The sequence below is a fragment of the Rattus norvegicus genome, chromosome 5 (genome assembly GCF_036323735.1).
Source record: "Rattus norvegicus strain BN/NHsdMcwi chromosome 5, GRCr8, whole genome shotgun sequence".
Classification (NCBI taxonomy): domain Eukaryota; kingdom Metazoa; phylum Chordata; class Mammalia; order Rodentia; family Muridae; genus Rattus; species Rattus norvegicus.
The window spans coordinates 78,945,001-79,218,958 of NC_086023.1; the positions used below are offsets into that span (position 1 = coordinate 78,945,001).

The 273,958-nt window shown below is 43.2% G+C and overlaps 2 protein-coding genes, 1 long non-coding RNA gene, 1 other non-coding gene and 1 pseudogene across 18 annotated transcripts; 2 read left to right on the plus strand and 3 right to left on the minus strand.

Moving 5' to 3' along the window:
* Window positions 1-7,780: 7,780 nt before the first annotated feature.
* Susd1 (sushi domain containing 1) lies at window positions 7,781-131,121 on the minus strand. 11 transcript variants are annotated; one of them, NM_001427255.1, is made up of 15 exons: window positions 125,583-125,781; window positions 115,804-115,911; window positions 112,050-112,205; window positions 99,371-99,523; window positions 98,477-98,656; window positions 78,918-79,097; window positions 69,250-69,347; window positions 68,174-68,360; window positions 58,425-58,534; window positions 55,517-55,709; window positions 26,010-26,106; window positions 22,675-22,933; window positions 18,876-18,915; window positions 8,567-8,660; window positions 7,781-8,253 (listed from the first exon to the last, which is right to left on the minus strand). In NM_001427255.1, coding segments are annotated over exons 1-15 (1,974 nt in total). In that variant the 5' UTR covers window positions 125,701-125,781; the 3' UTR covers window positions 7,781-8,252. The 11 variants fall into 11 exon arrangements, with proteins under 11 accessions (NP_001414184.1, XP_006238274.1, XP_038966974.1 ...); XM_006238212.5 differs by lacking the exon at window positions 125,583-125,781 and adding an exon at window positions 129,632-131,121 and having other exon boundaries at window positions 7,792-8,253; XM_039111046.2 differs by having other exon boundaries at window positions 7,792-8,253; window positions 98,477-98,629; window positions 125,583-128,457.
* LOC134486940 (uncharacterized) lies at window positions 60,910-64,270 on the plus strand. The gene is made up of 2 exons (XR_010066532.1): window positions 60,910-61,588; window positions 64,098-64,270. It is a non-coding gene; the product is annotated as an uncharacterized LOC134486940 (long non-coding RNA).
* Window positions 131,122-163,375: 32,254 nt separating the features above from the next.
* On the minus strand, window positions 163,376-249,533 carry Ptbp3 (polypyrimidine tract binding protein 3). Of its 5 annotated transcripts, none has more exons than XM_006238207.5 (15): window positions 249,302-249,533; window positions 246,299-246,332; window positions 221,500-221,572; window positions 211,092-211,261; window positions 205,047-205,193; window positions 193,080-193,244; window positions 187,080-187,190; window positions 185,836-186,010; window positions 178,176-178,253; window positions 175,558-175,697; window positions 175,316-175,349; window positions 172,851-172,943; window positions 171,558-171,774; window positions 168,650-168,727; window positions 163,376-168,519 (listed from the first exon to the last, which is right to left on the minus strand). In XM_006238207.5, the coding sequence occupies exons 1-15, from the start codon at window positions 249,307-249,309 to the stop codon at window positions 168,387-168,389; spliced, it is 1,656 nt and encodes a 551-aa protein (XP_006238269.3). In that variant the 5' UTR covers window positions 249,310-249,533; the 3' UTR covers window positions 163,376-168,386.
* Window positions 229,208-229,336, minus strand: LOC120097581 (small nucleolar RNA SNORA68). Its single transcript, XR_005505345.1, has one exon. It is a non-coding gene; the product is annotated as a small nucleolar RNA SNORA68 (small nucleolar RNA).
* Hnrnpa1-ps39 (heterogeneous nuclear ribonucleoprotein A1, pseudogene 39) lies at window positions 242,030-245,918 on the plus strand (annotated as a pseudogene).
* Window positions 249,534-273,958: the final 24,425 nt, after the last annotated feature.

The window sequence follows — 273,958 nt, forward strand, 5'->3', positions numbered from 1 at the left end:
CTCACCGGTATTCATCACAACAGACATCCTCACGTTCCCCTAATAAGCCACTATTTCCCACAGATGTGAAGTTGCCCCACTCCAGGTTTGCTTGTTTTTTTTTTAAAGATTTATTTATTTAATGTATATGAGTACACTGTAGCTGTCTTCAGACACACCAGAAGAGGGCATCGGATCCCATTACGGATGGCTCAGGACCTCTGGAAGCACAGTCAGTGCTCTTAATCGCTGAGCCATCTCTCCAGCCCACCCCCCAGGTTTTGTACTTGACAATACAAAGGATAATCACCAGCAGCAAGTAGACCTCTCCAAGGGGGTGGACAGTTCCAACTGCCAGCTCCAGTGTGGGCCCAGAGCAACCACAAGCCAGTTGCATAACACCACCAGGAGCCCAGCACTTAAAAAGGAAATGAAAAACTGTTGATGATTCAGTAAACTTATTCCTGGAAATAATAAAAGACAATGATCTGCATACTGGCCTCAGAGCACGTAACATAAATACTGAATTTGGAGCAGTACCAAAGCCTAAGCTGGCTCTGACTTAAACTATGATTTCCTTTGCTGCGCACCTCTGTGTTTGAGGTGATTTAAAAACAGTTTCTCTGCTCAGTATCCACAAGGTGCCTTAGGGAAATGGCTTAGGAGACCCTAGGAATCTTTGTCCCCTTTGCAGTGGTGTCCTAGAGTCTCCTTGAGAGCAGAATGAGAATTACTTGAGATCTGAGACTTTTTGAGATTCACCGGAAAGCACTAGGGGGTTTGACAGGACTAGATTCTTATCCTTAGACTCAGCTTTGGGGACTTCTGTCACTTGGATAATACCTGCATGAAGTAAGTCCTCTCTGTTGCTCAGACATGTGTTTTCCTTCTAGCAAGGGGTGGTTGGCCAAGCCCGCAATTATGAGAGCAGGCATCTTAGATAGTGCACATGTCTATATACCACATTTTAAAGAATTTTTGAGATCAGTTTTCAAAGTTGAGGCAGCAGGAGTCGAGAAGTAATGCCAGCTTTATCATTTTGGGAAAAGTGTAACACCCCACAGTTGAGGGCAATGACCTGGGTAGCCACAAGAGTAAGCAATAAAACTCCAATCTGTTGAAAACTGACTGATAGGCAAGAGGTGAGGATGGCGACCTGGCTGGTCAGTCTTGGAAAGGCAGCTGATGGATGCAAAGCAAGTTACAGGTCACCTGCAAACATCCTTAGCCTTTCACGGTCAGCCCTCCAACACTGGCACAATCAGATGCCCTCCCTCCAAAACACATAACCAGCTGATGCAGGCTTTCCTGTGTGTGATATGTGCTGCCCATCTCCTCCCTCTCATTTTCTATTGGTGTGAAGAGATGTCAAGATGAAGGCAACTTATAAAAGGACATGTTATTAGGGCTATGGTTCCAGAGGACTGGAACTCGTGATCATCACGGCAGCAAGTAGGCAGATATGGTTGCAGGACAGTTGTTGAAAGCTTGCATCCTGATCTGCAGGCACCAAGCGGAGACACAGACAAGAGTGCTAACTGGAGTAGCAGGTACCTTTTGAAATCTCAAAGCCCACCTCTGACACACCTCCTCCAATAAGACCACACCTCCTAATCCTTCCCAAACAGTTCCGCTAAGTAGGGAACTAGCGCTCAAACACATGAGCCCATGGGGGTCATTCTCATTCAAATGACCACATGCCCCATGCAGGCAGATTGCTTCTTATGCTCCCTTCCTTTCCTTCATGTGCTGCAGTGAGAAACCTGATCTCACTGACCCCTCAGCAGGATCTCTAGGGCAGGTTCCAGTGCTGCACCTGAAGGAACTCCCTACAGAAGCCCACAGAGGTGAGGTGGGGCAGCAGCAACTTCTGAGTTGCCGGAGAAGCAGACAGTTGTAGGCAGAGATGAGGGAAGGGGAGGCTGGAGAAGAAGCCTACTGGTTAAGAGTACTGGCTGTTCTTGCAAAGAACTGAGGTTTAATTTCCAGCACTCACATGGTGGCTCATAATCATCATAACCATCCACTTCCATGGAGATCTGACGCCCTCTTCTGAACAGTATGGGCACCAAGTACACAGGTGGTACACATACATACATACATACATACATACATACATACATACATACATGCAAACCAAACACTCAGACATGTAAAATGCATTTTTTCAAAAGCTATTTTTAATGAAATGAGGGAGATGTGTCACATGGAGATAAGGAGGTGGGATGTTTGCAGATCTGGATGGGAATTGATCTTTTTGCCTTGGTGGGGTCCCTTCAGTCTCTGACTAATCCGGGGAACTGTTTCAGCTGCACCAAGCTCAGACCAATCTTCAGACCACATGAACATGAGTCAGTTTGCTGCACACATAGAAATAAAATTAAGACTGTTCATCGGGGCAAATCACAGGAAGTGGAGCGAGCCTCAGGAAGCAGCTCCAAGCCTCTGAAGACAAGGATGAGGGACATCGGTTAGTCTTCAAGATGGTCGGTCACATACGGTCTCTGTCTTGTAGGACTGCATGTATGTATGTAGACTCTTGCACGCATCTTCTGGCCAGGGCATCCTGCTCAGTAGACCATTCTCTGTTTTCAATTAGCCTCTGTTGTGACTGCATATTAATAGTTCTCCTTCCACAGTTGCTGCCCTCCTTTGAGCAGGAGACACCGTGATGCCCTCAGGACACCAGAGCTTATGTGCTACTCCCCAGTGCTGGTTCACCTCTGTGACAGCCCAATACTCAGTGGCCGCACCAGACAGTGCCATTCACTCTGGTCTTAGAATCAAGTCATTGGGTCCACTCTTCCCTGGATGTTACAGTGCCCTTGGACAGAGGTGTTCATGGTTTGTCCTTCCCCCACTGCACCTCAGCCTAACCACATACAGCAACAGCCAGGATCTTGTGTCTACAGAGTGCTTGGAGCAAGAGTTAAGGAGGGCTGTGTCCTACAGCACGTGGACTCTAGGGCAGTCACCATCCTCTCAAAGGTTTGATGTGCTTAAAGCTGATTGGTGAGTCAAGCCCCTGACTCAAGATACCTCCTGGGGTGTTGAGAGAGAGCTAGCTCCTCAGATTCATACACCAGGCTCTCCCCAGTTCCTGGATCCCGATTCAAATGCTAGGGGATAGAGCCCATGCCCATGCCCCCAAAGAAATGGTGCCATTCCTTCTCTCAAATGGGTGACACTGAAGTGAATTCATCTGGTCAAAGGTGAGGAAGTTGCTTTACGGACCTAGCATATGATGGTTATTGGCCATTTCTACAACCAACAGCTTTGGCCACTGCTCCCCTGCTAAAGTAGAATTATGCCCCAGGCTTGTGCTTTAAAACAAAGCCACTCTGCCAAAAGAACTCAGAAAATCTTACAGTGAAATGGGAAGTTTAAAACAAATTGGCTCTCACGCAGTTTACAGGCAGAGTTGGAAGATGACCCTCACAAACCCTGTCCCCTGGAGGGCACAGCTTTTATATAAAATCTCCCTTGAGTGTGACTTGCTTCCAACTCACAGAATTTGGCAAACGAAGGGATTTTTTTTTCCAGATGTAATTGAGGTTCCAAATTAGCTCATTTCCATCTGGTTTGAGAGGAGACTGTCTAGGGTCTCTGGGGACCTGACTTTGTCTAATGGCAATGAATGCCCTTTTAAAGAGGCATGACGGCCTCCCTCCCATCAGAGTTCTCCTTCCTAACTTGATGACATAATTAGTCAGGTTGCAGAAGTCTACATGGCGACCAGCACAGGTGGCTTCCAGAATCTGGAGATGCATGCGGGTCATGAGGTCAGCCTCCAGCTGACAGCCTCCAAAATGTTGGTGGCTCCATCAATACAGGCATGGAGAAATGAAGTCTGCCGGCCAACTCAACAGCACAGAGGTCTTTCCAAGGCAGCCCCCCAGATGACAGTGTCCCCCGGCCGGTGTCTTCATGTGATCTGTAACATCCCAAGCAGAGGGACATTCTTGAAGTCCCAGGAAATGGGAGGCAAATAGTGTGATAGACTCTTTGTTCTCAACACCTCCCAAATATCCTTCCCAAAGACAAATAAAAGCTATTAAAATTTCTGAGTCACCAGGCAGTGGTGGTGCACGACTTTAATCCCATCCAGGACCTGGGAGGCAGAGGGAGGGAGATCTCTGTAAATCCGTGATCAGCTTGGTCTAAAACAAAAATTCCAAGTCAAGTAGGGTTACATGGTGAGACGCTGACTCAAAAAGAAAAAAAAGTGGATGTGTATGTTTGTGTGTGTGTGTGTGTGTGTATGTTTATGTGTTTGCGTGTTTGTGTGTTTACGTGTGTTTTGTGTGTGTGTATGTGTGTGTGTGTATTTTGTGTGCGTGTGTGTGTGTGTGTGTAAGGTTTAAATTAACATCTGAAAATAGATGCCTTCTTAGAAAAAGCTTGGTTTTGTTTGTTTGGAAAAATACTTTGACAGATTACTTATGCAAACATTGCTTAGAGCATACACTAGCAAAAGCTAAGATAGAACTGAATAAAACTGAGTATTTTATTCACTCTTTTTTTATTCAAAGGACAGCATATCATACATACTGTCATGTCTTGTTTTCCCTCATCAAAACATACATCTTGGAGATCTCTATTCCTGCTTAGCCTTTTTTGTGTTTTTTCTTTCTTTTTTTACTGCAGCATACTATGTCGCTGTACACACAGAAGTACCATAACTGATTCCTCCAGTTTCTTCTCCAGAGACGTTTGAGTGGTGGGTTTAAGTTTTTCTACTAAAAGAATGAAGAAGTGATAAAATGCTTATTTTGAACCTGTGAAGAAGATCAGTCCGCAGGGCAGTTCCCACATTGAAACTTCTGGCCAAAGGCCTGTGGAGTTATATAAATATTGCTGAATTACCTTTCCTGAAAGTTGTTATCTTTTACTCCCACTAACAATGAATTCCTGTTTTCTCCACAGCCTCTAAAAGGTAATAATATTATCAAACTGGGTTTCTCCTGGCTTGAAAAAGGAGAGAAGACGTCTCGCCACGAATCCTTTGAAAGTGATGCTTATAAGTCAAAGGACCCTGTGAGGGATGCGTGAGTGGAAAAGCAGCCTGAGGTAGATGCACACAGTAGAGTATTGTCCGGCAACTAAGAAGACTGTCATGTGCTTTGTAAGGAAATGAATGGAACTGAATGTTATCATGCTAAGCAAATTAAACCAGGAAAAAAAAAGTGTCACATGTTTGTTCTCAGTGCGGACATTAAAAGGGGGGAACTTGAGCAAATCTTTAGCTTATGTACAATGAATACCTGTACATGAATAAATCTGTTTTAAAAACCAAACCCTGAGGACATTCTGGGGAGTATCAGAAAAGGGCTGGCACTTAGTATTTCTTTTTTTTTTTCTTTTTCTTTTTTTCGGAGCTGGGGACTGAACCCAGGGCCTTGCGCTTGCTAGGCAAGCGCTCTACCACTGAGCTAAATCCCCAACCCTAGTATTTCTTAAAAACCTATTTTAACCTTACAGCAGGTCATACAGAGATCAACAGAATAAAAGAACAAGTTTCAGATGACAATGGGGAGGTCCATGGACATGTGGAAATCATTTATCGACATTAAAGATCACGCCTCCTGCCTCAGGTCTAGGACCAAATCCATCCCTAGTAGGTTAGAGATTTAATTCTTGAAATTAAATCAATGTTTTATTTAATACCCTGACTTTGGAGATTCTTCTGAGCATAGCAGAGTTATTCCTGAATTCCTGACCCAGGAACACTGAGGGGCAAACAGTGTGGTAGACTCTTTGTTCTCAGGGCAATTTAAAGGGAAATGACATGAAACTGATTCTACAAATATGAAGGTTTTGCGTGACGATATATAACACAAATGAAGTTTTAAAACAAAATGGTTAAGGTTTTCCGCTGTGGACAGACACCATGACCAAGGCAACTCTCATAAAGGACGACATTTAATTGGGGCTGGCTTACAGGTTCAGAGGTTCAGTCTATTATTATCAAGGTAGGAACATGGCAGCATCTAGGCAGGCATTGTGCTGGAAGAGCTGAGAGTTCTACATCTTTATATGAAGGCTGCAAGCAGAAGACTGACTTCCAGGCAGGTAGGAGGAAGGTCTCATATCCCACTCCCACAGTAACACACTTCCTCCAACAAGGCCACACCTTCTAGTATAGCCAAGACTATTCAAACCACCACAACTGTCCTTTCTAAGAATGATAAACTAGAAAAAAGCTAATAAAATATATGGCAGGTAAGCATTGAAATCACAATGATATAAAGAGCTTTTTTGGGAAAAAAATGTTTGTGGGGAGAGGATATTCCATGTGAGCGCAGGTTTCCATGAAGGCCAGAGGCATTGGGTTCCCTGGATCTGGAGTTGCAGGCTATTGCAAACCACTAGATGTGGGTGCTGGGTACAGAGATCATGGCCTTTGCAAGAGCCGTGTGTGCTCTTAACCACAGGGCCACCTCTGCAACTCTGTAAAGACCTTGTTTGATCAATAAAAGACATGTATCTTACAGAGGAAAAGAAGGCAATCGTTCTCAAACACCAAACCACAAAGGGCCAGCCAGCATGGGAAACTGTCAAAAGATAGGCAAGAAAACATTCAAACATCATTTCCACCTACCAGAGGCATGGCGTTGAACGCTGTCAGTACCAGCCGCTGGAGTTGAAAGCATGAACCGCTTCTCCATGAAAGGTCTCCAGCAAATGTATAGTTCAACGTAAAATACACAGCTTTCATCCCAGCAACCTCACATCTGCGAATTTAGTATGAGTAATAACTACATGCATTTCTATAGACTCGTAAAGAACAAAATCTAGAAACAGTCTAGATATATGTGCATGGCGGAATGCTATTAGTAAGTCCCGGTATAGATTTGTAAGTCAGTACCGGGACAAGGTCTAGGAAACAGCGGTGAGTGGAAGCATGCCGCAAACCACACCCATAGTTGGAATCCTTTTTGTGGAACCTCAGTGATGCTCTCAAAAAGTAGGGAATGAAGTCTCACCGCCCTGTGAGCCACCACCGAGCCATTTTCTCTCTACCCCAAGCACGCAATGCTTTCAAAAATGGATTTGTTGTGGTCCGGAGAGTTGGTGGGGGTTAAGAGCACGCACTGTTCCTATAGAGAACCCACACGGTGGCTCACAACCTCCATAACTCCAGTTTCAAGGGTGAATGCTGTCTTCTACTTGGGGGCAGCATGGAGCCACTCAGATAAAAGTACCTCACAGTGCCATGTGGCCCTACGTGTGCCTGTACTAGCATGGGATAAAAAAGGTGCTAAAATATTCTTAAGTATTTACGGCCACACCTGTGTTCTGTGTGTGCCCAGCAAGGGAAGGAGGGAGAAGAGAGAAGTCCAGCCTTGGAGTTGAGCTGTGTTCAGACAAAAGGCTGAAGAACACCCAAGGGTTCTAAAAGCCAAACTTAATACACCCTGCCTGTATATCCACATGGACGGTAGGCTAGCCCTATCTGTAGCTGACGTTACGTGGGCCATGACACGGTCTCAGTCATAGTTACTGGGGTGTACGGAAGGTGTTAATCACCATTGTTCCTTATCCTCCAAAACGTGTGTAGAGGCTGACCGTGAACTGGATGCTGCTTCAGCCAACCCCACCAAACCCCAAAATCTCAAGGGAGGCAGAGAACAATTTTATAGATAAGGAGTAAGAAAAGGGGGACAAAGAGGAAGAATTGTGGAGATCACAGAATGGGTTCTTCTGGGACGTCACTTCTGGTGTCACACGAACAACTGGAATTATATCAGAGCTAGGGAGGGAACCTGGGGGCGTGGCCAGGTTATTGTACTTTCTGGTATAGGCTCATCCTAAAACGCCCAAAACATTTATTCATATCAGCGTTCCTTATCCAGTGACCTCCTTCCCAAATCCCTGCCCAGACTTACGCCCACTCATTACCCACTGAGAAGAACAGATCCTGAACTAAGAGCAGAAGAACTAATTACAGGAAGATACAGAGGCTCCACGTCCAACGACCCCGGGAGCTGACTCATGGCGTCTGTGGCCTGTGGTATTACACTGGACATGAGTCTCAAGTTCATGGATACACAACTGACCCAGAAAGCATGAAACACATAAACAGCTCTCAAGTTTTAAGATTCCACACAGATGGCCATCTTGAACTCAGGGATGGGGTCACGCTGGGATGGAGAAAGTTTCGACCCCACACAAGGGCTTAGGATGGGAGCCACGTGGCGGACAGGCCTGAGAAGCCGGCAGAATATCTGTGCATCATCAACTCGGTCTTCCCATGCTGAGTCCACCAGCCATCTAGACAGAGACGGGGGAGAGAAGTCACAAACACTGCACGCCCTGCTGTTTCCTCACTTCGTGCCCCTGTGCAGCTCATACACGTGTCCATAGGACCCGGGCAGGGAAGCTGCACAGGAGACCAGCCTTCCTGGTGGACTGATGGGGTGGTCATCACTCTCCCTGCTTTTCTTCCTCCCAGCTGCAGGGTCAGTCACACTGTCTCCCTGCTGCCTGCGCCCTGACCCTCCCTCACACCCAGCTGCTCTGCTCGACTCCCACCCCTGCCTCCCCCCAATTCCACTCATTCTTCAAAGGTGACAGTCCCACATACCACACTGCTGAGAAGGAGAGGAACGCAAGAATGGTCACAAAAGCCACGGAGCCCAGTCCAACACCCACCATCTGCTGGACTGTGAGTGATGAGTCTGTGGGAAGAAACCGTATGATGAGCCCACAGCATGTCCCGTCACCGTCACCCCCAGGAGAGCCACTTCCAACCGTGCACATTCTGTTTTAACCCGAAGCTGGGCTTCACTTAACAAAGAATCCCAAGAATGCCTCCTCCCCAGTGCCTCTGAGTCCCCAACAGCTCCTGGAGATTTCAGGCCTCAGTAAACCACGGTTTCAAAGTATTTCTAGCAAGGAAGCAGAGGACCAGATCACATTAAAGTAAACCAAACTTGTGGACACACCGAAGCCACGTGAAGCACGCTGTGTGTAGATAGATCCTCACTCAGGTTGTCTACACTCTGACAGGTTTTTAGGCGTCATCTCCTTCCACATGGAGGAAGTCATCCTGATACCATTTGAATTCAGGTTTCAAAAATGTTAGCCAGTTCCGGTGGACACATATAAATTCGTGGGCAGAGGGACCTCTGTTTCACAGCACTATCAGCCGGATAGCACCACTCTGCTCTGCCCCACAGGCTCTCAAAGTCCACGTAAAAGTCCTTAGAACATGCATTTGATTTAGGAAACGTCACACGACAATTTCAGGGCGATCCCCGAGTACAAATTGAAACACAGCCACATCTGTGCTGCACATTTGGTCCAAGAGACTTATTCAGAGTTTCATGACTCCGCCGAAAGCTGTGATTTTTATTGGAAAACACTTATTTATCACTCCCTGTGTGCCACCCACTGTTGTAAGCATCTCACACATGTTGACTCAGGCTCCTGTGGTAGTTAAACTCGATGTCAATTCGACTGGGTTGAGAGGGACCTGGGAGATTAGAAAGTAGACTCCAGGGTGTGTCTGTGAGAGAGAGAAGCCCCGCCATGAATATGGTTATCACCATTCAATAAGCCTGGTAGCTTGGGTGAACAGAAGCAGAAGGAAGAAGCTGGCTGGTTCTGGCTTGCATTCCTTCTCTTCGCTTCCTGGCTACCATGAGGTGAGCAGCCTGCCCCAGCAATGGTGAGCTACCTCATTCAAGCCAGAGCAATGGATCTGGCTGACTCTAGACAGACACCCCTGGAACCATGAGCCCGGTCACATCTCTCATTCACCTAAGCTGTTTGTTCATTTCCTGTGTTACCGTGATGAAAAATTAACTCGCACATCTCCTAACGAGTGTTTATATTCCCTTTATACAGAGGAGAGTCGGAGGCACAGAGTAATTAACGAAGCACAGCTCAGATATCTACAACCAGTTTAAGAGCAATTTAGGTCCAGTGGCAACCCTGTGGTGTCTTGGGCATCTGTCATCAAACACACCACTTTTAATAGTCAAGGAAAATTCCCTGTCTCAAAGTCTTATAATAAGACTTTCTGGAAAAACATGGATCAGCCAGGAGGGGGTGTATACACCTATAATCCCAACACTCAAAATGTCGAGACAAGAGTACTATGAGGCCAACCTGGGTTGCACGGGTAAGACCCTATCTCAAAATTACAATAAACAAAAAAAAATTATACTTTTCGTATTCAGAAGAAATGGGACTCGACATTTTAAGATGCTAAATTATAAAATGAAAAGAGGCTAGTGAAGGCATTGGAATTTACTGCTATATTATATATGAAAAGACTTGAAGATAAGACATTAAGACAATGGAATATTAACATGGGAAAGAATATGCTAGAACAAAACACAGTGCACAGGAACAAAGCCAATCCCATCGAACCACTTCACAGCTCGAGAACTGGAATGAGGGTGTTCATATCCTATCTCCACACCATCCCTCGCTACCAGTGGGACTTCAAACCAGTTCACCAGCCATCGCCTGCTCCAGTTTCCACACTGAGGGATGCTCTAAGCTCATGGACATCCTAACAACGGCACCCACTTTCCAGGGTTACTGTGAGAAATAACCATTTGCCTCATAGCACCAAGCGATGGCAAATGTCAGCTACTGGTAACTGTTGTTGTCGATGTTTTGTAACTGTTTCAAACAACTGAGTGAAATGATTAATTACCTGTATCTGGTAGGGAGAAAAAAAACCAGCTAATTAGAATAAAGATTCTGATCACCCCAGCTTATTCCATACATCAAAATAAAATGCAGGTAGATTAAAGACATAAATTGAAATATGAAAGAACTGGAAAATGTTGTTAAATATTTATGTAATCCCTAAGTGGGTGAGAATTTTCTCATTATATTTATTAAGGTGGGAGCCTAATAGGCAACTGCATTCGAGAGCGCGTGTTTTATATACACAGAACTACCAGGAGCAAGGCTAAAAAGCACCATTGGCACAGTTAGTGAGGCTTTGGGTTTTTAAGAGAAAAATGTCCCCAGTACTCGGGAGGCAGAGGTATGAGGATCACTGAGTTCAAGGCTAGTTTGCTGCTTTACAGAGCGAGTTCCAGGACAACTAGAAAGGAGAGAGAGAGAGAGAGAGAGAGAGAGAGAGAGAGAGAGAGAGAGAGAGAGAGAGAACACAGAGATCACAAAGACAAGGAGGGAATAGTGCATTGGAGATTCGGGGTTAAAGAGATTCTGGTACTTTTATGCTCTGAGTACTTCATGCAACTAACCCTTCTCCTCCCTCTCAGTTTTTGTTATCAGTATTTTCCCCACATACTTTCTCCACACTTTAATCTTTGATGAATGAAGGCCCAGGGACTGGAGTCCATGCCACGTGAGTCTTGGATTGGCTAACCATTCATCAGGAGTTACTTGTTAGCTAGCTGATGGCAGTCTTGCACTATCCAGCCCATTTCTACACCTATCTACAGCCCTCAGATCACCCACTCTGTCCACAGGGGTATTGTTAGCTCTCAGCAGAAGTCAAAACACACTGCTTTCTGCCCTTCTTCCTTAGCCAACGCTGAGTCTGCGTGAGGAGGAAAGGGGAGACACCCAGGGCATCTCGTGCTCTGTGCTGACTCATCAGAGTCACCCTCACTGTCACTATTTCTATGTGTGAGAGCCAAGCCATTGCCTGGGCTAGCCCTGACTTCAAGCCACCTTCTTGAAGGTACTTTCTTGAATACTTTTGGTAGCGCCTTCTTTGTGCAAAGTCCTTGTCTACTGCTCAGCCCTAGCCTTCTCCTCCAGGTCTCAAAGGACAAAAATTGTGGGACTCTGCTCTGGTGTGCTTTATACAGGTGGAAAGATACCGACACCCCTCACAATCCAACAGGACAGGAGCGAGTAGGAGTAGAGGAAGTCAACTTTCTCCAGACCATCCACCATCAGCATCCGCCTCAGCCATGCTAGTCCTTGCGGTAGAAATTGCTATCAAAAGTTGATGTTAAAAAGTGGGGTTGGTGAGATGGGTGACTCAGAGGTTAAGAGCACTGGCTGCTCTTCTGGACAAGTGGAATTCAGTTCCCTGCACCCCTGTTAACCGGCAGCTCACGACCACCTGTAACTCCAGCTCCAGGGGATCTGACACTCCCTTCTGGCCTCTGAGGACACTGCTCTCCTGTGTCATACACTCACAGAGACGCAGGCACATACACCAATTTAAAAGACATAAGAAAGTGCCCTTTATTTTGCATAGTATACTTGGATGTTGGCTCCCAGCATGATTTCCTGTCCTTGGGTTCAGATCTTCTGGTTTGGTTCTCTCACACAAACTCAAAGTCTACAGCAGCACTCATGGGTGTGGCTGGACAGTTTTTTCCTCTGAGAACACCTAATAAAATTTAGGAGTGGCCAATTTGAATGATAGGTTTTTTATGGTCTTGTCATCCTCTGGCTCCCTTCCCTTGCAGTCTGATGCTGTGGGACCTTTTATTTTCCTTCTGAATCATGCACAGAATATTCTCTTAGATACTCAGTCGAAGCACTCATGAGCTGTTAGTCACTCTTAGAGAAAGTAAATACATTTGAACTATAACCCCCTCTCTACAGAGACTCTGCCCGGGAGTAAATCTTTTACTGACAGACCACAGGTGCTGAAGAGGAAGTTAGACCCTGTGACAACCTTGATGACTTCCTCTGGGTGTGGACATGTTGTTCTCAGAACTGTACACAGGTATGGTCACTTTCTAAAAGCAACTGTTGCCACCAAATGGTAGACATAAATGAATGCCATGACTCAGTCGGGCTTGGGACACATCCAGAGGGCAGGTGGTACATTCCTGTGAACACAGCAGGATTAAGTGAGGACTTAGTGCACTCTTTTTTTCCTGTGTTAATCTAGGGTCTTCTTATCTGACTCCTCCACCATGGGTGACACAGAGAAGGGGAGAAAAGCAGGAGACAGATTCAGAGGGGATGTTTGAAAAAGCAGCAGCCTTGCTGACTTCATTTGACTGTCACCTAACATACTGCCCAGCTACAAGCCCACCCCTTCGCTCAGGCGCATTGTGATGGGTTCTCTTCTCAGGACCACTACAGGGTTGGACTCAGAGCGTGGATGGCTCACCTCCCATCTGGAGTTTGTCCCCACTGTAAATTCAGTCCCTTGAAGTTACAGAACAATGGTCCACATTCCCTTTTGGTCTGTCAGCAAGGTTTATCTCTAAGCTCCTAAGAGCCACCTGCACTCGTTGTCACGTGGCCTTTCAAAGCTAGCAGGAAATTTCCAGTGTCAAATGTGTCTCACCCTTAGGATCTTCAAGACCCAAGTTCTGACCTGTAGACCCAAGTTCAAGGGTTTGTGTGACAGGTCACATCTACTGGAATAATGTCCTTGCTGAAGACTACGTCCTCAAAGTTCGCCCTCCACAGCATCACTTACAACAGTCTGACTGAATAACCAGACAAAGGTGGGTATACAGCAGGGGCTATCGATGTGCGAGACTGCCTTACAATCCCATCACCACAACTCTGAGGGGGAGGGGGAGGGGAGGAGAGGGGGAGGGGGGAAGAGATTCTCCCACTATCCCTAGGAGATTAGTTTCAGAAAACATTTATTTTTTTTAATATTAAAGTCCCACATAACGTGTGCTTGCATGCTTTTGGACGAGAGCAAACATGGAGGAGTAACCTCTTCAGAAACCAGCTGCTCCGGAAACCCCTCCTCCTGCAAAAGCTCCTGGTTCTCTGCTTTCACCACCCGCTCCTTCTGCTGCGCAGCGGGGACTCTCCTCTCAGACCCCCACCTTAATCACCAGATACACCACCCTCTCAAACAAACGCAAGATGTGAGAATTCTCGGTCGCCTGGTCATGGAGCTGAGAGACTTGTCTGTCCACCGAAGCCTAGCACCACAAAGGCTGCTGACGAATAAAAGCAAGCAATTCATCTGTGATAGATCCAACCACCACCGTCATCCCAGCTCTTCCTGTACCGTGCATATGCAGGCTTAGATTTGCGAGCTGGTTTGATACTTTGTTAGAATAATGAAACTGTCTGAGTGTGAATAAATGTGTACAGAGTTACACCCAGAATCTGCCTATTTAAAAAAAATGTGTTTGCATGACTTTGCTCTGTCTCCAGATTACTTTGGTGAACACAACATAAATGCTATGCAAATAGCTGATATGCTGTGTTGTTTTAGGAAGAACGACAAGGAGAAAAGCCAGTCTACAGTCAGCATAGCAGCCACTATTTTCTGAAATACCTCAACCTTTAGCTGACTGAAGCCGCAGATCCCTGGATACAGTTGGCTGACTCTGGACACCCGCACGTACACCGTAGGCTTGTGGCTTTCGAATTTTCCCTGCTTATTTAATTTGACAAGTATTAAGTCTGTGCTGCGTTCTTCACAAAACTGATGGCTGCCTCCCTGCTGGACTGCAAGTGAACATCTAATGCATGCCAGCAATGGTCCAGTTTGTTTTTTATCAATATTCTCCCCAAATGCTTGAAACCTCACAGAAAAAAATAATTATCAGCCGCTTCACAGGGTGGGAGAATAGCTAAAGAAAAGGAGACAGAGGGGTGACCACGAGGAGCTCGGAAAGGCTTCGGGAAGAGGATGCTAAGTTTCCATCTTGAACGGGTAGACTGCAGCAAGCAGCCCCTTACAGGGAGCTGACCGGGCATTCGGGTCAAGTCACTGTGTGAGCGAAGGCATTAAGGAGAGAGACAGCGTAGCTAGGATACCCGTAGGAATGAGAAAGAATGAGAGACATCATCAGTAGCTGTGCTGGTGTCAGAGGTGTCAGGCAGAAGGCTGGAAGCAACGGGAAACCTTAGAAGAGCTACCAACGGAAACACTAGACTGAGCAGTGCAGTTCGGGTGCAGTTCAGGTGGCCACAAGCTGGGATAAAGAGGGGAAACCTGAACTTGTGTGATGGGAGATGAACCGGGAGGCTCTGCCACCTTCCTCTGCTACAGGGATGAAGGCCTGAGCTCTGCACGGAGAGAAATGAAAGGTATGCGGCACGCAGGCTGAAAGAGAAGTGAGGCGTCACCAATGCCTTGGGTTTCATCCCTCTGCCTGAAGAATGTTCCCTGATTATAGCTTGACTCAAGAGATCACAGACTCACAGTACTTTGTGGCTGGAAGGAATCTCAGCCCAGGCAGAGGTGGCTGAGGACTAGCCAAGTTAAAAACCATTTTAAAGACACTGTCTGATCAGGAGCTTGACGGAGGTGAGGATGCTCAGGCCTCTGCATTTGACATCAAGGACAATTCCCTGACTGTCAAGCTTTCTCAGTGGTGGCACTGTGAAAAGGTAAACACAATACTCCATACTGGGCCAGATGAATGCTGTGAGTCAAGGATCCGAAATGATTGGGGGATGGGCTTGCATCACACTCCTCCAAATTACCTAATGCGAGTTGTCCTGGCTAGGGTTTCTATTGCTGTGTGCAATGCCATGACCAAAAAGGAAGCTGGGGAGGAATCGGTTTATCTGGCTTATACTTCCACATTGCGGTCCATCACTGAGGGAAGTCAGGACAAGAACTCAAACAGAATAAGAACCTGGAGACGGGAGTTGGGCCACGGGCGTGTGCTGCTTACTGGCTTGCTCTCCGCCCAGGACCACTTGTCCAGAGATGGCACTAGCCACCATGGGCCAACCCTCTTTATCAACCACTAATTAAGAAAATGCAACACGGGCTTGAACGCAGCTTCATCTTATGGGGCATTTCCTCAACGAAGGCCCCTCCTTGCCTGTGTTGAGTTTGCTTTAAACTAGCCAGCATAGGAGTCTTCACTGTTTGTTTGTTTTCTCTTTGTTGTCGTCATTATGGTCATTATTTGGGTTTCCGAGACAACCTCGGAGCATTGGCTGCTGGTGGCTGCAACTCACTCTGTAAAACAGGCTGACCTCAAACTCAGAGACTGACCTATGCCTCCCGAGTGTTAGGATTAAAGGTTCTCAGTAATGATTCTTCAATGAAGGGTGCGGAGAGAGGGACAATTAGAAAAGCCATTCAGTACCCTTGGCAGGGAATAGGGAGGCAAAGATTAAAACAGAGGCAGAAGGAACACCCATTCAGAGCCTGCCCCACATGTGGTCCATACATATACAGCCACCCAATTAGAAAAGATGGATGAAACAAAGAAGTGCAGGCCGACAGGAACCGGATGTAGATCTCTCCTGAGAGACACAGCCAGAATACAGCAAATACATAGGCGAATGCCAGCAGCAAACCACTGAACCGAGAACGGGATCCCCGTTGAAGGAACCAGAGAAAGAACTGGAAGAGCTTGAAGGGGCTCGAGACCCCATATGAACAACAATGCCAACCAACCAGAGCTTCCAGGGTCTAAGCCACTACCCAAAGACTATACATGGACTGACCCTGGACTCCAACCTCATAGGTAGCAGTGAATGGCCTAGTAAGAGCACCAGTGGAAGGGGAAGCCCTTGGTCCTGCCAAGACTGAACCCCAAGTGAACGTAATTGTTGGGGGGAGGGCTGCAATGGGGGGAGGATGGGGAGGGGAACACCCATAAAGAAGGGGAGGGGGAGGGGTTAGAGGGATGTTGGTCCAGAAACCAGGAAAGGGAATAACATTCGAAATGTAAATAAGAAATACTCAAGTTAATAAAGAAAAAAAGGGGGGAAAAAGCCATTCAGATATTCTCAAAATCCTTCCTATTCATCACAGAAGACCGACTACAGCCTCCTCTGTTTCTTCCGCCTGCTTTGCATCTCTCCCAATCATAGTTTCCAGATAGGGTAGATTCCAGAAGCTGTTGCCTATGTCTGAGAGTGTGCAGATCTTATTTGCAACTATATTTTCCCTGTGAGCACTCTATTCTGTCCCTGGAGCTTCAGGGCATGCCCTGGATGCTGGGTGTGTATGCTCGTTTCCCCGAACCCTTCATTAAGCTGCTTCAGAAAAGAACTTGGCCACAGCACACATCTCTGTTAAGAGGGCGATCTAAGATATAAGCGGCCAGATAACTCGCCTGGCCCAGCTCCAGAATCAGCTCTCTACCCTCGTTGAAGAGAGTTTGAGTAGAGATTAAAAAAAAGAAGAAGAAGACGGAAAGTAAGGTGAGGCGAGAGGCAGACAGACAGACAGAAGCCTCACTCCCTGAGCCCCTCCTCCATGTTCCCTGCTATGTCCCCTCTACAACAGAGCACCCACTGTAAAGTCTGTCCACCGCAACCCTGGAAGAGGTCACGCTGCCTCACCGCTACAGAGGTCTCCTGTGGCTGTGCTCAGAAGTAGGGATGGAGTGGAGGGAGTTAGAGGACACGTGTGGGCCGAGGGCAGCATTCCTCGGAATAGCCAGGAATAGGACCATTCTCAAAGGTTATAAACTTAACAAGATTTCTGGAATTAGCCACAAACTAATGGAATCCCTGGGAATCAATTCGACTGGCTGGCTGCCCACTGTTTTTAAGCAAACATCCAGCTAGGGAAGCCTGACAAACAAAGATCAGGGATTACTCAATCCTGAGGCAGCTTCCCAGAGCTTTGAAAACTCTGTTCTTGGAAGGGGAAGTTTCAAAATGCCTCCTCAGCCAGAGCCAGGTCTGGAGCCAATGGAAGGAGAACTGTCCTACCTGGAAGACCCAAGTCTGCCAGGGCAGCCAGGGCTTTACCTCCTCAGGGTGTGTGTGTGTGTGGCTGCTGTCAAGGGCACTGATTTTTGCCATTTGGTGTCATATACTAAAGTCTGAGAATGATTACATCTTCCATGTATCAGAGTTACACATCTGGATCAGATCAAGAAAAATATACAACCCCTGGATTCCCGGCCTTGGAGCTGGACACAGCAACCAACCTTTGAACTCTGTTCTTTTCCAACATTCCTTGGTGGGGGTGGGGTTGTTTTATTTTTCCCCCTAGATGTAGGATAGTTCTATTCCGTACATAAATTGTTTTCATTAATAGAATTATGCATCATTAATAGTGGGGACAACTCTGAGAAATGTGTCAGTGTGTAATTCCTCATTGTGCACACATCACAGAACGTTCTTAAACAAAATAACGTAAGTAGCACGTCTCTAGCTGACACAAATTCCCCTCATCCTGTTTTAGGCAGAGTCTTATTATGGATCCTAGGCTGGTACTCACTGTCCTCCGACCTTTGCCTCTAAGTACTGGGATTCAACCATATACGGTCCACGCCACGCTCTAGGAAATGCACTCTTTTGTGCCTTCCCCTAGATTTGTGCTCTAGGAAATGCACTCTTTTGTGCCTTCCCCTAGATTTGTGGTCCACCACTAGACTCAATTGTCATTATTGGTATGTGACTGAGTGCATGTGTGGGTATAACACAGTGTACAGCCAAACAGCAGGTTTCTATAGCTCTTCTTATGCTCTGCAACTAAGCTTTCCAGTGCTCTTAATCTTGATTAGAAACTTTCCCTTCTCTCAGTGCCACTCTGGTGGAATGACTGCTCTGTCCCCAACAAGCCACACAACCTACACAACACCAACATCGACTGATCCTATCTCAAATCCAGGGTGACTCAGCCAATGGAAAGCCACCCAAGTTAGGAGGAAGAACTCTTCTGAACTGTAAAACGTTGTCCTCACTGAAGTTACTCACTGGGTGTCTAGGGCTCTTCTCTCCTCTCTTATGGTTACAGGAGAAAAACAATAGGGCCGACTGACATTGTCACAGGAGAGATGGGAGGCTGACAGCAAGGTGGTCCCCTTTGTGGCTGGTTACATAATTTCGTGAGCTCACATCTCTTCAGTAATGACTCGAATATACCATACCCTATGGCCTGAGAATGTCTATATTTCTCTGAAGATACCTGAATTTGTGTATCTGTCACCACTTGTGACAATATAAAGCAAGTCCTCAATGTAAGATTGGTGCCGCAGACTGAACATGGAAGAAGAAAGACAGCGTGCGTAGAGAGAACATAGCCTTACCTTTTACCTCAGCCATGACAGCACAGGAGTATCTTCTCACCTGGAAGGGAGACAGAGAGGCCCATGTAAGTAGGAGACATGGGGCATCATTTTAAACAATATACTGCAGATGCTAAAACCCTCTGACTCTCAGACTCTTCATACCCTAATTTGAAAATCTTTAAAGTCCCATCTAGTTTTTGCAAGTGTGTGTATTTATGTTTTGTGTTGCTAGGGATTAAACTCATGGCCCCATACATGCTTGGCTAGTGCTTTACCATCGAACCCCAACCCTAACCCTATCTCTTACGTCTCATAATTCAGCCACATATCTCCAATGTTCAGAGGACTGGCATGGGTCACACATATAGGAGTGGCTCTAGACATCATTTCTGGGGGTTTCCAAAAGACCTCAGAAAGCTTACACCATGAGTAGACAATGAACTGTAAGGAGCTCTGGTATAATAATATTTTGTCTCTCTGGATGCGGTGTCTCTCTTAGCAACTGTGGTGACCAAATGCAATAGGAAAAGGGGACCTACAAACCCACTGGAACCGAGGACCTCGTCTTCTGGCAATCATCCTCACTGTCGATGGAGACAACTGGGGATGGATTCACACTCTTGAATGTGGCTAAGGATTCGGTGCAGCCTCCCTGGGGAAGAAGTTATAGAGCCACCCCTCCAATCTCATTATGAGACTCTTTTCAGTGACACACTGGGCACTCTGGTTCTTATGTTCTTAAAAAGGCTTTTTAAAAATATATTTAAATCGAAAGCTTCTGGGGAAAAGGCTTTAAATAGCTGAAGGTTTCAAATATAATTCAGTTTTGCCTTGAGGCGAGTTTTGAAATTAGGAATGAAGAAATATGTATGTCAAGACAACGAGGAGCAAAGGATAAAGCCGGTCACTGAAAACATTACAGCCAAGAAACTGACAGGGGCCAGGTGACACAGGAGGACCATTGAACTGGTGTGCCTGGATCAGATGCACATCTTTTTTTTTTCCTTTTTTCATTTTTTCGGAGTTGGGGACCGAACCCAGGGCCTCGCACTTGCTAGGCAAGCGCTCTACCACTGAGCTAAATCCCCAACCCCTCAGATGCACATCTTAGAAAACTCACCCTGCAGTAGCTGGAGCAAGGGGATGGGTAAAGCAAGAGACAAGAATCTGAATAAGCGATGGGCAAAGAAAAGATGGGGAACTCTCCAGCACAATGCTGGCTTAGAAAGGAAGAGAAAAGAAAATGACTTTCAAATGGCATTAAGGTGACAGAACTGATCCCAGTTGATAAGAGAGCAGACAGGAAGGCAAGAACACAGGAGAAGACAAGCCTTATTCCTCCCTTAGTCTCAGGGCACAATGGGGCATTGATTAGGACAAATATATAAAAGAAAAAAATGGAGATATTGGAAGACTAATACTTTCAAAAAATACTGTGAAGACAGGATAGTACTACCATAAAGACAGGAATGTAAGTCAATGGACCTTCTATCATCCACCAATGAATCCTTGATATATGTCAGATATATTTGAAAGAAGCACTTCTAATGGTTAGTTTGGTCAACTCAATACAATCTGGAATCCCCTAGAAAGAGAAACCTGTAGGGGCTATCTGGATCAGGTGGGTTCGTAGGTATGTCTATATGCAGGTATGGGGGACTATTTTAATAATTTTATTTGACACGGAAGACCCAGCCCACCATGGGTGGCACCATTCCCTATATTTGGGTCCTGGACTACATAATAATAAATAGTGATCTGAGTAATATGCATGTATACATTCATTCTCTCTCTGCTCTTTTTTTTTTTTTTGGTTCTTTTTTTTTTTTTCAGAGCTGGGGACCGAACCCAGGGCCTTACCCTTCCTAGGTAAGCGCTCTACCACTGAGCTAAATCCCCAGCCCCCTCTCTCTGCTCTTAATTGAGACTAGCTGCTTCAGGTTCCTGCCTTGACATTCCCAAAATGATGTGCTATAGCCTGGAACTGTGAGCTGAATAATTCTTCCTTAAAGTTGCTTTTTCTCAGGGTATTTTACCATCACAACAACTAGGCCAGAAGCTAGAACAAGTGCCAAGAATTTAATGCAGACCAGACAGTCTTTCAACAAGTAGTGTTCAGATATTAAAAACAAACAAGCCAGCGTGGTGGTACATGCCATTAATTCTAGTGCTGAGGGGTGGGGGGTAAGGCAGGTGGATTTACGAGTTCAAGGCCAGCCTGATCTATTGAGCGAGTTCCAGGACAGTTAGGGCTACACAGAGAAACCTGGTCTTGGGGGAAAAAAAAAAACACAGGCTGGACTGAGCTTTTACCTAATTCCAAAACATAAAAGCTCAAAATGAACCAAATGCCCGAAAGTAAGACTTAAAACTACAAAGCTTCTAGGAACCAACACAAATGGGAAGAGTTTTGTTCATCAAAGGACATTATTAAAACCAAAAACCATAAGAATGGAAGAAAATGTTTTCAACTTCATCTCATAAGAGATTAATGTCCAAATTATATAGAGAACACCAAACAACAACAACAGAAATCAAACAACTCAATTTAAAAATTAGTAGCTGGGTAGTGGTGATTGACGGTGGTGGTGGTGGTGGCAGTGCACATCTTGAGGCAGAGGCAGGTGGATCTCTTTGACTTTGAGGCCAGCCTGATCTACGGAGCAAGTTCTAGGACAGGAGACCTATACAGAGAAATTCTGTCTCAAAAACAGACAAGAGGGGTTGGGGATTTAGCTCAGTGGTAGAGCGCTTGCCTAGGAAGCGCAAGGCCCTGGGTTCAGTCCCCAGCTCCGAAAAAAAGAACCAAAAACAAAAAAAGACAAGAAAGACAAAAAGCAAAGATGAAAACTAGTAAAGAACTTGAATAGGCACTTGTCCTAAAGAACAGAGGCCACCAAGCACATGAATAGGTGCTGAACACCATTAATCTTTAAACGCAGAGCAAGGCCACATAGTGAGGTGGTACTGCCTGGCACCCATCAGGCTGCCTACTACATTATAATGTTGAGGTAACAGTATTCTGAGCTTTATAATTCCTATAATATTGTTACAAAGTAGTCCTTGGCCTCTCCGCTACTCATACATAATCTTAAAAGGTAAGCCTTGGTTTGCCGTCGGCATGCCAATGGTAAATCAACTTCTGTCCTATGCAGAATTTAATAGGTGCCTGTTTTAAATCTGAAGTACCTCACAGTCAAGATGGCTACATACTTCCAATGTAGATGGCTACAAGCTTCCAATGTATCAGTCAAGAGATGTCTTGTTGGTGTTTGTGTAATTTTCCTGGTTTCCAGCCCACATAGTTTTACACCAAGTTTAGAATTCTCCTAGCTTGTCCAGCTCCTTACAGTTTCCCATTGTTGAAAGAAACCCAGCCTGTAGAGATGAAGCTTTCTGAAGAGTGGGGTGGGGCCTAAGAAAAACAAGGCAGTCTGAGCGCGTCTGCCACTCTCTCCTCCTGTTCCCCCGGAAAACGAGGGAAGGCAGCACCCCAGGAGAGCAGAAAGGAAGCCGCCAGAACTAAATAAGTCCTTTCCAACTGGGACTGTCGAATTCTGGACTCATGTATCTTGAGGAGCCCTCAAAACAGAACAGTAGCAATAGAGACGCAGCACAGCCTCAGAAGTGCGCTGGCACCTATGCAGGTCTTACCTGCCTACCCATTAGAAAGCCTGTGCTCACAAGCCACGACATGTTTCTGTGGTTATTCTACGTGGCATCCATCGTAAACATGGGAGAAAGGTAAATGCAAACAATTTAAACCTCACACAAAAAGGAAGATACAGGGGCCAGAACATCGTTGAAACAACTATACCTTGTTCCATTCACTTGTGATCCGTAATAGAATGCAATACTCATTTACTGTCTTCAAAGGTGCGTTATAATATTCCCCATAGTACAGCCTGTCTCCAATGGATATCTCCAATGTGTCATCTGGAACATCACTGGCCAGTATTTCTGCAGCCACATATCCATCAGCAGGAGACGCGTTGCCAAAGAATGAAGTGATGCCTTCAGAATCACAAGAAAACGTGCTTTGCAAGGACAGGGGGAGGACCAACACCTGATATGAACTGGGAGAGGGGGGAAAAAGCAGAGAAATTGGCAGGGGCCTTGTGAAGAAGGGAGGTCTTGCTCACCATCAGGCTCCTGGCCAGACGTAAACGTTGTCAGGCTGCTTGTTTGGAAGACTGTGTGTTCGAGCTTACTGAACTCACACTGTGCGTGCGGTAAGCGCCTTAAAGACAACGGATCAGATGGATCAGAGGAGAAAAACCCGCTGGCTACATGGGACTTAGCGCATGCCAGTTCTAACTGCCGTGGGCCTCCGCATCTACCTACAGCCAGATGACAAGCCACGTCCCAGCCTCACAGGGAGGCCAAGCAGGGTCTCTCTAGCTGGGAGAGACTAGAGAGGGTATCACTGCCTTGTGTCTGTCACACGGTCGATCCGATCGGCAGTGTGTCACATGGGCCAGCAGAGCCTGGCACTGGGGAGGGTTTAAAAGTCACATGAAGGCTGGTGCCCGAGAGTGAAAGTGCTCAGTCTGAAGAGCGGCTCCAGGCAGTCATGTGGTGACTTAAACAGGACTCATATGATTTACGTTCCCCGCAGTTCAGAGGCTGACATGGAAGGTCACGCCAAACCAGTGAGCAGCCAGGAGTAAAAAGTCACCGGGAGTTAATCTGGACTGACATGGCCCCGAAAAGGTAAAGTAGCGTATGGATCTGGTGAAAATGTCCCTTAAACAGGGGCAGAGAAACACACGTTTTTCCACCAAAGTGAAGCGGCCAGTCTGAAGCAGCGAGGAATGAGACGTGTCTGGTCAAGCCATGCCTCCCTTTCTATTCCTGCCGGCTCAGCATTTACTTCTGGTATCTTAAATGTGTGAACATGTCCGTCCTCTCTCTGTTGAACTTGATAACAGGGCCGGGGGTGGGGTTACAGGACTGCCTCTTAGATCTGCAGGTCCTTTCACATCTCTTCCTTTATTAAAGTATTTATTTTTATTTTACGTGCCTTGGTGTATTGTCTGCATGTATGTCGGATCCCCTGGAGCTGGAGTCATAGACATTTTTAAGCTCCTACGTGGGTGCTGGGAATTGAACCCAGGTCCTCTGGAAGAGCAGCCAGTGTTCTTAATTATGAAGCCCCCTTTTCACATTTCTTTAGTTATGATCAACTCCCATAAATGCCGGTTGAGTTGAATTTTCAATAGAGAAAAAAAAAATGCCTGGACCAATTCCAAATGTGATTAGGGTGATTTCCAAACCTCATTAGGCCACATAATTCTATTTTACCACCAATTTTGGGCTTCCTGCTCCACATTGTTAATGCCCCATTTCCTGCTCCCTAAAAGCACATGAATCACTTGGTTAAGGAGAGGGGAGCCCTCCCCACAGTAGCTGTTGTATTTAGAAAGTCTCCAGCCACCTGTTATGTCCCCAACCATGTTAGGTGAGGGCCCTGATTTCCACAGAGCCTGGGCTCACTTTCAGAAAAGGACTCTAAACAAAAGGGATTAAGTAAAACCTGCAGGGTAACAAATAGCATCAAAAAAGCTGCCTTTGGGGAACCCCTGTGACAGCTTTTCTGGGGACTTGAAGGTACAATGGCCATGGGCAAGAAGTCCCACACCAACTCACCCTTCCAAGTAATCAAGTTCAAGGCTCGCCTGCACCCTTTTGATTCTGTACACTGACCTGTATCGGTACCGGTCACGGGACAGGAAGCATTTAGCCTGTTAAATATAGAAATTCCTAGGTCCCCACCCCAAACCTGTGGGATCAAAGTCTCCAGGACTTGAGTCAGAATGTTAGCTGCTGATAATGCCAGCTGATGCCTGTTAGCTGGTAAGGGTAAGAGACATTAGCCTTCGGGGAGCCCAGGGACAGGCCTGACCATCTGCCTAAGCCCTGTGTGCTCCAGGCCAGGGTTCACACACAGAGCAGACTCTGGCCTGGCAAAGCTGCTACTTCTAGCTCAAGCCACACAGCCAGGCTGGAGACGGGCACAGCTCACCTCCTGGTAAATAACCCTGGTGACATGAAGGAGGCAGTTGCAGTGGGTTGGAACCTGTCCACGGGGCCAGTCGGCAAGGACTTCTCCCCACTTCCACTGCCCTCCCCGCATGACTCACAGGTCGCCACTTCCTGTTTTGGAACCATCCACGATACACTGCCACCCGGCGTAGGCTATCACTTTGTTTCTCTTTTGTGCCGTAATTATGCAATGGTTTGGCTTAGGTTTCACATCTGCTCTTGTAAACTCATTCAGGCCATGATGCCAGGCTTCTGCCCCCTTACAGCAACAGGATTGCAGAACTTTCAAGAAACAGCTGCGGAGGCCCCTAAGTCTGTCCCGAAGACTTGAGCTTAGCCCAGTCTGAAAGCAGGGCAGCCTGTTCTACAGCAGATGGATATTCACACTATCTCCAGACTTGCCTTTCATTCTTTTAGAATATCTCGAATTTATTTTTATCTTGATTGCACTAAAGGGGCCATTACTCTGGAGGGACATGAAGGTCAGGCCGTGCACACCTCAATTCCTTGACTCCCTAGTGCCTCGGCTCCCACCTGCAGGCCAATGCTAACCTTCCTGTCTGAGAAGGGGGACTGTCTGAACTTCCCTAACTCTCCACGACCTTTTTAAACAGAATGCAAAACTGAGTGCAATGTAGTCCTCCAACAGAGGTAAATAAATCCCCTCTTAACGCCATTTGGAATCCCAGCTGGTCACTCACTACATAGTGTTGTGCCTATATAATTCAATATGTGAACAGATAAAAAGTTCTCCCAATGACCTTTTCTGAAGCCACTACTACAAACACACCCCAATTTCAGCCTGACATAAGAAGGAGACACTGTCTCTGGGAAAGGAGACAACCCTTGTGACCCTCCATCGTTAAAGGTTGTGCCGTGGGAAGTGGATGCAAGGGGCCGTGTGGCCCAAATGCTTGCCTCTGGTCCCTGATAGGTCTTGCTTTTCATTGGGAAGGGAGTTCCTGAGATGACAAGCCTACTATGTGCACAAGGAAACAAAGCAAGAGGCCCCATTGTATTGATCCAGCTACCCAAGTTCAGCCACCCACAGAGAAGCCATCCTGCTCACACAGTGGGACCACTGTGTGGAGAAAGACAGGTACTCACCTGATAGGTCCATTTATCTCCTTGGCTTTCCGAAGCCTGAAGCTTGGTAGAAGCCTTCCACGCACAGTGAAAAAGTCTACTTCTGGAAGGGGGGGCTCTGGAAACATTAAGAAGGAGAAAACATGGGGGATGGGGCGGGTGGTCAGATCAAGTAAAAAGCACAAAGGAAGTGGTCCTCCAGGATGCCATGAAAGTTTTTAACCTAGAAACTGGAATCTATGTCTATGTCTATGTCTGTGTCTGTCTATGTCTGTCTGTCTGTCTATCTATCTGTCTATCTATCTATCTAAATGTTGCAATGTATGAATTCACTTGAAACGTTTAAATTAGTCAAATTCACAGAGCCGAGGGGTGTGGCAAGGAACTGAGTTCATTGCTTAAAGCTCAAAGGTTGTGTGTGAAGTGATAAACCGTTTAGGAAACTGGTGGTACTTGTGAGACATGGTGACTGTCCCAACACTAACACAGCATCTATTTAAAAATGGTTACTGTTGTTACATTTTAGGCTATATGTTTTTTCATAATAGAAAGAAGCAATGACCACGGTTTAACACCCACAGGGTGTTGGTGTTTGCTACATCAACCACGGGTTTGGATGTTTGCTAGACAAAATCTTATTTGGTAGGTGCCGTGGTTTCGAGATGGCTTAAGGGTGTCTCCCCAAAACTTCAGGCATTGGAAGCTTTGCTCCCAAAGTGATGATATAAGAGGAGCCTTTTAGATGCAGAGTCTGGTGGAAGGCCTAATTGGTCACTGAGGGTGATGCTTCTGGGAAGGACTGATGCCGGTTTCAAGGAGTGAGTTGGCTCCCAAAAGAGTTGTCATAAAAGGAACAAAACTGGACCCACCTGCTTGTGCTTACTGCTAAGGCACATGGACACTTCCTTAAACAATCCATTATGAAGTCATCCTCCAAGGAGCCCTCACCTGGGGCCAAACTCACGGAGCAGCCCCACCTTGAACTTTTAGCATCCTAAAGTGTGAGCTAAAGAAATCCCTTTCTATTTCCAGCTTTGCACATTTTATTACAACAAAAAGAGGACTCTCACAGCACAGAAGACCAGCATGTCAGAAGTCTAGATCCCTCGTAGACACAGTGTTTTTTGTGTTGCCCCCCTCCCTGCTTCCCAGGCCTTGGTAACCAGATCCCCCAGTTGTTCACTGAGAGAAAAATACTCTGACAAGCTGACCCCAGCGCTATACAGCATTGGTGGTCACATCCTGATGTCTGTGCTCCAGCTGCCAGTCTGCCCGTGGGCAGCAAGGACAGACTGGGCACTGGTTTTCATGATAGATGTATCATTCTCTGTCTCACCTTAGCGGATCTCCCTAGCAAAGCTACTGGGTGGGCAACATGTATGGACACATTCATTTTCTCCCTCTCTCACGTTCCTACCTCTTCAAAAGACTGTGAGAAGAGTTCCCGCATGCCTGTCTGCCCACAGGATTCACGAGAAGGACTGTGTTTGGCCGTTGGCCTCCTGTGGTCCCATCTTTTTCCTCCCTATCTTTTCAAGGTGTCATTCTGTTGTGGTTTGCCCTGGAGTTATCTGTATTTTGTTGCTAATTCTGCTGCCCCAAGGACAGCTGCCTAGTCATGTACCCAGGAATCAGGTGACTTCACCAGAACCTTCTCCCCATTGAATTTGTAAAATACAGATGAGGGGCAGGTACAGGATAGAAGGAGGCCTGTCATTGGAGGAGAAGGAAGGATGGGCGGGAGAGAAGTTTGAAGGAAGAGGAGACTGGAAAGGAAGGAGGAGACAGAAGGGAGAGGGCAAGAAGCCATGGCAGGTGATGTTAAGATCCCACTCTGTGTATTTACAGGTTGTTACAAATGTTCTTAAGGGATGGATGGTACCAGGCTTTGTATGTTTAAGTGGGCAATTATATCTTATCAATTGAGTCAAAGATTATTGTGTTGTGTGTTCTTTTATGTGACGGTTTGAGTGTAGGAACGTGTGCGGCGGCAGGAGACACTGGGCCGCCTCAGAGTTGGGATGTGTTTCTGCCAAGATATCTAGCAGATATCTTGAGGCACTGTGGTGTGGACCTAGCGGGATAAAGGACACCAATTTTTTTTTTTACAACATCCTTCTGAACACAGGACAGATGCTTTCAGGCCACTTGCACCCTGCACTCACTAGGCAGCCGGAATCAAGGCAGGTCTAGAACCACGCCCACAACTGCCATCCATATTCAACATCAAAGCCTAAGGTGGGCGAGTCCACAAAGCTCTATTTCATCTCAGCTCAAGTTGGTTTCACCAGCAACAAAACCGGTAATGAGATCTCTAGCTTACTTTTTTCTTTGTCAAGACAGGGTTTCTCTGTGTGGCCCAGGCTGTCCTGGAACTCACTCTGTAGATCAGGCTGGCCTTGAACTCATAGAGAACCACCGGCCTCTGCCTCCTGAGTGCTGGGATTAAAGGCGTGTGCCATCACTGCCCAGCCTCTCTCTCTCTCACTCTTACGTGGTCCCCATTGACTAATACCCTTGACATCTACACTTTTGACAAGTTATAGGTGAGGAAGCCGAGGGTGTAAGTTCTTTGACCAGGAATGCACACCCTGTGGCAGATGCAATGCCTTCTCTGCTATTCACATTTCGAATTTACTCTGGGGTCTCCTAAATGCCAGCTCCACCAAATCTTCCACTGGGTTTTTATACCTCCTTTCAATAAATTAATAACATCCATTTTTACTACACCAAGTGAAGGTTTTACGACATGCCAACTCCAGGAAAGTAATCTCTTTCACCACTCTGTTGTAGTATTACAGGTTTCCCCAGGGTGGCTCACACTCAGGAAGACAAAGTTAAGGTGCAGAAGTAACCAACATAGTGGGGAAGGCCAAGGGCTCTGGCTTCTATGACTTTTGTCTCTAGCTGCACATCTATAAAATGGGAATAAGAACAAAAGCCTACCTTGATCCTTAATCAGCACACTGAAAAATGCAGTAGCTGAAATGTTTGGTGTGTCTTTGAGGCCCCACGACTGCTTACGCTCCTCCACATGGTCAGCTAATCAATAGCTTGAAGACCATCCCCCAGAGTGACGCCAATGCTCATTTAAGGATGACTGTCAGCTAAGGGGCACGGCTAACTCGATGGGATTTGGTGCAGAAAGAAAGATGTGTGTCACGGATGACACTGACTAATCCACAAGACACTTCAGTGATCCACTGTGGTCAAGTTGGGAGGATTCAGGTAAAAGGTTCTGAGAATCCCTCTCTCCAGCCCTCCCTCTCTCCAGCCCTCCCTCTCTCCAGCCCTCCCTCTCTCCAGCCCTCCCTCTCTCCAGCCCTCCCTCTCTCCAGCCCTCCCTCTCTCCAGCCCTCCCTCTCTCCAGCCCTCCCTCTCTCCAGCCCTCCCTCTCTCCAGCCCTCCCTCTCTCCAGCCCTCCCTCTCTCCAGCCCTCCCTCTCTCCAGCCCTCCCTCTCTCCAGCCCTCCCTCTCTCCAGCCCTCCAAAAGGCTGAAATACTAATTCTACTGAGTTATCACACCAGTTTAAAGGTGTAAAATACCCTCCTCGTGTTGTGTTTAAAAATAAGGTTTGAGGGTTTTTTGTTTGGTTTTTGTGTTTGAGACAGTTTCTCTGTGTCAGCACTGTCTGTTCTGGACTTGCTTTGTAGGTGGTCTCAAACTCACAGAGGTGTGACTGCCTCTGCCTTCTGAGTGCTGAGATCTTCATCTTCATGGTGGTGTGCACCACCATGCCAGCACTAATAGTAAGTAAATTTAAGAAGCCGATTTCTCCATAGCAGCCCCTCCCTGTCCCATACAGTTCCTGGGGGGCTGTAACTCATGAGTCTTCACTCACTATCTGGCCTAGGTCCTGGAGACATGATCACCACACTTGGAATTGACCAAAAGGAGTGGCCCACTTAACTCTGAGAGGTGACAGCACCCCATTCTTATTCTGGGATCACAGCTCTAAGTACCACAGAAGCCAGGAATGGTCATCTTTCCAGGTCTGGGTGAAAGACCTCAGGCAGAACAGCTGGGCTAGAACAACAGGACACTGGTAGTGCACTTGTAGCCGGAACTTACTGTGCTTCGAGCGAGATCCCTTCCCGGACTTCCACCTGCAATCCAGCACATTCCGCAGGCTTAGGCTTTGAGTTGGTTCCTGTCATGTACACCCCAAACGGCCTTGACTAGTTTTAGAAGGCGTCCAGCCACCCCCATCTTCTGCTGAAGGGCAGAACATGCAGCTGTATGTGCATGTGAGGGAGTTCTGGCGCCAGGCCAGACGCCATTCGTAGGCATCTGTGTGAGAGCTCCTGCCAGTCTAGGCACAGCCCCAAACTCTGGGCTAACAAGATGCATTCTGGCCGTGGAGAGATGGATATTCGGAGGGAAGGGGCAGGCATAGGTCAGATCTGAGGTTCAAGAAAGAGTTAGAGACCTTAGAAGAACATCAGAGCCAGAGAGAGGGTAAACTGGAAAAGAGCAAAAAGTCAGCAGTCCAGCTATGAAATGCTTGTGGTCTGAGGAAACCAATGCAAGAGAAACCAGAGAGGTAGGACATAGAAGACAGAGAACAGAGGAGCATGGGCTACAGTAAAGCTATCCCATGATGCCCTTCACTAGAGCCTGGAGAAAGTCTAGAAGCACCTCACATCTAGGGAATCTGCTGAAACTGAAGTATGTGTGGACGTGTCTCAAAGGAAGCTAGAAATTCCCATTAAATCTAGAAGTGCTTCTGAAGTCACCAGACACAGTGACACGGGTCATACTTCTCACTGCCAAGAGCCCCAGGCAGGGGACTCACGGGGAACAGCCCCTGCTTACAGGTAAGGCTTCCTAAAATGCCTTTCTTTCTTTTGAAGGGACTCCAGACAGCCATTTCACAACACCTCTGAGAAAGATGTCTGCAGAAGTGATAGAGGAAAAGAAAGTAGCCGGAGCCAGAGCAGCGAGCCCCCTTGTCTGAGAACTCCGCCCTCAGGCCTGAGCGCCACCACCAGGCTGCTGGCACTCTGTAGTAACAGTAACCATCTTTTGCCTCATATATCCTGCGATCCAGCCTAATGCGAGGGACCGATCTCATTTACTGCTCACTCTCTTCTCGGTTACTCCTCTGTTCTCCTCCAAGATAAATAATCCTAGTTGAGCTCATCCCCAGACTAACCGTCCAATCCGTCTAGGTCTGGGGGAACAACAGGAAGGCTATGCCTGTTGTGTCTTGAGCCACACAGTGTGGGCTGCACCGAAGGTGCCACTGTCATCTGGCAGTCAATCTGCACACGCTTTCCAGGTGGCTTCCTGCCTTGTTCGTGTGAGGCCTTCCCCCACTCGATCGGTTCCACACTCTACACGTCCCTGAAATGTAAGAAATGTGGCCATCCGCACGCTGATCCTCAGCCACATTTCGATGTGAAGTAACCCTGGCTTCCTGTTCTGTCATCACAGGGCTGTTCCTCGGCTCCCAGGTTGCTATCCTGGGCAAATCTGCCTCCTTCCCGTGCTCCTTCTTACTGATCTAAAAGCAAAGCCTAACAGTCCTATCAGGGTAGAAAATGCAGTCCTCTCCCCTGAGCACGCACGACGGGAGCTTCCCATGCCATTTAGAGGTTCCAGTGACTTCAATCCTCCGCTAGAAGCAAACCACTAAAGAGTATCAGGGGTTAGCATATGGAGGGAAAAAAAAAAAAAACGCCTTGAAGAATACAGAGAAAAGCAACAGCAAAACTCACAGACAGGAACTGCAGAGAGTGGTGACAGAAGAGCGTGCAGCCCGGGAAGAGGACAGCCCAACCAGCAGAGTCCATGACAGACACTGTTTCAGAAGGAAATGGAGGGGTGGACTAAGGAGAAGAACGTTCCCATGCAGATTCGGCCTCATGGCATAAGTCAGAACCGTCTAAGTGAGCCCAGATTATTACAAAGATAAGAAAGTTCTAGAGAACAGGAGTTAACCCAGGCTCCAAAGACGGGGAGCCTTTCCCTGGTATTAGAGAGCTGGTTACGTGACACTGTCGAGTGTCTAAGTGTTTGGTCACAGGGTCTGAGTTTGGGTCCCTGACACCATGTGAAAGCCACCACAGTGTATCTATAACCTCAGGGCTGGGGATGAGACAGGGAGGGCCCCAAAACTCCTCGGCTATCCCGTCTAGTCAAATGCTGTGCTCAAGGGTCTGCCTGTAAACAAACAAACGAACGAACAAACAAAGAAGTAATGTGCAATAAAGACACACACTGACCTCTTGCCTCTCTGCTCACCATGCTTACTGACATAAGTGTGCACGTGCACACACACACACACACACACCCACACTCATCCATTCATATATACCATACATGCCCAAAATCTAAATGTCAAAATAATGAAAATAAAAATTAAAGAATAAATTATTGCTGTGGGCAATGTGTAATACGCGTCCAAAGATTAATACTGCTGAAACAAGCAAAATGCTAAATCAGCAAAAGGAGATGCTATAAGTGCGAATGTATTGAAAGTTTTCCACCCAGACCTTATGATAGTAAGTTTTATTATTTTTTTTAAAGAGATATGCTCATAGAAAGTCATAGGAACAAAGAAATGAGAATGACCACCATAAGCCACCAGTCACGTCAGGCAAGCCTTCCCGTCCACACAGCTGTGAGGCTCGGCCACAGGAGCCCCCGCTCAGCATTTGTCATGAATAGTTCTGAATTCAAGTGTCCAGTCAGCATGGTCCTTCTATCACATCCATCACAGTTCTGGTTTTTAGGTTTCTGATCTAAGGAAGCTTTCCTATGCACATTTTATAAAGTTAAAATTTATGCCAGGTAACCCAGGCAGCCAGCCCATGTCCTTCCACAGTGGGTCATCTGACCTCAGTGAACAGAACTAATGAGAACTGAATGGTGTTCGTGAGTAAAGCAGAGAGATGCTGGCATCTACTGAGCCATTTAAGCAGGAATGGGAGGCTAGAAGGTAGACTGATGTTTCTGGACAAACATGCTAGCTCGTGGCCTGATCCAAGGCTGTGTCTCCAGGAACCAAAGAACTTATATTACCAAAGACTTTGAAAGGAAAACAGGCTAGGGGTCAATCCTTATCCAAACCCTCTGATGCAACGCCAGCCCCCCCAAGACACCAGAGGGACTTTCCAAGATCACTCAGGTGCCCTGTAACCAGCTAGGGAGCATGGGCTCCTCACTGAGGACACAAGGGTACAGAACCCTTAAATAGTTGGTAGTCACCAAAATGGAACAGAAGTCTGGAGGAGAAAAATGCGGGAACACTGGTCCTTCACGATGCTCCCAGAGCCACTCAGTGACAGTGAAGAGGTATGAGAGGCAGGGTCAGGGAGAACAGGGGTCCTGCCTGCCTTCCTAAGAAGGCAACTAGGGATGGGAACTTTCCCATGCCAACTGCTGGCATTGGTATTGAAGTCATATACAGACATTATTTCCATCCTTTTTCCCTTTTCTCCTCTAGCATTCTTGGTTCCACAAGAAACAACTGACTTCAAACAATAGCCACGGCCTGTGCAACAACGGTGAACTTCAGGTTCACAAGCACAATTATTTCTGTTCACCACCCCCAACCCAGCATCCACTCCTACCCCAGCATCCACCCCCACCCCAGCATCCACCCCCACCCCAGCATCCACCCCCACCCCTTTAGTTTTCTCTGGTTTCCTGTGTTGTCCCTATGAAAAGAAAATTTGTTTATAAGCTTTTCGACTCAACTAGAAAACAGTCCAGTCGATATGAGGACTCTCCTTCTGCCTCTTTGGGGTCTACATCAATGACAGCGAGTGCTTAATTGTTCTCCTTCCTGCCCTAAGGAGGAACATGAATGAGCCCATTCTAAAGAACTTAGTTCGGGGCTGGAGAGATGGCTCAGCGGTTAAGAGTACTGACTGCTCTTCCAGATGTCCTGAGTTCAATTCCCAGCAACCACATGATGGCTCAACCATCTGTAATGGGATGCTCTCTTCTGAAGTGTCTGAAGAGAACTACAGTGTACTAACATATAAGTAAAATAAACAAATCTTAAAAAAAAAAAAGAACTTAGTTCAATGGCCACCTTAGGCTGCACATGAGTCACAAGCCTGAGACTCATCCCAGCCTGCAGCCAGCACCCTCTCCGACTTTCTAAAACACTTGCCTCTGCCCCTCTCCATTCCTCTGCCTCTCCTCTGAGGTCAGCAATATATTTAAAGTTCCTGTTTTCATCCAGTTCCCATCAGTAAGATTTAATTTAACAGGAGGCTCACAGAAGGGAAATTCCACCCACTTTTCTTCTGGGAAAGCATCCGCTGGGTTTTTCAGACCCAATCCTTAACCAAACATTTCTGGTAACATTCGAAAGTTCCTCTTTTTGCTGAAACGATGCCACTAACATCTGGGGTATCCTCATATCAACACGCCAGATTTTCTTTTCTCTTATTTTTATGGGATGAAAGGTTTTTTGCCTCTCTCGACTCTTTAATAAAGTCTCACCAATTTGAATTTTCATGCTTTTTTTTTTAATAAAAATAAAAACCTGCCAAGTCTCTAAGCATAAGTTCTCAATCTACACGTTGTAACCCCTTTGGGGGTCACTACCAGATATCCTGTATTACAATCCATAACAGTAGCAAAATTACAGTTATAAAGTATCAATGAAATGGTTTTATGGTTGGAGGTCCCCACAATGTGAGGAACTGTGTTAAAGGGTCGCAGCCTTAGGAAGATTGAGAACTGCGGCTCTAAAGCAAGTTCTGAATATCTCAATGCACTAAATTGCCTTCACTGTCCCAGTGAACAGCTCAACAGCGTCCCCTGGTGGCCATGAGTGCAGATACAGGACACTTGAGTAGCTTCAAAACAAAGTGAATAAAGATAAAATACCAAAAAAAAAAAAAAGATAAAATACCTATTATACGTTGTCCTCTGACTTATCCATACATCCAATAGCTAACCCCCTCCTGCTCTACACACATAAAATAAAGGTAATAAATGTAATAAACATGTTTTTAAAGCAGTAAAACCTACTCAAGTATGGCAAGAACCAAAGACTAGAAGAGTGGACAGTTACTCTGCTTTGTAAGCATTGGATTGGACAGCACTTGTCTCTGGCACAAACTCGGAATTTCTCTTAATACAAAAACCTATCTCTTCAACATCAATTACTCCCTGGCTATTATTAAGAAACGTGGACTTATTGTGCTAAGTGTCATTAGTGTTTATGGTGGGATTCAATATAGAAACAGACAAAGGAGGGGAAATGCTTTCAAAGAGTTCTTATTTTACAAAGGGAGAAAGATAAACAATTTTTAAAATCCAAGTTATATGAAGAAATTCAAGGAGGGTGAATGATAGAGAGGGATGGGGTGGGAGCTGGAAGGGTGGCTCAGCAGTTAACAGCACTGGCTGGACTTCCAGGGGTCCTGAGTTCAATTCCCAGCAGCCACATGGTGGCTCACAACCATCTGTAACTAGAGTGTCATGGGATCTGATGCCCTCTTCTCGGGTGCAGATGAATGTGCAGATAAAACACCCATGTACATAAGTAAATAAATCTTTAAGAGAAAGTAATAGGGTAGAGAGTGAGGGGGTGCTTATAAAAGAACCTCTAAGGGCATTATGGTTTAAACATGTTCCCCAGATAGCACATGCCAGAAGCTATTCCAAATCCCTACATCATGGGTATTTGAGACGCAGGACCTTTGGGAGGTGACAGAGTCATGAAGACCTCGTCCTTATAATGGGTTAAACCATTCATGGGTTATCAGGGGAGCTGGTCTGAACAAAACCCAGCTGTCTGGTTGCACTTGCTCTGCCTACCATGTGACACCCTCTGTCAGGTCATGGCAGAGCAGGAAGATGCTAACACAATGCTGTCCCCCAGTCCTCAGGCTTCCCAACATCCAAAAGCTATTCTTTGTAAATCTGCAGTCGGTTGTAGCAACAGGGAGCCAAGTGAGACAAGGTGTGACAGTCACACTCCCAAACGTTCATAAAAAACCATAGACGGAGGTTGTCCCAGAAAGAGGTAACAGCAAATGGAAAAGCCTGCAGTGGGAAGAAGTCTGACCCATTTAAGAAAGGGCAAGAAGGCCAGGGAGAGACAGCTGGTACCTGGTGAGAAAGAAGACGAGGAGAAGGTGGGTTAAGGAAGGTGGCCCAGGGTTGGATCACATGCTCTATGGTGTGAATTTGGATTCTCAGTTAGCTTTTGAACTCACTGGAGACCTTTGAGGGAGCACTGTCATGTTCATACTCTTTAGAAGACACCACAGCTGCTGGGTGATCCTTCAATGGCATGGTGAAAACTAAGTTGAGGTGGACAGTGACAGCCAGGATTGAAGGCAGCAAACAGCCCTGAGAGCCAGGCATGGTGGTGTGTACCTCTAACCCTAACACTCGGGAGGCTGAGGCAGGAGGCTTCATGTGAATGAAGTCAACCTGGGCTACAGCCCAAGGGTATAGAGTGAAACTTTGTCATGAAACAAACAAACCAGAAAGCTACTGCAGGAGACCAAGCAAGCAGTTCCTGCTAGGATCCAAGCAGTTCCTGCTAGGATCGGGTCTGCAGAGTTGAAGATGAAGGCAGGAGTAAGTGATTGAAATCACAGTTTGTTAAATGATTAGAAATTTAGGACTCACATAGAGGCAATTAAGACTCTTGGCTCAACCAGCTAATTATGAGAATTCCAGGAACTGAGTTATGAAAACGGACATAATTTTCATAGATTTGGAAGTAAGAAAAGAGGCATGAAATTGGGAATTCTGTCTAATTCGTCTAGCATGCTCAATGGCATATGTTTAGAAGGCGGGTGGATAAGTTTGAATCCAAAGAGGCTGGGCTTAAAGGTACAGATTTGGGGACTGTCAGTATTAAGCAGGTTATAGTCATGAGTGTCATAAATACCACCTAGACAGAAAGATAGTGCAAAGGAAGGGAAGCCAAGGAGGGAGCCATAGAAACAGTTGAGCCAACCAAAAAACACCAGGAAGGCCAGCCAGGAAGACAGAAGGAGCCACCTTGAAAAGGGAAGAGTTTGCAGAAGGATGTCGAGGGCTGCAGAGACAGTATATAACAGTAAGACAGACGGAACGCTTAATAGAGAATGAGAGGGTGTGAAGCCTACAGGGCAGTCATGTCTTTTGGGGAGTTTCTATATAACAGAAGGCTGAAGAAGGCAAGGCAGCTGGAGGGGGACATGGGCCACTGTTAAACGAGATATGGCAATGGGCTCTGTGTGCTGGCACTGATTCTGCATTGGGTAGAAGCTGCTAAGAAGGGCTGGGATCCGGCACACACTTGAGAGGATGGCAGCTTCAGACAGGGGCAGGGACACAGGGAAGGGAATAATGGAGAGAAGGAAGGTAGATGTGGAAGCAACATTCCACCTCGCCATTTCCCAAGGAGACAAGGAGCAAGAAGGCAGGGGTGGGCTGGAGATCAGGGATTAGACTTAAAGGCCTATGTGTATGTATGCACACACTTGTGTGCAAACCAAAGGACAAATGGGGATCCGTTCTGAACTTCTACCACATGGGCTCCAGGGATAAAATTCAGTCACAGGCTTAAGTACAAGCACCTCACAGCACAGCCACCTTATTCTTAAAAGACAAAGCTTTTCACTGAACCTGGAGTTCACCGAGTCAGTGAGCCGTCTGACCAGCAAGCCTTGAAGTCTGCCTGTCTCTAACCCCAACACTAAGTTACATGCCTTTTTACGTGAGTGCCAGGTATCAGACCACAGGTCTCCGACGCCTGCTTGTACAGAAAGCAATTTGCCCACTGAGCCATTTCACTACCCGTAGAACGCTAGTTTAATGTGTTACTAGAGAACAGTAATGAGAAAACTTTTCTTAGGTATGAAATGCTCTAGACTTGTTTGTCATTACTGTTGCTTGTTGTTGCTGCTGCCGCTGTTCTTGTTTGATTTTTTTTTTTTCTGAGGATTTGGCCGAGGCTGACCTCAAACTTGCTATGAACTCCTCCTGATCTTGTCTCTACCTTACAAAGGCTATGATTACAGGCATGAAACACCACGCCTGACTGGAACATTTTAAATGTTTCCAACACCCAGAAGGGACTTAACTCACAGGTTTAAACGGTTTAAATTCAATCGACATTTTGTTTCAGAGAAGGAAACACTGCTGGACAGCTGCCAGCCTCTCTGGGGCTCTCTCCAATTCCACAGGCTTCCTCCCTTCTCTCCTCAGCTTCATTTGCTATGACAGAAAGCAACAGTCTTCTTTATCTGGGCCTATCAACAGCTCTGTGGCAATGCTATTAACTCAAATGCTGTTACTCAGGATTGACCTGTTATCAGGGTTGTCAGGTAGATGACCACAGGAAGTGCTGAGGACAAAGCCTGAAAGCTAACATTGTAGCTGGTGCCTCCGTGGGGGTCCAGGCATATCTCCGGGTCCTGGCTGTTGCTGGCGTTTAAGACCATTTCCTGAACGAATGCCTTCTGATACTACCTCTGGCCCCAAACGTGGAACTGAAAGATGAAATGCTTACAGGAATTTCAGTGAGTGAAACACTCACTGGCGTGAAACATTCCGAATGCCTTGAGACCTGCGCTTTTTCTAGGAGTTCTCTTCCCCCATCCCTCCCCCACCCCATAAAGTTGTTTTCAAGAAATAAATGCAATAAGCTAATAGTAAAATTTCAACAATGTACATGTTTGCACAAATGGTGATGACAATATCACAAGAATAATACAGGGGTTGGGGATTTGGCTCAGTGGTAGAGTGCTTGCCTAGCAAGCGCAAGGCCCTGGGTTCGGTCCCCAGCTCCGAAAAAAAAAAGAATAGAAAAAAAAAAGAATAATACATATATTTTAGAATAAAATACACGAATACACGAAACTTATCATTACATAACTGTAATCTCAACCCCCGGGCATCTTGATTTTTTTTAAATTTTTATATTTTATTTATGTGTATGGGGAGTGGGTATGGGCCCCTGTGTGCAGATGTCCACAGAGGCCAAAAGAGGGCATTGAATCCCAAATAGAGAAGATTACAGGCCGGTGTGAGCGGGTGAGGGGTGTGGGGACTGGGAACCAAACTCTGGTCCTAGGCAAGAGGGACAGACACTCTTAAGCTCTGAGCCATCCCCTCTGGGCCTGAGTGTTTTATGCCATGCTGGCCACATAGAAAGTCCAAGGCCAGCCGAGAACGCAGAGTGAAACCGTCTCAGATGAAAGATAAAATGGAAGGACAAATCTCAGAAGCCCCTACGTAGCAGCTTGTTCTTTTTTGTCCTTGCGTTTACAGTGTGGAAGCCAAGGGGCAAAACCACAGGAGCAAGGAAGATTCTCCTGGAGAGAAAACTAGGGATCGGAATGAAGCACCACCTGACTAGGGTGCTCCATTTTGTAACATCCAGACACTGAAGCAGAAGCCCCTCTCTTCCCACAGTTACCCTTCCTTCGGTGGCCATGGATCTTCATAGATTCCCTGTGACTGTCACACACACAAGACCTGGTCTCTGCAGAGTCACCGGTGCGACCAGCGGTCACTGTGACCAAAGGTCAATGGACCAGAGACTCTGATGGAGAATTGACTGCACCAAGACACACAGCTCTAGAAACATCCACGCTTTCTTACCACTCCCGAGGAGTCTGTCCTCAGGCAGGGAGTGGAAGTGGCTGCCTCTGTACTTCTTAGGCGGTCATCATGATACATCTCGGCCGATGGCAGCTACAAATGTATTTTTCAGTCCTGTATTTTTTTTTTAGATTTATTTTATTTTATATGTACGAGTGTCTTGCCTGTGTATGTATGTGTACATGGCTGGTACCCACAGAGGTCAGAAAAAGGCATCAAATTCCCTGGAAATGGAGTTACAGATGGTGGGGAGCTGCCGTGGGCGTGCTAGGAATTGAACCTGGGGCCTCTGAAGGAGCGGCTGAGCCATGTCTTAACAGCTGAACCTTCTCTCCAGCCCCTAGATACTTTAAACCTTCCATATCTGCAAGTGAGGTGAATTTTAGAAACTAAATACATCTCTGCTGCACCGACCGACTTCAGGCTGCTCTGTCTGAGGCAGATGTCATTACACACGGACAGATCGTGATGGGCTGTTTTGCTGCAGAGGGGAAAGAAAGAAAGAACTGAATTTACCCTGTATGGGGGGGAAAACACCCACAAAAATCACTGACTCTTCATTGGAATATTTTCCTAGGAAGAGCATTTACATAGGATGAATTCAGCAGCATTCTGATTCAGAAGTCAGCCGCAGCAGTTTTCAAGGAACACCGTGTTTCCGTTCGAGTAAATGGGTCCTGATGAGGATTTAAGAACCAGAGGTGCCCAGCCAGCAGCACCCTCTTAAAATGGTTAGGCCAGACGCGGACAACCACCTTGGTTCACTAGGTTTACTTGGTTTAACTTGGTTAAGTTAGAACTCATGGCCCTGGGCTTTAAAGATCATTTGGACAAAATAAGTATCAGTTTGAAATTCTGAGCGGAAGGAAGAATCACTTTGAGGAAGTGAAAACGGCCATTGCAAGTGGCCTGGCCTTTTGTGATAAAACCGGGCTTCCTTTGATTTGCATTTCCATCTCGGGTTCTCAAAATATGGTCAGGTAATCATGGTAATCCAGGTCATGGTAATCCATCCAAAGGCAAGTGCACAACCACATAGGATTTGTCCCCGAGGCACCTGACCACTTCCTGCAAACCCTGATACCAGAGGTGGCTTCAGGGATGCCTGTCCCCAGACCGGAAATAACATAGCTGGGATGCTAGGCAGTCTCAGTGGGACGCTGCAGTGACAAAGATTAAAAGACGCCGGAAAGAAAGTCCCACAGGAAGCTATGCTGAGCAACCCCGCCTGACAGGTCTCTGTGAGTGGAGCTGAGTTGGTAGAGGTGACCCCCCTGTGCGGGTTTACAATGAGAAAGCCTGCTTCACAAGCTACAGCCTCACTTCAGATGCTGCCAGACAGAGCAGGTAGGGAAGAACCCCGGGTCTGAGGGACACAACCCCATTCGCTGGCAAGCGGAAGACGGGTGGTAGAGATTGGAAGCAGTGGCCCAAGAGACTCTGGATACTTCAAACTGCAAACAACATTTAACGCTATGACTAATGCTCTTGCTTGTTTTGTTTTTGTGGTACTAGGGTTCAATCTGGGACTCACATGTGCTAGCATGCATCCTGCCACCGGGCTACATTCCCAGTCAATAATGCCAGTCTGAACAGCACTATCCCACCAGTTTGAGATCACACATAAAGTAGAAAGGTTTCCAACTCTCCCAGCATTGATTCACAATGCCCAAGCTCCACAGAGGACAGCAAGCCAAGCACTAAACCGTCTACGCCAAATCTACTTGCTAAAGTACACACAGAAGAAAAAGCAGCAAGTGGGGCCTGGAGAGATGGCTCGGGAGGTAAGAGCAGCTGATGCTCCTGCAGAATTCCTAGGTTCGGTTCCCGACATCCACACAAGATGGCTCACAAGCATCTGTAACTTCTGTCCTAGGGAATCCAGTACTGTCTTCTGATGTCCATGCACACACACGCATGGCGCACATACATACATCCAGGCAAAACACTCACACATATAAAATTTTATTTTAATTTATTGTATTTATTTTGATGTTTTTGAGATAGGGTCTCAGTGCATAGACCAGGCTAGACTCAAACTCATAGAGATCCATCTGCTTCTGCCTTCTAAGTGCTGGGATTAAAGTTGCGTGCCGACACCCAAGATTTTTTTTTTAAGTAAAATTTTATGCATATATCAGCAAACAGAAGTGAGTAGCAATGCACAAAACAAAACGTCATGACCAAGAAAAATTTATTCCCAGAATACACGATCATTATTGGAGAAGCTATTAGTAGATCAAAGAGACCAGATAGTTACTTTTATATTCTTTTTTTTTCTTTTCTTTTTTTTTTTTTTTCCGGAGCTGGGGACCAAACCCAGGGCCTTGCGCTTGCTAGGCAAGTGCTCTACCACTGAGCTAAATCCCCAACCCCTACTTTCATATTCTTAATAGCCTCTGCATTTAAACATATTCCTGACTTAAAATCCTGGTCTACAACTTCTCAGAAGCCCTTTAGTTTACTCATGTTTATTAGAATTTACCACGCTCAGTGGTAAAATAATTAAGCAATTTCTTGTAAAGTTACCAACAATACAAGGATGTCTGGTCTCAAGGCTATTACTTGTCTCTTAGGACATTCTAGACAAGAAACAATGAGGTACAAATACCAAAATAAAAGCGGGGGGAGGGGGGAAGGGTCATAACTGCAAGGAACTCTCAGAGAATGAACCAAATACCAAACTCCTCGAAGACAATAGAAATACAAGACAAAAGAACAGGAGCTTGGCAGATGCACCAAGAGAGACGAGACAGGAAGGCAAGTCATTTTCTCTCTGCGTACAAGGCAAAGCATGGCTGTCTGCATGGACACCCACACATGTCAGATCCTAGATCCTGGGACTGATGGCTGTTCCATCTACAGGGCCTCGGTGGGATGACTGACACGGAGAGATTAGCCTGGATTATCCACCAGGCTCAGTGGAGTAACAAGGATCTTTAGAAATCGGCTGATAGGATTAGCGTTACAGAAAGGTGCCGAGAAACTGGAAGTGGGAAGTGGGGTGGAGACGGCTCAGGAACGCGCTTGCTGTGAAAACTGGACAGTTTGTGCTTGGATCCCCTGCACCCACGTAAAAAGCCAGGGGAATGCGTCTGTAACCACAGCACCGGGTAGGCCTGGGGAAGAGATGGATGGATCCCTGCTGCTCGTTCTGCCAGTCTCGCTGAATCAGTGAGCTCCAGGTTCAGTGAGAGACTGTCTCACAAAACAAGGCGGAGAGTGACAGAGGAGCTCTGGCCTCCACATGCATGTGTATGCACGGGCACACACAATCACACACACACACACATACACCACGCAGAAAGGAAGAAAAGGGGAAGAGGAAGAAGAGGATGGAGAGGAGGAAGGGCATAGGGGCAGGCACCTGGCATCCTGGCACTGAGTGAGGTGGTGGAGAGCGTCAGACCAGAGTGGACTGTGCCGGGAGACCCTGTGACTGCATAACACTGCAAGGACGGAGTAAACCAATGGACGGTGGGACCAAAGCTAAGGAGCAAAGATGGGCTTGGACTCTGAAGACTAGGTAAGAAAATGGAGCCTTCCTTTGGTCCCTTAAAGGCACATGGGCCTGTTCACACTCTGGCTGCAGCCCGGTGAAATGAATTTCAAGTGTCTGCCTTCCACAGCTATGTGACAGTCAACAGTCAGATGTACTGTTTTAGGCCACCAGGTTTTCAGTGACTTATCAAACCAGGAATAGGAAACTAACTCAAGTAACAAAATACAAAACCGAAAAGACCCAACCGAGGAGCGATCACATCGCAACCAACGCTAAGTAAGAAAAATCTAATAGAAATATTAAAACACCAGCTGATTGTGGTGGTGCACACACACACGTCTTTAATCCCAGCACTCTAAGTTCAAGGTCAGCCTGCTCTACAAAACGAATTCCAGGACAGCAAGAGGTACACAGAAAAACACTGTCTTGAAAAATCAAAGAGAAGAAAAGGAGATAGTGTAGGGAGGAGGAAGCGGAGGAAGCGGAGGAAGGGGAGGAAGGGGAGGAGAGGAGGAGAGAACAGGTTTTTAAAATCTTGTTAAAGGATATCAAAGAAAATAATGCACAGAGAAACATCATGAATGGGAAGATTGAGGAAACCATAGGACAAAGTAGAACCAGCTGAAACCAGCTTGACACACTCAGTACACAGAAAATAATCACTGCCAATTTTCTTTGTGAAAAGACAGAATGGCAGTTGGGGGTGGGGTGGGAATCAATTGACAAGGAACATGACCAGACACAATAAAAAAACTATGAGGGGCTGGAAATACAGCCGCAATGTCAGGCAGCTCTGTAACTCCAGCTACAGGGGACTCCAACACCCCCTTCTGGCCTCTGGGGGACCTGCACTCACATGCACACACCCACACACATACACTAATTACAAATAAAAATGTAAACGAAAAATATGACAATATCTCCCCATTTTCTTTGTCATAGCCTCTGCAAGATGTGGGGTTTTTTTTTATATTAAACCAAAGATATGTTCTTGTACTATGATTTTTCTATGCTTCATACTTTAAAAAGGATACCTTCTCCCTTTCACAAACCAGTCTTTGTGGTTTTGTGTGAGGTTTTGTCCCTCTGGGAGTAACATTAGACACAATCAGAATGCTAGAGTAGTTAAGCATTTTATTGTTAGTGAAGGAATCAGTGATCTGACCAATGGAAAAGGAAGAATCAGTGATAGGCCTACACTCAGACCTTAGAGATGAGAAAACAGCACTTCAAACCAGTGGATAAGCAGTATTATATTTCCACCTTGATATGATGGGAAAATGTTCTCAACAGGAACAAAAGTTTATTTAAAATATATACTATAGACTGTATAGAAGAATAGTTGTATAGTCCCAGGTAGGAGTGTGTTGAGCCCAACTGCAGATCTAAGAGGATGCCAGCAAGCATCTTGAACTGGGAGGTGACAAGAAGAGAAAGGGCCAAGTGATCCAGTTCTAAGCTGATTTTGTTATGAAGACAATAAAATCTTGACCTTTCAAAAAGAAAAAAAGAAAATAAATACTAAGAAAATGAAAAACCAATTTTAAAACTATTCTTAGTTTATATGTATGATCCTTTGCCTGCATGTGTGTGTGTGTCCTATGTAAGTGTTTGGTGCCCGTGGAGGATTTTGGAGCCCCTGGGACTGGAGTTACAGATGGTTGTAAGCTGCCATGTGGGTACTGGGAAACCAACTGGGGTCCTCTGAAAGACTAGTCAGTGCTCTTAAGCAGTGAGACATCACTCCAGCCCCTAAAAACTAATTTAAAAAAAAAACCTGAAGAAAGTTACCTTTTCTGTATGGCAAAAGATACCATGCCTGAGTATGAGAGACGAGACACAGACAGCAGGGGGTGGTGGTGGGAAGAGCTTGATCCTGAATTGATCACAGGCTCATGCTCTGAACACTCATTCCCGACTGGTGGTGATGCTGGGGGGTTGCTATGGGGCTCATAAAGCCTGGCTAGCTGACTGGCTGAGCATGGAGCATGGTGGAGCACACCTTGGATCCCAGCACTTGGGAGGGAGAGACAGGTAGATTCTGGAGTCTGAGGCCAGTCTGGTCTATACAGTGATTTACAAGCCAGACAAGGCTGTACAAAAAAAAAAAAAAACCTGTCTCAAAAGTAAACTAAACATACATACATACATACATACATACATACATATATACATACATACATACATACATACTACACACACACACACAGACACACACACACACACACACACACCCCTACCTGGCTGGCTGAAGTAGGCCACAAGTAGTCTGTGTGAGCTACAGCCTGGCCCTACCTTCCAGCTACTCTCTGCTCTAGTTCAGGGGCCACCACAGGCTCCCACCACAGTGGACGCTGCTCTGCCATGCCCTCTCTACCACGAGGAGCGGAAGCTTCTGGAACCATAAAGCAGAATAAGCCTTTGCACCTGTGAGTCGTTCAGTGCAGGCCCTGGGTCACAGGCACACAGAGGACGGATGTACACTTGCTGATAGCCAAGAGTACTAAAACCGGCAACAGCACAGAGATGGGGAAAAGCAGAAGAGGGGCCTCACAGGGGACGGCTAACAGGCCCGTACACAACAGCAAAGTTCCAACTTAAGGTGAGCGAGGGCTGGAGTGTAGCTCAGCAGTAGAGAGCAACTGCCAGCCACGCACAAGGCTCTGGGTTCATCCTAGAACCAAATGAGCGTGTTGCTTGTGTACTGCGCCCTCACACAGATGGAGCTGGTGGAAAGGTCTTCCTAACAGGTGTTCATTTCCCATCAGTTCGTGTGTAACTGACACACTCTCTGTGAAGACGACTTCCCTGTGACGGACCTTATCGTGAAGCCTCAGTCCTGAAGCTCAGTTTTACAGAGATATGTATGTGAAGGTCAGCCACACCTCATCAAATTTAAGATAACATTATATTATGAGACACGTTCTGCCCAGTGAACAATCATTATTGTGTTTTTAACTTACGAGATCATGTTGCTTGAAAGAGCTTTTCCAGACCCATGTAAACCCTGAATTTTTTTTATCATATTATAAATGAATACCTAACAAAATCTGATTAAACATTCTTAAAATATCTCCATACTTTGTATCGAAAACTTCTCACATCTTCACTGCGGTATCAGTGTCTGTATTGGGTGGGCCGAGGGATGTGTGTGGAGGCCAGGGGAGGACTTCAGGTGTCTTGGTCTATCCTTTCCATCATATTCCCCTGACGAAGGGTCTCTCACTGAACCCACCCCTCCGGTGGCATACAGCGAGCCCCAGGGATACCTCTGCCTTGGCCCCGGCCCCCACAGCGCTATGGTTACAGGCATATACATGAGTATGGTGGCTGTTTATATGGGCTCAGCAGATTTGAACTCCGGTCCTCATGCTTGTGAGGTGTGGCAGTTTGAATGAGATGATCTCCCATTGGCTCCCTGTGGCTCCTGGTGTTTGGAAAGGTTAGGGTGGTCCAGCAGCATCCTGTCAATTCCGGTTTCCTCTGCCTGATTCCAGCTTGCTTTTGAGGATGTGAGCTCTTAGCTCCCTGCTCTAGCTACTGTGCCTGCAGCTTACTGTCATGCCTCCTCACCATGACAGACTCTTTTCCCTCTGGATCCATAAGCCCAAATAAACTCTTTCTCCCATGAGCCGCTTTGGTCATGGTGTTTTATCATAGCAAGAGAAAAACAGCTAGTACACACAGTGTCCTAATAGGGGTTTCTACGGCGGCAGTGAAACACCATGACCAAAAAGCAGTTTTGGCTTGGTTGGAAGTAGGTGAGTCCATTTCTAGTCTGGACTTTTGGGGTAGAAAGGTATACACATCTTTCATCTGGATCTTGAGACAGGACACAAGTCTTTAATTAGGATCTGAAGACAGGAAGACACACCTTTAATACACCTTCTGCTAGAAGTCTGTATATGGACATGAAAGAGGGAAGCTTTTGGTCTTTGCCTGCTTGCCCTGGTCTTGCTGGCAAGTCTAATCCTTCACTGGCATTAGAGTCTACTTCTGCAGGATTCCAACATCTACTGCGACTTCCAGCCTTGTGAACTGAACACCTACTGGGTTCTTGAATTTTCTCTCCATGGCCTGCCATTGTTGGATTAGTTAGACCAGAGCCTTTAAGCCATTCTAAAATTTAAATTCCCTTTATATATATATATATATATTCATTTTATAGGTTTTTACTGCTCTACAGAACCTTGACTAATATAGGGAGAAAAGTAGTCTCTAGACCTACTTCCAGACCACTGTTCATCACTCAAGGAAGGCAGGACAAGAACAAGAAAGGAGGAAGAAGCTGGAGCCGGGAGCTGATGCAGAGGCCATGGAAGGATACAGCTTGCTCATCCTGCTTTCTTTTAGAACCCAGGACCACCTGCCACCTTCATCCATCCATACCTCCCTCCATGCATCCATCCATCCATCCATCCATCCATCCATGCATCCATCCATCCACCCACCCATCCATCCATGCATCCATCTATCCATCTACCCATCCATCCATCTACCCATCCATCCATCCATCTACCCATGCATCCATCCATCCATCTACCCATCCATCCATCCATCCATGCATCCATCCATCCATCTACCCATCCATCCATCCATCCATGCATCCATCCATCCATCTACCCATCCATCCATCTACCCATCCATCATCTACCCATCCATCCATCTACCCATCCATCCATCCATCCATCCATCCATGCATCCATCCACCCACCCATCCCCTCTCTCTCTCTCTCTCTCTCTCTCTCTCTCTCTCTCTCTCTCTCTCTCTAAGGATGGAACCCAGAGTCTTCTGTCCAGCATGTAATCACTTTATGATGGAGATACACCCCCAGCCCAGTATTTCGGTTGAGGGGTTCAGAGACCCTTGGCACCCTGTGAGGACAGTAGGCATCTCCTCCTCCCTACCAAGATTCCTGGTTCAGAACACACGGCCACACTCCCCACAAAGGGTCATGACCGATGATTGTGTTCCCCAGAACAGAGTTCTCCGTGCTAATGGGATATCTAGAGGCCCTGAGGGTTTAGCTGATAAACTTCCCTTCCTGGACATTCCTCCCTGCACAAGGTATCTGATCTCTGGTCCACCCTGAGAAGGTGGTGTGCACCCATTTTCCTCAATGAACAATCAATAAACAATTTGGAACCAAACTGTCCCTTTCACCAAGAGCCACTGTGGGGAGCATGGAGAAAGCCTGGGCACTCTGAGTGACGGTGTAATCAGCTGATGACACTGTAAGGTAGGGCCAACTTGAGGTACACATGGGCAAAGACAAGTTCACTGCAGAGAGACACCTGACCATAAGGCAACTCGAGAGTTCATAGATGTCAGCATGTGAAAATGGATATTTCAGAAATCTAGAAAGGAACACTATACCATGCATTCTAATAACTTTTTCAAAGGGGGAAATTCGATATCCTTCAATAATATGCAAATTAGTAAATTAGACACCTTTAAACCAAGGAATTTTATCATCTCAAAAAGTACGGGATAAAAGTATATGAACTGGCAAGAAAGATCGTCTATAAAAATATTGCAAGAGGGGTTGGGGATTTAGCTCAGTGGTAGAGCACTTGCCTAGGAAGCGCAAGGCCCTGGGTTCGGTCCCCAGCTCCGAAAAAAAGAACCAAAAAAAAAAAAATATTGCAAGGACAAAAAATAAAGAAATAAAATATTCTAGCAAGATGCCCCATCATCTTTGCTACTGGAAGTGTTGTGCATGTGCTTGGGGAAACCTCCAGGATCCCTGGTCACCTCTCCATTCTCTCTTTCCCCACCCACTGGGTCAATCTAATCTAGATTAAACCAGACCTGCAAGAATGTCTCACAGGAAACAAAAATCTGGTTCTTAGTTCAGACTCCTTGGAAGTTTGCTTTTCCTTCTTACTGTGGGAGAGGGGCTCTGAGTGATATCAGGCTTTTCTTCCTCTCTGCTCTCAGTTCAGCAGCAGCTCACAAAGAACCCGGAGCTCTGGGGAGCCTGGGAGTGGGGTGGGGTTCTTTTACTTCTTTGTGCTCTCAATGAGGGGGAGGGTGACAAGCACAGCTGTTTTGGTCATTTAATTAAGTCATTAGCAATAAGGAGAAAGCCAAGCAACTGACGTTACCCCAATGGAATGGAAATGCTACAAGGTGTGGTTTCTGCTTGGTGATGGTTGGAGCTCATTGTGGACTTGACAGGGTCTGGCCTGAAGACTGGCTGAGGGATTGATTACCTAGCTACTGGGCATGCTCCCAATAACTGATATGGGTAGCCCCATCTTAACTGCAGGCAGGGCCACTCCACGGTGGGGCCCTTCTTGTACTTCATAAAATGGAGGAAGTGAACTGAGGACCGGTGGTGTGCATTCAGCCCCCTCTGTGCTGGATTGTTGGTGTGGTGTGTGCCGTTGCTTCTCGCCTCTGCTGCCTTGACTTCCCCCTCCATGATGGACTGCATCCTTCTACTGGACCCAGAATAAAACCTTTCTCCCTTAAATTACTTTTGCCAGGGTGTTTTATTGAGGCAACAGCAAAACACATTATAGATGCTCTCAACATGCATTTGACTTAGGGGATTTGATTCATGCACTAGGTAAGTGTAGCAAAACCACGAAGGAGCATATAACACACACCATTAGATAAAGTTAAGTCATGCTTAGCATTTTACAGGTAGAGCTTGTCACATACAGACAGTTTTCCACATGAATTACCCTGTAGTGCTCATCACAAACTCATGAGGTAAATACCACCTGTCCGACATTCACAATATATGAAGTACAGGGGGCAGGGGAAGGCTAGGGGGTGGGGAGAAGGGCTGGGGGGGGGGATGGACGGGAGGGGGCAAGGGTGGTCGAGGTGGAAAGATTTGGACCAGTAAGACACAGAAAGTCATGGAAAGTCAACAGAGTTTCAGAGTTCTACTCGATCGAAGGAAAGCCATGGCCCTGGAACCTGAATCTACCTATTCTCCAAAATATTCTTGGGGTCGGAAGGAGGAGCAGATAAAATAACATGAGAACAATGCTGTTGGCTTGGGACCATGGCTCAGTGGCTGAAGTGTGAACTGAGCCAGCATCACCCTGAGTTCACGTGCCCACCATTTCACTGCTGCTCATTTCATTTCAGGGCTGCTCACTGAAACCGATGCTCACCATTTCAGGATCCCCTCCGTATCCAAAATGGTGAGCTGTCTCAAAACATGAGGTGGAGAGCAATAATCAAGACACCCACACCAGCCTGATCTGTGCACGGGCACACACAGCTGAACACGCTTCTTGACACACACAGATGCATACACCATAAACACACACCCACAGGAAAGCAGAGAGAACACAGCAATCCTAAAAGCCTCATTAAACAAAAACAAAACAAACAAAAGTATCAAATTCCAGCCAAGTTCTCTCAACGCCCTACCAGTGTTTGTACAGAGAGCTGTGTGGGACGGAGGGAGCTGGAGACCTTCCCAAAGAGAGAGATAACACTTTCAGTGTGAAAACATAGGGACAGACCAGTGTGACCACAGCCTTGTCACAGAGGAAGTAGAACATATCGCGGTGCAGGGGAGCAGCTGAGGAAGTCACTGTTCCCAGCAAAGAAAAGGCGAAGAAGGAAGAATTTCACACATTCATCCATGGAGTTAGTGTTTATAGGAAGAAAAGTGAACGTTAGTACAAGGTCCCACATAGGGGGAAAATCATAAACTAGAATAGAAGAAGCATCCTCAACCAAAGAACAAAACAAAACAAAACAAAAAAAGCAATGCTTTACAGAAACTGCAGTTCACCCCTTGACTGAAGAGGGCGCTCTTAACCCGGGAATCTCCTCAGCTACCACTGGAGACTGGATGACCACAGCAGTGTCCGCTCAAAAACAAGGTTCTGTGAACAAAATCTTGCAGCTTGGGCAAACTATCGTTTTGAAAATCCACAAACGCGGAAAAATTAACACAATAAATAATCGTTTGAGGATGTTCAGAAGATATCTCCAGTCAGAAAATTAAAACTAAAACAGAAATGGGCATAAAGCAGGAAATGATTGAAAAAGAAGTGTCTGAACTCAGAAAATAAATGAAAGAAAAGAACAAAACGGTGTTGGAAACAAAAGCTGAATTTCTTGATGTCTATGAAAGAATAGATTTGGATAAAATTTAATAAAAATAATAGAGAAAATTTAGAAGTAAAATAAGATTTTTTTTCTTTTCAAGATAGGATCTGACTAGCCCTGGCTGGTCTGGAACTCACTATGTAGACCAGGCTAGCCTTGAACTCACAGACATCTGCCTGCCCCTGCCTTCAGGAGCTGCGATTAAAGGCCTATCCTAAAATGAGATCTAAAACAAAAAGAAAAAAACAAAACAAAAAGCCCACAAAAGGTCAAAACATATGCAACCAGGGTCTTCAAAGAGGGGAGGGGGACAATGCACTGAGACATAATATTTAAAAGTATAATTCAAGATAATGTAATATAATATTCCAAAAATAAAAAAAATACTTGAATATAAATATCAAAAGGACAGTCCAGGTACCTAAGAAGGTTGTCAGATTAATCTAATAAATCCTCTAAATACAATGATTGCATTTTAAGGGTAAAGGAAGAATTCTCAGGCCCTCCACTCCAGGAACTAAACAGAAAGGATGGACGGTTAAAGGAACTATGTCTCAGTAAGATGAGAGGTTGGAAATGCTTTCTATAGTTCCACTCCCTGGAATGAGATCAGCTCCCACCTCTTGACTGTTCCTGAATTAACATGCACAACCGTGCTGAGGAGAATGACAGGACATGCATAGTCTCAAACATCCATGTGACATGGCCTGCAGGCCCCTCGTAGGAAGCAGCCTAAAGAAAGATATCGTTGCTCTCCAGATACTGCCAGAAAGAATGATTTAAAAACAAAAAAAACAAAAAAAAACAACTGCCATTCTGAATTAAAGCTACGATTTTTATAAGTTCTCTATAAACACTGAAGTCATTTCGATTACCTACATCTATCCAGATACTTTTCAAGTGGCTTAAATTAAAGAAACTATGGAGGCGAAAGGTTCAAAGTGGAGAGCTTTTTGGTTATATTATGAAAATGTTTCTTTGGATAAATTTAGTATCTGATTACCATGAAAGATTGCAGGCTACCAGTGTGCAACTACATCATACAGAGATGAACTGGGGCCCATCACACTGTCTGGGCAGAGTCTCACAGTTCTCCTGGCAGCAGTCACCAATCAGAAGCCTGTGTTACTCACCAGTGACATAGACCAGTCATCCAGGGACCTGGTCTCGGGTACAGTGACTTCAAGTTTGTACCAGATCTCATGTTGAAAGAGACGGTGTCACTGCAGTCATGCCTCACTGACTCCCTTACAGATGACAGATCTACAGAGAGCAGCCATTTCTAACGTGTCTCTCCAGACCCATGTGCAGGGGCAATATAAAAACAGACTTACAAACTTCCTTTGAAGAGCTGCCCACCCACTGTCCTATTGACGGGACACCCTGGAATCAGAAATCCCCACCTCCTGTTCAGGGCAGAACACCCTTGTGAAAATACTGAAGTGTTAAAAAATCTTACAGACGGGGTTGGGGATTTAGCTCAGTGGTAGAGCGCTTGCCTAGGAAGCGCAAGGCCCTGGGTTCAGTCCCCAGCTCCGAAAAAAAAAGAAAAAAGAAAAAATCTTACAGACAATGGCATGCCTCCCTTCCTGACTGGTCTTTCTGACGGATCGCAGAATTTCAATGTTGAAATAAATGAACTATAAGGATATCACTAAGCACTGTGAGTTGCTCTCCTAATGCAGTCTCCTGGGATGATCCAGATATTTGTGTTCAAACCCCTGATGTTCAACAGAGGTCAGTTCCCTTGCTACAGTGTGTGAAGGGTGGTCACTTCCTTACTCCACCAAAGCAAAGACAATTCCCCACTCATTCAGCCTCGAGGAACAGTAAACACCAGACCTGATTGACAGGAAGCGCCATTCCTTGGGTCACATTTCCTGTTGCACAGAGTTCCTGTGTTACTGAGCAAACGCTGATCTCTCTCTGTGCAGCAGCCGGTAGGACTTCATGTAGCCCCAGCCTCCAAGAAGTAGGTAATAGGTTATCCACCCACTGCTGTCTGTCTGCTCAGCCTGAGACTGGCTGGAGAAGCCTGTTCTATCCTAAATCTTCTCTAAAATGACCACACTATAATCTGCGTTGAGGGTCATCCTGGGAATTGCCCACAACAGTAAAGACAATACTTTGTTAATCCTGTGTAATCCCGCCTGGAAAGGAAAATTAAGATTCGGTTTCTCACTACAAAAAGTGAATCTGGAACCTAACTGGGAGACGAGAGGGTCCTGACCAGAGCACACAACTCGGGGTCTCTAAATCGGGAAAGCAGGAATAAAGGAAGTGGGTATTATCACTTATCAGGAAAAATGTATCAATCAGTTCCCGTTTTAGCACAGTGGCTTCTTGGATATCGAACTATAGAATTATTTTAGCTAAATCTCCTTCCCTTCCTCTTTAACTCCCTCCCTTCCCTCTCATGCCTCTGCCTGCACAGACCTTGTAATTGGCCAGGAGTAGTGAAGTTGTGTGTGGCTAAAACAATACAACCCAAGTAGACTGGCAGAATTGGCCAGGCAGACCCTGGGTGTGTACCTGTGCATACTGACTCAGAACTTCTGGGATGGAGTCCGTGAAACTGTGCCTAATGCGCTTCCTGATAATCCCACGCTTGCCAAAATGTGAGACAGACCGAAATGCACTAATGTCTAGTGCACTACCGTCACTGCCCACCCCCTGGCACACTAGGAGCAAAAAGGAACAGGAAACAGAGTCCCGGCCAGGGAAGGGCAGGCCCTTCATTCTGCAGACCCTTCAAAGGGAAAGCCCTGAAACTGCACTGCTAAACCCAAAGAATTAAAGAAATGGTAGAAGGGGCCTGGCAGTGTGGCTCAGTGGGAGAACACTTGCCCCATTTGTGTGAAGTCCTGAGTGGGTAGGTTCTCTAAGGAAAGGAGAGAGGGGTGGGAGGGAGGGAAAGAGGGGAAGACCCTGTGTCTCTCAGCACTATCTGAGAGCTGTGTCATTAACATCGCTGGCCTCTATGTGGCTTCCAGGAAAACCCACAAAGGAGGAGTTTCCAAGGAGCACCATTATACCCTATTCTGAGTCAGCCTGCTGGAAAAGCAACAATAAAAACTCCAAGAGACTAGCGAATGTTGAACAGTTTTTTTGGTTTTTTTTTTTTTTTTTTGGTTCTTTTTTTCGGAGCTGGGGACCGAACCCAGGGCCTTGCGCTTCCTAGGCAAGCGCTCTGCCACTGAGCCAAATCCCCAACCCCTTGAACAGTTTTTAATAAACTATTATGCAGAAGGGCAATCACTGACCTAGAACAAAATAGTGGTTTTTAAAACCCTCGAGAAATGTCTGTCCTCTTCTACAGGCTGGAACTCAGACCCCTTCAAAACCACCCATCTCATAGACCTTGGACTCAAAGGCCTAGCCAGTGAACAATCTGGAGCTTAGGGTTGCCGCTCTCCCCATTTTGGATCCTGGGCTCTTTTCTAATCCTCAGAAGCTGAGACAAACAGACTGGTCAGGGTAGGGAGGGACCTCACGCCTCCTCTAACCCTGATGCACTCTAGTTTATCTCATACTAAAATGGACCATCACGACCTATTCTGTACATGTGACCATGCTCCTGCATCACCCAGCTGTGAGCCTTCTTGACTGAGCCAGTGCCCAATGCGGCAGAGAGAACATTTCTGTCTCCTGGAAGATTGCTGGGTTCGGCATGGCCTTGGTAGGAGCAGAATGACATGGTTCCTGCCCCTATGGGTGTCCATGGCTTCTGTGGGCATAATGCACACATTTTACATTCCTCCTTTGAGGAATGTCCTCCCTGCTAGTGTTAATGCCTCCACAAAGATCAGAGACTGCACATGTCCAGGCAGTGAAGGTGTGGCTAATGTCTCAGCAAAATGGTAAATGCTGGTACCTTCGGGACAGCCCTTAAGGCTGTGGGAAAGAACTCTAAAAACGAGTTTAAAAATATATAATTTCTCAACTACACAAAGACACGATGAGGATGTCATATAAATTGTACAAATGCAACGTAAGGGGTTTCATGAACCTAAAGGAACAGAGGCAGTTGCACAGTGAGCCAACTTGTCAAAAGGACACCGAGGAAGGAGATTAAAAAGCCATTTTGAATTTGCAGTGAGAGACAGAAGCCTTATAGAATTCCCTCTCCAAGGCTGCCTGGAATCCCCATGTAGTCTCCTTGCCTGAACCCTCTAGAAGTCAAAACAGTGTACAAAGGGACTGATTGGTCAGAGCCCAGCATTCGGAAAGCTAAAGCCAGTGGTCTGTTAGAACTAGAACACAGGGCTCTTGACCCTGTCCTTTCTGCTGCCCGCACTGTGCCGCTCAGCCCTCAAACCTAATTTGTGTCCCAAGGTACAAAGCAGAAAGGCGCCCGTGCCTACCTGTCGCCGAGGTTGTTACTGTTACTTGTGCGGAGCGCAGTTCGGTGGGTCTCAGAAGGGTGATGTTTATCATGTAATCAGTAGCGGGCAACAGATCTAAACACAGTTTAGGAGCTTGGTCTCTTGTCGTGAAGTTATAGGAAACAGCATGATAGAAGTTCTCTAGATACCACCTCTGACCCAGAGCTTCCACCTGTCAGATGGAAAGAGAGCGCCGCGTTAGCTTCCCGCTGCCTGGCAGGTCTCCAGACTGTCCAGAAACCTCCTCCTGTTCATCTTTGGAGGTTGACCTTTAAGACTCCAGTGCACTAAACCAAGGGCAGCCTCGGTAAAGTCAAGGTTCCTGCACCCGACCTACCCAGTTTTCCTCTCAGTCAGGGGCAGGACTAAGATTGAATTGCAGAAGCAATGACAGGCAGGAATAAACAAGACAGAAGACTATTCCACAACAATCCCTTGCTGCCCACTCAAGTGGGAGACACTGCACTGAAGCTACTGGGCGAAATCCTTTCAGGTTTGTTCATCGTGAGGAATGCATAGAGAAGACCCACTGTGCGGGGTACTTAGTATCCCGAGAACTACCCCAGGCTGTGCTTTGAAAGCAAGAGTTCATCGTGGCTTTCCTTGAGCCTTCCTTCCCATCAGAGCTGGCGGAAGCCGATGAATGCAGAGGCATCCCGCATACTGTGGTCTGAATCTTGGCACTCAAGCAATGGTGAGTCTCAGGGGAAGCGCTCTTTGAAGATCCCAGGATAATAGGATCAAACATTATCAACCAGTATCGTTTATCTGGTGAGACTCAGTTTAATGGTTCGACTGAAGCTCACATCATTGGCTCTCCACCCTCCACCACTACATTCACTCACTGAGCCATCCTCATAGGTCATCTAAGAAGTTTCATCCCTCAGCCTTAGAGAGAGACCATCACAACTTGGGTTTCTTGAATTCAGTGCTATGAGCGTCCTCCACTTCCTTCCAGCCATCCACTGCCACAGCTGTGCTCCATGCTAGAAAGCATTAACCAAGGGAGCTGAGCACAAGATCTCATGGTGCCCTTTCTTCCGGACCACTTGATGATAAAGGATGGCATATTCATACGCAGTATGAGCAACGTGTATATTCTCTTACGCAGACAGCTTTTGAGCACTCACTTTTCTCCAGTGGACTTAACTATATTCCATACATTACATAAATGGATCTGTGACAGGTTAAAAGTTCAGTGTATTTTTCCATTTTATTCTTCAGTCGTTTTAGGGTGTGTATGTGTGCATCTGCACCTGGATGCCAGAGGCTAGATGTCTCCTCACTGAGCCCTGAGCTCACAGATTCAGCTAGCCCGGCTGGCCAGCAGCCAAAGGAAGTCGCTTGACTTCACACACAACTCTACCTGACTCTTTAGGTGAGGATGGGGTCCAAACTCAGTGCCTCACACTCAGGGTGGCAAGTACGTTACCAACTGAACCATCTCCCAGCCCCAAGAATCACTTGTTCTCTTAACCAAGTATTTGGTTAAAAACTCCTTCAGTACTAATTTGAAAAACCATTTTAATCATAGAATAAACTGTGACCCTTGAGTGTGTCTCTTTTCTAGGATTCTTTCCAACATGGAAACCTAAATACTCACCCACTTAAAATCCTCCAGTGGCTCCTCACAGGCATTCAAATTCAAAGCAAAGGACACAAGGTTCTCAACATCCAGCCCCTGTTAGCACTCTCCTTGCCTCCCTTCCTCCCTGCTCCTCTTTGCCTTCCGGTCAGCCATTGTTCCGTGGCCAGGCCCACACCTCCCCTTTCCACCCTCGCTTCAGCTAATCACTACACATTTTCTATGATACAACATAAAAACATTACACCTTGTCAGGGAGAAGTAGAGAGGTGGCTTATCAGGTAAGGGCACTGGCTGGCTCTTGCAGAGAACCTGGGTTCCATTCCCAGCATGGCAATGGTAACACACAATCACCTGTAACTCTACCCTCCACTCCTGACCTCCATGGACATAAGGCACATACATGGTGCACATACGTACATGTGGGCAAAACATGCACATTAAAGTAAAGCATAAAAATATTTTAAAAATTATACTTAGGAGCACGTGCACGTGCACGCGTGTGCACACAAACACATTCCATTATTTTTGCATTTTTATCAAAGACTAATAGTATCCCATTATGGTTGTTTGTTTTATCTGTATGTTCCTATTTGTCTGAATTGAAACTCTCAGGTCATAATATACGATGTTCTTTTGCTAAATGTTTATGGAATGAATAACTAATTCTCACTGTATCGTACTCAGCCTGAGTTTCTAGGCACTAAAAATGACACCAAAGTAAACCCGGGTTTCTTCTTAAATCTGCTTTTGATTTGAACTTGGACACAGAAGGAAACTAAAGTTGGATGAGCGTCTTAGAAAGGTACGCCCAGTATGTGCATCTGAAGGCAAGCTAAGAAAACACATCGACACGTAAGTGTGCAACTGTAGGCAGGGAAAACGACAGAAAATCATCAGTGCACAGAACCCTTGTCAACTTAGTTCCTCCTCGCTGACATGTACCCATTCCTAGAAAGAGCGGCCACCAACAGTGTGGACAGTCGCCCTGTGCGGAGTCTTTCCATATTCTGGGGCTTCCACTGCAGACAACCCACACATTTTGTAGTTTCCCACATTTGGGAGTTTACTAAAGGTATTTTAACACAGACTTGCTCCTAGGACACACCCCAGAGCATGGGTGTGCGCTCTGCCTAGAAGAGTCACAGTTCATAAAAAGGCATGCATCATAAGATTTCATTCAGGGATTAGGAGGAAGAGAGAAGCTCAAGAAGAGACAAAGGCATGGTCAGAGCGGGGCTGAATCACTCGTTTGTTTGAATGATGAATCCTATAAGAGATAAGAATAAGGGGACATCTTACTTGGTACATTTGTTCTGATCCAGCTTGCCTAGAATGCCTGTTCAACTTCAAACAAGTTTCATTAAATACTGAAATATTGAAAATTCCATCATCTTCTAAGAGACCATCTTCTAGAAGACAAGAGAACACATAAAAAGGTTGCATCACCAAGCTGATAGATCGTGGTTTAATGTAAGCGCAGTTGGAACACTTTCAAAGGCTGGTAGGGTGTCTAACACAAAGAGCACGCACTTAGCTTTGGCCTTACACACTTAAGCTCAAGCACTCGCTCTAGAGTTTGCTTTTGTTTGAAAGTGTGTGTGTATCTGAGTGTACGAGCATGTGTGTGTGCATGCATGTGAGTATGTGTGTGAGCATCTGTGTGTCTGCATGTGTGTCTATGTCTGTGCTATGCACATATGTGTGCATGTGTGTCTGTGTATGACACACATGTGTGCTCTCTCTCTCTCTCTCTCTCTCTCTTTCTCTCTCTCAATTGCTCTCCACCTTATTCTTTGAGATAGGGTCTCTCACTGAATCTAGAGTCCATTGATCCGCTGATTCTGCTAGACTATTTGGTCAGCAAGCACCCAGGACCCTCCTGTTTCTGCCTCCCCAGTGCTAGGCTTGCTGGTGTGCACCACTATTGCTCCAGGGCGGTTTCCGTGGTTACAGGGATGGACCTCACCCTCAGGCTTACACAGTAAGCACTTTACCAACTGAACCATGGCTTTTCACTTGTTTGGGGTTTTGTTCTGTAAGATTTCCTTATTTTCATTTTAGGAGTGTTTTGCCTGCACGTGTGCCCTTGGAGGCAGGAAGAGCGCATCAGAGCCGTCGGAACTAGAGTTACAGATGGCTGTGAGCTGCCACATGTGTGCTAGGACCAAAACCCAAACTCTGCGAGAGCAACAAAGCTCCCAACCACCGAGTCTCCATCCCTGGTTTTGTGTTTTAAGACAGGATTTCACTTTGTAGCCCAGGCCTCCTTCAACTTGCCATGTAACTCAGGCTAGCCTCTTACTCATAATCCTTCTTCCTCAGCCTCTTGGGTCTTGGAATTAAGGACATGTGCCACCACTCCCAGGAAAACTCCCGAGTTGTACAAACTTGGCCAGGTGAGGCTCCGAAGGGTTTCTTCTAAACCTAAATCTTCTCACTTGTGAAACCAATGCATCCAGCTTGCTTTGTTACGTCATGGGTGCTTGGGAGAACCGAGGGAGATACAGAAACACTGCCATAAAGTGTGACCTTTGTAGACAGTCAGCTGTACTTAGATGGGCCATAATAAAATGTCCTGAAGACAGACACCTTGAGAATAAGGGAAATGGTGCGTAAAACTCTATGGGTGAGGACCTCAGGGCCAGTGCTGTCCAACGGAAAATGACTGGAAAGTGGATGATGAGGCTGGAGAGAATGTTGGCTGCTCTCACAGCAGACGGCATTCCTCCAGCTGCCTAGTGCTCAGCTCAGGTAATTAACAACCAGGAGGCAGACTTGTTCCGGCCATTATATAGAAAAAGGCGGGCTGGAGAGATGGCTCAGCGGTTAAGAGCACTAACTGCTCTTCCAGAGGTCCTGAGTTCGATTCCCAGCAACCACATAGTGGCTCACAACCATCTGTAATGAGATCTGATGCCCTCTTCTGGTGTGTCTGAAGACAGCTACAGTGTACTCACATAAAATAAATAAATATTTAAAAAAAAAAAAAGAAAGAAAAAGGCATCCCCCTGCGGGGGAACATCCGTGCAATCTTTATTAAAGAAGAGGCTGACCAGGATGAATCAAGGACACCTCCCCCCACGAGTCTGGGGGTAACAAAGCAATTTCTAAGGAAAAGCAAATGTTTTTACCTGTCCTAACAATGGGGGAAAAAAGGTGGTTTGTTTGTTTGTCTTTCTTTCTATGGTGTTGGTGATTGAACCCACTAGCTCACAAGTCCAAACCACTCTCTCTTCTGAGCTACATCCAAAGCCCCAAACAAAAGCTCAAACCTCTGTCAGGGAGACTCTCTTTTACAATCACGTTTAACATGTAAGTCTCCCCTAGGAGTCTGCATCACCTAAGAAATGCTCACGATAATCCAAATTATTCCAGTCAAAATCAGGAGTGCCCAAAGCACTTTCAATATTGCTAACGTATGCAGCACAAGGCAATTAGCCCAGAGACAAACACTCCTGACTAGAACTGGGAAATGTGAAAATATGGTTCGAAGAATTTGAGGACCTGTCACTTCTCCCTTCTCGCCACTGTGTTCAAAGTTTTCACAGGATATCCAAAAAGGGGGGTGGGGGCAGCCATAGGATTTTGAGAAACAGTACCTGCCTATGACTACACAGACAGAAGACAAGCAGGGCTGCTGTCTGCAGGTTCCCACTCGAGACGGTGTTTGTGTGGTAGAGCCATCACAGGCTGAGTTCAGAGGACGACAGTGCTGGGAACGAAGGCATCTGGCTTCTCCTTCCCACACCCACTCCTGACAGAAGTGACTGAGAATAACTAAAAATGGGTCAAAATTTGCATCTGGGTTGGAAGGAAAGGTCGGTTGCCATGTGCAAGGCAGACACGTGAGGACATCTACGCTTATCACAATGTAAAGGAGACTGGGCTATGGGGAGGCTCAGAGCAGCTATTCAACCTGCCTTCCAAGCAAGGGAGGCAGACTCCAAATTTCAAAGGAAGGACTAGAGAACTTGAGCCGTGGAGGAAGCCAGATGGACCACAGGACAAGTCAGCCACAGTCAGCCCCCAAATCTAACTGCACTCAGAACCACACAGACAGCACCTCTCACGGTGCTTGGACATCTGCGGGGTGTGTTCTAAAGGTCAACGGGCAATTCACCCATCTAACCAGGCCCAGCCTCGCTTAGCTTCGGAGATCACCTGGGATCGGCACATTCTAGGGGGTGACTGGAGACTCATCTGGCCATTCTGGGAGGCAGCAGGGACGGAAGGTGTGTTTGGTACTGTTGCCAGTGCCAACGGTCATTCCTTCATACTCTGGAGATGGGCAACACGGAAGATCGTCTGAGTTGAGACCTCAGGACCCAAGAGCTCCATGTGACAAAACCCTGGGCTGACAGGACAGCTCAACTCTGCTGCTTCAGTAGGCTGCCGGACCATTGTGAAGCCAGGCAGAGCAGAGCTGGCCCGAGACCCACAGCTTCACAAGTCAACAGAACAAGGTACTCAGAAATCAAACTCAGGGAGGTGGGCTTCCCCACAGCTGTACCCAACCATCAATGAGTCCTTCACTGGGTGGTCAGAGAGAAGCACATTAATACAATCCAGTGAAGAGGGAGGTCAGAGGGAGGGACATCTGCCTTACGAGGATGCTCCAGTCTAGACAGAGCTCTGTCTTCCCAGGATAAGTAGTCTAGAAGTCTATGAAACGATCCTTCCACACTAAGGGAAGGAGAGGGAGGTGTGTGTATAGGGACCAGGAGTTTTGTTTTGCTGTGTTTTTTTCAAAGCCATATGATAGTAAGATTAAGCAGTTCTCGTTTGTTACTTTCAATAATAATTTCTTTAAAACATCCAAAATGATTCTAATGAAAGAAGAATGTATTCGAAAGGAAATGTTGAGAGAGGCAGAAATGAAAGAGAACTAACTGATATTCCCCACACGAGTCTTAAAAAGGAGATGAAAGTGTACAACAGAACTTACAGTACATTATAGACACATGCACACACATGTTCACACACGCATGCACATGCAACATGTACATACACATATGCACACATGTACACACATACACACATATTCACACATACACATGTTCACACATACACACATTTACACACACATGTTCACATATGTTCACATATACACGTTCACACATACACACATGTTCACACACATGTTCACACATGCAGGCATTGCAAAATGTACACACATGTGCCTGCACACACACACATTTACAGTAGGCATGGCACACATTCCCAGAAGGCAGAGGAACAAGGACATGAACATTTAAAGAAGAAAGCAGGGAGTTAGCTCCACGTAGGTGAATTGGGAGAGAAGTAACAATCTGAATGGAGATTTGGTGAAGGAAATCATTCCTAACGTGGGGACAGATCGAAGCAGGCCTCTAGGGCTCTGGGAAGACTGAACAAGTGCACAGTGTTCACATTCCAGACACTGAAGCTTCTTGAGAAGGTTCCTTTACTGCTGAACTGCAACCAGGCCAGACGCTTACGTGACACTTGCATGACATCAGTCAACACTTACCATGCACACAAACAGATGACTAAACGCTTAGCTTTCCTGTTAAAGGGAGCTTTTTTGGTATCCACACTGAAAATCAGATTGCCTCATAGAATTAGAAACCAGGCAGGGGAGCTTCAGTGGCTGGATGCTGGAGCCCATGCTTAGCTTGTGGGAGACACAAGATTTACTCTTTAGTGGCTCCTCCCCCTCACCCTCCGTTAAGGCATTAAATCCCAAAGCCAATGTGATCTGTTTACAGAATTCTTAAATTCAAGAATTAATCTGCACCCAAACCCTTATTCACAAGGAAGGCAACAAAAGACACTCTCAGATAATCGTGGGCTCAGAAAGGACCCCATTTCCACGGTGAGAAAAGACAGAAGCCGTCCTCTACACAGGGGAGCAGAAGTGGAGGGAGAACTGGAGAAGGGAGCTTACAAGGATTGGCAGTTAATGCACCTCACTGACTAAAACACACACGTCAGGTTAAATGGTGAGCAACAGCTGAAAGAAAACCAAAGCTCAGACGGACCAGACCAACAGCCGAAGGAAAGGAGGGTAAGAACTACAGAGAACAGCTCTGTCTTCCTTCCTCAGAGAGAAGCTAATACTGGTAATCAGAGAGGCACACACCCAAATAGGTTCTTTTAAAGATTCGGACAACTGTAGAAGAAAAACAAAATCTGCATTGTCTGACTCACTGAAAACAGAAACCTGTGGAACCAATGAAAAAGAAAAGAAAACGAAACAAAAGACACAGGAATGTGGCAAGAAAAAAAGAAAACAAAATGCTGGAAAGAAACTTATCACCCAGGAAGCAATAAAGGAACTCTGTTTTCTTATCCCTTCAAATACCAGCCCTTCCCAGAAAGGCTCTGCGTGTCCTTACTCCCAGAGCTGTCATGGCAGCCTCATCCAGTCAACTTTTGAGGACAGTTAGCAGCACGTTGTGCAAACACAGAAAGCACAAAGACAGTGAGGAAGTCGGTGCATCCAAGAGGAAAGCCAGTGATGCTGGGTAGACAGAGCGAGCCATGCTGTTAGTGAGAGAATCTATCCATGTGTCAGGAATATTGAAAACTGTAGCATTAAATCATGCAGGGGAAACCAATTAGCCACTACAGAAGAGATGGAGAAAGAAGGAAAACTACACAATTGAAGTCCTGGAGGATCTAACAAGGAGTGGTGAGACAGTGCTAACTCTTATCCAGCATCCACTGCACTGAAGACGGTCCGTCCGACCAAGCAATAAAGTCCAGAGGTGCCAACACATCCTCAAAGTACATCACAATGAAATATGAGCAGAAGTAATTAACATTGGAGTGTAATTATTAAACAGAAAAGGCTGAGCAGATAGTTCAGCTGCTGAGAGTCCCTGCCGCTCTTCTAAGGGACCCACACCAGATGCCTCACGACCTTCTGTACCTCCAGCTCCAGAGGATCCAACATACAAAATAAAAACAAATAACCTTTTTTTTTTTTAGGACTGGAGGCAGAGCAAGGAGATAAAGGGAAGAGACAGGAGACACAAAACAAACAAACAAACAAAACAAACTCTGTATGGAGTTTGTATATCATAAGGAAACAGGTAACTTCATAATACTATTTTAAATATGCATGAATGGATTGTGGTGGTTTGAATAAAAATGGCCCCCAGAGCCTCTTGGGGAGTGGCATTATTGGAGGTATGGCCTTGTTGAAGGAATTGTAACCCTGGTGAAGGGAGGAAGGGGAAGGGAGAAAGTGCTTTGAGGTTTCAGAAACCCAAGTCAGGCTCAGTGGCTCACTCTCTCTACCTGCTGCTGCCTGCAGACCTGCATGTAGAACTCAGCATCCTCTCTCCAGCACCAGGTCTGCCCATGTGTGGTCATGATGATAATGGACTAAACCTCTGAACTATAAGCCAGTCCCAGTTAAGTACTCTCCTCTAGAACAGTTGCCATGGTCATGATATCTCTTCGCAGCAGTAAAACCCTAACTAAGACATGTATGTATGTATGTATGCCTGCATATGTATCACGGTAATTGGGTGATGTGATACAGTTGTAATTAAGTCTTAAAAGGGGAAATCAGCACAGCGATTGTACAACTGATGAAAGGAAGAGCAGAGAGAGAACATGGATTAGCACATTTTAAAATAACTATTTAAGCCAAAAGGAAATCAGCACAGCAATTAAGTCACACCTTAAAAGCAAAGAAGAAGAGAGAAATTGACAGTGTCTCAGGAATGCTGTCAAAACTTAAATCTGCAAGGGGGAGAGGAGCCTCCGGGATTCCTATTATTAATAGGAATAATGTGGGGATGTGTTGAATTTTTCATGCAGCTAGTTACAAACTTTAAAAGTGTTCTGGGTATGATGGCACATCTATAATCCCAGCACTGGTGAGGTGGAAGCAAGAGGATCAGAAGTTCAAGACTAGCATCAGTTACATAGTAAGTTTGAAGATAGCCTGGGCTTCATGAGATCATGTCACACACACACACACACACACACACACACACACACACACACCATTAGGAAATGTATCAATAAAATCAACTTAAGGAAAGTGTGGAGAAGAAATAATAAGAGTTAATGGATTTAACTGGGTAGAAAGAGGAAAATACAGTTTAGAAATCAAGAGGCCATTCTCTGGAAAAAGAGTAACAGCAGTGCCTACCTCTTGTCCCAGCAGGAGGGTCTCAGTCAGTTTAAGGCCAACCTTGTCTATGTAATGAGTTCCAGGATACCTAGGGCTACCTAGTGAGACCCTGTCTCAAACACAACAGAAAAGGTGGGACATAGAGGAATAGTTAGGGTCAGCCCTCAGCCCCTACACACGCACAGACAAGTAGGCAGGTGCTCTATCCCCAACCTCACACAAATTACAAAAAAGTTCTAGAAAATTTGGGCTGATAAAAGTAATGAAAGAAACTGACAAAGGTGTCAGCAAACCAACTTCGTCAAAGGGGTGAAATTTAACGATTCTATGAGCAAGGCTGCATTCCAGAATCATGCAGACTTCCCCAGAGCAGTCGCGCGCGCTCGAGTGTGAGTGTGTGTGTGTGGTTTATATGGTATGTATGTGTGGTTTATATGGTGTGTGTGTGTGTGTATATGTGTGTGTGTATATGAGTGTGTGTGTGTGTATGTGTGTGTGTATGTATGTATGTATGTATGTATGTATGTATGTATGTACAGCTCCAGTTCACCCGAGGGTGTGTGTGTGTGTGTGTGTGTGTACAGCTCCCGTTCACTTGAGGGGAAGTAGTGTCACCTTGATAGTAAAGCCAAACAGCACGATGTGCAGAACGTAGGAGGACAGAGTGACAGACCTTTGCGATGGTGCACAAATTCGGACTGGAGCAAAGGTCGAGCATATTCTGCTTCCAGTCAGTGTTACTCCATATAAACTTCAACCCCCACTAGGTTAACTTGCAAATGTAACCCACTTCCATTTAAACTGCCAATAACACAGAGCACTGCAGACGTGACCCCCGGGCTCTGTCCTGCCCCAGGCTCCTTATCCATTAGCTCCAAAATCTGGGAGATATTAATAAGCGGCGTCAATGAACATGAGCTCACATGTAAGTGCTTCATCAAAGATAAATTTAATTTGGAGGCCCACAAGACCTAAATGCAGACTGTCTTCCACTGTCTCTTGAAAATAAAATTTCCCTGAATTCAACGTCCTTCACTGCACCTTCCACACCACAACTCTCTCTGAGCCAAAATACATAGCGGGTCTATCTGATTCCAAAGATCACATTTTTTTCCCTAATGGAAAAGGCACTTGAGGGGCAATCAGATATCTGTAAGACCGCTGTCATCCCGACTCAGTGGCAGACATGTTTGAAGGCCTTTGAGGACCTCTTCAGGATGCGTATCCCTGAAAGCCCATGGAAGGTCATTCACTACAGTGTCCCTAATTATGGAGCAATTTCTTATTTTTTTTCCTCACACTATATACCTGAAGTAAAATAATTTTTTTCATTAAAAAATCCTGAGGCTTAGCTTCGAAGTTGGCCTTATATTATTCAATAGGCAAACCTATTATTTCTGCCTGATGGTAGGCTGTCATCTCCCTCACACATGGTGACAGCCATATAGGAGGTAGCTTTTCTTCTCTTCTCCTTTCTTTTCTTTCTTTTTTAAGATTGAGTCATTTATTTTATGTATGTGGGTTCACTAAAGCTGTCTTCAGACACCAGAAGAGGGCATCAGATCCCATTACAGATGGTTGTGAGTCACCATGTGGTTGCTGGGAATTGAACTCAGGACCTCTGGAAGAGCAGCCAGTGCTCTTCACCGCTGAGCCATCTCTCCAGCCCCAGGAGTGTATGCATGCATGTGTATGAGGGTAACCATAGAGGCCACAAAGGACATGGGCCTCCCTGAAACTGGGGTTGCAGAGTGGTGAGCTGCCATGTGGCCGCTGGGGACTGACCCTCTGCAAGCAGAGTGAGCTCTCTTACCTTCCGAGCCATCTCTCTGACCCTGAAGTCTCTGTAAAAAAGAACCGACTTGAGCTGGAAACAATGCAGTTGGCCAAGTGTTTGCTGCACCAGTCTGACCATCAAGTTCACACGATTTACTCTCACTGGGAAATATCTTTTAAATCCCATGACAATCAACATGCAGCAGTCTATTCCTACTTTTCTCATACATGCCTGTGTTTGTTCATGCATGTGTTTATATGGGTGTGTGGTTGCATGTGTATATGGTACATGTGTGTGCAGATGAGCCAGAGGTCAACATTGGGTCTCCTCAATCATTTATGCTTAAGAAAAGGTCTCTCGCTGAGCCTGGAACTCACTGATTTGGCTCCACTGGCTGGCCAGCAAGCCCCAGGGATCCTCCTGCCTCCCAGTGCTGAGATTTCAGATACATGACTGCTCAGGGCTTTTAACATGGGTTCTGGGCATCCAAACTCAGGTCTTTATGCTGTGTGCCCAGCACTTTACTCAGCCATCCTCCCAGCCCTTCTCCTCCTCCTCCTCTTTCTTTTAGACAGGGTTTCACTATGTAGCCCTGGCTATATAGACTAGGCTGGCCTCAAACTCACAGGCACTAGACTATAGAAGGCAAAATTTAAAGGCATGCACCACCAAGTCTGGCTCCTGTTCCTACTTCTTAATACTCCTTTGGGCCCACTCCTCTCCGTTCAACCAATCAGATCCCTCTGCACCCTAGGGCTGCCCCCTGTCCCCCCTTAACCACTGTTAACTGACTCAGCAGCCAGAGCAGCTCATAGTAAATGAGAAGCCAACTCTTCAGCTTCTCTGCAAAGATAAGCCGTGAGACCCTCTACTTCCTCATACACCTGCAAACTCATGACATCAACACCATGTCCTTTCTGTTACTACCACTTGTCCCCAAGGACTCACTGAAAACAATTGCCAGCGCCATTCAGCTGTATGACAACAGAATAAGAATTTTTCCTACTACGCCTGCTTTGGTTCTACCCATGGAGTAGCTTCATTCCTCCACCCACACTGACAGAAATCCCCTGCCTTCTTGGTTCCCCACATCTGTGCTCAGAATTCCCCAGGAGGAAATGCTTCATTCCCTTCACCTACCAGCGGTCTGGAAGCTAAGGCTGGCGGGCACAGAGCGCCTGGGAGGGGCTGCGGAAATGCTCACGGTGTAATTGGCTCCTTGTTGGAGGTGCAGGCACACTTCTGGGGTCTTGCTGTCTGTGGTCACATTGATTGTCTCCTCATAAACGGACTCCACAGCATCTGGCTGTAGTCTTTCAGTGTGTATCTTTAGAAGAGGAAACACAAGAGAATCCGACAGGACTCCAGTCAGAATAATCGAGGCCTCCTGGTGCTGGGCGCTGTTTCTCCGAGGGTCCCATCTTAGATACTATGTAACCATGGAGGTGAGTAACCACCAAGGAGAGAGCGCCTGCTCTGCTATGAGGTACCTAAAAACAACGCCTAGTCAGCCCAGGAACCAATGAGCCCTAAGCTGAGACAGAAGTGAGAATTCATCGCTCTTCTGACCACGAATGAACAATAAAAGGAAGTTCTCACAACAAATTAGCACAGGAATTTTCTCTGGGGCAGGACAGCACAAGTTCTTGGAAACGAAGCAATAACGGGGATGCCAAACATAAATGCCCGCCCTGCAATCACATCCGGTAGGATGGCATCTACGCTAGATGTAAAATATGCGTATGTCTTAGAAACCCCGCCCACTTTTTAAAAAGGGCAATAGAACCGGAAAACTAAGCATCTTCATCCTTCTCATTCAAACCATGCAGCAGGTAGACAGCAGTGTTAAACAGTGTGGTTTGCTGTTTCCCTAGCTTTAGAAGCACCATTGGTTTGCTTGCATGGTCACCTGTGTGATAACAGTGTTGTTAACAGAGAAAATAATTATTCTCTAAGTGTATGGGTGTAAATGACTTTACACCCACTTATCCCACTTATACATGAAACTGTGCTGTTTCATGAGTTACACTATCTGTAGCTTGTAACTATACATTTGCAAACAAATACAGCTTCACTTTGTGTGACTGAAGGTAGGAAGAAAAGCCAGCAGATGGAAAGGAGGGAGGTTGTGGGGGAGGGGGAGGGGGAGGGGGGAGCTCCTGGCAAGTTCTTTTGGTTTCCATTTCTGCATGTGGAAGGTAAAGCAGCTCACTTACCAAGTACGTGACCTTGGAATTCACTCTCTCTGGGCTTCTTTGCCATCTCACACAGGTGTCATTAAACACCCACACATCGTGAATTACCATCGCTATTTCTAGAATAGGAAAAATGAGAGGATTGACACATGAACCTCGTCGATGGGCTCTGGGGAACGCCATGGACTCGGGGCCTCTGTCCAGCTGGTCTCCTTGCTGCTCACCAGTCACGCTCTGCTTCAGATGCTGAATTGAGCATTCCAAGTAATCCCAGATGGTTCATCATGAATGAGCCTGGCCCACTGCCTGACCAGGCAAAACAGGGAAAGATGGCTGCCTGAGGGTGGGGAGGACTCCAACTGTGATTAGCCTCATGGGCCACTGGATGCCACTGGTGCTCCACTCAGAGACTGCAGCAATGCCCAGGAATGAGCTGACTGGTGGCTTCCTAAAAGCACACAGGGAAGAGCTGCTTCTCCCTCACCTTACCCCGGGTGGTAGGCATTCACTCAGGTGACTGCTGAATCCCAAAGGGGAAGTAGCACGGGTCAGCACGAAGGATGGTCCCTCAGGAGAAGCCTGGGGTGAATATGTTCTCCACAGAGTCCCTGGTCACCCTGGGACTCCTCTAGCAGAAGCCATGTGATCCTGATCTGGTGAGAAGCCAGATTTCTCCCCTTCTGCTGGTTCTAAAGAACCTGCACTTCCTGGGATGAATCTGGTAATGTGGGAAGTCACAGGACCCCCGTAAGTAACACAGTTTCCAATGGACGCTGCCTTCCAGCTACTTACAAAGTTGCTCAGCCTGGCATGGGGAAAACCTACCTTTTCGCTTCTTAAAATCAAATTTCCTACAGATAAGTAAAGTTATTTCTATTTGCAAAGGACATAATCTCATATGCAGACACCCCTAAAGAATTCAAACCTTAAAAAACAAAGGAACACCGGGGCTGGGGATTTAGCTCAGTGGTAGAGCGCTTACCTAGGAAGCGCAAGGCGGTCCCCAGCTCCGGGGAAAAAAAAAAAAAGGAACAAACCAATCCACAAACCAAGAAAGGAGTTCGGGAATGTTGTAGGACACAAGGTTAGTATGAGTTTCTGTGCCCTAGGAATGAATGATTAAAGGATAATAAAGGAACTTCTTTTACAATAACATCAAAAAAAGAGGAAAAAAATAACAGCAAAAACCATTTTAAGTTAGGCATTGCTCTGTCATCCCTAGAGACAAGAATTTCCATTTCATCCAAAAAGAATATTCCATGACCCTATTCGAGCCTTCTTGAGGAGCCAGACACCTCACGGGCTCTAAGTCTAGTGTATGCCAGCCCTGCACACCCTTTGACATGACTGTGTTTGCCTCTACTCTGGGGTTTCCTTGCTGTGGTTCACGAACATTGCCCTTTTTGTCCCTGGAGGCACTGTCTTAAGTGACTGAGTTTCCACAACTTTTCAGAGTGCTATATCCTCAGTGGAGCAGTGCTCACCCAGCCCCAGGGAGACCCGGATGGTGCAGCGCCCCACCCACCCACCCAGGGAGACCAAGGATGCTGCAGTCTCCCCCCCCCCGCCCCCCCAGGGAGACTGCTGCAGCCTCCTCTCACTGGTTTTTCCTTTCCCTTAGTTCCCAAACCTGCTCTGTGAGTCTTTACTCCCTATTATGTAATAATACAAACTTCTGGTTCTGTTTGGGGAGAAACTCAAGGTTAAGACCGCCATCAAGATAAATAAGAAAACATGCATACCACACAGGCACAAGGAGTTGGGTCTGAGCTTCAGAACTGACTTTTGTTTGTTTGCTGCTCACTTATTTACTTACTGTAATCAGCTTGATTGGCCACTGGATACCACTGGAATCTACTTGGGGAGGTTGGAGCAAGGCCCAGAACTGGGCTTAGTGTTACATGCTACAACCTCCACACTAGGAAGGTGGAGACTGATGGATGGATCCCTGTCCCATCTAGTAGGTGAGGTCCAGTAGTGAAAGATCTCTATTCAGAAGCCCAAGTTTGGTTCCCAGCACCCACGTCAAACAGTTCACAACCACCTATGAGTTAAACTCCAAGGGATTTGACACAGTCAAATCATCTGCCGTCACTACACACACACACACACACAAAGAGAGAGAGAGAGAGAGAGAGAGAGGGAGGTGTCTCGAAAATTCTTTAATTTCTCACCTTAGGAAATAATACTCCTTTTATTGGCTAAGAACAGTAAATCTGTAGGGTTAAAATAATTCTCTTGTTCAGAACCAAGGTCAACTTGGTCAACTTGGATTCACCTGGATTACTAAATTGGTCATATGACATGGTCTATCATTGGTTTTACAGATTTACTAACTCATTCCATGTTGGCACTATGTAGAGTCTACATCCCATCACACTTGTGTTTTGAGTAAATCCAAGTCACATATTAGTAGCTGAAAATAAATTGAGACTGAGAAGAAAACACAAATTTCTATAGAGACATCAGAGTGTCAGCTATGAAGCCTAAAAAATTCATAGGTTTCTACATCAGTATTCCTCTTTGGAATACAATAATGTGCAAAAAAAAAAAACAAAAACAAAAACAAAACAAACAACAACAACAACAACAAAAAAAACAAAACAAAACAAAAAAAACCCAGTTGTCATCAGGGAAAAAGCAAAACAAAAAGAAAAAAAAACAAAGCAAATGAAAACAAACAAACAAAAAATGTAATGGCCTTGTTCTTTCATCTCCCTGGTTAGCAAAGGTGATTTTGGTACCAGTCAATTCTTCACTGGGTAAACTTCATTGCATAACTGTCCATTTCTGCGACTGCCCACTAAGGCCCGGGACTTTTAACATCTTCGCTCCCTCAGACAGTCTTCTGATGTAGCTCAGCAGTTGGTCCAGAGGAAGCAGAGGTCCCCGCCTCCCATCTCCTCTCTCAATTGCCAATAAAGCAAACAGCCTTCCTATTTGGGGTGCCTGTGTCGTCCAAGTAGAGATTAGAAAAGGGTTTCCTTTCTCGTTCTTCCTTTTCGCTCATTCACTATGACAACTGTAAATGACATCTCAAAGATGCCATCTGCCTCTAGCCTGTGCCATGCTATGCACAGATGGGACCCAGATCTGCTTATAGCAATGCCAGATATTCCATCCCAAAGAGTAGCTTAACAAAGTTGATGGCTTTTCCCATCAACTACCTACAAACAAATTGAAAAGGCTATTTTTCCCCAAAATTCCAGGTGTTAAATGTCTGTATTAATGCTGCCCTTTGAAAATATAACACTTGGAAAAAGGTACACTAATTCTAATCATGCCAATAATTGAAAATCGCATAGGGACTGACAAGATGGTTGAGTGGATAAAGGCGCCTGCCAGCAGGAGGATGACCTGAGTTTGATCCTCAAAACCGTGAGGAGGAAACAATACTCCCGTAAGTTGGCTTCTGACCTCTGCACGCACCGACACATACACACAACTAAGAAAACAAGTGCCATAAAAATCAAAAACAAAGAGATAAGAGAAAAAAGCATACAAAAGTCTTGTTCGGTCTGGTCTCCTCTGTCACTTACTGCCCATGACTAAGAGCATTGCTACCCAATGACAGGCATCCTCCTGTGTCAAACACTGGACTGTGAAGAAGACTAGACCATCAGTTCTTCCCTCAAGAAGCACGTTGCTTAGTGGAAGGAGCAAACGCAGCGGCAGGCAATCAACCCACGGTCCACAGCACCACAGGCTTCACACAAACACAGAAGGGCACAAAGGAGGAGGACCCGGAAGACCCGGGAAATTCAGTTTCATGGCGGGCGCAGCCTTGGAACATAAGTAGCTGTAGAGTAGTGGGGAGAGGGGGGCAGGGAGAAGAGTGAGTCTGAGTATCAGGCCAGTGAAACAAATGTCAGCTAGGTACAGAAGCGAGGCTGCGGAGGAAGCACAGGATGCAGCCGGGGAAGGGCTTGCTTGCCAGATTGTGGACAGACACTCTGAGCAGAGGCAAGCTGCAGGATAATGATGGGGACCATTTTCCATTCGAAAGGAAGCATTAGGGTGCAGAAGGACCGGAGGTCATAAAATAGAATATAATGCTATTTCCTCAACAACAACAACTATATGTCAGGCTCAGACTGCTCTTCCCAGGCCTGATTTCATTCTCCCAGCAGTCATAAGAAGCAGTAATAGAACGAACACTTATTAAGTTATAACTATGGACCAGAGAGTATGCACAGGACTTTAACCTTCAAAACATCCTGGCTGGACAGAGCCATGTCCAGCTTACGGTCCCAAGGCTTGGATGTTAAGTAACCTGCAAGGGTAAGGCGACATGAGGGACAGAGTCCAGACTCGCAATTAGACGTGTGCGTCAGACTCCCCTGCTAGGAGCCTCTTCGCTAAAGTAATCAAGAGGCTACAGGATAAAATCTGGGTGCTGTATTATAAAACAAGAAACAACTCTGAAGGAGAGGACTGGGAGGTGAGGGAGGAAGGACAGAGAGAAGTCCAGGCTGAATGCCAGCCTTTGAGCCCAAGAATCTGAATGAATGGCCCTTCACTGTTTTCCTCAGAAGCACAAGAAGAGACAGAGCAATGAACTGCATTTAGGACATGTCAGATATGAGTTATCTGTTTACTGTCCAATGGAAAAACGGCCCAAAAAGCCATGGGTTGTGCATAGAAACAGAAGACGTGGGCGGGTGAAAGTAAGACATCCAAGTAGGTCACAGAGAGGGGCTCAGTGCAGATCCCTGATATCCAAGAAGACCCTCAGACAAGGGCAGTGTGGGGGACAGGGGGGCTGAGACGAGTCCCTAAGAGAAAGTATGCTCAGGAAGCGAAGGACGGTGGGGAGTGTGGCCCCCCTCCACTCTCAGTCTGCTTCCTCACTCCATCCAGGGAGGGTACAGCACGTCATTAAGGCCAAGAGGCAAGGTCAACCTCCTTCACTTCCACCCTAGCAAAGGCAACCTCCCTCTCTCCCACTCTGCATCCCTTTTCCTTAGTGAAACAGTCCCAGTCAAGCTTAGACTTGGGGTTTGACATTGGTCAGAAGTAGGGAGAACAGGCCTTGGGTCTGTCTAGCTCTAGGACATACAGGCATCTCCAGTGTGACACAAAGAAGGGCCCTACAAGGTCCTATTGAACCTGTACTGGATTTGGGATAATAAAATATTCAGCTTGGCTTTACTTTATCCCGTTTGTGTAGGGTACTTGTACAAATATAGTATATGGGTATATGTATAGCACACATATATGTGGATTTTTTTTGATATTCAGTTAACATCTAGTATTTCTCTGTGTGGCATTTACTGTATTTTTAATCAGTTATTTAATGTCTACTTCTTAGAGTGAAACTTGGTCATTGCAAAAGCTGCACTTATCTCTTTAAACCTAACAAATGACTTAGACAAAGACATTCACAACGTGTCTTCTTATCTGATTGATTGGTTAGACAAATGAATGGGTGATCAGCAACACTAAAGTATAGAAGGGTTAGGTAGGGTTAGGACAGCACATGGGTTTAGCAGCTAGATGGTAAGGAGAAGGTAATGCTAATTCCCCTTCCATGATAGGCAGAGATAACAAGGGAAGGAAAGGAAACTCTCTCAGAAGACCCACTGTACAGGGTCATCGGGGACCAGTCTAGTTTACTCTCCTGGTTTACAACGTGGGCCCCTCTTTGGGTTTTGAAAACACAGAAAGAATGAATTCAGGTGGATACGTTCAATATTGTCTCCAGTCTAAACAGTTCCTGACTCCAAAAAAGATCCGATGATCTTATGACAGAGGCCACAGCCAAACTCTGAGGCCATTCCCAAGCAGACTGCAAAGCAGGCACACTTGATGACTGTGGCAGCAAGGCACGGGGACACATCACGGAACAGATGTGTGCTTGCCTATAAACAGCCCTACGCCTCCTTCCTTTGTGTTCAGCCCTAAGGTAAAGTCAGGTAAAGTGGGTAAAAGCATCATGCCTAAACCACTAAAGTAAATTACACACTTTACGGTGATATTCGTGGCACATGAATAAATGTTTATTGTTCCCTGGGTATTAGTTTTTGTGCACTTTAGGAAAACACATCTACCTCATCAGAGTCATGATATACCTTGTATTACAAAGAATCCTTGATTGGTGTATTAAAACTAAGATTGTCTCCCAGGCGTGGTGATGTGTGTCCATAGACTTAGCTTGGGAGACTAGGGCAGGGAGACCTCTCAAGAACAGGAATTTAAGACTTGCCTGAGCAACGTAGCAAAACCCCTAAATACGCCTGCGTGTGTAAAATCTGTGAATATATGTGTGTATATATATAATTACATATATGCTACTTAAGAAAAACAAGCTGTGAAGATAATTCTTTAGTTATATCAAAGGTCGTCAGGGTGGCATGCAAACAATTCAATCGTGGGACAGCATGAACAGGCAAGTGAGGGCTTCCACGGCTTCCAGGCTTGAGTTCAAATCAGAACTCCGTCGAGCACTGGTTACAGAATGACCCTAAGGAAATTGCTCAACCTCCATGAGTCTCAGATCACTGAACTGAAAATACTTGCTTTACAGGTTTCGAGGGTAAAATGAGATCAAGCACTAGGGTCCCCAAGGGAACCCTGGGTGTGGCAGCTGGTGTGCAGGATCCCAGCAATGATATTGGTAGCGATGAGTGTCATGTACATCCTCAGACCCAGCCCAGCGGTGGCTAATGCAGTACTGTGCCCATTCATCCCAGACAGCCCTTGCTTCCCACTTAAAACGTACGTGCTTCAAGCAAGCACTGGCTAGGCTGGTGAGAAGGGCTGACAGCCAAGGAGGGACAGCGGGTAACAGGAGCTTGGTAGCATTCGCAGTAGTGCCGGGGGCAGGTTGTGGGATGCAGAAAGGTTCCTGGGAGAACAACAGTCTGTGTTTCGACAGAGTTGTTGCTCTCCTAAGAGCATGGAGTGATGGACTGACCGAGTGTGGAGTGTTAACCTTGTAATTATTAACCCAGACTGGAAACATGAAAGGTAAATGACCTGTGTAGAATGGGAGCCAGGGACAGCCTTATCAAGAACAAATCAGCCTCTTTGATCTTGAAGTAAAACTGAGTCATTAATGTGAAGCTTCCACCTCGGGTTTTTCCAGACACTAAAGTAGTTGCCTAATTCCCAGCTGTCTGGAGTTTCCAGTTCAAACTGGCCTTAGAGGAAAAAGTCCTACCACCTTGTTAAGAGTTCACACTCTATTAAAAAACATTACAGATCTGAGCCACTAACACAGAGGCACGGGGCTTTCAAAGATACTTTAAAGCAATCTAAACAATCTGTGTACAGATAATCCGTCCTACCCAGTCAGAAATTAAACACAGGCATATAGACAGAGGGGTAGACGGAGGGAATTCAAGGGAAGATGACGGCAGGGGAAGAGGTGAACCGTGAAACACAATAAAATAAAAACACACTGGGGGATTCGGGATGGCTTAAGGTTGAGGAAAAACTGGGAAAAGAGGGAGCAGCCAAGCAAGAACCATGACAACCACATCTCTTGCTCCATTTCCAGAAGCTTCTCCAGCCTTCCCCTCCAGAGATGATCTGCACAGAAGCATGAATTAATCAGCATGCAAATCCCTCCCTTTATCTGTGAAAATCGAATTTAGCTGCCAATCCTGATCGAGGGCACACAAGCCTCCTCACAGAAAGAGCCTCACTCCCGGGGAGAATGCCTTTTTCTCTCCTGAAATCAAAGCTTGCATAAGCCCAGGGAAACAGCTGCAGCTGGAGCTGCAGACTTAGTAAAAGGTGGAGGGCTGAGGACAGTAATTATAATTAGCGGTTACATAACATGTTTGCTCTTCAAAGTGCTGCAAAAGGATCAGCTAATTAATAGCTTACTGTGCCCCGCGCAGATCCCCTGGTTTTTCATGGAGTGACTAATCCTTGTGCCCCCACTGAATTCTGAATGGTGGCAGCAGAGGACCTTGGGCAGCGAGACCACAGCGATACCCAGCTCTCTTATGGAGCCATTTCTTGGGGAACAGTTCTGGGAGAGAGCTGTCTTACATCCTCCGGGTAAGTCCTGGAGGTGCTGCCAGAGAGGCGATGCTAAGTTAGAGAGACCATCAGTCTAGGGAGGTTGGCTTTAGAGAAAATGCAAGATGGTACTGGCTTGTTCTTGCTTCCCTGCTCACCCAGGGAGACATCTCCGAAATGAGGTGGCCTAGATCTCTGAATTCTCATCTTCTGTTTCCTCCCCACTCCACAGCCTACACCTTTTGAATATACGATGGTGATAGCTGAATGTAAGAATTGTCTGTCTCCTCCAAGAGTTCCTTCCCCACAGGTTTCAGCAGCCTATGATGCTTTGAATTTATTTACAAACCATTGCAAGGACATGTGAACCTGCATTTCCTCAGGAGAAAGCTGGTTCTTCTACCACACTGTAAATTCCAAAAACGTAGTGCTTTGCACATAGAGTACACTAAATATACATATATATCTTTGGGATGAACAGATGGGCAGGATGGATGTCATCAAATTTCTCTCATAGGGATGGCGAATTGGCTCGGACCATTGGTGCTTATCAAGCAAGTGTGAGGTCTGGAGTTCAACACCCAGAACCTCCATAAAAACGTAGGTCATGGTGGCTTACTTGCATAGTCTTAGTGCTGAGAAGACAGATACAGACAGATCCCTGGGCTTCACTGGCCAGCTAGATTAATCTAATTGGGCCAATTAATCTCTGGGCCAATGAGAGATTCTGTCTCAAAAAGAAAGAAAAGAAAAAAAGGTGGAGGTCCTTAGGAACAACATTGAGACTAGGCTGTCTTCTGGCATCCATGTGCACTTGCACACACAGGTAGAAATCACCTGTGCACGCGCACGCACGCACACACACACACAGAAAAATGAAAACTATGATTTAAAAGATAGTGTTGTATGTATGCATGTATGTATACAATAGAATACTCTTCACTGCTTAAAAGTAAGGAAAATGACATATCCTATATTGTTGGTGTACCTTAGCAGTATCATGCTAAGGGAAATAAGTATTTCATGACTCTACTTCCATGGGGTGCCTAAAGTAGTCAAATTCCTGTGAGAACAAAGGCAAATGGCAGGGTGCCAACGGCTGTGGGGAGGAGGAGTGATGGGCTCCAGTTTTAGAAAATAAGTTCTGGGGGTTGGGGATTTAGCTTAGTGGTAGAGCACTTGCCTAGCAAGCACAAGGCCCTGGGTTCGGTCCCCAGCTCTGAAAAAAAAAGAAAAGAAAAGAAGTCCTGGAGACCGGTTCTACCATGGTGTGGACGTATATAATACCCATGGATTCCATACTGAAAACAAACCAGTATCATGCAGTTAAATAAAACTTAACTCCTTGGATTTTGTCATCTTTTGTCTGAAAAGCTGTCATATCAAAATGTGTCAAGAGTATACACTCCTCCAAGGAAATGGTTCATAGAGTCGCTTTATCTCAGCTGGCTAAGAGGAGACGGTAAAACACACACACACACACACACACACACACACATACTGTGAACTACGGTGTTTCAAAAGATGGGTGTGTAAAATTCCCTCCGTATGTTATTTTCCCAATCCTCCTCCTACATCATCACGGTTAAGCTGATAAATCCGAAGCCAAATGCCTACCCTAGTAAATGGCAGAGGTGAGTGTGACCCAGAGGGAGGCAGCCACACCCCTTCTGGTGCTGTTCCAGGTAAACAGGAAGCCAGCAGAAAGGAATCTGTACCTGCACATGCATACGTGATCTCACTCCAGGAGCCGCTGTCTGTGCAAACAGAAGTGATCTTTCCTCCAGGACTCTCAAAGCCCTCCTCGCAGTCATAGTGAGCCACACTCCCCTGGCTGGAGCTGTGATTCCCCACCAAGATGGCGTTCTGAACTTCAGGGGGACTGCCACAGCTGATCTCTGCAAGGAAAGGCAAGAAGACATCAGTGAGGAGCCCTGACTCCCATCCCCGCAATTAGGCTCTCAGAAAGAAACATTTCATGATAACAGAGGCCATTCATCTGGGAAAAGAGAAAACCGACTCCCTCAAATAGTTCAAATGTAATTATATAAAATTAAGGTTATTCAGAAGCATAGGAAACCGGTGTGCCTGGATTTAATGAAATTTTCAAACGTGCACACAGAGAGAAGAGCCAAATTAGGAGGTGGCTTATGTATAGAGCTCCTTGTGTATGAAATAATACATCTTAGGGTTCGTTTACATGTTAACGTTCTCTGGAACTTTTTACTATGTATCTTCAGATCCTTAACTCTTCAGTGGAGGACAGTGCAGTTGTAGCAACTGTTGTCAACTGAATAGGAAATAAAATATTACAGAATCCTTGACATTCTCAAAGCAAGGCAATGCAGAAAGTGCTTATCTTTCTATAGTCACATCACACTCAGCTCTCAAGGGGAAAGGTCACTCGCAAAGGAGAGGATAGATCAGAAAGCATTAGAGTGAGTTCAAGTTTCCTTTTTATAACCTTAAAACTACATATATATTGTATTAAAAGATAGTAAACTACATATACATTGTAGTGCCAGCCAAAGCAGGCTTCAGAGCACAAGTGCAGTATATCCGGAGACTTTTAATCTTCAAAATTGTCACGGGTACCTTTTCTGACAAAAATTCAAGTGTACTTAATGAAATACTGGCTTAATAAATCCTTGTAAGCCCAGAACTTGGGGGCTGAGGTAGGGCAACTGGAAGATCAAGGCCGGCCTGGGCTGCAGAGTGAGACTGTTTCCAACACAGCACAGGACTAATGAACACATGGTTCTCGTCTCCTGCCCTTGCCCTCTGGGGGGCAACCGTGGCTGAAGGCCTCTGAGCTTTACTCAGTTTCCTTCTTATATTCCACTGGTTGTGTTGACTCCAGTGATGGGGTTCACTATTCAGATCTAAGCCCACTTTCCAAACATCCTTTTGGGGACTTTTTAATTTTATTTCAGATAAAAGACTTAAAACATACAAATAAATGTGAATGAGTATGCAAATCTGTCTGTAATATTGAAACAACAGAAACAACTCAAATGTTTATCAAAATAGAGTTGGGTGTAGGTGTGGTCAATCCACCTGTCCTCCCAGCACCCAGGAGGTGAAGGCAAGAAAAACATTGATGGCAGCCTGGGCTACAAGAGGCAAATAAACCACGGTATGACTGTGCAGTCATAAAAAGACCAGAAAGATCCATGCACTCGTGTGAAGAGATTCCAGGATACACTACTGAGTCAAGAGCAGATTTCGTGTGTATAAAATTCATGGGCATCTCTGTTTGCATGGCTTTCCCTTTCTTTGACTCCAAAGTTAATTACATACGTATGTTCGACAAAGGATTATATAGTGTGTGTTTCAAAAATACACAGGAACTTGAAAAATACTAGTTATTGGCTGTTAATAGACTCTTACAGTTTCTACCAAAAAAAATAAAAAGTAACCCTGTTTAAGGAGAAAACAAATCAGAATAGGTATGTCTTAAGAAATGGAGTGTATAGGTTTTGGGAAGAACATGGATGAACAATGGAATTGGTAAGGCACACAGACACATCTCTGTAGCCATGTGTTAAACTGGACCACTCAATATAATCTTAAATGATTCTAAAGGTTGAGCAACAGAAACACAGTTCCAAAGGGTTTCAGTAAAACGTGAGCAGTGAGGCTTAAGGGACCGGTAGAGCTGTCTCCGTCACTGACATGACAGATCGCAGGTACGATGCTACTCAAAAAAGAAAAATATAAAGTAGGACTGGGAATGCACTGGTAGTAAGCCCGAAGTGCCACCCCCATCCCCAACACCATTGAGCACAGAGTAGTGCTGAAGCAGGAGGATCAGAAGTCAAAGTCCGCTCGATAGTGCATGCTGTAATTCCAGCACTTGGAAAGCAGAGGCAAGAGGATCTCTGTGAGCTCAAGGACAACCTGGTCTACATAGTAGGGTATATACCAGCCAGAGACACCGAGAAACACTGTCTCAGAAATAAATAAATAAATAAGTAAAGGTTCAAAGTCAGCCCGGGATACACTCAGTAACGCAGAGCAAGGGAGAAATATAATGAGATCTACATCTACATGTGATCTCAGCTGTACCTAAAAATGAAAAGAAAAAGAAAATCTTTATGCTTTCCATTTTGATTTTGAGTTTTCTACTTCATTTGTAAAAAGTCAGGAAAAGCTGCCATACCTCTAAAATAAAAGCTCACTCACTGAGTTAAAGCATTCAGAATAAAGACAACGGTATATTATGTTCCCACGGCCTCATCAACCATGCTTGGCCTTAAGAAGGTAGCCTCACCGAGCCTGCTGGTGTAAGCTGTCATCCCAGTTACCCCGGAAGCTGAGGCGAGAAGATCGCAAGTCCAAGGGCTGTCTGAGCTGCTTTGGGAGTTCAAGGCCAATGGAAAAAATGGAGTAAACCTTGTTACAAAATAAGAAGTGAAATGTGGGCCAGGGGTGTGGCTTATGGTAGGATGCTTGCTTAGCATGCACAAGACCCTGGTTCAAATGCCCAATGCTATAAAAAAAGAAAAAGAAAAGAAGGAAGAGGAAGAAGGTTAGAGAAGATGAAGGTCCTCTTAAGCCCTTGATACAGAATTAGTGGATCTAAATGCTCCTCTCTGCCTCATTCTGGATGCTTGGCCTGGTGTTGTAGGACCAAGACTTACTTTCCTAAGAGATGCTGGCAAGATCAGACTCTCATCAGTTGCTCTTGGAGATACCCAGAGATCTGTAATAAATACAGTAGCCCAGGAGTCTGTGTTCATTATATCACAATATTCAGTATGTCAGTGTTCTGGTTAAATTTAGCTTTCAGCCAATATAGACTCAAATCATAAGCAGTTAGGGCCAGAATGAGGAGGTCACTTCATAAAAATCCCATCTTTATCCACTTCTTAGGTCCCAAGTTCGGTCACAGGGCTCTGTTGTCTTTTTATACATGTTTACCAGATACAAGACCCCTTAGCCTTCACTGTGTTTTTCCAGCATCAAACCTTTACTGGCCCCAAACATTGCAAGGCATCGGTGTGCACATTATTTGTGTGCACATGAGCAGCCAACCAAACGAGTAGTTAATGTTTTCTAAGACTGCCCAGTTATTCATGTACAAAACGTCTGGTTTGAGCCAGGATTCAGTCAGAGCAGGTCTGAGAGGGAATAAGAGAGAAAAGCTGAAAATTGAAACATTAATGAAGAACTGAAGTTGAAAACACAGCCTGTGTACCCTGAATATGGACTCCCAAAAATCTCAACGGTGAGGTTAGGACAGGAAGCAGCAAGAGAGAGCTATGTTATTAGAGGAATGCAGGTTCCAAGAGAGTAAGAACATGGTGGACAATGAAATTGGTTTCTGTCTTAAACATACTCAATGGCAGTGGAAGGCATGATGACTTTAGTTGTGATTGCAAGAACTTTATAATTAATATAGAAGAAAATCACCAGATTAATGACAAGTCATTGGATTGGTCTTTCGAGAGGAAGACTCAGAGCTGACAGCACCCACAGTTCTGTGAGTTTTCCGTTACTGAGATGTTCAAGTTGCATAATCCCTTGGCAGAAGATATTCAGGAATACTACATGATCTGGATAAAACACATTCTTCTAAGCACTTGTCAGTAGGAATCACCCAGGGAATGTATCAAGTTATGCACGTTGACTATTAGAGCTTTAGTGTGCAATGGCATCCGTGGGCTCCATGTTTGAAGACTTGTTCTTTAGCCAATGGCACTGTTTTGGGAAATTGTAGAAGGTCCAAGCTGGGAAACACATATTGATGGGCATGAGTCTAGGACAGTACCTTAGACCTTCTTTTAATCCCTTCTACTTCCCGGTCCTCTAAGATATGTTAGACCATGGCTGTCATGGACAGAACTAGCCACCATGCCTTGTCCAACATAAAAGTCTATTTCCCTTTGACCATGACCCCAAATGAATAATTCTTCCCTTAACTTATTCTATTAGATGTTTTGTCACAGCAACCAGAAGAACATCTGACACAGAAATCAGGGCCAGGAAGTGAGATCTCAGCTATGATAAACTTGACTGTGTGGTTCATAGACCTTCTGTACTAGCTTGTTGGAGAAATGTTGAAGAATGTGGAGCTCTGGGTTAGAGAGCCTTAGAATAGAGCTTAATGGGTCATTCTGATGGCAGCTAGGAAGATCAGAATAGAAAAGTGCAGATAGCGAAGGCCCAGCTCATAGTTTGGGAGAACACAGGTTCTGCTGGGGATTGAGCTAGGGGTTATTTATGTCACATTCTGTCAAAGAATTGTGCTCTGCCTGGCCCCTAAAAGTTTGACAGATGCTGAATTTGAAAGTTATTATATTAATTTGCTTGGTAGAGAAAACTTTCTAAGATGTCATAACATCAAAGATGTGGCATGATCGCCGTTCACTTAGTCTAGCTAGATTTATAGTGTGGGTAGAGATTTAAAAGCAAAACAGAAAGTTTCAAGTTCACTTTTAGCAGGGAAAGGAGCATGAGAGACAGGATGGGTGTGGACAAAACAGTAGTTGTTAGAGTAGGCCATTAAAAGAAGCTCAAACTCTGAGTTGTAAAGGCACAAAAGCTACGATAACCTTGAGAGTGAGAGCCCACCCATCAAAGGTTCTAGAATGGAAAAGTGCAAGCTAATTATAAAACTTTCTTTAAGAAGGAGAGTGGGTGGGTGGGGAGTATATAAGTAGAGAGTACCACTGCAGGAGTTCCTGCCCCAGCTTAAACAGGACTGCCCAGAAAATGTTTCTCCTGGGGTCAGGCTGGCAGGCTCTCAGAGACCACTCCACTTAATTGCTGCTGGCTCTGCAGGAATGTGGACTCAAATATTCCAGGGTCATGGGGGCTCACATCAAGATTTCAGGAAAGAAGGCAGTGAGGCCGGAAAATGTGTGAAAGGATTGGATTCCCTGCATGTGGCTCATAGGTGGGCTGTGCGTGGGTTATGGCAGACACGTCAGAAATGTGGCTGTGCTGGCCCAAGGGAACGGGCACATGTGCTTCAGGCACCAGATCTGTATAGGCAGAGCTACTCAAGACCCTTGAAGCCCAGATGTTGCTACTAGAAGCCCTGAGCTCTGGACAGAGGTTCAGAGGTTGATGCTTTCCCTGGTGGGTTTCTGTCTCGCTTTGGTCTAGCCTTTGCTTGTTATCATCCAGTTCCTCCCTTTGGGATGGGATGATTTACCCTCAGCCAGAGTATAATGGAAAAACATATGTAGGTTTTGACTTCATAGCTGAGAGTATGCCTATAGTTTAGAAAAGACTTTATACTTTTGACCAGTGTTTAAACTGTTAAAACTATTGGGACTCTTGGAGTTGGGCTAAATGTATTTTTTTATTCTGCGAGGGTCATCATGGGCCTACTGAGACCAGAAGTAGAATATTATGATTTCAGTGTAACATGTCTCCCAGAGGCTCACGTGTTGGAAGCTTAGTCCCTAGCTGGTGGTGCAGTTTGGAAAGGTGTAGAAACGTTGGGATGCAAAGGCTTCCTGAGTAACATGGGCAGTAGACCTTGAAGATCATAGACTGGTCCTGATTCTAGGCCAAACTCTCTGCTTCCTCACCTTTGTGGATATAGAAAACTATTCCCCAAGCCCCTGCTGCTGCGAACCAGACTCTTCAGTGGTGTGTCTTCCTTGCATGATGGGCTCTACCTCCCAAAACATGACCCAGGAGAAACCACTCTTCCTTGAAGTTGTTTGTGCCAAGTGTTTCATTACAGCGTTGAGAAACATTAAATAGAATGATGAAGGGCCACCCCTGTCTCTACCCAGAGATAACTCTTCAGGCTCAGTAATACTTAATAGGGGTCTAGGACACCCTCACTTTTACAAATCCAGCTGGTTTTGATGTATATCCTCAGCTGGACTTTGACGTGAGGTTTTTTTGTTGTTGTGTAGTCGTTGTTGGATTTTTCTTGCGGGGTGGTTTGTTTGATCTCTCTTTTCCTCTCCCCTCCCCCCACCTCTCTTTGTGCGTGCGTGTGTATTTGTGTGTGGTCACAGTGACTTGCTCTATTGGCTTTTCTGGCTGGAGCTCGCAGCAATGGGATCTGAATGAAATTCATCGCATGAATTCCAGCAGGGCTCACGGATTAAATAAGTACTACTCACGCTAACCCTCCACAGTAAGGACCATGTTCCCGCCATACAGGGGGAGACATCTCATGTGGATAACAGACATCCAAAGTCACAGGAGTAACGGTGATGCCCCAGCGCTCATTCATGAGCTACTGCATCTCTGAAATTGTCCAGTATTTTCCTCTCCACTTGTCCTTACTCTTGCAGAACACTTTCTTCCTCAACCATAGAAGAATCCATCTCAAGGACTGATGCTCCGACAGAGCTGTGGGTGATAAAAGTTCCCCCCACTCTGGTGGTCTGTGACAATCTGTTCTATGTGTGCCTGTTTGTTGAGCAACAAGTTCATGCTGGTCGCTACAGCAGTAAGCACAATGGACAAAGTCATTGCTCTCACAGAACCTCGTGGGTCAATAGACAAAGACATCATGAGAAAAATTCAGACTCTGGTGAAAGCTGAACATTAAGTAAGACACTGACTGTGACAGCACACAAAAGACGCTTCCAGTAGAGGACTGGGAGTAACGTGGACTCTCTGCAGATGCAACCTCTTTATTAGGACCTGAGGGATGACCCAGCCATGTGTAGAACTAGAGAATATTTTAGTCAAATAAAACAGCCCCAAGACAACAAATGTTCACTGGGATGCAGGGGGAGGAATCATTATGTGTAGGTCACTGTTGTTGGGAACGTAACATAGTGCATCTAACAGGGGAATAAGTTCAGAAGTTTCTCAAAAAAAGTTAAAACAGCACAAATACAAGCTATACCATTCCTGGGTACATATAAGAAATCTATGTCAGGGGGTTGGGGATTTAGCTCAGTGGTAGAGCACTTGCCTAGCAAGCACAAGGCCCTGGGTTCGGTCCCCAGCTCCAAAAAAAGAAAAGAAAAAAAAAAAAGAAATCTATGTCAGAATACTACAGAAGGTTTGGAACTGGAGATCATTACGTTAAATAGTGTCAGCCATCATGTGACCTCATGTTCCCTCTCATGTGTGCAATCTATATTTTTTTAAGGATGCAAAACTAGGTGGGGAAAGATTATCTGAGAAAAGGCAATGGAATCAGAGAGAGAAGGGGAGATTTAAAAAGGGAGCAGCACAAGGGTGTATGAGAATGATCAAGGGTATGTGCCATGCCATGGGCCTCAACAGTTTGGTAAAAACAGCATTCACAGAAATCCCACCACACATAAGCGGCCTCCTGGATTTATACCATCACATTTAAACCATGTAGGGCAGATGGTTTCTTTTAGCATGGTGTTTACAGATACGAACATGGAGTTTCGCTTAAAATATATTCAAAAGCCACACTACTGGCAAAAGACAGAGGTGCCGTGCTTCGTGAGACCCATTTAAATTTGGGATCTTTAAATCCAGGCACCTAACAATGAAGGCTTCACACTAGGCCCTGAATAGGGCAGACCTGACAGGGCAGCCAAGCCCTGAGATGAAGTCACATGACGGTGCATTCAGATCGGACCACAAGGTCTCTACGACAACCCTCCCAGTCCAATCTTATCTGTGAGACATTTCCCAGAGTGAGAGGGTCCTAGGAACAGATCTCCTAGTCGTGTAGCCGTCTGCACTGGAGCTGTGTGTTGGTCACCTCCCAGTTGAAACAGAAACATTCCCTCTAGAGGGAAGATGATGGCTGACAAGAAGCTTGGAAAATGGCAAGACCCAGGAGGCCCTGCCCAGGCTCACATAAACGGCAGACCTTTCAGTGGAGTGGTCTGCAAGTTAGGCAGGACTCAGTTTTCCCAAGTTGTCACCTCTGCTGGGGTGAGGTTTTTCTGTGATGTGACTGCTCCTATATGTAATACTATAAAAATAAATAAATAAATAAATAAATAAATAAATAAATAAATAAATAAAAAAAACAAAACAAAGCAAAATTCTGCTTCACCAAGCTGGACTTGGATGGAGCATTTCTTTGATCTGTCATGGGTGCTTTGGGGGGTGTAGTAAACAGGTAAACAGGGGTAATGCATGACACGAGGGCCTGGTCTGGGTCTTACCTGGAACATGTTCCCCTGCCACAAATGTCTCCAACAAGCTTGAGGTCATTCCTACTAACGACCAATTCAGCAATGCCAATAAAGATTCAAATCTACACTGAAACCTTCCACAGCCCTTACCACGGCAAGGAAATAAACATGAGAACAGTTTATATGCAAAGGAAAGAAAGACTTAAAAACACAAATTTGTGTGGCATATGCATGGGGTTGTTCATTAAAGCGCATGTTTCCCCGGCTAATGACATTATTAAGTAACGACGCCCGAACCCGCATCAGAAATACGGTCACCTAATTATGAGCATGGCTGGGAATTTTCCCTTCGTCTCCCATTGTCTACAGTTTTATTTGAATAATCAACTTCAAAACAGGTCTCCCCGGTGGGGGGAAGCAATGTGGAAGTTTCAGAGTCCACACTGGTAGTAGAAATCATGTCTTCTATTGAGGTACGATGGTCTTCCTACTCATGAAAATAGTCCAGAAGGAAATCAGTTTGATGGAAGGTACAGGCAGCTTGCAGCGTCTAATCAAAACCGACTACACCGCTTGTCGCCCACATTGGTGGCTGTTTATTGTAAACACTGGCCCAACAATGGCCGTTGATGCTAGAAACAGCAGGGTAATAGAAGGCTTCATCAAAGACTGTTTAGAGATCAATAAATAATAAGCTAAGGAAGCAAAGAAAGTGACCGGGAGTGCCTATAAATCATGGCAGGTAGCTTGCCAGTCCCCAGGAGAATGGATAATAGATTCTAACGATTCCAGCTCCCTCCCCGGTGAAAAAGGTCCCAGAAAACTAAGTGCATAGAAAACTCTACAAAAGAGCAGAAACAAGTGTGCATACTAAAAGAAAAAAAAAAAAAACACATTAAAGTTGGTTTTCATTTTTACCCAGCAATAAATAGAAATGGCTCTATCATGCTTAGGATCAAATCAAGTTTACAAGACACCTGGAGAGCGGCGGAATGTGGGGCTTGTAAGGGCCCACGTGACGGACACAGTCTGAACCCACGCTCTACACCACCCTTATATTTTGAACCAGATAATCCAACACAATCTCTAGACATTGTGGGCCTTGCCCATCATCCCATATTTTTAAACATCCCTTGCAGAATGTGTGTCCGAGTTCCAAACACCATGGATGGTGTTAGGGTTGTTGCGGTCACGTGGAAGTAATATGGCCAAAGGAAAGAAGCTCAAATCTGTAGCCAACGGTTTTGCACACTGCCCAGCATGCTCTGAATTCAGCTTTGTGTAGGTTGATCCTCCCTGTGGGGCTGTTTGGACACCTCATTGTTTATCTCTGAGTTGGGGGGTTGGAATATAATGTCTCAGCATGGGGGTGAGATGGATTTAGAAGATGTTATTGTAATTGCCAGAGGAAAACGGAAGAATTATCCTATGCCACGAGCTCTACGCACTGGTAGCCTATTAGCTGCTCTAACTAAGCTAATGAGCTCATTAGCACCCACAAGGCCACTCGCCCTTAAGGCAGGAGGAAGATAGAAATTACTTTCTGATGTCTTTTGTCATCTGATGCCTTCTATCAGCTTTAGCCCTGACAAAACAATATATTTTCTCCAGCTCGTGTTCATCGAGAGAGCTCGTTTGGGAGAAAAATTTCCATTTCACACAAAGGCACTTACTGTCAATAACTAGTGTTTAGTTTGGAAACAGCTAGAATTGAAACACTTCGGAAGCTGCGGGGGAGGTGACAGGGCAGTAAAGGCCTGACTGATGATGGGGGTTTATCAGCAGGCTTGTCAGGATTTTCTATTTGTAGAGGTGTTGATCAGCTTCAAGACTTTCGAGCTGTCACGAGCATCCGGGTATGCGGATGTTTCTCTTCTCAAAGGACATTAGAGCCCTCATTTTAGGATCCAGTTGTAAACAGACTCTACATATTGACAATGAGGAATTGAGGCAAAGAGAAGTTTGAAGGATTTCACACCTAGCAAGGCATGGTGGTGCTTAATCCCAGCACCCAGGGGGCAGAGGAGGAGGATCTCTGAGAGTTCAAAGCCAGCCTGATCTACGTAGTGAGTTCCAGGACAGCCAGGGCTGCATGGTTAAAAATAAAATCAGTGGCGCATGCCCCTATCCCAGGCAATTAGAAGGCTAAGGCAGAAAAACAGGAACTTTTAAACTAGCTATATATGTAAGGCCACCTCTGAATTTGAGGCCAGCCTCAGTTTCCAACAAGACTGTGCCCTCAAGCTGGCTAGGAAGGTGGTTTAAGAGTCCGGATCTCCAGAACCTATACAAAAAGTCCTGGTAAGGATGATGTGCCCCCCTCCCCAAGCAATCCAAGTCATCCCCGAGCGGGCCAGCTAACCAGGGTTCTCTGAGATACCTGTCTCAGTATATAAGGTGGTGGGCAATCAAGGAAGTCACCCAACATCAACCTTGAGCCTCAATAAATACATTCGTGCATAAACATTTGAACACATATATACCAAGGCACCACACACACACACACACACACACACACACACACACACACTAATCCAGAAGCAGCTCTGAAGCAGGCAGGCCTCCAGTACTACCATTCTCTCATCGAAGCTTCAAAGGATGTTAAAAGGGGGAAAGTATAGCTGAGACACACCTTACCCCTCTATACAAGGAAACAAGAGAACTTCCAGCACTATACAAGGAAACAAGAGAACTTCCAGCACATGGCTGTCCCAAAAGTGGCAGAGGTCTCTCAGTCTGTAAAGCTCTTGTTTCATACTCTTAGCCATGAGTCTCATGAGCAAAGTCATAGTTCAGTTGGCACATCCAGGAGCATCCAAAATAGAGTCATATCTTAACAGCATCTACTTAGCGATGATGTTTTTAAAATGGCTTTAAAAGAGGGGCTGGGGATTTAGCTCAGTGGTAGAGCGCTTACCTAGGAAGCACAAGGCCCTGGGTTCGGTCCCCAGCTCCGAAAAAAAGAACCAAAAAAAAAAAAAATGGCTTTAAAAGGAAGAAAGGCAATATAGCTTACTGAAATGTTTTTTTAATTAGTATACAGTAAGATATCAGAAAATATATTCCAAATGAACTAAACTTCCCATCATCTGAGCACAGCCCAGAAACACCAAATGTGCCCGCTGCCGCTCCATCCTCCTGCCTCCCTGGGTACCATTAGTCGAGGAGAGCATTTCCTGTGCTAAGCCTGGGTGTGGTCTCAGAATCCTTTCTGAATCCAAGAGCAGTGGTGCAAGCCAATCGTTGCCGCTTCCCAGGAGGCTGCACCAGGAGGTCTTGGGGCCAAGAGTTCAAGACCAGACTGGGTAACAGTAGGATCATCCACTCTCAAACCCACAAAGACAATTCTTTCCACAGTGCTTGACACTCAGAAGCAGTCGCACTGGGAAAGGCAAGCTGCTTCCTGTTATGTAAACGCACTGATCTGTGTTCTGATTTATGCATGAACCATTCCAAACGTTTATGGACCTTGTCAAGAGGAGACTGGGCGGGGTTGGGGATTTAGCTCAGTGGTAGAGCTCTTGCCTAGGAAGCGCAAGGCCCTGGGTTCGGTCCCCAGCTCCGGAAAAAAAAAGAACCAAAAAAAAAAAAAAAAAAAAAAAGAGGAGACTGGGCTCCAGTAAGGGAACGCTTCACTTTGGTAGCGATGGAAAGGAGACAGGAGAGGATGGAGGAGACTAATCAGGACATGTGTGTATTCAGAGGCCACAGTCAGGAGCTGAGTTTCTTTCTAAAGTCTGTGGTCATTTACACATTTTAACAGTCTTATGTGGGAAAGAGAATTATATGACTTACACTTTAGAATTTGTTTTGTTTTGCTTTGCTTCCTCCCACCCTCCCCCAACCCCCGCAATGTGCAGAGGGCAGAGCAAGCATGGACTGTGTCTTTTGTTTGGAGGCAGGGTCTCACTATGTAGCCCAAGCTGGCCTCAGCCATCAGGATTACAGACTACCACACTACCACACCGCCAGCTTCTCTACATCTTAAAGAAAGTGATTGACCCAAATCCACTCTTTCACCCCAGTTCTAGGAATTGAAACCAGAGTGGCTCGCTCACTCGTTCCTGCTCCCCCCACCTCTCTGTCTCTCTCTCTCTCTCTGTCTCTCTCTCTCTCTCTGTCTCTCTCTCTCTCTCTGTCTCTCTCTCTCTCTCTCTCTCTCACACACACACACACACACACACACACACACACACACACGTGCGGAAAACAGATGCTCCCCCAACCCCAAAGCTGGTCTGACACTATTAACCGTTCCTCACTGGGCCCTTGTAGAGGAGGCAGTCTCTACACTCAACATAGCGCACAGACCCTCCATGGCACTACCCCATTCCCTGTTCTCCCCTCACCCCAGTACTCCACCTTCTCCCCTGCATAATTATCATTTCTGTCCCTAACAGGACAATGGTGGTGTACTTCTCTTGAGTCTCAGTCGAGACTTTCTCAGTCCCAGTATCTAGCACATATAACAGGAGTCCCAGTCTCCAGATGGTTGTTGTTGATGACAGTGTCATGCTTTATACAGCTAACTTTATGTCAACTTGACACAAGCAAGCTACCATCATCTAGGAGGAGGGACCCTTGAGCGAGAAAATGCCTCCATATGATCAGGCTAGCCTGTAGGGCATTTTCTTAGTGATTAATGGGGAGGTCCCAGCCCATTGTGGGTGATTCCATCCCTAGGCTGGTGGTCCTGGTGTCTATAAAGAAGCAAGCTGTGCAAGCCATTAGCAGCAAGCCAGCACGCAGCACCCCTCCGTGGCCTCTGCGCCAGCTCCTGCCTCCAGGTGCCTGCCTTGCTTGAGTTCCTGTCCTGATCAGTGATGAACAGTGATGTGAAGCAGAAGCCAAATAAATCCTTTCCTCCCCAGCCTGCTTTCCTCACAGCAATAGAGACCCTAAATAGGACACCCAGTCAAAGCAATTCCCTCCTCTCTGTTCATCACTCACTTAAAATAAAATAAAATAAAATAAAATAAAATAAAAGTTCTTTTAACCTGCCCTGGACAGCTTACATCTTCTCTGAAAAATTTAAAAGAAAAAAGTATGTGAAGTTCAGGCAGGCCATTCTGTCTTTTCCACTGCGTTAATGGAAATGTGTGTCAGGCATTTCGACACAGTCACCTAAGTTGGAAGGGGACCACAGGAGTATCTGCCATTGGAAGCTCTGAGGCCTCACTTACTATTACTGCTTCAAATCCAAAGGAATGGAGGTCTCCCTCTCGGGCCCCACTCCAGGGGATACAGGGACTAGGAGAAGACAAACACTGCCCAGCAACTATTCCTTCTCTGATAAAGGAATTTCCTCATCTATCCCCAAAGCCACTGCCTGTCACACAGCTGTCCCCCTCACAAGCATCCTGCGCCATAGCAGCCAGCTTTACAGCTCCCGGGTATGATTGGTGGGACTCCCAACTCCTGTAGCTTCAGAACACGGCTAAAAATACAGTGTCATCTGGCACATGGCCCGGATTCAGGAGCCCAGCGAAGGCGGAAGGTATATAAGAAAGGCCAATGCTTCAAGGGAGAGAAGGTGGCAGTGAGAAGCTGGGGCCTTGTGCTGACATGGAAGGACATGCATTCCACATACCCCATCCCAAGGCTCAGGAGCCACAGCAGAAGGGGAGGCAGGGAGAAGGAAAACTGGAGCTGCCCGATGCCTTCTGGACGTGTCAGGACCACTGGACCCCAAATAACAGAGTTGTGGCTGCCTGCACAAGACCGACATGAGATCAAGCCAGTCAACATTCTAGCATTGAGCAGGGAGAGGTTCCTGATGCTCTGGCCCCGAGGACCTGTGGACAGCTGACGGCTTCTCAGGAGGAAAGAATCCGTTTTCTCTAAGGGTCTGGTCCCCTGTATGTTGACTATTCTCCAGAGAATGACCCACACCCACGTCCATGAGAAACACAAGGTGGGCTGAGTGGCATATGATTAGAAAGAGAACACGAGATCAGAAAGGGAACGGTGTAAAGCCAAATCTACTCTGTTTTTTTTGTTTGTTTGTTTGCTTGGTTTTTTTTGTTTTTTGTTTTTTGTTTTTTTTTGTTGTTGTTGTTGTTGTTGTTGTTGTTTTGAAACTCCATTTTGTGTGAGACCAGGGGCTAAACTCCAACTTCAGGAAGAAAACCACAAAATCCATTTGAGCAAACATCCCAATAGCAGGGTCAAGGTGCACATGGATATCCTAAGACATCCTGCAGAGAAGAGATAACTTAGCTGTCCTGTTTGTCAGGTGTTTGTCAGGTGTTTGTCAGAGAAGAGATAACTTAGCCGGTCCTGTTTGTCAGGTGTTTGTCAGGTGTTTGTCAGGTGTTTGTCAGGTGTTTGTCAGAGAAGAGATAACTTAGCCGTCCTATTTGTCAGGTGGCTACCCCCCCCACCCATCTTCAGTTCCTGCAGATTAAGCCAGAAATGCAGTTTTTACAATATTAACTTGCTGACACATATAGAAATTTCCCAAGCTTGCTTGCTGTAAGTAACCACAGTAATACCCTGCACCCCTAGACTCCAGGCTCTCACTTCTGACCCGCTGCAACTGTGTTGTAATAAAGACCCTTATGTGTCTGAATTGGAAATGGTTCCTCAATGGTCTTCGGGGAGACAGGAGAAAGGGAAAGGGTCTAGGAAGAGTTAGGAAAAGGAGTTGAGAGGTGAATATGGTTAATGCATTGCATTCAAAGAATAACATTAAATACTATATATATTTTTTAAAAGAAATAAAAGTTTTGAGCAAAAAAAAAGCAACAGTGAAAAATCCCATTTCAACGGACGGGGTGGATGGTTCCTGTGAAACTTGTAGTTCACTTCCTGATCCTGTGACCAGTGCTTTGCATTCTACTTCTAGGAGATAAGCTTTAAGTTGTTTTCATCTTAAGATTTTTTATTTGTTTGTTTTGTTTTGCTTACTTTGAGACAAGGTCTTTCTACATAGCCCTGGCTATCCTGGATCTCTCTATGTTGACTGGGCTGGCCTCCTTCCTCTGCTGGGTTTAAAGGTGTGCACCCCCATGCTCTGCTTAATCTTAAGGTGTTTTATGCCAAGGCTTTTAATGTGTTTGTCTGTTTGTTTGGTGTGTGTGTGTGTGTGTGCACGTGTGTATTTGTGTATGTTTGTATGTGTGTGTGCATGTGTGCATTTGTGTGTGTATGTGTTTGTGTGTGTATGCATGTGTGTGTGCATATGTGTATTTGTGGGTGTATATGTGTGTATGTGTGTATGTGTTTGTGTGTGTGCATGTGTGTGTGCGTGTGAGTGTGCATGTGTGTATTTGCATGTGTATGTGTTTGTGTGTGTGCATGTGTGTGTGTGGTATTTGTGTGTGTGTATGTGTGTGTGGATGCATGTGTGTGTGGTATTTGTGTGTGTGTGTGTGTATGTCTGTGTGTGTGTGTGTGTGTGTGTGTGTGTGTGTGTGTGTGTGTGTGTATGATGACACCACATGGAAGGGCTACTTGCAGGAGTAGGTTCTCTCCTTCCACCTTGTGGATCTTGGGGTCAAACTCAGGTTGTCTGGCTTGGCAGTAGTTCCTTCACCTGCTGAGCCCTTTCACTGACCTGAGATCAACTTCTCAGATCCAGCATATAAGTGAGATCATACAGAGCTTGACTTTCTGTGCCTGGCTCATTTCACTAACAACTTCCTCCAACTCTACTCATGTTGGAACAAACGGCAGCATTGGCTTCTCCTTATGACTGCGATAGTCCACTGTATATTTGAACTACACGTTCTTTGTCTGTTCATTTGCTGATGAGCACCAGTATCATGTCTTGACTACTTGTGGGAGTGTGGCTGTATTAGGAATGCGTGTGCAGGTGTCGTTTTGATTTGCTGACTGCATTTGCTTTGGGTGTGTGCCCAATAGTGGGACAAGTAGCCCATATGGTAGTTCTATTTTTCGTTTTTGAGGAACCTCCTTAGTGTTCCTATAGTGGCTATAGTGGCCACACCAATTGAGATTCCTGTCAAGAGATCACCACCTGCCTTACCCTCCCTGCATTTGGAATATTTTGTCTTTTAGAGGAGGGGCTAAGATGGCAGGATTGTAGCAATGGATTTGCATGCCCCTCATGATTAGTACTAGTGAACGTCTCGCCCATACAGCTGCATGTACTCTTTTAAGAAACATTTATTCAGATCACTTCCCCATTCTTTTAAAAAATATCTATTGTATTATTATTTTTAATTATGTGTATGGGAGTATGTTTGTACAAGTTCCCATGAGGGACAGTAGTGTGGGATTCCCTGGAGACAGAGTGGCAGGCTATTCTGAGTCACTCGACGTTGATATTGGGAACTGAATTTGGGCCCTCCACAAGAGCAGTTCAGGCACTTAACTGCTGAGCCATCTGTCCAGCCTCAATTTACCTGTTCTTTTTTTTTAAACACCCATCTGAATGGCTAAAATAAGAAACTCAAGGGCTAGCACATGCTGGTGAGGATGTGGAGCAAGGGGATCACTCCTCCATTGCTGGTGGGAGTGCAAACTGGTACTACCACTCTGGAAACCAATTTGGCAGTTTCTCAGAAAATAGGGACTAGTTCTCCCTCAAGATCCAGCTATACAGCTCCTGGGCATATACCCAAAAGATGCTCCACCATACCACAAGGACATGTGCTCCACTATATTCACAGCAGCCTTATCTGTCATAGCTGGAAGGTGGAAACAACCTAGATGTCCCTCAGTTGAAGAATGGATACAGATATGTGGTTCATTTACATAAAGGAATTCTACTCAGCTATTAAAAACAAGGGCATCATGACTTTTGCAGGCAAATGGATGGAACTAGAAAATATCATCCTGAGTGAGGGAACCCAGACCCCAAAGGACATGGTACAATATGTACTCACTAATAAGTGGGTATTAGTCATAAAGATTGATGACCATGCTGCAATCCACAGACCCAAAGAAGCCAAATAACCAGGAGGGCCCAAGGAATAATGGGTGAATCTCACTCAGAGGGAGAATAAAATAGATGTCAGGGGTGGATGAAGACAGGGAACTGATCCACTGAAAGATAATCTAATAACTAACATATACCCTTATAACCTTTTGTTTGTTTGTTTTTCAAGACTTGGATTAAAGGCATGTGTCACCATTGCCCAGTCCCTTAACTCTGAGAATGACAAAAACGTATCTGAACATGTTTGAAACCCCAGTAAGTCAAAACAGCATCAAGATTAATTTAGCCATGCCACAAATTCAATGAAAATTAAGATTTTCTTCTTTCACTATTGCTGTATCAGACACTTTTCTTATTGTTGTGATAAACACCTGAGGAAAACAACTTAAGAAGAGAGAGGGTTGAGTTTGTCTCCTGGTGTGAAGGGATACAGTCCATCCCAGTAGAACAGTAGAAGGCAAGGTGGGGGTGGGGGTAGGGGGGTGGAGGCAGCTAGTCATGCTGTATCTACGGCCAGGAAGGAAGGAGCAGTGAATGTTAGTTCTCTCCTTTAACCCAAGAGCCCAGCCTGTGGAATGATCCTCCTCAGAGTTAAGGTGGGTCACTTAGCCTAGGAAAATCCTTCACAGATACAATCAGAATCTTATCTCCTTGATGATTCTAGAGTCTGTCAATTGTCCGTCGATATTAGCTGATATGGTTACTTTTTAAATATATGCCGAAAGTCCCTTCAATCTAGAAAGTATGAGGAAAGATTACCCAGGGTTGTTACCCATAGAGATGATCCTTAAAAATCAGGGTTTTAAAAATACTTCAAGGGCTAAAATATGCCCAAAAGTGTCACATCCAGATGGTTTTCCAAATGAAATCTCCCAAATCTTTAAAAATCCTACAGAGCAAGGGGGAAATGCTTTGATATTTTTAAACTCAGAATACCATCGATACTAAATATAACAAAATGGCATCCCTCTGGGTACCCGTGAAGAATTCTAAGTAGTATTTAGCAAATACAATGCTGATTACAATAATAAGAAGACAAAGACTCAAAAATAACTCATCCTAATGACACTGATCATTATCCGGAGCTTTATTAGTGAAACTCATATTAGTGACTAAAAGAAAATGGACAGTGTCGCCTTAATGTCAAAACATACACAGTTACCTAGCATGCTTAAAAGGAATAAGAAATAAGTAATGTTTGATTTAAAAAAGAAACTAGAAACAAACATGGATGGACATGTCCTTAAGATTATTAGGAAACCCGGGAACTGCTGAACTGGAAATCACTGGAGAGGCGAAATTAAAAAGTACAAAATAACCATGATAGTAAACAAGAAAGCAACCAGCAGAGTGACTGAAAACCCAGCCTCAGACGGGCACCTCCGGCTTCTAATTCCAGTTCTGTCCCTGAGTGTGCAGCCTTAAACAATTTAACATGGATGCCTGGAAGACCGCAGCCTTCTCACGGGAGTGTCTACACGCAGGGTTCGTCTAAAGATGAAGTGGGTCAGTTTCAGGGAACTTGCTTAGAATGTACGTGGCACACGGTGCTACATGCAACACTTAAATAGGTCGGTATCCACACATCAAAGGGCTGAGATAACAGCCAGTGGTATGGCTCAGGGGTTAAAGGGCACACGGGGGTAAAGGGCACTCACTGCCAAGCCTGATGACCTCAGCTGGATCCCTGGGCCTCACATGAGGGAAGAAGAAAACTGACTCCATCAAGGTGTCCTCTGACCTCTACACACACATTGTGCAATGTGTGTGTGCGCACACACATACACACACACACACGTATACATACACATACACACATAAATAAATATAGATAAATGGGGTTGGGGATTTAGCTCAGTGGTAGAGCGCTTGCCTAGGAAGCACAAGGCCCTGGGTTCGGTCCCCAGCTCTGAAAAAAAGAACCAAAAAAAAAATATATATATATATATATATATAAATTTACATTTTTTTAAAAAAAGCTAAATTCCTGTCAAAATGTCAAAATCATTTCCATACAAATCAGAAATAAGTTTTTTTTTAAATAAAAAATTCAACGTTAACACCATTGCTCAGGTTTTCATTCTGGAAACACTAGCCCAGATCCTGTAATAGGAAAATTTTATAAATGCGGAACAGAAGATGGGGTCGTTGTTTGCAGACACTAAGATACAGACACTGAAAAACACAAGAGAAACAAAACCCTGCCAGAAACAAATCCGACATATTAGATTTACTGAACGCATTTACTATCCCAAAGGGAAACCGAAAAAAGCAGCCTGGGGACACTATAAGCAGAAAGTTGAGGCTTTTAAAAACCCACCTTGGCAGAGTAACTCTGGAGGTTCCCACGCGCCCAGGGCTGTGCATCGTGAAACTCTATCTCCCGAGATGCTGAGAAACCCTTCTTTGCAGCTGTAATGGGCCTGGCCGCCCAGTGTGGAGCTGTAGCTTCCCACGATGTAGGCCCCAGGAACTTCGGGAGGGATGCCACAGTCTATTTCTGAACACGACACCATGCCACATTCTTTACTTTATAAATGCAAGTTCTCAGAACCCGCCACTCTCTGCAGCCACACCCCGTGCCTCAGACCCCCAGGCCCTGTGTTAGAGTCATTTCCCCAGTGTCTCTGAGCACTCCCCAATGTTGTCTTTATCGTGCTTCTGGCACTCCACACACAACAGCCTCTACACACGCACAAAACAGGATTTAGCCATCAGCTCTGACTCATGCTCACTAAAGAGATGCCTTGTCCAGTGAAGTGCAAATCTGACCGCAAACTACTTTAAATGAGATGCACTTTCTTAACTTCCAGAGTCGCTCTGGAGATGCTGGGTACTTACCAGACCTAACAGGCAACACTTAATACCAAAATATCTAACCCCTCATGTTTAGTGTTCACACACACACACACACACACACACACACACACACACACACACACACAGAATTTCTTTCACTGTGTAACCCCAGATGTCCTGGAATTCAATCTGTAGACCAGGCTGGCCTCAAATTAAGGCATGCGCCACCACTGCCCGGCTTGCTTAGCTTTTTTAAAACACACCTTTATCTATCTTGATCGGGTCTTTTATTTTACTTCACAAAAACATGTGGAGGTAATGCAGACTCACACCTCCCGTGCGGGCCTGTGAACGTCAGAGCGTGAGAAGATATTGCATCTCGCCTCCAGGCGCTCCTTCCCTGGCAGACACCTACCTGTGCACGATGTGGCATCCGCGTGTGGGTGGAAAGGCTCAGACCCGTTCTTTGCCACATACCCTTCCATGCAGTAGCATTCAAAGCTCCCAGGAGTATTGATACACCGACCTCCACGTCTGCACAGGCCAGAATCTTCACACTCATCGACGTCTTGAGACCCATCCCAAAATGTAAAAGGAAGGGAGAAGAACAGAGAACAGGACATTGTGGTGGCCTGGCTTCACGCTGTCTGCCAAGCCAAGTAAATGCATGCACTTGCTTGTGACTGCATTGTAATTTTACTTTTCTCCTTACAGGTTTTCCATAGAAATTCTTCATGCCAAAAACACTGAGAGCAGAGGATATGTTCAATAAATACTTGCCAGTGTGTTCTGAGATTAAAAACAAAAAAACACTCCTAATTCCCTGACCCACAACAAAATGGGACTCCTTATTTCAATGCCCAGCACACACACACACACACACACACACACACACACACACACACACACATATACACACACATATACACACACACATATACACACGTACACACACACACGTGTGCGCGCGCACACACACGCACACACATGCACACACGCACATACACACACACACCACACACACACACACACACACACACACCATTAAAAGGCTAGAGAGGAAGAGATGGCTCACAGTTAAGAGCACTGGCTATGCTGCTAGAGGAGCTGTGTTGGAGTCCCAGCTCCCACGCAGTGGTCTACCATAACTAACTCCAGTCCAGGGGATTCAACACTGTCTTCTGGTGTCCAGGGGCTCCAGGCTCACAGTGACTCATACATATACATGCAGCCAAAGTGTCAACACATAGATAAAAATAAATAATTTTAAAATGTAAACATTGCTATAAATATTGGACCACAAAGCCAGGCATGCTGGTATACACTTGTAAGTCAGCATGTGTGAGGCAGGAGTTTTAGGCTAGCCTGCACTGTGAAATGAGACTCCGTCTCAAACAAAACCAACTGTAGGGTTGGGGAATGCCATCCAGTGGTAGAGCTTTTACATAAGGATCTGGGTAAAATGTGCAGCACTACCAAACACACACACAACACACTCACACACACACACACAAAGCACACACAAACACACACACACTCAAAACATATATACACATACAAACACATACAAGCACACACACTCAAAGCATACATACACATACAAACACACACAAGCAGGCACACACACACACACACACGCACGTGCATACACACAGATACACATACATACATACATACATACATATACACACACACATACACACACACACATATACACATACACAGAGAGAGAGAGAGACAGAGACCGAGAGACAGAGAGAACTAAGTGAATCAAAGAACCCAAACACAATGTTACACACCTTTAAACCCAGGACTCAGGAGGCAGAGGCAGGTGAATCTGTGTGCATTTGAGGCCAAGCTGGTCTACGTAATGAGTTTCAGGCCAGCCCAGGGTACACATAGTAAGATCCTGTCTCAAAAATTATAAATAAATAAATAAATAAATAAATAAATAAATAAATAAATAAATGTTTATTCACCAGGCCCTGAATTTTACCACCAAAGCAGCAAAAAGATAATGAACCAAATAAAAGTTCTAAACTGAAGTTCCAGGTATAAAACAAGTGAATGAAGACTTGAAAAAGAAATCTAGGACCAGACAAGCATGGATTCCCAGCCTATGAGCAGAGGACAGTGTGGCAGGTGCAAGGGGTTGGGGGTAATGAAGAAAAACTCACAGAGCCTCCCCTCTCTTTCCTGCACTTTATTTTTCAGAGTTAGAATGTAGTTCAAAAGAAGGGAGAGAGTGGAGCTGGAGGTGCGGCTCAGTGTTAAGAGCATCCTTGTCACTCTTGAGACCTTGAGCTGGCTTCCCAGCACCCATACTGGGCCACTCACAACTGCCTTAAGTTCCAGCTCCAGGGAATTCAACAGCCTCTCCTGGACTCCAGAGGTATCTGCACGCACATAGCACACACACACACACACACACACACACACACACAAACACACACACACACACACACAATTAAAATTTTTTTTAAAGAACAGAATTTTCTAGACACGTCCTGAGACTTGCTTTGATGGACAGAATAGAGCAGAGGGAGTGCAGAGCCTGCTGACCTGGTCTATAAGAAGCCTGGAAGTTTCTTCTTTCTTTCCTTTGAAATGCTGTGGCCGTGCTAGAAGAGCATCTAGGCTACTGTGCTTACAGAGGCCGAAAAGCCCTAAGGTGAACTACCATGTGGAGGGAGAAGCCACTCGGAGAACTAAACTAAAGCCGCTTGTCAAGATGGAGTTTCTAATACATGAGAGCCCCCCTTTTGTTGTTGTCTTAATTTGGCTCCCCAAATCACGGGAATCTGCATGTCCAGACACCGAGGTCCCTGTCCTTAGTTGGTTTTGATGATCAGTAAAGAGCCAATGGCCAATGGCTGGGCAGGATGAAAAAGGTGGGACTTTTAGGATCCCAGACAAGAAGAACAGAGGAGAGACAGGCAGAATTGCCATGACAGGAAAGCAGAGAGATCAGGCATAAAGGCCTGCCGACACGTAAGAATACGGCAAAGTGGCCCCGGCGGCCACTCCCCCAGCTGGGTCTGGGGTAGTAGAGATAAAATATAGATTTAGCAAATATTAGTTCAAGAATATTGGAGGGGGGGTTGGGGATTTAGCTCAGTGGTAGAGCGCTTGCCTAGGAAGCGCAAGGCCCTGGGTTCGGTCCCCAGCTCCGAAAAAAAGAACCAAAAAAAAAAAAAAAAGAATATTGGAGGGGACTGTGTGCTAGTCACAGGGAGGTTTGGAAGGGACTAGACATTGAGCTAGTGAGGCATATTAAAATTAACCCTGTGTGCATGTGTGTGTGCCTGTATGTGGTGTGTCTTTTCATTTAAAAGTGAGACCCACAGGAGTTACACCCTTTAGCCTGTCATCTACGTCACAGTTCAGTGTATGCACAGTGTCTCAGTCCAGAGACGATGTAAAAAGAATTTTATGATCAAACCAGACGTTGTTGGGAAACACCAAATTGTTCAGTGTGTGTGTGTGTGTGTGTGTGTGTGTGTGTGTGTGTGTGCGCGCACACACACAAAGGCACGTTAACATATACATGTTCATGTGTGTGAATGGTATGTGGGCCAGAAAACAGCTTTAGATATCCAGCTTTGCCTCCTAGCTCATCTGAGGCAGGGTCTCTGTCTGTTCTCTGCTGTGTACATCGAGCAAACCGGCTCATACGTTCATGTCGGTGTCCAGCCCCCATCTCTGCCGAAGAGAGCTAGAGTTACAGCTTCCATGTGTTACCATATCTGGCTTTACCTGGATTCTGGAGGTCTGGTCTCCAGTCTTCATTTACCCAGGGAACCTTCTCCTCGGCCCAGAAGTTGCTCTCTGAAGCCACTGAGCTAGAGGGAGATCTCTGGGTGGCAGCAATAAATAATCAAAATGCCCCGAACACTCGACGGGCTCAAATACATGCAATTAAGAAAATAATACATCAAATCTAAGGAGGGGGATTTCTAGGAAAACAACGAAATCTTGTAAATTGAAAACAAAAATATGAATGCCCAAAATAAAAACTCAAAAGGGCACTAAACAATAGAGAGGCCACCGCTGAAAAATAGGTTTGCAAATCTCAGTTTAAGGAATCCTCCCAAGACACGGTGGAAAAAGCTGGTGTGAGACAGAAATCAGGAGACAAAAAGCAAAATCTTACAGGGACGGACAAAAAAGAGCCACCCGGTGTTGAAGAGAAACTGAAGGTAATACAGGAGAGGCTGTTCTCAGTAAGGGAAACATCAGCCACGGTCACACATCCAAACCCAAGCAGAGCGTTAGGGTCACGGAAATGAATGCTGCAAACGGAAGCCATTCTCAGAGGGACAACACAGCACCCTGGCTGAAAGAGGAAATGGACACCTGGCCGTCCCGGCTCCGGAGGGGCTGAGCACAGCCTTCCTGCTGGGTTTCTCTGTAGCCCCTGGTCCCTGGCCCCACTCTCACTCTCTCTATGCCTTGGGGACAGGGCACCCACTGCCACCCTCTTCTACCTCCAGGAAGGAAGGGAATGATGTAGATGGCAGAAAAAACAATCTTTAATATAATTAACAGAACTACTTCAAAACTCCAGCCTAATACCATGTCCACATCCAAAAGCTGTCTCCAGAGAAGGCAAACTACTACGGGACAAAAGTGGGGTTCTGGTTGCTTTGGTCCATGAGAGGTGTGAGAGACAATGGGCTTAAGTGGGAAGAAGGCAGATCTTCAGAAATCAGTGGCGACATCGTGGGATGTATGAATATATACCACCGCTGTACTGTGCAGTGTAAGTAGGTAGGTCCACTTTAGGACACTCAATGAAACGGCTAGCTTTAAAAGAGAAAGAAAAAACCGGGTCTGGTGGTTCCTACTTGTAATCCTAGCACTTGGAAGGCTAAGGCATGTAGCTTACCACCAGCTCATGACCAGCCAGGGATACTTGGTCAGAACAGCCTTGGCTATAGATTCATAACCAGCCTGGGTAAGGGAGGGAAAGATGGAGGGAAGGAAAGGCAGACAGACAGACAGACAGACAGACAGGCAGGCAGGCAGGCAGGCAGGCAGGCAGGCAAACCTGTATATATATGCAGGACTCAGGATGTATCATCAGAAACATACACACAACTATGAATTATGTAAGGGGTGGTTGTTAAAAGAAAAGGAAAACAAAGCCTGAAGGCCGTTCTGAAATCCACGAATAAGAGAGTAGGAAACTTCTTGAGGATAGAGTAAGCTGTGAGCAGTCACTCAACCTGATCTGGGACTTCCTGTCGGGAACACAGGGCTTCCCAGTAACTAAGTAACATTTAGAGTTCTGAGAAAGGAACAAAACGTCATGCTCTGGCTAAACGACAGTTCAGAATACGAATGGTTTCAGGAATTGCACCACTGACATTTCTCTTCCAAAAAAGAAGGGCTGAGAAAACTCTAGGCAGTGAATCGGTGCAGAATGAGTAGTGTCAAGAAGGGAAGCAGTTGGAGTCACTCTGAGGCAGAGCGTGCACTGAGCAGGCAGGAGGCCTGGGTTCACTTCCCAGCACTGCAAAAAGTGAGGGAAATTAAAGACACCACAAAGAGTGAGGAGGTCTAAGAACAGTAATTGATCACAGAAGTTGGAGCACTTGTTACAAGAAGACTCATAAAATATAAATATAAAGTAAAATCAAAACCAATCTAGATCAATTTATTTCTTATTTTTAAAAAGTTTTTAATTTTATTTGTGCACCATGAGTGTGGCTGGGCTCCTAGGAAGCCAGAGAGGGCACCAGATCCCCCGGGACTGGAGTTGCAGAGGGTTCTGATCCACCGTGTGGGTGCTGGGAATTGAACTCAGGTCCTCTGGAAGAACAACAAGTTCTCTTAACCCATGAACCATCTCTCCAGCCCTGAGGACAAACTCTAAGATGGTTGTATCCCTGGAGACAGCTGCATTCGGACTCATTCTGGCCTGGCAAGGTGTCTTGGCCAGTTAGGAGTCTGCCCTTGGTCTCCTCTTGCCTCTGTCAACTTACAGAGAAAATCTGATCTTTACCCAAGCCATGGGCAAATCCGCTCAACAGAGCACAGCAGTGGAGACAGCCATCCCACCTGCTCTACCGACAGCTTTAAAACACTGAGAGAGAATAAATGCAGGACTTCTCGCTGGACTTCCAAATGTGGGTAAGTATCCGGGGTATGGGAAAGACATGGGCCTCCTGGATGCCGAGCGACTGTAGGAGTCACCACAGCCATGATTAGCTAGCTTTGTGTGCAATCACTCAATAACCTACGGGCCAAAATTGTCATGGTGCTAATAACAGTGGTTGCTGCATGCCATCTACCACATGTCAAGTGCTGTCCTAGGCACTTCATGACTTATTAAATACCATATGCACCTCATTTGATTTCCACAGTAGCCCATTTCGAGGTAACTAAAGCGGGCAATGGTTAAGCCTTTGGTGCAGACAGCACTGGCAAGGTCAGGATTTGAAGCCAAGCACCTGCCTGAAAGTCAGGGCTGTCATCCGGTGTGCACCCTTCAATCCATACTTCCCTATCTTACGAACCTGAAGAGGTAACTACTGACCTGAATCTCCGATGTAAGCTATCACATACAACTGGTACTGCAGGGTACTGACTTGTACAAGCTTTGCTTTTATTCGTATGTATGCATGTCTCTGCATGTGCACATGAGTGCAGGTGCCCTTGGAGGCCAGAAGAGGATGCTGGATCCCCTGGTGCTAAACTTACTGGTAGTTGTGAGCCATCGACTGTGGGTGCTGGGACCTAAACTCAAGTCCTCTGGAAAAACAACAAGTGCTCTCATCTCCAAGCCATCTTTCTAGTCCCATGATCTTGATTTTTAATCGCTCGCAGCCTTATCATGCTTAGAAACGATCCTTTTCTAGTGCATTCTGGAATCTTGGCTGAGTGATCGGATCAAGCTTACTAGAGTGCCTTCCTCTGGTGGAAAAGATTCTGCGTCATCCAAGACTTTGCATTTCATGGTCTATACTATGTTTTTTTGATAATTCGCACTGCACTTGAGCACTGCAGCTGAAATCAGAGTGAATATATAACATTTTAATGAGGATAAAATAATGAAAAAAATTACCATTTTAAGCATTTTTAAGAGTGCAGTGTAGCGCAAGGCCCTGGGTTCGGTCCCCAGCTCCGAAAAAAAGAACCAAAAAAAAAAAAAAAAAAAAAAAGAGTGCAGTGCAGTGCATTGGGAAATTTCACAGGGTCATGCCACAGTCTCGGGGAGCCATTTTTAGGACTCTTTTTTGTTTTGTAAAAGTAAAGCTCTATGTCCATTAGACTTTACTCCCCTTCTCCTCCTCCATGTCTCCTTCTTCCCATGCCCTTGAAAACACCGCTGTATTCCCTGTCTCTACAAATCTGACGACTTTGTACTTCAGAGGAATGTTCCCTCAACATCGTGTCCTTAAAGCTCATCCACAACTATAGCACGTGGGCGGGAGGGGGGTGAAGGGAGAGGCGGAGAAAGAAAGAAAAAGATTGAATCTAGACCATCACTCGTGCGAAGCATGTGCCCCACCACGGCCCCTCCTCCCCTTTCACAGCCGAACAGCACTTTCTGTGAGGTACTGCCTTTATATTTCCTCTGTGGATGAGATCTCCTCAGTGACGTGCCTTAGCTACCACAAGCAATGTCGCTGTGAACGGGGGAATACAGAAATATCTTCTTAAAGATGCCATGTTCAATTGTTTGGGGGCAAATGCCCAGAAGTTGAACCAGAGAACCATGTAGTCATTTCATTATTAATTTTTAAAGGAAATATCATACTTATTTTTTTCCACAGTGAATCTAGTATTTTGCAATTCCACTTGGAAAATTCCTGGGGGAAACCCTAAGGCAGAAGAAGCGAGCCAAGTAGGTGGCTCCCCACAGAGGACAGGCCGGTCTTCCTGGGATTGCACATTTGAGTCAGAGGCCAGGGCAGGCTCAGGCACCAGACAGCAAGAGCGAAGAGGCTTGGAACAGTGCCTTTCTTCGAAAGAGGCTCCTGCCCTAGGCAAAGGCTAATAAACCTGGGCTGGGAAGTGGGTAAGAACCAATGTCTAGGCATGAAGGTGTGAGGCAGACTTTGCAGCATGAGAGTGTGAGGCAGACTTGCAGCATGAAGGTGTGAGGCAGACTTGCAGCATGAAGGTGTGAGGCAGACTTGCAGCATGAAGGTGTGAGGCAGACTTGCAGCATGAAGGTGTGAGGCAGACTTGCAGCATGAGAATGTGAGGCAGACTTGCAGCATGAGAGTGTGAGGCAGACTTGGAGCATGAAGGTGTGAGGCAGACTTGGAGCATGAAGGTGTGAGGCAGGCTTGCAGCATGAAGGTGTGAGGCAGACTTGCAGCATGAAGGTGTGAGGCAGACTTGCAGCATGAAGGTGTGAGGCAGACTTGCAGCATGAAGGTGTGAGGCAGACTTGCAGCATGAAGGTGTGAGGCAGACTTGGAGCATGAAGGTGTGAGGCAGACTTGGAGCATGAAGGTGTGAGGCAGACTTGGAGCATGAAGGTGTGAGGCAGACTTGGAGCATGAAGGTGTGAGGCAGACTTGGAGCATGAAGGTGTGAGGCAGACTTGCAGCATGAAGGTGTGAGGCAGACTTGCAGCATGAAGGTGTGAGGCAGACTTGCAGCATGAAGATGTGAGGCAGACTTGGAGCATGAAGGTGTGAGGCAGACTTGGAGCATGAAGGTGTGAGGCAGACTTGCAGCATGAAGGTGTGAGGCAGACGTGAGGAACACAAGCTTTGGGAGCAGAGCTGCTGAGCAGCAGAAACATCCATGTTCTTCTCTGTTCTCAGTCAGGGCTGAGGGGGTTCCATTTCTCCTGAAGCAAGAGCACAATGGTCTATTGACGCAGGAACTTCCCGTGACAAAGTTGCCGTTGCCAGTCAGGATAGTATGCAAGACTTGGGGACTTGAAAGGCATAAGGAAGTCACCCTGAAGTTTTCAACAGACCCTAGGAGACCCATGCCTGCTCGGAAGCCCTTGGGTAGGGAAATGACAGTCCCCAGGCTTACCCCACCTGGGTCTCAGCTCTCTCCGCCGACTCTCAGATCACTCTCCGTTAGGTTTCAAACCCGAGCCAAATGGCTGAGGTGCCTATACAACATATCAAAGCAGCCCTGGCCTCCAGGTTCTTACAGCATCCTTCAGTCCTCCCGGCTGACATACCCACCCTCTACCCTGAACTCTCCAGCTCAGGAAGCTGGGCTGCTCTTCCTTATAGGATCCAGCCAGTTTGGATCTCTCTACATGGCACAGCTCAGACTGTTCATGGTCACTCTGGACTCTCCCAGATGTCCCTGGCCCTGCCTCTAACTATTCTCTCCCTTTTATCTACAGTAAGCCTCCTCTTCCACCACACCCAGAAGCAGTCATATCCCTTCCTTCTCTTTTTCTTCTTTCTTCCTTTTTTTCATTCATTCATCTGTGACTTGTGAGAGTCACTCGTTGAAGGGGCATCTCTGGACAAATGTCCTGGTTCTTCAGAATTGGCTGGAATCAGCCCGCACTGGAACCATTGCAGCTCAGTCCTCCTCCGTTGCTGGAGGTCTCTTTCCAGCTCTAGAGCCTGACTTAACTTGCAGACAGACTTAACTTAACAACAGCTTCTTGGAAGAAGATTCCTCAGAGTGCAGAGATCAGGCTTTGAGGACTGAGGTTCCGAGCAAGCACTTGAACAACACCCCAACTAGCATGCACTCCTGTCTCTCTGGCAACTGCTTCCGAAGTATTGGGCTTCTCAGCACCAGCAAGAAAAAAAATCACCCATCGGCTTTTACAAAGGACTTCTAGCAACCTCGAAATGAGAAGTCAGGGATGACTGGCTACTGAGTATAGGGTTTCCTGAGGGGTTGTGACTGCTGGCAACAGCAGCGTGACTCTGGGAACATGTTAAAGGCACTGGATTAAACATTTCACAGGGAGGGAAACTGGCAAACATGAATATTCTCTCTCTCTCTCTCTCTCTCTCTCTCTCTCTCTCTCTGGAAAGTCGCTAAATAATTGCAAGAAATCAAATAAATTCAGCAGGGCCTGTGCAGTATTTTGTTCCAGGCAAGGTGGCTCTTGTTTGGCTGACACCTATGTGACCCTTGAAGAAAACATTTTCTTCTCTCCCTTCCTGCTCTTTGGCCCCTCCCCCTCCCCCCTCCCCGCTCCCCCCTTTCTAACCTCTGCTGGTTCGGTGCTTGCACTAGGTAAGACCTACCACCCAGCCCCAGCCCCAGCTCCACTCTTCCATCCTATCTTTTGGGTGGTTTTAGTTGTTGTTGTTTTGTTTTGTTTGTGTTTCTCTTTTTGACACACGGACTCACTGTGCAGTGTGCCTCTGCCTGGCTGTGAACTTGCTGTGTAGCTCTGGTGGCCTGGACACAGATCCACCTGCCTCTACCCCTCAAGTTCTGAGGCTAAAGGCATGAGCGCCTTGCCACTCTTCCTTTAAAAGTTAAATGCACGCCTTGGAACAACATTGACACCATTTTAAAGAGCAATTCCAGGTATCATGTCTCTTAGAATATCCCCAGGTCCCTCCTTACTTTAAAAATAAGAGTTGCACTGGGATCCAGGTAACAAATACCTTTGCTGACCTTTCACTAACACGATAGAGGAATTGTAGGCCTGTCACCTCTGTCACCTCCCACTGGCACTGCCTGGGCAGAGAAGAAAAACATGAGAAATGTATCTAAATGAGCTAGATAATAGGTCCTCACTATACACAGTTCTTAAAATTAGCATCTCGCCAGGCACAGCGGCACCAACCTTTAATCCCAGCACTGTCTCCATAAGGAAACAGAAGCAGGCAGATCTCTGAATTTGAGGGCAGCCTGGTCTACAGAGTGAGATCCAGGACAGTCAGAGCTACACAGAGAAACCCTGTCTCAAAAGCAAACAAAACAATTAAAGGATTTCTTTCTCACTAATATGCCTAATTTAATACGGCAAGGTCAGTTTTAAAAGCACACAACCAGTAACTTGATGCAAAGACAATAGGACACTGGATACAATGTGTTCTCTGAGAGAATATATTCATTCTTCCTAGGAACAAGCTGACTGTATGAATGTATCCTTCCAGGAATTTAGTCTTGCCCAGGTCAGCTAGAATGGCAGAGGTCAGAAGCTGCGGTTTCAAGCCACAGAAAAAGTAAACACGCTCTGCTTTCCTTTCTTCCCTGAAAACCATGAAATGCCACAAAGCTTTCAAGCAGCCACAGAGTCTGTGCCAAGCCTCTCAGAACCTTTGTGACTGTTCAGGGATCTGAGAGAGCCAAAGAGCTGTACCATCAGGACGTGCTACCTGGAAACCGAGCCCACCTAGAGTCTCTGAACATCAGGAAGGCTTAGCTCATGGCTTCCGTTCAACCAACATAGGTCCAGGAATCGCACCAACAAAGTTACTGTGGTGACCAAAGTCATATTCCTGTGGTGGCAAACCCCCAGCACGACACAGCTTGGACCTCCAATGAGGCACAGAAGCCCTGGGAACTTAGTGGGTGTTTGTGCTTAGTTACAGGAACATGTAGCTGGCACACTGTCTCCAGAGAGTGCCAGCCTCTTTGTTCACTGTAAAAAGAGCCAGCAAGATGGCTCAGTGAGGAAGGGTGCCTGCCTCTTAAGTGCAATGACCGAGTTCAATCCTCATTGTTGCGTTTTGTAAACTCAAGGTATCCCCTTGAGCAGTCAAACCATGGGACAGGCCTAATATAAAAGGGAGTTTATTCGGGAGAAAAGGAAGGAGTCCTGGGGAATGGGGTAGAGGCACAGAGAGGAGAGGGACGAAGGACAAAAAGAGAAAGGAAAGAAAGAGGAAAAGGAAAAGAGGCTGACTAGGAACACAAGGGAAGAGGGGAGAATAAGTGGAGGGGGGAGAAAAGGAAGAGGGGAGTGGAGGGGGGAGGAGGGAGGAGGGAGAGGGAGAGGGAGAGGGAGAGAGAAGCCAAACAGTCCTTATATAGTGAGCCAGGTTCATACCTGGCTGTTGCTAGGTAACTGTTGGGCGGAACCTAGAGGAAAAACACCCAGGACCTGCAGTGAAAGAACAGAACTCCTGAAAGTTGTCTGACACCAAGCACACTGTGGTGAACAGACCTATTCTCTCCCCCTCTCTCTCTCTCTCTCTCTCTCTCTCTCTCTCTCTCTCTCTCTCCCTCTCTCTTACACACACACAAACACACACACACACACACACACACACTCATTCACACACAAGCACACATACTTATAAAAATGCATAATATTTTAAATGTTTAAACACATAAAGTTAGAAAAAAAGGTGCAATAAATTACCAGGTGTCTACCCTCCAACATCATAAACTATTTGATCGCTGTTCACATTTTGTCATTTAAGATATCTCACAGAAATCATAACACAAAACACTTCATAATAGGGCCCCCTACAATTCAGCATGCATTTCTCAAAATAACAGCGTTCTATGAACCGCAATAACATTATCCCATCTAACCATACATCTTAAGAGTTTCTGTTGCTGTGATAAAACACCAGGACCGGGGTTGGGGATTTAGCTCAGTGGTAGAGCGCTTGCCTGGGTTCGGTTCCCAGCTCCAAAAAAAAAAAAAAAGAAAAGAAAGAAAAAAAAAAAAACCAGGACCACAAACATCATGGAAAGGAAAAGGGTTATTTTCATCTAATAACTCTTAGGTCACACTCTATCCCTGAGAGAAGTCAGGGCAGGAACCTGGAGCAGAAGCCACGGAAGAACGCTTCATACTGGCTTTCTCCTCATGGCTTGCTCGGCCTGCTTTCTAATGTCATCCAGGACCACCTGCCCAGGGGTGGCCACACCCACAAGTGTGCTGGGCCCTCCCATATCACTCATTAATTAGAAAAAATGCCTGACAAGTTTGCCTGTAGGCCAATCCTATGGAGGCATTTTTCTCAGGTGAGGTTCCATTTTCTCAAATGACTCTAACTCGTGTCAAGTTGGCATAAGGCTGGCCAGCTCATACGACTAGCATTAATTCTCTAATATTAGCTAATAGTACTCAGTCTGTGTTCAAGCTCAAGGCTCTCCACCATGATTCCACCCTCCACCCATCCCCTGGAGTAACCGTCACCAAGTGGCTGTCACTGCAGCCCGTTTGGTACCTGCACAGAAAGTGCCATCATTGGGAATGAACATCTTCTTGTTGTTTGTGGCCCGATAGCCTGTGTGGCAAACGCAGTAGAACCCTCCAGGCGTGTTGTGGCAGGACGTGTGGTTCCCACAGATCACGGTGGCTCCAAACTGGCATTCATCTTTGTCTGCAGATGGATATACGAAAACAACTCACAGGAAAGCTTTCCATCCGCACCTCGTGTTCTTACCCAGAGTCCTCCCTCACTATGGCCTGGGGACCTCTACTCTGGGACAACAGTTTGCTGATCTAATTGTTTCTCCAGCCTCTTTTCCTACCACTCTGCTTCTAGGCCAGAAGGATCTGGAGTCATAATCATATACCTGGTGTATACGAAACCACAAGAGGAGCGTAACCTTCCATTCTCAGAATCCATCTCACTTCATAAAGGGCAGTAGGTTATTTTTTAATTTCTTTCACATTTAAGGAAAAAACTCATAAAGGGTTGGAGCTGTAAGTCTGTGGGTAGCTGCTAGGCCTGGTATCCACAAGGCTCTAGGTTCAGTCCCATGAGAGTAATAACACCTTTAAAAGAAAATACTGGGAGGTCAGCTAGGTGGTTCATAGAGTAAAGGTGCTTGCCAGAGGTTTGGTCAGTTCTATCCCTAGCATTTAAATGGGGAGGGAGAGAACCAACTCCCAAGAGTTTTCCTCTAGCCTTCAAGACCTCCAAGTGTGACACCCTGACACACATGTGTGCATGCACACAGATTTTTAAAAAAAGTAGTAAAAATAAAATCTAAAAATGTAGAGACCGGGGAGATGTCTTAATGGGTAAGATGATTCTAAATCCCCACAACCTACATAAATCTGGATATGGTGGCATGGACCTGCAATCCAGCGCTCCTACGGAGAGGTAGGAGATGGAGACAGGAGAGTCCCCAGAAGCTGACAGCCAGTATGCCAGGAGTACACAGTTGTAAGCAACACAGGATGCTGTCCTAAGTGTGCACATACACAAACATGCATCATGCATGCACATAAATTTTCTAAGCCAGGGGAAACAAGCCTAGAATAATCTCATTATCCAATTCAGCCATTTTCTTGGTCTTTCCAGTATTAGAGAATTAATGTTAATATGCTGTGTTGACTAGCTTCGTGTCAGTAAGTGAAGGTGCCCTTGGGAGGCCAGAGGCATCTGATCCCCTGGAACTAAAATTACAAGTGGTTTCGAACCATCTAATAAAGCTGCTGCGAACCAAACTCAGGTCCTCCACAAAAGCAACACATGCTCTTAGCCACTGAACCATCTTTCCTGCCCCTGAGATGAATTTTATATCCAATTATTTAACTAAAATATTAGAATTGTTAACAAAGGAACTAGCAGTGAAGCCTCAGCGCAGGGTTCATACAGAGACAGGAAACGCTCGCATTGTCAGCGACCTGTGTAACAATGGTGGTCACACATTCTAGGGTAGAACAGCTAGAACACGGATGACTGAAGTCTGCCTTGAGTGCCGTTAATTAAAGACAGTGACAGAAGGTTGAAATGAAGTTAAACCTCCATCTCTGACTTCTGGAAGGGGCTGGAAAACATTCTCCTTACAACTCATTCTTGCTTGTGGACCTTGAAAGCAGCCATAAAATATACCTGTTGTGGGTCATGGTCATGCACGCCTTTAATGTGAGCACTCAGGAGGCAGAGGCAAGCAGATCTTCGTGAAGTCAAGGCCAGCATGCTCTACATAGTGAGTTCCAGGTCAGTCTGGACTACACAGAGAAACCGTGTCTCAAAAACAAAACAAAACCCAACAAGCACCACCCCGAAACACACACAGGTATATTTGGTGTCATCTGGAGACATTTAGTGTCTCCCCGAAGGTTTCAAGTGGGATATTTACATTTACAAAAAGTTCTAGAATTCGGTCATTTGGCATAATGCCATTCTGTGGGGCCCTTGGCACATGTGTGACCTCACAAGTAACCTGCATCATACACGCACAGTCCGAGCGCTAGACTAGGCAATGACCAGTATGGAACAGTTGCACAAATGTCTGAAGCCCTCTCCTCCCTTAAGAGACGAGTCTACCGCCTAGACAATTAAGGGCAAAAGAGAGCACAGTGAGCAACCAGGAGAGGAGGAATTCCTCAGAGCAGTGGCCCTCAGCCTTCCTAACACTGCAACTGTCTAGCACAGTTCATCATGCTTTGGTGACCCCCAACTCTAAAATTATTTTCACTGCTACTTCATAACTGTAATTTTCTACTGTTGTGACTCATAGTGTAAATAGCTGTGCTTTCAACGGTCTTAGGTGACTCCTGTGAAAGGGTTGGTCGATCTCCAAAGGGGTCAAACCCCACAGACTGAGAACCGTTGCCTTAGAGGAACACCTGCCTGGCTCTTCAATGCCAGCTTTCATCGCTAGCAAAGGATCAGGTACTGTTGGGGAAAGAGTAGGAGAGGACTCTGACCACAGAGCAGCCATGCTTCTAATAGGAACGACCCTCTGGAGTGAGGCTGGTCAAAGCAAGTCCAGCATGTGGAATGGACAAAGGTGGGCCACAGGGACAGCTTTTATTTCTGCAATGGAATGTGGCTTGCCCAACCTTTATAACTCTTTGAATGCAAGATTGGATTGTTATTTTTCTTTAAGTATTGGAAACAAGGAAAGGTACACCAGGACAAAGCACTGGGGGGATGGTTTAGCAGGTAAAAACATCTGCTACACACAGGCATGCGCTCCTAAGTCCAAAGACCCCGCCAGCAGCCAGATGAAAAACCAGACACGGCTGGGCCTGGTGGCTCATGCCTTTAATCCTCAAACTCAGGAGGCAGAGACAATTGGGTATCTGAGTTTGAGGCCAAATCTGCTCTACATAGTAAGGTCCAGGACAGCCAGGGCTATCTAGGGAAACCCTATTCGGACAAAAAAGGAAGGAGGGACAGAAGGAAAAAAGGGAGGGAGGGAGGGAGGGAGGGAGAGAGAGAGGGAGGGAGGGAGGGAGAGAGGGAGGGAGGGGAAAACAAAGAATAGAGCAGAGCCAGGCATCGCAGTCTCCGGGTTCAATGGGAGACCCTGTGTCCAGGTAAACAGTGAGAAAGAACACCCAACATCTTCCTCTGGCCTCTACACATGCCCCTCCTCCCACCCACATGTGTGTTCATAAGATACATGCAACACACACATACTCACACGAAAATCAACATGAAGGCATGGATATAGACACTGTCTATCCACAGCTACAAGGCAAAACTTTTACAGCCTATAGCAAGGAGAAAACTGAGAAGTAACTGTTACATTTATCACAGTTAAATTGTTATGACTGTGACACTTTCTCCGAACTGTGCTTGAATGTCAACGTTATCTGATTGTCCCCGCATAGATATCATGAGGAGAAATAAACAAACAATGTCAGCTGCATCTAGTCTAAACAACCTTCAAATTATCTTAAAAGTCTTCCTTGAAGTCATCCCAAGGAAGAAATGTAATATTTGCTTTTGTTGTTAAGTTAAACTCAGGACATAAAACAGACTGCGTAGGTCAAGGAGTTTCCAGAGAATTCACATCATCAACATCTAATCTGAGAGGTCCTTCCTTAGAAACACCAGGAAAAAAGGTTATATCAAACAAAAGGCCGAGATTTTGTTGTAATTGGCAAAAAAACCCACCAAGAAAAACATGTAACAAAATAACAATGTTTGCTTTACATGGACACTGACTCTAAAACTGGAAAACCTTTGGTTTTTATTCAAATTCTCAGCTTAACCCCCTAGGGAAACTTACCAACACAGCGTGTCCTCCCGTTGCCCCAAAACCCATAGTTGCAAATACAGATCCTCTTCCCTTCCTTTTGCTGGCACGTGGCGTGTTCATGGCAAGTGGCACAGACGTCTGAGTCAGAAATCATACGTTTCAGAAACAGGAAGTTAAAGGCGAGAAATGTTTAGTCAACATGCATGTTACAGAGAATCTAAACTTCAATTCCAAACAAACCAGGTCAGGTTCAAATCTCATCCATAGGACTTTCAATAACGATTCACTGTCCACAGAATACAATGCAGACTCCTCTCTTACTCAGCACCCTTCAGTGTTTGTCTCTCACACGCTCCCCCCGGCTTTATGTTCCCAAACTCTGACTGCATGGTACCGTCCAGGCAAAGGGACAACCACACTTTCCTAATAGACGGGCTGCTATCCTCCTCCTCCTCACCATGGTGACCCGGAGTACCCATGCCTGCTTCTCTACCAGTCTGGCACCCACTCTTATTTTCAAGAGTTAGCCAGAATGTCTCATTCTCTCTAAACTCTTCCCCACTTCCGAGAAAAGGTGTCCAATCTCCCACAAAGCATCTACACTCCCATAACAATCATGTCACTCTATGGTTAACCATCTTGAGACTACAATGAACCACGCAAGGATGAGGATTTTAGTGAAAACAAATGTGTTTTTACTGCACAGTATTCTCATGGACTGCTTTCCCACAGGACCCATGTTCGCGATTCCTACCACTCATATGGTGGTTCACAACCATCTGTGACTCCAGTCTCGAGGGACCCAACGCCCTCTCGCGCTCTCCCAGCCTCCACGAGCACCATACACACTTGGTGGATAGATGTACACTCAGGTAAAACACTCATATAACATAAATCCAGAGTGTGACCTGCTCCAGCTCTAAAAGCAAATTCGTGAGAGAGGAACACATCTGCCTACTCCCTTCTTTCCCTTTATGGAAAAAGTGTGTTTAAGATGTCAGGGAGATAAGCACCAAGTCCCTCCCGACAGGATGACCAGACCCCATTTCCTAGATAAACAACAGAAACATTTGAGACTAAAACTCTTGAAATAACTAAATTTACCAAAATGGTGGTATTATAACCTAAGATCAAGCAAGAGTTTCTACTCAAGGCTGTGCAGAATATTGAGTTTCATGCCCTTGTCTCTGTAATTTCAGGAGTAGCCTCCTCGTACAGAGAACATCCCAGCATAGAATTTCATCCAGCTCTTGGTCTCATCTGCAGCCAGATAACGCAGCCTAACCCTCAGGCTGCACCAGGCAGGAGACCAACAGAAATCGGGAGGGAGACTCCTAAATACTCTGAATCATGTTTCTTGCTTTTGTTTTTCATTTACTAACAAAAGACAACATATTCGAAGCAGTTTGGGCTACATGAGGTTATATATATAAAAAAAAGGGGATTGGGGATTTAGCTCAGTGGTAGAGCGCTTGCCTAGGAAGCTCAGGGCCCTGGGTTCGGTCCCCAGCTCCGAAAAAAAGAACAAAAAAAAAAAAAAAAAAAAAAAAAAAACAAAATATAAGTACAAATAAAATCAAAGGTAACATAGAAACAAACACATATCACTAATGGCTACTGGTACCAAATTAACTGTGGAATATCTATAAATATCTCATGACCACAAAAAAATGCAAAATTAAAAAATAAAAATGTTAGGAGGCATATTATCTGACTCTCATGGAATAATGGAATAAAACTTCAAAGCAAAACATATATGTGTAGCTTCCTCAAAAGAAACCCACTTACACAGCACTCTCCTAAAGCATTCTCTGGACAAAGATACCAAATAGCCTCTTGGTGACGGGTATAAAAACTCATTGTGGAAAATGTGAGTTTGGTATGTTTTCGTATTTTTAAAAAGTAACTTAAAAAAAAAATCAGGCAATCACAGAAGAGACCTGGACTTTTAACAAAAGAAATTTGGAAGCAAGAAAGAAGATAGAATTTTAAGAATTTAAAAAGATACTTTTTAAAAACAAAAGAAAGATTTCTGGGTCAACACTGAGGGTTTCAAGTATTTCCAATCCCCTTACAACTCAAAACAAAATTAAATGAAGAATTAGAAGATATAAATCTTTTTATATTTGTGTGTGAGGGTGTGTGTGTGTGTGTGTGTGTGGGTGTGTGTGTGTGTGTACACACGTCTACATGTGAACGCTGGAGGACAACCTCAGTATCATTCCTCAGGCCTTGTCTGCATGTTTTATTTTATTTTGTTTTGGTTTTGGTACAGGATCTCTCACTGCCTTGAATCTCAACAAGTAGGCTAGGCTGGCTGGCCGCTGAGCCCCAGGAATCCCCTCTCCCCAGCTCCTAAAGTATAAATCTCAAAATAGACGATGACAGCAGACACAGGATGTTCTCGATATTTCAGATGGAAAAGAGACCAATACATAGCAATCGCTTTGCAGAGAAGGAGAAACAAGAGCCCCTGGTAGCTGGAGAGTCATGTCTTATGCAGGCGCAATTCTTGTTTTGTCTTTCTGATGCTGTTTGGGATGGAAACCAGGCCTCCTACAAGCTAGCCACATGCTACACCACTGAGCCCCACCTCGCCTCTGCGTGAACATTTTTATAAGGAGTAATGGCCCAAATCTCCTCATAAATGCTGATGCAAGATGCAGTGTGCTTAAAAAAAAAAGTCAGAATGACTCCAGATCAGAGAGGTAACTGGCAAACTGCAGAGCAGAGGAAAGTATCCTCCAAATATATTTAATCATCCTAGTAGATTAACGCTTTAATTAACACACAGCATTGGAAAACAAGGCCAGCTCCTTTGACAGTTTCTTTCTTTTTTTTTTTTTTTTTCTTTTTTTTTCCGGAGTTGGGGACCGAACCCAGGGCCTTGCGCTTGCTAGGCAAGCGCTCTACCACTGAGCTAAATCCCCAACCCCCTTTGGCAGTTTCTGATGCTGCTATTCTAAGACGAGCTTCCTTCAGACCTTGCCATATTGATACTATGTTACCCTTACAACGTGAAGGGAACTGGAAAGAGAGAAATCAAGGGTTGGAGAAGAGATTAAGGACATTTTCTGCTCTTCGAAGGACGGGGGGGTTTGCTTCCCAGCACCCATATCAGGCAGCTCAATTGATCGAGTACTTGCCTAGCATGCATGAAACCCTGTACTCGATCTTCAGGTGCTGGTGCTGCAGCCCCAGCACCCGGGAGAGGGAGGCAGGAGGATCTGGAGTTCAAAACCAGCCTGTGCTACAGAAAACCAAGTATCAAAAGAGAAGGAGGGGGGCTGGGGATTTAGCTCAGTGGTAGAGCGCTTACCTAGGAAGCGCAAGGCCCTGGGTTCAGTCCCCAGCTCCGGAAAAAAAGAGCCAAAAAAAAAAAAAAGAGAGAGAGAGAGAGAGAGAGAAGGAGGAAGAGGAGGGGGAGGAGGAAAAGAATAAGAGGAGGAAGAGCTGAGAAATGCAAATGCTGAGTGTATTCTAAAGCATTATTCACACAAATATGTCCATGTTGGTATATACTATTATTTCTAGAAGAGCTGTGGTTATGAACTGGGGTGGGGGTAGAGTTCACTAGCTTTACGCTAGCTGGGTTAACCTTGATAATCTTTACACATCTGATTCCTCTAAGTCTGTATAATGAAGGGGACACCAAACCCATCTCCTGGTTTCTGTGATGATTACTGAGTAAGTGAGTTAGTATGTGGAAAGCAATCAGAATGTGCCCATTCGACACCGTAACAATCTCTTGACTTCTATTAACGGGAGCCAGCCCCGATGGCGGTTGACAACGAATCATACTAATGGGAAGAGCAGTGGATGACTGCTTGATGCAGAAATTCAAACCACAACCTTTGCGGGAACAGACACCTACCTAGTCATGGGCTGGTAGATTCTGCAAACCGTAATATCTAAGTTATATATACACAATCTCTATGCATTTATTCCAGGGCTTCCCCCCTCTCTTCTAGCACAGCCTGACTGGGAAGCTGAAGCCCATCCTCAGTGCTTCTCAGCCCTCTTGGTTTTTTCCTGCATCAAGAAATCTATACCCTGGTCCCAGTGACCCACTCTTGCTCTTTAATACACAAGCTGTCTTAGTAAGGATGTCTGTTGCTATGACAACACATCATGACCAAAAGCAACTCAGAAAGATTCATCACATCATCATCCAGGGAAGTCAGGACAGGAACACAAGGCAGGAACTGAGGCAGATGCCGTGGAGGAATGTTGCTTACTGACTTGCTCCTTGTGGCTTGCTTCTATTTTCTCACATCATTCAGGACTACCTGCTTAGGCACGGCACTGCCCACAGTGGGTGGGGCCCTCACACGTCAATCGTTAACCAAGGAAATGCCCAACGGACAGTCTTATGGAAGCATTTTCTCAAGATTCCCTCTTCCCAGATATGTCTAGATTTATGTCAAGTTGACAAAAACCACCCGGCACAGCAGCGCCTTTAACACACCTGAGAGGTGCCTGGAAGATGAAGAGACCTGCTCACATCAAGGATGCAAAAGAATTTGTCGAACCTAACATCTGTCCTCACCTAACTCCATCCATGTCAGGAGGACCAGACGAGCCTGACAAACTTGCTGTACAACTCCCTTGAGATTCTCTTCCCCAAACTTATGGAGATATGGAAATATATTAAATAACCAAGCAGGATGCCCAATAGAGTCCAAAACTCAGAGAGGGAGAAATATCTAGAATCAAGTATAGACTACTACACCAAACTGTACTGTTTCTAAGAAACTACATCAAATGCTAGAGATAGAATCCCAAACCCAAGAAATATCATATTCTCTCCTATCATCCATGACCGAAAAACAAGAGCGAGAGCCCTCCTATAGTCCAGTGTTACTGTGGTCTTCCCCCTGGCTGTAGCTTCTGTTTTAGACACATCCAAGACAGAAGTCACTGTCTCCCAAGTCAAGAGGTCATTATAGGCACTCTGAAGCCTGTGCCCACAGCTAACTCTGGCCATTCGGAACTCTATGCTTTTCCTTGTGTAAAATGTTTCCAGGAGCCTTGGTTTCTTTTGGCTATCTCCCACTCACTTTCTTGTCTGACTGAGATTAATCCACAGTGGACCGCACACCTGTCCTCCAGACCCTAACTAATCCATATTAAGTCCCAACCCCAACTCTGAGTCCATAGCTAAGCAGGGATCGATTTGAGGCCCACACTAAAGCTCACGACCAGCAGTCACCTACTTCAGCCATTCTGTTCTTCTCTGACACTGCCTGCCTCACCCCTGACACCTTCTCCAGTAGGCTGTGAACTTTTGATTTTTTTTTTTATTTTTGGTGCTGTTGGGGAGGGAACCAAGGACCTCCCAAATGCTAGGCAAGCACTCAACCACACTGAGGTACGCCCCAGACCGGTATACTGTTCTGTAAATCCAACAGACAGCTTGTTAGCGACAGCAGTAGACGCCAGGGAGCTCATCTTAGGTTTGACCAGAGGAACATGAATGTGCACAGGGTCAAGTTCCCAGGGGCGGAAGACAAGGCACAGCGGACATCCTTCTTTAAGTCTCCTCCCACTCTGCACCTTCAGCAACTTTCCATCACTCTAAAGCCGCTCTCTCCACCTCTCCTTCCAGCCGCTCTCTCCACCTCTCCTTCCTCATGTCCACCAGGCCACCTGCTCGCTCTCTCTCTCTCTCTCTCTCTCTCTCTCTCTCTCTCTCTCTCTCTCTCTCTAATGAAGACAGTGCGAACCACACCGATGAAACATTTCACACAGTGGGCTTTGCCCAGCTCTATCCATCCTTCCTCCACCATGATCCACTGTTTCTGTCCTTCTCCTGGCCTCCCTGAACCCAGCCAGGCCTGAGCCAACAAGTCCCACAGCCGCTCCCAGACTCAGAGGAAAGCCACAGAAAGGTTGAGAACAGGACTGACTGGTTTGGCCTTTCCACACCCATTACCAACTTCATGAATCCCTGGGGCCAGGCACCCCACCCACTCACCAACACCCTTCTGCTCCTCAGTTTAAACTTCCCCACTTCCCTCACACTCAAGCTTCGGCTCATGCCTCCCAAACATTTTCCAGCAATTAACTCAGCACAGGTTAGTGAGAGAATCTACAGGGGTGACAGGGAGGGTGGGAATGCAGCACACACCTGCAATCTAGCACCCGGCAGGAGAATTAGGAGTTTGATCCAACTGTGGCTACACTGAAAAATCCTGTCCCAGGAAAAAAGTACACACACACACACACACAAAACACACACACCCCACATACATACGCACACACACACCCCACATGCATACACAGACACACAGACATACAACACATACATATACACACAACACAAATAACACACACATACACACTGAGAGAAACACAAACATAGACACATACATACACACAACCAGACCAACCAGAGAAAGGCAAGTAAGCCCCTAAACCATCATACAAGATAGCTAGCTAGTAAATAGCCAGCAGCTTCCCAGGCTGGTCATCCCTAAAGCCCTCCCTTACATGTACCATCAAGGCTCTCCCACCCCCGAAGCCAGCTCTAAAGTCACCCCACCCCAAATTCAGGTGATGACAGCTTACTCCTTTGCTACAGCCAGGAGTTGGCTTGTTCCTATTTGGGTGGTCCCTGTTTATTCTCATGTCACATTCGTAATAACAAAGTCACAACACGCACAAGTGGGCAATGGAGAAGTGGTGCCCCGTGGACTCCACTGAGAGCAGCCAGCATGGTTCTGAAATCTGACCAGCACTCCTCAGGAAGGTCTCTGGAGCATGAGGAAACGGCAGTTTCTTGGTCTTCCCTTTCCAGGATTAACTTCTCCCACCCGAGGCCCAGCTTTACAAGGGCTCAATTAAATATCGTGTCCATTCTTGTATTTCCACCTCTCCCTGCTGAATAATGCCTGCTGGTCTAACATGTGAGTAGATGGGACTTACTCCTCCCCAAAACCTACTCCGACCTGGCCAGCCCAACTGAAGAGCACCCTCCTTTTCCCTCTAACTTGTCAGAGCAATCCTGTATCATCAGCCAGAGTCACCAAGTCCAAAGGCTTTCTCTCATCATACGGTAAGTTCCAACCCTGGTTTTCTTGGCGCCACACTAGCCCAGGAGTGTTACCCATCTGGCCTGGCATCTACGGTCTAACTTAGCTCTGCCCCACGATCCCATCCTTGAACTGGGCATGGTAGAACATGCCTATAATTACCAGCATCTAAGGCTGGGGCAGGAGGATCAGTTCACCCCCACATCCTCTACCCTTGAGAAAGAAGTGTTTTTGTAGAGTTAGATTCTCTCTAAGTCTGTAGGAAACCATCTACCCAAGGAGAGGTGCTCAACAAGGCAGCCCTAACTTCACTTCCCCAAAACACGTCACACTTTCCAGGTAGCCTGGAGGTGTGTCTCAGTGGCGAAGTTCATGCTTAGGTGCAAGAGCCTGGGTTCAATCCACAGCACCAAAAACTTCTAAGAAAGAAAGTGTAGGTAGAGCGCCTGCCAGTCATGTTCTGTCGTCTTTGACCAATAATCCAATGGACCACGCTTGACACTTTCCCAGGCTAGAGTCCTTACACAGATCCTAAAACGGTTTTCAATTAGCTACAGGTTTTTATTCATACTGTTAGAGGAGACCGTGTTGGCTAGTTTTATGTCAACTTGACACAAGTTAGTGTCATTTTGGAAAAGGGAACCTTAAGTGAGAAAATGTTCCCACTAGGTAGACCTGTAGCAAGCCCGTGGTGCATTTTCTTGATTGAAGGTTGGTGTAGGAGGTCAAGCTCACTGTGGATGGTCTACCCCTGGGCTGGTAGTCTTGGGTGTTACAAGAAAGCAGGCTGAGCAAGCCATGGAGAGCAAGTCAGTAAGCAGCACTCCTCCATGGCTTCTGCTTCAGTTCCTGCCTCATGTTCCTGCCTTGAGTTTCTCTGCCTTGACCTTTCTCGGGATGGACTGTGACCTGAGAATTGTAAGCTAAAATAAACTCTTTCCTCCCCAAATTATTTCTGGCTGTGCTGTCTTATAATAACAATAGAAACCCTAAGACAGAGACCCAATGGGAAAGGAAGAACGCCTACTGGAGTACCAGATGTTGGAGGTGAAGGGGAGCCATTCTAGAAAGCTGAGACATCAAATCCCAAAGTAATGGTGAAATTCACTAGGCAACCAGTAATCCCAGCACTCGGGAGGCAGAGCCAGGGAGGTTTCTGAGTACAAGTTCATCCTGGTCTACAGAGAAAGTTCCAGGAGAGCCAAGGCTACACAGAGAAACCTTGTCTCAGAAAACAAAAACAAAACAAACAAACAAAACCAAACAACAACCAAGTCACAGGATAAGAGAATTTTGGAGGACAGGAATCTGCTCCACCAAGTCCACTCATCTCGTTTCTTTTCCACTTCTAGAGCCTGTCTGGTTTTACATATACTTTTGAGACATCTCACTCTGTGGTCCAGGCAGATCCCAGACCCTTGGCAATTCTCCCACCTCGTGTCCCAAGTTCTAGGATTAAGGCATGAACACCACAACTCTGGAGCTCAGTGCTTGGCTTTATTAAGGACATGCCAGTGAGAGACCGGGTGTCCTTATATATACTGTTTGACATCACTCCCTCACGGTGTCCTACAATGACTTCTGGTGGCTTCTCACCACAAAGGAACAGTTATACCCAAACACCATGCTCTGCCAGTCAGGATGAGACTGACTCCCTCTTGCATAATCCAGTCTGTTTTCCCATCTCTAGCCCCTTCTGTATTCCCATGCTATCCTCATGCTATCCCCTGTCTGAAATTCATCCGTTGTTTTCTTGGGTTTTTTTGTTTTGTTTGTTTGTTCACAGTGTTTCACTCCATAGTTTAAACTACTCTGGAACTCACTATGTAGCTCAGGCTACTCTGGATGGAGCAACCTATCAGCCTATTTCACAAGTTGGATTCACTTTCACCCACACTGCTAAAGAACAGTCAGTCTCCTCCTCTATGGGATGGGATACCTTTCCGCTCTTTTCCTAAATCCAAGTATCACCAGTCCCCTAGGCTCAGCTTGACTCATGCATATGGCTGCCCAGTAAAACATAGTTGTTCCTCTTCTGACCAGCACACCTTCTCAGAGCACTTGACACCATTCCGCTATGTGGGCAGACTTCTCACTTTCCTGTTTGAATCCTCCGTGTCAGGTAAATCCCACCACGCTCAGTGTTGCGTTTTCCAATTTGTCTGAAAGACGGACTATTTGCTTGTCTATCTTCTTGGGACTATCTCCCGCTAGAACACCAACACTGCAAGGTTACATCTGACCCAGGGAAGATATTAAATGACTTTCTATGGATGGATGGATGGATGGATGGATGGATGGATGGATGGATGGATGGATACACACAGAGATGCATGGATAAACAGACTAATGAATAGATAAATGAACTAAAGGATAAACTCTTCCTATAAACTTCCTTATATTTCTTCATATTCTTAACATTATTTAGTTCTTCCTGGAGGTAAAAAAATATGGAAAGGGGGGCAGGGAGCGGCTACAGGTCAAAAATTTGTCCTGCAAAAGCCACGGCGACTGGAAGCTTTAGAACCACCCGCTTGCCCTCTCTCCACGCGGCGCGCCGGCCCCCGAGGCCCCCACCCGAGTCCAATCCCCACCTCACCCCACCCACCCCGGGAGACGTGAGTCGGAGCAGGGCTGCCTCCACTACACACCCCACCGTCCCCAGGGGGCAGCCTGGCGTGCTCCTCGCCGCTCCGCCTCCATGATCCTTCCACGCCCCGACTCTGAGCCTCCAGACCTGGGAAGCGTCCCGCGCGCCCGGTGTCCCGCACTCACCATCCGTGCCCGGCTCTCCGCTGGCGCCGCGGGCCAGGCTGAGCAGCAACAGGAGCCACAGCAGCCGCTGCAACCCGCAGCCTGGCGAGCGGCGCGTGCCCCGGGGCCCCTGGCCCATGCCGCCCGCTTCCTCTGGGTGCCCGCCACTCCCCAGAGGCCCCTGTGCGCGGAGATAAGGCCAGCGGCGCGGGGAAGGGGCGGCGCAGAGGCTTCCGGCCTCGTAGCGCGGGTCCGGGAGGGCAACCGGGTCCCGGGGCCCCGGACTGGGTGCGCCTGGTGTAGCGGCTGCTCGGGAGCCGCGCCACGGGGAGAAAACGAACTGTGCTGGGGGGAAACATCGCAGTGCAAGTGTGACTTGTGGAACCCGTGGGGAGAGCAGAGAAGCGCAAGAGCCACAGGAGAGGGTCTCTGGCTGACCGGGTCAGAGAGCTGGGATGTGGTGGCTCCTCACGGAGAGAAAGAGAGGAGAGAGAGATAAGTCGTGCGACAATCCACCCGGGGTGCACATGCTGGAACAGGCGACAAAAGTTCCAGTTGCTTGATGGATAACAACCTCCTTAGCACGTTAGGAATCGAAAAGGGAGAGACAAGTGCGAAAGACATGGATGAAGGGACACTTTGTATTCTAGAAACTGTGGGAACGTTTTGGGGTGGGGATAAAGGGTTAGAGGAATGACTATATGGCATAGGACTGTTCTGAGAGTAGGGTTAGCATCGGACGCGAGGGAATCCCGGAAAGGGGGTGAGGCACGTGATCCTCGGAGGTTTGGAGAGAAGCAGAAATTGAGTGTTCGGGAACAGAGTTCACCGTATCTTAAGATTAGTGCACTGTTGGAGAGAGGAAAATATTAAATTAAGGAGAAACTGGGAATGTCGCTTAGATCTATGCTTTGGGTGGACTGGAGTGGGAGGCTGGGAGGCAGAGAGTTAACACAGGAGTTGGAAATTGGGGTTGAGGGAGGCTGAAGAAGTGAGATCCGTTTGGGGGAGAGGGGGCTGTCCAAGTGCAGGGGGCCTCCCCACTCGGCAGGTACTCTTACTTGCTTCCTCACCAGTAAACTAACCCTACCTCAACTATAGGCAAATACACCCATATAAGGGCTGAACTTGGGCTGCCTTAGGAAAAAGCCGTTAAAAATAAACTTCCTAGTTTCTTGTATCTAGCTTTCTTGAAGATTATTTTTGTCCAACAAAGAGAGAAGCCTGCTTTGGGAAATGAGAGATGGATCAAGTGAGTGTAAACATGTCTCTGGGTGTTTGGACAACTTTTGGTAAAACCAGCTCTCCATGAACTCTCACAGGTCATTATTTCCACAAATCCACCATTCAAGAGATTTTTAAAACAACTTTAACTTCCACTCCCCATGCCCTTCTGCGAAATAAATATGTATGTATACTTTAAAACACACACACACACACAGGTGATGCCAGAAAAAAAAATTATCCAAAGCTTGTAATTGGGAAGGGAAATTACTAGGTGTCTTTTTAGCACAGCATGGGGTAGATATCCAATTCGAAAGTGTACTTTTATGAACGTCCTGGTTGTTATTTGGGTTACTTGTGGCTTTATAAGAGTAACCCCGACGACAGCATTATCAATCGGAACTGTCTGGGGTCCTTTACCTTTACCTGGGTAGAAAGAAATCCTGAGAGCCCACACATGTAGGTGCATGCCTTTAATCCCAGCAGTCAGGAGGCAGAAGCAGAAGGAGGTGAATTCCAAGCACCTTGGTCTACCCACAGCAAGTTCCAGGACAGCCTGAACTACAGTAGGGAGATCCTGTCTCAAACAAACAAAAACCTGTGAGACAAGCAGAGAGGCTTTTCTGACTTTGGTGCCCCCAAGGCCGTGGGTCTGGACAGCCTGTGGGCTGGACGTAAGGACTGAGAGGCTCATAGCTCCAAACTGTGATACTTGGGGGCCTATTGCATCATGCTTTAGAAGCCAGAGACAGGACTAGGCACTCAGGGAGGAGGCTTATTGCTCCGGACTTTAACCACCAGCAAACACCGGCATTATGCAACTGTCGTAACCCTCTACTTCCAACAGAACAGCAGCGTAAGGGAGCAGCAGGCAGTTCCTACTGGGGCTGCCTGTCCAGAAAGGGCTCTGGGTTTGGAGCCATCACAGCCCTGCAGCCATAGAAGTTTGACAACTCCTTGGAATTCTCGTCTTTAGCTCTTTACAGGACTCCTTTCTCCCTATCCTGAGCTGTCCTGCTCTGGAACAGTTTAGCTACTATGTCATCTTCGGGGCATTGCTGCCTTCCACTGCTTCAGGCAACCATTTCCTCTTTGTGTTGCCAGCTCGCCAGGATCAGTAATTATAAAGATCAAAACGGTCGGGGGCAGGGAGGGGTATAGTTGTGCAAGCTGTGATCCCAGCACTCCAGGGGTAGAGGCAGGAGGATCAGGAGTTCAAACTATAAAACAAGTTGATGGCCAGCCTGAGTTACTTGAGAGAATGTCTCTGATTGTTAAAAGAGGACTCAGGGTAGGGCTAGTCCAGTGAGTAAGAACACTTGCTAGGTAAATACGGGAGTAAGTGAAAGAGGCCGGCATGGTTACACATGCTGCTAACCCAGCACTGAGAGGCAGAAACATGCAAATTCCGGGAACTCACTGGACAAACAGCCTAACCCAAACAGCAGAGAGCCTCTCTCAAAGCAATAATGTGGGAAGTGGCTGGAGGTTTCCTCTGGCCTCTACATGTGGCCTCCGGCACTGGCATCCACACATTGTGTCACAACATGAAAGATTATTTCATCAGTATTATTTCAAGAATCAAAAGAGAAAAAAAAACCAAAAGAATCAAAAGAGAATAATGAATCAGTTTTAAACTTGGAGCAGTAAAATGGCTGCTTCAAAAATACTTGGCTTATGAAAACTGTTTGGGAGGGGGATCGGGGGTCAGGAATAGGGAGAGTAGGGAGAAAGGGTCGGGAGAGCGAACAGAATCAACACAGTGGGGAGTGGGAGCATCTCTAGGACACGACAGACCTGGGATGGGGGAGGCTTCAGGGAGTCTATCAGGGTGACTTTAGCTGAGACTCCTAGCAGTAGGGCATACGGAGCCCGAAGTGGCCACTTCCTATAGCCAGGTAGACTCTCAGTAGAAGGATTAGAATACCAACCCACCCATAAAACCTTTTACCCCAAATGTTTCCTGCCTACAAGAAGTGCAAGGACAAAGAACAGAGACTGGGGGGACAGCCAACCAGTGACTGGCCCTACTTGAGACCCATTGCATGGGCACACCAAACCTTGACACTGTTAACGATACTCTATTATGCTTGCAGACAGGAGCCTGGCATGACTGTTCTCCAAGAGGCTCCATGCAGCAGCCACCGAAACAGATCCAAAGACCCACAGCCAAACATTAGATGGAGGCTGGGGAGTCTCGTAGAAGAGCTAGGGGAAGGATTGAGGGACCTGGAGGGGACAGGGACTCCACAAGAAGGCCTACAGAGTCAACTAGGGACTGAGAGGAGGGGGGCTATGATTGGGATAGGATGTAACTTGAGTAAATAGATAAATTAATGGAGAAAAAAAAAAAGAAATATTCCCCAAAGAGGGTACAGCCAGCGCACCGACATTTCCTAAAAGGGAATTTGGAAGGAGCTTGATTGAATGACTTCATGAACTTGAATTTTGGTTCCAAGATGGGGTACTCAGCCCTGAAAGCACTCTAGCCCCTCCTTCCAGATTCTGGCGAAACGACAGAACTACACTGACAATACCTGGTATTGGTCCCACCTTCCTACAACAGGCCTCCTATTTCCTGAAGGATAATAAAATATCTGTTATTATCTACAATAAACCCACAAAAAGATGAATTTATGGGCGGGCAAGCAAGCTAGGAGAGGGGCCGGGAGGAAGCTGTGCCCCTAGTCTCATACCTTCCTTGCCTTACATAGTCCATCTGGCTACTCACTGTGTTCTTTATGCTAACCCTCATAATAAACATAAGAAAAATGTTCTTCTTAATTCTGCGAACCAGTCTAGCAAATGATTGAACCCCAGAATGAAGACATGAGACACCAACTCACAGTCATAAGCAGAGGCCATAACCTGGGACTTGGCAATGCTCCGCTAAAGCGGGGAACGGTGCGGTAGCCTGTCAGGTTGAAGTAAGCTCTGTGATGCCCATCTTTGGTCCGGTAAAGAGTTTCACCGTGGGGTTGGGGATTTGGCTCAGTGGTAGAGCGCTTGCCTAGCAAGCGCAAGGCCCTGGGTTCGGTCCCCAGCTCCGGGGGAAAAAAAAAAGAGTTTCATCGTGTTAGATGTGTTGAGCGAGCCTGCCCCACTGACAAAACTTCAGCTAATTCACTATATAAACAGACCAAAAAACCTGAGGAGTTTGCCTCAAGTCACTGAGTCTCTGCCAGTCACCAGAGCCAAGCTTCAGTCAGTTACGTGTGGCAACCATTCGAGCAACGTTCGCAGGGGGCAGTGCCGAGCTCCCACCAATGCAGCTGTCTCTACCTCACTTCCTTTTTCTGTAGCCCACTTCCTTTTTCTACGGTTACTGCATTTTCTGTTCCTTGCTTTCCTTTTCCTGTTTACAAATATTATCAAACCATTAGTATCCCGGAACCTCTTCTGGTTCCGAGGGCTACACAACTCACTGTCCTTCGTTCAATCTAACTGTTCGATTTAATTTACCCCGGTGTTTCTCTCTGACTGTGTATGTGGGAAAACTCCCACACATCTGGTCACAGCAGGGTTCTGTGTTGAATTAGAGAATACAAAAGAAGTTACAGTTTGGGGTTCTTGCTTTCCTCTCAGATGCTCACAATTAAGTATGCAACAGGGCTTTTCAACTGGAAACTGAGCCATCAGTGAACCAGCTAGCTCTGGGGAACGCATTAAACTAGCTTTGCTACACAAGTCCTCCACAAAGGCAGCTACTGGGGTGTGAAAAATAGAGTAAGAAACCTTATAAAAACAAAAAACTGCATAGATACAAGTTCTTAGGTGTATACATGAATGCAGTGTGGAGTCTTCATAATGTATTAAATTCTAACTCAGAATCACTGTAAGAACCCCTGCAGAAAATGGAAAATACACTTCTTACCAGTGAAAAATTATTTATACTGTTCACTACAGTCAGTGACCTCCCAAGCCACACAAATGCCAGTTTCCTGGCTTAAAAAAGAATGATTCTTGCACCATTAAAATATCATTTTAATTTTTTTTTAGACAAGATCTTCCTCAGGACTATGTGGGACACTAATCTCCACTTTATTTCAAATTAAAGGAAAAAAAACTTTTATTTTAATTTACGCACCAGAAGACATCCATGTAGTTAGTTAGGTGAATTCTTTAAAGGTTGGGAAGCTGACTCAGTTGGCAAAATGCTGGCTGCACAGGCCTCATGTCCTCCGTGAATTTAGACCCAGTACACTTGCCAAAAGCCAGGCTGGGAAGCACAGAGCTGTAACCCAGAGCTGGGTGTCAGAAGCAGGAGGACCCTGAAGGCTCACGGCAAACTCTAGACTCTGTGAGAGACCCAGAGTCCAAAAAACAAAACAAAAGCAAACAAACCAAAAACTAAGTCTCTGGAGAATGATAGAAGAAGACACCTAATATTGACCTTCGACCTGCGCATGCTCATACACAAGCAAACTATACCTGCACATGCATGTGCCCACCAGGAACACACAGAATGCATATGCAATACTTAAAGCCTTCCTATCTGAAGAACAGGTACCCAAAGCCTTCCAAAGACACAAGAGAAAAATGATTCAACCCTTGTAGGTGCAAAAAGGAATCCCTGGCAATGCTAGAATTGCTAGTCATCTCAGGTCCATTCTAATGCATATTGTGTGCAACTAAGGCATTTAGTGACAATGAAGATACCTATGGACCCATGTCTATAACAGCATTATTCATAATGACCAGAAAGGAAGAAGCAAACATAGGTCCATTGGAACTGAGTGGCTAAGAATATGTGGTTCATCCATACCATGAAATGTTACCAGCCTTTGAAAAGGAGACAGAAAAAAAAAAAAAAAAAGATGTTCTACTAAGTTAAAGAGGCCAATCACAAAAGACACTGCTGTATGTGAGTCCACTCAGTGAGTCATGTAAACATAGAGACAGAGTAGAGTCAGGCTTGGGGTCGGGGAATAAGGAATTGGTATGCATGGGCGCCGGCTTGGAGGTTTGTGTAGCGATCACTGATGGGCTTTGGTGATCGCTGTACTGTACTGTGCTGAAGGCTGGTGATGAACTGCACATTTCCCAGTGATCCAGGCAATGAAGAGATGACATGGTGGTTAAGGTGTTTGCTGCAGACACAGGAAGACTGCAGCTCGTCTGCCCAGAATCCGCAGAACTGCCAGGAGAAAAGGGTGGCCCAGAAGTGATTCCAACTTCTAAATTCAGGGACACAGAATCCCCAGAGCAAGCTTGCTAGCAAGACTATCCATACTAGCCATGCCTGGGAGTTTTGATGAGAGACCCTGCTTCCGTGAATAAGGGACACACACACACACACACACACACACACACACACACACACACACACACCTGGGAGCTGTGATGCTTCAGTGAATAAGGTAGCAGAGTGATGAAAGGATTCCGGACATCGACTTGGGGCTCCCCCCACATGCATGTGCACACACATGTATAATAATGTACATCTGTACACACACACAGAGAGAGAGAGAGAGAGAGAGAGAGAACACAATGTTTCAAATGGTAGTTTAAAACATCATCAGAAGGACCAGGCAGAGGTAGTGTATGCCTTTAATCCCAGCCCTCAGGAGGTAGAGGCAGGGGGATTTCTATCAGTTTGAGGCCAGCCTCCTCAACAGAGTAAGTTCCAGGATGGCCAAAGCTACACAGAGAAACCCTGTCTTGGAAAACAAAACAAAACAAACAACAACAACAATCAGTAGAAGGGGCCGAAGAGATGACTCAGCAGTTAACAGCATTGTCTGTTCTTCCAAAAAACCAAGGCTCAATTCCCAGCACCCACATGGCAGCTCACAACTGTCTGTAACTACAGTTCCAGGGGATCTGACACCCTCACACCAAACATCCTACCAATGCTCGTGAAATAAAACTAAATAAGTTTAAAAAATATCATTGGAAAACCTACATACTAACTTTGCCTTAACACCAAGAGTATGAGGAGGGGAGCCAGGGAAATAGGGGGATTTCATTTGGAACACTAGCCCTCTCTCTAGGGTTTCCCCCCAAGGCTGCCATTCAAAGCATCTGCTGCCATAGTTGAGTCTGGAGTTTGTATGTATGGTGGCTCCCATCTGGGTAAAAGGCAGAAGGGAAGAGGGCAAGGATACCAAATATCCTGGAGACTTTCCTGGAAAAATCCACTGAACAATACTCACAAGAAATAATGCTCTGCTTTTCCAAGAGACTGGTTTCAGCAGGTCGGGAGCAGGCTTCCGACCACAGCTGTGTCGATGTGCTCATGGGTGTTTTGGGAGAATTGTAACTATGACAGACTGAGTGTGTTCTCAGGAGCCACTGGTTTTTACATGAAGTTTGTATATTTGAAGCTTTGGAATGCTATTGGTTAAAAACTTGTGTTATTGAATCTAATGAAAGAAAAGACCCTTCTGTTATAGCTGGCCCCACTCACACATGTATCCCTTTGCCAACGGCATCTGCAAACACACAAAGACCCCTTTGAGAGGAGACAGGTGGCTCCTCCCACAATTTTCTTCAATTTAGAAGATAGGTTTTGTCTTCATTTTGATTCGTTTGCAGTTCAGAGGCCCCCAGACATGCTAGGCCAGCATTCTACCACTGAGTCACCTCCAGCATGAGACTCCAGCTCACAACAGGGCTTTTGCTCCTCTGGAGAAATGGCCCAGGTGCCACCTCCCTAGGTTTCTCCAGTTTGCAAGCTCAGTGACTCTGACACTGCTGCCTTCTGAGGCACAGAAGGCTCCATCAGCTGCTTCATACGCCCCTCCTTGCCCACAAACACACACTCAAACCAAGCATCCTACCTGGAATGAGTTTGTGGGACTTGAGCAGCAAACAAAGTCTTAGCTACAGTGTGTGGTTGTGCTAGAACCAACTAATTTGACTCACAGCCCCCACCATCTCTGACACCTTTCCGATGTTATTGACACAATTCTATATGCTGGCTAAATTATAAATGTAAGAAGTTTATTTGGGCTGGTCCAAAATTCTGGTTCAAAGTTGAAGGCTAGCATCTAGTGGTGACCTTTTCATTAGCAGGGTACTGAATTATCACAGGAACATTACACAGTAAGAGACAGGAGTACATAGGTGTGTGGTGTATGTGTGGCGTGCGGTGTGCATGCGTGTGTAAGTGTGAATGTCCATGTATTCGTTCTGTTCATCCTCTTTCTTAGAAAGCCAACAGACCTTACCTAATCCTAACCTCCCACAAAGACCCCACCTCTAAACACCAGAGTCTAGGGTACCTTTATATCTTCACAGGACTTCACACTGACCATTAAATCCCAACAAGAGGGCTAGAAAGTTGACTTAGTAGTTAAGAGTACTTGCTGCTCTTGCAGAGTACATGGCTTCAGTTCCCAGCATCTATATTAGGTGGCCCACAACCCTCTGTATCTGGCATCCTTGCTGGCCTCTGTGGGCACCTGCACACATCTGGTGCACATAAACCCATGCAGACACATATAAATAAATCCTATAAAAATAACCATGATCTGCAGGAGAGACAAACCACATTCAAACTGCAGTCCGACACCAACGTTCTCAGAAGGCAGAGCCACAGGGGTGGAAGGAGACTGCTCAGTGCAGCAGGCAGAGACCCTCAGCTCCCTGCAAGCAAACACCACAGGGACCCGGGTGCCCTGGAGGATCTGGATTTGGGGATAGACTTCACTCTCTGAGGGAAGCTGTGACAGCTGCAAACAGCAATTCTGACCTTACATGAGGGTGTATAGAGGCACCAAGTAAAGTGATGAGACTCTCTCTCTCCCTCTCTCTCTTTTTCTCTCCTTCCCTCCATCCCCCTACATCACACGCACGCACGCACGCGCACACACACACACACACACACACACACACACACACACACACACACACACACACCACCTGTCCCCATTATAGGACACTTCATCTGTTGGTCTGTTTGTTCTACAAAGCCTGAAAGGAAATGTGTTGACAGCCATTTCCGGCCTTGGGATCAGCTGAAGGGCCTTGCAGTTACCCACTATCCTGAGCAGAAGCCAGCCAGGCAGCAGAAACCAAACAGTAGCACCCAGCACAGCCAACGAAGAGGCTCAAGGCACAGCCTATCACAGATCTCTGCTGATAAAAGTCAGCTGACAGTGAAGGCCTGAGGTGCAACCTCACAGATGCATGTCTGGGCTTCTGTGCAGCAGGCCTAGCTCCAGGTTTCAATGGCTTCTTAGTTCACCACTGTTGCGTTCTGTTCCCACACCCTTTTCCTCTTTGTTGGTCTTCTGTTGCTATGTCTTGGAGTATCCCCTAAAGAAAGAATCCCTGGAGAGCAACTATCTGAATCTTTGCATGTCCAAGTTTGATTTCAGCCTTAATTTAGTTATATAATGAATATAGAATTAGTGGGTTCAAAATATTTTAAGAGATAGGTGATTTTTTTTCACTTTCTTTTTTCACGTTTTCAGAGACTGAGACAGGGATCATCACTATGAGTCCTAGGCCATCCTGGACTCCATAGCGAGAGAGAGAGAGAGAGAGAGAGAGAGAGAGAGAGAGAGAGAGAGAGAGAGAGGCTGTGGCAGCTCTCTTGAAATCCCTTGGAAGGCAGAAACAAGCAAGTTGAATAGCTCTGGGTTAAACTGAAAACCCCTACTTTAAAGAAAGTGATGGAGAGCCACTGATGAAGATTCTAGATTGAATACATGTTGGGGTCACCCCAACCATAAAATTATTTCATTGCTACATCATAACTGTAATTTTGCTACTGTTTTTTTTTTTTTTTTTGTTTTGGTTCTTTTTTTTGGAGCTGGGGACCGAACCCAGGGCCTTGCGCTTCCTAGGCAAGCGCTCTAACCACTGAGCTAAATCCCCAGCCCCTTTGCTACAGTTTTGAATCGTAACGTAAATATCGGTTTTCTGATAGCCTTAGGTGACCCCCATGAAAGGGTTGCTTGAACCACCTCACTCCCCTCAACCCTAACCCCAACCCCCATAAAAGGACTGGGATCCACAGGCTGAGAACTGCTGCTCTAGATAGACATCAGCCTCCAGTCTCTATAGGTATGCTCACACACACGCACAAGCACCCTCACACACACACACATGCATACCACACAAACATACACACATAATAAAAATGAAATGTAAAAAAACACACTGCAGTGGTCTGAATGAGAACAGCACTCACAGGCTTATATATCTGAATATGTGGAACCAGTTAGTGGAACTGTTTGAAAAGGATTAGGAGGTGTGGCCTTGTTAGAGGAGGTGTGTCAGTGGGCGTGGGCTTCGAAGTTTCAAAAGCCCACACTACCTCCAGTTAGCCTTCTCTGCTTTGTGATTGGCCTCAAGATCTGAGCTCTCCACTACTACTCCAGCACCATGCCTGTCTGCAAGCTACCATGCTCCCCCACCATGATGGTCATGGACCCTCTGAAACTGCGAGCCTCAAAGTAAATGCTTTCTTTTATAAATTGCCTTGGTCTTGATGTTTTATCTCGGCAATTAAAAAGTAACTAAAAAAATCAGTATACTCATATTTAATGGTTTATTATAAAGCATATTTGCATATAATAAAAAGTTAACAGCCAATGAACAGATATGCAGGTAAGACCTGGAAATAGTCCCAAAAAGCCTCTGTCCACAGAATTGGCGTGTATACTGGGAGTGTTCCTTTTACTCTGAACCTTCATGTGATCAGTTACTTTGAACTCTTCTGGGGTTTTATGGACACTTCATTGTGCAGGCATGAATGCTAGACTGGGTGGGGACACCCAGCAAAGCCTGTCTATCCAGACTCCTTAGAACACCTTTCCTTGTGGCCAGGCAGCAGGCTTGCTCTGGAATGAGGAAAGTCATTAATCTATTGTTTAATGAGAGTGGGTCAGAGAATTTATTATGGTCAGCTAAAAGATGGGAGGGTGATGGGATTAAAATTTGCTTTACCCACCTTGGGAGAGAGAAATTTTACTCTGTATAACCTGTCTTAAGGAGAAAATTAGAAGCCAAGAGCCACATGACAGATATAAACAGTGAACTACATAAATAATAAATCTATTTCTTATGAGTTTATATATAACTGCCAGTTAGACCAAAATACAGAACATGTGGACCTTGAGATGGCTCCGTGGGTAAAGGCACTTGCCACCAAGCCTAATGACCTTGTCAGGTCCAGAGGAAACTCACTCCCCCAAATTCTGACACTGGTTTCCCCCACCAAAGGAGCCATTCCCCTTGCCTGTCAGAAGGGGCCAGTGGCTCTCTGTGGAGCCTATTAGCACATCACAGAGCACGCTGGCCCCCAGGCTCCTGTGACTCTCCTTAGCTCTTCTCACTCCACCCCCTACCCTAAACTTCTCCAGCTCCTGGGTTTCCCCCACCCCCTCTGCCCAATTTCTCATTCCTATGCAACTGCTGTTTTGGTCATTTGCTTTGTTTGGTCCTCTCTTTCCCTCCCTTGGTCCCCTGTCTCTTCCTCATAAACTCTTTCCCCTTCTCTCTCTTCTCTTAGGGACAAGTGCAGTCTGCTGACCACACACAATCTACCAGTTTCTCTCTCTGCTCAGGACTATGCCCTGATGCCCCTGGCTTTCCTCAACCATACAATGATTTCAGTTTATATAGACCTGAGTTGGATCTGAGGCCCCTCATCATGGAAAGGAAGCTGACTCCCAAAAGTTGTCCTTTGACTTGATTCATGCACTTTCCAAGTAAATAAGTAAATAAATGCAATAAAAATCAGAACTTCTCCCTGGACAATTCCTTACTGTGGTGTGTGTGTGTGTGTGTGTGTGTGTGTGTGTGTGTGTGTGTGGTGTGTTTTACACAGAATCTCTAGCCCAGGGTAGCACAGCTGAGGATGACCGAGAACCAATTATATTGCTAATGCTATTTTTAAAGTGACAGCTTTATTGGGATGAAATTCAGTGCAGAAAGTTCATCGTTTTAAGGTGTGCAACTCAGTGGTTTTTAGTGCATGATTCATAGCCATGAACAAGAACAATCAAATCCGGAACAATTTTTATCATTATTAATATTTTTATCTCTCCCTTTGTCTTCCATGCTTCCTCTCAGACACTTAGAAATGTGATTGCCTACAGCCCATGATCTCTTGCATCTGCCTTCTTCCACACAGCACGATGTGAATAGGGCTCCTGTGCACTCTTGTGTATAAGGGCGTTTATTTCCGTTGTCGCACCACATACTGTGAATGGTTCGAGCCACCTACAAGGTTAGAGGGCCCGACTTCCACTCAAGACTGCTTCTCTCTCTGACACCTACCACGGGTTCACAAGGCTCCCAAAACCATCTTGGATTTTGGCAATTCGCTAGAAGGACTAACAGAGCCCTCTGAAGCCTTTTTCACCATGCTGAGGTTTTATTACAGGTCAAAGGCACAGATAGAGCTCGTAAGAAACAAATGTATAGCGTGGAGTTTCAACAGAACTACAGACACAAAGCCTTTTCTAGCCTTTGCTCATGGGAATCAGTCCCTACCTCAACATGGGACACTGTACTTGGTGTCCAGAGTTTTTGTTCACTACACACACATGACTGATTGGTTGATTCCCTAAGGTAGTGAGTTAAACAGCGCACATGCTTGCACGCATGCGCGCGCGCACGCGCACACACACACACACACACACACACACACGCACGCACACATACTTTTGATATGCCTTGACTAGCTTAATGGCTAAGCTTTTCTAAACCTCTCAAGGCAAACAAACACCCCCCTCCAATATTCCTGAGTTAATATCTTTTAAAATCTATATTTCATCTCTGCAACCTCAGACTCAACCAAGGAAGTGGCCTCTAGGGCCTCTTTAAATTTCATCTTTCTCCCCTCTCCCCCCATGATGATTCTCCTCCTCTCCCCTCTCTCTAGCTCTCTTGCCACTGTCCCCAGTCTAAAAGTCACGCCCTGTCTCCCTGCCCAGCCAATGGCTGTATGACAATTCTTTATTATCAACCGAAGGCAGCTGGGGGCAGGGACCCTTAGGTCTGGAAGCCTGGCTTTGAAACCAAAATAGGACAATGCATTAGAACCAATTCCCAACAATTCCCTGTGTGGTTTATCCCAGCCTTCAGGTTAACAAGCAAGGCTCCATTTAAAGGTGCATCGTTGGTTTCTGATATGGCTCTAGGCCGTGGGATCCAGTGAGGGGGTGACTAACTCCCACTTTAAATCACCTTGTTGAGACTATCCACTGAGAGCCAAGGCCCCAAGGCAACAAGACTCGCCCCTCAGCCATAACATTGCAGAGGACAGAGCAGAATTACATCCCTGAAGCCAAGGTCAAAGCCCAGCCTTCTTTTGGACAAGGCCGAACTCTGTAGTCCACATATTCTGTGAACCATGCCATGTTTAAACAATCTATACCTTTGCTGGTGAACATTCAGGTTGTTTCAACTTTTATTCTAACGCTTAATCCTTCTATGAACATTCAGGAAGAACAAGTCTCTCTGTGGTTAAATAGCACTTCTTTCGTATATGTATACTTTTATTTTATATACATGTGGGTGCTGGAAATTGAAACTAGAACTCAAACCTGGCTTTTCTGGAAGAGCAGCAAGTGCTCTTAACTGCCGAGCTATCGCTCTAGCTGCTTAAAAGTTTTTTTTTTTTTTAATTTTTATTTGGTGTTTATTGAACTCAGCCTTACTTTTTAAGTTTCGTTCTGTATTGCAGGAAGTATGACGAGTAAAGGCTAGCGAGATGGCTCAGCAGTTGAGAGTGAGAGCTCTTGCAGAAGACCTGGGTTTGACTCCTACCAACTACCTCAGTTTTCCACACCTCCGGGGAATCTGATGAGTCTTCTGGCCTCCACGGGCATTTCCACTCACTAGTGCACAGCGCTGCTCCCCACCCAGAAGAGCAGGCTAACTGACTTGTGCAAAATTAAACCTACCAGCTCAACCTGGACTATAGAAAGATTTCTGAAGGTTAGATAAAAGCCGGCATTCCTCAGAACTTGTGGGACTGGTTCCCTGTAGGCCAAAAGGAGTCATTCTTTTACTTCTGGCTCTCCAACTGACCTATGCCTGTGGCACCTATCAGCATATCAAAGTCCAGGCCAGCCTTCAGGATTCCTTCGACCTCAGTTACAGTTCGTGTTCTAAAGCCCCCAACTCCTCCCCTCTGGCTCACAGGCTTCCTTCATTCCCAGATACCCATTCTCCTTACAACCCTGTATGGTGACTTGAATAGGTTTGGCCCCCATAGACTCATGTGTTCGAATGCTTGGCCCACAGGGAGTGGCACTATCAGGAAGAATGGCCTTGTTGGAGTAGGTGTGGTCTTGGAGTAGGTGTGGCCTTGTTGGAGTGGGTGTGGCCTTGTTGGAGGAAGTTCGTCACTGTGGGCGTGGCTTTGCGGTTTCTTATGCTCAAGCTCTGCCCAATATGGAGTCAGAGTTTACTGAGGAACACAGTATTTTTCCGGATGCCTTTGGATCAAGATGTAGAACTCTCAACTCCGTCTCCAGCACCATGTCTGCCTGCACACTACCATACTTCCCGCCATGATGATAATGGACTGAACCTCTGAGCTGTAAGCCAGCCTCAAGTAGATGTTTTCTTTTATAAGAGTTGCCACGGTCATGATGTCTCTTCACAGCAATAGAAACCCTAAAGAATGCAATATCCAACCTTTTTAGCCAATTTTTTTTTTTTTGGTTCTTTTTTTTCGGAGCTGGGGACCGAACCCAGGGCCTTGTGCTTCCTAGGTAAGCGCTCTACCACTGAGCTAAATCCCCAGCCCCTTTTAGCCAATTTTAATGGGGAAACTGAGCTGTAAGGCCCTACTGAAGTAAGGGTAATAAAACATATAGAGAAAGGGTACAGGAGACATTCCCCAAGGGGTCCCAATCCCCTACATTGCAATCAGTCCCCAAGTCTTATATTCTTTTGCTAATGTTCCATGAGCAACTCTTTTCATAGGATGTATTAAGAATCTTTGCTTAGGCTACTACAACTGGGATTCTTTTACTTGCCAGAAGGAAGAGCTGGCCCCACCCCTTGCTGGCTGTAGCACTCAGGAGAGTGGGCCCTAGACCTCACCTGAGTAGAGCTTGCCTTTGGTGCTATGAGTATGGGTGAGTGGGCCTCAAAGGCTTGAGAATGGGAATGCTGGCCCTGCCCTTAGCTGGCTGAGGGATTGTGTGAACTAACTGGGGACAGTGATAGAAGGTTCACCATGGTGATGTTAGTGCAGGAGACTTCTGGCAGATTGACCAACTCAACTACCACCCAGGCCCAGATCCAGGGCTTTGAGTTGGTCTACCCCAACATCTACCTCATCTGTGAACTGCTGGAGTGTATGAAGGGACCAGTCCTGCAGATTCAAAGCTGCAGGATCTCCATGACACAGGGCAACAACTGGATCCAGGTGAGGATACGGTACTGATAGTATAGCAGAAGTCAGAGCTTTGAACCAGACCAATAACTCATTACAATGAACATTTGCAAGTAAATGTGACTGTGGCTAACAGACTGCAGATTTCACAATGAGATTTTGTGTTGTTTGCTGTTGTTTGTTTTTATTGTTGTTCGTTTGTTTTGTTTTTTCTATTTTTTACTTCTTTTTTAGAAGGAGGTTGCAAGGGCCCTGGAGGCTGTCTCAAGGTGTCTTTGTTAGGGTTTCATTGTTGTGAAGAGATACTATGACCAAGACAACTTTTATAAAGAAAATATTTAAATGCGGCTGGCTTACAGCTCAGAGGTTTAGTCCATTGTTATCATGGCAGGAAGCATGGCAGCCAACAGGCCAATATGGTGCTGGAGAAGGAGCTGACAGTTCTATATTTTGATCTGCAGGCAGCAGAAGGGAGACTGTGTCTGTCACACTGGGCTTAGCTTGAGCATATATGACCTCAAAGCCTGCCTTCACCATGAGACATACTTTGTCCAGCCAGGCCACACCTCCTAGGAATGCCAGTTTTATGGCCAAGCCTTCAAACTTGTGAATCCGTGAGGCCCACACCTATTCACACCACCACAGGTGCCAAAGCCTATGAGATTCCTTAGCCCAAGCCCTGCTGTGTGGAACTGACTGCTCTGTCTTTACCTGGGATGATGCAATATTCTGAAATCTCTCTCGCATTCTAAGAAACCGAAACTTTTGCTGAATTCCAGAGTTAATAATATACCTAGGAGTCACTTAAAACTCGACTACTACCCCCACTGTGTACTCAGACTGTTTCACTTGCCTTTAAGAGAACAGTGCCATAACCAACCTCACTAACCTTGGATTTCCCGAGTCATCAACTTTTACAGCCTCAGCAAATGCAGAGTGGTGCCTTAGGCTATGCACCCTTGCACGCCCCTAACACAGGCACTGTGTTAGGAAGTTGATTTGCTAAAATCTATCACAGAGGTTGAAAGTAACCCTTTATGGAAAGCTGCCTAAGAGCGATTGTTGTCTGGGTCGGTGGGATCGGTTGGAGCCAGTGATTTAAACTCTGTTAGGGATTTGTAAACTGTCCTGTTCCTTCCCCATGAGATGCTTTCTATGATGTTCAATCGAGAGAAAGTAAAGCCCTTTGTGAGGGACAGACCCCACCCACCCACGGATACATACAATACATATAGCTCCAACAAGAGACAGACACACAGACCTGGGGACAAACAGATTCATAAAACAGCCTCCAGGAAGGCAGATTCAGATCGTACAGCACACAGACAGAGGGTGGAAGAGAACAGAAGCGTGAAGCAGAGTTCGCATCTGGATGCTCTCTTGGTTAAATGATTCCAGTAGGATGCTTTTCTTTCTCTCCTTAACGCACTGCCACTGTGTTGTTGGTGGCCTGGAGTTAACTATGACTATGTTACTATCCACACATTGACCCTCCCAGCCTAGGTCCAGTCTTGGGTGGTCAGCTTGATAACTTGGCTAAAAGACAAATGTTTGATGATGCCTTATCACGGTTATACTGTGGTTCACATGCTTAGAAATGAGGATATGCCAACTGGTAAATATGAAACACAGCATTGTTCACCGAAGCCTTCTAATACCTTCCTATACCATATGAGCTTTTCTGTTATTTGCTCAATATCCCTTCTGCATTTCTCTTCCAAAGTCTCCAACAATCACGGTTGGCACTTACATGTGTCTCTCTCATTAGCCTGCATAAGGCATGGAAATGTGTCATTATGCTAGCTACCTTTGCCAATCTGTGACCAAATACTTGACAGAGTAACTTAGAAGCAGGATTTGTTTTTCTCACAACTTCAGGTCTATTCCAAAGCAGCTTGGTCTCATGACCTCAGGCACAACATCATGGTAGCAACAGCCTTCACCTCATGGAAGACAGGTAGCAGAGCAATAAGAGATACATAGTTGCAACCTTCAAAGGCAGGCCTCCAGGAGCCGACTTCTACCAGCTAGGCCTCATATACCCAAGTTTTCATCACCTCCCCAGATAGTGTCACCACGTGGAGCACAAACATATTTAACCCCAACGGCCATGTTAGCCAAGTATCATGATGCCTGGTAAAATTTCTTGTGTCTGGTCAGTAGTCTTGAGGTAAGGGCAGATTGCTTGCCAATAGACTTTAATAGGCAGCTGAGCTAAACGTCCAGGGAGCCAAGCAGTGTGAAGAGACGGGATGAGTCACCCCTTTACACGTCTCATTTCCTGTTCATTCAAAGATCAGTGTTTCTAGGATGATCTATCCCCCGGGGCTGTCTCCCAAACTCCGATGGGCCCTACATTGTTCTGACTTGCTCACACGGTTGTTTTAAGAAAGGAGAAGAGTAAGACATATTGACATTGTACCAAAGTGGGTGATGGAAAAAGAAGCCCATATTAGCCAGTTCAAAGGATTTCTCATGCTTTGATTTTCTCTGGCAGGTTCGTGGGCTGAACGCTAAGCACTCATGGGTAATTTTCTAATCAAATTATGCTTGTGCATCATGGCAACTACTTCATAAATACAATTTGCTAGTATCAGCCACAGTGAATCAAGAGAAGAAGCTACAAACCTTAGATCTTCACATAAAACACATGTTGCCACACATTGTTTAAACCAGGCGGACTGCACCTGTCCAAACAGGCCAGTTCCTTTCTCATTATCAACCTTCCAGCTGCTCCCTCTCTCTCTCTTTTTCTCTCTCCAAATTCATCTGTTCTGGTTCTTCTTTGCCATAGCATTACTGGGGCCTGCTTAGGAGACTTTATCAAATAACATTTAAAAAAAAATAGGGCTGGGGATATAGCGCGGTTAATAGAGTTCTTGCCTTGCTTGCAAACCCCCTTGGTTTGGATCCTCAGCACCACCTAAGCTAGCCATGGTGTGGGTGCCTGTAATCCCAGAGCTCAGAAGGCAGGAGAAGGAAAATTGGGGGTCCAGGTCATTCCTGGCTCAAAAAAGAAAGGGAGGGAGGGAGGGAGGGAGGGAGGGAGGAGGGAAGACAGCAGGCAGGCAGACAGAGATGGGAAAGGAGAGGGGAAGGGCAAACTGTAATTTAGCCGGTAGCTCCCAAATTTCGATGACTTCAGTTGTGACTTGTCAGTGTCTCACACACTGTCACTAGAATCCAGCTTGTCTTCTCAGCATCTCTGGTCCTATTCTCACGTGTCCCCTCAAGATCGGAGGACAGCAGCAGCCACAGTCCTTCTGTCTTCTCAGTTTATAATACAGCAGAGAGGAAGCCCAGCGCCAACTGTCGTCCCTGGGGCCGGTGCTCACAACGAAACCAGTCACCGGTGCTCACAACGAAACCAGTCACAAGACCAATTATTAGCTAACCTGCACCAGAGCAGAGACTGACTATGGGGTCAGCCTGCTCTAACCACCAGGACTGCAAGAGGAAGAAGTGGTGGGTGCTGCAGATGCTAGCTCATGTGTTCTCAGAAGGGTACAGGGATGCTGGGCAGTAAGTCTGCTGGTAGCATTGAGCTATTTCCCAGCTGTCAGATCCTCCCCCTCCTGCCTCAGTTCAGCGTGCTTTCAGATGTGATAAACGGGCTGGGAGTTTTCAAACCTTTCTCCATTGGCATTCTAACATAGCTTTGGGTCTCTCATCACTCTGGTTAACTCCTGTTTCAGTGTTGTTGTTCTTATTTTAATTACATGCATGACAGGGCAAGACAGTGTAGGGCCTCCTCCATCTTGTATTAACGCTGAGGCCATTTCAGGTTTGCCCAGAATTTGCTCTCCTCGAAGGAAAATTCTGTGGAAAATTATTCAACTAGATTCTAGGAACCCAAGGTCAAGATGCCGCACAACTTATGCTTCTGTTAAACTGCTTGCTTGTGCAAAAGAAAGATTCCAGGATGTGACTTTTGCCTCATGGGTCCTGAATGCCTGAGGGCAGTCCCAGCAGGCTGGAATAAAGACTTTCAGTTGGCCATGACTGTGTCTGAGTGGTCATCTCTGGCGGGCTTCTTGTAACTATGTATATAGAAAGCTATTTTATGCTAAAACTAAAAATAATAGGGGTTGTCTGACCAGAGTAGAATCAAGTGGCTCTTTTCCCACAAATACTGACACTCAAAACCCCCCAAAAATGCCGTTTTGGGTTTTTTGTTGTTATTGTTTTCTGTTTGCTTTTATTTTGTTTGAGACAGGCTCTCATTAAATATCCTGGAACTCTCTATGGAGAGCATGAGCGCTTCAAAATTGCAACAATCCTCCTGCCTCTGCCGCCTGTACTGAGATCACAGACACAAGCTATCATACCCGGCTACTTGGTTACTTTTATATCTCAAATACAGGGCTTTAATGCCCTTTATATTTTATATTGTTAGATTCAATTAATCACCATCTTTTTTTCTTCTTGCATAATTGCACCAGGGCACATCCTGAATGACTCTCAGGAGACAGACTCTGCCTTCACTTAGGAATGATGGCTTTTTTTATGATTTATTTTTATTTTTATGTGCACTAGTGTTTTGCCTGCATGTATGCCTGTGTCAGAGGGTTGGATCTTCCAGAACTGGAATTACAGACAGTTATGAGCTGCCCTGTGAGTGTTGGGAATTGAACCCAGGTCCTTCTGGAGAGCAGCCACTGCTCTTAACCACTGAGCTGTCTCTCCAGTCTAGGAATGATGTTTTAACATCACTATAAGCTGGCAAGGGGGCAACAGGTGAGATACTGGCAAGGAAATGTGTGGCTTTAGTGATCCCACATATCACACTCATAGCTTCTGCAAAGAGAAAGACCACATATATGTCAGGGACGGGTGTGTGATTGAGCATTCATATTCAGCCATGTTGGGATATGTGTGCACATGGGTATGTGTGCTCATGTGCTGATATCACGTGTCCCCTTAAATCCCTCCTCTTCTTAGATACTGAGGCAGGATTTTTCAAAGAGCGAAGAACTTGGCAGTCTCCTGTAGATGCCTCTCAAGTGAGGAAAACTCGTGCTGCCATGCACACGCAGCCTTGACATGGGTCCCGGGGATTTGAACTCTCGTCCTCACATACATGTAGCAAGTGCTTTATCCATGGAGCATCTCTCCCAGTTTTTTAGAAGCATTCCTGTCCAACTAAAACAAAGGTCTAAGGATCATCAGTAAAACAAAAAAACCCTGAGGGTCGTCACGCTCAGAAAGATGTCATTATCTAAGACCCTAACGGATGGTTAGATTTTCAAGCAAACCACAAGATAGCAGCAGAAAGGCCTTCTGTGAGTAATGCAAAAACATGTCCTCCTGGGGGTGGTGGTACAGGCCTGTCACCCCAGTACTTAAAAGGTGGGAGCAAGAGAGGCCTCAGTTTGAGGCCTGCTTTGAATACATAAGGGGACTCTAAGGGATGAAGATTTGTGGACTATGAGGAAGCAAGGGTTGGGGGATACTTTGGAGGGAAAGCCTGGGTGTGTTCTAGGCTTTTGAGTCTAGGTTGGGAGACAATGGCAGGGGGTGTCCTAATAGGAGGATACTGTTTCTACACACTATGCACCCCAACCCTTACAAAGAACTTGTCTCAGGGAATGTCTCCAAATGGCGGCAGAAGGAAGGATGCGTTGGTGGCCTGGGGCCAAGGAACACCACAGAAATCAGACCACACAACAGATCTTACCCAAGAGATTTATTGGGGCAGGGAGAGCAAAAGACCTCCTTGGACCCAATGAGAGAGAGGAACAGAGACAGAGAGGGAAAGACAGAGACAGAGACAGACAGAGTGAAAGAGCGGTCCGTGATGGCAGGGCCTTCTTAACAGGTAAACATGTTGCTTTTGGAGGCTGGTGAGGCACTGCTGCTGGTACTGAGGTTGGCCAGGGAGCATCTGTTTTCTCAGGCCTGGCATAGGACTTCTACCCTGAATTCTGTTTTTTAGAGGACCTGTCTATTAAAAGCACTGAAAAAAACAAGTTATTAATGTATAAGATAGATTTTTTGATTCATCAATTTTATTTTTAATAGTTTTTTAATTTTATTTATTTTATGCAATAAGCATTTTTTTCCTGCATGAATGTGGGTGCACCACATGTGTGCATGTGTATAAGAGGGCATCAGATGTCCTGGAACTGGGCTTAGGGATGGCTGTGAGCTGTCATGTGCTTCCTCTGTAAAAGCAGCAAGCGCTCCTAGCCTCTGAGCAGTCACTTTAGCCCCTTCATTTTATTTTTTTAAAGGGCAAATAAGTCATGGAACATTTTGGTTGTTCGTTTGGTCTTGGTTTTTTGAGACAGGACTTAGCCTAGAACTTGCTCTGTAGACCAGGCTGGCCTCAAACTCAGACTCCTGAGTGCTGGGATTAAAGGAGTGGACCATTACCTCTAGCTAATCATGGAACACGTTAACAGAAAGACAAAGAATAAATATGGTGGGTAACTGAGTAGCGGAGGGAGCCTACCACCATGCCTGACTGCCTGCTTTGGATCAGGACCTGTGTGACAGTGGGAGTGAACTGACTCCTGGAGGTGGTTCTCCGACCTCTTCTGTGCACCACGGCTTGTAGACCCACTTACTCCACCCCTCCCCACACCTTCCCCCTTATAGCCAAACACAAGGCAAACAAAAATACATACACATATACACATATATATACACATACATACATACATACATATATATAATTTAAAACTTTAAAAAGAAAGACATGAAGTACACATAAAAATATTACTTTGTGGGGCTGAGGAAGACGACTCAGTCCGTAAAAGTATTTGCCGTGCAGATGTGAGGGGACCTGAGCTCAGATCCCCAGACTCCACCGAATGCTGCGTGTGGAGGCACATGCCTATAATCTCAGCACTTAAGGAGAGACAAGCAGAGCCCTGGGACAAGTTAACTAAACGAGTCAAAACTGTGAGCTCTGATATCCATAAGAGACCCTGACTCAATAAATAAGGCAGAGAGTGAGCGACCGCCCGACACCCTGACACCCTGCGTCAGCCTCAGGCCTCCACATGCAAAATACTGGACACACTTAGGTGGGCTCATACACCTATAACTACATGTACACGTATGCATGTATACCACACACTCATATCCATGGAGAGAGAGAGAGAGAGAGAGAGAGAGAGAGAGAGAGAGAGGTGTCAAAGAGAATTTGTGTGGGTCTAATGCCACACAACCATAATCCCAGCACTCCACACACTGAAGTGAGAAGACTGGGAACTGAAGGTCAGCCTGAGCTACTTAGTAAGCGCCCCCCCCCCCACACGTCCCCCATATTAAAGACGTGAGTCTTGTCCCTTGGCATTTTTTTCTTAGCATTAGTAAAACTACTCTCACACTCTGACACAAGCTTTGAGCCCGGAAATATTTCTCCACATTTCTTGCGTCCTGTTCTTGAAACAACCAGGGGAGTGGGGGCGGCAGCTTCTAGGAGCTGGAAAGTTTCTCCTGGACCAATGCCAGCGTCGGAGGGAGGAGCTACAAACCGCAGGAAAGCGAATGGGCATTTAAGCTGCTCAATCCTCCCCTGACTCAGCAGGGATGGAACAGGCTTTGGCGTGATGGAAGTGTTATCCATTTTCTTGCTTTTCATGCTCCAATCTGTGACTCCAGAAGTACGCACAAATTTGCATAGTATTTGCAAATATTGTTTACGAGCCTAGTGAGGAACATTTGGCAACACTGAAAATCTAACAATTCTTATTACTCTTTAATTGCGACAAGATGGCCTAGATTGCACTCTTAGGAGCCAATGATAATTGTTCTACATGAGCAAATAAATGACTATTATGACGATAACTCTGAATAGTTCCGTGTTTAGAAAAGTTTCTAGTAAGATTTTAATCAAATATTTACAAAACTAACCAGGTCAGCTTATTTACATAATTTGGCTTTTAAAAGTTGATATTAAATAATCATAACTTATGTTTTACGTTTAATTTTAATAGACTTGGATATTTAAGAAGACGACTTATGGGAAAATCTGTGTGAATAATTTTGATTTGCAAATTTTAATTTAGTCAATTAATTTACAGAGCTGGAGATTGAACCTATTGAATGGTATGCATAATTTTGAGCTATATTCCTGGCCCTCAGTTTTTTCTTACTTTAATTAAAATCTTTAAATACTGTATTGAAATGTTACATCCTGTGACTACAGCCGTATTTCATTTAAACTTTTTATTACTTTTATTGTGTGCATATGTGTGTTTGCGCACAATCAGAGTGCAACTTGGGAAAGTCATTTTCCTCCTTCCTCCATGTGGGTGCTGGGGGTTGACCTCAAGTCAAAAGTTGACCACACGTGCCTTTACCCACCAAAGCACCTCTGACCCTAGTCACATTTTATTTGTAATCCCAGAGGCCGAATCTGGCCTTGTACTTTTGTGTATGAAATCGATTATAGCTCATTCATTTATATGCTGTCTGTACGTGGTTTATGTCCCTAGGGTAGAGTTGAATAACTTTCATAGAACACAAATGGCTCACAAAAACACTGCTTTTTAATTATCTGGTAATTTACAAAAAAGACTGGCCAACTTATACTTTTTAGGTAGTTACTGCCAATAGGACAGAAACGATGTAACTGTTTAGTGTACCAACATAATTTTGTTGAAAGGGATACAAGAAAAACAGATTTTATGAGCTACGCGCTTAACATCGTATGATTTATGTTGTTGCCCATCCAGACGTCACTGCCTTCTCAACAGAGCACCCAGACACGGTCGGTGATAATTGAATCTCGTCAGCCTTAACAGTCTGCCAACTTCCAGCCTTGGACAAGTCAGAATTTCCACATCTTCCTATTTTGTATTTGGGGAAGAGCATTTTCCAGTTTCCAGCAGGTTTTGTTTGCTCTTGACACGGGCTGCAAATACAGGGAGGGCCTGCCAGACTGCTCAGAAGCACTCGGAGTTCTACTGACTGGGCCGCTGATAGATGCTACTGCTGGAGACATGGCTCCCGGTGCCTTGCATGGTGGTTTGTGAGGAGAGGTCAGTCCCAGAGCAGTAACACGCCTTTCTCTGGTTCGGCTTTGCCAGTCGCTGGCACCTTTAGACGGGTAACATAATCCGGAAGGAAACTAAATAGGACCAACCCAGAGCTCTTAAGAGTATGACAGGGCAAGCTCCAGGAGAGGTCTTGGAGCTGTCGCAGCAATCCTTATCACACCAGCAGCCCTCTGAGTCTTCAGTAGTCTAAGCTCTTTATTTTCTTTGAATAAAGTACTGTTTCTTTAGAGTTCAAGAACAAGTAGGTGTCCTGTGTTTTGTCTGCAAACACTCATCCAAGATTAACTGGTCATGTCAAAACGAGCCTTATATCTATCCATGTATGCTATAGTTTTTAAAAAATTGGGCAACCTCCCTGCCCCTAGTCCCACCATCATAGACACCTCTGCCCTGTGCTACTCAGCCTGTGTGAAGCCATCTCCCAAGGAGACCACTAGCCGGAGGAAGGTGGGGCAGGTTGGGAATCACACCTGGGCAGCAGAGCAATGGTCCTCCATGGAGCACTGGTGACATTTGAGCCTAGTTGATGCCAAACACTCCCCACAATAGCTGACATTCCCTCCTATAATGTTTGTAACAAGACAGGCTTCTAATGTTGCCATCGGCTGCACATTTGATCTGAGGGGGAGGGGGGGCGCTGAGACTAAGAAAGCTGACAAATGAGGAAACAATAACCATCAGAGTTGCCATGCACTTTCCTAAGTATCTTCTGTGTTTTAACTCATGCCTGGGGAGCAACTTTATGGTACCTACTACAGTCCTAACTTCCAGGTAAGACAGGAAGGAAAATAGACTTTGCAAAGGCTCATGGGGAGCTTGAAAGACACGAGTCCCGATGTTTTCAACCACCATGCTATAACAACACTCCCAGACTCACACACACACAGAGAGAGAGAGAGAGAGAGAGAGACAGACAGACAGACAGACAGACAGACAGACAGACAGACAGAGAGAGACAGAGAGAGAGAACACAGTGGGAGAATGCCATCTGGGGAGGAAAGTCTATAAACTGGTGGCAGTGTAGGGTAGGGGAGGAGGTGAGGACTAGCATCTAGGATGCCAACAGGTACTTGTGATGTGAAGAGGGCCTAGAGGCCAGCATGAGCTTTGATATGCTAATAGGTGCCACAGGTAGCCATATGTCCCTTCTACAACAGTAAGGGAAACTCCTTTTGGTAGAGAGGAACTGGTTTCACACATTCCTGAGAAATGCTGGGTTTTATTTAGTTGTCAGAAAGTCTCCTACAGTCCAGGCTTTGGAGTTTGGGAAAGTGGAGTTTCCCTTGAACCTGACACTTGGATCTTAGCCTGACATTGTATTAACAGTCTTCACAGCACCCCAAATCCCCTCAGAGGTGCAACCACCCAGCATCCTATCTAGCAGCTATTCACTGCTGCTCCCCAAACTTTCCCCACACCCAGGTTCAGGACCTATATTCAGCGTCCTTCCTGCTTATGTCCCTTCTAGGAGAATTCCAATTTATCATCTGGAGATAGTTCCAGGAAACATCTCCCCAGCCAGCCTCCCTAGCAGCCCAGTGGACTGGGCACACGACACTCGGGGCATTTTTAGGAAAGATATTTTAAAAGCCAGGTGTTTAAGGAGTTTGCCAGCGGTGGTAGCACATGACTGTAATTTCAGCATTTAGAAACCCAAGTCAGAAGGGTCTAAGTTTAAGGCTAACCTGGGCTGCATAGTGAGGACTCTGTCTCTAAACCATACAGAGACCACTGCCACCCCAAGCGGTCACTGCTCTGCTCCCAGTTCAGGAAGCTTTGGAGGCCCTGGATGTCAGGTGGTACAAAGTGGAGGGAGGTGCCCCCCCCCCACACAGAAATGAGTTTTCTTTGGTGCTAAGCCACAATTTACTGTTATAACAGCATCGCGTAGATTCTTTAAGACCCTCTCCAGACTCCACCAGGGCTTCTTCCCTTTCTGAGGGTCCGTAAGACCCGTTCTTATACCTTTTGAGTGCCTGCTTACTTATCCTGTCCCCACTAGCCAGGACCCGGGTGCCTTGTCTTACTTGAGTTTTTCATCAAGAGCGTCCACAGCCCGTTAGCCACTTCACTGTGCTGGGCATCCATGGCCAACCATCTCTGAAGTTTACAGTCGGGATCTACCTCAGATGCTTTTCAATCTAACAGTATCTGGGGCGTGGCTGTACTGGTCACAGAAAGGCTATTACGTCCCTGATGTCATCTCCACTGTACCTTAGAAAAAAGATCACCTCCCTTGAAATAGGTCCACTGTCCCTGTAACTTCAAACACTTGTCGCTGTGTCATTTATACGGTTGCTGGTAATCAGAAGACAAAGAGACTCTGGCTGATGACATTCATTCTTAGTCACAAATTAAAAGAGAAACAGTGACATTTCCACAGCTGGAAATTTCAGAAAGGTCACTTGCCATTCTGATGCTATAATTGCAAGGCTTTGTGTACAGTCTAGGTGTCCATACTGTCAGAGATGTTAACAGTGTCAACACGGAAAGGCCGGCTGGGTAAATGTTTTATCTAACAAAGGGGGAATTAACTGCTTCTCTGAATGTTTATTATAGGGCTCAGGGATTCTTAGCCAGAGGGTCAGCAGGCTGCCCATTCAACTCTCAGATTGGAGAACAGCAAGAAAAGAGTTTGATTGTATTTTGAAAACTCTTTTTTCCCCCAACACAAAACACAGAGATCTGAATGCACGGAGCTAGGCTGGCAGGTTTGTGGCTGATGTGGGAAGAGCTAGCTCGTCAGCACTTGCTGCAGAACCAGGCGGCACTGGGCACAGAGATGACAGCCAGGGGGTGTTGCTCATGTGAATGGCTTGGTGCCATATGGCTGCGGCTGCAAATGAAAGGTAAGTGCTGTTTTAAGGCAACTGCAGGTCTTAATTTTAAAGCAAATTTCAATTCTTGACTCATTATACCACAACAAAAAAAAAATTTTCCTTTTCTTTTTTTCGGAGCTGGGGACCGAACCCAGGGCCTTGCGCTTGCTAGGCAAGCGCTCTACCACTGAGCTAAATCCCCAACCCCAACAAAAATTTTTTTAAAGGGTCAAGGAAATGGTTCCGTGATTAAGAGTGCTTGCTGTGAAAGCAAGGGGATGTGAGTTCAAGTCCGCTGCACCTATGCAAAAAGCTAGGCATGGTCATGTGTGTCTATAACCCCAGCACTGGTAACGTGAAGATCAGTGGATCCCAAGAGCTCACTGGCTACGAGCCTAGCCGAAGAAGTGAGCTACAGGTCCAGTAAAAGCCCTGGGCTCCAAATAAGTAACTAAAGTGGAGAGTGAGGGTATGGCTGATAGAGTCCTCTGGAATCTGTTTGTGTACACATGGGTACACATGCAGACAGTATACACACACACACACACACACACACACACACACACACACAGTAGGAGGTGATAGAGGAAGACTCCTGTCATCCTCTTCTGGCCTCCTTATGCACACACAAAGGAGGAGGCTTCACTTAAGAAGGAAAAAACCCCACCAAAACAAGCGAACAAAAAACACAGACAATTCTTTTCAGATGCTTAGTTTATGAAGGGAAAGAGTACAATGGGGATCAAGGAAGTCAGCAAGAAAGACTGGAGGATGATACTTTAAGGTGGGAGAGACCTGAGCATGTTATAAACACTGGTAGGCCAATCCAGAGGAGCTGCAGGGATGGACAGTGCATAGAGAGGACAGTGCATAGAGGGACGGAGAGTGCATAGAGGGACGGACAGCGCATAGAGAGGACAGTGCATAGAGAGGGCAGTGCATAGAGGGACGGACAGTGCATAGAGAGGACAGTGCATAGAGAGGGCAGTGCATAGAGAGGGCAGTGCATAGAGGGGACAGTGCATAGAGGGATGGATGGTGCATAGAGAGGGCAGTGCATAGAGGGACGGACAGTGCATAGAGAGGACAGTGCATAGAGGGACGGACAGTGCATAGAGAGGACAGTGCATAGAGAGGGCAGTGCATAGAGGGATGGACGGTGCATAGAGAGGACAGTGCATAGAGGGGACAGTGCATAGAGAAGACAGTACATAGAGGGGCAGGCAGTGCATAGAGAGATGGATGGTGCATAGAAGACAGTGCGTAGAGAGGTCAGTGCACAGGAAGGACAGTGCATAGAGGGATGGACAGTGCATAGAGGATGGGCTATCTGCCCTTGGCAATGCAGATGTTTCATTTTCTCACAGTTCTGGAAAGCAGAAAGTTCCAGATTCAGGTGCTGGGTTTGGTGAGGGTTTCTATCGTCATGTGACAGAAAGCAGAAAAGTGACAAGAGTGCAAGACAAAGTGCAGAAAGCTGAGCAAGGCCTCTGGTGCATGTAAGGAGTCCTCCCCGGCACCCCGGCAATACCAAACACATTATAGCCTTGCTCTGCAACCCCTAGATGATGGGATCTATAGATTTGGATGACACGAGGTCTCTGAGCAGAGAAGGAGAACCTGAACAAGGGGAGGACAGCAGGGAAATGCATCAGTAAGAGGTGACTCTGGGTCTGTATCCACACTGACTGAAGTAGATGGGTTTCAGCGCTCAGATTTGAGACAAATGCTCCACTCCCTTTGTTCTTCAGTCTTCAACTCTGTGAAAGTAAGTCACTTTGGGTGGGTCTACCTGGTAGCCCTTTATAGTCATCTTTCCCCTTTATTTCTAATATGGTAAGTGGAGATCTGTGTATGTTCCCAGCTTCTCTTGCAGCTACATGGCCATATAATGCAATTATAGTCAGTATATTTGCTAAAACTTGGATTTTTTCCTGTCCCCAAAAGGCCTATGGGATAGAGGACTGGTCCCCAATTTGGCAATAATACTAAGTGGTAGAAACTTTTAAGTGTCGGGGTCCAGCAGGAGGTCATAGGTCATTGGGAGCCATCCCCTTGGAGAGTAATTCTTACTCCTTCCTCTCTTTTTGCTTCCCAGTTATCCATGGTGAGTAGCTTTGCACTATTGTCTGTGGTTTCCTGCTACAACATGCCTTTGCACCACAGACCCCATAACAAAGGCATCACTTGATCATGGGTGGATATCTCCAAAACTATCAATATAAACAAACATTTCCTCTATTGGAGTTGATTTATGCTAGGTATTGGTTACAGTAACAGAAAGCTGGCTATGGAGGTATAAATGTCCTCTGCTTTCCTGTGAACAAAAGCACTGACAGCATCTCTTTCTCCTCTTTCCTTGAATGTGCAAGAACTGGGACAGTCATCTGTACCCCTACTTAGCCCAATGTTAAGTATGAAGTAGTAAAACAGGAAGAGGAGACAAATAAGGTGTGGATTCTGAAGACCTGACTATGTACCAATAATAACTTCTCCTGTACTAGACAAAAAGGGAGTCTGTATAGCATTGCTTATCGCCCCAAACTGTGAACCAAAATAAGCCCTAAGGTTTTTTTGGGGTGTGTGTGTGGAGACTGGTTTGTTTTGTTCAATATTTTGTCAGAGCAATGAGAAAAGTCACAACTACAGATAGTTTCCCCAGCTCTACTCTTACCTGAACTCCTGCGGAGTTGCTGAACCATATAAAGTCTCACTAACATCATTATCTATGGGGTTTCCTGCTTGCAAAAAATTGTTAACACATAAATCAATACTCAGGGTTCTTGTTCAGTAATTCATGACATGCACAGGGACTTAAAAACCAATTCGATCTACCCGACGTACACATTCCTAGATGATGTGGGATAGGGTGACTTGTTTGGCATCATTTCATACCTGATGTTAACAGATGTTCTTCTCATAGCCAATGTGATGTTCTTGCTTTTGCTTTCTTGTTGATTTCACAATTTACAACAGCCCCCAAGGGAAGTGCTGAAGTGCTGGCCAGTGTTCTTACATGCAAGAATGACAAGAGGTCACTTGCCTTTAATATTTCTTCTAAGGCAGGTCTGCCAGCATCAAAGTCATGGGTTTGTTTTGCTTGGAAAGTTTCTGTATTCCTCTTAGTTTGAACCACAGTTTTGTTGGATACAAGATTGTTGGTTGTTACTTTTTTATTTTATAGTTGGGACAAGGTCTCATTTTTGTAGCAAAGGCTGGCCAAAACTATGTAGCTCAGGACCTTTTTTGCCCAGCTTCCTGGATGCTGATATTAAAGTTGTGAGCCACTTGGCTTTCAGAGCTTTTAACCACTGAGCCATCTCTCCAGTCCTATACCTGGCTTCTTTTACACTTAAAATGTTATCCCTCCCACTGCTTTCCGGCCTCCTCTGCTTCTGCCAAGTCAGCTAATTTTATTAGGATTCCTTCAGAAGTAACATTTATCATTTTTTCTCTTCTTTGATTTTCAACATGCTCCCCTATGATGTGGAAGTCTCCTATATCCAAGATTCCTTTGTTCCTCAATTTATCTAATCTCTACTAATTTTTGCCAGTCCAAATACTGCTGGACACCTCTGGTGAACTTTGTTTCCAGTGTTTTGGTTTTTTCTTTAAGTCCATGGCTCTATGCAGTCAGTTTCTGAGAGTGCATTTAGTGTAACACTGGACATTTAACTTCTTTAACCATGCGCTTTCATTCTTTGAACACCCACATTGGTTTCTATGAAATGTTTTTCCAATAAATCTGACACTTAGTGCCTCTACTACACTTTAAAAAACGATTTTATTATTATATATGTGTCTAAGTGTATGCTTGTATGAGAGGAGCGCCTGAAAGGCGGCCTCGGATCTCCATGAGCCGGGTCAGGTAGTCGTGAACAGACTGCTGTGAGTGCTGGGAACTGAACTTGGGTGGTCCACAGTAGTAGTGGGTGCTCTCAAAAGATAAGACCTCTCCTTAGCCCAGCACAGTTTCTTATTGCTTTGCTTTGCTTCCTTTATGGATAATACTTCCCTGTTTCTATACATGATCTAAAATCTACATCTCAGGAAACACTGTAGTGATTTTGGTTACTGGTCCCATTCTCTGAAACTTGTTTTCCTCTTATCCATTTAATAAATGAAGATTTTTCCCTGCACCAAGTTCAGCCTCTACTGGTCTTTGGACAGAGTCTATCAAGAATCAGTGGTTTTGGTAGAACTTACTTCCTCTCTCCCCTGACTGCTAAATCACTCTGTTGTCAGATGACTGCTTTACAGTTCTTAATTGTGCTCTGAGGGGCATAAACTACAACCAGTTTGTCCAATCCAGTTCTGGCATCTTCAACTGAATAGATTCTTAATGTTCTGATTTCTTTTGTCCAATGAAGATCTTTACCCGAGAGATGTCTGCAGCCCAGAAGGCAGATCCTTCTTACAGACTAGCAATGGTTTTATGGTCTAGCTGTTTTGTTTAGTTTTTGTTGTTGTTGTTGTTGTTTTTCCTGAAGCATCATCTCTGAGCTGCCCATTGGAGCTGGGACAATAGTGTGCTCTTGAGTGAGAGTATGGGCCCCTGGATGGTGGGATAGTTATCCCTAAATGCACTAAGAGAACTTTGTTTAGAATTATCATGATAGGAATCACTCAAGACTCCCATTAGCAGGGCTCAAAGCAAACTCTTGATACCTGAGTAGCAATGGCAGCGCAAAGCCACCATCAGGGTGTGGGGAAGTTGAAGGATGGAAAACTACTAAGAGCAGACATCAAGGGAAAAAGAATTCTTGCCGAGGACAGGCCATGCCAACAGTGGGAAATACTGAGAACATTTCCATTAATATGAAATTCTAACTGATTGAGGATTCTTGCTAAGACTGAAATCTAAGGATGAAGACAATATAAAAGTTTAAAAAGAGTAAAAAAGAGGGAGGGGAAGAAAAGAGAAGGAAGGGAAGAGGAGGTCAGCAGGAGAAAGGGAAAATAGAACAGGGAAGGACATTGTTTAGAGCAGACTGATTCAACTTGTCAAGGAGTCTGTAGTAGGGGGTGGCTGGGGTTTTGAGGGGGTTGCCTTTATTAACATAAAACTACAACATAAGCTGCCATAGAAGTGACTAGGACCCCAGAGAAAGTATACCCCAAGAAATGCCTCCATTTCATGAGCAGGATCAACGCCAAGCAATGCTCCTACCTCCACCATGCTGGGATTTAACCTCAGCAACAGAGATGCAGCATTCTGAGAGCTGTGATGGCAGAGAGAGGAGCCATCCTGGTTCAGACCCTGGCTTTTCTTACCATTTGTAGATATTCTGGGGGAATTGTTGGTTTGTAGATTGCCTTTAAGAGCATTTCCAGGGGTTGGGGATTTAGCTCAGTGGTAGAGTGCTTGCCTAGAAAGCGCAAGGCCCTGGGTTCAGTCCCCAGCTCTGAAAATAAGGAAAAAAAAAAAAAAGAAAAAAAAAAAAAAAAAAAAAAAAAAAAGAAGGCATTTCCAGAAGCCTTGTGGAAGTTTGTTTGGTGAGGAATTTTAACATATGCATGTCTTTGAGTCCTCAGGCTTCCATGATTGTGTGTGGACCAATTTCCCCAGATACCCACTTCATCATCCATCCAATTGGTTATTCCCGCTTGAAAGTAAATGGGAAAGATTTCAGAAGAAATTAAACCCATTGGCACCTTGACCTCAGATTTGCAGTCTAAAGAACATAGGGTATGACCTTCTCTACCTTGTTTTTGCTAAGGATGAGAACTCAGGGCCATGACTACATCCCAGTCAACTATTATCTGAACCACCTAAGTCTGCGACACTGTTATGACAGCTCTTACAAACAATATGCAGAATACTCTGACATCCTTGGGACTGTCCAGGTCTGGAAAACCTGGGATGTCTCTGGGAAACATCACGTAAGAAAAATGCAGAGGTTAGAACTGGTGAGGACATGGGTCTAGGGATCTGCTTGTTTTATTGTTGTTTACCACATTCCCTGAAGTTAAGAGGAGGAATCATGGTAGGCTGAGATCCAGCCTCTCTTTTCTTCTCTGAGTGTCCATGTGACGTTAAAAGCACATGGCAGGTAATAGATATCCACCACGTGCAGGTCTTCTGCAAGAGGCCCTGCTCCTCCTCCTGAGGGGAAAGGAGTGTCAAGTATCTCAAACAACGGCCATGAATTGCTTTAGCTGAGTGACAGGAAAAGGCTTCATTATACAACTCTTTGCTATCACAAATACTGGAAAATGTTCAAAGGAACACAAGTTTGTTTTGTTTTGTTTTGTTTTTTAAGGGCATTTGGAGAATCTGAAATAATTTACAAGGAAGTGGGGAAACCCCTCCAGGAATTTGTTACTCAGAACTGTATCTCAGAATACCAAACACATGGTACTGAGACAATTCTCTTACACAGAATCAACCCAAATAATACATGCGAGCGAGCCACGGAACTAGAGCTTTGTGGGCTGGGGATGCAGTTCAGTGAGCACTCATCTAGGTTGTGCAAGGTCATGCATGAGTTTGGTCCTCAACACCACAGATTTGCCAATTTGTAGGCGCCCAAAATTAACAGAGCTAGGAAATGACTGTGAATAGTTCCTGTTGATACAAGACAGGACACACTGTCATCTGTGAAGTATTCTTGCCACACAAAAAAGGGGAGAGGCGGGGAAGGAAAGAAACGAATTTTCAGAAGATACTAGAGTTAGTAGCACTGGGAAAACCCAACTAGCAAAATCTAGACAGTGAAAGCTCGCTATAAAAGCTTAGTTCAACCAACACAAATAATGGAAAGAAAAGCTGTTACTGACAACCACACTTCAATATGGACTGAATGGTTTAAAAATGACCCTCGGTGGACTGGGGATTTAGCTCAGTGGTAGAGTGCTTACCTAGGAAGCGCAAGGCCCTGGGTTCGGTCCCCAGCTCCGAAAAAAAGAACCAAAAAAAAAAAAAAAAAAAAAAGACCCTCGGGGTGGGGCAAAAGAGAGAAATGATTGATAATCAAGAAACTGAGTTATGTATTTCAGCAGTCAAGAACTTGCCTAGCAAACACAGGTTCAAAGTTCTGCATATCAAAATAAACATAAACCATAAAAAGCTGGGGGTATAGTTCAGCAGCGGAATACTTGTTAAAGATGCCCAAGGCCCTACATTTGGCCACCAGTATAGCTAAGTTACTGCAGTGAGACACTGGGTTCATATCATATTATATGTGTATGTGTTTAAGAGTAAAGTGGCAAGCTTAAGTAAGCGTCTTACTACAGTTAAGGGATGCTAGAGCTAGGCAGCCTGCCTGGGTCCTCTAGACAGAAGTCCATTTGGTTTGAGAAGTAACCACCAGACCAGGCTCAGAGCTGCAAATACAAAGCTAATGTGCACTGAAATGTAACACTTCCCATTCTAGCTGGGTATAAAACCATTTGGAAGACCAAATTTTCGTGAAACAAGGTCTTTTATTAGTGAAAATTGACATACGCATATATGGGAAGAATTTCACATATTTTGTCCATGGCATTTTAAGTTCTTCCTAAGACAGCTTCAATGGATAGGGTACTCTTCTGATTTAAGCAACATAGAATGGATTATAGCCACTGGCTTCATATAATAATTTCTTAGAATCTCATTAAAGTGTAACGCAGAAACACAAATCCTACACATACCAAGATGTATTATCAGAAAGCCAACACTTCTGGGCAAGTGGCACAGCTGTGGGACACAAACACTAACCAGACACCAGAAACCCTCCTCACACACCTCTCAATCACTTCCTTTGTCGAGGAACGTGATGCAAACACGGCCTCTAAGTTCTGTACTGCTCCTTTTGACTGGCATTCCATCTGTGAGACTCTCCTATGGAGTACATAGCCATCATTTGTATCTCTATACAGCCCCACTTTTAAATATTCTTCACCCCTTTGTCTCCATTCTACTCTATCTAACACTCAGATACTCAACAGCAGCCTGCTTTTGGTGAAGGACAATCTCTATAAGCAGGTTACAACTTGACATTTGTAATCTCCCACGATCAAGAATTCTGCAAATTCCATAATCTTAGGCAAAGAACAAAGACACAGGTAATGACTTAAATCTAACAGAGGGCAATTTCTTCCAAAAGACCTATTACCACCTCTTCACAGGATTTTAGTCATTCTTTTCCTATTTCTTTAGACTAATTATGAATTCTATGCAGAAACCCAATGCAGAAATGCAGTTAGCTTTCACAAAACCAATAACTATCATTTAATCTAACTGTTATGATCAAAATTAAAAAAGGCAAGTTCCCATTAATTTCAAGACAATGGAGAAAAAGGCATGATGTAGGAATAGGAATGTCTTGGAGAAAAAAACCCTCTAAAACAGACACAAGACAGCTTTTATCCTTTTAACCATCTATCTTATCCTGTAGCACCATCCAATTATCAACACACTGAGTGAGGATTAAAAACTAGACCCAGAAGCCAGGTAGTGGTGGTACAAGCCTTTAATCCTAGCACTAAATAGTTAGAAACTAGCCTGGGCCGTGGGACCTTGCACACACCTTTAATCCCAGCACTCAGGAGATATAGACAGATCTGAGTTTGAGGCCAGCCTGGTTTACAGAGCTCCAGGTCAGCCAAGGCTAAAGAAATCACTCCCCAAATACACACACACACACAAACACACACACACACACACACACACACACACACACACACACACACACGGTGGGGTGGTGGTGGTGGAGACTTTTGTCTTCTTATCCTATTATTTGTTCTTCAAATAATACCTATCTGAGCAACAATCAATGCTTTCAGATGGCTTATGTCTAGAGTAGAAGTACATTATTATTACAAAGCATGTACTGCCACGTGACTAGCTGCACGGCAGCTTCAGCCATATATATTTTAGTAGAACAGCAACCACACTATCCAGCTTTGTAATTTTAAAGGCAGAGATTCAAAGGTATGATTTAGAATCAGATGGTCTTTACGGCCACTATATGGCATTCTCCCTAAAGTCACATGCCTTTAATGTCTACTTCCCCAGCATGCAACTCAACTGTCGGCATAAGCAGTATACAGTGCCAAGTAATTCCTATTCCAGTTCTGTGGGCTGGACTGTGTACCTCTCACTCTGACTTCCATGTTCAAGTCGAATTCTCCACACCTCAGTCTGTATTTAGAGACCTTTCTGTGGATAAAGCAAGGTGAGATGGTGTGGGTGGGTCTTACTCATGCCTGTTCTGTTCTGAAACAGCATCTCCACATGGAACCCAAGTGTTACTCCCTCCCATGTTTACTTCTGTAGTGCTGGGACTACACCAAGCTTGCCTGCCCTAGAAGATTAGGACTGACACAAAGAAAGAGAAGACCACAGGAAGGCACACGAAGACCACAAGATCTACACAACAAGAAAGGTAGTACCAGAAGAAATACTGCACATGAAGAGAAATGGTGTCAAATCCCCACTGGAAGTTGAAAAGCAACTTAACATTTTTGGGCCCTACAACTGCAAGAAATGAACCTTTTAAAGGGCTGGGTTTGCCAAACTCAATAGTCAGTTTAAATTTTTGATTTAGTTTTTGGCAAAATGCTCCCAGCACCCTGTTGCCTGTAAGAGATACCCAGTGCCTTTTAAGTTGGACTTGGTAGTTTAAAGAAAACATAAGCCATACCCCCAGCGCTGTAGACCTTCGTGACCATGCAGGGGATATAAAACCATAGTACCCGTGTAGCAGGCAGTAAAGGTGGGGAGAACTGCAATCAACTGAAACTGAAGTGTGGCCTCTCAGTCCTCTCAGGTTGAAAGCTGGCACAGCTCCTGGTAGTAGCCCTGAGCCCCTGCTGTACACACACTCCGGTTAATCGAACTGATAGAGGTCTCCTTTGGTTATGGGGTTTCTTTTTCTTCTGCCCTTCTTGGCTGGAATACTTATTTAGCAACATTGAAGTAGATAATAGATCCTATGGGTAAGCTGACCGTGATGAGCAGTCTTATGAAATTTTCTACTATGTTAAAGATAATCCCCACTTCGTGGAGATTTGAGTAAACGAGTAAAACAGACATGACTATTCAGGACTCAGTATGTTTGGAGTAAAGCAATATACGGCCAGTTAGTAACTTAACCTTCAACTCAAAAGGACTCCAACTCACTGAAGGTCATATACTGCATGCCTGCCTATGTACAAAGCAGCAGAGGGGAGGGGAGGGGCCTTTGAGCACACTGATTTGTACGTGCACTGGAGGATGTCTGACAAAGCAGTGTTTTAAAAACAGGGAAGTACTTTGCTCCTTAAAATGAGAATTATACCCAAAGAACAGATGACTTTGGCTTTTTTTCTTTAAATCCCAGTGTTTAAAGTTGTTTAAGTATTTGCTAACTGGTGTGACAACTTGAGATGGATGGCCATGAGGAAAAAAAAAAGAAAATATGACATCATTGGGATTACAGTAAGACAAAGGGGGACCGAAAGTACAGACAAGAACACAGAAAAATCTTAAGAGAGTACAGATGCCATGACATTTATTAAAAGGCATGCTACAATGCTATACGTGTTAGGAAAAGAGACTGAGATTCCAAGAAACAGTTATCAAATATACAAACCGAAGGGAAACGGAATCAATATTGTAGTGTACAGAAGCTTAAATTAACCATGCACTACACAGTTAGAAAATATGGTTTTTAATATTTTCTCCTTTTTGCATTTATAACATAATTCACTTAGACAATCACAGAATCCTTTTCTTCCAATACCACAAACTGTATTACAAATGAAATCTGGTACTGCTGTTTATCAAAATATACAAGACAATCGCTGTTTTATATAAAACCACTTTATATGTTAACTTGTTCCCGAAAACCTTTTTTTTTCTTTTTTGGCCTGGTTTTAAAAAAAGTTGTTACAAATATTTACAGCATTTTCTTCTGTTAGATGAACATTCTTACAAACAGAAAAAGGGAATTTTATGAACAGACCATGTAAAACACTAGACAATGTTAGAGGCTTCTAGCTGTGCTATTTGCCCCCCTCAAATACAGTACTGAAAATAACTATCCATCGTTGCTGTCCCACTCTGTTCATAGTAAACTCCCATTTTCTCTAAGCAGTCTATTCACCAATAGAAAATGAAAAGTCAAGGCCGCTCTGCATGTTATCTTTCAGAAAAGAGCTCAGGGAAAATGAGTTAAAACCAGAACAAGCAGTCTTTGGTCAGAGCAATGAGGTGAAATTTCAATGTAAAACTTGGTGTGGTCAGCAATCTTTGTAATTAGTACTTCCTGGATATGGGATGTTTTTAAAGATCTGGGTAACAATGAGTGGCAAGGAAAAAACAAAAACAAACAACAAAAGACAAGCAAGAAACAAAAAGGACTAGAGTATGATAGTCTTAATGGCTCCAAAAAACCCCCCAAAACTCTCCTACCTAAAATACCTGTTCTTACAACTACTACAGAGAACATGACAATGCACTGCTGACAGTGTTAAGTGAAGTTTGCCACAGGCAGCTTTCGGTTATGGCTGCTATCAACACCAAGGTCCCTGACGAGCTGTGACAGCCAAGTGACCAACATGAAGATGGAGCAGCTCTGCTCTTGTTTGGTTCAATGCTCGGCATTAGGTGCTGAAGGCAAGAGTGTAACTTTTTATTCAGTTCTAACTATTCGCTTGTGTGAACAGTTTGTAGAACAACATTCCTTTAATCTATATAGTAGATATTTCCTGAAAACCAAAATCCGAATGTTACCTTAGTCTCAAATAGGAAGAAAAGATCAATTAAGACTACTGAAAAAGGCACATAAACTTTGGTCCTGGTTTGTTTTCTCCCTTTAAGACCCGCCCCAAATTAAGATTTCTGTAATTTTCTATTTTTTAAACAATTCACAAGTACCTGTTCGGATTTGCTCTGAAAAAGGACTGCAAACAGTCTAACCCTAACACGATCCTTAAAGAGACAGCTGAGTTACATGGCAAGGTTATGTACAATCTAAATTGTGTCTGCTTTAGCACAATAGTGAGGATTTAAGTCTGGCAGTTTTATTCCCATGGACAAGAGATCAAGACAAAAGAAAGGCTAAGAAAAATGCTCCGATCATAGCCATGCTTTTTGGTTATAAAAATAGCAATACACACTGAGTTTTCTAAGAGATAAGTTTGGGGTTTACAAGTAGATTCACTGAGGCACACACACACACACACACACACACAAAATCATTATTTCTGAGCTTGTCGTTTTTTTAATGCAAAAATATTTAATGGGACTAAACAAGGAACTGCACATTAATATACTCAAGTAAATGACATGATGAAGACTTAAAAGTTGACAGTAGATTAATTGGGGAAAGGAAGGCACCGGTCTTCTGTAATGCCAAGACTAGCACGGACCATGGCCTTCGGTCCAGGCTGGGTTTAAAGTCACAACCATCATCTTCCTCCAGTGCTTCAACTGCAGCTGTGTGCTACTATGCCTGGATCATAAGGGCTCATTCCAAACCTCAACAGGACCCTTACTCACCACAGTGGGGAAAGACAAAGGAGGAAGCTGCAACCATGACTCTGAAACATTCAGTGCAAACACTAAGAGCTGGCATTTAGTCCCAAAGATCTCATGACATTCTGTGGGGGTACCAGGTAATCCTGAAGGTGTAACAAACTGTCAACTAAGAGAATATATTCTCACCTGTCACAAAACACATCCAAATCCCAAAGTAAGACATCTTGACATGTAATGATATTATTGAAGGTGCACTGCTATTTCCTTAAGTCCTGAATGTATATGCTTTATGAAGTAAAGTCAGGACACCCAAAAGTGACAAAACAAAGTAAATTATCTCTGCAAGTCGTCACAGGTCAACAGCACAAATAAACCACTGCTTAAAAGATCCTGAATCAGCGCATGCCAAAATAAAAATACACAGACCAAATTTCTCCACCACCCTGATATTTAACACAAATACTGTAGACCTCTATAATTCAAACAGTAAAGAGCTCAAATATGGACAGCATCCATATGCTACAGCTAATTTTAGACACAATCTGATGGCTTCAAACATGCTCTTTTAAAACAAGCATATCCTACGTTCTCAAATCATTGTTAATTTTGTCAATAAATTAAAATGTACGTAATGTGCATATGTATATATAACATTAAAAGAGTATATGTATGTATATACACTTATTTATACACACACATACACACACACACATATCTACACAAATCCCTGAAAAGGATTTCAATGTTCTCTCTCAAATTAAAGGCCATCCCTAGTTCAAAATTACATTCAACACCACTATGATTTCCCTTCTGTTCTCAATAACTTTTGCTACACTTATGCTGGATGTTACGAATGCCAAGAATTAATAAATTACATAGTAGTTCCCAACTCAAAATAAAGGAAGCAATCCAATTTAAAATGACACTGAAAATAATGTCTGTGTGAGAAAAAAAGAAAAGCAAATTTGAGGAGACAGTCCTAATTTTTTCCCTCCCTTATTCAGTATTCAGGTGAAAATACACCTCAAATGTAAGTGGGAAAACACCCACTGGAGAACTGTCACACCGATCTATTCAGCCAACATGGAGGTGAGCCATGTGAAATGCCCCGTCTAGCATTTCCCTGCCTAGCCTACCAGCAGTTGCTCTGCACTGAGGGAATTCTGATTTGACTCTAACCAACCTATAGTTACCTCTTTCAGCTTCTATGAAAATTTTCTTCCTTTCTTTAAAAAAAAAGTAATGTTCAAATTAATAGCTGAAAGTAAAGACTGATATACTTTTTCAAAGATGAGATGATCCACTCTGAGATTATTAAAAGTGAGAAGGGGTGGACAAAATTGATCCCTCTGACAAATTCTGTATTTTAAAAACCAATCAAGCACTGAAGAATTAAAAAAAGCAGTCTCATATTAAAAGAATAAATTTACATGACACAATCACTGAGGCAACATTAACATGTACTTTTACACTCAACCAAAACAGTAAGAGGGTCAGAATATAAAAAATAACCCACTTCTAACACTCCAAATCTGTGTGCTAGCTAGCTGTAAGGAAGTCGCATTAACAAAGAAGATCAAGTTCTCACTTGAGCACTAAGAAAGAATCAAGTAGTCCTGAGACGAGTTCTAACGGGCAGTAAAGGTTAGGCAGATTCAGAACGGAGGCTGCAGTTCTACAGCTCTGACTACACTGACGCTGGCAGTAACCAGCAGTCATGATGTAGAGGCCTACAGGTGCACACTGAGTTATTTATTCCCAAACCCTCACCCTTCTCTATCCCATCACTATACCAAAGCACCAAAGATCTGAATAGAAACGATTACTTATTGAAAACCACTTAAAACTGTGATGAAAAAGAAAAACAAAACAAAACAACCAAACCCCTTAAAATCCAAGACAAGGAAAGAAATAACAGAATGCTCACCAAGCCCACAATTTATCTTCCTAGATATTTAGATAAAATCCTAACCTATTATATCTTAAGCACATAATAAGGCACATAATAAGAAATTAAGTAAGTACACAGTAATTCTGAGTATTAGAGATTATAGTGGTACAAAAAACCCTTGAGATTTTTTTTTCTAAAAGAAGACCTTACCAAAAATAACTTTTAAAAACTCTGTCAAACCATATGATAGACCTGAATATTTTTCCTTAAGACTGTAAACTTTTTTCTGAAAACAATTATAAAAAAGTAGGATTATTTTCTTTTAAAATTTTCCAAGATCACATTACATTACTAGACAAATGTCATTTTGAAATTTAAAACATGATTTTTTTTTCTAAAATGACTAATTATGCTGATATTGTAATAGATCCAGGCTGAATTTCACTTCTATTTCCCTGGGGACAGTTGCAACACTTTGCTTTTCCAAATAGTCTTAAAAAGAGAAGATATGCATTATTCAAAGGAGTGTAACACAGGAGGGGGAAAGAAGACTAAAGGAAGCATGCATGTCTATAGACCTGTTTCCAATACAACTCCGTGTGGTTGTGTATAATAAGCTATCAATAGGTGCAAACATCTGGTACAAGTCTTACAAGTGAATGAATGTCACGTTCTACAGGGAAACTTCTGAATCATAAAGTTAAAAACTTAGTAGAAGGTGATTTAAATTACATCAAGAAATTGCAAAAGGCTGTATGTTTAAATTTCTCAAAGTACAAAGGAGTTTAGAAATGTCATGTAAGGCTGATCTGGACCCAAACATAAAGAAAGTCTGTCCTTCTGAAATCTAATTCAGGGAATTAAATTATTTAAAATATACTTTCCTGATTTTTTTTCCTGAAAGTTATTTTCATAGAAACCACAATACAAAGGAAAAGCAAACTTTTGATCATACAGTGGTAGGGGAAATGAGAGGAAAGGAGTAGCTGTCGTACTTGAGTATCAGTCAGACTCCAAGAGTTACTTTTATGGAAGAGGCAGAGCTGGTCCTGAACTGCTTCAGTCTGTGCCTGAAGATTTACAGAAATTATGGTCCAATACAAGGAGAGAATTTCACAGACAGATCAGATGGTGGATTTTGAGAAGGAAACTCTGAGGTGGTGATTTTCTCCAAGGTCATGATTGTGAAGCTCAATAAGGGCCTGGATTGCTTCCTCCACAGATCCCAACTGAATGAGTGCCATCTTACGGTCCTTCCTAAAATGATAAACACACACACAGAATAATGTTGCTTCTAGACCTCTTCCTCTGGACTTTGCTAAACTACTTTTTAAAAACCAGCAATCCATGTTAAAATATTAATTACTTTTTGAAAGCAAAGACTTACTGAAAGAATTTAAAAGCCTTCACTGAACATCCAGCTTCCGTGAACAGGTTCTTCAGATCATCCATTGTAACAGAAGGACTGTGGAAATAGAGTGTCACCTACATTAGCCCCACTTACAAACGAATCAAGGATGAGCTCTGACTGTCATCAGATCTCTAGTGTACTTCATATCCCCAACAATGTCTTCTAAATTGCAGAACAGTTTAGTTTGATACATACAAATCTAGAGATGGTGAAAGTATAAAGGGAAATCTAAAGATAACAACTGTAGTGGTTTTTCAAAATGATTATTATTCTCACACTACTGGCATTAGTAATTAACACAAGTAATAACAAAGTTGTATACCCAGCTCTGGCTTACCTGCTACAGTCTGGAATCATACACTTCCTATAGCTTTCAAGGTTTCAGAATACGCATCTCTAAGATGGTCCCTAACTACTTTTACCTCCAAATATTACCCTCCTGGCTATTCTCTCATACTGCAATGACACATCTTCTGGAACCTTTAGGACATTGTAGAAACAGCAGAATGTGCCAAGAACTAAAAGCAGGTTCTCCACATGCTCCGTAGAAACTCTACCACTGAGCTTACTCTCAGGTACCCCTTTGCCTTATGAATCATACTCAGAGATTAGCCAGCTGAGCTGCCTCTACATTCCTGATTAAAAGTATGAGATAATAAATATTTACTACTATGCTGTGTTTGGGAGTAGTATTAACTAACATGATGTGGTCTATTACAGAGTCACATGATGAAAAGCAATCAGGGATTCTTCAAGGAAACAGTTATGCTTACACTGTATTCCTTTCTCATTTGTATATCCTTCTGAAAGAACTATCCTCCTGAGTATGAATACCATCAGTAAACTGAACCAATGACTGTGTCAAAAGCTACTATAAACTGATAAGTCGAGGTAGAACAGTTAGTTACTAGACTAGAGCTCACAGAAATATGGATGTGATTGCTTAGCATGACACTTTTCAACTTGGATGACAGAATGGTGACGCAGGTAAGAGTGGACAGTTACAAAAAGTATTCATGTACTTAATGAGAATGTGCATGCACCATACACTTGTAACAGTCAAATTCATGCATCTGTTATTTAAAGCTTAGATTAAAAACAAGAAACAAAAAAGGTTGTCATAGGGACTGGGAAGATAGCTCAGAGGCTAAGAGCACTGGCTGCTCTCCCAGAGAACCCAGGTTCAATTCCCAGCACCCACATGGCAGCTCACAACTGGCTGTAACTCAAATTTTAAAAGATCCAACACCCCTCACAGACAAACATGCACATGAAAGAAAAATAAATCATTTTAAAAAAGGATTGAGATAAAATTAAATAAGACAACACCAGCATAGAACCTACAACTTGGGAAATAGAAATACTAGCATTTCTTTCTTCATCTATAATGTCCTATGTAAATTATAATTGGTGACCAGCTCCTACATAATGTGCTATATTTAAGGAAGAAATAAACTGGGCATAATGGTAAAATCCAACAATCCCAGTTAGTCAAGAAGATGAAGTCTCAAGACGAAGGTCTCAAGTTTCAGAAGCTTCAACATAAATAAAAAGGTTGGATGTCTAGCTCAATAGTGGAGAACTTGCTGGCCATACATGAGGACTGGGTGTAAACACTGAAATACAAAACAAGACAAAAAAAACCCCACCAACCAACTAGCCAAACAGACATAAAAACATACACCAAAAATAACAGGTCCATTTAGATAGTCCACAGCAGTGAGCTGATACTTTCTGGTTTTCAAGACGGGGTTTCTCTGTATAGCTGTGGCTGTCCTCAAACTACTCTGTAGACCAGGCTGGCCTTGAACTCAGGGATGCGACTAACTCTGCCTTTCGAGTGCTAGATTAAATGTGTGCACTACCACTGCTCACAGAGCCAACATAGTTTTAAATTCGTGTATGTTAGGAATGGTTTGTAAAGTGACTCCTTTAAGAGTTTCTTAAAACTCCATTTGTAGAACTAGTATGAAGTTTGATTTTACTGCCTAATTTAGATGAAAAATTCCCATCAAGCTTGACTGTATACCAGCAGAAGAACTGAAGTAGTCAATACTAATTGAAGTAATTATTTTTCTTTACTCATTAGTTCACGTTCTTACAATTATGTTCCAAACTTTATTCATCCATTCCCTTATATACACATAAATACACAAATACACTCCCACAACTTTTAGCACTATCCCAAGGCTTCCCCTTTCATGAGTAGGTTTAAAATAGATAAAAATTGCTGCTTTTTTTTTTTTAATTATCAGGGAATTACAATAAATGTCTTCTTTGGAGGGACAGAGACTAACTATATCATGCTATGTGGACTACACAACTTTGCGTAAACTCCCAGTCTTCTATGTGGTTCCAAAGCAGCAAAGGCATTGTATGAATTTACACCACGTTTATACCTAAGGTTGATGGTCTCATATCACAAAATTCTTCAAATGTTTAGACAAACTGATGCTGATGTACTACCTGAGAGCTGCACTTCCTCTACCAAGTAACAAACAAACATATACTAAAGCAATACCTGAATATTCTTATCTTTATGCCCTTTTTTTTCCCTTTTCTTTTTTTCGGAGCTGGGGACCGAACCCAGGGCCTTGTGCTTGCTAGCTAGGCAAGCGCTCTACCACTGAGCTAATCCCCAACCCCTTTATGCCCTCTTAAAACACAAAAGCAACTAATTAAACTATTTAATGAAAATCCTCGAGTGCTGATGATTTCACTTTTAAGAGTCTGATTAGAAATACAGGATCCTCTCAACATGATGGAACAGAAAAGAAGTTATCAACCAAGGTTAACTTTTACGTTTAGGAAAGTTGTGGCTTTTGCTTACCTAATAACGCACATATTACAGAGTAATCATCTGAGTAACTTATTAGATACATACGGAATGTTGGAGAGATGCAGTGTGGCTGACGGAGGGAAGATGTTTTGGAAGTTCTTTGAGCCAGGCTTTTTAAAGCGATGCAGGGGACTATTGCTGAAGTCCTTGGTCAGACCTTGGTCTTCTTGTCCCTCTCTAGGGAGCTGGACAGCTTGATGTTTGGACAGTGTAGCCCGAAGTACTTTTCCATAAAGTCTCTGACCACTTAGGTGGTTCATTGCTATTGGACAGGAAGAAAATAGGAAAACTTTGAGTAACAAGATTAACATTCTCAAAAAATATGTGACCATTTTTAAGAATTTAGTCATTTAAAATTGTAATCAGTTTAAAGGTTTAAAATTCAGGAGCTCAGGAGCTGGAGATGACTCATAGGTGAAGAGCATTTGCTGATTCCCAGAGAACCCATGTTCAATGCTCAGCACACACGCCAACTTCAAACTGTCTCTAATTCCAGCTCAAGGGATTCAGTTCCTTCTCTGACCTCTGCGAGCCACAGGCACACATGGGCACACGGACAAATATTCAGACAAAATACCCATACACATAAAACTTTATGAATCAAAAGCATTTCAAGAGCTGATAGGAAAATATATTAGATAACTTCATTTTACAATAAAATTAAAAATTAACCTAACCAAACAAAGTAGCCTCTGAGCAGGGTGCCAGGAAGCCTCAGGCATGGAACATAACAAACCCTCAGGGGGGTGGGGGGGCTGGGGATTTAGCTCAGTGGTAGAGCGCTTACCTAGGAAGCTCAAGGCCCTGGGTTCGGTCCCCAGCTCCGAAAAAAAAAAAGAACCAAAAAAAAAAAAAAAAAAAAACAAACCCTCACGGAATGGTTATCTGACTTTAGAGTTTGTCTTAAGCAAGGCAGTGTTGTAAGGCATCTGAATAGCTATACTTTAATGGCTGGGAAGAACACGTTCTTTTACCATTATTAGGGTACTTGTCAAGACTTTTATAAATTACTCAACAGTTCTATAAAATCTAACTTAGAAGAAAATACTCCTTTCTTCTCATACGTAATTTTTCAGCTTTTAAAAGAAGTACCATACAAAAAGGTGAAAGAAAAGACACTTATTAAAGTGAATGGGAGGAGTCCTGGAGTCCAAGCTGTCAGCACTGACAGTGTTATATGTGTGTCACATAAAGAACTTCAGAGCCTCAAATAAAGCAGGTGCAAATGATCATAAAAACACTACCATAAGGAAGTGCTGCTGCAAAATTACATCCGTACCAGTGCTACAATGCTCATTCAGAAGGAATATGCAAAATGGGCATCACTACTGTCAGTACCTATCTGGGCTTGACTCGCATCGGCCATCTGCACCAAGGCATTTTCTTTCTTGTTAAACATAATCTTCACTCGATGTACATCACCATACACTCCTAATTAAAGCAAAACACAAAGCACTGAATTTAAATGCCTGGCTGTAGAGTAATTTTACCTGTATCTACAGATTTCTTTTTCTTGTTATGCACCATCCCATGGCAATCTTACATATACTGTCTTAATATTATGTTTCACAGCTTTTACCTCTCCATCTGTCCTGGAGGTCTCATAAACACATCAAACTCAGTATATTTCTCAATGGAGTCAAACCCTGTCACATCTTTCTATTTCTAGTGTTGGGAAACCCTGGATGCACACTTTGCACACAACTGCTTCTGTGAGATACCAACTTTCGATATTATCTTTCTTAAAATCTTTCAGCCAATCACCAGCACCTTTAGAATTTATGGTCTACGCAGCTCTCACAATTGTCCACTTCTATCCTTGTACCTGTCATAGCTCTCCTATGGACTCAGGATCTACCCTAACACCTTCTAGCTCATCTCACCATACTAATTTGTTTGTCTGTTTATTATTAGTGGTTCCCACAGTCAGTCATCTATTACAAAAGGGAAAAGAATTCATTTCAGTGTGGAAAGAAAGTAAAGACCAACATGAAATATTACATTTTATGAACTTTTACTCTAAAAAAATTAAAGACAGGAGGGCCTACCATTTAAGAAAGAAAGCCCTTTTTCATCACCCCGCCCCATGTCCTATCATAGTCTGCAGTTTTTACAGCAGAGATTATCACTGGGGTCACAAAAAGCAGAGCGGCATTATCACCACACCTGTAATTCAGTGAGAGACTGAATACAGTACCTTCACAGTACACAGAGGAAAGGTGAGCTTACTGCCATTTAAAGACAACATTTAACCTAGAGACGAATTTTAAAATTAAAACAAAACAAACAAAAGAAATCAAGCATTCTGAATCTACCACCTTCTCAAAACTGACAAGCTGAAATAAACCTTAAAAAAAAAAAAAAATGGGGTTGGGGATTTAGCTCAGCGGTAGAGCACTTGCCTAGCAAGCACAAGGCCCTGGGTTCGGTCCCCAGCTCCGAAAAAAAGAAAAAAAAAAAGAAAACTATATAAAGCCATGCATGGTGGCTTGCACATTTAATATTAGTGTTCAGGAGGCAGAGGCAGGCAAATTTCTCAGTTCAACGCCAGCCTGGTCTACAGAGTGAGTTCCAGAACAACTGACGTCACACAGAAACCCTGTCTCAAAAAAACAAGACAAGGTGGAAGGAAAGGACTGACTCCAGTGTTGTTCTTTAACATCCATATGTATATGTATGCAGTGGCACATGTGTACTCATACATGCATCATATACATACAAAATAATAAAGATTTTAATAAATATTTGAGTTCAATAGGCAAGCAGGTAGAATATCCAGTCTAAACCATTGCATCATATCTCCAATTTCAAAGAACAGAAACTAAAACTAACACTCCACAGTTAGAGCAACAAAGTGCAGTGCAGCAGGCCATAACCCTAGCTACTTTGCAGGCCAAGGCAAAAAGATCTTCTGGGCTAAACAAAGACTCCGTTTCAGTGGTAGATGCCCTTGCCTAACAAGCAAAAGGTCCTAGGTTCAACCTCTAGGTCTGAAAAAACAACCACTTAAAGAATCTAGAAATAAGCACCCTGCCCTATTTGTTAAACATTCAAATACAGCAGTTTTCAAAATCTGCTAACAGGAAAACAAGTTTTCTAGGTAAAGCACATCGAAAAACGACTGGATTCAACTGAAAACATTAGTGCAAGAAGCACAGTAGAAATGAGGCATTTCCACTGGAGCTTTCTGTTTCTAACGGAGAGGTTTTGTATTGCGTTCTTTAACTTTTGATCATTTTTACTGTCCCCATTTTTGTTTGTGTGCTTATACTACACGCATGTAATAAAAGATATGTATAAATAACTGAGGCTGGAAAACATGCTTACTTAAGCTTCCAACGGAGAGGGGAAGACTGACAGTTTCCTAACTTTTCTCTTTTCTTTCTCTCTTTTCTTAGGGATAGGATCTCACTAGCCTGAGAAAAACTGAGGGTGAAATTTGGTAGCGTGGTCCTGGCATAACACAGAAGAGGTCCTGGGTCTGACTCCCAGTACTCTAAAAGCAAAACCACACCTCAAAGTCTTGCTTAAATGATACGCTTTCCCCATTTATTTATTTTCTTTAGGGAACCATATTTCTTCGTACTTTGTAAGTCTTTATTCCCCTGGTTATAATCTTTGCTCCAGCCAAACCTATCATGAAGCATATAAAGTAATGAACAGTATTTCTTTTTTTTCTTATTAATCAGTTATGTTATTATTTAATTTCAAATGCTGTCCCCCTTCCCAGTCTCCACTCTATAAACAGGTATTTCTAAATAAATAACCACAGATAATATTTAAAAAAATTTTTTAAAACTTACCAAATAGGATAAAAAGCCCATGTGGTGTGATAAACTGAAAAGGATAACATAAAATATAACTAAATATAGCACAACTTAAAAACAGCTATTTATAATATAATAAAGACAGTTTATTCTGTTACAGTACTATTTATACTTCTATATAGCCTATTGATAATTTTTATTAAATTCCTCAAAACAAACTTAAGCATTATAAGAGCCACCATCCCACTTCTCAGACTTAAGAGCATTTTTCCACTCACGTCAGGATTGAGGTTGGTGACCAGCAGAACGGAATTCCCTGGTATACCACTTGCCCCAGGAATGGCCATCCTTCCACTGACAGCAGAGGAAGTAAGTGTGAGAGGACCAAGGGCTCCAGGAACAGCCGAGACGGACAGACCTTTTAAAGACACACAGTGTTTCTTATATTCTAATCATCTGAAGAGTAACATTTGATAGGATAGAACTTAAGCCAAGAAAGTAAACATAAAAAGTGTCCAGATCATCATAAAGGTTAGCCAAGGCCACCTTCCCAGAGTCTACTGTAAGATGAGAGCCTTATTTGTTGACATGATCATAATTAATACCGGGTTTGCTGTGCTCCATAGACTAACTGGACTCATTGGTCTTAGTTGCCAGGTAGGAAGTTGGGTGGTGGTGGATCTCTGAGTTCTAGGCCAGCTGGTATACACAGTAAGGACCAGGATAGCCAGCGCTACACAGTGAAACCTTGTCTCAACCTTTAACCCTCTGCTCCCCACCACAAAAAACCCAGGTTTCTCAGAGGACCTATTACCTACAATCACTTTTCTATCCAGCACCTTTATATCAAGTGAATGTAATTTTCATATTCAAAAACTATCAAGGTGGTATACACATGCATAGCCCTTCAATAGAAGTATCAAAGATGTATGCTGGGGTGTACTACCTAATAGCTTACATGGAAAAAATGGTTTTTTTTAGCCTTGTAAAGTAATAAATGTATTGTATTTTGTAACAGAATCTCGGACTTTTCATGCCCTAGGTATTCTTGAACTACTGAAGGCTGATATATTGACTGAAAACACTGTCTCATTGTCCCACTACTTACAGCTTTGCTTTGAAAGTGTCTAAGGCTATAGAAGCCTCTGATTCTATAAAAGGAGCCAATGCTTTCTTTCTTTGTCTTACAATACTGGGAATGACAGCAGGTCCCTGAGTACTAGGCACACACCATCACCAACTATGCTATAGCCCCAGCTTCAACCTGCTTCTTTCAGTTTAACATTCTTCTTCATACTCATCTGATGACTTTACACTGTGGAGTTAACTTGAAGTAGACTTGAAATTACCCTGTTTTCGCTGGACAATCTAAGAGGTTTAAGACTGTACAGACGGCACCCTCCAATTGAATGCCCTTCATTCATCTTTATATCTCTAGCTAGCTTAGGACTCAGAGATCCTTGTCTCAGCCTCCTGAGTGCTTCAACTGAAGGCGAGCACCACGACTAGCCTAATTCTTTTCTCCTTCGTACAATCCCCTTCTCATGCCCTTCTAATTCACTCAACTTTGCTAATGCCATCAGCTCAAAGCAGAACCAGAGTGCGCCTTACAAGTCTCAACCAATTAAACATTCATTCATTTTCCTCATTCTGCTTACTGTCTATTATTGTATTTTACACTACAGTGTGTCTAAACAAAATATCTGAAACAAAGTAAGAAAAAAATTAAACTCTAAGAGATTCAAAGAGCAAACTCTGTGGAGTTTCTGTTTTGTTTTATTTTTAAATAACCAGAATGGTCACCTAAAAGATGTGTTACAATGTGTTAAACCACCAAACTAGGATTTAAACTTTATTCTCAAAAATCAGTCTTCTTTTCAGTTAATTCTATTCTGCCCAATAGAGACAGTAACTAAAATTTCCAGAATTATAACATTAAAATATAAAAATAATTTCTAGAAAGCAGCTACTCTGAAATTTAAAATACAGTTATTATGTCCATAAATAGTTAAAATTCATAAATGTTAATATATAAGATCAGATTCATAGCATACCACTTCTTAATTACAAACCAGTTTTCTTTACAGAGATCAAACAATAAAGTATATGATGAAAAAGTCATAAAGCTGGGTGGTGGTGGTGGTGGTGGCAGCGTCCCAGCACTTAGGGGAGCAGATCTGTGAGTTCATAGCCAGTCAGCTCTACATAGAGATTTCCAGAGCAGCCAAAGCTAGTTCCTATTTCTTAATTATTCCAGGAATAATAATTATTATTTTATATATATTCCCAGGAAAAAAATTGCATCCCCTGAAATAAATGATATTAGTACCCTTCATTGGTACTATTAAGAACTCACAAATGGTAAAACATTCTCCAAAGATGTTCATTGTTTATGTTTTTACTGGCTATGATTCTTTCAAATGTGTAGAAGATACAGAGGTAAATAAAACTCAGGTTTGTTCAACATATAATAAGCTTATCAACAGGGGTTGGGGATTTAGCTCAGTGGTAGAGCACTTGCCTAGCAAGCACAAGGCCCTGGGTTCGGTCCTCAGCTCAAAAAAAAAAAAAAAAAATTAAAAATAAGCTTATCAACAAAGGAAGAAGAAGATCATACACCTTATCTAACAAACTGACACGGGTTTAATAGTTTACTAGTTTGATGTAGTTAATCTATAGTTAACTAAGTAACTCAAACACAGAGTGGAATTATTGGAGTACACAGTGGAACACGAGAGAATTATTTGTAAATATATAAAGATGCTGTGCATTCAAGTTACACTCTATGGTTGTTTACCTAATGCCTTTATTTTAAATTGTCCAAATCTGATGAGGTCCTAGAAAACAAAGACTCTCCTTTAAAGATAAATTTCAAATTCAATCTGAAAGGATTCACCTGCTGCTTGAGGAAATGCAATGGCTGGGGCAAATCCAGCAGCCCCTGCATATGGAGAGGACATTATACCCGGTGCACCTGTGAAGAAAAAGCTACAGTAAATATATTGCCTGATATGATGTGTGTGTGTGTGTGTGTGTGTGTGTGTGTGTGTGTGTGTGTATTTGCTTATCAATACACTATGAAATGCCTATGTGAAAATGTATTATAAGTGGACTTGAAGATGGGTTCAGTCGATAATTCCAGAAGTATGGAAACCTCCAGAGCCTGAGATCTTTCAACTGGTTTCAAGGATGAAGCTTAGCTGTTAATGGAGTCTGGACTAGGCTAAGATTCTGGTGTTTACCTGAAGCATGTCTTTCCTATATGAAAAGCCATCAAATGGTTGTTGAACTGTACTGTGTTGAAGGAGTACGGGGCCAATTGATGAAAAAAAATAATAACGCTGGACAATGTGGCACATGCTTTTAATTCCATTACTGAAACAGTAAGATCATGAATTTAAGGCCAGTCTGGGCTACACGGTGTGATTCTGTTTAAATAGACAAATATGAGATGAAACATTTGTCATTGAGAATGAATTACAGAGATTCACATGCTGAGGGTTCTCCAGTTATATAACCCAGCAAGTGGACTACGGACAAGTCCTAGAGGACTAGGATGGATTAGGATTAGGATCTGGAAGTTAGGCAAAGTTTGAGCTACATAGTATGTAACTACAAAGCACAGTGAATGCTCTCTCTGTGTATTCTAGACAAGCAATGCCAGCATTTTCTATAGGAAGCCTTGTGACAGTGTCAATAAAACAGAAGGCAGTTCCAATGGAGGAATCAAGTGTGGGGTGACCGACTGTAAGATACACAACTGGAAACACCAAGGCAAACTTAAAATAATTCTAAGTAACATACAAACTTAGTAATTATGCTGAATTAGCCATTGGATGCCTACAGATGAAAACTTGGCAAAACAAAATAGTTCAGGGCTAAAGGGAAAGGGAGAAAAGTATCCTATTGGGGAAAAGAAAGGCAAAGCCTTAGAAATAGAAAAAAGTGATCCCTGGGTCCTGTGGAATACTTCCAAATTAAGTGGAGGCCTTTCAACAAGAGTTACGTGAGAAAGAAGAGAAAAACAGGTTTCAGGGAATAGTAAAAAACCCAACCAAGCACAGACTGTGCTGTTTCCATCTGTTTTTCCAGGTGGATCTGTTGAAAGCAGCCGACATATTTCCATGTTATTAAGAAGAGATGGCTCAGCAGCTAAGAGCACTGACTGCTCTTCTAGAGGTTGAGTTCAATTCCCAGCAACCACATGGTGGCTCACAACCATCTGTAATGGGATCTGATGCCCTCTTCTGGTGGGTCTGAAGGCAGCTACAGTGTACTCATATATACAAAATAAATAATTTGTTTTTAAAAAGTTAACTTTTTGGGGCTGGGGATTTAGCTCAGTGGTAGAGCGCTTACCTAGGAAGCGCAAGGCCCTGGGTTCGGTCCCCAGCTCCAAAAAAAAAAGAACCCCCCCCCAAAAAAAAAAAAGTTAACTTTTTCAAGTGGCATTAATGGCAGGTAAGAAGGCTGGGACAGTAAAGTGCTTTCCATGTAAACAAGAAGATCAGCATTTGATCCCCAGAACTCACATTGATGAAACTCAACCCTCCATAGGCAGATACAAGTAGATACACAGGCTCATCAGTCAGCCTAGCCTAACTAACTAGTTCCACACCAATGAGAAGATTGTCGTGAAAAGAGGTGGATGGAGTCTACAGAATGATGCCTAAGTTTGTTCTACAGCCTCCATGGGCAAGTAAATTTACATGTCTGTGCATGCACACAGAGGTCAGACAGACACAGATACAGACACAAAACACAAATATACTAAGTGCCATTGAAAGTTTCCATGGAGCTAGAGAGATGGCTCAGTGGATAAGCCTGATAATTTTCAAGTTTTTAGAAAAAATGGCTATATATTATTTTTGTAACTGGCAAAACTTTGAAAGTTCTATTGGTTAGATGCTGTATGGAGTAGGTATTAATTTTATAATTTTAAAAAATGGATTTCATTTAAAAATACTGATTTGCTAAGCCCATTGGCTGGAACTTATTTTTTTTTTTTTCCACGTGGAGAGGTTTAATGAGAGAAGAAGAGGAGAGGAGAGGAAAGGCCGGCCATGAGCACGTGGAGGGAAGAGGTGGAGGTAGAGAGAAAGGACAGGGAAGAGAGGAAGAGCAGGGAAGAGAAGAGAACAAAGAGCTGGCTGGAACTTATAAACTTAGCTTAGGCAGGCTCAAGGCCATCCTAGGCTACCTTGTCTGAAAAACACAAACATTCATTGAGCATTTAGAAGTAAACTCTTAACACATTTGCATCTTACTCTCCAATGGTTTCAAGAGGGAGATACAACTATAAATATATACGAATACAATTGGAAAGGCTAAAACAAGCACAGCATGACACAGATGGCAAATCTGAATCGAGTCATTTATGCTATTCCTACAGCTTACATTATTTTAAAACAAAGCCACTTAAAATACTATGAACTTTAGAATATAAGCAATGCTCTTTTGCTATAAAAAAAATTGTTCATTTGAGACAGGGTCTCTTTATATACCTAAGGTTACTCTTGAACTCACAATCCTTGTCTCAGCCTCCTGAGTAATGGGTACATATGCACTACTGTATCCATTATGAGTATCTTCATAACTTTAGTGTAACAAGTATTTTTTTTAAAATAAGACTCGTCACACACAACAATTACTACACACACACACACACACACACACACACACACACCACACAAGGGGGCGGGTGAGATGGTAACTGAGGATGTACTCAATGCTAATAACCAAGACAAAAACTACTATGTTAAGATACCATTCTATCATTATAAGGGCTGTCTCAGGGTTTCCATTGTTGTGAAGAGACACCATGACCAATGCAACTCTAATAAGGACAACATTTAATTGGGGCTGGCTTATAGGTTCAGAGATTCAGTCCAGTATCATCAAGGTGGGAAGGATGGCGGCATCTAGGCTGGCATGGAGCTGGAGGAGCTGAAAGTTCTAGATTTTCATCCAAATGAAGCCAGCAGACTGAGCATACTCAGACAGCTAGGAGGAGGGTCTCCAAGTCCACCCCCACATTTCCTCCAGCAAGGATACACCTAATAGTGCCACTCCCTGGCCCAAAAATATTCAAACCACCACATTCCACTCCCTGGCCCCCATAGGCTTGTTCAAACACATGAATCTGTTGGACCACAACTAGCCATAGTATAATGAAAAATACATTTACACCAACTTAAAAAATCCCACAATCTAACAGTTTCAACAATGTTAAAAATCCAAAATTCAAAGACTCTTCTGAGATTCAGCTTATCACTTAATCCCCTATAAAAATCACATCAAAAAGCAGATCATCTACCTCTAACATCAACATTGCCATTCTAAAACATAATGGAGAAATACCAGACCAAACAAGACCAAAAACTAGCTGGGCAAACTCCAAACTCTGCATCTCCTTGTCCAATGTCAAAGTGTTCTTCAGATCTCCAACTCCTTTCGTCTTTGTTGACTGCAGCAAACTTTCCTTCTGAACTGGTTCTACCCTGTTAGCAGCTTTCCTCGGCAGGTATCCCACAGCTCTGACATCAACACCTTGGAATATCCAAGGCAACATCAACTTTGCAGCTTCTTGTTACAATGGCTGGGATCCATACATGATCTTCTGGGTGTCTCAAAGGGTTTGGGTCACTTCTCCAGCTCTGCCCTCTGTAGTACTCTAGGCTCCGGTTTGACTGCACTCCACTGCTGCTGCTATTCTTGGTGATCATCTCATGGTACTGACATCTCTAATACTCTGGGGTCCTCTGCTGCAACTAGGCTTCACCAATAGCCTCTCACAGGCTTCTTTACACGACCCCTGCAGCCCTGGACCATTAACTACAACTGAGGCTGCACCTTCACCAATGGCCTCCTCTGGCCTTTCACAGAGTCGAGCTCAGCTGCTCTTCATGATCCTTCCTGCCTTCAAAACCAGTACCACCTGGGCGACGGTGACTCTTACACATTACCAAGGCCAGTTGCAGCATGAAGTACAACCCTGGCTATCTCTGGAACATAGATAGTTTCTTTGTGGTCTGGGAAACCACTCGGCTCCAGTTAACCAGCATCGATTTTTCCCAGTAGTCCCTTCTATTCTGGACTCTAAAGCCAGAGCCACATGTCAGAAGCTGCAGAGTTCTGATGCTTGCAAGAGCTGGAACATATCCCCTTGCTCTATTACATTATCATTACACTTCTGTTTTCCAACTCCCTTCACTGCCTAAGCTTGGCTGTCCTGGAACTTGCTCTGTAGACTGACCGTGAACTCAGATCTGCATGCCTCTGTCTCCTGAGTACTGGCATCAAAGGTGTGGACCACCATGCTTTGATCTAGTTGGAACTTGCTCTGTTCCAGGCTGGCCTTAAGCTCAGATCTGCTTGCCTCTGTCTCATGGAATTGAAGGTATATTCCACCATGCCTAGGCCTAAGTTATTCATGGCCACTGTTCCTCAAGATCCAGATCAAAAGCCTGTGTTTTCCAGTCTCAAGATCTGGATCACAGTGTGTCCTTCATTTATGGATTGTAGATCGTTTAAGATTACAAGTCTAAATGAAAATAATAACCAAGTCCCTTGTTCAACTGCTTATAAATAAGCTTAGCAGGGTGGGATCTTGCTTCAAGGTCACCACTCCCTTAATCTGATTATCTCCTTTTTTAAAATGAGTACACTGTAGCTGTCTTCAGACACACCAGAAGAGGGCATCAGATCCCATTACAGATGGTTGTGAGCCACCATGTGGTTGCTGAGAATTGAACTCAGGACCTCTGGAAGAGCAGTCAGTGCCTTTAACCGCTGTGCCATCTCTCCAGCCCTGTTTATCTCCTTGAACATAGAATTCAGCTCCATTCTACTTCCTGGTAGCCCTTTAATATTTGAAAGGTACATTTTTGTATTTTTGGTTTTGTTTGTTCAGAGCTTGTTATGCTTTATGAAGCTGCTCTTCACAAGATTAAATCAAAGAACAAAGACAATGCAGGGGGTTTCCGAGAGTTCCTTTGTCAAAGCAACTAATCTAAATCTCTTCACCTGAGCCTCAGGAGACTCTAGACAACGGCAAAGAGCAGACACATTGTCATAATAAAAAAAAAAACAAAAAACAAAAATCACAACACCAGCCACATATTAAAAATTCTCCTTTAAAACCTGTAAAACCAGGCTTTCACAGTTCAAATTGCCCTCAGCAACAAAGTCTTTCATATTCCTACTAAGATAGACCATTAAGCCAAACTGAAAACATTCCACTGCTTTCCAAACCCGAAATTCCCAAATTCACATTCTTCCAAATAAAAGCATGGGCTCCTAACACCAGCTTCTGTCTTACTTAAGTTTTGCATGGTTGTGAACAGACACCATGACCAAGACAACATTTAATTGGAGCTGGCATACAGGTCCATTATCATCAAGGTGGACCATGGCAGTGTTCAGGCAGACATGGTGCTAGAGGATCTGAGTTCTACATCTCCATCAAAAGCAAGCCAGGAGCAGACTGAGCACTCTTAAGCCACTAGGAGGAGAGTCTTCAAGCCTACCCCTACAGTGACACACTTCCTCCAACAAGGCCACCTAATAAGCCAAGCATATTCAAAGCACCACAGGGGCTAAGAAAATTGCTCAGTCCACAAAATACTTACTATGCAAACATGAAGGCCTGAGTAAGGGAGAGATATGAAGACAAGAGAATCCCCAGGACTTGCTAACCAACTAGTGTAACAACGAAGTGAGCTCTAGGTTCAGTGGGAGACCATACCTCAGAAAACAAAGTGGAGAGTGACAGAGGATGACAAGTATGTATACACACAAATCTTTAACGTGATAGAAGAAGAAAAGTGCATTGTCTCTGAAACCAAGACAAGCACAGAGAGAATCTGTTGATTATTAGAAACAGACTAAAACTTTCATGTAAGACATAAAACTACTTTTTTCTTATAAATTACATTTAGAATTAGACATTATTTTGTATTATTAACTTATGTTTAGAACAACCTCCCACCACCTCCCCCACCACCTCCCCCACCACCTCCATACAGAGTTTCTGTTTTGATCTGGCTGGCTTCAAAATCAAAGATCCACATGCCTCTGCCTCCTGAGTACCAGGGCGTGTACCACCACACCCAGGCTAAAAAACAATTCCTAACTGTATTTTTCAAAGGCCCTCCTTCTTTCCTACTAACAGAGCATATTAGTTACATATATATGTGTATGTGTGTGTATATACATACTTACATATATATATATAATATACACATACATATGTATGTGCGCGCACGTGCACGCACACACGAACACACACACATAAACACACACACACACACACACACACACACACACACACACACACACACACACACACACTCAATTATTGCAATAAAACTCATTCTGCATTTGATAGCCAAGTTCTGGAAACTTGAGGCTGTCCTAATTTCTGTAATTCGTTATTGAAATGGTAATGACAAAGACAAAATATTTTACTTTAAAATAGAATTACAAACTAAACCGGTTAGTTGTTTTAACACTTTAATTTTCTCACTTAGAAACTGGAGTCGTGGGGTTGGGGATTTAGCTCAGCAGTAAAGCGCTTGCCTAGCAAGCGCAAGGCCCTGGGTTCAGTCCCCAGCTCCGAAAAAAACAAAACAAAACAAAACAAAACTGGAGCCAGGTATGACAGCATACTCCTTTAATCCTAGCACTCTGGAGACAGAGGCAGGTAGGTCTCTGAGTGAGTTCCAGAATAAAGAGGGCTACATAGAAAGACACTGTCTCAAAAACCAAACAAAAATGGATGGATTTAATACTACCATAGGCCAACAATATTCCAAAGTGTTGTTTAGCAGAGGAAAATAAATCATAAGGCTATTAAAATTTAACTTTCCTGAATAATTAACCTCACATTTTAGAGGTGAAAAACTAAAAAGTAGCACATACTAATCTAATGACACATGCAAAATGGCCAATTCTGTTTTCCTTTTTTGGCCTTTACATAAAGGTTTGTTGTATTTTTTTTTTTTAAACTCACTATGTAGACGAGGCTGACCTCCCACTCAAACATCCTAAAGGTTTACTTTACTTTAAATCTTTTATTTAAAGCAAGCTCTTCAAACCACTTTTGCAAATATAATTTGAAAGGCAAATGTTTTCAAGGGGTTTATTTAATGTAAAACATTAATATTCACATAGCCTAAGACAAAGATAAAAGTACTATTGCTGAAGTACTAAAACAGAATAAAATCAGCTTTCCTAATCTGCTAATTAGGATATTGATTTAGAAGTTATCATTACTTTAAAAGAAAAATATTTTTTTCTCAAGAGCACTTAATGTCAAAATTCTGTTTAGAAATATGCACGTTTTGCGGATTACCATTAAAATAATTATTTTAAAGCAAATAAGTAGCTTTTGGGTAATATTAATGTTAGAAAACAAGTTGGAACATAATTTCAGGCTTCTATGTGTTTTGTGAACCAACACAACTACCTTATATTAAGGCTTAACTTATGGGCATATTTGTCCCATGATTCCTTTAGAAAGCCAGAGAACCTAAGAAGGCTGATAAACTACTCACCGAATGCAGCAGCCATAGGAGGTTCAAGAGATGGCTGACCATCACCAGTAGGAAGGTCTAAGCGAGTGAAGTCTCTGCTTTTGTCATTATTGTATTTCACATTAAGGCTGGTGAGCTTGGAGAAGTCGATACGGAGAGTGCAGCACGCATTATAGATATTCTGGCCATCCAGAGCCTAAGCAGGTGAGAAAGAAACTGGTGTTCTATGAAGACCACACCGACAAACCGAGGAGCCTCTTTCTGACTAAGTGACAACCCAGCATCGAGCAGAGTACAATGGCCAAGAGCCCAGAGAACTAGGTTTCCTTTCTGAAGTGGTCGAGTCAAATGAAGGAAGATAAGCAAAGGCTTGGAAAACTACTGTAGACTATTAGGATTATTTTCCCACAATATATATTTAAAAATGTTAATTTCATACTTTGATTTTATTTAAGTATAATTTATGTTGGTGACCATAATGTATTGATAAAATATTACTGTAAACAGTATGATATGTTAGTCATAATGCATAGAATATTGACTGTTATATTTTATTTCTTTTTGTACTTGCTTTTTTGAATAAGGAACAAAGGAAGTCACTTGTAACCAAAGATCAGTAGTCTGTCCCTTCCTAAGAATAAAATGGTGGGCTATAGGCTATATTTCTCAAACTGTATGAAAAACAAAAGTACGTTCAACTTTAGTCTCTATCTCTAAACCAATATGAAGCAGAATTAATGTTAATGACAGCTCTCTCATATATTTAACGTGACCAAATGTGTCACTGTCTCATTAAAACAAAATTAAAGATTCATGCAATTAAAAAAAAGCAAGTTGACAGCAGCATATTTCTTAAGGTTATCTATATTTATCAGCTCAGAGCTAAATAACAAGGAGAGCTGAACGTGGTTAGAAAAGTAGTGAAATCAATGTCTGGCTGATTTAAAACAAGTAAATGAAACCACAAAGTCAGACATGTACTCATCAGTCAGATTGCACCAGGAACACTATATGTAAGCACAGAGTTTAACACAACAGACAGATAGCATTTGTCTTGGCGATCTGAGGACTGGTAGACTGCAGATGATATCGATGGAAAAGCAGTAAGCTTCAGCTTAGACAAAGAAAACATAAAACGACAGTTTTCAACAGTCAAGGATCACACTTAATTAAGCACAAGATAAACTGGGGCCAAGTAAGACACAATGGTTCCTTCAGATGTCTCCAAAGAGCATGACCAAGGATGAAAAACCAAGCATAATCACCATTTTGGCATACTGCGCATTCACTGGGTCAGCATACTGAAGCAAGGCTTGAAACTGATTATTCTTTGTAAAGGTGATAATCTTCAACACCGTGCCAAATTTAGAAAATATCTGGAAAAAAGGAGTTCATATTTAATCTAAGGGAAAATGTTAAACTAGCATACCTCTATAAATACATCTTGGTTTATGAATCCTATTTTGTTTTTCTGGGTTTTAGTTTTGATTTTTTTGATGCAGGGCCCCATGCAAGCTGCTGGCTCCTGCCTCTACCCTTCTAGTGCTGGATTGCAGGCATCTATTACATTATAAATTGACTGCTGAAGTTTTCTGTTTGTTTGACGCCCATTAATATATAAAATGTAAACAATTTTCTCTGTTAAAATTTCTGGTTCAAAATATCTTAAATCAAGCCTAAAATGTTATTATTTTAATGCCTATACATGTTACTGGAACACTACAGGAACTCAAACACTTAACCAATTTTATAATATGTACAAATAGGTACAACTCTAAAATACAAGGTAATAATAGTAATTAACTAATAGTTTGATATGTCCACAAGTATATGAATTGAAACAAAGTCAATGAGTCAATAATTTATTTCATCCTTCTAAGTCATCAGTTATTTCTGAAGGCTTCTAGATACAAGATGTTCAAACAAAGGCTTGTTCAACTAATTCAATTATATGACACCTTTATAAATTGGCCAAAAAAAAAAAAGAGCAAAGAAGTTTTCTGCTTTATTAAGACATTACATAGGCAAAGATACCATATTTTTATTTATTTATTAATATATACTTATTTACTTATTAAGACAATAAATAGGCAAAGGATACCATTACGAAAGTATTATAAGAAAAATAATAAGAGGAGAGAGGGCTGAGGTTAAATGGAGTCCTAGCGAGAGAGAAGGAAGGTGGCTAAGGTCAGTCTTGCTGAAATGTTTACTGTTAAGAGAAATAAAAAAGCTAAGCCTGGGGTACACGCCTTTAATCCCAGCTCTTGAGAGGCAGAGAAAGGTAGATCTCTGTGAGTTCAAGATTGAGGCCAGCCTCAAAAAACAAATAAACAAAATAAAAAAGAGGAATAAACAAGAATATAGGGAAATATTCCCAACAGATTGTAATTACTAATGCTCATTTACTTTTGTTAATTTTTTTTCCAGGGTAGGGGTCAAACTCATTCCAGAGATGCAGCTGCTCTGTCCCCCAAGAACGGTGATTAACATGTTTTGCTTGCTGCTATATACCACTGCGCACCTGGTTCCCAGAGGCCAGAAGACCATGTGCAACCTCCCAGAACTGGAGCAACACAGCTGGTCGCTCACTCACTCTTTGTGGATGCTGGGAACCAAACCTAGGCTCTACAGAAGAGAGCCAGCACTCATACTGAATACTCAGCTGAGCCACCTCTCCTGCCCCGCTAGGTGTTTTTGGAGGCTGTTTCAGGCTGAAGAGGAAAGAAGACCCACCCTGAATGTAGGCAGCCATCCCCTCTTGGACTGATTAAAAAGAAACAAAGAAGGAAGCCAGCTTAAAACCAGTATGACCAGTTAATTTGATCCCTGTAAAATCATTCTGACTGCCTTGCCTTCTCTGCCTTGATGCACTTGAACCCTCAAACTATAAGTCAAATTAAACCTTTCCTTCCCTAAACTACTTTTGTAGCCACAGAAATGAGAAGAGTAACTAACACACTGAGATTACAGAACAGCACTAGAGCAAGCGTCAAACCAGCTCCAGATCCTGTTCTCTGGCTCCCAGCTTAGCCCTATCTTCTCCTCCCTCGGTGTTTCTTGGGTTTGAGACACTCCTTAACCTACAAAGTCAGGCTGATGTCCGTCTCAAATGCTCCCTCCTTAAGGAGTCTCCCTTCACTTTAACCACACTACCTCTAGGATGGGATGGTGTGGTGGTTTGAATCAGAATGGCCCAATAGGCTCGTACTACTGATTCCGATTAGGAAGTGTGTTGGACGAAGTGTCATTGGAGGTGGGTTTAGAGGTTTCAAAATGCCATGCCATACCCAGAGTTTCTCTTAGCCTTCAGTTCCGGATGTAGTTCTCAGCTACTGCTTCTACCCCTTCCCCCAATGCCATGATGATAATCTCTTCACAACAACAATGACTATACAGTGTTGAGGCAGAGGACTTAAAGTAAGTGAAGGGAAAAATGGCACCGAAAATTGAAAATAGTCCTGCTCACCCAGGTCTCTAGGAACTTCTATATGAGAAATAAAGTCTGTTAGTTCCGGGAAAAACTGTTAGGCATGACCTCATGACACGGACTAACACACCTGCTGGGTGGTGGTAGTGTTGAGTCACAGGTTTAAAGTTATCTTTTATAAGAATATAAATTACCACAGCATCACAGAAAGCAAATGCAAACACTCTACTGATGGGTCACATAGGTTATTAATCTTTGTGAAATAAAATAAAAATCAGTTACAATTCAAGTCTCAGTGCTTTGACTGTTAAATGCTACTTTGTACAATAAACAGAAAACAAATTTAACTGAACAATGCAACCAATCATTGAACTACTGAACCATTTTTAGGGAATGACAAGGGTATCTACAAATACCATCATTAAAGCATCTAGGAAATGCTTTACAGATGTACGTATTTTGAAACTGGTATTAGGACAATTATTGAAAGGAATAAAGTAGTCCTACTAAGTAGTATACTTAGAATTTACATACATAGCAAAGAACACTGGAAGTAAGTCTAAGGCCCATCATAAATTAGATGATGGGCAAGTAAAAGATGTTTAAGGGCTCTAGATTATAATTTGAGTTTTTGAGTTCAGATAAATTTCATTTTTGTACACATACCCCACAACTCTTCATTTAGTCATACAGACCCAAAGGCATGTGTGGTGCTTTGAATGAGCAATGCCCTCAACAGGCTCCAATGTTTGAATACTTGACCCCTAGAAACTGGTGTCAGGGAGCAGAGTATTGCAGGGACAGACCTAGCCATGCTGGCTTTTTTTTTTTTTAAAGAAATGTGGAAGACTTTGGGATTCTGAATTAGAAAAATGACTGGACACTCTAGGCAGAGTTTAGTAGGTCATGCTGGTAGAAGCCTGAGAGACAACAGTGCTGAAAGCTGTGAGACTCTGGAAGTCTGGCCTAAGTTGCTCTGAGGGTGAATAAGAGCAGGAGCTGGGCAGAGACCATATTTTTGCCAAAGACTGTAGCTGCTTTCTGCCCTTGTCCTAAGAATTTGCCTGCAACCTAATTTAAAAGCAACATACTAATTTCTTTAGGAGAGGAAATTTCAAGACAGCCTAGTATTTACTCTGCCAATACTGTGGTTAATAGTAATCACACACAGATCTACAATGAGTAAGAGTGAGTAAGAAAAAAAGTATAAAATGTGCAGTTTGAAGAGAAGACAGCAAGAAGAGCCCCAGGAAAGGAGCCCCGACATGTGCTGAAAGCAGTGAGATTAGGTAAGGAGAGACCAGCCCTGAAATACAATAGAGAGAGAGGTGCTCTCTGGCAAAGCTTCCACCTGCCAGACTGCAACTTATGTAAAGAAAAGAAAGGCATTAAAAATGTTCTGCGGGGGGTGGGGGTGGGGGTGGGGGGGCGCAACAAAGAAAATGTGATTCAAGGGAAGCTGGATCCATCCCAAAGCAAGCGGCTGAAAGCAGTGCTATCATGCAGGACACAGTAGTAGAGAGGTGGTGAAGTCTTCCTCCAGAGTACAGGAGAGCCGCTTATGCCAGGCATGTCCCTACAGAAAGGTCCTGAGGGGCAAACAGCTTGGACTGCACTGGAGATGCCAAGATATTAACCACGCCAGAGCTATGAGGTGTCTGCCAAGGAAAACTGCACGTGGGAATGAAACCAGTCAAATGAAATGTATCTTGGAGCCAGCAAAGTTGGAGGGGTGGAGTCATCTAGGCCCATTTGACACTGGACATGGAGCTATAGGGTTTGGAATTTGCCCTGCTGAGTTTCAGTCTTACTTTGATCCAGTATTTCCTTACTATGCCTCCATTCCTCCCACTTGGAATGGTAATGTATATTCTGTGTCACTATGTAATTTGCTTTTTGATTTTATAGAGGATCATAATAGGGACTTTGAACTTTGAAACACGTGGTTCAAAAGTAGCAAGGATCTACCCAAAGCAGGAAGCTACCACAGTCTGTATGTAGCTCCAGTGGTTCTCCTTAACTGCAGAGGACCCCATAACACCTTTACTCATGTGTTCATGATGCTAAAGCCAGAACCACATAGATGACACTGCCATATTCTGTTGCTTGCTTGGATAAGGCCTGGCCCCCTTAAACCATATGAGACTGAAAGATTATAGGGACTTTTCAAAGTGGATGAAGTGGTTTTACATTATGATACAGCCACAAGTCTATAGTGGCCATGGAGATGCTACGGAGCATTGAATGAGAATGGCTCCCAGAGGCTCGTGTTTGAATACTTGGTCCCAAGTTGGTGAACCTGTTTGGGAAGGATTAGGATATATGGCCTTATTGGAGGAAGCTGTTCAGTTTTACCCACTAGAAAATTGTGTAATTAGGAGACCTTCCAATTTATAAATTTTAAGTATTACTGGGCTCAATTTAATGGACTATCTTTGATAAGACAGTTAAGATGTACTAATAAATAATCTACAAAGATTATAATGGATTATAACTGATTACCTAAGATAATGCATATCATATATCTGTGTATATAACTGAAGCTTACTATACATCTTCCCCTAAAAAATGTATTTATATACTTATGTGCCTGTGCATGCATACACATATTCATGTGTTCAACAGTACAAGTAGGGAAGTTAGAGGAAAACTTTCAGAAGTCAGATCTCTTCTTCTGCCATATGGGTCCCAGGGACTGAACTCATGTCATTGGGCAAGGAAGTAAGTGCTCTTATCTGCTGAGCCAGCTCACTGGCTCCCACCTCAGAATTAACTGAAAATATTCAAATATAAGAAGGGACAAAAAAATAAATAAATTAGTTGTATTCTGTGGTGACATAATTTTTGAAGAAATTATAACTATCTAGATTTTATCAACAATATTATACTTTCTTCGTTTTTTTTTTTTTTCCCCATTCGTAGCTATTCCCAATCTCTCTTTGCTCGCAGCTACTTCTGTAGCACCACTCCGGCCTGCTGCCATGTTCCCTGCCATGATAACGACTAAGTCTCTGAAACTGTAAGCAACCCCCAACTAAATGCCTTCTTTTGTACAGTTGCCTGGGGTAATGTCTTTTCACAGCACTAAAGCAACGACAAAGATGCTTAGCGTGGGGCTTTGCTATGCGCTAGACTTGGTTTTGTAGAAATCCTCCTATTTCAGCCTCTTAAATGCTAGAATTGTAAGTGTGCTACCAAACCTGGCTAAAATTAGGTTTTCTTACCCATCATTTTCCCTCCAGTGTTTGTTATTATTATCATCATAATTACTAGTATTAGGGATTGAACGTAAGAACTCGTGCATGAAAGTTCTTCATACTACATGGTCTACCACCACTCAGCTGCACCCCAAGCCTTCCAGTTAGGCCAAGCGTAGGGACACACACCTTTAATACTAGTACTTGGAGACTGAGGCCGGCAGATCTCTGTGATTTCAAGACCAATCTGGTCTACATACCAAGTTCTAGGACAGTGGTTCATAGGTCTCAAAAACACAAAATGTAGAAAAGGGAAGATATAAAATAAAAAATATCTGATAAAATTTCTTCTATAAAATCAGGATGGTAAATTTCTTCCTATTATATGAGCAAAAAAGTATCAATCAAATCAGTAAACGATGATTTTTTTTTGAGACAGGGTCTATGTGGCTCTGGCTGTCCTGGATCTCACTCTGTAGACCAGGCTGGCCTTGAATTCACAGAGATTCTTCTGCCTCTGCTCCCAAGTGCTGGGATTAAAGTTGTATGCCATCATATCCAACTTACAAAACAGGCAGTAAGTATCAAAAGTTAGGAAAAAACAGGCTTGATTCTGCTTTCAGTAGTTTGTTCCTTACCTGATGGAGAACTTCCAGAGTGACAGGGTAAAATAGGTTTTCAATAATTATCCGGAGCACAGGGCTCTGCCCAGGTAGCAATGTGCCTTCATTGGAAGTAGCTCCAGGAAGGGACAGGTTTCCTGACTGGACTGCACTGACAGCCTGCAGTGCAGCTTGGGCTCTCTAGAAAACAAGGCAAAGAATTAATAAAAAACAAAACTGAGCACTTTTGATCACAGCAGTGCATGCACCCTGAAGCTCATCCAACATAACACAAACTGGATACACCTCTCAGTTTGCTGTGTTTAAGAGCAAAGTTGTGGTTTTGGTTCCTTTCCTTCCCCTTTTCTTTTCCTTCCTTTCAGATGGGGCTCAGGAGATGGCTTGTTGTGTCTGTTTCTTAAAATTGACATGAGAAGGCTGGGAGCAGTGGTATACGTACACTTTTAGTCTCAGCACAATTACGTTGGGGGTGAAGGGTTTCTTTGTGTGGTCTTGGCTGTCTTGGAACTCACTTTGTAGATCAGTCTAGCCTCAAACCCAGAGACCTACTGCCTCTGCCTCTGGCATTAAGGCGTTCGTTACTACTTGACAACTCAGGTCTAAAGCTTTTAGACAGTATAAGCGCAAATGTGATTGGTGTCAGTGGGGAAAGTAGGCCTCAGTAGAAGTAGGCCTCCCTGCCATGGAACATTATGAACAAGCTGAGGTGCATAGCCACAGGTCAGAGCTGCCTTGCACAGGGAAATCTGAACCCACACAAGGAAAAGAAGGTATTTATGGTATGTTTCTATTTGGGGGTAGGGAGCTTCAATGCTAGCTATCACCTGAAGATCTTGAGTTGCGAAGCAGATTGTTAAGAATGTCTGAGCCTAAGAAGGAAACCCACAATGATATGGGTAGCCAGTGTCATGAGACAGCATGAGAACGGTGAAGAGGTCCACGGGGTGGGCAAGCAATGAACTAATGTTGAGTCTAGAGAATGTGATCAGGCTAACCTGTCATGCAGATAACCTGGCAAATGGTGTTTGTAAGTGTACAAGAAAGCTTCTAATACATTTCTACTGAAATGAAACAAGGTGTTCTAAAAGGCGGCTGGTTCAGAACTGTGGCAAGAAAAACAGAAGTGTGAAATAATTTTGGTTTTGTGGTATTTTTGTTATATTTTCCAGAATGCAAAAAAATTATCGATACAATAAAGTCTGTATGTTAAACACAGAAGACAACTTGAAGGGGTTCCCACTGGCCCAATCTGAATCCCTAAAGAGATAATGCTAACAACTGACAGCTCATAAAGAACAAAATTTATAACTACAAATGCATGAGATATTATTTCCCCCCTTTTAAGTAAAGGTGAGCCCTCCATATCGGTAGGTACAACATCTAAACATAGATGGAAAAACTTCTATGTTAGCAGTTCTCAACCTGTGGGTTGTGACCCCTTTGGAGGTTGAATGATCCCTTCACAAGGGGGCTCCTAAGCTATCTGCATAACAGACATTTACATTATAATTCATAATAGCATAAAGTTAGTTATAAAATAGCAACAAAAATAATCTTATAGTTGGGAGTCACACAACATGAGGAAGTGTATTAAAGGATCACATTAGGAAGGTTGAGAACTACTGACCTATACTAAACATGTAAACACCCCCTTTACTTGTCATCATAATAATATAATAACAAAATAATATAATAACTTTGGGGCTTTGGTTGAAACTAGGTCTCACTATTATGCAGTTAAGTCTGGATTGGCACTTGTCTTCCCTGTGCTGAGGATTACAAGAGTATGTCATCACAGCTGGAACTATTGCAGCTATTTACATAGCCTCCATGTTACATTATAAATAATCTAGAAGGTATTTAAAGTATACGCTTTATGTGTGCTTATGGTATATACAGCTATTACACCATTTTATAAAAATACCTTTAGCATCCTTGGATTTTAGAATGAGGACTCAAGAAACAACCAACCAAACCTCCCCAATGGGTAATAGGAAAGAGGTTTCCTTCTTCCATACTACAGAAGCTGGGTAAACATGACTGTGTCACTTCTACATGTATCTGTCAGAGATACATATTCCAAATTGAATCACAAGGAAATGTTAGACTAACACACGTTGAGGAACATGATAGGAAGTAAACTGCCTTTCATTTTCAGTGATGTTAAGGACATCAGATTAAAAGAAAGGCAAAATTTTTCTAAAATGACTAAAAAGATATAACCAAAAAGAACATATACATGAATCTAACTATATCATTTTGCTACATGCAGGTGTTAATAGAATTAGCAAGGTATGAGTGTGATGTACAGATGACAGAGGAGTAATGTATCAATATTAATTTCTTATTTTTTTTGGAGGGGGGCAGTAGTAGAGACTGGACTGAAGGTCTCATGCACATCTGGTAAGCATCCTACTGGAGCCTTCCTGGAGTGCTTTTTCACTTCAAGATAAAGTTAGGGGCTGGGGATTTAGCTCAGTGGTAGAGCGCTTACCTAGGAAGCGCAAGGCCCTGGGTTCGGTCCCCAGCTCCGAAAAAAAGAACCAAAAAAAAAAAGATAAACATTACTTGAGCTAGCCTTAAAATAGACTATGTGGCCTCAACAAATCTTGAACTTGTGATCTAAATAAATGGGATTACAGGCCTGTGCCACCAACCTAACCCAGTGCTGACTACCCCGTTGTAGCCTAGAGAGGAAATTTCCTCATTTGTAGATACATATACAAAATACCAGTAAATAATGAAGAATGGTTGGTTATACACCCTCAAAAGGCTTGAAAACTGAAACTTTATACTCTACCTGCACATTTTTCTACATTTGTAATATCCTTAAATCTTACAATATTTATTTTTAAAAATGAAGTGAAAAGAGAATAAGTATGCTTGATCTATATAAAATTAACTGTATATATACTGTATTTATGTGTGTGTACACACAGACACACAGACACATACACACAGCCTCATTTACTTCACTCTGAGCTTCTCAGTAACGTTTTATTAGAAAATGAGGATGGTGCTGCTTTTACAGGTTTGAAAATCAACTCAAACTTCCATTTTAAAGTTTAATTGGTGTGTATGAGGTGGGGGATACCAATCGAAAAAGATATAGGCTTAGAATTAACAGGCAAATATAAGATCACTGTGTGAACTATTCTACACACTCCACAAATGAAGGAGTATAAGATTTACTTAGTGCTATCTTACAGCCAACAGATTCCTGTGAGAAAGGCTAGGTTCTACCCTGTTCAATATGACTGCTAGCTAGGTATCTCAAGTGATGGCAGTGAGGGTCCAAGCCTTTAATCACAGCAGGCAGACCTCTGAGTTTGAGGCCAGTCTGTTCTACAGTTTGAGTGCCACAACAGCCAGGGATACACAGAAAAAACTGTCTTATAAAACAAAAAACAAAACAAAACAACCTATATAACAGTGATCAGACACAGTAATTGGGGAACTGAGTTTTACAATTAGTTAAACATAGTCACTACTGCATTGGGTATTACAGTCTGGAGTATCTGGGCAAAGACATAATGAGCATTTCTCTCACATTAAAAATGATTTAATATCAAAAGCATGTGTAACTAAAAACAAATTTGATTTCACTTCTTCACTTCCTGTCAATAATCACTCTACTAATTTCAGTTCTATGTAATTGCTGCTGCTAGTTTTGCTGTTATTGTTTTTTCTTCACATTTTCTCTTTTACAGAAGAAGAGACGTAACAGTGCATATTGCCCTCCACACTACAGAACGTTCAATATAGACCGCACCAGTGTTCACAGAGCACCGACTCAGCCTTCTCAGTAACCGGCAAGAAAGTGAACATATGCTTTTAAAGTGGGGTACAGTGGTGCTACACTGGTAACACTAGCATCATAAAGGGTTAAATAAGAGATGGGGGGGATAAGAGGCAAAGAAAGGAGTAAAGAGATGGAAAACAGAAGGAGGGGCAGAAAAGGGCTTTTGAAAATAAAAGTAAAAGGGGGGGACCTGAAAAATGGTAGATATATTTCATAATTATAATAAGACTTTGTGCTTTTTGTTTTATATTGAGACAGGGTTTCATGATGTAGCTAAGGACACTTTTGAACTAAAATCCTATTGCCTCAGCCTCTCAGTGCTGGGATTATAAATATGCAGTACTGCGACACCAAGTTCTTAGCAGCAATTTTCAATTAAGCACAAACATTTAAGAAAAACAGTGTTTGAAGATGAAAATGCATTTGATGCTTACAGTTATAGTACAAAAAAATTACTACTGTGAGAGATGATTTTTAGACAGTTAAGGCAACAATACTAGAATGGTTATACTATTAATAAGGGAAACAGACATCAGTATAATCAAAGAACACAAGGACTTTAATATTAATAGTTAGAGTGAGAAAATATAGTTGTTATTAAAATGTACCCAGGGAACATGGTGGCAGAGACTTGTGATCCCAGCACTTACAAGTGACAAAGGAGGAAAGGAGTAAAAGGACAGCCTAGGCTAACCAAGTGAGCTCAACCTAACGAGCATCATAGTGAGTCCCCTCCCTTAACAAATAAAACGCACAGTGCCTGTGTGATCTGAAGATACACTTCTAAGGTCAAGAATATGGAAACTAGAATAGAGTGAACATGATGGTCTTTACTATACACTGTAATTGTTTAGAGAACATTTTCAAGGTAAAACCTTACAAAGTAATTTTTGCAAATTCATAAACTACCTAACAAGGTCAAGAAAACCCCAAAGTAAAAAGTTTTCAAATGTAGGACCCCACAATTATATTTATTAATTATAGTTCTCCAGTAAAGAAAGGAGGTAAAACTACTTCATATGGACTTGATCCTTTGACAACTGTGTCCACAACTGAGTCACATGTTTGTTTTGGGGTATCCTCAGAAAAAAAAAGGAGTGGGAATGTGAATCTGACTTCTTGGCTTTGAAAAATATAAGCAGGATTTATATATGTGTAAACAGGTACTTTCCCTTTTGACTTATATCTGGTGGGGTTTGGAATAAAAGTGTTGGAAAAAAAAATCAAGGCTATCTAAGAATAAACGAGGCCATTTGGGTGACTGTGGTTGCCTAGCAACTGGGATTTCTCACTGTTTCCGTTTGGCATAATCCAATCTCTAAGTTTTTATTAAATTATCTTTTGTTCTGACAATCTATACTAACGTACCTAGGAATCAAACTACTATGAAAAACTGTATGATTTACATGAGGAAAATGTTTAAATTCTACTAAAAAACTTTAATAAAAAACAAAACAGAACTTGTACTAAAGATTCAGAAGAATATGTTAATTATTTCTGAATTTACAAAAAAAATCAAATTCCAATTTTTTAAAAGAAAACAAGACTTAACAAAAATAACTATAAGGACTATTATCAGTTAATTCTGAAGAGACAATACACTACTCTGCAAAAAATTAACTCACAGTACACACTAAAGCAGGAATGCAGACTTGGAGTTCATGCCAAGTGAACAGAATTCATGAACACAGCATGTAGCATATAAGCATGCAGAAAGGGCATGCTATGAAGCTAGGATAAATTTCATATCAGTAGATTAATAGATCAGTTATTAAATAAACCAGAAGAAATTATCTTTCCATTAGGAAGAATAAAGTGCTACCTTTATAATAATAATATATACCACATATATCATGTAGATATCACATATATAAAATTAAAAAATCTAAGACAACAAAGACTTGAATATTAAACCAAAAGCAATAAAATTAATGGAGAGGCTGGAAAGATGGCTGAGCTGCTGAGAGCACTTGTTGCTCTTGGCGAAGACCTGGGTTGAGTTTGTAAGCAGCCACATAGTAGCACAACCACCCACGACTTAAGTTCCAAGCAACTACATGTTTTCTTCTGATGTCCATGGCATCAGGCATGTACATATATGCACAGATTTATAAATATAAATATATTTTTTTTCTTTTTTTCGGAGCTGGGGACCGAACCCAGGGCCTTGTGCTTGCTAGGCAAGCACTCTACCACTGAGCTAAATCCCCAACCCCATAAATATATTTTAAAATATGGGGCTCAGTGGTAGAGTGCTTACCTAGGAAGCGCAAGGCCCTGGGTTCGGTCCCCAGCTCCGAAAAAAAGAACCAAAAAAAAAAAAATATATATATATATATATATATATATATATATTTTAAAATATAAAAAGTTGTTTTTTCTCTTAATGTTATGTTGGATCACGATATGAAAAAGGACCATCTTGAGGAAAATTACCAACACCTAAAAATGATTTATTTATTTTTATTGGATATTTTATATATTTACATTTCAAACGTTATCCCCTTTCCCTCCCTCCCCTACCCCCCCCACCCTCTGCTTCTATGAAGATGCTCCCCGCTCCCACCCACCCACTCCCACCTCAACACTCTGGCATTCCCATACACTGGGGAAATGAACCTCTACAGGACGAAGGGCCTCTCCTCCTATTGATGGCAGACAAGGCCATCCTCTGCTACATATGCAGCCGGAGCCATGGGTCCCTCCATGTGTACTCTTTGGTTGGTGGTTTAGTCCCCTGGAGCTCTGGGTGGTCTGGTTGGTTGATATTGTCATTCTTCCTATGGGGCTGCAAACCTCTTCAGCTCCTTCAGTCCTTTCTCTAACACCCCATTGGGGTTCCCATAGTTTAAAAATAATTTTTAAAATATTCTTTTATAAATTTTTATTTATCTGAGTACACTGCATCAGATCCCATTACAGATGGTTGTGAGTCACCATGTGGTTGCTGAGAAATAAACTCAGGGTCTCTGGAAGAGCGGTCAGTGCCCTTAACCACTGAGCCATCTCTTAAAATGTTTGGTTTTTTTTAATTGTTTATAAATTACGTAAACACAAACAGGGAAAAGTTCCAAAGATGGATGAGTTAATGATTTTCCTTAACAACCATTAAAATGTACACTTACAAATTACTTAAAGACGAATTTATTTATTATGAGCAAGGAAAGATGGCTCATCAGCTAAAAGCACCTGCCGAAACGCAAGCATGAGGCCTTGAGTTTGAATCCCTAGAACTCAAGGAAAGCTGCACAAGCACAACCATATCCCTCTTCCCATCTTCCCTTCTCCCCTCCCCTATGTCTAGGTAAGGGTGCTCCTCCACCCACTCACTCACTCCCACCTCACCTCTCTTAGCATGACCCTTCCGTGGACCATCAAGCCTCCGTAGGACCAAGGGCCTCCCTTCCCATTGATGTCAGATAAGGCCATCCTGTGCTACTTATGCATCTGGAGCCTCGGATCCCTCCACGTATATTCATTGGTTGGTAGTTTAGTTTCTGAGAACTGTGGGTGGTCCAGTTAGTTGATGTTGTTCTTACTATGGGGTTGCAATCCCCTTAGTTTCTTCGGTCATTCTCCTAGCTCTTCCATTGGGGTCCCTGGGCTTAATCCAATGGTTGGCTATATCTGCATCCTTACTGGTCAGGTGCTGGTAGAACCTCCCAGGGAACAGCCAAATCAGGCTCCTGTTATCAAGCATTTCTGGGCATCAGCAATAGTTTTGGGACTTGGTGTCTACAGATGGGATGGATCCCTAGGTGAAGCAGTCACTGTATGTCCTTTCCTTCAGTCTCTGTTCCATTTTCTGTCTCTGTCTGTGATGGTTTATATATGCTCAGCCCAAGGAGTGTCATTATTAGGTATTGCCCAGTTGGAATAGGTGTGCCCTTGTTCAAGTAGGCATGGTACTGTGGGGGTTTGAGCTTTAAGACCCTCATCCTAGCTGCCTGGTAGTCAATATTCTGCTAGCAGTCTTCAGATGAAGAGGTAGAACTCTCAGCTTCTCCTGCACTATGCCTGCCTGAATGCTGTCATGTTCCCACTCTGATGATAATGGACAACCTCTGAACCTATAAACTAGCCCCAATTAAATGTCCTTATAAGAGTTGCCTTGGTTGTGGTGTCTGTTCACCGCAGTAAAACCCTAACTAAGACACTGTCTTTCATTTGGACAGAAACATTTCTGGGTTAACAATTTTGAGATGGGTAGGTGCCCCATCCCTCAACTAGGGACTGTGCCTATTGACTGGAGGTGGTCTCTACAGGTTCTATCTCCCCTTTGTTGCATATTTTAGCTAAAATCATCCCCATTGGGTCCTGGGAGCCTCTCATTTCCCTGTCAGCTAGTGGCTACCCCCAGTTCCCTTTCCCCGACTGCTACATATTACAATTCAATTTCCTGATCCTCTGTACTTCTCTCCTGTACCTTCCAATAGCTACCATTTCCCCCCCCCCCTTTGTTTCCCTCCCTGGTCACTCCCTCCCTCTAACTCCTGTGAATATTTTGTTCCCCTTCTATGTAGGATTGAAGCATTCACACTTTGGTTTTCCTTCTTAAGCTACGGATGGTTTGTAGGTTGTACCTTGGGGTATCCTGAACTTTTGGGCTAATATCCATTTGTCAGTGAGTACATACCATGTGTTCTTTTGTGTCTGGGTTTCCTCACTCAGGATATTTTCTAGTTCCATCCATTTGCCTGTGAATTTCACGAAATCACTGTTTTTAACAGCTGCAAAATAACACTCCATTGTGTAGATGTACCACATTTTCTGTATCCATTCCTCTGTTGAGGGACATCTGGGTTCTTTCCAGCTTCTGGTTATTATAAATAAGGATGCTATGAACATAGTGGAACATGTGTCCTTGTTATGTGTTGGAGCATCTTTTGGGTATATGCCAGGAGAGATATAGCTGGGTCTTTAGGTAGAGCTATTTCCAATTTAGTGAGAAATAGTTTGAGTTCCAAAATGGTTGTACCAGCTTGCAGTCCCACCAACAATGGAGGAGTGTTTCTATTTCTCCATATCCCTGCCAGCATCTACTGTCAACTGAGTTTTGATCTTAGTCATTCTGACTAGTGTGAGGTGGTATCTCAGGGTTGTTTTGATTTGCATTCCCTAATGACTAAGGATGTTGAACATTTCTTTAAGTGCCTCTCAGACATCTGGACTCCTCAATTGAGAATTCTTCATTTAGCTCTGTACACCATTTTTAATAGGGTTATTTGGTTCTCTGGAATCTAACTTGAATTCTTTGTATATTTTGGATATTAGCCCTCTATCAGATATGGGGTTTGTAAAGATCTTTTCCCAACCTGTGGGTTGCCATTTTGTCCTAATGACAGTGTCCTTTGCCTTGTATAATAAGCTTTTTAATTATATAAAGTCCCATTTATTGATTATTGATCTCAGAACATGAGCCATTGGTGTTTTGTTCAAGAAAATTTTCCATGTCCATGTGTTCAAGGCTCTTATTAGATGTAGTGTATCTGGTTTTATGTGGAGGTTCTTCATCCACTTGGACTTGAGCTTTGTACAGGGCGATAAGAATGGATCAATTTGCATTCTTCTACAAGCTGACCTACAGTTGAACAAACACCATTAGTTGAACATGCTATCTTTTTTCCACTGGATGGTTTTGGATCCTTTGTCAAAGATCAAGTGACCATAGGTGTGTGGATTCATTACTGGGTCTTCAATTCTATTCCACTGATCTCTGTCTCTGTACCAATACCATACAGTTTATATTGCTATTGTTCTGTAATACAGTTGGAAGTTAGGGATGATGATTCCCTCACATGTTCTTTTATTGTTTAACAGTTTTTGTTATCCTGGGTTTGTTGTTATTCCAGATGAATTTGAGAATCGTTCTAAGTCTATGAAGAACTGATTTGGAATTTTGATGGGGATGGCATTGAATCTGTCTGTAGATTGCTTTTGGTAAGATGGCCATTTTTACTATATTAATCTTGCTGATCCATAAGCATGGGACATCTTTCCATATTCTGAGGTCTTCTTAAAAGAGACTTGAAGTTCTTGTCATACAGATCTTTCACAAGCTTGGTTAGAGTGACATCAGGTATTTTATATTATTTGTGACTATTGTGAAAGGTGTCATTTCCCTAATTTCTTTCTCAGCCCATTTATCCTTTGAGTAGAGGAAGGTTACTGATTTGTTAGAGATAATTTTATATCCAGCCACTTTGCTGAAGATGTTTATCAGGTTTAGGAGTTCCCTGGTAGAATTTTTTGGGGTCACTAAAATGTATTATACTATCATATCATCTGCAAATAGTGGTATCATGACTTCTTCCTTCCCAATTTATATTGCTTTGATCTCCTTTTGTTGTCTAATTTCTCTGGCTAGAATTTTGAGTACTGTATTGAATAGATAGGGGGAGAGTCTGTGGGATTTTAGTAGGATTGCTTCAAATTTCTCTCCATTTAGTTTGATGTTGGCTATATATTGCTTTTATTACGTTTAGGTATGGCCCTTGAATTCCTGATCTCACCAATACTTTTAACCTAAATACTTATCCTAATACTCATAGATCACCTTTCAAAGAAGCTTCACTTTGAACAAGATGAAGACCATTACAGAAAACCATACCCGGTCAAAATTCAGAGAGCAACTGGGCCAGGGGCCCAGCCCCAGTGTTACATCTACAATACAACTCCTGCATCCCAGGCTCAAGAACATCATGGGGGAAGGGGAAGAGGCTGTAAACACTAGAAGATGGGAAGTCTGTTGTGAGACTGTACCTCCTAGAAATGATAGGGAAGTCACATCCATGATACCTACCTCAACATACGGCTGCCTAAGAAAAACAAATCTCATATGTCTCTACTCTTAAAACAAAGTGCCTGCCACCAATTAACAACAGCTGAGCAAGGGAGAATTAGCCTTCCCCAGAGATGCATATTCAAATTGGTTATCCAATACCAGGTGGTCAGCCCTGAAATCATACACACAGAAGCAACATTAAACAGAATCAGCAAGCTACACATAGAAACCCTGTGTGTGAAGTTGAGGATGGATAATAACAAAAGCACACGCATCATAATAATAACAACAACAACAACAAGAAGCAGCGGCAGCGGCAGCAGCAGCAGCAGCAGCAGTTGTGAATTTGAGAAGGAATGTGGGGAATGGGAGAGGCTAAAGGAGAAGAAAAGAGGAAGCAATGTAATTATATTGAATTTTAAAAAATATTTAAGAAATAAAGTACATAGGGCTGGAGAGATGGCTCAGTGGTTAAAAGCACTGGTTACTCTTCTAGAGGACCTGAGTTCAATTCCCACCTCCCACAGACAGCTCACACCTGTCTGTAACTCCAGTTCCAGGGAATCTGGTACCTTCTCGGTCATCTATGCAGACAAACACCTAATACATATGATAGACAGACAGATACACACACACACACACTTTTAAAAAATGCACTTGCTTTGTAGACAAAATTCTTTTCATGTTAAATCAAATTTCTATTTAACCACTTAAAATGAACCTGGACACAGGACTCACCATGAAGTGTATCAAAATAAAAACGAGAAATAAAGCATTATGTTGTTACATACTATTCCACATTCACTTGAGGAGTCAAAACTCATTTAAAGGACATTTCTGAGCAATGCTCTACATCTTAAACTGCCTCCCAAATATCAAGATAGAACTACTGCTGCCTAGGGATATAGCCTGGGAGAGTGCTGCACACAGGCACACACGAGACCATGAGAGGCAAACGCAAGGCTGTTGACTTCTTTTCAGAACAAGGGTAAATCCAGCTATTTCCTCCACTTCTTTCAGATTTCTGATTTTAGGAGGTACAGGATTTTATCTTAATTATGAAAACAGTTGGGGGAGGGGGATGTTACATCTTGCTTTTTTTTTCTTTCCTTTTCTTTTTTTTTTTTTTTTTTTTTGAGAAACTTTCCCTGAATAGTCTAGCCTCCTACTTCTAGAATCACAAGAATGTTACCCATGCACAGCCCTCTAACACTACAGCTTCCAATGTTTCCAAATGAAACTTTTGATTATTAAACATTTCGGAACAAATTACATATACATAAGAAATCCTAATGCAGTGTACTAAAAGGAAGGAAAATGTATATATAGTGGTACAGAAAGCTAACTTTAAGTTGTAACATATCTAAGTATTCTTATAGACGCCTGCCATACTCACAGCCTGATTGGGCAGATTGTCAGTCTTAAGTTCTCGGTGATTGGAATACTGGATATAAACAGGCTGACTTCGAAGGTGAGGAGTAACGGGAGTGTAATAATTTATCATAGTAACAGCAGCTTCTTCAGAAGCCATTTCCAAAAAGGCCTGCAATAAACACAAGAAGATGGTTAAGAATCATTCCACATAGATCTAAACTTGTGCTTCTCACCATACATGACACTGTCCCCAAGAGGATAAATTTGAAAAACTGGGTACAATAAAAGTTTTCAACTTAGGAAACTACCAGTTGATTAAATTATTTTGTTACATTTTATGTTTGTTTTTAAACTTCTGTTCTTCAAATGCCTAAAAATAAATGTTTACATCACCGTTACAAATAAATATTCTTAGGAGCTATAATTTATTTATTTATTTATTTATTGTAAAATCTTGGGCTAAACTGCTAGAGAATACAAAAGAGATGCTAGAATTTCATTCAATAAAGACAAAGAGGTTAAAAATAAAAAAAGTCCAAGTGTGAGCATGATGGTGCACACCTTTAGTGCCAGCCCTGGGAGAGCCTCTGAGTTGCAGGACAGCCTGGAACAGAGCACAGTGAGGCCCTGTTAGAGATGGGGAAAGGGATCAGTTGGTGGAAAAGTACTACTCTATCTAAATTCTAAAATAAGATCTGGGTCTAATAACTTGCTCTTCTCCGTTTTTATACACCAGCCATCTACAGATGAAATGGAATGTCCCTTTTTCAGAGTGCCTATCATCACAAACATTGCCACCAAGAAACCAACATATCTGATTTGATAGCAAGGAATGAGAAATAACCATTGCCTGAGTAAAATCTCAATTTAAATCCACCTACCTACTGTAACTTGCAAACCTCAGTTTCCTTTTTTAAAATGTGTAGCTATATAAGCAAACTATAACTCAAACACGAAATGACTGTTAGGTTAGAGTGCTAGTTATTAGGTGGTCTGTCTGGAATTCTACAGGAAAGAACTAGAAAATATCAGTGTATGAAGGCACCCACTCAAAATAGCATCCGCATTTAGTTTTCTTTTTCAAAATTTTTAACTTTATTATGTGTATAGGGTTTATGTCTCATGTATGTCTATGCCCATATGAATGCACTACCCAGAGATGCCAGAAAAGGGAGTTGGATCCCAAGACTGAAGTTACAGACCGTTGGGAACTACCTTATGGGTGATGTGATCCAACCCAGATCTCCAGGAAGAGCAGCCAGCACTCTTTACACTGAGTCGGCACTCACATTCAGTTTTGTCTCATTTTTCAATTATTCTTCTACCCTACATTCATCCTTTAAAGCAAAAGCTACATATAAATCTGGGAAAGTATTTTTTTACTTTATATATATGTAACTATGTGTTTACACTGTATTCACATAAACATGATTACACATTTATATATAGGTAGATACATATGTACACACACACACACACACACACACACACACACACACACACACACACACACATACACACACACACTTTGAATTATTACCAGCAAAGAAAAGGGCTGGGTAACACCACGTAAAAAAAAATTCTCTGCTTATGACATTTTTCTTTATACATGTGAGATACTTTTAATTAAAGGTTTCCCGATTTAAGATTATGAAGAATTTCTTTAAGATTTATAATTCACCCACAATGAGAAATGAAGTGTGCAGTGTCAGCAGAGAACATTAATTTAAGATACCAAGAATCGCTACATTCCATAGTCACTCACTCATATTTGCTCCAAATCAAAAAGTCTTTTAAACATATACTTACTACGTTACAATCTTATCCACCACCCTCTAGGTGGCACATGATTTTAGCTAATGTTCCTAGGGCTTAGAAACAAGTGTTGAGGGTTTTTTAAAAACACAGATTTGGCCAAATGGTGGTAGCCCTTGCCTTTAATTCTAGTACTTGAAAGGCAGAGTCAGACAGATCTCTGAGTTTTGAGGTCAGCCTGGTCTACAGAGCAAGTTCCACATCAGCCCAGGATACAAAGAAAAACCCATCTCATAAAACAAACAAAAACACAGACACACATACATTTCACATAAGATCTGGAGATACTAGAAAATAAAATAGCTTCAAATCCTCCAAATAAAGATTATCTTAAGAATAAGATGCAGGGCTGGAGAGGTGGCTCAGCGGTTAAGAGCACTGACTGCTCTTCCAGAGGTCCTGAGTTCAAATCCCAGCAACCACATACATGGTGGCTCACAACCATCTGTAATGAGATCTGATGCCCGCTTCTGGTGTGTCTGAAGACAGCTACAATGTATTCATATAGAATAAATGAATAAATAAATCTTTAAAAAAAAAAGAATAAGATGCAAAGGATCAATTCCTAAAATTAGAGAACTACATTAAGTCAATATTGATTGGAATCATTCAAGTGACACTTGGTACCTAATACAGGATGGGAAAAATAGCATGGGGAAAGGCAGAGAAGTAAAAAGTTTCCTGACATCTCATGTTTTACCCTATGTATGGATTTAGTTATGTAGACTGCTATATCCCTCTGTGATAGATTAAATTACCAATAGAACTTTTTTGATTAGCAGGTTTTTATTAAATCTTGGGGAAGGGACAGGGTCTCTCCTACATAGACCTTCTCTGTCCTTAAACTCACTATGTAGACCAGACCCTTGCCTTGGCCTCCTGAGTGCTTATTACTACCACATGCAGTTGGTAATAGAACTTTTAATGTAGCAAGGCCTGCCTACTTTGTTAATGGCTGCTGAAAAAGAGAATATAAACATTCCAACCATACCGAGTACTCAGAACTACCTTCAAGAATACCTCAAATTTATTCAAGAATAACATGATCAAAAAAAGGATTCTATTTTTTAAATGGGCAATAGAGTTGGGTCTGTTTATCTACAGCTTTAAGGCGAGGGCTCCAAGCACAAGTACTGTACACAGGCATAATTCCAGACAGGAGGAGGTAAAGGCAAGAGGTTCTCAATATGCAAAGCTGAAAGGACAGTTTGACTAGGCCACGGTGAGCAGAGGACAGATAAAAGATTCATTTTGTTTTTTCAAAAGAAAACAAATGGTCAACAGCTATTTTAAAAAAATTCAATACAACTAATCAGGGAAATAGAAATTCAACTTTTAACTTGCTGTTTGATAATAGAATGGCTATTATCAAACAGGACTAAGGGTAAGGCCAGGAATGATGGCACACAACACTGATACTAGAAGTCAAGAGGCAGAAGCAGGAGGATCTTTGAGCTCAAGGCCAGCCTAGACTACACAGTGAGACACTGTCTCAATTAAAAAAGAAATGTGTTGAGAGCCTTGTATGTACTGCTGATGGGAACATAAATCGATGTAACTATTACACACACAGAATAGAGATTCCTTTTTATAAAAAAAATTAAATGGGGCTAGCAATTCATTACTGGGTGTTTATCCAAAAGCAACAAAATCAGAAGGTCACAGAGACATTTGCAGTCTCCTATTTATTTAGTACCATTCACAGCAGCCAAACACAGAACCAACTTAATTGTCTATCAACCAGTGAATGAATAAAGAAAATGTGATACCTGTATATAATAAAATGATTCAGCCATTGAAAAAGAACACCTGCCATTTTTAATGGACAGTGCTGGAGACTGTTGTGCTCAGTAACTATGCTAAGAACAGAAAGATAAGCACTGCACTATTTCACTGATATGTAGACTCTTTCAAATGCTATTCTCACACAAAGGTAGGCATAGAATGACAGTTACTATTGTCTGGGGAAATTAGTGAGTCACAAGACTTGGGGGAAGTTGATCAATAAATGTGTCTACACCAGTGGTTCTTAGTCTTCCTAATGTTTTAACTCTTTTTTTTTTTCTTTTTTATCGGGGCTGGGGATCGAACCCAGGACCTTGCGCTTCCTAGGCAAGCGCTCTACCACTGAGTCAAATCCCCAACTCCATGCTTTAACTCTTTAACACAATTTCTCATGCTGTGGTGACCTCAATAAAATTTTTTGCTATTTCATAACTATAATTTTGCTGTTATGAATTACTATGTAAATACCTGATATGCAGGAGATCTGATATACAACCTCCGTGAAAGGAGGTCTTGACGTACAGGTTGAAAACAGCTGGTTTAAGCTGTTAGGATAGCTTGTCTAAGCTATCTTTAAGAGTAAAAATTCTATTGTGCTTTTTCTTAGTAAGGTATTTAAAGACAACAATAATACAGTAAATAATTAAAAAGACTAGAAAACAGGATTTTAAATGATTTCATCATAAAGAAATAATATCAGGTTGTAGCTTGAGTACTTGGCCAGCACAAGAAAAGAGCTAGGGTCAAACCCTAACAACTGCTCCCTCTACCCTGACTCCCCCCTCCCCCAACACCCCCCAAAAAAAGAGAGAAAGAGGATGGTAAGAATGTTTCATACGTTTTGAATCTGATTTAAATATATATTCATGAATTAAAACATCAAATACCCCATTTATACACAGAGATTACATTTTGCATGTATCCATTAAAATGTATCCTGAACGGTTTAAGAAACAAAACAGTTTTGACAGGTAGAAAAGAGGAGGTGGTATGAGAAGAGTTCAGAAAGAAGGAATGAGTAAGACCAATCAATGTATGAAACTCGCAAAAGTACCAAAAATAGTATCTTAAAAAATAACTTAATATAAACACTCATTGAAGTTACTCTTATGTCTTTCAAATTATTAAGGAAGCTACACAATAATTCCACAACTGGAATGTGCATAAGGGTCAATGGAAGCAGGAGACATGGCGTTGTTTTGGGCTAACCTAAAGCAACAACTGGCTACAACAGACCAAAGCACCGGAGAAGATCCACAGCAATCAGTTTTGTTTTTTTTTTTTTTAAAAAAAAAAAAAGAAATGAACTCTTACAAGAAAAGTGGCCTACTGTAAACAAATCCATTATAAAAAGAAAACCACTCACTTTCTATCTTTTTTTTTTTTTTTTTTTTTGGTTCTTTTTTTCAGAGCTGGGGACCGAACCCAGGGCCTTGCGCTTCCTAGGCAAGCGCTCTACCTCTGAGCTAAATCCCCAACCCCTCTCACTTTCTATCTTATATATGTGTCTGCCTGACTGTATGTGTGCATCGTGTATACCTGCTGCCCATGGACTCTGGAGAAGTTATCAGTCAGACCCCCTGGAAGGGCAGGAACAGCCAGCTATGGGCCTGGAAACTGGACCTGGGTCCACTGCATGAGCAACAAGGGCTCTTAACTAACTGCTGAGCTAAATCTCTGGCCTTTTAAAAGTAACTGCTTTCACTTTTAAAAATACTAACTGCTCAGTTGTATCTAGCTAGACATTCGGTTTTCCTTTACAAATGATATAGCCCCCAAACCTTTTTGTTGCTGTTGTTTGTTTTGTTATAAGACAGGATCTTTCAACATAGCCCTGGCTGTCCTGGAACTTAATGTATGGAACTCACTGGGCTGGCCTTGAACTCAAGAGACTCACCTACCCTTAACTCTCTAGCACTGGGATTAAAGGTGTGTGCCTCTATGCCAGCTGTTCCCAACTCTTAAATCCCAGGTAAAAGACAATTAGATCTTTAGCTTATAGTGATAATTGCATTGTTCTTTAGTTGGACAAATGAAGTGCCAATTTATAATTTCAATATCAGGGTCTCTTAGGCATAATAGGACATTTTTAAGAATCATCCTATAATTGGAAACATGAAGTAAAATACGAAATAGGGCTCAAAGAAATTGACCTCAAATCAATAGATAAAAAATTTTCCTGTTTATTGTATTAATTTTTGCTTGTTGTCGTACAAGGAAAAAAAATCAACTTAAAAACTAATCTGTGGTTACAGATAGCCACACGGCAGCACACACGTGGTTCCTGATACTTAGAAGACTGAACTTTAGAAAGGTCACTTGAGCTTATGAATTTTACATCAGCCAGAGCAACAGAGACCCGGTCTCAAGTCAACTAGTTAATTTTAAGTTCAAGAAAATAAAAATTACATGAAATACTAACACCCAGAAGATAATCACTCAGTGTCAATCTTGAAATATTACATACCTGGCTTTTTCCTTTCAACATCAAAAGATTAGTTACTTTGCCAAATGGTAGACCTAATGATATGACCTCTGCTTCGGTGACATCACATGGAATTTTTCGAAGATGGAGAACACGGGAAGGCGAACAGGGAGGTCTATCTCCTTTAAATTTCTTGTTGTCATTCCCATTAGCTAAAAAAACATAAGATTTTTTTTAATTACAAAACTAATTTGGGTTGACATACTACATTAACTAAAAATTGCCACACTTGACCTAGTACACCAGATTTGAAATTAATGGAGCTATGGGTTTTGAAACCAATCACCTCTTAATAAATCCACTTTTGGTTTTTCACTCTGGCCATCACATTTAATTGTTGTCTGATTTTTCTTTGAGGAAAAGTATTAGGATAAATCAATTCTATTGCTTCGTAGAGTCAGGTATCACTTTCATGAGGTAAGCACTAACCACAAGTCTACCTTCTTTATGTTTAGATACACAACACTTAACTACAACTACCTACAGTAGTCAATACAGTGACAGACTTGTACATAGTCAATATGCACAGGTTTGCAGTCTGGGGCACAAGCTACACCATATATAACACATACACCTAAGTGTAGTAAGTAAACTATACTGCCCAGGTCTGTGTAAACACACTCTAGCACAGTAGTTCTCAACCCTCCTAATGCTACAACCCCTTAATACAGTCCATGTTGTGGTGATCCCAACCATAAAGTTATTTTTGTTGCTACTTCACAACTGTAATTTTGCTTGTTATGAATTATAGTTTGAATATTTGTATTTTCTGACCATCTGAGGTAACCCCTGTGAAAGGGTTGTTCAACCCCCACATGTCGTAATCCATAGGTTGAGAGACCCTACTCTAGGAAGTTCACTGCATATTCAGAAAGCATGCCAATCACTAACTGAGGAATGACTATACCTCTACAAATGTTCAAAATGTCTCATGTGTGTATTTATTTTTACGGGTATAAGTGTTTTTCATGCATGTATGCATGTATGTACGTACGTACATTCAGCATGCCTGGTGCCCAAGAAATCAGAACTAGGTACTAGAGTCCTTGGAACTGAGATTATGGACAGTTTTAAGCTGCCATGTCGGTGATGGAAACTGAACCTGGGTCTTCTACAAGAGCATCCAGTACTCTTAACCTTATTCAGGAATCTCTCTAGTCCACTAATATATTGTTAAAGGACCCTTTTCAAATGTTTTACACTGCAAAATTAAAAGAACTAAAACAAAATTTAAGCCAGGTTGTGGTGGCACAAACCTTTTAATCCCAGCAGTCAGAAAGCAGTGGCAGGCAGATCTCTGAGTTCAAAGCCAGCCTGATCTAAAGAGTGAGTTCCAGACCAGTCAGAGCTCAACAAACAAACAACAAATTTTAAGAAAGATCCATCCCATATACAGTCACCAAACCCAGACACTATTGCAGATGCCAAGAAGTGCATGCTGACAGGAGCCTGATATAGCTGTCTCCTGAAAGGCTCTACCAGAGTCTGACAAACACAGAGGCAGATGCTCACAGCCAGCCATTGGACTAAGCATGGGGACCCCAGTGGAGGAGTTAGAGAAAGGGCTAAAGGAGCTGAAGGGGTTTGCAACCCCATAGGAAGGGAAGAACAACAATATCAACCAACCAGACACTCCAAAGCTCCCAGGGACTAAACCATCAACAAAAGACTACAAATGGACAGGCCCATGGCTCCAGCAACATATGTTACGGAGGATGGATGGCCTTGTTGGGCACCAATGGGAAGAGAGGCCCTTGCTCCTGTGAAGGCTTGATGCCCCAGTGTAGGGGAATGCCAGGAGGGATTGGGATAATGGATAGGGGAGCAACCTCACAGAATCAGGAAGAGGGTGAACGGGATAGGGGTTTTCCAGAGGGGAAACTGGGAAATGGAATAACATTTGAAATGTAAATTAAGAAATACCCAATTTAAAGAAAATCACGATATAAATTTTTGTATAAATACAACCAAAACAATCTGGATGAGTTATCTATAAAATTTTAGTTTATTTCTTAAGCATTATAGGCTTTATCTATTATGTATTAGCTACATTTTGTGTTCTTATGATAATCCTACTCAGTAGTAATAAACAGACCTTGGTTAAGATATCCATTTTCCAATACCCCCACATGCTTTAAACTACATGCATGCCACTCAGCACTCTGCAGTACAGTATGTCCCCATGACGCTGTCCTGCTCTAAAATTTCAGACAGTCACTACAAAAAATGAACTGATTGCTCTAGCACACAGCAAGATCTTATTCAGATCATACTAACTATAATTGACCTGCCTATAAAGATTACTCAAGTTTATGCAGATGAAATTCAGAAATATTTTTCTTCCAAGAATAGTATGAAGATAGGCCAAATATAACTATTTAAATTTTTTATTATAATCCTTTTAAATATTAAATATTTGCCACTAAAATTTTTATTACAATCTTTTTAAATATTAAATATATTTGCCACTATCAGCAGAAAAATACAATCTTGCCAAACTCCTAATATCCCTTTTCTAAAAACTAATGAAAATGTACTACCTATAATCCTATGTAGATAAATGTCATGAGGACCATATAAAAAACACAGCAATATTTAATGTTGTATCTGTGACATACAACTTGACCTAAAAATGTATAAACTGAACATTCCCTATTGCCCTACACACACTACCACTCGCTCCCACATCTGTATTTGTAATAGGTATGTACGTATGTTAGTACACTGCTAGGTTGTATTTCTGTGTATTGCACCTAGGACCTCATACATGCTAGGTCATTCTTCTCCCACATTTTAGTGATTCAAATGAATATTATTTCAAGCATATGAATACAAAGACTATCTCACTAATTTGCTTTTGTTTTATTTTGTATTTTTAACAATAGCTATAATTATGCTTTTATTAATCTGTCATAAGGGTTTCTCCACTCATCTGATGTTGTGACGTATTTTATAATTTCTTGGTTTTGGCCTGTTCTTGTATGCATAGATTAAGCCAGGCCGATCATGGGAGCATTATTTGTATGTTATGTTAACTCAAACATAGGTGAGAGTGCTATAATTCAAAACAAAATGCAGACTTAGGGGTATATTTTTAGATCTTCTGAAACATGGGTAGATGACAGGAGATTTGATTTCTTGATTAAGAACCAGATTTATAATATGATCTTCTATAATTTATGACGACTGGTTCAAGTTATAAAATTGCACTTCATCACTTCTTAGTCACTGTTCTATTGTGCTGTGAAGAGACACCATGATTAAGGCAACTCTTACAGAAGAAAACATTTAATTGTAGGCTTGCTTACAGTTTCAGAGGTTTATCAGTCCACTCTCATCGTGACTGGGAGCATGGCAGCACCATGGTGCTGGAGAAGTCTTGCAAGCTGTATTCTGGTCACTGGCCAAGACAGAGTGACACTGTGCTTTTGAACCCCAACTCCCACCCTTCCCAGGGATACACTTCCTCCAACAAGACCACACCTATCCCAACAAGGTCACATTTCCTAACTCTTCTCAAGTGCTGCCACTCCCTGATGACTAAGCAATCAAATAATCAGCCTACGGAGGCCATTCTTAATCAAACCACCACTATCACCATCATTCCCATCCTCAGAGGTTAAGGAAAGTTAAAACTGGACTTCATCTCAGTCAATTTTCTTTTACCATTGATCTTCCACTTTCAAGTGGAAGAAGGAAATTGGTTTTTTATTCTTGTGTGGCAATCTAGTAATAATTTGGGAATTCTGTTTTGAAAGGAAAGGAAAACAGACATTAGAATGACCATTAAGAGTATGTACGTACGTGTACACACACACACACACACACACACACACACACACAACCATGTACATATTTTGCTCATCTTGTGTAATTTGTCAGGACTCATAACTGTATCAAAGTATTTCTCTATAACTTTCTTTTTGTAATATAGCCATGAATAGACTTTAGTATTAATATTATCATAGTTTCATAAGTAGGCTGCATAATCAGCAGTCAAATCAAGAAGTAGAATACTGGGGGTTGGGGATTTAGCTCAGTGGTAGAGCACTTGCCTAGCAAGTGCAAGGCCCTGGGTTCGGTCCCCAGCTCTGAAAAAAAAAAAGAAAAAAAAAAAGTAGAATACTGGGCGGGAATAATGGACCAGCAGTTAAGACCTATAGGTTGATGTTATTATGCAGGTGAAGGCAGGTACAGGATAGAACGAAGCCTGTCATTGGACGAGAAGGAAGGATGTCATTGGCGAGAGAAAAGTTTTAGGGAGATCAGAGTGAGGGGGAGAGCAGCTGAGAGAACATAGAGACAGATGTTAAGATTTCTCTCTGCACATGACTATTTTTAAGGGATGGGTGTATAAAGGATTTTGTGCTGTTTAGATGGGCAATTATATCTTATCAAATGGATCGGAGGTTATTGTGTTGTGTGTTCTTTCATGTGGCGATTTAATTGAGTTCAAGAGAGTATGTGGTGGCGGGACACACTGAGCCTGCCACAGAATTGGGATGTGTATGTCTGGCGTGGAAACCTGCCTTGGGAATTAGATGGGTAGAGAGATTGCTGCCAGGCTCAGAGAGTGGTCATCAGCAGTACGATATGGGATGGTACAGAGCAGGTGAGACACTTTGTTGACTGAGATGAAAATATCTCACAGATGCCATGTGCCCCTGCGGTGACAGCTCTAGTGTGGGATAAAAGAAACCTTTCTATTAATTATACTGCAACAAAGACCTCTCCCTGCTACTCTTCCCTAATCAGTTTTCAGCACCCACACCAGGTGACTGACCACCTAAAATCCCAGTTCTAAGGAATCCACTGACCTCTACTGGTATCCTGAGACACCCATACACAACACATTCACTCACACAGAAACACACGTCCTTTATGCATATGCGGTTTTTTCTCTTTCCATCTACATTTATCTTCCAATCATATTGATTTTTCACAACATAGATTCACAATATTTGTATCATTAAACATTGTATAAATGAGCCAATATATAACATATACTGATATGTTAAATATATAACATTTAGCATTATGCTTGTGAAGTTAAGCAACATTGAATATTATATGTTTGTAATAGCAAGATAAAAAACCACGAGTGACTTAGGCTCTAGGCTGTCTCTCTTGCTAAAAGGTAACCATCATCTTTACAATCGGAGATGAAAGATAGACGTTTTCCAAGCAGAATGAGAAAAGACAAACAGTATACAGAGATGACCCACAGGCCCCATAAAACACTTGTACTTATTAGTCAAGGCCACATAGAGCTAAAAGGAAGACTTTTTTTTTTTTCTTTTTCAGAGCTGGGGACCGAACCCAGGACCAAGCGCTCTACCACTGAGCTAAATCCCCAACCCCTAAAAGGAAGACTTTTAAAAGGTAAATCTGAGTAACAATGGGCTGAAATAAAAATCAGTTCTTTTAAACAAACAGAATACTATCAGTCCCTGCCATTAGTTTATACAACTATATTTAAAAGGAGAATAGGAGTTATAAAGTGTTGAAATGTAATCATAGTTACCAGAGACATTTTTTAAAAAAGCCTTAACACTGCAGATCCATGTTCAAGTTCCCAGATATAAAAAACATTGCCCTGTGCACAAGAGTGCACGAGCACACACACTAGTGAAAGCAGCATAATACAAAAACAAAATAATCTAAGTTGAGTCAAAATATCTTTAAGTCTATTTTAGGTAAAGATCATAGGAAGGGATATTCTTTATTTTAGAATAAGCTTCATAATTTAAAGCTCTCACAGAATATGTACCTACAAGAAAGGATTTTTTTATTACATTTTATTTATTGATTTTATGTAGACATGTGTGTCACAGCAGATGTGTGAAAGTCAAAGGACAACAGGAGTCAGTTCTCTCCATCCGCCATGTAGGAACTGCCTGGTGATCACACTCAAGTCACAAGGTGTGGTAGCAAGTGCCTTTTACCCCTACCCCCAGCATCTCAGGTAACCCGTCATACATGAGATTTTAAAATAACAATATACACAGAGAATAACCATAGGTCCCACATTGCCTAGGGAGTCACAACTTGGCACCAGTGTTCCAGTGTCCTTACGCAACATAAAATCTTCATTTTAAATATATCTATAACTATATTATTAATAGTTGTACCAAAATAAGCAAGAATGGGATTCGGTAGATTTAATTCCTTAGTGTTAAGTTTTCTGCTAGTCTCATCTTCCTATTTAGGTAGAACAGTTAAATCTGAAAGTTAATCATGAGAGACTGACGCTCTTTATGAAATCCCTCATGGACAACATACAGACCTTTTGATTTAAAAGTAGCAGGTACAATAGGATATAGGATATGAATAAGTAAAATTAACCTATTGCCTATACTTCCCCTCCCCCCCACCTCTCTCTCTCTCTCTCTCTCTCTCTCTCTCTCACACACACACACACACACACACACACACACACACACACAATTTTTTTTTCCTTTCCACTTTTTAAAAATATAGCCAAGGATGATCCTGAAGTTCTGATCCTTCTGCCTCCTCTTCCCCGTGCTAGGACTAAAGGAATGCACCATCATGTGGGACCACTTGGTGGCCAGGCCAACAGCTGAAAATGTGGGAATCGTTGACAAGGCACATGTGAAATACAACTTTATCACTATTTTGTTTAAAAGCTTGCAATAAATCAACTCACAGCTTTCCTTAATTAATACCGCATGCTATAGAGAGAGACATAATCCATGAGACAACAACTCTATTTAGCAGGCTCTATCAGTTCAATGTTGTCATCATTTGCTAACTTCAGAAAATCAATTATTACATGGTACTGACATGCTTCTGAATCCCTCTAGTAGATCCCAACTGAATGTTACAGGAGCAATTCTATCTAATATGTTTAAATTCACTTAAAAAAGTTCAACATTAGGCTGAAGAGATGGCTCAACAGTTAAGAGCACTGGCTGCTCTTCCAGAGGTCCTGATTCAATTCCCAGCAACAACATGGTGGCTCACAACCAACTGTGATGGGATCTGATGCCCTCTTCTGGTGTCTGGTGTACTCACATACATGAAATAAATAAATAAATCTTTTTTTTTTTTTTTTTAAAGATTTACTCATTTATTATATGTAAGTACACTGTAGCTGTCTTCAGACACACCAGAAGAGGGCATCGGATCTCTTTACAGATGGTTGTAAGCCACCATGTGGTTGCTGGGAATTGAACTCAGGACCTCTGGAAGAGCAGTTGGGTGCTCTTAACCGCTGAGCCATCTCTCCAGCCCTTTTTTTTTTTTTTTTTTTTTTTTTAAAGTTCAACATTAAAGGTAGAAACTGCTATCATCATTTTAAGGTAAGACAGAATTTTGTAGTGAGGGCTGGCCTAGAACTTGCTGTCACTGAATTTGAAATCCTCCTGCTTAGGTTTCCTGAGTCCTGGCTAAGGTAACATTTTGAGGTACTACTAAGCTATAAATATAGGTGCCACATACTCAGAGTAAGAACACTGTTCTTACTAAAAAGCACAGAGATAAAAAGGTCCAAGACAAATGTTAAAGTTTGTGCACTCTGACACTCAACATTCAACTGCAGAGCCTTATCTAGATATTACATACGCTAACATTCCAAGACAAAGTCCCAATGACCCAAGGCACCTTACCCCCAAAGATTCGTCTCGAAACAACCAGTGCTGTAAAGCTTAATAGTTAACAAGATGGCATAAAGTTAGTCTGTCCTTTCAGATTTGGCTTTTGCCTCAGCTTTAGACCACACAAAAATGATCTATGAAGTTGACTGAGTACACTGTCCCTCTACAGATACAAAAGGCTCTGTCCCCTCAGTGGCAGAAGCTACCTGCTGCAGATCCATCACAGAGTGTGTAATAATCTCTCTCAGTTCTCTTCTGTCTTTTGGTAAATTTACAGCTATGCATCATTAGTCCATACATGGCAAAAAGTTTATGAGTCAGCCACGTAGTTGCACAGGATTGATACAAACTAATTCCTGTTTTCTTTTTTTTTTTTTTTTTTTTTTTTCGGAGCTGGGGATCGAACCCAGGGCCTTGCGCTTCCTAGGCAAGCGCTCTACCACTGAGCTAAATCCCCAACCCCTAATTCCTGTTTTCAAACAAAAATATTTCTAGCAATACAAAGTAGTTTCTCAGACTTAAAGTATTTTTATAATTGATATTCAGATTACCTACAAAAATTTTCTGATTCTACTAAAGGAAAAAAGATCACTCAGCAAGTCAGTATTCATGGCTTTCACTTTGGTGTACGGTAGGACTTTATTAAAATGTTTGTGTCTTCTCAAGCAGTGGTGGCATACACCTTTAATCCCAGCCCTCAGGAGGAAGAGGCAAGCAAATCTCTATGAGTTCAAGACCAGCCTGGTCTACAGATTGATTTCTAAGCAGCCAGGGCTATACAAAGAAACCTTGTCTCAAAACAAAACAAAAAACAAAAAAAGTTTGTGTATCTTAAGAAAGCACCAAAGTCTACGCTTATGACGTGTGTGTGTGTGTGTGTGTGTGTGTGTGTGTGTGTGTATGCCACATGTATATGGATGCCCATGGAGACCAAAAAAGAACGTTAAAACTCTTTGAAGATGGTGCTACAGGCAGTTGTGAGCCACACTCACATTGTTGCAGTGGTGAATGCCTGTAACATCAGAAACATTCTGAAGGCAGAGGCAGAAATATCACAAGTTCAGACAAACCTGGGTTTGGATTATTACAAAGAAATGAAGTTATATTTTAAAGGTTTCTTTGGTTGTAGAGATACAACTTCATCTTAATACATGTGAGGTCTCAGGTCCACTTCCCAAAACAATGAAAGAAAAGTTTATTACCAAGTGGAAATCATAAGGACACACACACACACACCCTTCAGGACATAGAGCTCTGAGAATCTAGGACAATCTAAAAGAAACATTAAGAGATGCATGAAGCAAACAAGTCTAGTTGGGTAGGCTCTGTCTAACATTTCCAAGGACTGGATTAGATTCCTAGCAACACACCTCACACCTTGGCAAAAAATAAAAAATAAAAATAAAAGAGACATAAATAAAAGAAAAATGAAAACTATACACTTCAAATTAGAATAGCCAATGACACCCCAGCATTCTCTGTTCTTGCCCCTCACACTCCTACACTGGAGTTAGACACATGTGGGAACCAGCCTTACATGGGTACTGATGATCTATCAGGCCCTCATGCTTGCACAGCAAGTTGGAGAAGGCAAAGTAAGTGAACAAAAAACACTCTAATTATCCAAAATAGCACATTTTTTAAGGAGAAAGAAATGACAAAATATGTAAGAGAAGCTAGAACCAAGCAAGACAGATGCGCTGGTCAGACCTTTAACTGAAATCCCAGGAGGCAACAGCTCCGTGGAATTGGATCTCTCCTGAGAAGGAGAATGAAAATTTGACTAGCGGTGGTGCTCAAGCCTATCTGTATGTCTGATGCATGACCTAAGAGCTCTAAAACAAAGGCAAACATCTCCTCCACACAGAAACTTCAGGGGTGAGTTTGTATATTTCAAGTGCTTCCAAGTTATTCTAAGTGTGCTGGTTAATCTTGATTGTCAACTTCAAGACACTTCAAGACAGACTCATCCGGAGATAAACCCTTGGGTGTAGTCTAGAAAGGCTTTCCAAAGAGGCTTTACTTAAGTGGGAAGACCCACCCTAAACGTGGGCACTATCTTTCCATGATGGAGACTTCTAGAAGGAATAAAAAGGGAAAGAAAGGTAATAAGTACTAGCATCCATCTTTCTCTGCTTCCTGGTATGTATGTGCATAAGACTACCTATGTACTGCATCCTTATAGAGGCCAGAAATAGATTTGGGTGTCTTCCTCTATCACTCTTCACCTTAATTTCTGAGACAGGGTCTCTCACTAAACCTAGAGCTCCTTGTTTTGGCTAGACTAGCTGGCCATCAAGCTCCAAGGATTCTCTCTTCTTTTCCCCTCACACCCTAACACTGCGTGACAGACATGGACATTAAACAGTCATGGGCGTTCAAAACCAGGCCCTCATGCTCTCATAGCAAGCACTACCAACTGAACTACATGCATCTCCCCAGCTTTTCTCCAGGGATCCTAATGTGAACTCAACTTTACAAAGTTGGCTTTAGTCTCAATTCCCATATCACTGTTTACATGTTTATATTAACAAATTCTCTGCCTACAAAATCTTCCCAATTAATTATTTTGGGGTAGATGTACAAAATGGTGGACTCATTCCTAAATTTCTTCAATACTATGTTTTTTCCTTAGCTGACTCTTTCCACTTCTCTTATTGAGTAAAATTCACAAATTTTTACTGTAAACAGTGGCACATAAGAACAATGAAAAAAAAAAAAGCTCACAGAAAGAAAACACAAGACAGGGTGTTAAAACTTACCATACACACCTGCAGAAGTAGAATTGTTCATGGTAGAAGGTCCGTTAATGACACCAGAAGGAAGAAGCTCATCAGATCCCCGCTGAAAAGTAAAATTAGTACTCAATTAACAAAGTTTTAAAATAACGGCTTATATTTACTATTAAATTAACCAAAAGTATTATTTTATTTAAGTATAAGGATATTTAAGAAGATTGGGAGCCAACTGTGTGGTAAAAAAAACAACTACAGCAGATGCCTATCAATACAGTTGTTATATTTTAAAAAAGGCAAAACACTGGGGGCATAATTTTGCAAATGCCTCTGACAATTCCAATTGTTCAGTGTTTGAAATACTAAAGTGTGTTTAGGAGACTACATGCTGACAGTTTTGACTTACATGCAAATACTTTATTTAACATTCTAAGAATCTTTACTTTCAAAACTAATTTCTTTTTTTTTTTTTAAGATTTATTTTATTTATTATATATAAGTACACTGTAGCTGTCTTCAGATACACCAGAAGAGGGCATCAGATCTCTTTACAGATGGTTGTGAGCCACCATGTGGTTGCTGGGAATTGAACTCATGACCTCTGGAAGAGCAGTCGGGTGCTCTTAACTGCTGAGCCATCTCTCCAGCCCCTCAAAACTAATTTCTAAAAATAGAACTACAAGGACACAATTCATATCTAAATTGGTCAAACTTTTTATAATTATTAGTTTCCATAAACTATCTTTGGTTTTAAAAGCAAATATGCTTTTAGAAATTTATTTATTTAAAGTAAGAGAGAAGTGTTTGTCTCCTGGTGCTGGGGGTTTTACCATGCTTGGCAAACATGACTCAGCTCCAGCCTCAGACCTTGGCTTTTCTAAGAGTCTTGTTATATATAGCCAAACTGAGTGGTGATCTGAGTTCAGGTACCGGATGAGACATCAGACCTATTCAAGCAAGAGTTCTGTCCTATTGAACATCTGAATACTCAACAATAAAATGTATCAGATAAGCCTTTTTATTATAATCCTAATATAGTTAACCAAGGTTATAAAAGGATAATAAATATGAAATAGAAGGCAAAACCAATCCACTTCAAATCGGTCAATTTTGTTCATCCTGATGAATTTTTTTAAAAAATAAGTATTTTGGTTCATTAGGTAATAAAACTTAATCTTCAAATAACTATATAAATTTTAGAATAATACTACCACAAATATTTTATTTTCATTCCAAACTTAAGTGTTTCCTGGTATAAATGTATGTTGTTGGGGTTGGGGGGCCCATGGAGGTCTGAAGGAGGCGTTAGATCCCCTGGAATCAGAGTTACAGGCTGTTGTGAGCTGCCCACTGTGGGTGCTGGGAATGAAACTACAAAAGCAGCTCTCCAGCCCCTAGCTACAAACATTTTGGCTCCTGTGGAAGGACTAATCTCCAAAGTGTCTCTACATTACTACAAAAACAATTATTTAAACAAAAATGTCTTAAGCATCCAGAAATCACTATCCTTGGCTATCCTTTGTTAAACTCAAGTTTAACAAAGACACCCTCCCAAAACAAAGGAATTAACTAAGCAGGATGAAAAAAATTTTTCAAGTTCCAACTTGGCTCAAGACCAGGATCGTTAAAGCACAGAAATTCCTAATTTCTGATATAAAGGTATTACTGTGCTTCTGATCTGATAATGAACAAACTTTGTAGCTTACTATCTACCTGCAGATAAAGTTAAGGTTTTGAAGTTTAAATATGGTAGTAATTTGTCAGGTGATAGTGTCACAGGCCTTTAATCCTAGCACTTGGGATGCAGTCAGGCAGACAGATCTCTGAGTTCAGGGTTAGCCTGGTATATGGAGGTAGTTCAAGGACAGGTAGGGCTATACAGAGAAATCTTGCCTTGGGGAAAAAATATTAATATATATTCTAATATATATTCATTCATTCGTTCTAGTGTGGCCAACATGGCTTTAAAATAAGAAATTTGGTTAAAATGTATTTATTTGCTAATAGATATATCCTCTACATATATCTGTCTTTTAGTATCAGTGTTTCATGTCAAAATACAGCCGCTTTGGTAAAAGGGTCTAAAAACCTGCCTTTGCCAAAAAACAAAACAAAACAAAAAACCCCACAGACCAAAAAATAAAACAACAAAACAAACAAACAAACAAACCCCACCAACTCTTCACTTGGGCCCACAAGGCAACTAAAAGCAGGATAAAAAATCCTGGTATCTCTCCTCTCACTTTGCAACTATACTCCTTAATTCTGCACCTAGGCATGCTATCACCACCCAGGAAAAAGGTAATATCTAACTACCTCTTTATTTCACTTCAAGGAGCAAGGAACAAATATAAGAGCACCTGAGGCACCTATTGTCAGCCTTTTATAATGTCCTATTCTAGATCCCCACGACATGTTGAAAGGTCTCCAATGCCATAAACTTGCAGTCACCTAGGCATCCAGAAACAACATACCCTTCTCACACAACAAACTATTACCCAAATGAGGGTAGCTGTCCATAATGGAAAGGCAGCACTCTAGAGCATGATTAATCTGAGAAGCAGCTTGTCCCGTAGAGTAATAAGAACTCCTGACCACCATGCAGAAGCAGAAAAGAAACAATGAACAGACAGACTACACCTAGATCAGCAGTGCTTAGCTGCACATGCCTCCCTCCCACCCCCCGCCACGCTTCTTCTACCTAACCTATTTTAGTGCAACAAAAATGGATACAGACAGGGGGTCTCTCTTTATGTTTCTCTTCCTGGTGCATGTTAATTAAATTTCCTTTCTCTGATTTTCACAATTACTCATTTCTTTGACACACACAATTAGGACTAGTAGCTAGGCCCAGCCTGTTGAGACAGTTCTAAAATTCTTACCATCTGAGCAACTCTTTCACAGAATACTCTAAAAATGATCATGCTTAAATGTTAAAAATATGTTAGCCTACAGACTAAAAGGTAAAAAGAAAACTGATGAAAACTCCAGAAGATAACAAAATATAACTCAGTGATTATGGAGTACAACATTACACGAGAAACAAAAATTAACTAGGTGCATGCCTGTAACCCAGCACTGAGGCTGAGGAAGGAGAACCAGAAGTTCCAGACCACCCCAAGGTACACAGTGAAACTGTCTCAAACAACCAACAACAACAGAAAACATAAATGCAAAGAAAAAAATACAAATACATACTTGAACGTTAAGTTTTGTATTCTGAGTAAACGACCAAGTGAAAGAAAATATGTTTGTATGTATAATAAAGCATTTATAACCTTAAAAACCTTTTTTAAACTTTAATATACATATATATATGAACAAAAGACAAAAAATGAGAATAAGCTAAGATACAAATGAAAGACAATGATCAACACCTCACCAAGCGCAGTAGATCATGTGACCACTGTCTAGCACCTGTACTTTGTCCTTTCCTATGAAAGGACCTTCATCCATAGGACCCCCATGACTTGCAAGGCCTGGCTTGCGAGAACAGTTTCCTGCCTCACTGACACTGAGCATGGCTTTGTGATAGATAGGTTCTGACCTCTGGAATATGAACACAACAGCACTTAACCCAAACATACAATAGCTGTTTTTTTGGTTTTATTTTCTTCACTTCCACTCTATAACAAGGAAATTTCTCACACAAGAGGAAGTCTTTAACAGCCCAATTTTTCCAGCACAGGAATTAAGTACATACACATTGTAAACAAACAAGAAAACATCTTTCTAACATTATGTATAATCAACATAGGAAAACATGTTTACTCTTACTGGCTACTCAGGGACATGTAAGTTAAGACTCTAACAGAATACCATGTGAAGAAAGGTAGCAAAATGGAGCATTGGTTAAGGCAGAGCAACAAAGCTCTTGGAATTAAACAGGACTTAGCTGGATGTGATTTAATGGGACAACTTATAACACTATTCAACCTATGAAAGCCAAACATGTGAACATATATAAAGGACCCCTGTGACCTACCACTATGCACACACCTAGGATATGCTTACTTACACACGATTAGACAGGGATATTCCCACAATACTATTCATACTAGAGCAGCTGAAACAACCAAGTGGAATCAATTACAGAATAAATCTTTATAAACCATGCGACTGTTTATTAAAAACATCAACTACTATCCCACAGAACAAGGTAATCTCAAATATTAAGAGGTTAATCACAAAGGATACACTCTTGTACTAGGTTTATTATTACTACTTTATATGACGTATGTGTGCAAGGAGTCAGTTCTCTCCTCAAAGACAACAAAAAATGTTTAGCAGGGGGGAAAAAGAGTGCATCGTGGGTAAACAATTAACAGTATTGCCAAGAAGGTCTTAACAGAATGAAAAATGAGCCATCGTGTGGCAGGTGTGAAGGGGAGGTTAAGACTGCATCAACAGTCTCCTTAGAAACACATGGTCAGTTTACATAAGTCCAGCAATTTCCTGTGGACTTGTTAGCTTTCTGATGATGTCAACACATAAATCAGCTTCATTGCTTCAAGCATCAATTACTGAAGCTCCCTGACTGAAAAACTAAATATACAAGGCCAACAAAGCAAAGGAATACTATGTTTCAAATGTTTCAAACTATGTACAAATGTTTCATTATCAAATTTGGTGGGAACTGGTTTTATTTGCATGCAATTAAAGGAAGAAATTAATGTGATTAAAAGAAAATCTGTCAACTGAGCCACTGAAGTAAATTTTAGGATTTTGAAACTAAACCAAAAATCTAAATTCAAACCAGATATGACATGCACATGAAATTCTAGAATAAGTTATCATTTCATTTATCTATCAAGATAAGGGAAACTATCAAAAAAGTCTCTAGGATTCTTTCTTTAAATGAACATACTCTTGAAATATTGAAGTAAATACCCAAGTACTATCTTCAATCAAAACAAAATTTCTAGCAGATGGATTAACAACCTTTTGTGAAACTTTCCAGAAAAAAATTCGTTTGTCCTGTTCTTAGTAATCTGCTCCATAAACAGAAATAAAGTGTTATTATGTAGTGTTACCAGATGACATGTGTTATCATTAAGTGCCAGAAGACGTGTCTAACTGCATTTCACCTTTGCCATCTCTAGCCAGGGTCCTGGATCTTGTCCCCTGCTGTACTGAGCTTTTACACACTTAGCCCTGGTCTAACCCTGCTGACTGCTCTCCTTTACAGCTTCCTTCACAGAACTTCTAACTTTTTTCATGTACTCAAATGTTTAAAACCACACACACCCACATCCACACCCACACACATACCGCAAAACGTCCTTAAATAATTGAGTGCAGTGGTTCTCAACCTTCCCAATGCTGCAAACTTTTTAATATAGTTCCTCATTTAATTAATTTCCTCATAAAATTACTTTCCTTGCTATTTCATAACTGTAGTTTTGCTGTTAAGAATCACAATATAAATATTTTTAGACATGTAAGTTTTCCAAGGGACTAGGGTTTCATGGCATAGCCCTGACTGTCCTAGAACTCACTCTGTAGACTAGGCTGGCCTTGAACTCAAGAGATCGGCCAACCTTTGCCTTCTAAGTGCTAGAATCTACTCTTTTATAACTAATAATGTCTGCTTTATATAAAGGAGTAGCTCCAGAATTAAATAAACACCTATTTTTTTTAAAGATTTATTTGCTTATTTTATATATGTGAGTACACTATAGCTGTCTTCACACACATCAGAAGAGGGCATTGGATCCCTTGCAAATGGTTGCGAGGCACTGTGGTTGCTGGGGATTGAACTCAGGACCTCTGGAAAGGCAGTCAGTGCCCCTAATCCCATCTCTCCAGTCCATAAATATATATTTATAACTATAAATTTAGCTTGCTAAACTACCCCTTCATCTTTATAAAGTGACCTGTCTCTTTTCAGTTTTTAATTTAATGTGTAATCTGTTTACTTACTTTTGGTGTCTAATTATGAAGAGTATCTTCTTTGATCCTTTCACTTTCAGTTTTTGTGCCTTCATTAATGAACTGGGTTTCTCATAGACAGTATACAAACTGGTCCCACATGCTCTCTTTTTTTTTCTTTTTTCAGTTTATATCTTTTAACTGAAGAACTGAACCCTTATATTCAAGGATATTAATAATAAAACATGGTTTTCTATTCTGATAAAATACTTTGGTTGGGTTTTTTTTTTTTGGTTTTCTATAAAAGATTGATTTTTTTTTTTTTGAGCTTCATACTTTCTTACATTTTCATGTATTACAGCTAATCTAGTGGTAGCAAATTCCCTTGTGCTTTTCTTGTTTTGGAAAGTATGTCTTCTTCAATTCTAAGGAGTAGCTCTAGTGGGTACAGTAATCTCAATTGCTCCTCAAGACTTTGAATACATCCTATCATCCATTTGATTCTATCCTGTATGGTTTCTCCAGAGATATCTGTTGTAATAGATGTAATAGAACGTCCCATTATGGATTTTTCTGGCTCCCCCTGCCCCTGTGGTACTGATATCAAACTCAGAACTTTATGCAAGCCAGCCAAGTGCTCTACCAGTAAGCTATATGCACAAACTAACTTGACATCTTTCTTCTTGCTAGTTTTAGAATTCCCTTTATATACTTCTTTTGATGGATTCACTATAAGTCCTAGAGAGTATCTTTAAAGAAAGATCAAATCTATAGAATTCTTTGAGCCTATTAGAACTGGATATCCATGACTTTCCTAACATTTGGGAAATCTTTAAGTAATTCATGGAATAGACTTTTCGCGATGAGATCTTGCTGTGGAACTTTCTATACAGGGTGTTAATTCTCAAACTGGTTGTGGTAGTTTGAATATGCTTGGCCCATGAGAAGTGGCAGTAATAGGAGGCGTGGCTTTATTGGAGGAGGTGTGGCCTTGTTAGAGGAAGTGAGTCACAGTGGAGGCAGATCTTTGAGGTCTCATATACATGCTCAAGTCTGGCCAATGTGATACTGTCCACTTCTGCTGCCTTCTAAAAATGATTTAGAACTCCAGCACCAAGTCTGCCTGCATGCTGCCCTGCTTCCCACCATAATGATCATGGACTGAACCTCTGAAACTGTAAGTCATCCCCAACTAAATGTTTCCCTTTATAAGAGTTGTCTTGGGGGCTGGAGAGATGGCTCAGCAGTTAAGACCACTGATTACTCTTCCAGAGGTCCTGAGTTTAATCCCCAGCAACCACATGGTGGCTCACAACCATCTGTAATAGGACCCAATGCTCTCTTCTAGTGTGTCTGAAAACAGCTACAGTGTACTCACACATATAAAATAAACAAATTTTTAAAAAGAGAGAGAAAGAGAGAGTTGCCTTGATCATGGTGTCTCTTTACAGCAATAAAACCTGAAGACATTAGCAATCCTGCCTCTGCCTCAGCCTCTGCCCCTAGAGTTCTGAGATAACAAGTGTGCATGCACTACCACACCTGGCCACCTTTGAACTTGAATAGTGTATCTTTATTGTTTATTTGTCAACTCAGCATTACCTCTTGATTCTCTCTGTGAAAAACAAAACTATTAGAGGTAGTAATCTCCCTGCCTCTTCTACTCATTTACCTCTTTTATTATTATAATTGTCACATTCTACCCTGCAATTGCAGGCTCTGTCCATTCCTGTGGTGACTAAAGGCTGACTCAAAGTTGAAAATCAAGAAACAGCACTTTTTAAATTATGTAATTATTATTATTATTAAGAAATCATTCCTGATACAGTTCATTTTCTATTCTACGGTCCAGTGTTACTTGAAGACAAAAATTGTTCCTAGATTTTTTTTTCTTTTCCCGCAGAACACTGCGCAGCCCCCCAAAGGCGACAAAGCACTTTGCTGTGTGCACCACTGTTTAAACAGCTGCTACAGTAGTGGCAGTTCTTGGGTTGGGTGCCTGTTCCTAGATTTAAGATCAAATCCATTATTACAGTCCTATTTAATTTCATAACACCAAGTCAGTCTAATTTGGTCTGTTAACCATAATTTCCTTACCCTGTTTAGATTTCCATGGCATCTTTAATGACCTTAGTTTTGGTTTTGCTTATACTCTTGTCCTATACCAACTTTTTTTTTTTTTTTTTTTTGGTTCTTTTTTTCGGACCTGGGGACCGAACCCAGGGCCTTGCGCTTCCTAGGTAAGCGTTCTACCACTGAGCTAAATCCCCAGCCCCGTCCTATACCAACTTTTATGTCAAGCTTTCCATGATGTGATTATTCATCCCACCAAGATATCCTTGCTCAAATCTAGAATTAGAGCTTTCTAACCATTCTAGACAACCACCTAGCAAAGTCTTTTCACTGCTTTTCTGGGATGGCTCCATGCTTTTTTAAAACCTTTCCCCCGGGGTTGGGGATTTGGCTCAGTGGTAGAGCGCTTGCCTAGCAAATGAAAGGCCCTGGGTTCGGTCCCCAGCTCCGAAAAAAAAAAAGAAAAAAAAAAAAAAACCTTTCCCCCAAGTTCTTAGTTTACTTTTTCATTTTGCTTAAGTGTATCCCTAAATAACTAAAAAAAAAAAAAAGGTAAGGTTTCTAGGTCCATGCATATGTGAGAATCTACCTATGCAAAAGGTCATCTGACCACAGTGCTGGGTTAAAATTATTTTCTCAAGAAAATTATAGTGTTCCTGTTTTCATTGAGCAGTAGTGGGCCTGCTAAGTTTCCAGTCTAACCTTCAGTCAAATCAAACCTTCATTTACTTAAAACTCACTTCTTTCTCTCCAGAAGCTTTAAAATCATGTCTTCACCTACAGAATTTGGAAGTTTCATGAATAACTTATCTAGGTGACATCTTTCATACTCATGGTACTAGCTAACCAATGGGTCTTTGGTCTACAGCATGAAATTAAGATAAATGGCTTACTTACTCTCATGTCCAAATTTAACTTCTAGATATTTACAAAAGCTAGAGGGATGTATGTGTTCCAGAAATTAAGATACTAAAAGAGAGCAGGCAATGACACATACCTTTAATTCCAACACTCAGGAGGCAGAATCTCTACATTTGAGGCCAGCCTGGTCTACAAAGCAAGTTCCAGGATGGCCAGGGCTGCACACAGAAACCTCTTTGTCTCAAAAAAGAAAAGGGAAACAAAAAGCTACTAAAAGAAAACATTAAGCAGAAGCAGGCGAGCTTGAAGCACTGTATGTGAGGATGACACAGACTGATGGCTACAGACTGAGGTCAAAGAACCAAGAGTCTCAGTGAAAGGAGGTTTGAAGGAAGCCTTTAAAATAAAATATTCTTGCTGAAAAATACCCTCATCTCTACAGAGCCTGTAAGGCCTGTCATACAAGCACACACTGGCTCCTTTAGAAAAGTCACTCAAGTCAAGAGAGAAAAACAGCCAACAGTGATTCAAGAAAGACCAAAGTAGGGACTGGAGACATGGCTTCACTTAACTGCTCTTCCAGAAGACCTGCTTGTGAGCCCCAGAACCCACATGGCAGCTCACAACCCTGAGTAACTCCAGTTCTAGAGGATCTAGCCTCTATAAACACCCAGACCCCTGCAAACAAAACACATAAAATAACGATTTCTTAAGAAAACAAAGAAAAACGAAGCAATGAGGAGATGGTTCAGTTGGTAGAGTGTGTGTGGTGCAGTCCTGAAAACCCTGAGTTTGAATCCCCAACACCAACAGAAAGGGCCTAGTGCAGTTCCTGTAATCCAAGTGTTGAGGAGGTAGACTGAAGGATCCCTGGGGCTTCCTGGCCAGACAGTCACAATAGCACAGTTAGTGATTTCCAGGTTTGGTGATAGAGTCTGCCAAGGTGGGGCTGGAGAGACGGCTCAGCTGGTAAAGGTGCGGGCCTCATAAGCCTGGCAACTTGCATTTTAGCCCCAGAACCCACAGAAAGGTTAAAGTGAGAAACAACTCCAGAAAGTTATCCTCTAACCTCTACATGTGTGAGTGCATGAGTGCCCATGCACAGCATATGCATGCACACAAAATAAATAAAAACTTAAAAATAGGGTTGGGGATTTAGCTCAGAGGTAGAGCGCTTGCCTAGCAAGCGCAAGGCCTTGGGTTCGGTCCCCAGCTCCGAAGGAAAAAAAAAAACTTAAAAATAAGGTAGAAAGCAATTGTGGAAAGAAACCCAACATATATTAACCTCTGACCTCCACACATAAACTCATGAACATGAGAGCACACATACCACATACACACAAGATAGAGAAATTGATGGAGACATAAGCTGTCACACAGAGGCACATCCATGTTCTCTCTCTCTCTCTCTCTCTCTCTCTCTCTCTCTCTCTCACACACACACACACACACACACACACACACACACACACACGAGATCTCTTGGTGAAACACTTAGAATGAAAAAATAAAGTTGCAATCCAAAGAAAACGATACCAATGAAAGAAAAAAATTTATAGTATAATTTAAATTTTTAATAAATCCCTCTTAGGCTTCTGCTCTTTTGCTCTGTCCTCTCACCCCTTCCCCCCTCTCTCCCCATTCCCTCCCCACCTCTCTCTACATGCTCATGGCCTGTCTCTACTCTACTCTCTGCCTTTTTCTGTCTCTACTACACTCTCAACACCCCCCCCCTGCCCTGAATAAACTCTAGTCTATACTGTAAAAAAAAAAAAAAAAAAAAATCCCTCTTAGTTTACTAAAACTAAATACATAAAAATATGACAGGAGGAAAGAAGTGATAGACCAGTAAACTGTGCTAACAGAACACTGAATGGAGACCAGACATACAGCTAGGAATAAACATTTACAGAAGCAGGCATTTTGGACTCACAGTTATAACTAAGTGGTAGAACATTTATCTCATGTGTACAAAGAGGGGCAGCATACCACAGATACTGTATCAAGTCGGTAAGCTTATCTGTCAAGAGCTAGACAATAAGATTCTTGAGCCAACTATTTAGTCAGCTACACTGCTGTGAACAAAAAGTAACCATACACAACACAGAAATGAGCCACTCTATTCCAGTAAAACACAGACACTAAGACTTAGAATTCATCTATTTTTCACCTGTCATGAAATACTAACCTTATTTTTTTAAAGAGTCTACCAAAGAAGCCATTTTCTTTTTCTTTTTTATTTATTTTATTTATGAATACACTGCAGCTGTCCTCAGACACACCAGAAGAGGACATCAGATCCCATTACAGATGGTTGTGAACCACCATGTGGTTGCTGGGAACTGAACTCAGGACCTCCGGAAGAGCAGCCAGTCTCTTACTCTCTGAGCCATCTCTCCAGCCCCCTAACCTTATTTTTTTTATTTTTAACATTTGCAAATATAAAAACTTTTAGCTTACAAGATATATAAAAACAGATGACAGTGAGTAGTTAGCCCTTTAGCCCTAGTTTGCTAATTCCTGTATTAGTTCGTCAAAGAAGTCTCAATTTCACCCAAAGGAATCCACTGAGACTATTTTTCTGTCAACAAGTAAGCAATAAGAAGGCCACAATGCTACAAGGCCTGCACTCAGAACAGTGAAACAAAAGGACAATACTCTAGGCTATTGGAGCTAAACAATGGAAAGGAAAAAAGACAAGGCAAGAAGAAAGGAGGGAAAGGAGGAAGAGAAAGAGAAGAAATGAATTAGAAATAGTAACAAAAGAATAGGGTTGGGGATTTAGCTCAGCGGTAGAGCACTTGCCTAGTAAGCCCAAGGCCCTGGGTTCGGTCCCCAGCTCCGAAAAAAAAAAAAAGAAAGAAATAGTAACAAAAGAATAGACTGTATTTAGAAATTAAAATTTTTAAAGTACTAAATAATCCATAGGTTAAAAATAAAACTAGAAAAGGAAACTGTAAGGTATTTTGAAATAACGAAAATATGAATCAAAAATATGAAACTTCAAAGCCACTTTCAGCAACTTATATGGCTTGTCTCAAAATCAAATTTAAGAGGTGGGGAGGAGCAGTGCTCAAACGAGCAGGAGCGCACTCAGGACTTAAGAGTGGTAAGTAGCACTTGGCTTAGCTCCCAGTTGGGAAAGCTGGGCGGCAGAGACTATAAAAATCTCTAAACTACTGATTATAAGAGCAAAGGTAAAGCTTTACAGTTGAAAAGATCAGCAATCACCTTAACAAGCTAAGAGAGAAAGACACAGAACGGGGAATGAGAACAAGTGGGAAATGTTCACTAAAAGGTGCTGGCTCAGCAAGTAAAGGTGAGCGCCACTCAAGGATGCAAGCCTGAGCGCCGCCGTCCTCGGAACCCAAGCAGGGGTGGAGGAAGACAACTGACTCAACAGCGCTGTCCTCTGACCTTCACATACCCACCTTATCGCAGGAATAAACTTTTAAATTAACTAAATGGGTAAAGGATATACACATTATTTGTACTATTCTTATAACAGTCCCTCAAATTTAGGAGGATGTGATAATAACATAAGAAGGCACAAGTAGAGCAGAAATAACCCAACTCACATGTGGTAAATTAATTTCAAACAATGGTGCCCAACAATTCAGCCTAGGAATTTTTTTCAACAAACAAATGAGAAAATCTTCCTTTACATCCCCAGAATACAAGCTTTTGTTTTGTTTTTTGTTTTTAAATTCAGGGTTTCACCATTAGGCTTAGCTGTCCTGAAATTCTCTATGGAGATGAAACTGTCCCTAAACTCTGAGATCCTCCTGCCTCTGCCACCCAAGTGCTAGGATTAAAAAGACATGTCGGGGTTGGGGATTTAGCTCAGTGGTAGAGCGCTTGCCTAGGAAGCGCAAGGCCCTGGGTTCGGTCCCCAGCTCTGAAAAAAAGAACCAAAAAAAAAAAAAAAATAAAATAAAAAGACATGTCACGGGGTTGGGGATTTAGCTCAGTGGTAGAGCGCTTCGCAAGGCCCTGGGTTCGGTCCCCAGCTCCGAAAAAAAAAAAAAAAAAAAAAAAACATGTCACCACACCCGGTCCTAGAATATTTATCTAAAAAAAAAAAAAAATCAAGCTGGTAGGCTCTTCTCTGAGGGGTTTTTCTTAAACAGAACCGAAGCTGGAAGACCTACCAACTGGGCCAGAACAGTTTTCTTCTGACTGCTCGCCCTTGCTGATAAATTCATCTATCCTGTTTCTATGCCCAGTATTAAATCCAACATAGAATAAAAGCCAGCAGCTCTAGGAATCTACCCCACCCTACCCCCAATACCAAGCACCAAATTGGGACTGCAGGGACACCTCCTAGCCTTCTGGACTAAACAACTATCTGCCATGTTACGGCCATTGTTGGACTACCTAGTCCATACCTGTAAGCCAACTGAATAAATTCACATATTGCATATATATTCATTCTATCAGTTCTGTTCCTTTAGAGACCGCTGACTAACACATTCCTACACTGATGTGGAAACTACTTTACTCTATCCAAAGAAGGGCATTTCCTCAAACTCTATCCCCTGCTAGCCTTCCTGGCTCACCTATGGGATGTGGGGAACAGGACAAGGATGTATGTCCATTAAAAGCTGAAATCTAAAGATATACAGAATGTATCCCCTTAAAATCTTACCATGTCACAGGGTTCCACTGTAACAGCAATGGATTACAGCAGAAAGAGCTGCAGGGTCAGTCTTTAAATAAAAAACTCAAATAAGAACATTGGGGAGACTAAAGCTTTGGTCACTAAAGCAAATACCAAACCCAACCCAACACCTAGGCATATTAGCAAAGAACTCATCCCACTAAGGACCTTTTGCCTCTAAATTTCTGTTCTGATATATCTGGCTTTCCATTAAGTAAAAGTCACTTTAGGAGGTAAATAAATATAAACATAGACAGGCATTAAACCCCTGAACAGAATCATGCAGGATAAGTCCTTCGGGTTTTTTGTTTCTGAAACAGGGTACCTGCCTTTTGCCTCCCCAGTGCTGGAATTAAAGGCACCACTATGTCCAGCTAGGACAAAAACCTTTAAAACTAGATGTAATGGTGTATATAAACAGATACGAATGTAACAAAAATAAATAAATCTGTGATGGGTTAACTAAAAGACTAGAGATTACTGAAGAAAGAAATCAACTTGAAGGTATGTCAGTAGGGGCTGTAGGTACAAGCTCAGTTCTAGAATACCTGCTCAGACCCAGTATTGCAGAGGCTAAAGAAAAAGATTTCAGTAGAAACTTCCCAAACTGAAATGCTCAGAGAAAATAAACAACAAAACCCCAGAACATCCAATAATGTGTGGCAATTTCAAATAAGTAACAGAGACAAAAGCTAAAATGTTCAAAAGGGGAAAAAACAATGTGTGTGTATATACATGCGAATGTATAATGGGGATGCATGGAAAAGGCTAGAGGGAGGAAACAGTGATGTAATTTAACCTCAAATTTTTTTTAAAATAGTTTTAAAAATGTAACAATGAAAAAAGGTTAGCAATAGGCCTCATTAGTACATTCTATATACCTGGCTACAGGGGAAACTAAAATAGAAGGACCCAAGAGCCATTTTGAGACCATAACATGTAATATAACAAGACGCACACCTACACACAAGGCGGGGGGGGGGGGGGAGGGAGGGAGGGAGGAAGGGAGGGAGACAGAAAGGAACAAAGACTTGCAACTTTCCATAATTAGTGAGTTATATCAAACTACAAATTACAGCTCCAGGAAGCTAAGAGATTACCGATGTACATAAATACCAAAATTAAACTTATACTTCAGTATATTGTTCAAACTATGAAAAACAAGACAAAGAAAACCTTTGAGGAAGGAGAAATAAGAGTGATTGATAAATCTATATGTACAGAGCATTAAGAGTAACAATTACAAGGTTTCATCAGAAGCATAATAAAAAGACTGAAATACGTCAAGTGTTAGAGAAAGGGAGGAAAGAGCCAATGCCAAATTTTTAGTACAGAAAGTACCTTTCACAATAAAGAACTAAATATGCCAGGAGCTGGGAGTATACATAGCCCATCTACAGAATATCCAAGGCCCTCTAAGTTCAATCCCTAACAATGCCTCCACACAACCAAGTAGGATTTGATGTACCAAAACTAAGAGACTCTAATGTTAGTGGGATTTCTGTAAGTTAAAAGAAGCTATATGAGGAAGCAGAAGTTCATTCTGATTATTGGACAGGAAGTTGGATCTACATGAAAGAAATCAATAATAATAAAATAAAATCTTTTAATTTAATTGAGCTATCAGGGTGAAAAGATGGCTCAGTGATTAAGAATGTTTATTTCTCTTGCAGAGGACCTGGGTTCTGTTCCCGGTATACACATGGCAACTCACAACAGCCTGTAATTCCAGTTCCAAGGGGTCCACCACCTTCTTCTGATCTCCACAAACTCCTGCACATATGTGGTACACAAACTTACACTAAGACATGTACACAAAAAATAATTATGGTATATCTACATAATAGCTGCTCTAAAGTATAAGATGATAATGCACATGCTTAAGAAAAATAAAGGGTGGGGTTGGGGATTTGGCTCAGTGGTAGAGCGCTTGCCTAGCAAGCGCAAGGCCCTGGGTTCGGTCCCCAGCTCCGAAAAAAAAAAAAAAGAAAGAAAAAAAGAAAAATGAAGGGTAGTGAGGTTATAAGTGACAGAAAAGAACTGAGACTGCTGGTTTATTCTACCTACAGTACACATGAAGTAATATAGTGATTTTGGATAGTGTACTTATGAGTTATAACTACATATGCTAACTACAAAGCAACTTACAAAGAAAATGTTTACATAATACATAACTAATATGCTAAGTGAAAAAATTTGAATCAAATATATGTTCAACTAACACAGAAGAAGGGACTAGATGTAGTGAGAATTTCTGTAACTCCAGCTACTCCTAAGGCTAATATGGGAACATTTGAAGTTGGAGACCAGCCTGAAACTTAGCAATATTTCATTTCAAAAGCAAAACAAAAATCAGAAGAAACCAAGAACAAGTACAATGAGCAAAAAGTTAGGAAGATGGCAGATGTGAGTTGATGTACACTGTCAATCTGTCCAGATTTGAAAGCACCTAGAATACACATTTTAGTGCACGTAGAAAGGTGTGTCCAGGAGCTTAACTCAGGTGAAGAAATATCCTAATTATGATTGGAATCATCTCAGGTGCTGGGATCTCAGACTGAAGAAAAGAGAAAAACAAGAAAGCCAGCTGAGCACCAACATGTACCTTTCTGCTTCCTGACTATGTGACCTGACCTCAAGCTCCTGCCTCCATGCCCTTCCTACAGTGAAGGTCTGTACTCTCAAACATGCGCCAGTGTAAACCTTTCTCTCTTCCTCAAGGTCCCGGCAACAAGAAAGTAACTAATATATTCGTTCAAGTACGCTAATGTGATCGGTCAATCTACTTACTTCAAATAAAAGATCATCAGAATCTGTGGAGTGTGAAGGTGCTTATCATAACTCCAACACTTGAGAGGCAGAAGGAAGCAGACCTGAATTTGAGGCCAGTCTGGTCTACACAGAGTTCCAGAATGCCAGGACTTCACAAAGATATTGTGAGACCTGTCTCAAAAGATAAATTTAAAAAGATAATGAGAACACACTTTAAGAAAACAAATGAGTTCCAGGACAGCCAAGGTTACATAAAGACCTTGACTCAAAGCAACAACAAAAGCAAACAAAATAGCTGTATTTTGGGGACTGATGAAACTTCTCAATGGGAAAGGTTCTGGTCACTAAGCTTAACAACCTGGAGTTTGGTCCTCTGAACTCACAAGAGAGGAAGGTGAGACCAACTCCACCAAGATGCTTTCTGACCTCCACTCATATGCTGTGGTTTATGCACACACAATTACGTAAGCAAGCATATAAAAAATGTCATTTGTTTAAGTTAGTGTCTTTAAGAAACACTGAAGAGGTGGGTGGTTGTGGTGCATACATTTAATCACAACACTAAGGAGGCAGAGGCAGGCAGAGACCAGCCTGGTCTGGAAATAAAGAAGGGCGGAGAAGGGGACAGGAAGGAAAAGAAAAAAGTAAAGACTTAACCAACAGATGGCCTGGAAAGATTCAGGGATTGAGCAGTTGTTACTCTGAGGTTCAACTCTCAGTATCCATATGGTGCCTCACAACTCTAGGACAGTCGTTCTCAATATGTTGTCAAAACTCCTTTGGAGGTCAAACTACCCTTTCACAGGAGCTGCCTAAGACTATCAGAAAACACCAATATTTACTTTATAATTCATAACAAAGGCAAAATTATAGTTATAAAGTAGCAATGAAAAAAAAATGTTATGGTTGGGGTCACTACAACACGAGAACTATATTAAAGGGTTGCACACAGCCTTATGAAGGTTGAGTGAGCGTCACTAGATATATTTGTTACGAGAGAAGATACTACACTAGAATAAAGAATAGTGTTAAAAAGCCAGACAGTGATGGCATATGCCTATAATTTCAGCACTTGGGAGGCAGAAGCAGGTAGGTCTCTGAGCCTGAGGCCAGCCTGGCTTACTGAGTAAGTTCTAGGACAGCCAGGGCTACTAAGAGAAACCCTGTCTCAAAACAACAACAACAACAACAACAAAAAACAACAACAAAGGGCTTCACAGAATCCCCCCTCCAAAAGTGAACGGCTAGACAGTACATAGGATATTGATAAATATCAGTACCACGGGCTGGAGAGATGGCTCAGCGGTTAAGAGCACCCGACTGCTTTCCCAGAGGTCCCGAGTTTAATTCCCAGCAACCATATGGTGGCTCACAACCATCTGTAAAGAGATCCGATGCCCTCTTCTGGTGTATCTGAAGACAGCTACAGTGTATTTGTATATAATAGATGAATAACTCTTTAAAAAAAAATATCAGTACCAGTCATCGAATCAATAAAATATTACTGATACTAGCCATTCAGCTACACCCTTTAGATACCTAAAAGTAAAAAACAGCACCAAGGGTTGCAAAGGGTGAAAAAGCACCTGAGTTCTAATTCAGATGAGACTGGAAGACCAGGCATATTCAAGGTCATATGACCACAGATGTGGGCTTGAAGCAGACTGTGTAAAGTGCATACACTTTAGAAAATGGTTCAACAGTTCAGAGTAGGCTCTCCCATCATTATACTGAAATACTTGAGACGACTAACTTATAAGAGAAGAGTCTGTTCAGCTCCTAGTTCTGGGGATGCCAGTCTAAGATCAAGCAGATATGCTGCTGTAAGAAGGCCAGGTAGACAAGGCACTGTGAATGATAGACAAACAATTCACCTGAAGTTCAGAAAGCAAAGGGAAAGAGGGAAGTGCCAATATCCCACAATCGCATGGAAACCTAAAACCTTCCCAGGAAACTAAACCTACTAAAAGGTTCTATGAATTCCCCAAAATGCTACCCTACAGACTGAGCCTTTAACATACAGATCTTTGAGGAACATTCAAGATCCGAACAATATTGAACAGTTTCTGATAAATCTGCATGTCCTATCATCCTGCACTTCCACTCCTGGGCTTAGAAGATAGGTATACAACAGTAGACTAAACAGGGACAGAGAAGTGGCTCACTAGTTAAGTGGACTGGCTGTTCTTCCAGAGGTTCTGAGTTCAATTCCCAGCAACCACATGATGCCTCATAACCGTCTGTAATGGGATTTATTGCTCTCTTCTGCCATGCAGGCATAAATGCAGACAGAGAGAGCATGCATCTATAAATAAAATTTAAAAATAAAAGACACACACACACACACACACACACACACACACACACACACACACACGTTCACAGAAACTTTATTTGTAATATTCCCAAGCTGGAAAGAACTCAAGTGCCCATCAACATGAGAACAGAATTTAAGACACAATATGAAACAGAAATAAAAGGATGAACTACTACTACACATAGTACAACACAGTAGGTCTAAAATTCATTTTGCTAAATAAAACTGCCACACAAGAGAGCCTTTATTAATTGGTTCTGTTCATATGAAACAGGTAAAACTAATCTATGTTAATGAAAATCAGAACAGTTGCCTAGACTGTCAGGAAAGAGATAAACAGGGATCTTTCTCAAGCTACATTCTATTGTTTTGATTAAAGTGTTAAAATTTGTCCAACTTTATTGAATTGCATTCTATAAAAACAACACTTCATTTAAAAAAGATGTAGCCAAGGTCTTCCATATTTCCAATAGTGAAGCATAACAGTAAGCAAACTTTTTCTGTAAAGGGCCAGGAGGTGAATACATTATCCTTTGCAGACTATGACCACTATTCAGCTCTGTTAATATAATGTGAAAGCAATCATAGACAATATAGACATAAATAAGCATGGCTATGTCCCAATAAAACTACTTAGAGAAACAGGTGGCAAGCCAGATGTGCCCATAGGCTGCTGCTTGTTAACAACCCCCAATGTCTTGCATGAAGGAAACTGGCCTTCAAAATTAATTTCGATATGGTGTGGTTCTATTCTACATAGCAGACATGACAATTATTGGAAGCCAATTATAGTCCTTTCTAAACATGTTTTCCTATTCTCAACTACCCACTAAAAATAGAAAAGACTATGATAGTTATGGAAGACCAAAATAAACAGGAATATAGATAAACAGGAATATAGGAAATGTGGCTTTGAGATTTTGAGTAGTAGCCAGCTAATACTACTGAATGCATAAGCTTGAAGTTTAAAATGCACTTTGGCACACAAAAAAGGCCATTACCCAGAATGCTATCACTGATTTATGAGGTACAGTAAATCTCTAAAATGAATGCCATAGCACTCTATCACCAGACTGTCTTCATTTAAAAGAACTCACTGCTCATTGTTTCTCAATGAGTCAATGATGAGTGGTGTGTGTGTGTGTGTCTTACACACACATAGACATGTAATACACACACACACACACACACACACACACACACACAGATAGCTAGTCATGGTAGTGCATACCTGTGACCCTAGACATTCGGAGACTGAAGCAGGTTTAAGTCCAGCTTGGTTAACCTAACAAGACCATCTCAACAACTCAAAAATGAAAAAATATTTCACAATGAGTTCCCAAAGCTAATTTTTTAATTTGGGCAATGTTAAAAGAGTAATACCCCGGGCTGGAGAGATGGTTCAGTGGTTAAGAGCATTGGCTACTCTTCCAGAGGTCCTGAGTTCAATTTCCAGCAACCACATTACCATCTGTAATGAGATCTGATGCCCTCTTCTGGCCTGCAGATATACATGCAGACAGAACACTCATATACATTACACACACACACACACACACACACACACACACACATTTTTTAAATTAATACTCCAAGCCAGGCAATGGTGGTGCATGACTTTAATCCCAGCACTTGGGACACAGAGGCAGGCAGATGCTCAAATTCAAGGCCAGACTGGTCTACAGAGTAAGTTCCACGACAGCCAAGGTTTCTTAGAGAAACCCTGTCTCAAAGCCCCTCAAAAGAAGTTATAATAACCCACAAAGAAGACTCAAGGTGCATATCATGATATGAATCCTAAAACAGCTGAAAATGTATACATGTCTTCAATACAATTTCAATCTAAAAAAGGAATTCTTTTTCACTAAGTGTATACCAGCAGTATCAAAAAGCTTGGTTTCCAGAATGTTTGCCACATCATTGTTACGATTTGGCATTCATTCATTCATTCATTTAGCAAACTTTTTTGAGTTTATAACAATCAGACACTGGAAACAACAGTAAAGAGAGCCTCAAAAATGTCTTTTGCGGATATTGAACTCGAGTTGGAAGAGGCGAGTCCGGTCTCAAAATGGAGGGCCACGATCCAAAGGAACCAGAGCAGCTGAGGAAGCTGTTTATTGGTGGTCTGAGCTTTGAAACCACAGATGATAGCTTAAGAGAACATTTTGAGGGCTGGAGAGATGGCTCAGAGGTTAAGAGCACCGACTGCTCTTCCCGAGGTCCTGAGTTCAAATCCCAGCAACCACATGGTGGCTCACAACCATCTGTAACGAGATCTGATGCCCTCTTCTGGTGTCTGAAGACAGCTACAGTGTACATATATAAATAAAATAAATACTCAGCTCCAAAATAAATAAATAAATAAATAAATAAATAAATAAATAAATAAATAAAATATTTTTAAAAAAAAGAGAGAACATTTTGAGAAATGGGGCACACTTACAGACTGTGTGGTAATGAGAGATCCTCAAACAAAACGTTCCAGAGGCTTTGGTTTTGTGACCTACTCGTGTCGAAGAGGTGGATGCTGCAATGTGTGCTCGGCCACACAAGGTTGATGGACGTGTGGTGGAACCAAAGAGAGCTGTTTCTAGAGAGGATTCTGTAAAGCCTGGTGCCCATTTAACGGTGAAGAAGATTTTTGTTGGTGGTATTAAAGAGGATACAGGAGAATATAATCTGAGAGACTACTTTGAAAAGTATGGCAAGATTGAAACCATAGAAGTTATGGAAGATAGGCAGAGTGGGAAAAAGAGAGGATTTGCTTTTGTAACTTTTGATGATCATGACACAGTTGATAAAATTGTTGTTCAGAAATACCACACTATTAATGGGCATAATTGTGAAGTGAAAAAGGCCCTTTCTAAACAAGAGATGCAGTCTGCTGGATCACAGAGAGGTTGTGGAGGTGGATCTGGCAACTTTATGGGACATGGAGGAAACTTTGGTGGTGGCGGAGGAAACTTTGGGCGTGGAGGAAACTTTGGTGGAAGAGGAGGCTATGGTGGTGGAGGTGGTGGCAGCAGAGGCAGTTATGGAGGTGGTGATGGTGGATATAATGGATTTGGAGGTGATGGTGGCAACTATGGTGGTGGTCCTGGTTACAGTAGTAGAGGAGGTTATGGAGGTGGTGGACCAGGATATGGAAACCAAGGTGGTGGATATGGTGGTGGAGCAGGAGGATATGATGGTTACAATGAAGGAGGAAATTTTGGTGGAGGTAACTATGGTGGTGGTGGGAACTATAATGACTTTGGAAATTATAGTGGACAGCAACAATCTAATTATGGACCCATGAAGGGGGGCAGTTTTGGTGGAAGAAGCTCAGGCAGTCCCTATGGTGGTGGCTATGGATCTGGAAGTGGAAGTGGTGGATATGGTAGCAGAAGGTTTTAAAATAAAACAAACAAACGGCTACAGTTCTTAGCAGGAGAGAGAGCGAGGAGTTGTCAGGAAAGCTGCAGGTTACTTTGAGACAGTCGTCCTAAATGCATTAGAGGAACTGTAAAAATCTGCCACAGAAGGAACGATGATCCATAGTCAGAAAAGTCACTGCAGCTTAAACAGGAAGCCCTTCTTGTTCAGGACTGTCATAGCCACAGTTTGCAAAAGTGCAGCTATCGATTAATGCAATGTAGTGTCAATTAGATGTACATTCCTGAGGTCTTTTATCTGTTGTAGCTTTGTCTTTTTCTTTTTCTTTTCATTACATCAGGTATATTGCCCTGTAAATTGTGGTAGTGGTACCAGGAATAAAAAATTAAGGAATTTTTAACTTTTCAAAAAAAAAAAAAAAAGTCTTTTGCGACACATCATAAATCACATTAAAAGCAACTCAGTTTCCCTTTGTTAAAATAATTACTTTCAAATTTAAAGTATTTTATGTTATCTTTTACAAAATCTTAATAACATTTTGGAGCTGGAGAGAGCACTTCCTGCTCTTGTAGATATCCCAGGTTCAGATCCCAGCTCCCAAACAGTAGCTTACAACCATCCTTAACTACAGTTCCAGATGGCCCTCCATAAACACCAGACACACATATAACATATATGCAGGAAAAACACTCATACACATAAAATAAGTTTTAACTAATTTTAAATAAATATCCTTTTAATCCAGGAAAGTAAAATTAGAGAACACAGCCTAAATTCCATTATCGCTACTAATTAAAGCCATTAATTATATTGTTGTATTCAGACAGCAAACAAAGAAAACAAATATTGACTTATTTTTTATATATTCTGGATGAAATGCAAGTTTTACTGATTCATTATTTGGTAATAACTAAACTTCCTTGGTGAGATCAAAGAAAGAACAATCTTGCCAGAAGTACATAATGAATATTTTTATACCATGATTCTAGTATTTCAATATATAGATGCTGAATATATATAATATACATATTTTATAACATAAATAAATATATTAATATAGGCTGCCTACTGAATCAGCTAGTCAACATGTCATCTCTTCAGAGGTGTTGTTTTCAAAGTGTTTACTTCAAAAGATACAAACAGAAAACCAAACCTTGTATTCACATCTGGTTCCTAAACATAACATTTAAATTTTCTTCCATTTATAATGGATGAGTTTCACCATAATAAAATAAGCCTAACTCTTTAACCTTAACATGGTAACTTTTTTTTTCTTTCTTTTTTTTTTTTTTCGGGAGCTGGGGACCAAACCCAGGGCCTTGTGCTTGCTAGGTAAGCGCTCTACCACTGAGCTAAATCCCCAACCCCAAGTGGTAACTTTTTAAAGTGTCTGTTGTTATTTACATCTCAGAGAAAAAGCTAGAAACACAAAACACATCTTCTTTAAAGATCAAAACAATTCATTTAAATATCCCTTCTACCAAGCACCTTCAGACACACAGTTGAAGCCTTAATATCTAATCTCTGCATATTATTCTTAAGAAGCTGACAACATATGGAAGGAGGCAGTTCCAGAAAAGGCTGCCTGCATTAATTTCCTACTCATAAACATACTTAGAGCTTGCCAAAGCAGGTCAACTCTACCTAACCTCCAAAGACAGTGCAATAGTTCTCAATTATGCTAGTCTTAGACATCCCATTCTTTTAACTTCCTGTTACACTTATTTCTTGAGAAATCACAGAATACAAGCATTACCATCAGATCCTGTAAGTGTAAAGAAACAAAAACAGAATTAACTAACAAAACATAGTCAGGGTACAGTGGTGGAATGTGTGCTAACTCTGACAGACTAGACTGTGATCATCCTATATAAATAAACCTAGTTTACTTAAAACAGAGCCAAGGATAAAGGAATCTGCACTGTGTGGCCTATTGAACTGCATTCCCAACTCAGTATCAAATATCAAACTTCATGACAGTTATCTTTTATGATTTTATTGTCTTTAAATTTCATGTATATGTACATGCCTGAGTATGTATGTGAACTGAGAGGTCAGAAAAACGCATCTGACGCCCTTGCAACTGAAGGTACAGGTAGTTGTGAGCCACCATATACCCTGGGAACAGAACCCAGGTCATCTGAAGAGCAGTAAGTACTGCTGGCCGCCTCTCCAGCCCCAAGACAAATTATATTTTTAAACCCTCACTTTGAGGAGCATTGTTTTCTTGATTTGTATTTTTTTATCCAATAATGAGAAGACTCTGATGTAACTATAGACTTGTAACTTGGAAAAACCATTACTACACATGAGACATATTAAGTTCTCCAGATATTCACGTTTAAGATAGACCTCATTGCTAGCAACAAGGTGTAGCAACAACAAAAGGGTAAGGTTTTGAAAACAGAACAGGAAGACAAGTACTTTAACACCTTGGACAAACTTTCTCAACCTGCTTTTTCATCTCTGAAATAAGAATAGTAATTACCCATCCTGAAGGAATGCTATAATGATTGGTGTGCATACATGTAAAACACATGGCATATCATTGGCAGTAAAAAAAAAATCAGCTATTGTTACTTTATTGCAGCCATAAAGGAAGATTTTTTTTTAAAATCAGTCTGTGATTATTATAACTACAAAAACAAAACTCTCCCACCCAAAAAAAAAAAATTTGTTAATTTATACTTTGGGTGGTTTTAATTTTCCATACATAATACTATAGTTCCTCCTGAAAGGTGCATAAAATCCACAGGCCTACTTATGGTGGGGGTGAAAGTAAAAGGCTATTATCACACAGAACAAAAGACAATTTTATGAACAGGTGAAATCATTTCACCTCTAAGGGAGAAATGTCAAAATTAAAACATAAAAACTATGAAAGGATAGTAAAAGATTCCTACCTTTAAACCGACTGCTATAAGATCTGTAACAACACTGTATGGAAAAAGTAAAAAGAGAAAATGGAAAACAAAGTTAGAGAACAAGTTTTAAAAGACAGATAAGATTAAAGAAAAAGAAAAGGCATTATAATAACAAATAATGAAAAATGAACTGGGAAATGTTAATAAAGAAAAATCAATGGACAGTGTAGCAACAGCAGAGTTCAAAGGCAAAGCTTCAACATCAATGCAAGACATAAAGTATTCTCTCGTGTGTGTGTGTGTGTGTGTGTGTGTGTGTGTGTGTGTGTAGAACAGTTCTGCTTTGATACAATAAGCATGAGTTTATCTCACTTTGACAAATCCAACCAAAACTAAAATCACCAAAGCTCATCCTCGTAAGTCACTGATAGAAGTGATCACACCCTACAGCCTCAATAAAACAAACCTGGGCTTGGATTTTACAGGCACCAAACGTATCTTGTAAATCTGCATCTTATCGCCCCCCCAAAACTCACAAAAAAAAAATCTTCCAGAGCTAGAATAAATATAAAAGTCAATTTCTACATGCCGAATTTTAAATTTGCTATTTAAAAAATGTTATCCATCAATATTGTTTTGAGTACAAAAGTACTCCTCCTCCTAGGTAGAAATGAACATGAACAAACATATACAGACAGACAGACACACACACACACACAGTGGGGGGAGGAGGCAGGCAGAGAGCTGGAATTCGAGGAGGAACTAAAAATATGTTGGCTAGTGGGTTTTTTTTTTTTAACTACTCAGAATAAAGGAAATGGGCTTTTTGCAAGCTGTGGGAAAATGAAATTTAATAAGCTTGCCTAGGGCATAGTTCACTATATTAAAAGCCACACTCCATAAGATTATGTGTAAAAACCCCTATACAGTCAATCTATACAAAAGCTGATCTCTCCTACATCTTCAGTTAGCAGTTTATCTCCATAGTTCCTTTATAATACAAATTCTGTATTAGGTTACTAATCAATAGTCATAATTTCCTAAAGGTATGCAAACCTGTTTTTGCATCAAGTGGTACAAACTTCATTGTTTTAAATAATAACCATTCCTTTTTTCCCTAGTAGAGTTTTGAAAACTGCATTCATTTTTCTGAAATGTAAACCTGATAAAAACTGATAAGTTATACTTTAAAAAGTGTGTAATCTTATCTTTATCGGTCCTGGTGGACAAAACAAGCATTTCCTCATTTGAATGCTCTATCTGCATCACTGTCTTCTTAGCTTTAACACCACAAGCAAGGCAAAGTGCTTACAAACTATTAACAAAAGTAAGTTTGGGAAGGCGAGAGCAGAAGAGTAAATATGAACAAAATGAGATGGTATGTGTGTTGTGCGTGAACTATAATAAAACATATTACTTTGATAGCCAACTAAAAAGGTACTTTTTAACAAGGTGTATGTAGTAAGTAGCAAATGATGACTAAAACCTATGCAACTAATGTTTTGGATCAGATAAACACATAGATGCTGAATTAAGGTTGAACATTCCTACTCACCCTTTTCCCCACCCTCAACCAGTGCACTGTGGGGGAGGAGCTTGCACTTCACAGTGAAGAAGCAAAAGTCAAGCAAGCCCTTTAACTAAATCTCATGACACAAAAAGCTAACTTGTTTCCCCAAACCCGAAGTTGAACCTTCTGAAGACGAACACTTCACCGTCCTTCCTGAACTGATATAATGGCATTTATGGCATAAATCACTGAAAATGATTTCACACGTAAAATGAATCAGTCAGGTAAGGAGGAGCCAATTCTCAAGGAGAAGCGTTCGCAAAGAAGCTCCCACTAAATAAAAATACTTTAAAGAGCATCACAACCATAAATCAAATCTAAAATCGAACTTTGATATCCACAGCAGTGTGCAATCTGCATTCAGATGAGATAATCCATATATCACAAAATTGTGAAATTAAGAAAAACGAAACCTAACGAGGTTAAAAATTGTTTTATTCTAGTGTCCTCACGTAAACACGTAGCATGCTATGATCAACTACGCGGCAACCTGCTAAATGGATTTTACTTTTCAAACAAGTTATATGCTCCACCATTCCGCAGTTTATAGAAGTCCTGTCAACAAAAGTCGGCGGGGGAGAAGGGTTAAGGAACAACTCAAACGACAAAGATGTAAATAAATAAAAGGTAGGTTCTCTAATTGACTTGGAGGGTTTTTTTAATCTTGATTATATGACCCTCAATTTATTAAAATCCCTCAATTCACGCTTTTATTAAAATACATCAGGTCCCGTCCCATGTTCCCAGAGAAATTACCAGCTCGGAAAAGGTGATTGTAAATCTTTTTTTTTTTTTCTTTTAGTCATAGACCCCATTTAAACCGAGCAGTTGAAAGCGCCCGGAAATCTGCACTTACACAATATCTAACATCGCCCGAGGCGAATTCACGAAGTTTCTTAGGGGTGGGGAACGAAGAGGAAGCGTCCCCGGTAATAAAGTGCAGACGCTAGGTATTTAGAAGTGGTTAACGTATCTCAAAGCCCAAGTCAGGAGACCCCGCCGGTCCCGAGACCCGCGGGGGACCGCAGTTCGAGACCCGGTCGCCGCCCAGACGGCTGTCGCCGCTCGCCCCGGCCCGCCGCCGGGGAAAGCTCCGCCGCGCGCCCCACCCCACCGGTAAACAGCAACTCCCCGAGCGCCGCGTCCGCCTCAGCCTCCGCCCCCGCCAGCGCCGCGCACCATTTTCTGAGAGGAAGTGTGGGGAGTCCGGTTAGGCACCCCGGCCCTGGCTCGACTCCGCTTCCCGAACGCGCCCCGAGGCTGCGAGGGGCGGACGTGACGGGGGGGGCCGCGCGCAGGAAGCAGAGACCGCGGCGGACGGACCCCCGCGCTTCCCAGGTCCCTGCCGTCGGGCTTAGCCCCGGGCCGCTCCTCCGCTAACCGGCGTCGCGCCCTGCTCCCGGCCTCGGTGGGACGCGTCGCCGAGAGGAAACGAGGCCAGCACAGCCCCCGAGCGGCCACCCGGCACTTACCCATCCATGGCCCAGATGGAGGAGCGCGTTGTGCGGGGATTGACGGGCTCACCGCGGGCGGAGGAAGCGGGCGGCGGCTCCCGGGACCTGCGAGCGGAGCCGCTCCGCAGCCCGGCCGGTCAGAGGTGGAAGGAAGAGTGGGAAACAGGGGCGGGGACCGGGCACGCTCTCGCCAGCGCCGCGCCCCCGCCCTCCCAGCCCGCGAGCGCGTTCCCGCCTCGCCTGGCCCCGCCCCCTCGGCGTCGACGCCCTCCCGGGACTCGGCAGGACTCCAGGGCGCCCTCTTCCCGCCTTCGCCTCTTCGCCCCGCCCCCCGCCCGTGCCTCGGCGCGCGTGCGCGCCCCCCGCCCCCAGCGTCGCGCCTACGTTCGCGGGAACGCGCGCCTTGTGCTTCCCGCTTCGAGACTCGCCCTCCTGCGAGCCCGCGGGCCTTCCGGCTTCCCGGACTAAGACTCAGGGCCCTGAATGTTGCTGCCTAGAAAAGCCTCCGGACCCCAGGGGACTTTTGAAGCGGCGTTAAGTTGCTACTGCCGGGCGACACTCCAGGCAGCACGGCAGGGGACCCACGCGACGGCTACGGGGCAGGGATGGGCAATGGTCTTTCCGAACCTGAGAGCAGCGACGGTAGCCTGTCCGCCGGGCCATGCCCAACCTCTGAGACCCGCACTGGCCGGATAGGTGTGGTTGGGAAAGATATTAAGTAAATGAGACTGCCCTGGACTGAAGTCCATCTTCATTTTTACACGGTTTTAATCTGAGTGCTTTTCTACCGAACAGTGTAATGCTACAAGAAACTTTAATCGCATAGCTATTTAATGGCCATCATATTGCCAGTATTTTATAAGTTTATTTATTCATCCCTCTGCGGGGCGGGGCTGGGGGAGCGTTATAGGAAAGGATTGATGTTTTTCCAGGTGAAAATAAACGAGAGGTCTCTGAAATTTCACAGCCAGAAAATTTTTTGTTTGAACCAAAGCCTTTTCCTCTGGTATGAGCAAAAACAAGTTATATGTAAAACATAAAACAGCGATTTACTATATATAATGCGTATAACTCGTGAGAACATGCTTTTCCCCCTCTTTTATAGCACATCTACTTCTGAACAGAGTGCTTTTTCAATTCGCAGATCATTGAAATTTGAGCCATTTAAGCCATGTCTTCAGAGTCTGAAGTGTAGGAGGGAGCCTGCCCACACCATTTCAAAGGAAGTAACAACTAAAATCTATCTTTCCTGACTACCTACTTTAAAATAAGTAGACACGTATTTTTTTAAAAAAGAAGCATAACCAGTTTGTAATTCAAGAAGGTCATTTTTTTAAAGAAATTTCACTTCCCATTTTCAAGATGTCAAAAACATTTCGTATGTTAAATCTAAACATTAACTTATGTTTGGAGACATTTCCACCCTACATTGCTATATGGGATTTTAAAATAGCAACTTGGTATAGAGGCACATAGTTGTGCCTATAATTCCTACCCGAATTTAAGGCCACCTTGAGCTACGTGTTATGTTCCAGGCCATCCTGGGTCACAGAAAAATATAATAAAATGTCAGAGAAAAGCAGCCGACCAGGTGATGATAGCACATGACTTTAATCCCAGCACTCATTCAGGAAAAGAGAGGGAGAGAAGAGGAGGAGAGAAAGGGAGGAAGAGAGAAGTGCTGATGAAGTGTTTCTATTGCTGTATTTGAGGTAGATTTTGTTTCCTTTTTTGTTTGTTTGTTTGTTTTGTGTTTGGTTTCCATTGGTTGGATTTTTCGGGACAGGGTTGAGATCTCTGTATAGCCCCAGGCTGTCCTGAAACTCACTCTGTAGACCAGGCTGGCCTTGAACTTGGACTTATGCTTGCCTACTGTTAACTATTTTTAATTACAGTATTTTAATTGCCTTTATTTTAATACTCCATAGTGCTTCATAATTTAATGTGCCACATTTTAATTTTTTTCCAAAATAGTGGCCGCTTGAATTATTTGTAGCTATTCAAAATAATTAACAATGCCACACAGAACATCTCATAGTTATGACCACATATGATTACATCTGAGGAATGGAATATTATAAATAGAATCCCAGAACAAAAGGTATAAGCACACCAAGTTTGATGAATACCGTGAAGGCAATTTTAAAGACAATATGCCAGTTTACAAGGTTTTTAAAAAAAAATTACTGAAAACATCATGTCTCTCTTAACCCTGAACCTTTAAATAAATAACAGTTATCACAAATGTTGGGTTTTTTGAGACAGGGCTTCTCTGTGTAACAGCCCTAACTGTCCTAGAACTCACTCTGTAGCCCAGGCTGGCCTTGAACTCACAGAGATACCAAGTTCTACACCACCATGCCCAAAATTTTTTTAAAATTAAGTATATTAGGGTTAGGGATTTATCTCAGTGGTAGAGCGCTTGCCTAGAAAGCGCAAGACCCTGGGTTCGGTCCTCAGCTCTGGAAAAAAAGAAAGAAAAAAATTAGGTATATAAAATGTGTTAGTTATGGGGGTTGGGGATTTAGCTCAGTGGTAGAGCGCTTGCCTAGGAAGCGCAAGGCCCTGGGTTCGGTCCCCAGCTCCGGAAAAAAAAAAAAAAAAAACAACAAAAAAAATAAAAAATAAAAATAAAATGTGTTAGTTAGTATGTACATATGTGGGGAGTGCCTGTGGAGAGGCCACATGAAGACATCAGATTCCCTACAGCTAACATTCTAATCCACATGACTCGGGTGCTGAGAACCAAAATAGGGTCCTCTACAAGAGCAGTTAAGCGTCATTAACTAGGCTATCTCCAGTCCCAGTTGTTACTCTTTAAAACTCATGCAGTCTACCTGAGCCTCATTCTCCATACCAAGTCACTCTAAAAAGTCTATATCACCGAATAAAACTAACAAAACTGTACTTTATTTCCTAAACAAGCCCAGCTTTCTAACAAAGGCCTAGATCATTGAAAACAGTTTATAAACCAAAAACAAGATGAAATGTTCTCTTTTCCATGCCCCTTTGTCCTAAAGTCAAAGAATTTACGGAGTGATCTCTATGAGCTTGAGTGTCACTCTGATTCAAAATGGTAGACAGGGGCTGAGGGATGACTCGGTCAGAGAGAGGGCTGCTGCACAATCATGATGGATGGCCTCATCAAGCCAAATCCTGGAGCTCCAGACTCAGTCAGAGACCTCAAAACAAAAAGTGGAGGAGGGTGGAGAGATGGCCCAGTGGTTAAGAGCGCTTGTTGCTCTGGAGGACGGCGCCCAGGCCCTGCACAGTGGTTCATAACCGTCACTAATTCCAGTTCTAGGGTGTTCCATGCCCTCTTCTGACCTCCGAGGGCACCAAGCACACACACGGTGCACATACATACATGCAGAGAAAGCATTCAACAATTAAATAAACCTGTCAGCCTGACATAGTAACGTTGTAATTCCAGCACGTCCCAAGGCCATCCTGGTCTTCAGAGCGAGTAGTATCCAGGACAGTCAGATAGCCAGGACAACACAGAGAAACCCTGACTTGAAAAACCAAAAAGTAAATAAGTGAAATTATGTATATTAAAGTGGAAAGCTATTGTTGAAACTCCTGATGCTAACCTCTGGTCTCTGCGCACACACACACACACACACACACACACACACACACACACACACACACACACATCAACAATAACAACTGCCAGAGGGTAGAATGGAGTTTGCTTCTTAAAGCCTATGTTCTGGATTTTAGGTATTCCCATACTCTATATAGCATAAAAGAGACCTGGTCTTTTCTAATTTCTGGGTTTTCAGAATGATTTTACACACACGACTTTGGTATAAGCACTTAATACTATACTGTCTTCTTCATGCCAAAGAGGATAACCTCTGCAGGTTACCGTAGACTTTGAAAAGATAGTTCTAAAGAATTTAGCTTATACTATCTCCCCTGTGTTTTTGTTCTGGTTTGCTAATGGAGTCCCCCCCTGAACCTTGTTTAGCTGATAAGAGGCACATCCCTTCGTCCTTATGTTTACCCATAACCTTTGAACGCTCCCCTGAAGCTACTCTACTATGCAGTGCTTAGTTAACATTTAACCCGCACTCCTGTTTACAGGTAAGACTTCTTAAGACAGAGCAATCAAAAACGTACATGCCATTGGAGTTCAAAATTAATACCAGCCACTAGTTGAATCTCAGGGTGTCATTACCAAAATGTTTCTATCATGACAGTTTCAAAATTATAACTATTGACGTCTATTCCTTAAAATTGAAACTTGTGAGATCTTCTCACTAAATGAAGAAGACCCGCTTCAAAAGTTTATATACTGTGTGACTCTATTTCTGTAGCATTTTCAAAAATGACGAAATTAAATAGAGGAAAAACAGATCGGCGTTTGGAAGAGATTAGGAACAGGACGCAGGGAGTAGATCCCCATGATTATGGTGGAGGTGCCTACAAAGTGTTTCTTGTGTATCCCCAGCAGATTACTCTGAAAGACCGTTCTAGATAATCTATCACTGTATTTTCCTAGTGTTTTGCTTCTGGTTTCCTTAATAAATTCCTCCCCTGAGACTACCATGAACAATGTCTGTTTCCTCATCTTGTGACTGCCATAATGCAGTCACCTGCACGTGGACAGCACCTGGTGCGGAGGACTCTTCTGTCTACACTGAAGGTGCTGTTATCTCCTCTCACTGTGGTCAATGTCCAGCCCTTGCCAGACTTGCTTTGGACATTCCTGGTCTCTACATGAAGCACTTTTCCAAAGAGGGAGGAGACTTTGTCCCCTGTCTTTTTGTCATCTTATATCACAGGACTCCCTATGTTGCCTATTTCTTAATGTAATCATCCTTTCTATTTTTAGTCAGAGAAAAATCTTTAGAGTTTGGAACAGAGGACTGTCCAAGTGATAAAAACTAATGTTTTAAGAACCATTCCCCTTGGGCTGGAGAGATGGCTCAGCGGTTAAGAGCACTGACTGCTCTTCCAGAGGTCCTGAGTTCAATTCCCAACAACCACATGGTGGTTCACAGCCATCTGTAATGGGATCTGATGCCCTCTTCTGGTGTTTCTGAAGACATCTACAGTGTACTCATATACATTAAATAAATAATTTTTTTTTTTAAAAAGAACCATTCTCCTTAAACATCCTGTCGTTGAAACTAGTACCTCTAGCTGATGTAATGGTACACACCTTTAGTCCCAATACTCAGGAGGCAATCAAGTGAATCTCTGTGAGTTCAAGGCCAGCTGGGTCCACAAAGAACTCCAGGACATCCAGACATCCAGGACTTTGTAACAGAGAGAAACCTTGTTCTGAAAACCAAACTAAGCCAAACCACCTAACCAAAAAAGAAGGGGAAGGGGGAGGGGGAGGAGGGGGAGGAGGGGGAGGGGGAAGAAGAGGAGGGAAGGGAGCGTGTGTGTGTGTGTGTGTGTGTGTGTGTGTGTGTGTGTGTGTGTGTGTGTGTTTTGCCTACATGGATATCCGTGCACTGTTGGCATGCCTGGTGCCCTCAGAGGCCAGAAGGCATTGGATCTCCTGGAACTGGAATTACAGATAGTTGCAAACCAGTAGGTATGTGGGTGTTGGGAATTGAAGCTAGGTCCTCTGTCCAGCCACTATGACAAAATTCTTGCATAGAGAAATCTGATGAATCTCCAGGTTTCCGAGTGTATGTTGGTGTTGGGAAGATAGTGTACCCAGAGGGCATGGAGTTCTTACTCCACCCTTGTATCTTTCCATATACACCTCTTCTGCCTGGATGTCCCTGAACCATTCACACTGTCCTTAAATTCCTGATCTCTCTTCCCCCACTTCTCAAATGTGACAATTATTAACATGCTCCATCACAGCTGGCAAGATTTTTAAATAAACAATTTTCAAGCAATTTTGAATTTCAGATAAATTTCAAATATATCAAATATGCAGATCCTATATCACTTTCGCTACTGTAGCTTACATTGGGACAGTATATTTAATGAAGTTACATAATTCTGATATGTTATTACTGAAGTCGTTACTAAGAGTTCCTTAGTTTTTACCTAATAATGTTTATCTGACCTATTATCCTATCTAACATAGCAAATTACATTATTAGGTCCCCTGAGGATCCGTTTTTCAAACCTCCACATCTTTGAACAATACTATTCAGATTCCTTCAACTATAATTTGCTGGTTTTGTCCTACAATTATCGGATTAGAAAGGAAGACTACAAAGATAAAAATGATGTGTATTAGCACTGTGATTCGTTGGGGCTGAGATTGAACACCCAATAGAGATAGAGTTTATGGTTTTCTTTATGTAAAGTGGTTCTCTCTCTCTCTCTCTCTCTCTCTCTCTCTCTCTCTCTCTCTCTCCCTTCCTTCCTTGTTTCCTTTCTTTCTTTGTTTCTTCCTTCCTTCCTTCCTTCCTTCATTTCTTTCTCCCCTTCTTTCTCTCTTTCTTTTCCTTCATCCTTTATCCAGAGTGTATTCTCTGAAAGGACAGCATCAAGAGCAGCTCATGCTTAAGGAATGGGGCATCTGGGGTTGGGGATTTAGCTCAGCGGTAGAGCGCTTGCCTAGGAAGCGCTCCTTGAAGGAACAGCATTCACCTAATTTGTTTGCGATGACTTTGTACATATTTAATTTTTTCATTGCAGATTCACAGATATTTATTTTACACTCTGATTTTGAACCAATGTCATTTTATCTTAATATCCAAATTGCTCTAGCCATTGGCCAGTGGGAGCTATTTAAGCTGACTTCTGTGCTACATAACATCGGTGGGAGTGTTTTAGATTTTTGTTTGGTCTCTAAATATTTCCCAGGTTGGTTTCAAACTCGTGGACACAAGGATTCCTTGTTTCAGCTCCTGAGTCCTGGAACCACAGGCATAAACTACTGTACCCAACTACGTCTTACTGAACACTTCTTCATTTTTATGGTATTACAAGATGTTCCAGAGTCATCTTGTTTATTTTTTGCCTCTGTGTGAGGATCAGCCATTTGTCAAAAAACATCTGGGTACTAAGTGTACCCACCGCGTCTAAGTTTTTAACTTGAGAATTTCCAAAGATCTAGTCAGTAATGTAGTGTGTATATGTGTATACTTGTGTGTGTGTGTGTGTGTGTGTGTGCGCGTGCACGTGTATGTGTACATGTGTGTGTATAGGTGTATATGCATGAGCGGGCATGTGTGCAGGCCAGAGGACAGCCCTAGGCACTATCCACTTTATCTTTTTTTTTTTAAGCTTGGTTGAGTTGGAGCGTTTGCTCTCTCTCTTTTTTTCAAGATTTATTTATTTATTTATTTTTAAAGATTTATTCATTTATTATATCTAAGTACACTATAGCTGTCTTCAGACACACCAGAAGAGGGCATCAGATCTCTTTACAGATGGTTGTGAGCCACCATGTGGTTGCTGGGAATTGAACTCAGGACCTCTGGAAGAGCAGTTGGTGCTCTTAACTGCTGAGCCATCTCTCTCCCCGGCCCCGCTTTATCTTTTTAAAGACAGATTTTCCTGCTGGCCTGGGACTCATTGATAAAGGTAGACTGGCTGTCTAGTGAGCACCAGAGATCACTTGTGTCTGCCTCCCTGGTTCTGGAATTACAAACATGCACCATCACACACAGCTTTCATTCTTTAAGAAAACAAAACACAGGGTTGGGGATTTAGCTCAGTGGTAGAGCACTTGCCTAGGAAGTGCAAGGCCCTGGGTTCGGTCCCCAGCTCCAGAAAAAAAAAAAAAAGAAATAAAATGTAAATTTAAAAAAAAAAAAAGAAAAAAGAAAACAAAACACAAAGACAGAGTTTGGGGATGACACTCAAGTCCTTGTGTTTGGTTCCTTATCAATTGAATGATCACCACCCTGATGTCTGTTGTGGGATGTCTATGCTATGATCAGTATGAACTTACACTCCCTGGTTTACTTTAGTTCAGCCTCCCCTCACCCATACATTTCAATAGCAGATCAGGAAACTGAATCCTGGGAAATAAAACCATTATGTCACATTGTCTCTTCTTCAGGTCTACCACTGTTCTGGAAATGGACCCCAGGGTTGTTCCTAATTTATAGACAACATACTTTATCCCCAGTCTTTACTCTTTCAAGTTTCAAAATGCCACTGAACCTTCAGGAATATCTCACTTGCTAAAAAGGGTGCTGACTCGATTCTTGTTAAACCCCACTGTTGTCCCTGATTTGGGAACACAATGCCAAGCATTCTTCATCGCCTGTTTCGTGGGCTCTATCAGTGTGCTGGTATCATTACTGTTGACATTTCTGGTTACTCTCACTCCTTGTCTTGGGCCATCACTCTCAGTTCTGTGGCACACAATGACTTTCATTGTCACTAAGTTTCTGACTCTTCCCATCCAGCCTTTCACCAGCCCTTAGCATAAGCTCTTCCTGGCTTATCCACATCTAAGTGACTAAGCGACCGGTGCCTGGTCCTAATCCTTTTAAAGAAGGTGCAAAAAGAACCAAAAAAAAAAAAAAAAAAAAAAAAAAAAGAAGGTGCAAAAAACTGCTCTAAGGTAGCAGAAAATCGCTTTCCTTCCGTGTGCGTGTGTGTGTGCACGTGTATATGTGTTCATGTGTGTCTGTGCATATGTGTGTATGTGAATAGCTCAAGACGGCTTCTGCACTGACTCACCATTCCTTTCATCTGATGAAGTACAATGTTAATAAATATTATAGATGGCCATAATAGTGTTACTATTGTCACTGTCCTATGGGGAGAAAGATAGTTTCTTTTTGGGTATCTGAGACTACATAAAAAGCAGGAAATATAAATCTTTTGCGGGGGGGGGGGGGGCACTCACTCGGTAGATGCGATCGGCTTGGAACTTGCTATCTGTGGTAAATCAGGCTATCCTCAAACTCCCAGAGATCTGTCTGCCTCTACTTCCTAAATGCTGGAATTGGAGGCTTGGGCCACCAAGCCCAGCAGGAAATACAAATTCTACTTTGCAATGAGAACAAAGCCTTCAGTCTGGTCACTAATTCAAACTTGTCCGTAGAATCCTTCGGTAGACACCCTTGACAACGAGCCAAGAGGGTTGCTTAGCATATACCTATTTTCCTCTCCCAGACTTGCCCTTCCTTGAAATAATAGCCTTATGCAAAAAGCAGGCTCTAGTCTAAGGTCAGTGGAAAAGTTCCTGGAATGTCAGACAACTGGCTAGAGCTGTTCTCCCTTCCCAGTGTGGCTCAAAAAATGCTTAACTGCTGCTGATTCCACAGGACACCAGGCAAATGTTCAACCTTGAGTAGGCAAATAAGCAGAAGGTCAGTCTAAAAAAGAAGAAACACACACACACACACACACACACACCACACACACACACACACACACACACACACACACACACACACACAGGAAAATAGAACCCTGACTGGAAAGTTTCTCCCTGAGAATGTATTATTTATGTAACTGGAAAATTGAACCTCCCTGCCTCACTCTCATCCACGTGGTAGAAAGTCACTTGCACCAGGGGCTTAGGTCGTCTTACTGTGTGCCTTCAAAAACACAGGGAGGATGAGACCTTAATCAAAAATTTAATTTTGTGGAGGAGAGCAGGAGGACCACACGTAGGAGGAATGTACTTGTCGGGGAGTAGAAGCACGGTATTTCCAACACTTGACCCTTGTGTAGCAAACCACAGACCATCAGGAGATCTAGTAGGAAGAGGCTGTGGGTCTTGATTTTTTTTTTTAAAGATTTATTCATTTATTATATATAAGTACCCTGTAGCTGTCTTCAGACACACCAGAAGAGGGCATTGGATCTCTTTACAAATGGTTGTGAGCCACCATGTGGTTGCTGGGAATTGAACTCAGGACCTCTAGAAGAGTAATTGGGTGCTCTTAACCACTGAGCCATCTCTCCAGCCCGTGGGTCTTGATTTTTAAACTCATTTCAAACATCAGGGACAATCCGGAAAGGCAGAGGTAAAGAAACTGTCACCTATTCTACCGTTATCAATGAGGCAGGAGGAAGCTTGTGTTGATCAAGGGAATGTCAAGAATTTCTCTTTCTCAACATGTAAATGCGGTAATTCTGTTTCTCAAAAGTCATATCTGTCTTTGGGAATTGCAGGTGTATTTGACATATTTACCGACAGGATACTAGGAAGAATTAGGTGGAAATACCTCCAGTGGAAATTGGACGACACAAACTCCCCCTGAACTTTCTTGCTAAGGCTATTTTCAAAACAAAATGAATAATTCAGACAAGAAAATGTTTGACTTGAGAAAGGAGGCTAGCTCCTGGTGTGAGAGCAGCCGTGGGAGTGGGGACCAGCAGGAGATGAGGATAGGAAAGGCCATTTTAATGAAGGAAATTTGAGCAAAGGAGATTTTCTCAGAAAGAAACACATTAGAAGTGTGCCTAAGAACCTGGTAATGGGTGCTTTTGATCCTTTAGCCTTGAAATAGAATATCCATTAAGAATTAGGTCTGCCCATATTTAACAGAAAACTCAAAAGTAACTGGAGAAAAATTTTATTTTTGTTTTGAAAATAGTCAAAGTTACAGACTCACTTTTTTCATGTTCATTAAAAACCCAGTCTTCATCTGGTTTTGTCATGTGAGTACTTGACTCTCAGTATCACAGTGGCTGAGAGATCTTTTGAAAAGCTTGTCTAGAGACTGGAGAAAGGGCTTGTGGCACAGGCACGGGGACCTGAGTTCAGACGCCCAACGCCCAGGTAAATACAAGGTAGGTGGGGCAGCCCACCTATAATCCCAGCAATAGGAAGACAAAGGATCTCCCGGCAGCCACTAACAACCTCTGGTCTGTTATGGATTGCCCTGGAGCTGTTTGTATTTTGATGCTAATTACCCTTCCCCAAGAAGGAGTGCCTAGTCAGGACTCAGGTGACTTCTTCAAAACTTTATCCCCATTTTAACTTGTAAAATAAAGCAGGGGAAAGGAAGGTGGAGCTGAAGAGAAGGGGAAAGGAGAAAGAGGAGGCGGAAGGCAGATGGAGCTGAAGCACGTGGCCTGTAGAAACCGCAAGTTCTAAGGCATCTCCTAGCTGGGAAATAGAGTAGTGTAGTGGTAAGTCTGCCCAATCTAAGCATGCAGCTTGCATTTTTTTCTTTAATTTTTTTTGTAATTTAGCAATTAGATTTATATGTTAAACACTCAATCCACAATACATCCACACAATAATTTCATTGCCGATTAATAAAGATTTAAACCGCCCACTCAGACAAGATAAAATTGACCTAGTCCGCCTGGGTCTGGATCATCCTGCTCAGTTGTCTCCATCTTGATTTCTCTCCCTCCTCCTCCTTTCTCCTTCCTAGACTCCCCCACCCCCACCCACCCACACACACTCTTCCCTTCTCTTCACGTTATCCTGGACCTGCCTTGCTGCATAATGACAGCATCTTACGCTGGTCCTTCAGAAAGTCACGAGTAATCTCTGATAAAACTGTTGTCGTATACAGTGAAAACTCTTTTTTTTTTTTTTTTTTTTTTGGTTCTTTTTTTCGGAGCTGGGAACCGAACCCAGGCCTTGCGCTTCCTAGGCAAGCGCTCTACAGTGAAAACTTACAGGGTGATGAGTTACGAACAGGAGGGAGGATCGGCAAGGTTTGGAGATCCCTGGTAGTGGCCTGGGGGGCGGGGGGGAGGGCGCGGAGCCTGCTAGGACTGCCTTTGATGGCCCCCCGGTTAACATGTAATGAGTCAGAGACTACAAAGATTGCTGGCGGCTAGAACAATGTTCAGCTTCCTGCGTGCAGACGGTCCAGTTATGCTCTTCTGACAACCTAGGGGGAAAGAGAAGCTGGAGCCACCAAACTCTCGTTTAGGACTCCCTTCGAAGAGCTTGACTTGCGCTCTCGCTCTCGCGCTCTCCCTTAGGTTTGACACTCTCTAGTAATTAGTTCTCAATTTAAAAACAAAAACAAAACAACAAAAAAACATTTATATTAAAGCCAGATAGCAGTAGTGCACACCTTTAATTCCCAGCACTCCAGAGGTAGAGGCAGATCTCTGTAAGTTCAAGGACATCCTGGTCTACACAGCTAGTTCCAAGACAGCTAGGCTACACAGCCTAGTTTTGGGTCTCAAAAAATCAAAAAGGAAAAGAAAAAGTATGTTATTTGAATTATGTATTTGTGTGTGGGCGTGTACACACGAGTGCAGGTGACCTCAGAAACCAAAGAAGGTATCAAATCCCCTGGAGCTGGAGAGGTGGGAGGCGACAAGCTCTCCCACCTCCAGCATGGATATTGGGAAACTGACTCAGGTTGTCTTCAAAAGCTGTACTCACTCTTACCTACTGAGCCATCTCTCCAGCCTGGATTGGTCCTTACTTTACACCTAACACTTGCAGGAGATCATACCCCTCGGGTAAGAGAAAGGGAATATGATAACTTCATTTTGAGTTAACATAATGAGATTTTAAAATGATGATGATGATGATGATGATGATGATGATGATGATGATGATGATGTGGCTTTTTGGTCCCAGCAGTAAGTTTCCACTTCCCCAAGTCGCTTTCCCTTACCTGCAATGAGTCTTTCTGTCCCTGTTACACACAAAGGAGAGAGAGAGTTGGAGCCAACTGCAAGTCCCAGCCTCATAACTGTTTGTGTACTTGCGCAGGACAAGGAACACTATCACAGCTATTTCCACCCTTGTGCACTGTGGTAGTTTGAAAGAAATGTCCTCCCATGGGCTCATGTATTTGAAGACTTGTTCCTTTTTAGGGGGAGGCTTGAGAGGTGAGGGAACTTTCCGGACCTAGAGCCTTGTTGGAGGACGGATATCATTAAGGGCAAGCTTTGAGAAGGTATGTGGCCTTACCATTTCCAGTCCACTCTCCTGGCTTCCTGTGTGAGGGGATGTGACCTGCTTCCTGCTCAGGTTACAGCTGCTGACTCTTCTTCCAGCACCATAAGCCAAAATAAACCCTTCCTTCTGTGATTTGCTTTTGGTGGTGGTATTTATTTATTTATTTATTTTTTTTAAATCACAGCACAGAAAAGTAACTGATACATGGCAAGGCAGAGACTCCAACTTCTGTGTTTATGGGCAGAGACAGGGAGCCAGTCCTGGCTATGGAAAGAGTTCATCAACACCTTTAGACTGATACCAAAAGAGAGGAGGTAGTCACCAGGCAGAACACTGGAAGCCCAAAGGAAGAGTCAAACCTCCTTGTCCTCGGAGGCATCCATTTCTGGGACCCCTCTCTGTTCAGAGAGTCTGTGACACTTACAAATACATTTTGCTTATGCACTGCTCTGAACTCTTTTCTGTCATTTAATTCTTTAGCTGACAGAGAAAAAGAATGACCTACTAGCCAGTATGGTATACACACTCCAAAGGAGTCAGGGTTGGTCTGAGCCCAATAGAGAGGTTTGCCAGCTTGGCTTGGGGAGGAGTGAGGTCAGATCCCAGACTTCAGAGAAAGACTGAAGACTTCAAAGTCAGTCTCAGGATTTACTAAGGAAGACTGCTCCTGCCTTGGAAAACCTCCAGAGATAGACTTGCCTAAGACCGCCGCTTCTGACCCCTGCCACTTCAGCAGGCTGCTCTCTAGCTCTCCACACACTTGCTCTGCAGAGGACTGCTCTCAGCTGCCTTCCACAGACCAGCTAAGAGCCGAGAGCTGTAATGTGCCAGCAGCCTGTGCAGTGCTGGGTACCCCTCTACTGAGAACTTTCCTGTGTGGGGTCCTATGCAAGTCTTTCCTGTTTAAATTGTTAATCCTTCATTGCAGATAAAAGTTCTCCTCACTTTTCTTCAGCTGTGGTCACTCCATTCTTGGAGGGAAGGTGAGGCAAGAACCCAGTGGAATCAACGGTATGAGTGTTAGACTGAACAATGAAACAAGGAGTAAAGCAGGGCATTATCTGCACACATGTGAGAGAGTCAGGGCCTGCCCTCCCAAGCCATGCTATGCTGTATACACTGTGCCGTCCCACACTGCCTCACGTCGAGACTGTCTGACCTGTCCTTCTCTACATGGGATCCATGAAGACTCTGGAGAGACGTCTTCCTAGGAATAGTATCTGGGACGTGGCTCAAACCTGATCACACACCCATTTCTATACAAGACAACGGCAAAGGGATAAAGATTGTATTGACCAAGATCAGGGATTCTCAGCCCCAGCTCCTGTTTCCTGGGTCATCCCTGCTGTAATTTGGTTTTGGAAAGGCTCCCTAAAGGTCCACGAAGGCTTTGCCCCAGTTAGAGACTATTGGGAAATGGTAGGAAATGTAGAAGAAAGGCCTAGTAGGATGGCCTTGGGCTGTCGGGAGCTTTTCCTCCCACTAGATTGTGGGAGCCATCCCTTCCTTTGTCTGTCTTCTTCCAGGTCATGAATAAGCTTCAATTTACTCATGAAATAGGAAGGCTCTGGGGCTTGTTCTACCAGGATGTGCCTCCTAACACAGGACTAAAAGCACTGACCGGAAGCTTCAGACCTCTGGATAAGCTGGTTGGCTCAGGCATTCATTAGAGTAAAAGTGGCCAGGACAACCCCCTACTGATTTCACGAGAATCCCTTTATGTAAGAACTGGACTCAGAATGCAGAATGTTCTAAAATTCTCCCAAGTTATTTTAATCTGCATTCAAGGTTAAGAATTACTACAGTAGGCCAAGCACTGTGGTGGCTCACACCTTTAATCCCAGCACTCAGGAGGCAGAAGGATCTCTATGTGGTTGATGACAGCCCGGTCTACACAGTAAATTCCAGGACCGGCCAGGGCTACACAGTGAGACCCAGTCTGTCTAGGAGGGAGAGGGAGCATCCCCAATCATGAAGGAAAAAAAAAAAACAAAACAACCAAACAACAACAACAACAAGTAAGCAAGCAACTTCTGAGCTTAAAGTCTCTTCTCTTGAAACTCTTCATCAAATGGAGAGAATGCGGGAGAACCACAGTGAAGGATAGGGGATAGAAACTACATTTGTACACTCGGAAGTGAAGCAGAAATCAAGACATCCCCACATCCTTAAACAGCCAGAAATGAACGGGATTCACCACCACCAAACCAGCCCCATAGAAGCAGTGAAAGGTGTCCTCCCCCAGCAGTGAAAGGCTGCTATCCACCCGGGGAGGTGTGAGCGTGTGTGAAAGCTAGCAGCAGAGCACACACCCGGGAGAAAGAAAATCAAACCTCAGCTTTCTGAAAAACCACCAAACCATGGAGATGAGCAAGAAAGCAAAATGTACACAGAGCACTGGGAGAAAAAAACCAGTAAGCTTGTCTTCTCTTAGCCACAATACTCTTCAATACAAACAGGCTATTTACTCAAGGAAAGATATCAGTGGGAAAGACTCACTGGATGGGTGTTTTAAAAAAAGAAACAGGGGGGCTGGAGAGATGGCTCAGCGGTTAAGAGCACCCGACTGCTCTTTCAGAGGTCATGAGTTCAATTCCCAGCAACCACATGGTGGCTCACAACCATCTGTAAAGAGATCTGATGCCCTCTTCTGGTGTATCTGAAGACAGCTACAGTGTACTTATATATAATAAATAAAAAAAAAAAAAAAAAAAAAAAAAGAAACAACACAGACACAGTTACATGTGGTCCATAGGAAAGCATCTTCACTGGAAAGGTATACACGGATAGGAAAGGGAGAGGCGGGGAAAGATCACTGAGCAAACATGAATCAAAAGGGAACAGGAGTCTCTGTGATTGTATTAAATCTAATTCATAATTTCATTGTGCTGGATTAAAAATTCTATTTAAGACGTTAATGAGCTGGGTGTGGTGACATACTCTTTTAATCCCAGCAGAGGCAGGTACTGAGGCAGGTAGATGGATCTCTGTGAGTTCGAGGCCAGCCTGGTCTACATAGCAAGTTCTAAGCCAGCCAGAGCTACATAGTGAAACCTTTATCTCAAAAAAGAAAAATAAGAGTTGAATAAACTGGATGTGTCTGTAATCTGAGCACTAAGGAGGTGAAGGGAGGAAGGCTAGTGTTGCTGGGCTGTAGTTCAATTGCAGCGCTCAGGAGAAAGAGACAGAGGCAGGTGGATCTCTGTGAGCCTAGTCCAGGACAACCAGAACTACAAAGAGGAACCCTGGTTTTTTTGTTTGTTTGTTTGTTTGTTTTTTTAGATTTATTTATTATGTTATGTATATGAGTACACTGTAGCTGTCTTCAGACACACCAGAAGAGGGCATCAAATCCCATTAAAGATGGTTGTGAGCCATCATGTGGCTGCTGGGAATTGAACTCGGGACCTCTGGAAGAGCAGCCAGCGCTCTCAAAGGATGAGCCATCTCCCCAGCCCTGAGAAACCCTGTCTTGAAAAACCAGCCTTGGATTCATAAGACCATGACTTAAAAAATTATTTTTAAAAAATCCAAGAGTCAATGAAGCGGGCTGTTCATTAATGACTGAATAAAATAAATAAATCGGAGAATTCAACAGGAAGAAATAGCTATTCTAAATAGCTATTCTAAATAAATATACAATGAATACAGCAGCATTCAGTTATGGAATACAGACACCATTAGCTATAAAAGGGGAGACAAATTAGAATATATTCAGACCCTTTTTGTATCTTACTCTATTAGTATAATTATCCAAATCAAAACATCCACAAGGAAACATTAAATCTATACTGCAGGCCTACATGGTCTAACAGACCGCTGACCTTGCCTGACCTCCAGCAGATTGCAGAATGAGCTGCAGGCTGTATACTTCCTTCTCGTCAGCAAGGGAGCCCGTCCTCTAGGGTAGACCATAGTCTAAGGCTATACATAAGTCGAATCTCAGCAAATTCAGTATAATTCAAATCATGGCATTATCTTCTCTGAGATAAGAGTCAGCAAGAGAAGCTTTAGAAATTGTACAAATACGTGTAAATTAAGCAACAGTCTCTTGAATGAACCAGCAGCCACTGAAAAATAAAATAAGAAAAAAAAAAAAGGAAGTTTAAAATGTCTTGAAAGGAACGAAAATGAAAACACAGCGTATTGGAACCGCCAGGATTCGGTTAAAGAACAAAACGAAGCGGTGTTCAGAGGAAGTCTACAGGAAAGAGTGCTTGCATCAACAAAGTACAAAGATTGCAGACGCACAACCGAACAATGTATCATTTGGAACTAGAAGATAAGAACAAACAGGAACTTAGTAAAAGGAAAGAATTACAAATAAGACTCCCTGTGACAGTCCTGGGGCTGTGGCAGCGGAGGAGGCTCAGGTAGTAAAATGCTTACACTGAAAACACTGGGACCTGAGCTAATTCCCAGAACTCACACACAACGAGCCCTGAGTGGTGGCCAGACACAGCTGGATCCCTGGGGCTCCCTGGCCAGCTCAGCTAGATTAACCAGTGAGCTTCAATTTAAGACCTCAAACTGTGCAACCACTGGAAGGAGGTAGAAGAGAAATGCCTTAGAACAACAGTATGACAGAGATCTTTTGCGTCTGACCCTCAAAGCACACGACATGAAAGCAATAATTGACCAATGCGATCGCATCAAACTAAGAAGCTGGTCCTGCTTCTGAAAGGAATCAAAGAGCGAAGTGCAGGATGGCAGGAAAGACTTACGGACTTCTGACAAGGATTTGTTTCCAGAATCAATAAGGATCTCGACAGAGAAGGGAATCAGAAAAAAAGTGGATTACCTGGGTAGATACTTTACAAAATGTATTAATGTATATTAATGGCCAAGGAGTGTACAAAACATCGTCAATATCACTTATCAACAGGGAGATGCACATCACTTAGAAGTTATAACATCCCAGTTAGATTGAGTGCCACTGAAATAAGCGACAAATGGGGTTGGGGGACTGGAGATAGCTCGGACTCAGTCTGTCTCAGAGGCTAAGAGGCACAATTATTCTTCTAGAGGACCAGAATTTGGTTTCCAACACCAACGTCTAAGAGTTCACAAACCATCTGAAACCCCAGTTCCAAAGAATCTGTTTCTCTCTTCTAGCTTCTGTGGGAACCTGCAAATAGGACACATACACACACACACACACAAATAATAGATTTTTAAAAAATACCAAATAACTGGTAAGGAGAAAGGAAGACACTCATATGCTATTGATGAGAATATGAATTAATAGTGATACCATTATGGGTAACATCACTGAAGTATCTCAGATCCTTGAGTGCAAGTTTCTGGTTGTGTCAAGTGGTGCAGGCTCACATGGTGTCTTACTGAGGCAAGACCCGTGAGAGGGCATGTGATGTTTGGCGAGAGTGTAAATAGGACTCAGCAGACAGTGACAGGATGATTGCATAGCTCCTTGTTGGTCTTGAGTCTCCACTGGTGTTCGCTTTGTGAGAGAGGCGCAGCAGAGAACTCCTGGCCCTCCAGCTGGTCCTGGTCGCTTCCATTGATTTTCACCGATTTGGCAGGAGGCCTGGCGGTTTCTGCTAGATCGTGCCACCACTGCTGATTCCTGTTTGGTATCCTGACAAATGGAGATTGAAATCGCCCCCAAAGAACTGCTTCTAAACAGGTCCACACCCCCTTGTCCTTTTGTCTTTTCTCCTCTACCTTTGGATGGTGGGCTAGAAGTGGGGGTCAAAGCATTTGAGAACCCTTATTAAAGTAGGTTTTGGGGTTGGGGATTTAGCTCAGCGGAAGAGTGCTTGCCTAGCGAGCGCAAGGCCCTGGGTTCGGTCCCCAGCTCCGAAAAAAAGAAGAAAAAAAAAAAGTAGGTTTTAAAATTATCTAAACCTACAGATAACTAGAACTTGAAGTCCTCTATGATCTGGCGATCCACTTAATATCCAGCATACTAAAGATCAATGTGTATGTTTAATATACCTGTATTCCCTCGTATTACAGCCAGGTAGTGGTCCACGCCTGCAGTTAGAAAGCTGAAGCAGAAGGGTTGCCATCAATTTGAGACTAGCCTGGGCCTGGAAAATAATCCTCAAACCAAAAACTAAGAAGCACTACAAGTTTAGAAGCAAACTTCCTTTTGTTGTTTTATGAGACAGAATCTTGCTATGCAGTCCAGGGCTTGCCTGGTACTCATTGCCTTCTCGCCTCAGCCTCCCAGTCGGTGAATTACAGTCATGGACCACCACAACCCACTTTCAGTAATGTTCTCTACAGTCATGTATTTTCTTTATAGGAGCAAGACCGGGGATCCTGGTCAGCATGTTGTTGGTTTTTTCCTTTAACCAACCTCAGCCATCGTTTTGCTTTCTGTTGCTACTGTCATTCATGACTTACATTCTAGAATTTTCTGTCATCCCTGTGGTGTGGCAAACCATCACAACAACTTGCCCTCTGGAGGCTTTTAGCAATTTGAAGGGACATTTTTGGTTGTTCAAACTGGGAACTGGCAATGGATGAGGAAAAGTCACACAACAGTGTCTGATGCCGCTATACTAGCCCTGCTTGTATACTAGCCCTGCTTGTAAACTGGGTTAAAGGGATAGACTTTGTGTTAGGAGTATTTTACTATAGTAAGTGGAAAAACTGACAAGGGGTGCTATCGGCATCTACAGATTACAGGCCAGGAAGCTATTGATCTTATTATAGAATGCCTGTGGCAGCCTTCTACAACAATGGGCTAGTTAACCACAAAGGCCAACCATCCCGAGGCTGGGAAATCTTACTGTCAGTTACTAGCTGGGTCATGAAGAATACGTCTGAGGATATCCATTGAGCAAACAGTTTTACTTTCAGAAATGAATTCTAGGGAAACATGGGTTCTGAGCAAGAGTACGTATATGCCCAAATGTTTTTTTTAACCGCGATACTTTATCATAGGGACAAGTTTGAAAATACCTAAATGTCTTAACTTTGTGTTTCACCACAGGTACAAAGGATTACATTGACTCAGAGAACATTCATATGAAGGAAAACTATAAGCTACTTTTAAAAAGCTACCTTATAAGGAACCAGTAAGATGGCTCAGCAGGCAAAGGTGTTTGTCACAAAAGCGTGACTACCTAAATTTGATCCTTGGAACTCCCTGAAAGGTGGGGTGGAGAGCTAACCCCACAGGGTCGTCCTCCACCTTCACATGCTCACCCGTAGCATACACGTTCACAGTCAAGTACACATGATGCACACACACACACAGACACACACACACAGTACAGCACACACACGTACCCAGCACACAAAGTAATATATATTAACACACACACACACACACACATACACACACACATAAACACACACACACACACAGAGTACAGCACACACACGTACCCAGCACACAAAGTAATATATATAATTAACACACACACACACACACACACACACACACAGTTAAGGTAGGTTTGTGGGGGGGGTATAAACATGAGCTCTGTGATACACTTACCTAAACAAAACCAGAAGTGGGCTTGCTAGTACATGCCTGCTACTCCAGAATTTGGAAAGGCTGACATGGGAGAAATATGAGTTTCAGGTCAGCCTGGGCTACATAGGAAGACCCTATTTTAAACATAAAAAAAACAAAAACAAAACTATGTTTCAATACAATGTAGCAGATATAAAATCTTCCCTCTGCTTTAAAATTCTTATCAGAACTAATGTAAATGTTTCAGTCTTAAAAAAGACGGAAAATGTAATGATAAGCAAAGACCAGTGTTAGAAGAGGATGCTTGCCTCCCCTTTGTCCTCGAAATTGCATATCACCAGAGAAAATAGAAATGAAAGTCCAGCGATGAGATTATCTTACAATGATTGCATAGCCACTGGCAGTAATGAAGCAAGCAAAAGGAGACACAGGAATTCTATGGGCAAGGTTTGGTACCGTATCAGAAGCAATTGCCACACTCTGAAAATCCCAGGGATTTCTCAGAAGGCCACTCTGGGGCAGAGTGACCTGTCTTGTGTGAAAAGAAAATGAACATTTTCAAGGTATCCTTGACTGTTGTAAAGTCACTGAAAAGATCTGCTCTTGGTCATAACATACAGTTTATTTTTTTCTTTTAAAAAAATTTTTAAGTTAAAAATTTTATTAAAATTTTTTAAGTTAAAAAATTTTATTTACATTTTTAAAAGATTTATTTATTTATTATATATAAGTACAGTGTAGCTGTCTTCAGACACACCAGAAGAGGGCATCAGATCTCATTACAGATGGTTGTGAGCCACCATGTGGTTGCTGGGATTTGACCTCAGAATTTCTGGAAGAGCAGTCTGTGTTCTTAACCGCTGAGCTATCTCTCCAGCCCCTAAATTTTTTTAACTTAAAAAAAGTATATATTTGTGTGTGTGTGTGTGTGTGTGTGTGTGTGTGTGTGCACATGAAGGTACCCATGGAGTCCAAAAGAGGAGGACTTTAGATCTCTCAGATCTGGAGTTACAGGTGGTTGTTAGCCACCAGATGGAGGAGCGTTTAATGACAAAGTATAATGATCTGGGTGCAGTATCTGTAATCTTAGCTCTTGAGAGGCAGAAGCAGGAACATTGAGCGCTCGAGGCCAAAACATTTCTTTTAGGGCTTTAAATTTTATATAACCTATTTTGTTCTCTCAAAACAATTTTTTAAAGGTTTCTTTTAATTTATACGTATTCTCGCCTCTTGATGGCAGTCCTATAGGGAACCTCGTATTTTTTTGCCTTAACTCTAATTATAAATTGTCTATTCCGATGCTAACAGTGTCCTAGTGGACAAAATTGAGTCTTAAAGTAACACCGCCACCTAGCGGTAGTTTTGACTGTTTGCCTTCATTTCTCTTTGGTGTGCGCATGGACGTCCAGGAGCAGTTGAGGCCGTTATTTGAGATTGTGAAATTGCTTCCTAACGCTTCTTTCAGTTTTACATTCCTTGCTGCAATGTCTCCATCCTTTGAACCCTGGTTATGTTCTATCCTTTCGATTTTAGCCGTTCTAGTGGCTGCAAAGTGACGCAATCTCGTGGTATTTAGATGTATTAATGCTGCTAGGAGTTTCCGGTCCCGTCTGTTGCCTGTTTGCATGTCTTTTGGGGAGAATTTTCTATTCAGATCCTATGGGGTTTTTTGCTTTTGTTTTTGGAGTGTCCCTGAGTTGCTTAGTCTGAAACCATACTTTTGGTCTCAAACGATCCTCCTGCCTCAGCCTCCAACTGCACTGTTTCTAGATCTTTGATTTTTTTTTCCAACTTAAAAATTTAGCTTTATTTTTTTATGTGTGTGTGTATGTGTTTTGTCTGCGTGTGTGTTTGTGCACAAATGTGTGCAGTGCTCACAGAGACAGAAGAGAACCCTGGGTCCTCTGAAACAGGTACTATAGACAGTTGTGAGTGGCTGCATAGGTGCTGGGAATGAATTTGAGGCCTCTGGAAGAGCAGCCAGTGTTCTGACCACTGAGTCATATCTCCAGCCCCTTTGATCACTTTTTTCTTTTATTGTATTTTTTATTTACATTTTAAATGTTATCCCCTTTCCCAGCTTCCCCTCCAGAAACCCCCTATCCCACCTCACCCCCTGCTTCTATGAGGGTGCTCCCTCACCCACCCACCTACCCACTGATCACTTTTTGAAACTACGTGTACCTGTGTGCCACAGTGACTACAGCTTGCAGAAGCCCAGTTCTCCCCTTCCATCAGGTGCATTTAAACTCAGGTGGTCAGGCTTGGCAGTGAGTGCTTTTACCCATGAAGTCATTACAGTGCCCCCCCCCCCCTTGCCCATTTTAAACTATACGGCCAGTTATCTTTCTTGCTACATTGCCAGTTTTTTCATAAATGCTAGGTTCTAGGTGTTTATCTGGTAGAAGATGTTAAATCTGGTTGGGTATTCTATAAATTGATCTTTTTTTTTTTTTTTTTTTGGTTCTTTTTTTCGGAGCTGGGGACCGAACCCAGGGCCTGCGCTTCCTAGGTAAGCCCTCTACCACTGAGCTAAATCCCCAGCCCCTAGATTGATCTTCCAATTTGCTCTTTTCTTTTCTAGGTGGGGGGTGTCATGTGAGCAGGCTGGTACCAAACTCACTGTGAAGTCAAGAATGGCCTTGAGTTCCCAATCCACCTACCTCCTCTCCCTAGTGCTCGAAGGACAGCTGTGTCCCACCATGCCCAGCTGTTTTTCCATTCCTTGATAGCACGTTTTGAGAGTGGCTGAAAAAGTCGCTCAGAGGCCTCAGGCAGGCATGGTAACCTGCCTGTAATTCCAGCCTTCGTTCCCAGGCAAACTGACTAGGAAGATTAGCCCTGTTCTTCTGGTGAGCTCTGGGTTTGATTGAGAGACATTGCCTCAAGGGCATCAACCTTTAGCCACCACATGGACACAAACACATGTGCACCACATAATTATACCACCACACATGTAAGAACATATAACTCGGGGTTGGGGATTTAGCTCAGTGGTAGAGCGCTTGCCTAGGAAGTGCAAGGCCCTGGGTTCGGTCCCCAGCTCCGAAAAAAAGAACCAAAAAAAAAAAAAAAAAAAAAAAAAAGAACATATAACTCACACAGACATGAAAATGGGGGGCGCAGTTGTTAGGGAGAAAATAAGTTTACTTAGTACCAGGTAAGGGGCAGCAAGCGGGTTGACAATCCTGTAACTTGAGGCCCCTCTACCTAAGAAGTGCTAATCTGCTTGACCCCTATACCTTCTATCTCTCTTCTGGCTTGTGCTTCTGTTGCTGAGTCAAAACAACTCCAGGCTATGAGTGTTTACCTCTGGGTGTTCTTTTTTTTTCTTTTTTCTTTTTTTTTCGGAGCTGGGGACCGAACCCAGGGCCTTGCGCTTGCTAGGCAAGCGCTCTACCACTGAGCTAAATCCCCAACCCCCCCGGGTGTTCTTCTAAGAACTTCAGAGTTCTAGTTCTTACGTTTAGGGTTTTGAGCGGTGTATGCCAATTTTCCCCCTATGGAGTGTGAAGGTGGGATCTAGTTTTATATACGTGGGTTTCTGGTTATCTTAGCATCCTTGTAATACAGTATGTTTTTGGTTCAAACCAAATGATACCTGTATACTCTATGAAAGCAACTGCCAACAGATGGGTTTATTTCTCGGCTCTAAGTCCACTGCACAGATGGGTTTATTTCTCTGCTCTAAGTCCACTGCACTGGTCCACACGCCTCCTTTATGCTAGCACTACATTAGTTTTGTCTTTTCGTTTTGAAGATTTATTTAGTTTATGTATGTGAGTATGCTGTCTTCAGACACCCCAGAACAGGGTGTCAGATCCCATTACAGATGGTGGTGAGCCACCGTGTGGTTGTTGGGATTTGAACTCGGGGCCTCTGGAAGAGCAGTCAGTGCTCCTGACCGCTGAGCCATCTCTCCAGCCCCTTATTAGTTTCTGTTGCTGTTGTTTAACAGAATAGACATTTAAAGAGCGGTCTGATGCTCATCAGAAAGCTGAGCAGAAAGCACAGGTTTCCTCCTGCGCTGATGCTTTAACTGTTGCTGGGCCTGACAGAAACATCCGGGGAAAGGTTTATTTTGGCTCATAGTCCATGCCCGTGGGGAAGGCAGCTGGTTACACTGTATCCAAAGCCAGGAAGAGGAGAGAGGAACGATGAGGTTCGCATTATTTTCTTCTTTTGACTCAGCCTAAGAGCCCAGCCCATGAAACTGGGCTACCCAATCAGTGTGAGTCCCTCTTCCTCAGTTAAACTTTTCTATAAACGCCTCACAGGCAACATTCAGAGACATGTTTCCATGGTGATTCTGAAGTCAGTTGGCAGTGAAGATCAGTCACTGACCTGTATGTCCTTTTTATCATTAACACCCCAAACTGGCGTGTCAGAGTCGATGCAATCAATGAGCCGACACTGGCATGGCTGCCAAGTCTGAGGT

Coding starts and splice junctions, on each gene's coding strand:
- Susd1 (NM_001427255.1), bottom strand. CDS start 125,700: ATGGGCCAGGGGCCCCGGGGCACGCGCCGCTCGCCAGGCTGCGGGTTG. Junction 99,524..112,049: donor TGATGGCACTTTCTGTGCAG/GTACCAAACGGG, acceptor ATGGGTCTCAAG/ACGTCGATGAGTGTGAAGAT. Junction 58,535..68,173: donor CCTTAGCTTCCAGACCGCTG/GTAGGTGAAGGG, acceptor CTTGTCTTCTAG/AAGATGGTCTCTTAGAAGAT.
- Ptbp3 (XM_006238206.5), bottom strand. Junction 187,191..193,079: donor CTCTGGAAGTTCTCCATCAG/GTAAGGAACAAA, acceptor CCTTTTTTCCAG/ATATTTTCTAAATTTGGCAC. Junction 178,254..185,835: donor TCCTATGGCTGCTGCATTCG/GTGAGTAGTTTA, acceptor TTTTCTTCACAG/GTGCACCGGGTATAATGTCC.